Source organism: Dendropsophus ebraccatus, chromosome 13 (assembly GCF_027789765.1).
Source record: "Dendropsophus ebraccatus isolate aDenEbr1 chromosome 13, aDenEbr1.pat, whole genome shotgun sequence".
Classification (NCBI taxonomy): Eukaryota; Metazoa; Chordata; class Amphibia; order Anura; family Hylidae; genus Dendropsophus; species Dendropsophus ebraccatus.
Genome location: NC_091466.1, coordinates 21,722,694 through 21,987,782, shown reverse-complemented (window position 1 = coordinate 21,987,782; position 265,089 = coordinate 21,722,694). Strand labels below are relative to the sequence as shown.

The 265,089-nt window shown below is 45.8% G+C and overlaps 1 protein-coding gene across 1 annotated transcript; it reads right to left on the bottom strand.

Annotated features, from left to right (window-relative positions):
* Positions 1-24,914: 24,914 nt before the first annotated feature.
* Positions 24,915-139,552, bottom strand: LOC138770480 (antigen WC1.1-like). The gene is made up of 16 exons (XM_069949586.1): positions 139,525-139,552; positions 139,123-139,437; positions 117,906-118,214; positions 70,605-70,925; positions 62,934-63,242; positions 62,542-62,856; positions 55,617-55,919; positions 49,144-49,197; positions 45,355-45,669; positions 44,012-44,149; positions 43,441-43,539; positions 37,095-37,163; positions 30,925-31,023; positions 28,966-29,079; positions 28,102-28,215; positions 24,915-25,307 (listed from the first exon to the last, which is right to left on the bottom strand). Exons 1-16 carry the CDS (start codon positions 139,550-139,552, stop codon positions 25,198-25,200), a joined length of 3,012 nt encoding a protein of 1,003 aa, XP_069805687.1. The 3' UTR covers positions 24,915-25,197.
* Positions 139,553-265,089: the final 125,537 nt, after the last annotated feature.

Below are 265,089 nucleotides of genomic sequence, written 5' to 3'. Positions count from 1 at the left end.
GTTACAACCAGTCCCTATTATTCTCTAATTTTTCTGTGTTCCACTTTACCTATTTTAATAATAGTATGGATAACTTCTATTCCGGGACCTATAAATGACAAAATCAAAAGCTTAAAGCAAAATACAAAAACAGAGAGAAATAAACACACCCTCTTTAGTTGTTTGACATATCATGATTTCTCATAATATCTTTTGATACTGATTCTTCTTTAACCCTTTACAGCACCATAAAGTACAGTTATGTTTTGGTGCCAGTAACAGGGTAAAAAGAAGGCTCAAGGCTTAAAGCGACTCTGTACCCAGGCCCGTATCTGCCATGAGGCAAAGTGAAGTCTGCGCCTCAGGTGGCAGATAACACAGCCATTGAGGGGGCGGCATCAGCGTCCTGTGTCCTTATCATTACAACTAGTTACGGCTCAGCGCACAGCCGTGTTTCCTGTCAGTTGTGTCATGAGAAGCGCTGAGGAGGCACTGGAAGCCTGGTATTTACAGGTATTCACATCACATAAGACATAGATATAGTGTCTCCTGCTGTTAACCCTTTCAATAATGCAGAGTTATTATACTCTGCATCACTTACACACTGTAGAAAAGAAAAAGTTAACAGCAGCGGGTACGCTATATTATGTCTTCTCTGCACTGCCGAACTCCGAGTTGACCTCAGCATAGTGCTAGAGCAGGAGAAGAGGCATCAAAGTAATGTTCTGCTCTGCTGTTAACTCTTTCTGTATTGCAGAATGTAAGTGATGCACAGTAATACTCTACATTCTGCAGTACTGAAAGAGTTAATAGAGCAGCCCATTTTATGGCTCTTCTCCGGCTCCTGAGGTCAGAGGTCAGCAGTTGCAGATTGTTGTTTGGGGCAGCTGCCTGAAGCTCTCAGGGGGCCCATAGTGGCTCAAACAGTTAAAAAATCTTGTCACGCACGGGGCACACTGTTATGTATAGTGGTGTCCCATACACACTGCGATGCTGCACTGTGCCTGTCCTGGATCTTCTCTCCCTGACTATTGCTCTGAGGTCCCTGCAATTTAGACTGCTGTCAAGTCACAGGATAGGGCACTCAGCTGAGGCATTAATCATGTTGAATGGGGGGGACCTGGGAGTGCTGGAGTTCTTGTATGGGGAATGTGAGGGGCACTATGGGCATGGTAATATTACAGGGAATGTGAGGGGCACTATGCACATGGTAATATTACAGGGAATGTGAGGGGCACTATGCACATGGTGATATTACAGGGAATGTGAGGGGCACTATGCACATGGTGATATTACAGGGAATGTGAGGGGCACTATGCACACGGTGATATTACAGGGAATGTAAGGGGCACTGTGGGCATGGTAATATTACAGGGAATGTGAGGGGCACTATGGGCATGGTAATATTACAGGGAATGTGAGGGGCACTATGCACATGGTAATATTACAGGGAATGTGAGGGGCACTATGCACATGGTGATATTACAGGGAATGTGAGGGGCACTATGCACATGGTGATATTACAGGGAATGTGAGGGGCACTGTGGGCATGGTCAGTAGCGTAGCTACCGTGGTCGCGGGGGTCGCCGCCGCGACCGGGCCCGCCACAAAGGGGGGCCCGCGGGGCCCTCAGGGCCCCGCAAGGCCCTCCCGATCAATCACTCTTGTGACCGCAAGCATTGTTTTGCTTGCGGTCAGAAGAGTCCGACTCCGTCTTCCCCCAGCTGCTGCGCGGCTGCCGGGGGTGTCGCGTCTTATCCCCGGCAGCGCACGCATCCCAGAGCTCCCTGCGCGCCTTGGGCCCTGACTTCCGGTTCCGGCGCGCAGGGAGCTCTGGGATGCGCGCGCTGCCGGGGATAAGACGCGACAGCTCAGCAGCCGGGGACAGACCGAAGGAGTGAGGATCAACGTGGGAGCGCATTGTCAGGTGAGTTAAGTTTTGTTTTGTTTTTTATCAGCCTGCAGGGTGGGGGGAAAGAGGGGGGCATCTATGAGGGTGGGGGGAAAGGGGACCATCTATAAGGGTGAAGGGGACCATCTATAAGGGAGGAGGGGGGGGTGAAGGGGACCATCTATAAGGGAGGGGTGTGTGTGTGAAGGGGACCATCTATAAGGGAGGAGGAGGGGGGGTGAAGGGGACCATCTATAAGGGAGGAGGGGGGGGGGGTGAAGGGGACCATCTATAAGGGAGGAGGGAGGGGGGGGAAAGGGGACCATCTATAAGGGAGAAGGGGGGGGGGTGAAGGGGACCATCTATAAGGGAGGAGGGAGGGGGGGGAAAGGGGACCATCTATAAGGGAGAAGGGGGGGGGGGTGAAGGGGACCATCTATAAGGGAGGAGGGGGGGTGAAGGGGCCCATCTAGAAGGGGGGAGGGGGGGGTGAAGGGGACCATCTATAAGGGAGGAGGGGGGGGGGGTGAAGGGGACCATCTATAAGGGAGGAGGGGGGGGGTGAAGGGGACCATCTATAAGGGAGGGGGTGAAGGGGACCATCTATAAGGGAGGGGGGTGAAGGGGACCATCTATAAGGGAGGGGGGGAAGGGGACCATCTATAAGGGAGGGGGGAGAGGGGGCCATCTATAAGGGAGGGGGGGAGAGGGGGCCATCTATAAGGGAGGGTGGGGGGAGAGGGGGCCATCTATAAGGGAGGGTGGGGGGAGAGGGGGCCATCTATCAAGGAGGGGGAGAGGGGGCCATCCATAAGGGAGGGTGAGGAGAGAGGGGGCCATCTATAAGGGAGGAAGGGGGGGGTGAAGGGGACCATCTATAAGGGAGGGGGGTGAAGGGGACCATCTATAAGGGAGGGGGGGAGGGGACCATCTATAAGGGAGGGGGGAGAGGGGGCCATCTATAAGGGAGGGTGGGGGGAGAGGGGGCCATTTATCAAGGAGGGGGGAGAGGGGGCCATCCATAAGGGAGGGTGAGGAGAGAGGGAGCCATCCATAAGGGAGGGTGAGGAGAGAGGGGGCCATCTATAAGGGAGGGGGTAGAGGGGGCCATTTATATGGAGGGGGGAGAGGAGGCCATCTATAAGGAGGGCAACATGGGGGGAGAGGGGCCATCTATTTGGGGGGGGGGCAACATAGGGGAAGAGGGAATACACAGAGGGGGGCATATATTATTAGGGGGTCACACTAAATGAGGGTGTAAAGGGGCCAATACAAATGTGCAGTATTTATATAGATGAGGATGGTGCCAGAGTGAGGAGACTAATATGTCTGTCTGGCAGATTCTGTGGATTCGTGGCTCGGAGAAGTTCTCATAACGGCCCAGGGCAGATGGAGAAGAAGATGAAAAGGGAAGAACTCCGATCAGAAAATACGTCTCCTGTGAGTCACCTGATATAACTGCACTGTAATGTATATGGTGTATAGAGCCTGTGTAGAGCTGGGGCCACCTCTATATGACTGGATGAGGTGGTTTAGTATACTGGATTTGGTCAGTAACAATATGATGGTGATGGTAGTGGTTGTGGTGTGGCAGTAATGTTTCCTTCCTATATACTGGTATTACTGGTAATATTGGTCTCAGTATACAGGATTTGGTCAGTAACAGTATGGCGGTAATATGTACGGTGATAATACTCTTCTTCCAATATGCTGGTGTTATTGGTAATATCTGTCTTGGTGTGTGTGTATGTATGTATATATATATATATATATATACACACCAATAGCATCACTTGGTCATGAAAGGAGGGGGGGGGGGGGCAAGTTGGCCTCTCGCACCAGGGCCCAGGAGACATTAGCTACGCCCCTGGGCATGGTAATATTACAGGGAATGTGAGGGGCACTATGCACATGGTAATATTACAGGGAATGTGAGGAGGGCAGGGGGCATGGTGATATTACAGGGAATGTGAGGGGCACTATGCACATGGTAATATTACAGGGAATGTGAGGGGCACTATGCACATGGTAATATTACAGGGAATGTGAGGGGCACTATGCACATGGTGATATTACAGGGAATGTGAGGGGCACTATGCACATGGTAATATTACAGGGAATGTGAGGGGCACTATGCACATGGTGATATTACAGGGAATGTGAGGGGCACTATGCACATGGTAATATTACAGGGAATGTGAGGGGCACTATGGGCATGGTGATATTACAGGGAATGTGAGGAGGGCAGGGGGCATGGTGATATTACAGGGAATGTGAGGGGCACTATGCACATGGTAATATTACAGGGAATGTGAGGAGGGCAGGGGGCATGATAATCTTGTAGGGGGAATGTGGGGGAACAGGGATATAATGCTGAAATGCAATTTTTCAGCTCATTCAAGTACAGCTGGTAGTATTGCTTCATCCGTGTCTTGGTGTATTTTTTCTGCTTATTTAACATAAAAATAGAAAATCGAGATTTAAATGGAGGATTGTCTCAAAATAAAAAAATAGATATTTAATTTTTTGGCCATATTGCCCGGGGGGGGGGCCTGGGGCGCTTTTTCAGTTCTCGCCTCAGGCGGCAGAAAAGCTAGAATCGGCCCTGCCCATAGAGTACTTATGAATGTAGTGCTGTGCCAAATGTTCAAGTATATGGGAGTCGAAAAGGGAAAGTTGAGTTGTTGGAGGGTGAAACAATCCACCATACAATTCTGATGTTAACAGATATTAAAACAACAATGTATCAGTCCTGTAATATGATATGAGAGAGGGACCATTTACTTTAAGCAAACTTTCAAAAAACTACATTAGTAGATAGGTGCGGGGATCTCGGTGGCGCAGTCCTTTTTTAAATGCCACCTGGTTCCCGCTTTATGTGCAGTTCTCTGGCCCGGACCAGTTTTATGCACTGTGGGTGGGCCACTGGGATCCCGGTACCTGCACTGATTTAAAAAAAAAATATATATATATATATATATATCTAAATGTAATAAAAAATGTAATAAAAAAATTACCTAAACACTTTGTTGAATGGTTCATACATTAGATATGAATAGGATAATTTAGAAAGTCAAGACAAATTATACATTATACAACGTACTCCACACTGATGGGGGCAAAATCCCAGAAACAGCTGTCTGTGGAGGGATACCTTGCTGAGGTGGTTTTCTTGACTGGAGAACGCTTTGGCTTGGGTGTTCCTTCCCGGAGGGAAGGTCTGGCTAGTTCACTGACGTCGAGACATGTGATGGTGTCTCTGCAGTGTTCTTTTGCATATTCGATTTCCCAGGGGGCAATGTTCTAGAGTACACTGACGTTGAGACACGTGATGGTGTCTCTGCGGTGTTTTGGTTGATCTCCCTGAGGTCAACCAGCGTCCTTTTGCATGCACTTATTAGTCATTGATCCCACTAGCCAGAAACCTACTCCACACTGATGAGGGGCAAAACCCCAAAACAGCTGTCTGTGGATGGATACCTTGCTGAGGAAGTTTCCTTGACTGGAGAACGCTTTGGCCTGGTTGTTCTTTCCCGGAGGGAAGGTCTGGCTAGTTCACTGATGTCGAGACATGTGATGGTGTCTCTGCAGTGTTCTTTTGCATATTCGATTTCCCAGGGGGCAATGTTCTAGAGTACACTGACGTTGAGACACGTGATGGTGTCTCTGCAGTGTTCTTTTGCATAAATTATACATTCGAACCTATGTTACCCCACTGTAAGTATTTATAAGTCCTTTACTAAATGGGACATTTGGAAATCATCTAAATCTGCTAAATCTTAATTCACATAAGACCAATATTCAAGAGTCCCCCACCCCACATTTAATATTAACCCTTAGGGGACACAGCCAGTTTTCATTTTTGCGTTTTCGTTTTTCCCTCCTCGTGTATATAAGGCCATAGCGCCTGCATTTTTCCACCTAGAGACCCAAATGAGCCCTTATTTTTGGCGCAACTAATTGTACTTTGCTATGGCAGATGTAATTTTTGCCTAAAATGTGCCGGGAAACCAGAAAAAAATTATATGTGTGGTGAAATTGAAAAAAAAAATGTTTTTTTTTTTTTATTTGGGGGGGGGGGGGGGGGGGGTTTACTCCGTTCGCCCTGGGGTAAAACTGACTCATTATATAAGTTCCTTAAGTTGTTACGATTACAACGATATGTAACATGTATAATTTTTATTTGATTTGATGACTTGTAAAAAATTAAAACCTTTTAAAGAAAATATATGTTCCTTAAAATTGCTCCATTCCCAGGCTTATAGCGCTTTTATCCTTTGGTCTATGGGTCTGTGTGAGGTGTCATTTTTTGCGCCATGATGTAATCTTTCTATCGGTACCTTGATTGCGCATATATGACTTTTTGATCGCTTTTTATTACAATTATTCTGGATTTGATGCGACCCAAAATGCGCAATTTTGCACTTTGGGATTTTTTTGCGCTGACGCCGTTTACCGTGTAAGATCAGGAATGTGATTAATTAATAGTTCGGGCGATTACGCATGCGGCAATAGCAAACATGTTTGTTTATTAATTTATTTATTTATTTTTATTTATAAAATGGGGAAAGGGGGGTGATTCAGACTTTTATTAGGGGAGGGGATTTTGTGTTATTAAAAATACATTTTTCTTTTACTTTACACATATACTAGAAGCCCCCCTGGGGTTAGGGTTATTCCCCCTGGGGGACTTCTAGTATATGCACTCTGATCTCTCATAGAGATCCATGCAGTATAGTTATACAGCATGAATCCATGAGATCGGTGTTCTATTGCTTTTAGCTGCTGCAGCCAAAAGCAATAGAATGCCGAGCCGGGATCAGCGCCATTACGGCGCAGACCCCGGCCCGGGATGGATGCGGGGATCGCCCCCCCGCAATCGCGCCGCAGGGGGGCGATCCCCCTACTAGACCACCAGGGATGGATATGAGCAAGTATTTAGAAGCAGCTGTCAACTTTGACAGCTGCTTCTAAGTACTTAATTAGCGGGCACGGCGATCGGACCGTGCCCACTAATAGCCGCGATCCCGGGCTACATGCGGCACCCGGGATCGCGGCAGTTCAGAGGGGGGTCACCGCGCGACCCCCCTCTGAACTCCCATAGCGGCACGAGGACGTTCAGTAACGTCCTGGTGCAGCTATGGGTTAAAATACATCCAAGAACATTAAGCTTGATAGAAGATTAAATAACATTTAATAAATTTAATTTGTAGTTTGGTTTCTGATTTAACCACAATATCCATTTTCCGCCTATTCTCTTTCTAATCTGTAGTTTAAAGGGGTAGTGCGGCGGTAAAGAATTATTCACAGAATAACACACATTACACATAACTGTGCTCATCCAATCGCGGCTGAGCAGCCGATGAAGCGGCAGAGGGGGGCCGGCACTTAGAACGGTCGGAGGGATTTGGCCCGTCCGTCCGAAGATTACTTCAATGACTAAAGATCAGAGACGAGTCGGCACATGACAGGTATGTATAGCGCACCACACTTCCGGGTACACGGGTGGGGGTGGTGGGACACGGGGAAGGGGGCCATTCACAGACATAACATACATTACAAAGTTGTATAACTTTGTAATGTGTGTTATTCTTTGAATAATTCTTTACCGCCACACTACCCCTTTAATGTAATACTATAGCTTGAAACCGGACAAGTGATATTAAAGGGACTGTGACCCTACTCTTTATATTGCAATGTTATTTTATTATTTCAGGGAAACATTTTTTGCTGTATAAATACTTATATAACCTCATGTCCTGTTGAAAAGTATTTTGTTGTATCATTAGAGTACATATTTTAAGTATTCTCTATATCTATTTTATATTATACCAACTAAACTTTAAAAAAAAAATCCTTGAAACAGAAAACATTTCGATTGATACAATAAATAACAAAATCAGATATCGATACAATGTGAGAAACTAATGCTGGGAGGACCATAGATATTTATATCCATACTATGTTAATACAGTTTTAAGCACTACTATTGAATAAATAAACTTGTTGTCAGACATTTCAAAAGTTAAAGGTTACATCGGGCAGCAGGTGAGACATGCCATTTGACAATAAGGCTTCAATGTAAAGTTTTAAAGAAGTCAGAATAAGTTACTGGCCAGATGGACACATAAGAATACCATTCCATCAACAAGATATGTAGATGATTGATTGATTGATAGATAGATAGATAGATAGATAGATAGATAGATAGATAGATATCAAAAAATGTAGGCAGCACCAGAGTATACGCAGTGGGTGCCTGCGGACGGGTCCTAGACCACGGACCAAAGTAACAATGTAGAAAAGATACTCTGCAGCACTCCAGATTATTCCAAAAAACGTGATGTGGATTTATTTAATCAAACAACGTTTCACAGCAAACAAGTAAAAAAAAGACACTACGTTTCGGCGTACCTTACGCCATTTTCAAGTGTACTGATGCCATAAACAATCACTGCTTAAATACATTTGTACTAATTGGTTACAAAACATGATAGGTGCAAACTTCTGTCATTCATTTGAGAAAGACTGTGTGAGACGGTTGAAACGTCGCTTTACCTTGCTGTGCTGCACTGCATGAATAAATTGCACGTTTGATTTGAATTTTTCGGAGTTCTCTTGGAATTTGTTTAGATAGATAGATAGATAGATAGATAGATAGATAGATGGATATATAGATAGATAGATAGATAGATAGATAGATAGATAGATAGATAGATAGATAGATAGATAGATATTGTAGTTCTGCTGTGTTGCACTGTGTAGTTTAGTGTACTTTTGCTGTGTTGCACTTTGTACCATGTTCATTTGAATAAATTGCTTCCTTTCTTCACAATTTTTGGAGTACTGTGGACCATAGTTATAACTAGATATATAGATAGAACAAGATGGTACTGTAGATAGATATAGATAGATGATAGATGTAAATTCTTTGAGCGGAGTGGCGCGGAGAGAAGAGGCGCGCAAGCCTTCCCATAGAAATGTATGACACAGAGGCTTGCTGGATTCAACGTAGGAAAATTCCATTGCAGAATTCCGCCACTTTTACTGTGTGAACTGGCCCTAACACAACGCTTTGATGGCCTCCCGCTATCTTTTTCAAGCGTATGCAAGTGATACAATTCTGAATTTTATAGAGGTGCAGCAATCAGTGCATGCAAGTCATTGATCACAGCCTAATAACTCTATGTGAAAATTCTGCTTAGTAAAAAACAAATACATTCATAAGCTATTTTCACACAACTTATTTTTTCGTAAAAGTATGGCTGTTGTTGCCAATTGCAACAACGTCCGTGATTAATACAAAAATATAAGTTATGTTGCCGTCTATGGAATCCCGGGCGAAGTGTATACACATAGTATACACTCCGGCCAGGATCCCTAGCGGCGCTGCGAGAAACTGACAGGTTCATTTCCTGCGGCCGCTATTTAACCCCTTCACGTCAGCAATCTGTATATATATGTTCCTATTGCACATGCCCCGTGCAGGAAGAATGTATATATACGTTCCTGACTTAAGGGGGCTTTATGATGAGAACGGGATCGCTTCAGGGATAGCGATCCTGCTCTCATCTGTGTACAGCACAGGAGGTAATGAGAATCAGCTGCGATCCCGCAGCTGACCCAAATTAACCTTTTAGTGACCGCCATAACGGCGGTCACTAATGGGCTGGTGCCGCCGCTGTATTTCATCTCCCCCCACTGTGAATCCACGGTGGGGGGAGATGAAATAAGTAAAATCAGACCCCAGATCAGCCTCCCTAGTGCCCCGATCACTAACCCTCCTCTCCCCGCGGCGGCCATCAGATTCAAGATGGCCGCCGCCATCACTGTGAACAGACTAATGTCTGTTCACAGTGATTTAAAGTGAAAATGAATGAAAGCCCCATGCTCTCCGCCACCGGAGGTAGCGGAGAGCATGGGGCAGTGATCGGGGACCCCCCTGTGGGGTCCCGGTGCAAGTGATCAGCCTTATATACTATATACCGCTGATCGCTTGTACCATGTGCTGATCAGCACTTTTTATCCCCCGTCACCATGAATGATTGGTGACAGGGGATAAAAAGTGATGTGCCCCCACCCCTCAAGTCACCCCCCACCCCCCCAGTCACCCCCGTCCCCCAGTCACCCTCCCCTACCCCATATACTCACCTGATCCTGGAGCTCCTACCTCCTCGATGTCCTGGCTGGTTATGAAGTGCGCATGCGCTCCACAACCAGCCAGCTCTGAAAATTTAAAGTGACAGAGACTAATTTGGTCTCTGTCACTAAACTATGATTACTGTGATAGAAAATATCACAGTAATCATAGTAATATAATGAAAATGAATGTATAAAGTACAAAAAGTGTCAAACATACAAACAAATAAAACACACACTTTTTATTATAGTAATAATTGCAGTTTACTCCCAAATTACCCCTAACCCCCCCAGATTATCCGTAACCACCGCAGGTTGCCCATAACCACCGCACGCTGCCCGTAACCACCCCAGGTTGTCCGTAGTCACGTCAGATTGCACGTAACCACCGCACGTTGCCCTTAACCACCGCACGTTGCCAGTGACCCCCTCCAGATTGTCCGTTATCACCCCAGATTGCCTGTAACCACCCCAAATTACATGTACCCACCCCAGATTACCTATAGGCACTTCAGTCTATCCGTAACAATTCTAGATTGTCTGTAACCTCTCCAGGTTGCCCGTAACCACCACAGGTTGCCCATAACCACCCCAGGTTGCCCGTTATCATGCCAGATTCAATGTAACCCCACAGATTGCACGCAACCATCGCAGGTTGCGTCTGACCACCGCACGTCGCCTCTGACCACCGCACGTCGCCTCTGACCACGGCACCTTGCCTCTGACCACCGCACGTTGCCACTGACCACTGCACATTGCCTCTGACCACTGAACCTTGCCTCTAACCACCATAAATTGCCAGTGACCCCATCCAGATTGCCCGTAACCACTCCAGATTACAGGTACCCACCTCAGATTACCTATTAGCACTTCAGTTTATTAGTAACCACAGCAGATTGCCTGTAACCACCCCAGATTGTCTGTAACCACCCCAGATTGTCTGTAACCACCACAGATTGTCCGTAACAGATTGTCCGTAACCACCCCAGATTGTCTGTTACCACCCCATGTTGCCCGTAACCACAGCAGGTTGCCTGTAACCACCCTAGATTGTCTGTAACCACAGCAGGTTGTCCGTATCCACCCCACGTTGCCCGTAACCACCCCAGGTTGTCTCTAACCACCGGAGGTTGCCTGTAACCACCCCAGTTTGCCGAAACCACAGCAGGTTGCCCGTGACCACCCCATGTTGACCGTATCCACCCCAGATTACCCGTAACCACCCCAGAATACCCGTAACCACCCCAGATTACCCGTAACCACCCCAGATTACCGTAACCACCTCAGACTGCCCGTAACCACCCCAGACTGTCCATAACCACCCCACATTACCTGTAATCTACATTTTTTATTTTATTTTAGTAACTGCGCTATTCTAATAACTATTACTAGCTGCGGTTTTGCTCCAGCAAATTGGCTCTCCTTCCCTTCTGAGCACTGCTGTGTGCCCATACTGTGGTTTATGCCCACATATGGGGTACCGTTGTACTCAGGAGAACCTGCGTTACAGATTTTGGGGTACATTTTTTCTCCTGTTCCTTATGAAATTTAGAAATTTCAAACTAAACCAACATATTATTGGAAAAATTCAAGTTTTTTTTATTTTTACTGCCTAATTTTGAATACTTTCCTCTAATATCTGTTGGGCCAAAATGCTCATTCTACCCCAAGATGAATTCTTTGAGGGGTGTACTTTCTAAAATGGGGTGACTTTTGGCGGGGTTCTATTCTGTAGACATTACAGGGGCTCTGCAAACGCACCTGGTGCTCAGAAACTTCTTCAGAAAAATCAGCACGGAAAATGCTAATTGGCGCTCCTTCCCTTCTGAGCCCAGCTGTGTGCCCATACAATGGTTTATGCCCACATATGAGGTACCGTTCTACTCAGGAGAACCTACGTTACTGATTTTGGGGTGAATTTTCTCTCCTGTTTCTCGTATAGGAGAAATTTCAAACTAAAGGAACATATTATTGGAAAAATTCGAGTTTTTCATTTTTACTGTCTACTTTTGAATACTTTTCTCTAATACCTGTGGGGTCAAAATGCTCACCACACCCCAAAATGAATTCTTTGAGGGGTGCACTTTCCAAAATGGGGTGACTTATGGCGAGATTTTACTCCGCTGGCACTACAGGGGCACTGCAAATGCACCTGGCGCTCAGAAACTTCTTCAGCAAATACCGGAATTGAGAAAGCTAATTGGCACTCCTTTCCTTCTGAGCCCTGCTGTGTGCCCATACAGTGGTTTATACCGACATATGAGGTACCTTTTTACTCAGGAGAACCTGCGTTACAAATTTTGTTGTACTTTTTTTCTCTTGTTCCTCGAGAAATTGAGAAATTTCAAACTAAACAAACATATTATTGGAAAAATTTGAGTTTTTTATTTTTACTGTCTAATTTTGAATACTTTCCTCTAACACCTGTGGGGTCAAAATGCTCACCACACCCCAAAATGAATTCTTTGAGGGGTGCACTTTCCAAAATGGGGTGACTTATGGCGAGATTTTACTCCGCTGGCACTACAGGGGCACTGCAAATGCACCTGGCGCTCAGAAACTTCTTCAGCAAATACCGGAATTGAGAAAGCTAATTGGCACTCCTTTCCTTCTGAGCCCTGCTGTGTGCCCATACAGTGGTTTATACCGACATATGAGGTACCTTTTTACTCAGGAGAACCTGCGTTACAAATTTTGTGGTACTTTTTTTCTCTTGTTCCTCGTGAAATTGAGAAATTTCAAACTAAACAAACATATTATTGGAAAAATTTGAGTTTTTTATTTTTACTGTCTAATTTTGAATACTTTCCTCTAACACCTGTGGGGTCAAAATGCTCATCCTACAAAAAGATGAATTCACTGAGGCGTGTACTTTCCAAAATGGGGTAACTTATGGGTTTTTTCTCTCTGCTGACACTACAGGGGCTCTGCAAATGCACCTGGCGCTCGGAAACTTCTTTAGCAACATCTGCAATGGAAAAGCTAATTGGCGCTTCCTTCCTTCTGAGCCCCGCTGTGTGCCCATACAGTGGTTTATGCCCACATATGGGGTACCGTAGTACTCAAAAGAACCTGCGTTACAAATTTTGGGGTGCTTTCTCTCATGTTCCTTTTGAAAATGAGAAACTTTAATTTAAATGTATATATTATTGGAAAATTTTTATTTTTAATTTTTTTACGGCCTAATGGTGAATACTTTCCTCCAGCCCCTGTAGGGATAAAATGCTCATTATAACCCTAGATTAATTCTTTAAGGTGTGTAGTTTCCAAAATGGGGTCACTTATGGGGGTTTCCAGTATACAAACCTCCTAAATCAACTTAAAAAAAGAACTGGTCCCTAAAAAAATCAGTTTTGGAAACTTTCACGAAAATGTAGTAATTTGCTGATAAATTTCGAAGCCCCGTAACACCCGTAGGCTTGGTTCACACTATGTATCTGTGCGGCTGTATTGCGGGCGGTAAATCATCGGCCGGATTTTTCCGGTTCATGCGTACGCTGGAAAGTATACGATATACGGCTGCACAGTGCACACTATGTATGAATCTACGGCCCTATCGTAAACGGACCCGTAAAAAATGAACAAGACCATTGTTTGCGGCTGGAAATGTGCAAATTCACGGCCGTGGATTGACAGGCGGTCCGTACGGAGTACTTCAAAAATAGCTGGCAATGATGCCGAATGCCGATGCCTCTAAAAGTTAATATATTAAATTAATAAAACACATTTTCTTTGTAATAAAGTCCCTTTCGTTGTTCAATAATTTAATTCTAACTAATCCATCATTGTGCAATTAGATATACTGTTAAAATAAATAAATATATATATATATATATATATATATATATATATATATATAAATAAATGTATATTTATATATATATTTATTTTTTGACAGTATAATTGCACAATGATGGATTCGTTTAAATTAAATTATTGAATAATGAAACTGATTTTATTACAACGAAAATGTGTTTTATTAATTAAATATCAATTAATACAGGAAGCTCCAGTAAGCCGTTAATTCATATTGCCGGCAATAGAGCTTTCTGTACTAATCATCCCTTTACTTTAATTAAAACATCAAATGTTTCTTCTAATTATGTTATCACAATAGCATTATTAGAAGAAACATTTAGAATTATATGTGCGCTCAGCTGATTGGCTGATCGGATGAGCGCACATATAAAGAGCCGGTCCGCAGCACAGTCACTTCATTGTGCTGCGGACCAGCGAAGAGGACACATCGGGGTGAGTATAGAGCTCTCCCCACCCCCTCCCCTGCACTGCACCCCTCTCAGCAAGGAAGGGGGGTCACTTAACCCCTTCCTTGCTGGTATGGGTGCAGTCTGACATCAGTCTGGCCCCCAAGGGGCTAAGGGGGATGCAATACATCCTCCCTTAACCCCTTGGGGGCCAGACTGTAAGCAGCGATCTGTAAAGTTGCTGCATACTGTAAGGAGCACAAGACCACTCACAATGATGGGTGTTGTGCTCCTGTTTGTGTGTTTTTTGTGTGTTTCTCCCTTTTTGTTTTCTCCTGTGGATTACATCGGATTCCGTGGACTACGTCGATGACCAGCGGTTGTTTGGTGTTTTTTTTTATAAAATGGTCAATGAGGGGTGTAGGGGTGTTTTTATTTGAATTAAAAAAAAATTCACTTGTGTGTTGTCTTTATTTCTTTACTTTATAGACTTAGTAGTGGAAGCCGTCTAATAGACGGAATCCATTACTAAGTCGGGGCCTAGCGTTAGCCGGTATAAAATGGCTAACACTAACCCCCCATTATTACCCCAGTACCCAATGCGACCAGGGGTACTGGGAAGAGCCGGGTGCCAGTGGTCCCGGAGCGTCAAAATTGGCGCTCCTGGACTAAGGCGGCAGCAGGCTGGTAATATTTAGGCTGGGGAGGGCCTAAACCAATGGCTCTTCCCACCCTGGTGTTACCAGGCTGCTGTCGCTTGGTTTTTAACCCGGCTGGTTATAAAAATAGGGGGGACCCTATGCGCTTTTTTAAAATTATTTATTTATTTTAAAAAAAACGCATTGGTCCCCCCTATTTTTATAACCAGCCGGGTTGAAAACCAAACGACATCAGCCTGGTAACACCAAGGTGGGAAGAGCCATTGGTTTAGGCCCTCCCCAGCCTAAATATTACCAGCCTGCTGCCGCCTGGTCCAGGAGCGCCAATTTTGACGCTCTGGGACCACTGTTACCCAGCTCTTTCCAGTACCCCTGGTGGCATTGGGTACTGGGGTAATAATTGGGGGTTAGTGTTAGCCATTTTATACCGGCTAACACTAGGCCCCGACTTAGTAATGGATTTCGTCTATTAGACGGCTTCCACTACTAAGTCTATAAAGTAAAGAAATAAAGACAACACACAAGTGAATTTTTTTTTATTCAAATAAAAACACCCCCACACACCTTATTGACCATTTTATTAAAAAAAAACACACCAAACAACCGCTGGTCATCGACGTAGTCCACGGAATCCGACGTAATCCACAGGATACCAATATCTGAAAAACAAAAAGGGAGAAACACACAAAAAACACACAAACAGGAGCACAACACCCATCATTGTGAGCGGTGTTGTGCACCTTACAGTATGCAGCATCTTTACAGATCGCTGCTTACAGTCTGGCCCCCAAGGGGATAAGGGAGGATGTATTGCATCCCCCTTAACCTCTTGGGGGCCAGACTGATGTCAGACTGCACCCATCCCAGCAAGGAAGGGGTTAAGTTACCCCCTTTCCTTACTGGGATGGGTGCAGTGCTGGGGAGGGGGTGGGGAGAGCTCTATACTCACCCCGATGTGTCCTCTTCGCTGGTCCGCAGCACAATGAAGTGACTGTACTGCGGACCGGCTCTTTATATGTGCTCTCAGCCGATCAGCCAATCAGCTGAGCGCACATATAATTCTAAATGTTTCTTAATGGAGCTTCCTGTACTAATTAATATGTAATTAATAAATCACATTTTCGTTGTAATAAAATCAGTTTCGTTGTTCAATTATTTAATTTAAACGAATCCCTTATTGTGCAATTAAATATACTGTCAAAAAATAAATATATATATAAATATACATTTATTTATATATATATTTATTTTAACAGTATATTTAATTGCAAAATGATGGATTCATTTAAATTTAATTATTGAACAATGAAAGGGACTTTATTACAACGAAAATGTGTTTTATTAATTAAATATATTAACCATGAGAGGCATCGGCATCGGCATTACTGCAGAGGATCTCAAACCCCGGTAATAGCAATTCATGTAAACTGTTTCCCTGCTTTCCCAGATGCATCCAGAGGTGTTTGCATCACTTTCTAAAGATTTTATTTGTTATTTTTAGTTGAACCAGATTTCCAAGTAAATGACCGTATGTTTTACGCCACATGTCTATTTTTTCCCACGGCCGTAGTTTCAGCTGCACATTTCCAGCCGCATAAAAAATACAGCCGTACACATACATAGTGTGAACATAGCCTAAAAAAGTAAAATATGTTTATGAAATGAAGCCAGAATAAAGAGGACATATCGGTAATGTGATTTAGTAACTAATTTATGTGATACGACTTTCTTTTTTTAGAAGCAGAGAATTTCAAAGTTCATAAAATGCTATTTTTTTCTATTTTTCATGACATTTTGATGTTTTTCACAAAAAACATACAAAGTAGTGACCAAATTTTGCCACTAATATAAAGTGCCATATGTGACAAAAAAACAATCTCAGAATAGCTAGCATACGTTAAAGCATCACTGAGCTATAAGGGCATAAAGTGAGACAGGTCAGATTTTGAAAAATGAGTCTGGTCTTTTAGGTGCAAATAGGCTTGGTCTTGAAGGGGTTAATGAATAGCGGCTGCAGAAAACCCTGTCAGTTCACACAGTGGAGCTTGTGGCTCCATTGCATCGATAGATAGATAGATAGATAGAGAGAGAGAGAGAGAGAGAGAGAGAGAGAGAGATAGATAGGCTATAGATAGATAGGAGATAGATAGAGAGAGAGAGAGAGAGAGAGAGAGATAGATAGATAGATAGATAGATAGATAGATAGATAGATAGATAGATATTTTAATCACAAGGTACCAGGTAACTTTACCTTCATCCCTAGCTTGTGCAATTATATGAGAATCAAATTTCAAAAGAACGGGTTGTAATCCAGTAAATATCAGGAATCTCTTCGAGTCCATGTCCTCCTGTGTAATCCTGTGACTGATGTATCTACAACGAAGATGATGAAGATGAGGGGCTCCAGAAGAAGAGAACATTCCCCACTAGTTCTAAATTATATGCAGTGCATTATTAATTTTTCCTTAATGACTCCCCCCATTTGCTGCATGTTCCAGAACTGACACTTGTCATATGTCAGAAATAGAAGTGAGGTGTGTATGACCTCAAAATCTGATATCACCATGTACACGTTCAGATTTTCTCCACTTCTCTGTAAATCTACTGGAAATATCTGTACTTACTGGGTGTAATGTTTGTTCTTTATCATTATCACTGAGTTAAAACATAACAACAAACAGCTGAACTGAAGCGGGTGCAGAGGAGGGGGACCAAGGTCATTAAGGCAATGGGTTGGTTACAGTACTAAGACAGGTTATCAAGCTTGGGGTTATTTAGCTTACGGAAAGATGTCTTAGAGGACATCTGATCATAATGTACAATGGACAGTACAGAGATCTTTGAGTGATCTTTTTATACCTAGGCCTGTAACCATGACAAGGGGGCATCCTCTTCATCTAGAGGAAATAAGGTTTCATCATTAACACAGATGCAGATTCTTTACTGTACGAACAGTGAGACTGTGGAACTCTCTGCCACATGATGTTGTCATGGCTGTTTCATTAAATAGGTTCATTGGAGGCGTGGATATATTACTTTAGATGGTCATCTTTATTTAGCATAGTATATACAGTGAGTCCAAGAAGTATTTGATCCCTTGCTGATTTTCTTTGTTTGCCCACTAATAAAGACATGATCATTCTATACTTTTAATGGTAGATGTATTCTTACATGGAGAGACAGAATGTTAAAAAGAAAATCCAGAAAATAAATCTAAGGAATATATATTAATTGATTTGTATTTCATGGAGTGAAATAAGTATTTGATCCCTTAGTATTCATTAGCAGTTTTGGCTTTTACAGACCAGTTAGACACTCCCAATCAACTTGTTACATGACCTGAAGCCACCTGTTCTCACTAATCACTTGTGTGAAAAACAACTGTCCACAGAATCAGACAGATCACACTGATTTCAAGTCTCCAACATGGGTAAAACCAAAGAGCTGTCACAGGACCTCAGAGTCAGAATTGTTGACCTTCACAAAGCTGGAATGGGCTACAAAAAGATTAGTAAGGTGTTGGATGTGAAAGTAAGAACTATTGGTGCAATTATCAGAAAGTTTAAAGAGTATAACATGACAATCAACAGACCTCGGCCCGGTGCTCCAAAGAAGATTTCGCCTTGTGGGGTGGCAATGATGCTGAGAACAGTCAGAAATCGTCCTGCAACCACTCGGCAGGAGTTAGCAAATGACCTGAAGGCAGCTGGGACCACAGTTTGCAAGGAAACAATTGGCAACACTTTGCGCAACAATGGATTCACATCCTGCAGTGCCCGAAAGGTACCCCTGCTGAAGAGAGCACATGTGGAGGCGCGCCTCAAGTATGCTAATGATCATTTGAAAGATGAACCAAGTTATTGGGAGTAGGTTTTGTGGTCAGATGAGACCAAAATTGAACTTTTTGGCCTCAACTCCACCCGCCATGTGTGGAGGAAGAAAAATGCTGCCTATGACCCCAAGAACACTGTGCCCACTGTCAAGCATGGAGGTGGAAGCATAATGTTTTGGGGGTGTTTCTCTGCCAAGGGTACAGGGCTACTTCACCGCATCACTGGGAAGATGGATGGAGCCATGTACCGCACAATCCTGAGGGACAACCTCCTCCCCTCTGCCAGGGTTCTGAAAATGGGCCGTGGTTGGGTCTTCCAACATGATAATGACCCTAAACATACAGCAAAGGCAACAAAGGATTGGCTCAAGAAAAATCACATTAAGGTCATGGAGTGGCCCAGCCAGTCGCCAGACCTCAATCCGATCGAAAATCTATGGAGGGAGCTGAAGGTCAGAGTTGCCAAGCGACAGCCCACCAACCTTCATGATTTAGAGAGAATCTGCAAAGAAGAGTGGGCCAAAATTCCCCCTGGTGTGTGCACTAAACTTGTGGTTAACTACAACAAACGTCTCACCGCTGTGCTTGCAAACAAAGGCTTTGCCACTAAGTATTGAGTGTGTTTGGCAAGAGGGATCAAATACTTATTTTCCTCATTGAAATACAAATTAATTAAAATATATTCTTTAAAATTATATTCTGTTTTTTTTTCTTGATATTCTGTCTCTCCATGTTAGAATACCATTAAAAGTATAGAATGATCATGTCTTTATTAGTGGGCAAACAAAGAAAATCAGCAAAGGATCAAATACTTCTTGGACTCACTGTAGCTATGCAGTATATTGCTTGTGGGTAGCCTGTTGCTATCCTTAGGATTTGTTCATCAAGTAAAGTGGAAAATCCATGGTGCCGTGCCATGGTGCCGTATGCTGGGGTAGATTAGGCGGTGTTGTGGCAGCTCTGTGGGTGTGGGGTCACTTGGGCACTTGTCATGTTGGCCAGGAGTGGTATTGGAACCCAACCCCTGGGCAAACAGCACTGCGCTTAAAGTTTGGATAACCCAAGTGTAAAAAGGTGTTTAGGTGCAGGTGCAAGAAATAATTGACCAGAGTCCAATGACTTAACCAGAATAACTTGGTTTACTTGTAGGAACTTCCGTGCAATACAACACAATACACTTTTGTTGACTGCAGGTGCAGGAAGGAGGTAATAAGAGAAGTTGTGACATCAAGGTAGAGCAGAGGAACGTTTTGAAGGCTCTGTCTAATGTAGCAGTGTACTCTGCCTGATCAGTGTGGTGGAGGATAGAAATAACTGAAGAAGAAGAAACTCATACTCACATATAGATCCCTCTGATCTGACCGCCTTATGCCCTATAGTTTTGGGGTACCCTTTCTGCTTGGGTAGTTCAAGGTCCCAGGTCCCTGTGTTGGGGTGAGCAGACTGTCCAATACTTCCTAGAATAGATGTGCGTTACAGTAGGATACGTAGGCTTAACTGCTGCTTTGTCCTACTGTGGTCAGCACCTAACTCCAAGTGACTGCCCTGTGTGTAGTAAAAGGCATACCTGGCATGGAAAAGGTTTTCTTCAGAGAACATCCTCCCTCCTGAGGGTCTAGCACTGCATGCTATCTATATTTAGTTCTGACTAAAGACCCCCACTACTACCACCACCACCAGGAACTAGCTCCTTTTTATAGGGTTACCTTAGCTAGTGAGGGGTCTGTGTTTGTGCAAGAGAGATGAAAAAGAGGGAAAAGACTTGCACCTGTGATAGAAAAAGAACAAAATATGTGACACAAAACAGTTAACTATGGCTTCCTTGAGCCGTGCTTAATACCAATATCATGGCATTTTTGGGGCCCCAAGCAAGTTATGTAGTTATGTCCGCTCCCCCCCCCCCCCCCAGTAGTTCTCTTATAATACTCCTACCACCATACAGTGATAACATATTGCTTCAAAACTGCTCTGAACAAAACAGAAATCTATCACCAATGATGCCATTACATATTGCCATACCATGACTATTATCAGTACAACTATAACAGAGTGCAGTTACATTCAGTAACTCACAGGCAACATCTTCTCTGATCTGTGTCTTTTACTTTTTCTTTCTCTCTCCATCCAGCTTGGGCCACCTTGAAGTCTTCCCTTGGCTGTGAATCCTCTCTCCAGAATCTGCCAGAGAAACATTTTAGGCTCCAACACATACAGTAGTTGGGTCCCTTGTACCCTTATATAGTAGTTACACCCCTCTGTGCCCCCACAGATTTTTGGTGTCACTGTGCCCCCACCTAATTAGGTATTCCCTGTGACCCAGTATAGTAGTAAGGTATAAAGGCACCAGTGTGCAGCCCCAATGTAATATAGACCGCTGTGTGCTTCCTTCAGTAGTATATACCACTTGTGTGATGCCCCAGAAGTATATACCCCTTGTGTACTACCCCCAGGAGTATATACCCCTTGTGTGCTGGCCTCAGTAGTATATAGACCCCCTGTACGCTCCCCTAATAGTATAAAGACCCATTGTGTGCTCCACCAATAGTATATAGACCCATGTGTGCTTCTCCAGTAGTATATAGACCCCCTGTGTGCTCCCCCAGTAGTATACAGCCCCCCTGTGCACTCCTCTGTATTATATAGAACCCCTGTGTGCTCCTCCTGTAGTATATAGACCCCTGTGTGCTCCCCCAGTTGTATATAGCCTCCCTGTATGCTCCTCCAGCAGTATATTGACCCCTGTGTGTTCCACCAGTAGTATATAGAGCCCTTGTGTCCCCCCCAGTAGTATATAGACCCCCTGTGTGCTCTCTTCATTATATATAGCCTCCCTGTGTGCTACTCCAGTTATACAGACACCCTGTGTGCTCCCCCATTAATATAGGCCCCCCATGTGTGCTCCCCCATTTATATATTCCCCTTGTGTGTTTCCCCTGTTTATATAGACCCACTGTGTGCTCCCCCATTTATATAGACCCCCTGTGTGCCCCTCCCCCCCCAATTAATCTGGTTTATATACTATATATTGAAATCTTTTGTGTCTTGTTTATGATATGTTATAATCTGTTATTTTTGTATACTGGTGAGTAAAGTCCCAAAAATAAAAAGCATTGCAGTGAGTGCAGCATAGATTTTGTACATTTACACCTTCTTGTGCTCATGTATTTAATTTGAAGATCTAAAATGTTTCTCTATCCTGCAGCTTTCTATTACTATCTCCACCCCTAGGTGGCGTTTCCATCTGTTCTATTGCATATGCTCTTAGCGCATTGATTTAACCCTGGTGTGCATGAAGGAAATGCTGTAATGCTCCAGACAGATTCTGTGTACTAATGCCACCAATGTTGTAGATGTGCTCCAATGTACGCATTTAATATTTCCTGATGGTACAACCCATGTTTATTTGTAAACATATTTTCTTTAGGAACCCTCAAGAATGATCATGTCAGTGCTGCGCAAATTATGCATGAACCTCAGTACCCATGGATTGTAGTTGATGTATTGCACAAACAGACGTATGGCAGATACCGATACACTCCACACAAGTAATAGGTGATCTATGTACTGTACCTGCAATATGAATAGGCTGTCACTAAAGTAAACAAGTAAAGAGTCTGTGAGGAAGGAAAAGTGGAATCTGATTGGTTGCTAGGGGCAACTAAGACAATTCTGCTTTACACCAGTTTCATAAATCTCCCCCTTACTCCTAATCGGACATTGTGAGGTTTGCTATGGAGGGTGAATAGTTTGCAGGAAAAAAAATGCTTATGGCAACTTAAGTAATAATGTGTCATTTTACTTTAAGCAGCACATTTGATATAGTTGTTTTAAGTTATCACTGTAACCAATGGGTCTACCAAGATGGAACTTTAATGCGTCTGCAGTGTACGGAGGTTGAGTTTCCCTAAATTTGGGCAGTTGTGCCAGGAACTCACTTAGTCGGGCTCAGTCTGAGTCTGAGTAGTTGAGTATAGCTGTGGTAATGATAACATCTTCTAAGAGGAGACCACAAGCTGTGAAGAGACTGAGGAGATCAGGAATCAGCTCCCTGAACTGAGTTAGTGTGACAGATGGAAATTGTAGAGCCAAGAACCTTTTTTAATATTATTTCTGTGATCCGAAATGTTGGTTTAAGTCCTGGCCCAGAAAACTCTAAAATGACTTCCATTGCACTGGGTTTGTGGTTCATCTGAGTTCATGTTTCTCAAGTTCAAGTAAAGTCACTGTTGCAACTCAAGACCTTGACTTCCTGTTGTCTGCTTTATTTTGCACGTCACCAACATCAAGGGTGTCTGCATCAACACCTCAGGCAGCAGTAAAAGAGAAGCCCCAGGGGGCAACTACAAGGTCCACCAACAATAATACTCTCTAATGCATACACAAACTAAGTCACGGCCAAAGGGCACGGGGCTGCCAGTTTAAAAGTTGTTTTATGAAATAACCATCACAAGCCGAACGGACCCCAGGACAGATCTTGGATTAAAAGCAGCTATCCGAAGGTACAAGTGGTTTGGGGAGGTCAGATTGTGGGTACAGAGTCGCTTTAAGATCCAAGTCAACAGTGGATGGGATCGCTAGATCGCTCAGGCAGCCCACAGAGGATAGCAGTCGCCACTCCTATTCAATGGAATAGCAGATCGCTGCTATCACAGTCGTTTGTCTTTCAACATGTTGAAAGACAAACAACAGCAACAATCAGCCAACATGGTTCATGGTTCATGCCAATAATCGTTCCATGTAATAGGACTTACACTCTGTACTGCACATATGTCTGTTCAGAGACTGACTGCTGAACATGTGAGTGTCACAGCTCGATGTGTCAGTCAATAAATCTCCCTATAAATCTCTATACTGGGCGATAATAAAGTATACACAGTTGCTGCAAATTCAGACTTTATTTAAAGAAATATATCAAACTGATTAAACAAAATGAAATAAAAAATCATCCTCTGGGAAGAAACGTATTAATTATGTTGCATATTAATATAACAAATGCTTTTCTGTAAACATTATTTTAGGTAGGCTCTCAAGAAACTTCCTCACATGCATAAAAATAATAATAAGTTTTAATATATATAATTTCTTTTAAGAATGAAAGTTAAAATCAATAAATCATGAAATATCATAAAACATAACTAGATATATTGCCTAGAACTATATAGCGCAATCCTAGTCCATATTATCAGTTTTGGTCACAATGTATATCATAATATATCCATGTTTCGTATCCACAAATATCAGTCCTCAGCACCGCAGGGCCCTTGCGTGCCGACACTAAGTGTCAATATGCCACTTAACTTGTATTTATTTTTCAGGCGTCTTCTTTGGTACGCTTTAATATATGATGTTATTGCAGTCTTTTAATATATATTATTGTGGCAGTTGTTAAAGAGTTCACTTGTGTGATAAATGATGCGGGAAACAGTTTTTAAATGCATTGGGGGTTAGCCACCTCTCACCCGTCCTTAGGCGGTTGTGCTATGTATTCCACGCTGATCTGATAGCAGTATCTCCGGCTAGTATGGATTCTTTTGTGCACAAGAATGGCAACTTTTAGACACGTTTCAGAATATCTCTATTCTTTCCTCAGTAAAATGTTGCCAGAGTTAATTTTGCATTGCAATGGTAAATTTAAATACATGCTATGTTCCTGCTAATTTCTGGGGTGGATTTCTCCAGAGTTGATGCAAAGTCCGAACTGGATTTGTTGCAGACCAGTGGGCTAGGTACATACAATGAAGTTTCAAATTAATTTACATACATTACTACATGTAACCTGTAATCTGTGTAATTAATATGACTGTTAGGCTATGTTCACACACGGTAGCAACAACGGCCATTGTTCGGCACTCAAAATCAACGACCATTGATGCAGTAGAAATTGCATTGATTTCAAGGAACAACGGTCGGAAATAATTGACATGTCAATTTTTTCCTTAGCCGTAGCGAACAACGGCCTTTGTGCAATACATCATGTGAGCAAAGGCTGCTGTTTGTATTGACTTTAATGTAACACATTTTTTTTTCTTTATGGCAAGAACGGTTGTTGTTTTAATAGCAAAAAAGAGCCGTTCTTGTCATAAAATATATGTTATGTGAACATAGCCTTATGCATTTAAAAAAAAACATTGCTGTGTCATGAAAGCCACATAAGCTGTATCCAAAAGAGGCTCTTGGCCTCTCTTCATCACAGCTTCTTTCTGGTTGGGGTGATACGTTCTCACCAAAGGAGCTGCTAAGATTGACTGAATAGGGCACTTCCTGTAGATTTGACACAATAAGGTAACAAGGAGAAGCAGTGACTAGCAGGGACAAGGAGCTGTTGGAATGGCAGGTGTGGGGGATCAGGGTTGGTAAAATGTATATTGCTCAAAACATTGTATCTTGACAAACTCCTTAAGACTATATCTACTGACATGAAAGAAAGCTTCATAATTTACTATTGTGTATATATTAGTGACAATGACATAATTCCACTAGTTATGGTGTCGGTCATGCAGACATTGAATCATCATAATCTTGGTAAACAGAAGGAAGGTCTTTATCTGCATTACAGAATATGGAAAGCGTCTGGTTCAGTTCGTCACTTAGGTGAATAAAGCCTAAAAATAAGATAACATGAGTATAAATTTTAAAAGACTTACATAATATATACACGGCTAAAGTTATTACTTCAGTTTTACATTTGTGCTTTTTCTTTTTCTTTTTTCTTTTTTAATTTTTCAGTTCCAGGGATATTTCTTTATTTTCTGGCATATAAGATGATTTTTTTAATCCAGAAAAATCTGCTCAAAAGTTGGTCTTATACACCTGGTATTGTTGCCACATAAGTGGGGGAGTTCAAAAACTGTGGAGACCACTATTACGCCACTACAGATTTCCCCAATATTTGGGATATTCAAATTGATAGAGAAGGACCCTTTTAGGAAGAAAGCTTTATCTATTCTATATAGGCAACTGCTTAAGAATAAACATAACAGTGAAAGAAAATGGATGGAAGAGCTGGGAACTATATTGGAAAGACAATGGAAAAAAAATTATAGGAATATTGGGAAGGTAGGGATAAGGGCAGAGTATCAAATGGTACAATTTAAAATAGTCGACCATTTACATTATACTCCTGTTCAGCTAACCAAGATGTATCCCAACAAAGAGCATAACTGTAGGAGATGTGGGGAGGAAAAAGTGGAATATTTACATATGTTATGGTCATGTCCAAAACTGAAATGATATTGGGAAATTATACTGAAAATAATTAGTCGACAATTTGAGTTAACTATCCCATATCCCATTCACCACAGATAGTTTTGTTTGGAGACGATTCAGATATTAACCCTTTCACAACCTGGGGTCATTGATTCCTCAATGCCCAGGTCGTTTTAGGACATCAGCTAATAATGATCCCATAAGCTGATGTCCCTGATGTCCCTCTCTGCTGTCCCCTGCCGCTGTTACAATCTTGTGACAGCGGCAGGGGAGAAAGGGGAGGGGGCAGAGCTCACGGATGCGTGCCCCGCCCCCAGTCTTCTTCCCTTCCATCCCCCTCCGACCTCCGTAGCCAGGAAACCAGAAGCCTGAGGCTTCTGGTTTCCATGGCTACCATCGGGGCTCTGCGATCACTTCGCAGAGCCCTGATTGACAGCGGACAGAGAATTCTCCCTCCGTAGAGGGAGAATTCTCTGTCTGGAGTCCTATAGATGCTGCGGTCGTGCTGACCGCAGTATCTATAGGGTTAACTATCAGCGCTCTGGTGCTGAGAGTTGTGGCGGGTCTCTGGCTATCACTGGATTGTACATTAACATTGCAGAGGTCAAGAGGTACTCAGCCTATTGAAGACCTTGTTTTTAGCCAAATATCTTATCATAAGAGCATCGACCTATGCTAATCCTCTGCATGTAAATAAGTGGAATTCCCAAAATTAAAACAATCTTGGAATATGAGAGCTTGTATCATAAGGCGAACAATATTAGGCAAAAAACCAATTGGGGTAATAGGAATACAAACCTAAGGGAAGCTTTTTTAGTAGTCTGGAACTATGATATGCTTCTTCTGGGTTAGTTGGCCTCCCAATCAGTCCCTTAGGGTGAAGTTGGGTGGGTAGGGGGGTTTTGAAGAAGGGATTTTATTTACACCATGTAACAAAGGGTAATTAAAATGTAAGATAAAAATTTCTCTTGGTGTTTTTGACTGTGAAGGGCTGCCGCCAACTTGGAGAACCAAACGTAGGGGTTGAGGGAGGAAGATGGAAGAAAGGTGCGCCTCAACCACCTCCTCCCACAAAAAAAACATCAACTCACCTGTAACCTGTTCCCGGCAGCTCCTTTCTCCTGGCAGCCACGTGTCTCCTCTGCCTGCGTTGGAAGTCCCTGCAGCCTCTCTCTGCAGATGAATGACAAAGGCTGCGGGAACTTCTGTACAGGCAGTGTCTCTGTACCACGCTATCTGTGCCAGGAAGACGCGTGGCTGCGGGGAGAAAGGAACTGCAGGCAACAGGTCACAGGCAAGTTGACAGGTTTTTTTTCAATGCCAGCGGGAGTCGGGGAGTGGGGGGTTGTGGGGGTGATCTCTAGGTTATCTCTTATAGGGAGACTACACTGCAAGCTCTCCAGGACCCCCAGCACCACCGCCTTCTTCTTGGCCTAATCCCAGCCTGACTTCAGAAGAGCCTCCCAGCTGCAGCACACTGCAAGCAGGAGTCTGGGAGTGGAGGGTTGCGGGGGTGATCTCTAGGTTATATCTAATAGGGTTCAGATATTAGGAAGAGCCCGGCACTCACCAAGTAGATTATGCTTCTTTATTGTAGTGTAGCAAACATATGGTACAGGGACGCGTTTCGGCCAAGCATGGCCTTCATCAGCTTAGGGGTGTACACCCCTAAGCTGATGAAGGCCATGCTTGGCCGAAACGCGTCCCTGTACCATATGTTTGCTACACTACAATAAAGAAGCATAATCTACTTGGTGAGTGCCAGGCTCTTCCTAATATCTGAACATTTTTCTTACCTCGAGCACCACCGCCACGGAAGTGCCATCTTCTACATATTTCTACAATATCTAATAGGGTGACCAACTTCTAAATTATAGTCTCTATAGATTATAATTTAGAAGCCGTTGACTGGCTGAAGCTGGTAAATTCTGCTGTGGTCAGAAAGGGATTAACATTTTCCAGCATATAAGACGACTTTTGAACCCCTGAATATCTTTTTAAAAGTCGGGAGTCATCTTATATGCCCAGTCAATTTATATGCCGGAAAATACAGTAAATATTGGACTTATGCAACTGTATTGCTGTAGGGATGATACTTTCACGAACACTGATAATAAATATGAACACATTACCTATCTATCTATCTATCTATCTATCTATCTATCTATCTATCTATCTATCTGTACAAACCTGTCCTAGATGATCCCGATGCTTTTTTATCAACATATGTTTTGACTTCTTCATTAGGGTACAGAGGCTGAGACAAATCAATACTATCCACATCATCATATCCATGTTCTTCTCCTAGGTGGAAAACCACAATGAGATGTTATTAGCTTAATCTTTATATTATAAACTATAAGATGAACCCTTGCCATTTTCTTACTTTTTTCATTGCCGCTGTAGGCACTCCTTTTCCCTTGTTCCCTGCTCACTGCCATCATTACACACGTCGCTAGATCATCCAGGCAGCCCATAGAGGATAACGGCAGTCTGCTGCCACCGCTCCTATTTCTCAGTGTGATAGCCACAAATTGCTGCTATCAAGGTCGTTTGTCTTTCAACATGTTGAAAGACAAACAACAGCAACAACCAGCCGCCATCATTCATGTTGGCTGATCTTTCCCTCCTATTAAACGGGACAATTATCGGTTAAATACGGCTGATAATCGTTCTGTGTCGTAGGGCCCACACTCTGTACTGAACATGCGTCTGTTCAAAGACTGGCTGCTGAACATGTGAGTGTCACAGCTCGATGTGTCAGTCAATAAATCCCCCTATAAATCTCTATACTGGACCATAATAAAGTATACACAGTTGCTGCAAATTCAGACTTTATTTGAAGAAATATATCAAACTGATTAAACAAAATGAAATAAAAAATTATCCTGAGAAGTAATGTGCCCATTTTATATGCTGGAAAATACTGTAAATATTGGACTTGTGCAACTGCATTACTGTAGGGTTGATACTTTCACAAACACAGATAATAAATATGAACACATTATCTATCTATCTATCTATCTATCTATCTATCTATCTACCTGTACAAACCTTTCCAAGATGATCCCGATGCTTCTTTGTCAACATATGTTTTGACTTCTTCATTAGGGAACAAAGGCTGAGACAAATCAATAGTATCCACATCATCATATCCATGTTCTTCTCCTAGGTGGAAAACCATAAAGAGATCTTATTAGCTTAATCTTTATATTATAAACTATTCAAAGATGAACCCTTGCAATTTTATTCCTTTTTCATTGCCACCTTTCAACAGTCATACCGCTATATTTTTGCAACATAGCATTATGAGGGCTTGTTTTTTGTGGGACAATTGTGTTTTAAAGACCATAGTGCTTGCATTTTTTCACCTACAAACCCATATAAGCTGTTATTATTTTGTGGCACCGATTGAACTTTGCAATAACACACTTATGCTGCAAAAATAAATAGAAAGATAGATAAAAAAAAAAATAAATAAAAAAAAAAAAATATATATATATATATATATATAATTTATTATTATTATTATTATTATTATTATTATTATTATTATTATTATTATTATTATTATTGCTATCCATGTCCCTCAAAACAGTACAATGTGGCAATAGGCACTTTATATAACTTTAATTTTATGTTGCTGCTTTAAAAAATTAAAACTTAAATAAAGTGTTTAAAATTGCTCTATCGTGTTCCTTATAACGCCTTTACTTTTTGTTCTATAGGGAAAATTGAGGTATCATTTTTTCCGTTTAACATGTAAGATCAGAAAATTGATATTTTATTAGATCAGGCAATTCCACATGAGGCGATAGCAACTATGTTAAATATTTTGTTTGTTTATACTTTATTTATAAAACAGGAAAAGGGGGGGTTATGTAAACTGTTATTATGGGATGGGGTTTCTTACTAATGATAAATCTTTTTTTTTACACTAATTTTCTGTCCCCCCCAGGGACACTGATTGCTCATAGAGATCAGTGCAGTACAAATGCACCTCCGGTTTGCTCATTTCGAGTGACTGGCAATGATAAAATTTAAAGCCCTTCAATGTCACTGCTTCATTTATAGTACTGACCTCCTTAATATTAACCCCTTAGTAACCACCCATAACCCTTTTCACAGTGGTGACTAATTGCTAATTGTTTTATTTATGTTATATTTTCTTATGACAGCATGCTTGTTCCAATGCCGCTGTTCTTAGTTTCCAATAAAAACATTAGAATGAAGACATGCTGTGATAAGCAAATATACACAAAACAAACTGGCAGGGTTAAAAGCAATCAGCATACACTGGGATCGCTTCTACTGCTTTCTACTCTGCCAGCTTGTTATGTAGATTTTCTTATGTCAGTCCAATGTTTCTCTTGGAAATGAAAAATAGCAACAGTGGAAGGAATATGTGCTGATGGGGGACACCAGAGACCCATAGGAGGACACCGGGGTGAGTGCAGAAATGTAATCATAAGCTCTTTTTTTTTGGTGTGTGTATTAAATTGTTTAGTCGTCAGTCATACAATTACCGCCATGGACTGCAGTGGACCTTGATGGATCTGTGGCGTAATATCACAGGAGTGGAGTGTGACCACTGATTATGTAAGGTGCACACTCAGTTCAGTAATGAAACCCAACTTGTATAACACAGTAGGAGTGGAGTGCAAGTACTGATTAAGTAAAGCACACACTTATTTCAGTAATGAAACCAGAAACCAAATTTGATTAACACAGTAGGAGTGGAGTGCGACCACTGATTATGTAAGACACACAATCAAGTCACTGATCCCAGTAAATTGGTATAACTCAATAGGAGTTTACACTAGCCAATACGTGAATAATATGGGCTCTAGCAGCCACACACAACAACAATAATTTAAATAAATGCAAGAAAGATGTGATCAGTTGACAAACAAGTGTTTTCTATTTTGCCAGATCACATTTTTATGTTTTATTGATATTTTTCCTCAATAAATAGTATTTCATGTTACAATAACTATTTCACTAAATCTTCACCATTTTTCTCAGCGACAATTCCTAATTCATCTTTGTCCTCATAAGGTAACCCTGTGTCATCATAGTTATGTTCTGAAGTCTTCTTCTCCAAAGGCAAATCTAAAAAATAAAATAGTGAACAAAGTCAAAATAGCGGTGTTATAGATACTGTACATAATATCTTACTAGTCCATAAAGTTATATCATACAGTATATGATGAGTATAGTATATGAGCTCAGAATATTGTTGTAATAATAATCCTATATACGTATTGACTCTAGTCAAAACCCATAAATAATCTTTTAAAATATTATTTTTAATAAAACGCACCCCGAGATGTAATTATGAGATTCTCCCACAATTAATTATATACAAGGATAGCAGCAAAAGTAATATATATGTAAGAAATGTATAAACTTTATAGGAGAAGCCCCACCAACTTCCCCTCAAACATAACTTTTAATATGTTGCTGCCCATGGTGAGACTAACAATTCCTCCCATACTTGTTATTATCTATTTAGTCATCTTCCCCCAGTTCTCAGCTACTGCTTTCTGCTGAAGACACAAAAATCTGTGTGTGAGCTTTTCTCTCTGTCTATCCCTCCTCCCTTACGAGACACTGATTTAAACAAATCCCTAACAGGCTTTATCTGCAACATTGTAGTTTTTTTTTGTAATGCTGGGAGGGTTATTCTGAGTATTCTCAAGTTGGTAATGAACTCCCTGTGATTATCCCTCCCAGCATTGCAAAGCAGCTACAAATTTACAGATACAGCAAGCCTGATACTGATACAGCTAACTTTCACAAAGACAGATAATAAATATGAACACATTACCTATCTATCTATCTATCTATCTATCTATCTATCTATCTATCTATCTATCTATCTATCTGTACAAACCTTTCCAAGATGATCCTGATGCTTCTTTGTCAACAGATGTTTTGACTTCTTCATTAGGGTACAATGGCTGAGACAAATCAATACTATCCACATCATCATATCCATGTTCTTCTCCTAGGTGGAAAACCATAAAGAGATGTTATTAGCTTAATCTTTATACTATAAACTATGCAAAGATGAACCCTTGCAATTTCCTTCCTTTTTTAATTGCCGCCTTTCAACAGTCATACCGCTATATTTTTGCGGCATAGCATTATGAGGGCTTGTTTTTTGTGGGGCAATTTTGTTTAAAAGACCATATGAGCTGTTATTATTTTGTGGCACCAATTGAACTTTGCAATAACACACTTATGCTGCAAAAATAAATAAATAGATAGATTAAAAAATATATATATATTATTATTATTATTGGAAATTGGAAAAAAAACAATGTTGGGGGTGGGGTGTTTTTATGGCTGCAGTGAAACTGACAGTTATGAATGTCCCTCAAATCAGTACAATGTGGCAATAGGCACTTTATATAACTTTAATTTTATGTTGCTGCTTTAACCCTTTCCCGCATGAGGACGTACAGTTATGTGCGGGCGTTCAGAGCGGGGCCGCACGGCGACCCTGCTCTGAACCGCGGCGGTCCGGGGTGCCTCTAGTAGCCCGGGACCGCCGGTATTAGCGGGCACGGTCTGATCGCCGTGCCCGCTAATACAGTAATCAGATGCAGCTGTCAAACATGACAGCTGCATCCGATTACCGGACGCAGCTTATCCCTGGTGTCTAGTGGCGGTAAACTATGTCAAAATAGCAGTGTTATAGATACTGTACATATTATCTTACTAGTCCATAAAGTTATATCATACAGTATATGATGAGTATAGTATATGAGCTCAGAATATTGTTGTAATAATAATCCTATATATGTATTGACTTTAGTTAAAACTCATAAATAATCTTTTAAAATATTATTTTTAATATAAAGCCCCGGAGATGTAACTATGAGATTCTCCCACAATCTATATTATAAAAATGAAAGTCTGTCTGTCTGTCTGTTTGTCTGTCCAGTATAGACTTCGAAACACCTGAACCTTTTGACCCCAAATTTGGCCCACAGATACAATAGATGCCTGGGAAGGTTAGAGTGAAGGTCCCGTCCCCGCCAGATGTACAAGAGGGGAGGGGGAGAGCGCCCCATAGAAATGTACGGGAAAATCTGCACACTGCACACACAGGTGATATAATTAATTGCAGCTGCCCAGAGAAAATGGCAGTTGAAAGCCTTAGCAACCAATAGGATTACTACTTTAATTTTCATAGGGAGCTGGAATGTGAATGGTTGCTAGGGCAGCTACCTCACAACAGATCCACAGAAATAACTGGTAGACCCCCTGCTCTATCTATACAGTACATGTATACAGGACCCCCTACTCCATCTATACATTACATGTATACAGGACCCCCTACTCCATCTATACAGGGCAGTATTACCAGCTGCTGCTGCTGCCCTAAGCACTAAACCTGAAGATGCCCCATCCTCACTCACCAATTAGCATCAGGATTGGTAGGTAATAGCTCCACATGTCACATTTAACACCGCCACACCAGACCTGACCAATATCGCCAAACTATGACTGGATAACACTGCTATAGCAGACCTGACTAATACCGCCACACTGTGACTGGAGAACACCGCCATACCAGACCTGACCAATACCACCATACTGTGACTGGATAACACCGCCACACCAGACCTGACCAATACCGCCATACTGTGACTGGATAAAACTGTCATAACACACCTGACCAATACCACCATACTGTGACTGGATAACACTGCCATACCAGACCTGACCAATACCGCCACACTGTGACTGGAGAACACCGCCATACCAGACCTGACCAATACCGCCATACTGTGACTGGATAACACCGCCATACCAGACCTGACCAATACCACCATACTGTGACTGGATAACACTGCCATACCAGGCCTGACCAATACCACCATACTGTGACTGGATAAAACCACTACACCAGACCTTACCAATACCGCCACACTGTGACTGGATAACACCGCCACATCAGACCTGACCAATAACGCCATACTGTGGACTGGATAACACAGCCATACCAGACCTGACCAATACCGCCATACCCCCCCTCGAAAAGACACCAGATTTTCTAGCAAGTCTGAACGGGAGGGTACTGCCCCTCTGCAAGGTGCTACCCTAGGCTCCAGACCATGTGTGCCTAATGGTAAATACAACCCTGCAGGTATACAGGACACTAGAGGTATACAGGACCCCAAAACTATACACTACAGGTGCACGGGACCTCCACCAACTATATACTACAGGTATACAGGACCCCAAACTTTACACTACAGGTATACAGGACCTCCACCAACTATATACTTCAGGTATCCAGGACCTCCACCAACTATATACTACAGATATACAGGACCCCATACTGTTCACTACAGGTATACAGGACCCCAAAACTATACACTACAGGTATACAGGACCTCCACCAACTCTATACTACAGGTATACTGCACCTTCACCAACTCTATACTACAGGTATACAGGACCCCCAAACTTTACACTACAGGTATACAGGACCTCCACCAACTATATACTACAGGTATACAGGACTCCAAACTATACACTAGAGGTTTACAGGAACCCAAAACTATACACTGCAGGTATACAGGAACTCCCCCAACTATATACTACTGGTATATAGGACCCCAAACTATACACTACAGGTATACAGGCCCTCCATCAACTCTATACTAAAGGTATACAGCACCTTTACCAACTCTATACTAGAGGTATACAGGACCCCCAAACTTAACACTACAGGTAAACAGGACCCTACACCAACTATGTCCTACAGGTATACAGGACCCTCAAACTATACACTACAGGTATACAGGACCCCCAAACTATATACTACAGGTATACAAGACCTCCACCAACTATACACTACAGGTTTCCAGGACCCTCAAACTATCAACTACAGGTATACAAGAACTCTACCAACTATACATTACAGGTATTCAGCACCAACTATATACTACAGGTATACAGAACCCCCGAACTATACAGTAAAGGTATACAGGACCTTCACCAACTATACACTGCAGGTATATAGGACTTCCCAAACTATACAGTACAGGTATACAGCCCCCCAACTATACACTATGGGTATATAGGACCCCCCCAACTATACACTATAGGTATATAGCCCCCCACCCCCCCAACTATGCACTACAGATATGCCGGACCCCTAAAAACTATACCCGGTAGGTATACAGAACCCCTCCAACTATGCACTACAGGTATATACTAATTCCTCTGATAAACTCACTGACACTTTATACCTGGGCAGCAAAAGTAATATATATGTAAGAAATTTATAAACTTTATAGGAGAAGTCCCACCAACTTTGAAATCTGCAGGCACGCGGGGGTGGGTGTGAAAATAACAAACAAGTTAAAGGGGTATTCCACTCAAACATAACTTTTAATATGTTGCTGACCATGGTGAGACTAACTATTCCTTCCATACTTATTATCTATTTAGTCACCTTCCCCCAGTTCTCAGCTACTGCTTTCTGCTGAAGACACAAAAATCTGTGTGTGAGCTTTTCTCTTAGTCCCCCCCCCCTCCTCTCTTACGAGACACTGATATAAACAAGTCCCTTACAGGCTTTGTCTGCAACATTATAGTTTCTTTGTAATGATGGGAGGGTTATTCTGAGTATTCTCAAGTTGCTAATGAACTCCGTGATTATCCCCTCCCAGCTTTGCAAAGCAGCTACAAATTTACAGATACAACAAGCCTGATACAGATACAGCTAACTTTCAAATAATAAATATGAACACATTATCTATCTATCTATCTATCTACCTGTACAAACCTTTCCAAGATGATCCTGATGCTTCTTTGTCAACAGATGTTTTGACTTCTTCATTAGGGAACAGAGGCTGAGAAAAATCAATACTATCCACATCATCATATCCATGTTCTTCTCCTAGGTGAAAAACCATAAAGAGATGATATTAGCTTAATCTTTATATTATAAACTATTCAAAGATGAACCCTTGCAATTTTATTCCTTTTTCATTGCCGCCTTTCAACAGTCATACCGCTATATTTTTGGGACATAGCATTATGAGGGCCTGTTTTTTGTGGGACAATTGTGTTTAAAAGACCATAGCGCTTGCATTTTTTTCACCTACAAATGCATATGAGCTGTTATTATTTTTTGGCACCGATTGAATTTTGCAATAACACACTTGCAGTATGCTGCAAAAAAAAAAAAACAATGTTGGGGGTGGGGTGTCTTTATGGCTGCAGTGAAATTGACAGTTATCCATGTCCCTCAAATCAGTACAATGTGGAAATAGGCACTTTGTATAACTTTAATTTTATGTCACTGCTTCATGTTACAATAACTATTTATTTCACTAAATCTTCACCATTTTTCTCAGCGACAATTCTTAATTCATCTTTGTCCTCAAAAGGTAACCCAGTGTCATCATAATTATGTTCTGAAGTCTTCTTCTCCAAAGGCAAATCTAAAAAATACAATAGTGAGCTATGTCAAAATAGCGGTGTTATAGATACTGTACATAATTTCTTACTAGTCCATAAAGTTATATCGTACAGTATATGATGAGTATAGTATACATAACTTTTGATATGTTGCTGCCCATGGTGAGACTAACAATTCCTTCCATACTTGTTATCATCTATTCAGTCTCCTTCCCCCATTTCCCAGATGCTGCTTTCTGCTGAAGACACAAAAATCTGTCTGTGAGCTTTTCTCTCTGTCTCCCCTTCCCCCCCTACGAGTTGCTGATATAAATAAGTCCCTAACAGGCTTTATCTGCAACATCGTAGCTTCTTTGTAATGCTGGAAGGGTTATTCTGAGTATTCTTAAGTTGCTAACGAACTCCCTGTGATTATCCCTCCCAGCATTGCAAAGCATCTACAATGTTACAGATACAGCTAGCCAGGGACTTGTTTACATCAGCCGTCACAGAAGGGAGGAGGGGGATACATAGAGAGAGGTGCTCACACAGATTCCTGTGTCTTCAGCAGAACAGCATCTGAGAAATGGGGGAAGGAGACTGAATAGATAATAACAAGAACACAGTTCCCTCTGTGTTTATTTTAGCTCCATCAGGGTTTGAACACTTAGATTTCGTCTGATCAAAACTTCTGACATGTCTCTAGGACCTATCAAAAGATTAAACAGTGAGGAGTACACCTAAATCAGACTTACCTGGTGAATTCTCTCCTTCATTTTCAAACTCTACATCATCGTATGAAAGAATCCTGTCATCTTCATCTCCTAGAAATGATGTTGAAAACAGAGAATTAAACATAAGCAGAGAAGACGACCGGTAACCTGCAATAATAGAATAGATGGAATTCATAGTAGGATTATGTTATAATTCAGATAGTAAAAATAATAATAAATAATAATAACTATGTTTAACATAGACTTTTAATTTCAACAATAAGTATTTACATATTGCCTGGTATGAGCTCTGTATACTTTTAATAAAATGGAGCCCTTCTGATGGAACTGGATGGAGATCGTAGATATCTGGGAAGTGAAGAGAGTGATCTTTAAACTTCTGACATGTCTTCTGTTAAAAGTCCCCCCCCCCCCCCTCCTAAATGACAGAGACATCTTAAAGAGACACCCTGTGCCAACATTATGTGAATTTAGTCTTTCTCTGTTTTCAATCCACTCCTGGTTTTAGTTGCAAAATACTGACCAAAAATACTGTGTGGGAACATGGCCTAAGATTTCAGCGTGCACACATAGAAAATGTCTCCTCTGAGTTTATTACATTTAAAAAAAAAAAAAAAAAACGAGTAAACCATATTTATTTGTATAGCATCAACAGATTCTGCAGCAGTTTTTTTTATTTACCTACAATATAGCGGTTACATTTACACATTACAGAATTAAATAATTAAAATAAATAAAGATACAAAATTGGTGTCAAAACCTGCTCGCAAGAGTTTACAGACTAGGAGGACTGGGGATGACACGAGAGGCAACAAGTCTTTCATTTGCCGATGGTCCAGCCATTCTACATAGAATCAAAAAGTGCCTATAAGTGTCACAATCCAAGACTGAGTACAGGTAAAAAGTAAAAAGTTCATGGAACCGTTTAGGGACTGTTATGAGCGTACCTGAAAAGATCTTTATGGCACGCTTGAAACTGTGAGTGTTAGGAATGAGTCCAATATCCTTGGGTAAAACATACCAGAAAACTGGTGCAGCACAAGAGAAGTCTTGGTGGAGGGAGTGAGAAGTTCTAATTATGGAAGATATTAGTGTAAGAACATTGGCAGAACGCAGATCATGGGGAGGATGTAGGGTGGAGATGAGGGAGAAGTTGTGATTTTGTGCAGAATTGTGGAGAGCTTTATGGGTGAGGAGTTTGAATTTAATTCTGGACTTAATGGGTAACCAGTGCGGTAACTGGCACAAGGGGGAGACATCAGTGTAACGGCTGGAGAGGACGATGAGTCTGGCTGCTGTGTTCAGGATAGACTGGAGAGGGGAGAGCTTAGAGAAAGGAAGACTAATTAGCAGGGAGTTACACCAGTCAAGACAAGAGGGGATCAGGGTGACAGTGAGAGTTTGAGCTGTATAAATCGTAAGTAATGGTCGTATTCTGGAGATGTTTTTAAAATGTAGGTGACAGGAGAGTAAAAGAGCTTTACTAGTACCACAGACTTAAAGAGATTGTGGTGGACGCGTGGGTGATCCCCGGTGATATCAGAGGATCGGCCGGTCACTTGCTGGATGGTACAGTAGTGTGTGACGCCACTCCGGTGGTGGTTGGCCGAGATACAGCCGGACCTTAGGATGTTGCTTCATGATGACAGCGCCAGTGAGGCACACAGGTGTGGTGGCACACCTGCTTTTAGTTTAAGAGGCCGGCTGTACCCTTTTCCCCTGTGGACAGTATCCTGCCTGGCTGCTAGGGGGTAAGTGTAGTCACTGATGGCCAGAGTGGTGTAATGACCCTCTCGGACTATCAGAACTGCCACGCACAGAAGGGGAAAGTCCCAAGGCTGTAGTGTATACTGTGTCAGTGTGGGGTGAAGAATCATGGAGGCTCTTTAGCATAAATAAGCTTGGTTTTACTTGAAAGGTACTTGTGTGCAACAAGACATACAGCTATGCATTGACAAGATAAGTTACACTTGACAGTTCCCTTAATAAAGCACTAGATAATACACTTGATAATATGATAACCAGTTCTGCGACAGGAATAGAGTGAGGAGTACAATCATGCTGAGTAGTGTGTTTAAAGATACAAAGAAGCAGAGTAGCAGAGAGGAGGATGTTGAGTGATTCTGAACCCAATTAGTACTGTGCTCTGCCGGGATGTTGGAGGATGAGGTTGAAGTATACTTAGAAGAAGAAGAGAATACCTTGTGCCTGTGTATTGACTTTTGAGTCTTCACAGCACTTTATGCCCACTAGATTTGGGGGACCCTTCCTAGAGGGTGACATAAGGCCCAGACATGTTACATGGGATGAGCAGAATGCTGAGGGTTCCCTGCTGACAACCGCGCTGCAAGATAGAGTTCCTAGGCTTACTGCAACCTATCTGGAATGTTCCAAGCTTATTGCTGTCTGTGGATACTGTCCTGCTCTGTGACTCTCCTAGTCCACGGCATGGGTTGAGGTTGTTTCTGACTTTTCCTCTCTTGAAAGGAGTGTACCATCACTGAGGAGAAAACTGTTAGCTGTGTCCTGTCTTGCTTCCTACCCCTACGGGCTCTGAGTAGGGGACCTGGCAGAGTAGGGGACTGAGTATGGGACCTGGCAGTGGGCCAGGGCCCAGAGAGGACAATTATAGAGATCTACTGTATATAGCTTGCATCCTTCCTCTACAATGTCCAACACGAAAAGACCCATGCACTTCATTCACCCATGTAACCTACTTCCTCAGTGTATCTAAAGTGCACTGTGAGTGGGTGAAGAGTGCAACAGAAGAAGTAGAGAGAGAGGTGATAGGAGAGAAGTAAAACAGATTCCTGTTGGTCCACAGATCCATGTGACATACAAACAATAACCCTTAACACACTTCAGCTGTGCAGTATCTGAATACACATATCTAATACAGTGACATCTAGTGGTGAAACGTTATCACTACTTTTGTCACCACTTCTATACAATAAGTACAGACTTTTCTGAAGGGTGTAACCAATAGCAACAGCCATGGTAGGATACCACAAGATGCCAGGATGATGTTGTAAAGGGGGAGGGACTACAAGAAGTCTTAATGTTAGGGAAAGTGGATAGACAGCCACTGGTATTTTGTAGGAATGCAGGGGTGTTGTCATGAGAAGAGGTGTATAGCTGGGTGTCATCAGCCTAGAGATGGTAGTTTAGGCCAAACCAGCTGATGGTCTGTGCTATCTTAGGGGACCTAAGACTGATCCCTTGGGAACTTCAACAGTAAGAGGTGACAGAAAAGAAGTAGAGCCAGAGATAGATGCACTAAAGGAGTGGTGAGGGAAGTAGGAAAAGAGCCAGGAAAAGAGGCTTCTAACTGGCCTCTTTCTTGTCAATCATCCTGCAGTGTGCTGACAGGCAGAGAGACGTGACTAGTCAGATCCCTGATGGCTAGTTCCCGTTTTCTGCCTGTCTCGCATGCTGAAATAAAAGACTTTGTTTTAGCAGCTAAAGGTTCTTCAGAACACATGGTAAAGGAGCCAATTGGCACGTCTTCCAGGCGCCGCTAGTAGCGTTATCAGAAAAATCTAAGTGATTGGTTCGCTTTAACAACCAGGCTTTATTTTTTACCCTTTTAACCCATGCATGACCAAAGATCCCCTACAGGGCTGGTTGGGGGCTCATTTTTTGTGCCATGGTCTTTTATTTTATTAAGACCATATTGGTGTAAATTTTTGGTGGGAATTTTTTCTTGCTTTCTATTAATTTTGTTCTGATACATAATTAAAAAAAGGAATCATTTTGTTTTTTTTCCTCATTTCATCTGCTCTGTTCAACAACAATATTGTTATATGTTAACAGTGTCAATTTTTATATATTAACAGTGTTAGCGCCGACAGCATCCCTGAAAACCGGTCTGGCAGTGTCCTTACGTTTTTGGTCGCTAAGGCTTCACCACCCCCAGTCATATTATAGGACTGGGACTCCAGCCTTCATAAGACTACTCGCCTCATCATCCTCCTTGTCTGCAATCAGGGGCGTGGCTAGGATTCACGGGGCCCCACAGCAAAAATTTTAGCCCCCCCCCCCCTAAGCACAACACAGAGCATTGCGTACGCACTGATAACCCCTGACCTCTGCAAGGAGATCTGCACATTTTCCTTTCCTACTTGATTGCCAGCTTGAGAACAGAGGTCACGGGTTATCAGTGCAGTGAAGCAGAGATCTCTGTCTTCTGCATGTAAGTAAATATTGGATCACTTACACACTGCAGTACATAACAGGTTAAGCAGAAGGACACACGCTCTTACCTTCTCCCCCCTGGGCCCCCCTCCTGCATGGGCCCCATAGCAACTGCCTACCCTGCCTTCATGGAAGCTACGCCCATGTCTCCAATAGAGCCTCATACCCTGAGTAACCTCTTGACCTAGCTATTGTACTGACTGTTTTACCGGTATCTTTGACTTTCTGGCTTGACTTTCTGGCTACCCCTTGGATTTAGTTTTTGTACCACACAGACTGCTAGTTGCCGACCCGGCTGCCTGCCATTATCCACGACTCCTGGGAAATTTAACACATATGGCTGATGTGAAGGGGTTAAGAGCCATAACTGTTTTTTTCTGTCTGTGACAGAGATGGGAAATTGTTCACCATAGAGTAAAACAGAGACATTAAACGGGCACTAACATCACCAATAAATAATGTTAAATTAGCAGGAGGTGTGATATACTACATTTTGCAATTTACTTTTTTTGCCTGTTTTCTATATGAAATAAAATGGTATAAAAACTGCAGTCGATGCTCTGTCTCTAATGCCATTTGGTCTTTAGTAACAGCAGAAAAGAGATGAAATGCAAAATGATTTCAATTGTCCATCAGCTCTGCACAGTCTGGGGCAGTGAGGATAATTGCTGATTGGTAGAGATGAGCGAATACGATTTGATCGAGTAGGTATTCGATCGAATATTGCGGTATTCGAAAGATTCGAATTCAATCGAGTAGTGAGGCGAATACACGGGAAACATTCGAAAGCCCTCCCATCGCAGTTGGCGCTTTTTTTAATCCAATGACCATGCAGGGAGGCAGTGAGGGACACTGGGAGTATGCACGCAGCGTGAAAATGGCGTCTACCCTCATTGGAATGCTGAACCACATGACCTTGAATCTTAAATACTTGGCTCCCGCCTCTCGACTGCAGATGTGCTTTCATCCTAGTCAGGGAAAGGTCTTACAACAGGGAGAGATAGGTTTTAGTAGCGTTTTGGTTAGGCAGGCTTACTACTGAATCCAAAAGTCCTTTTCAGGGCTAAGATCAAGTGAAAAAAGTCATCTCTGAATCAAAAGCTCTTCTCAGTGGTAAGAAATAGATGATATAACATCAGCATCAGCAGGTGTATTCAATCCAGTGCCCTGTGTGTACAAGTGACTTATAGGGGGAGATTTATCACAGGGTGTAAAATTTAGACTGGTGCAAACTGCCTACAACTAATCAAAGCTCCTCTTTCCTTTCACCAGAGCTGTAAGCTGAGCTGTGATTGGCTGCTGTGGGCAGTTTGCACCAGTCTAAATTTTACACCCTTTGATATATCTACCCCATAGCGTCCCTGTTTAACACCACTAAGGGCACGTTTTACATATTGTTCCAGTAGCCCACTAAGGGCACCTGATGTATACTTTTTCAGTAGCCCAGTAAAAGGCACCTGATATATATTGTTCCAGTAGCCCAGAAAAAGGCATGTGATACATGCTGTTCCAGTAACGTTTGTACAGCATTACACGTGATATGCGCGAATAACATGACGCTCTGCGGACGCACATTGGAATCATGTATGTAACACTGCCAAAGAAATACAAATGAAATGTGTAAACATTGCCATAAATGTTCGTAAAGCGTTCGCAAATAGTTTTCCTTTGCAACTGCAGAGAGTGGCATTATACTGCGATTTTGGGGTGCACCCAGGCATGCTCATCCTAATGTCCCAGTGTCATTCTGGAGGTGTTGACATAGTTTAGGGAGATTTCATGGGGGACTTGGTGACCTCCAAGTGGTTGAATTTTGATTTCCAAGTGCCGCAATTTTTTTCCCCATAGCCTTTAATGGGATTGAATACTCATTTGAATAGTCGAATATCGGTGCCTATTCGATTCGAATTCTCGAAAGTCGAATATTTCACTACTCACTCATCTCTACTGATTGGCTAGCAGCCGTACTCGCCCCTGTATACTGCTGCAGCTGAGTAAACAAACTGATCTAAGGTTAAGGTCATTTATAAAAAAAAGGTCCATCCATTGGCTTAAAGAGAAATCTAGAAACACAGGGATGGGTTGTTTGAAAATGATTACTAACTAACTAACTAACTAACTAACATAGAAGAATAGATTTTATCTTACTACAGAACAGTTAGCAGTTTCTCACCTGATTTCTGGAAAAATCTCTCTTGTTTCTCTGTTAGCCTGAAGTCTACTTCTTCGTACAACGCTTCATGGAAAGAAACCGAAGTGACGTTTCTAAGGACTGAGCAATAATTCTGGTTTTAAAAAATATGATGCAGTAGACTCCATAGAGCATAATAATAATAATAATAATAATAATAATAATAATAATAATAGACACATTCCCATAGATTGTTACAGTATATTAGATAATTTATAGGATAAGTTAAGTATGAGAACAGGTCTGTCTATTACAGTATAATGATGATAAAGTGACTGCTCACATATTCTACAGTGTTTGTCATTGGGCATTTTTTTAAATAACCATGAACTTTATTACTAGAGATGAGCCAATTTACATTACAAATGAAGCAAATACTTTGTATGCTCCTCACTTCGCTTATACGCCGGCTGCCCCAGTTTCCCAGGACTGGATCCAGCTTTTCTGGCAGGGAGATCAAAGGCAGACGGCGCATAAGCCGAGTGCCGAGCAAACAGCAATTTGCTTTGTTTGTAATGTAAATTCCCTCATCTCTACTTATTACTATACTCACCTCGTTTATACCATTTGGATTGTCTTATGAAGTATACTATTATCATGACTGCAATACCGAGAAGGAGCAAGGAAATAATGGAAATGATAAGAAACACATTTGGGGTAGTGGAAGTAGACTGCAGTGGAGGATGCTGGGCTGTAAGGAAAAAGAATTAGAATAGTAAAGTCATCATATCTAGCTGTATATCTAACATGTCATCAAGGTAATTTCATTCCAGAGACAGTGGGGGTCTAAACACTGAGACCCCGCCTGTTAAAAATTATTTGTCATGTCCCTACAACATGTTAAATGTTTTTGCAAATAACAAAAATTCAAATATTTCCTACATACAAATTATAAAGGAGACCTATAGTACCAAGGTTTTCGTGGCCCTAGGGCTGTATCCATCCTCCTCAGGCTGTGAGATTGAAATGCATAGAGTTTGGGTTTGTGCCAACTAATACTTACTGTAAGTTCTCTCATCTCTAATAGAGAGTCATTGCTCTGGGTTATATTTCATATTCCATATCTCTGTATCACTTGGTATTGTAACAGATGACATTTTACCTGATAGAGGGGTCAACCCAGGAGAGGTGGTCTGGTCTTTAAATGTCACAGGAACACAAATAAGGTTTCTATTTAGCGGCACATACTGTATCACTGAATTTCAAATCTTTCTATAAATGACATAGTTTGTGTAAATTATTCTCATCAGCTATAATGGATCACTGCTTTATATTTCTGCCTATAATTAATGTAATGTATAATCAGATCTTTACATTTGACACAATACCTTCAAGGAAATCTGTCAGTTGCAATTCACGTTCCAAACTACTGACACTGTTAGAAAGCTGTTACCTTTCATATATCTGTTACCTGTGACATGTCACCTGTTTCCTTTCATATATCAGTCTGACATTCCAGAACACAGAAAAATGCTTTTATTATATAGTAATAAGTGTCAAAAAGTGTCAAAACACCTCTTCCTTCCCCCTCCCATACCTGACCCTGCTTGGGACTTTGCTTCCAGGTGTCAATCAAACAGGGAGAGGAGACATTCCAGCTTGCAGCTACTCAGGAGCTTGGAAATGCCTCTTTGACTCTTTGTACCAGAGAGTAAAAGCATGTTTCTACATCCTGGAAGCACAGATGAATATATGAAAGGTACCATGTGTCTCCTTGACCTGACAGCTATCTAACAGTTTCATCAGTTTGGAATGTGAATTACAGCTGACAGATTCCCTTAAACTGCACCTTTCTGATGTATAATGTGGTTGTAACAGGCTATGAAGACAGAAGCAAAGTGATTACGATTACCGAATGATATATTTATAATAATAAACACTAAGAAGTTCTCATACCATGACATGTGACTCCAGCATCTTCCTTATGGAGACAATCACTTTTATTCCAGCCTTTAGATGAACAATCCTGTAGAGCTCGCTCATATCCGTTACATTGTACCTCACTCAGCCATATGGGACCATCTCCTTCTCCGTACACGGCCTCTGTAGTGGCGTTCATAGCTGAGCCACATCCTATCTGTCTACAGACGACTTCTGCATCTCTGATATCCCAGTCATCATCACACACTGTTCCCCATTCTCCCTGGTGAAACATTTCTACTCGGCCTGAGCAGTTGTTCTCTCCTCCACTGAGACGTATCCCGCTGTTGTCTGGCATATAAAAGATTCAAAGATTGAAAATAAAAGGGAATGCAGGTTCATTGACAGTATATAGAATGATTTCACTGCACTATTGTATTCAGCAAAGCTAAAAAATAAATGTTTTTTTGTTCTGTATCAGCAGATGAACTGTAAGAGGCTGACCAGCTTATAACTGGCTTGAAGGGGTACTCCAGAGACTAAGTGAAATTATTATTATTATTATTGTTGTTAATATTATTATTATTATTATTATTATTATTATTTTTTTATTATTATTATTATTATTATTATTAATAATAATACATATATATATATATATATATATATATATATATATATATATATTTTTTTTTTTTTTTTTGCTAATACATTTGTGAGGGAACCCAGGGCCTGAATAGAGACAGGGACAGACAGTGTGAACCCTCCAAGACTGCTCGGAAATCATTCCTTGCCAGCTATTAACCATTCTGCTGAGAGCAGCCAGAAGCTGCCATAACAGTACATCATGGTTGCAGAAGGGGTTAAAGTGCTGGATGTAATTAATGGCAAAATGACATTATGGTGTTCATACATTGCAGTTTTGTTACAATATTCTGCAGCAAATGTGTTGCAAAGCAGTATTGGAACTGCAAGAGCTCTCTAACATATTAACACAACCTATCAGTCTTTCAGTTATCATAATAGATTGTTTTAATAGTAAATTTTTTATCTAAAAAAGGATATTGGTTTTTCTGTGTGTATAAAGTTTTTGAACTATGGTCTGTCCCCCCGCTTGGTATATTTGTCTTACTCTACTGTGACATGCTTGGGTCCAGGCACAGGGCTTGTGAATTGAATGTGATGACACAACATACCAGTTGATTAAGGTTGTGGAGGCTGAAACGTCCACATATATATATATATATATATATATATATATATATATATATATATATATTTATACGTTCTGCAAACATCAGTGTCATCAGAGGTAATGACAGGCAGCCACGGTCACACAGCTGCCTGTCATTAATTCCTTAGAAGTTGTGATCACTTTGCAGGAAGTCAGTGACAGGATAAGCACCTGACACTGACTGATTGGAAACCTGGCAGCATGGCTACAGGGATCCCAATCATTGACACTGACACTTACCTCCGTCCTGCCGGATCGGCAATCTGTGCAGAGTCTGCTCTCAGGTAGACTCTTTGCACAGATCGCTGATAGTACTAATCAATACTATGCCATTGGCATAGCATTCATCAGTATATGCAATCTGAGCATATGCAATATAAAATGTGTAAAAAAAATATAAAAAAAACGTATTTTTTTTTTAACTCATAAAATAAAACCCCAATAAACATTTTTAGATTCCCTCCTTTTCCATTATACAAATAAAGATATAAAAAAAAACCCAATGAACTTATTATATATTGAAGCCTTCAGAATTGTCCGATCCATTACATAATGACATTATTGTTCCCTCATGGTAAACGGAATAAACGAAAAGAAAAAATAATAAAACATTATAAAACATTAAAAAATTATATATTAGAAAAAAATAAAAAGCAATCATATTTTTTTTTTTTTTTTTTTACACCAATCATGGCGCCAAAAAATGACACCCCAATCAGCCCTGTAGGTGGAAAAATAAAAGCGTTATGGCTCTTATGGCGTGGATTATCGCTCCATGTAATAAGTATAACGATGAGCCGATGACAACGATTATCGGCTGATCGTTGATATAGGTTTGGACCTTTTTTCGTCGGGCGCCGACCGCACACCGCTACGTGTAATAATATACATTACCTATCCACGTTCCAGGGATGTATGTTCCAGGGTAATGTATATAGTTAAGCAAGGGCTGCAAGGACGTCGGTAACGATATCCCTGCAGCCCTTGTTTAACAATTATCGGGCCGTGTAATAGGTCCAGTAAATGAGCGATCTAGCAGATCGCTGCTCGTTTACAGGTATTATCCGGCCCCCCCATTGGCCAGTGTAATACCACCCTTTGAAAGCAAGGAGGAACATTGCTTAAATTTGACCTTGTCATCTGTGCATCAATGACCTTTGGCATGTAGGGATTAAGCAAAACTTCATTTTTATGTAAAATAAATAAAGTGTAAAATAAAAGATACATTCTTAACAACTGGAGTGGTGTTGATATTATTTAACCCTTATAGGACCTTGCCAATTTAAATTTTTGCATTTTCGTTTTTTTCCTCCTTAAAAGGCCATAGCAGTTGCATTTTTTCAACTAGAAACCCACATGAGCCCTTATTTTTAGGCGCCACTAATTGTACTTTGCAATGACAGGCTTAATTTTTGCAAAAAATACACTGCAAAACAAGAAAAAATTTTATTTGCAGTGAAATTGAAAAAAAAAAAAAAAAACATTGCTTTTATTTAGGGGGTATTTGCTTTTAAGCCTTTTGCCCTGGGGTAAAACTTACAATGATATGTAACATGTATAACTTTTATTTTATTTGATAGCTTGAAAAGATTCAAACCATTTTTTAACAAATATATGTTCCTTAAAATCACTCTTTTCCCAGGCTTATAGCGCTTTTATCCTTTGGTCTATGGGGCTGAGTGAGGTGTCATTTTTTACACCATGATGTGTTCTTTCTATTGGTACCTTGATTGCATATATGTGACTTTTTTATTACAATTTTTCTGGATTTGATGCGACCAAAAATGCGCAATAGCGCACTTTGGGATTTTTTTTGCGCTTGCGCCGTTTACCGTGTGAGATCAGGAATGAAATAAATAGTTCACGCGGCGATACCAAACATGTTTATTTATTTTTATTTATAATATGGGTAAAGGGGGTGATTCAAACTTTTATTAGGGGAGGGAGCTTTTTATTAATAATAACACTTTTTTTTTTTTACACTTACTTTATACTAGAAGCCCTCCTGGGGTTAGGGTTATACCCCCTGGGGTTAGGGTTATTCCCCCTGGGGCACTTCTAGTATATGCCCACTGATCTTTTATTGAGATCTATGCAGTATAGATATACTGCATAGATCAATGAGATAGGCAGTGGATTGCTTTCGGCTGCTGCAGTCAAAAGCAATCGAGTGCCGAACCGGGATCAGCGCCATTACGGCGCAGACCCCGTCCGGTGCCGGATGTGTAGATTGCTCCTCCGGGACAACGTCCCTAGGGGGGCGATCCACCCCATTAGACACCAGGGATGGCTTACAGCAAGTAAACAGATGCAGCTGTCAACTTTGACAGCTGCATCTGATCAATTAATTAGCCGGCACGGCGATCAGACCATGCCCGCTAATAGCCGGCATGGGCTACATGCGGCACCGCTCTGACCACCTGTAGACGATCCTGGACCTACCTGTACTCCTAGGGTCGTCTAGGGGTCAAACACATGCTTGGACTTAATCGGTCTTCAACAAGCATCCAAAATAACCAGAGGTGCAGAATTTAATTCAAAGATTAGCTTGTATGGTGTGAAAGATTACTTAGTAAAATATTGGTACTAACCTGAACAAGGCTGGGATGTCAGACAGTTCTGAACTGGTTTTCTGTTTTCCTCACCTAAATATCAAAGAGAGAAGTGACAAAATACATTTTTTTACTTCAAATATTAAGATTTAGGCCATGTTCACAAAGTGTCAAACAACGGCCTCTTACTTTCATGTTACAATGATGAAGATCATTTGGTTTTAATTAAAATGTGGGCACACTCAGTTGTGCCCGCAATCCAATTGACCATAGACCACATTGGAAAGTATAGCCGGGAGCCGTACTTTACACTGTGAGAACAGCCTATTTTCTACGGCTGCTGTTTACCAAACTGAAAATAGATACAGTATGTCAATTATTTTCTACAACCGCAGCCAAACTATTTTCTAGAACCGCCGTAGTGTATACACCATTTTACTCAAAAAAATAGTGTGAACTTGGCCTTAATGATACATTTTAAAACAAAGAAGAAGAAAAAACGAGTTCAAACTAAACAAATTGAAAGCAACAAATAAATATATAAGTAAATTTACATATTAATAACATTCATACGCTTTGAGCACTCTCAGGTGTGCAACTGAGATTTATAAGCCAGATGTAAGAGCAAGGTTAGATTGAGTAAAAGTATAAAACTCTAGGTAACTGGAAGTCTGGTGTATATAAAAGAATACCAGTGCCTGACTGAATGTAAGTGCAGAGCTCTGGTTCTGGTCAAAAACAGAGAAAATCAGTTGAAAAGACTAAACCACAGAACACCACACAGGAGGACACTGACCATCACAATAAAACTTTTGGACTCTTGGATTTCTCTTATGCATCACAGGGAATCTAAGGAGGACATTTTTCAAGGGGTTTGCGCCTAATTTTTGGTGAATAATTGCATTTTTCACCCATTTTTAGTCTAAGTTCTATTTATGAACGAGTATTCAACAGGTGAATATTTTTAGATGCAACTTTTTTTAATCTGCCTGTTTTAAGAATTCACCCAAAAGTTCGCATAATCCAGGATTAGCGCCCAATTTATCATTTGCGACTTTTTAAAAAGTTTAAAAACAGGCACAAGCTTAAGTCTGGTCAGAACCAGGTGAATAAAACTGCGCAATTTTTTCATAGTTGCGCCTTTTTTGCGCCTTTTTATTTAGATGCATTTACTATGGAAGTGCTATATGTTATTGAATCAGACACAAGATATTAGAACAAAATACACACAAATTCCCATTAGAATTGTTGCACTTATTAGACTCCTTAGTAAATGTCCTACTAAGTGCAAAAAGGGGTATTCCACCCAAGAGATAAAAAAAATGAAATGCTCCCAAACCTAGCCAGTCTTACTCACCAAGTCCCCCTGAGTATTTTGAGACGTCTTCTGTCTTTCTAGCTGCTGCCGTTCCTGAGTTACAAGTTTTTCTAAAAGCCGATCTATATCCAAGATAGGAAACTACATTTCCCATCATGCAATGCTTCTGTCTGATGATGGCGATGTAGCAGAGCTGAGACAATGAAGGAGATGATGACAGAGTAGCAGAGCTGAGATGGCTGTGTCGGCGTAGCAGAGCTGAGCTGGCGGTGATGGCGTAGCAGAGCTGAGCTGGCGGTGACGGCGTAGCAGAGCTGCGTTGGCGGTGACGGCGTAGCAGAGCTGCGTTGGCGGTGACGGTGTAGCAGAGCTGAATTGGCGGTGACGGCGTAGCAAAGCTGAGTTGGGAAGGCGTAGCATAGCTGAGTTGGGGGGAAGGCGTAGCAGAGCTGAGTTGGGGGGAAGGCGTAGCAGAGCTGAGTTGGCAGTGACGGTGTAGCAGAGCTGAGTTGGCGGTGACGGCGTAGCAGAGCTGAGTTGGCGGTGATGGCGTAGCAGAGCTGAGTTGGCGGTGACGCGGCGATTGCGAGGGGCGGAGCTTGTCGCGGGCGATTGCGAGGGGCGGAGCTTGCTGCGGGTGATTGGGGGGCAGAGCTTGCCGCGGGCGATTGCGGGGGGGATTGCCGAGGGGGAGGCGGAGCTAGTCGTGAGCGATTGTGCGGGGGCGGAGCTAGGCACGGGCGATTGCGGGGGGCGGAGCTAGTCGCGGGCGATTGCGGGGGGCGGAGCTTGCCGCGGGCGATGGCGGGGGCGGAGCTTGGCGCGGCCGATTGCGGGGGCGGAGCTTTCCGCGGGGGGGGGGGGGGTGCCGCGCGTTAGTGCGGAGGCTATGCTGCGGGTGAGTGAGGGATGCCACGGGTGATGGGGGGGGGGGCTGTGTGCTCCGGGTGAGTGCTGGACAGTGCGCTGGGAGGCTCTGGACACAGGGGGTGAGCTCTGGGCTGGGGGTGACCGGGTGGCTGCTGTTAGAGAGGGATGCAGTCACAGCTGCGCTGATCACTGTCTCCCTCTGTAACAGCAGCCACCCCATCAGTGTTCTCAGTCACTTCACTGTGCTGGGACTGAGGACATGTGATGCCGACACGGAGGGTGGGGGCCAGGAGCAGGGAGCGTGTTGGAGTGGACTGAGGTCTGATGATTCTATGCAATCCGTGGGCGTGAATGCAGCTGGATAACAGCAAAACTGTGTAGAATCGATAATAACTGTATATTGGAAAGATGGAAAGCTACGGGTGGGCAAAGTATTAATGCAAAAATAATTTGGGGGGGGAATACCCCTTTAAGCCTGGTCACAAAAAGGCTCTAAACATGGAGACCCTAAGAAACCACAAAAAGGTTGAAATTTCCAGCCAACATACCTCAATATAGAGTTGCAAGAGTCCAACTCTTTAATACAGTTCAATCAAAATTACATGTATTAAGTTTAGCTCTAGTTGTTCACATAGTTTTAAATTTGGTATAATATGCCGTTATGGTCCAATGCACTTTATTACATCTATGACTAACACTGACATTTAGAGGTAAGCAAAGCTAATTCACAGGGATTCGTACAAATGGTGTTCAAGATGGTGGCCGCACATGTTAGCTTATAGTACTGTCTTTTGGCAAGAACAAGGAATTAACCATAATCCCTTTGCGCCCACAACCCTTCTTTACCCTCTATATAGAGTGATTCCCTTCATGGAGGCAGGTAGTCGGCTGTATGTGTAGTGGAGAGCAGGTTCACAGCAGGCAGTTAGAAAAGGGACAGAATAACAAATTGATATAGGGACAGAAAGAAGAAGATAAGCTCCTAGTGTGTTAAACCAGTTTACTGGGATCAGTGAATTGAGCGTCTGCCTTCCAAACTTAGTGGTCGCACTCAACTTCTAGCGTGTTAAACAAATTTGTTTTTATTTATTTTGTTCTTTTAAAAAATCCAATTACAAGCAAGCACATAAAAAAATCCAGCTCCTCCCAGGGTATGGGCAGTGTCAGAGGCCAAAGAGATCCTTTTGGAGGAAGGTTTCGGCTACCAGTTACATCTAGTGGGCAGGTGAACACCAGCGAGGGTGGAATTGTCGACTCGATCTTTTAAAGTTCAAGCTCAAAAGCAGGCAGTAGCCAATCAAAGAGACAGCAGTCAACTAAAGGGTCATCCTGGAGTAATGCCACCACCATTCCATGGCAAGTTCCGGATGTTTTTTCTGCTCCCTCTCCTGTGGTGTCTCAGACAAAATTCTGCTTGCCAGAGCCATTAGCAAGAGAGCTAATGGTGAGACTAGTTGTCTGGAATGTACAGTAGCCTGGTGTGAACTGAGCCTATTTTTACTTTTGTGTGTCACACCCGCTTGCTTCTCTGCATCCATCAATACAGGAGTTACTTAGAGCTCTGCTGGACTTGATTGCTGCAGCTGAGCAAGTCCTTTGATTGACTTTTTCCTCTGCCTTTCCGGAACCTGGAGGATGAGAGCACCGGTCTAATTGGGATCAAGACCGGGCTCTTGATCCTCATAAAAGAAAGCTGAGCCAGTCTATCAGCGCTGGCTGTTAAGGATCATACCCTGATCCCAGCTTCCTCTGTCTATTCCTGCAATCCCCATTCCTAATTCCTCTGCTTGCTCGACCTGTTCTCTGACCGCCCACTTGACTTCTTACTATCAGATTGTTACTAATTCTGTACTGCGTTGCCCGTTTGGTTTGGACTTTGGCTTGTCGACTCTTCCTTTGTGTTTGTTCGTTTGTCTCTTTCTGTGTTACACCTATACCAAAGCAGGGACCGCCTTCGCGGTTGTCCGCGGCTGCTTAGGGCTTTTTGAGATAAGTAGGTAGGGACAGCGGGGGGGCTCAGCTGTAGGGCTCACTGTTGTGTCTTGTCGCTACCTCCCCGGTCCTGACACTAGTACTCCCCCCAGAGTCTCAACCCCAGTACTTAGAAGATCTTATGGAAGAATGTTCAGTGAGTCAGGAATTGGAATCCATTCTTGAGGCTGCAGAAGTTCAGAGGCCACAAAGAAGTGAAGAGGGCCAGGGAGGGGCATCTTTGGGGCAAAGTCCAGTCTCGTACGGCATGTCTATGGAGGGTGACAGCTTAGGAGAGGAGACCTTTTTCCCGAACTAAGAAGATGATGTTGCAGACCCCACATGGAATATCCGGGAAAAAAGTGTAATTTTACACTGCTTATTTAACAATATCCCCTGGGAGAAAATTGATATTACATCACTGGTTCACCAATGTTCACTATTGTCCTGGGAGAAAATGTCGTTTTGGCCACTCATTTACCAAAGTCCACTGCTATCCTGGAAGCAAACTGATATTATTCTGCTGATCCACCTATGTTCACTGCTGTCCATGTCGGAAATTTAATGACTGGCTGTTTTTTTTAAATTGTCATTTTCCAATTTTTTATACTGTAAAAACAAAATCTGTTGGGAAAAAAAAACATTACTCTGTAATAGTCCTACTATTGTAGCTATTTATTTTAATTAGATTTGTTTCTATTTGATTCGCAAATTTTTACCAATCTGACCCAAAATTTGTGAACCTCGCAAAACAAATTCTTAGCTCCTTTGCTCATCTCTACCGACATTCCTCAGAAGAAAAATATTAGTAGGAGACAGACATTTTACCTTTTTAGATATCTTAAAAGTCGCCATAAAATACCATTGTGCTCCATCACAACGGCATGTTATCTTATCATTTAGGGAGAGATTTATGAAAGGGTGTAAAATTTAGCCTGGGGCAAGCTGCCCACAGCAACCAATAACAGCTCAGCTTGCAACTCTGGTGAAAGGAAAGCGGAGCTGTAATTGGTTGCATTGATTGCACCCTGGTTGCATGGACCATTACTCACATTAGTGTCTGTGCTCCTCATTGCCTCCCAGTATGATGGTGGTGGACACTCTAGACTCCTCACCCCAGCCAGAATCGATAGTCACCCTGTAGTTGTATAACTCTCCTCCCCCGCCAAAGGCATCAGTTGACGGCTAAACTCCGGCTAAGCTGCTCACATGGGAGCACCTGCACCATGCTGCCAACTGGTTGCCATACTTTTTTGGAGTCTACTTTCACTTTCATTTAGGGGCGTAAACACAAGGGCAGAGATGCAGCTCCCTAGGGGCGGAAACGCAGGGGCGGAGATGCTGCTTCCTATTGGTGCCCACCACACTTTTCTGCTTTAGGTTTTCATGCATTTTTTTAGCTGCAAAATCACAATAGGAAACACTCCAAAGAGCCGCTTCCCCATTAAAATCAATGAGCCATTACAAAGCACTTTTTTTTTTGCTGCAAACAAATGTTTTTGGTGCATCTTCAAAGGCAAAATAGCTCCTATAGTCCCCCTATAGTATCCAGGTCTAAGTGTTCAGACGCAAGCGCATTTGCTTCCCACCCTGTGTCAGGTTAATCAGTCGGCCTCCATAGACTTGCATTATGAGCTTGACAGATCACGTAACACAGCACCAGGAGAGGGCCTCTCTTTGCACACTCTTCTCCTGGCTCTGGAGGGAGCCCTGTCTGTACTGCCGCTGCTGAGCTGGCTCAGTTTGTCAGCTAGGCAGGGCTCTTTCTGGAGCAGAAGTTTTCTGCTCTCAACTGGGAAACCCTATGGGGGAGATTTATCAAACATGGTGTAAAGTGAAACTGGCTCAGTTGCACCTAGCAACCAATCAGGTTCCACCTTTCATTCCTCACAGACTCTTGGGAACATGAAAGGTGGAATCTGGTTGGTTGCTAGGGGCCACTGAGCCAGTTTCACTTTATACCATGTTTGATAAATCTCTCCCTCTATGTAGCTGGGATTCCCCACTCCTGCAGTAAGTTGCAGTACGCAATGCTGAAACTTCCTGTATACCCAGAAGAGGTAAGCAGTGATGTTATTGCATCACTGCTTAACTCTTTACACTACTTGAGCCAGGCTCTCTGCACCTGACCCATGGAGTGTAAAAAAAAAACATGATTTCCTATGGAAAAACTGAGAACTGAGCTCGGTTCTCAAACTGCTCAGTTCTGGAACAACCTTCCAGAACAGTCTGAGGTATATACCAGTTTTTTTTCCCTTTGACCCATTTTATGTGCACTCACTATCACTAGTCCTAATGCACAGTCTGTTTTATATCTGCATATCTGCAGCCGTATATATACACAGATACTTACAAACTATGTAAGCAAGTTCATCATCTTTGCAGGATTCTCTTTTCCATGGAGAGGATGGGCATCCCCATAATAGTTTACTATGCTTGTTGCAGTTAATATGATCCAGCCAGAAGGGTCTTCTCCTATTCTCATAGAGTTCAGTCTCGACTCGTCCTGTTGATCCACAGTTCAGGTGTTTGCAGATAACAGAGACTGACACGTCTGGCATATTTTCACACACCGAGCCCCAGCTTCCATTATAATAGACTTCCAGCCATCCTTCACATTCGTGTTTTCCACCAACCAAGCGGATATCCAAAAATTCTGGGAAAAAATGTTAATAAATAAATAAATATATATATATTACATACATACATATACATACAGCTAATGGACCATATAAAAGCTATTCATAGGAATGTAACTTACCTTATCAAGTATACCAGACCCTAGATCCACACATTCTGTACATACACTGTGTGCAGTACATATAAAGCATGCAGGGGTTACAACAATATCAAGCAAGGTCAATATCAGCAATGACAGGAGCAGTGCATGTCAATTAACCCCTTGCCTCTTCAGCCTGTTTTGGCCTTAATGCCCGGGTCCTATTTTTCAAATCTGATCTGTCTCTCTTTATGTAGTGATAACTCTGCAATGCTGCTTTTGTGACATATTCCTCTTTATGTTTGTAGTATACTTTGGTTGATACACTCAGTAGTTTTTTGTAAAAAAAAAAAAAAAAAAATTGCGCAAAAAATTCTCTTTTCATGCCACATAGACTAATTATTAATGCAACATCTACAACATGTCTGCTTTATGGTGATGCCATTTGGTGAATGTCTTTTTACTTGTTAGGGTGTTAGAGGACTTCGAAATTTTGCAGCGATTTTTCAAATTTTCATGAAAATTTCAATTCTGATTTTATTAGGGACCAGTTCAGTTCTGAAGAGGATTTATGGGGCCTCTATGTTATTTACCCCCATAAATCCATCCACTGCAAAAACTGCACCCCTCAAATAATTCAAAGTAACATTTCATAAGTTTATTAACCCTTTAGGTGTTTTGCAGATATTTAAGCACATTGGAGGGGAAATTTAAAATTAGGGATGGTCCGAACAGAGTTCGTACGGAGTTCGTACGAACCCAAACCATCCGCAACGATTACCGCTGTCTGCCCGCTCCGTGCAGCAGGCGGATCCAGCGGGAGGAACGCCTAGAAAACTGGGATACAGCCATAGCCATAGGCTGTATCCCAGTTTTCCAGGCGGTCCTCCCGCTGTATATGCCCGCTGCACGGAGCGGGCAGACAGCGGTAATCCGATGCCGAGCGTTCGGGTTCAGTCGAACCCGAACCTCGGCGGGTTCGGACCATCCCTATTTAAAATTTTCATTTTTTTTTTGGCAAATATTCTATTTTATAATTTTTTTTCTCTAACAAAGCAAATATTAACTGAGAAATACCACTCACAATTTATTCCCCTTATTCCAATGATTCTAGAAACCCCCCCATATGTGGCTGCAGTGCGTCACCTAACTCAACCACAGGCCGTCGACAAGACAGAGACCTTGTGAATTTTGGGGCCTTTTATTATTTCAGGGTTTTTTTAGCCATTATACCTAGTGATGAGCGAGCATGCTCGTCTGAGCTTGGTATTCGATCGAGTATTAGGGTACTCGATGGTACGAGTTACTCGGACGAGAATCTTGCGATACTCGAGAAAATCTCATCATCTGTTTCCTGTAAGTTTGGGCGCTATTTCTCAGCCAATAAACATGCAGGAGACTCTTTGGTACATCATGCAATCACGTGGGTCCCATACATGTCAATAGCAGCGATTGGTTGGCCAGATCAGATGACTCTGCCATATAAAAAGTTCAGCCGGCAGTACTCACTTCAGACGCATGCTGTGAGAGATCAGGGACAGAGCTGCTGCTGGTCAGGGAGAGCGACAGTGTAGGATTTAGCTTTCCAGTAGGCAGGGAATACTAACAATACAAACAGCCCTTTTAAGGGCTTCAAATCGTTTTTTAATAGTATTACTACAGACTGCTGGCTGGGAGTTGCAGTGCTGCTACCACGATTTAACCAGCACACTGTGGTGATCAGCTGCTGGCAGACATTAGGTGTTGCATACAGACCCCTAAGAAGTGCTCAGTGTACTCTTTTTTGATTTGGGGGCTGGAGGTCCTGCTGTACTGCATTTGATTGCTGGGATTTGTAGTACACCTGCATAGAACTTCACTGTTTATTGGACGGGGATGTCAGAGTGTGTGTCTAGGTCCAGCCACTACCAGATTGTACCGTACAGCCCCCCCCCCCCTAAACTAGTTTGTTCTACACTGTATTGCTGGGATTTGTAGTACACCAGCATAAAACTTCATTGCTCATTTTAAGGGGGTATCCCAGCGTGTGTCTAGGTCCAGCCACTACCAGATTGTACCGTACAGCCCCCCCTAAACTTGTGGGAGCACAAGTATATTTCCTGATTTCTGTATTTCATACTCAAGGCCTATGTAATTTCAATCACATCACAACTACTCCTACAGAGTAAAGGGTGTGTCAGAGAGTGTGTCTAGGTCCAGCCACTACCAGATTGTACCGTACAGCCCCCCCCTCCCCTAAACTAGTGGGTACTACACTGTATTGCTGAGATTTTTAGTACACCTGCATAAAACTTCATTGCTCATTTTAAGGGGGTATCCCAGCGTGTGTCTAGGTCCAGCCACTACCATATTGTACCGTACAGCCCCCCCAAAACTTGTGGGAGCACAAGTATTTTTCCTGATTTTTGTATTTCATACGCAAGGCCTATCTAATTTCAATCACATCACAATTGCTTTCACAGAGTAAAGGGTGTGCCTGAGAGTGTGTCTTGCCTCCATGTTGGCTACTGCTAGGCCTTTACTGGCATCCATGTTGACTACTGCTGTGCCTGCCCTTACCTTCTTTGTCTTGTCCATTTCAAACCATATTATCTGTGGATGTCATCTTATTTTACGGTTGTCCTATGCCATTCTTTCACCAGTACCTTCTACCTTTTTTCAATGTTTTAGCAGGTTTTAAGGCAGGATTGACCAGAGCAGTAATGAACATCCATCTTGACTACTACTGTGCCTGCCCTTGCCTCCATGTTGGCTACTGCTGGGCCTTAACTGGCATCAATGTTGACTACTGGTGTGCCTGCCCTTGCCTCCATGTTGGCTACTGCTGGGCCTTAACTGGCTTCCCGGGTTCGTGTGTAATTAGCAGTGAGCTTGGTTGCGTGTGACAAGGGGCGGAACCTGGTGGCAGCTCTGCAACTCGGCAGCCTCACACATGTACAATGCCTGGCCCATGTCTTCAACCTAGTGTTGCTGCGGTTCCTTAAAACTTATCCCAATGTGGCTGACTTGCTCACCAAGGTGCACCGCATCTGTGCGCATTTCCGCAAGTCAACCAGTTAAACTAACCCCAACTGCTACGGTCAAATTCAAAGGCAAATTCAAACTCAAAACAACAGTGGGGGGAGAAGTGGGGAGTCACATGATGCAGGAATGTTACCCCAACTGCTAGAGTCAAATTCATAGTCAAATTCAATTTACCTTCCTTGTCTTGTCCATTTCGAACCATATTATTTGTGGATGTCATCTTATCTTAGGGTGTCCTCTGCCATACTTTCACCAATACCTTCTACCTTTTTTGGATGTTGTAGCCTTTTCAAAGGCAGGATTGACCAGATCTTTTTAATAGACACTTGCCCTCTCTTAGAGACTCTTTAAAGGATTGAAAGTGTATTCATTTGTTCAAATCAAATTCTGGGGCCTCTTAAGAAGACTGTATTGTTATTCTTCTTCCCTACCTCCAAAGATATGCCTCTCATGCACAACTGCATGTGGGTGTGCGGCTAAATCTATCCATAATTGTATTGTCCATCTTGGTCTGGGTCAGTTTTTGGGTGGTCCACATGCTACCAGTATTTGAATGGTTCCATGTGTTCTCACTGCCATGCTGTGTCAGGCTAAATTTTGAGTTGGTTCAAATGCTAACTCTGCTTTAATGAAACTCTGTTTCCTCACCGCCATGCTGTGTCAGGCCTAATTTTTGGGAGGTCACTTGTTACCTCATTTTAATGGTTCTCTGTGTCCTCACTGCCATGCTCTGATGTGACACTACGTCTGCGGAGCAGCATGACTGGTTGCCAGGGGCCCGTCGATCGCGCCCCGCCAACCAGCTAGCTGTTTTATTTATTTTTTTTACTCTTACTCTACTGTGTCAGGTCTAATTTTTGCCTCATCTAAAGGCCGGTAATGGCCACTTTATGTTTTTTTTTTCTAACCTTCAATTTAAATTTAAAATCAAATTGACTTCAATTCAAGTGCTATTTTGCAGGGCGGTCTGGTCATCTATTGTATCTCCAAGATACAAGCCACTGTTCAAAGGAACAGACAGTGATAATGGTGGATCCTAATTTAGCATCCTTGTGTTATCCATTTCGTACCAGACAATCTGTGGATGTCAACTGGCGGGTGTTCTCTGCCGTCCTTTCATTTTTTAGCTTGGGGCCTCTTAAGAAGACTGTATTGTTAAACTCCGTCCCTACCTCCAAAGAGATGCCTCTCACGCACAACTGCATGAGGGTGTGAGGCTAAATCTAGCCATAATCCGGCTATTAGTTTTAGGCGCAGCAGCACTGCCATGGGTAAGCGCCAACAGGCAGTGCTCAAACTGCTGAACAGCACCTTCTACCTTCCTTGGATGTTTTAGCTTTTTTGAAGGCAGTATTGACCAGGCCTTTTACCAGTAGCTTCTTTCCTTTCTTGGATGTTGTAGCCTTTTTAAAGACAGGATTGACCAGGTCTTTTTAATACACAGGCTACCGCACTTGTCCTCTCAATTGACTCTTTAAAGGATTGAAAGTGTATTCGTTCTAATTCCAGGGCCTCTTAAGAAGACTGTATTGTTCTCTGTGTCCTCACTGCCATGCTCTGATGTCACACTACGTCTGCGGAGGAACAGGACTCGTTGCAGGGGGCCCGCTGATCGCGCCCTTGCCAACAAGCCAGCTGTTTTATTTATTAATATTTTTGTCTAGCCGTGGCCGGGGCCTCACCAACCCCGGTCGAGAGGCATCAGGTGTACCCTTGATGGTGACTGACAGCTGGCCTAGCCAGTTAGCTGTCAGCACCCGGGTTCGTGTCCACAATAAATCCCAGCCCCTGGACTCACTCCAATTTTTGGGTGGGCTCACTTGCTTTCTCACTCACTTTTAATGGTTCTCTGTGCGCTCAATACCATGCTGTGTCTGGCCTAATTTTTGGGAGGCTCACTTGCTTCCTCACTCACTTTTAATGGTTCTCTGTGCGCTCAATACCATGCTGTGTCTGGCCTAATTTTTGGGAGGCTCACTTGCTTCCTCACTCACTTTTAATGGTTCTCTGTGTGCTCAATGCCATGCTGTGTCTGGTATAATTTTTGGAAGGCTCACTGGCTACCGCTTCTACCTTGCTTACTCTGTCCTTACCGTCATGCTGTGTCAGGCTGAATTTTGGGTTGTTTTATCATATGCTACCTCTGTTTTAATGGTTCCCTGTGTTCTCACTGCTATGCTGATTTTTAGACTGGTTCATATGCCTATCTCTGTTTTAACCAGGCTGTTGTACAGGATTAGGCATAATGGTGCCATTAGGCAGCCTCAGAGGCATGCATACATGCTGCCCCTGCTGTTTCCTGTCCATTTCCGTTGTGTTTCCATCAATTGGAAAGGTTGAGGTTGACAGGTTTTCACACGACCTTCCCTCTACCGAACTTGAGTCCCCTGTAAAAATGCTTGAGTCTCCCATTGACTTCAATGAGGTTTGTTACTCGAAACAAGCACTCGAGTATCAGGAAATACTTGTCTCGAGTAACGAGCACCCGAGCATTTTAGTACTCGCTCATCACTAATTATACCATGTCACAGAGGCCTTGCGGTGCCAAAATATTTGTGTAAGAGAAGTTGATGTTTCCATCTGTACCAAGGGACATGTGACACCCTAATCATTTTTTATTAATTTTATACAATTTAAGAGCAGTAATATTTTAATTTTTTCACCAATAAAGAGTTATGTGAGGGCTTCTTTCTCATCTCATTTATAGGGGATTATTTATAAAAGGGGGATTGGTAATGTGTATATTTATTTATTTTTATTTAATTAATTAATAAATTAATAAATTTTATTTGTGTATTTATTTATGTATGTATGCATTTTTGTGTGTTTTAACTTTTTCAGGTACCTCTATAATACATTACAGCACATGATTAGTGCTGTAATGTATTATAGCATTTGGGTTGCTATGGTAACCCCCCGGAGCCGCGCAAACGCTTGAGCGGCTCCAGGGGGGTGAAGTAGGGGTTCGCAGGGAGCAGATCTCCCTCCGGCTGCCCCACAGACACTGCGGTCCCTTGGATGGCGGTGCCTATGGGGTTAATACACCGGCCACTTTATTAGGTACAACATGCTAGTAACGGGTTGGACCCCCTTTTGCCTTCAGAACTTCGGTTTTTTTTTTAGAACGACACTTAACTATTACAGGGTGCAGTATTATTGCCGGCAATTGCTATTCGCTCATCTCTAGTCCCGTGTAATCACTTACACCTTGGCTAATTTTTTTTCACTATTTTTGCACTTTGGTTTTTTTAAACTTTTTTCATTGTAATAGCAACTGCAACTAAACAAAACTATACCCTATCAGACTCCCACTATTGTAGCTGCAATTATTCAGAATCCGAACTTCACGAAAGTTCGGCGGATCGAACCGAACCAAACTTTTCAAAAGTTCGCTCATGCCTAATGGAAAGTCATCTTTTTTTGAGGGGAATACTCCGTTAAATAGTACCATTAAATAATATAATAATGCTTTTATTTTTATAGCGCCAACTGTTCCCCAGCATTTTACATAGTTTGCTAATTTTAGCCCTCTTACCTGAGCATATTACACCTGCATCTTCTTTATGACCACAGTCGTAGTCTCCGAGCGGCTTTGAAGGACAGTCCCAGATGTGGGTTTCATTTCCTCTACATTGTACATCATCCATCCAGATGTCCCCAGTTCCTCTCCCATAATAGGCTTCTGTTGTAGCTGTGACAGCGAAACCACAACCCAGCTGCTTACAGACCACATGTGCATCTGCTTTATCCCAGGAGTCATCACAGATAGTCCCCCATCTTCCTGCATGATAAATCTCCACTCTTCCAGCACATCGGGCAGAGCCATTTACCAGTCTCATCCGTTTACTTTCTATAATGGGAGAAACATATAAACTGATACATATAATCACAATATCTAACCATGAGAATATAATAGACAGAATATACCTGAGCAGATGACTTCTATATTTCCTGTATCTTCCTGTGTCTTTATATCAGATGATTCAATAACAGAACACTCCTTCAGTTGGGTCTCATTCCCCTGACAAATTCCCCTCAGATACACACGACTATTGATGGTTGTTGGTGATGTGAGAAATGTATCAATCGCATGACCACAATGTAATTCTCTGCAGACAACCTGAGTCTCATTGATGCCCCATTGGTCACTGACCGCTCTGCTCCATGTATTATTAGTGAGAATCTCCAGTCTTCCTGCACAGTGATCTTCTCCATCCATCAACCTCACTGTCTCCTCTTTACCTGTGGTTATAGAATGTAGTATTTCATTTATCTATTAAGTTTTGATAATACTATTCCAGATGCTCAAAAAGTAGGGGTAGTGGGGTTTGAAAATACACAGCCCTAGCCTTTCAATCTTGTCTCTTCTTTCTGCTTTTGGTGCAGAACCTGCCTGCTCAGACAATCAATGGCCAAAACAGGATTTTCACCCTGCCTCGGATAGCAGGGCCGGCTCCAGGTTTTTGTGGGCCCTTGGGTGACAGAGCCTCGGCGGGCCCTTTTGAGGAGCAAATCATAGAGATACAGGCGAGAAGAGATTCGCAGCAGAACTAGCAGCACCAGCATGTTATATATATACACAGAGCAGGAGCTGTATACAGGAGAACTAGAAGCACCAGCATGTTCATATCATATAAATATATAACACATAAACATACTGATACCTCTAGTTATCCTGTATACATATATATATATATATATATATATATATATATATATATATATATATATACACACCGGCCACTTTATTAGGTACACCATGCTAGTAACGGGTTGGACCCCCTTTTGCCTTCAGAACTGCCTCAATTCTTCGTGGCATAGATACAACAAGGTGCTGGAAGCATTCCTCAGAGATTTTGGTCCATATTGACATGATGGCATCACACAGTTGCCGCAGATTTGTCGGCTGCACATCCATGATGCGAATCTCCCGTTCCACCACATCCCAAAGATGCTCTATTGGATTGAGATCTGGTGACTGTGAAGGCCATTTGAGTACAGTGAACTCATTGTCATGTTCAAGAAACCAGTGGGAGATGATTCTAGCTTTATGATATGGCGCATTATCCTGCTGAAAGTAGCCATCAGATGTTGGGTACATTGTGGTCATAAAGGGATGGACATGGTCAGCAACAATACCCAGGTAGGCTGTGGCGTTGCAACGATGCTCAATTGGTACCAAGGGGCCCAAAGAGTGCCAAGAAAATGTTCCCCACACCATGACACCACCACCACCAGCCTGAACCGTTGATACAAGGCAGGATGGATCCATGCTTTCATGTTGTTGACGCCAAATTCTGACCCTACCATCCGAATGTCGCAGTAGAAATTGAGACTCATCAGACCAGGCAACGTTTTTCCAATCTTCTATTGTCCAATTTCGATGAGCTTGTGCAAATTGTAGCCTCAGTTTCCTGTTCTTAGCTGAAAGGAGTGGCACCCGTTGTGGTCTTCTGCTGCTGTAGCCCATCTGCCTCAAAGTTCGACGTACTGTGCGTTCAGAGATGCTCTTCTGCCTACCTTGGTTGTAACGGTATGCTATTTGAGTCACTGTTGTCTTTCTATCAGCTCGAACCAGTCTGCCCATTCTCCTCTGACCTCTGGCATCAACAAGGCATTTCCGTCCACAGAACTGCCGCTCACTGGATGTTTTTTCTTTTTCGGACCATTCTCTGTAAACCCTAGAGATGGTTGTGCGTGAAAATCCCAGTAGATCAGCAGTTTCTGAAATACTCAGACCAGCCCTTCTGGCACCAACAACCATGCCACGTTCAAAGGCACTCAAATCACCTTTCTTCCCCATACTGATGCTCGGTTTGAACTGCAGGAGATTGTCTTGACCATGTCTACATGCCTAAATGCACTGAGTTGCCGCCATGTGATTGGCTGATTAGAAATTAAGTGGTAACGTGCAGTTGGACAGGTGTACCTAATAAAGTGGTCGGTGAGTGTATATACACAGTATATATGCTTATATACACAAAGGTTCACGGAAGAGGGACTAAGTCACCCAAATTTGTATTATAGCCTACTAATTAATTATGGCTATCGGTGTCACTCTTACTCAAATACCAGAAAAACCCACCACAAAGATGAATACAAAAAGGACCATGGGCATAAATTCTGAAGCACTATAAAATTTATTAATCACAGTTATGTTCATAACATGATAGAAATTTCACATAAAATATCATTAAAACGTATTTAAAAAAATAACCAAATACCATATATGTAAAAAAGTAGACCACGACATAAGATAAATGGGTGATAGGAAAAATTAAAATGAACTACAAAGATGTGTCCTGTCTCAAAGTAACCCGCTACTCTAGCAATCGTATGGCATAAGACAGAACACAAAGGGTCATAAACCGTATTGTCACTCACCCATCAATCCTATGTGGGTCACACACGTCCCTACGTACGTTTCACCACACCGGGCTTCTTCAGGGAACTGTCCCCCTAACTCCCCCTCTCCCTTTTATACTAACCGGGCCTCATTATAGAGTCACCCCGCTTCCGGGCTTGTCGGCGCGCTGGACCGGGAGCGAAGACTGCGTCACTTCCGGGTTAGCAGCTCACCTCACGCACGCACGGCCGTAACGTCTGACGTCACGGACATGCGCACTAGAGGAACTGAGGCCACCAGGAAGTGAACACAGCGTAAGCAACCGGCCGAGCGCGCACACCCCTCTGCAGTGACTTCTCAATATTAACTCTAACATAACTAGAACAGCGGTGATAGAACTAACAGACACATTGGACACATTGTAACAATGTAAACAGTAGGTATTCACCTCCCCTATCTCACTCCTCATACACAGCATAATCGCATGACATAAATATCTAAATCTATAAGGTAAAGTGATTGAATCATGAATACATTATGTTGAATAAATATAAATAAATATAAAGTGACTAGTGTTAAATTAATAAATTATTACCCAGAATAATCAAATCTCAATATATAATACACAAAAAGTGACTAGTGCTGTGCTAATGAATTATAAAGATATGCGCAATATAAATATAACGTACAAAAACACGTCAAAACCGCAAGTGCAAAAAAACCGCATAAAGTGAATAAGTGCATAAAGTGAAAAAAATTTTTCTTTACTCCCTAATATAAATATGATTACAATTATGTTGTATATGTTATTTATTATTTAAAAACACATTTTTACAATGATGTATCACACGCTGTCCAGGATTCTTCATTTCCTGAGGTACCCGACACCTAAATATAGATGAACTCCATAGTAGAATTAGAGATAGAAAAAACACAATAGAAAGAAAGATGGAAGGAAAAAGAAAGACATTAGTATCAAAAAAACAATTACAAACTATTGTGGATTCAAAGAAATGAAACAAAGCTACAATTTTCATTCAGCCCTGAAGGGGCTACGGTGCCTAACATTGTAATCCAGCGGCACTAGTCACTTTTTGTGTATTATATATTGAGATTTGATTATTCTGGGTAATAATTTATTAATTTAACACTAGTCACTTTATATTTATTTATATTTATTCAACATAATGTATTCATGATTCAATCACTTTACCTTATAGATTTAGATATTTATGTCATGCGATTATGCTGTGTATGAGGAGTGAGATAGGGGAGGTGAATACCTACTGTTTACATTGTTACAATGTGTCCAATGTGTCTGTTAGTTCTATCACCGCTGTTCTAGTTATGTTAGAGTTAATATTGAGAAGTCACTGCAGAGGGGTGTGCGCGCTCGGCCGGTTGCTTACGCTGTGTTCACTTCCTGGTGGCCTCAGTTCCTCTAGTGCGCATGTCCGTGACGTCAGACGTTACGGCCGTGCGTGCGTGAGGTGAGCTGCTAACCCGGAAGTGACGCAGTCTTCGCTCCCGGTCCAGCGCGCCGACAAGCCCGGAAGCGGGGTGACTCTATAATGAGGCCCGGTTAGTATAAAAGGGAGAGGGGGAGTTAGGGGGACAGTTCCCTGAAGAAGCCCGGTGTGGTGAAACGTACGTAGGGACGTGTGTGACCCACATAGGATTGATGGGTGAGTGACAATACGGTTTATGACCCTTTGTGTTCTGTCTTATGCCATACGATTGCTAGAGTAGCGGGTTACTTTGAGACAGGACACATCTTTGTAGTTCATTTTAATTTTTCCTATCACCCATTTATCTTATGTCGTGGTCTACTTTTTTACATATATGGTATTTGGTTATTTTTTTAAATACGTTTTAATGATATTTTATGTGAAATTTCTATCATGTTATGAACATAACTGTGATTAATAAATTTTATAGTGCTTCAGAATTTATGCCCATGGTCCTTTTTGTATTCAACAGTATATATGCTGTATAACATATAAACATGCTGATACCTCTAGTTCTCCTATATATATCACAGCAGGACCTGTATACACAAAACAACTAGAAGCTGCTGCACATACAGAGCACTATTCGTTTCCAGAGCCTACCGTTCTGCCCTCCATCAGCTGTACGATCATAGTTTTTTTTTTTTTTTTTACTAACAGAAAAAAAAGTGTAGCAACAGACAGGACTGGGCCCCTAGAGCCGCTGTGGGCCCTGGTACGTGCCCTAGTTAGTCGGGTGCTGACGCCGGCCCTGTCCGGCAGTTACCTTAATAAATGCTAAAGTCAGTGCCACCGCAGCATCTATAGGGAGAATTCTCCCTCTGTTCACCATTACGGCTCTGCAAAATGATCGCTGAGTCTTGTTGGTAGCTAGAAAATTTTAGACCTCCCTGAGGCCTCTAGTGTCATAACTATGAAAGCTGATAAGTAGAGATGAGCGAAGGAGGTGGAAATTTGTTTTGCAAACCTCACGATAATAAGACTTGTGGAGGTGGGAGGTCATGTTACTGGGACATATTCTGACAATTTAAAGTGCTAGTGCATCACTGCAGGTTTACAAATTCATTCCTACAACATAGATGCATGTCATAAAGTGCAAGTGCAACTAAATATCATGCTATCAGTATTAGAGATGAGTGAGTACTGCTCGATTGAATAGGTATTTGATCAAATAGTACACTATTCGATATACTCATTTATGATTGAAAAAATGCAACAAAAATTTGATTCCCCTCCCACCTTCCTTGGTGTTTTTTTTAACCAATAACTTTGTGGGGGGACAGGCACTTGGAGCACACAGGAAGTGAAAAAAAAAAACATTTGCATTCATTGGCTGGCTAAACCATGTGACCTTCAAAGTACAATAGTGGTTTTCAGATTCGGTTTGATATGCTACTTGGAGCTTAACAGGGAGACAGTGTATAGCAGAGACAGTTAGGCGTTAGGTGATTTTAGGCAGGAGAGACCCCAAAAAGCCCTTGTAAGGGCTAAAATTATAGACAGCAGAGATTAATCACACATACTGTATATACAGCTATAAACCAGCCAGCAGTACATCAGTGTGTTCAGATAGGTAGTTGGAGTGCACTGTGAGGAATAGGCTGCAGTGTATCTACTTGGTGAAAACCTCAGATATAGGGTATACAGCTGTATACTGAGAGTGTGCCAAAAATATAATGTTTTGGCACTACAGTTTTCTTGTTCTGTGCAAAAAATTAACCATTGGAACGCCTGTTGCCAGTAGGCATTTCTGCATACTGAGAGTGTTTGGAGTGTATTGTAGACAGACTGTGAAAGTGGTGTAATGCTGCAACTTTGGCGTGTTAGATGCACCTGGGCATGCTTCCCCTGCTGTCCCAGTTGCATTTCAGATGTGTTTGCATCATTTTCTGAGGCGTCATGGTGGACTTGGAAGCCTAAATTGTACCACTTGGCGATCACCAAGTCACAAGCATTTTATCTGATCATACAATCAGATACTGAAGTCCCCTAGTGAGATAGTAAAATAAAGTATAAAAGTAAGAGAAAATAGGATTCTTGCCACATCCCTCCCCCCGCCCTCCAGCTGCTGATTGACAGTATATTGCCTATATACAGCATGGATAGATAATTGCCAATCAGCATCTGGTGGGAGCAGCTTTTTACTTCTCATGAATATCAAGGACTACTGGGCTCATGCACATAATGGGGAGGACCCCATCCAGGAGGATATCTCTGGATCAGCTGTACAGAACAATGTAATTGATGCATCATTCTCTTCAGCTTCTCTGTCACTAGTTAATGCAACTCTTATATAGAACAGCATAAACCTGCTGACAGTGTCTCTTTAAGTGTGAACAATTAGCCTGGCGCAGAAGGCCAAAAAAAATCCCTTCCAAGATTAAACTCGGCCCAGGCCACAGTGTACCCCAGGGGATAACTCTATATCTGGGGGTATAAAATAGCCTAGGCCAGACTATATCTCTCCAAGAAATTTTCAATTTTTACTTTTACGTTCATCTGTGTTAATGTAGCCTTGCGGTCATTTTGGAGGGCGAGACACAAGATAAAGCATTCAAATTTCAGCTGTACTTTTATTTTTGCATTACAGCTGTGGTGTCCGGGGAGGAGGGGGTGATATTATTTTGTAGGCTAGCTGGGCGTTGTAATTCCTCTGGGATGTCACACTGCTGGGTGATTTTGCTAACCCAATGTCTCTTGTGTAATCTAATCTAGACCTCTAGACACCAACATGGGAAAAGGGGGTGATTAATACTTTTATTAGGGTAGGGGATTTTTATTAAAGGGGTTGTCCAGCAAAAAATTTTTTCTTTCAAATTAACCGGTGTCAGAAAGTCTTCCCATACTTATAAACTGTTGTATGTCCTGCAGGAAGTGTTGTTTATTTACATTCAGAAACAGTGCTCTCTGCTGACATCTCTGTCCAAGTCAGGAACTGTGCATAGCAGCAGCAAATCCCCATGGAAAACCTCTTCTGCTCTGGACAGTTCCTGACTTGGTCAGAGATGTCAGCAGAGAGCACTGTTTCTGAATGTAAATAAACAACACATCCTGCAGGATATATAGTAGTTTATACATTAAGTATGGGAAGACTTGAGATTTAAATAGAAGTAAATTACAAATCTATATAACTTTCTGACACCAGTTGATTTGAAAGAATTTTTTTTTTTTTTTTTTACACTTATACTAGAAGCCCCCCTGGGGTTAGGGTTATTCCCCCTGGGCAACCTCTAGTATAAGTACACTGATCTCTTGAGATCTATGCAGTATAGTTATGAGTCAATGAGATCGGCACTAGATTGCTTTCGGCTGCTGCAGCCGAAAACACCCGAGTACCGAGCCGGGATCAGTGCCATTATGGCGCAGACCCCGGCCAAGTAAGGACACGGCGATCCCCCCACTAGACACCAGGGATGAGGCTGCAAGAAGAAATCAGATGCAGCTATCAACTTTGACAGCTGCATCTGACTACTTAATAAGCGGGCACGGCGATTGGACCGTGCCCGCTAATTAAGTAGTCAGATGCAGCTGTAAAAGTTGCCATAGCCGCAGTCCCGGGCTACAAGCGTCAGCCAGGACTGCTGCGGTTCAGAGCTCTGAACACCCCTTGGCAGCCCAGGACGTACAGGTATGCCCAGGGTCGTCTAGGGGTTAACTAGGGCATTACTGTTTTAACCCAAGAGAGTGAAGTAGCGATTGTAAAATAGTCCTATAATGTATCAGTTTAAAGCAATTCGGAATGACTCTTACCTGTACATATAACCCCAGCAGTATCCCAGGATGGACAATAACTATTTCCAAGTGCAGTTATATTACATGCCTCCAGGTGGTATTCTTTTCCTGTACAATGAAATCTGTGTGTGGTGGTTACATTATATTTCCCATAGTGGCCTCCATCTGGTACAGACGCAGCAACTCCACATTTCATTTGCTTACAGAGTACATTAGCTGCTTGTAGAGTCCAATGAAATCTGCACACTGCCATCCACTGTCCATCATATAAGACCTCCACTCTTCCAGAACAGTCCTGACTACTGTTCACAAGTCTGTAGCTATTAAATAAGCCTTAAGAAAATAAACATAGTAAATGCCTAGAATATCAATACGTATAGTAAGAGAATATGTTCCAGTAGAATTCTATTCCCGCAAGTCAAATATTAAACAAAAATGGAATAGTGCCTAAAATGTAATTTTTATTCTGGTTATTTGAGATCCACCAATAAACAATGTTCCCAACACCAAAGCGCTTTCCCATGATGCCCAAAACACATCCAATCAGCAGGGATCTTGCACTAGCCCGAACCCTGTGTGACGTGGTATTGCTTTAACCCTTAGGGGACACAGCCAGTTTTCATTTTTGCGTTTTTGTTTTTCCCTCCTCGTGTATATAAGGCCATAGCGCCTGCATTTTTCCACCTAGAGACCCAAATGAGCCCTTATTTTTTGCGCAACTAATTGTACTTTGCTATGGCAGATGTAATTTTTGCCTAAAATGTGCTGGGAAACCAGAAAAAAAATTATATGTGTGGTGAAATTGAAAAAAAAAAAAAAAATTCTTATTTGGGGGGGGGGGGGTTGTTTTTACTCCGTTCGCCCTGGGGTAAAACTGACTCGTTATATATGTTCCTTAAGTTGTTACGATTACAACGATATGTAACATGTATAACTTTTATTTGATTTGATGGCTTGTAAAAAATTAAAACCTTTTAAAGAAAATATATGTTCCTTAAAATCGCTCCATTCCCAGGCTTATAGCGCTTTTATTGTTTGGTCTATGGGTCTGTGTGAGGTGTCAATTTTTGCGTCATGATGTGATCTTTCTATCGGTACCTTGATTGCGCATATATGACTTTTTGATCGCTTTTTATTACAATTATTCTGGATTTCATGCAACCAAAAATTCGCAATTTTGCACTTTGGGATTTTTTTGCGCTGACGCCGTTTACCGTGTGAGATCAGAAATGTGATTAATAGTTCGGGCGATTACGCATGCGGCGATAGCAAACATGTTTGTTTATTAATTAATTAATTTATTTTTATTTATAAAATGGGGAAAGGGGGGTGATTCAGACTTTTATTAGGGGAGGGGATTTTGTGTTATTAAAAATACATTTTTCTTTTACTTTACACATATACTAGAAGCCCCCCTGGGGGACTTCTAGTATATGCACTCTGATCTCTCATAGAGATCCATGCAGTATAGTTATACTGCATGAATCCATGAGATCGGTGTTCTATTGCTTTTGGCTGCTGCAGCCAAAAGCAATAGAATGCCGAGCCGGGATCAGCGCCATTACGGCGCAGACCCCGGCCCAGGATGGATGCGGGGATCGCCCCCCCGCAATCGCGCCGCAGGGGGGCGATCCCCCCACTAGACCACCAGGGATAAATAAAAGCAAGTATTTAGAAGCAGCTGTCAACTTTGACAGCTGCTTCTAAGTACTTAATTAGCGGGCACGGCGATCGGACCAAGCCCGCTAATAGCCGTGATCCCGGGCTACATGCGGCACCCGGGATCGCGGCAGTTCAGAGGGGGGTCGCCGCGCGACCCCCCTCTGAACTCCCATAGTGGCATGAGGACGTTCAGTAACGTCCTGGTGCAGCTATGGGTTAAGAGGAGCAGTCACATGACCGCACGACGCAGTCTGCACTAAGAGAGAGAGAGAGAGAGAGAGAGAGGGAAAGGAGTCTGTTACTGCACACAGTTCGTCAGTGATAAAACGCTACTGCTGCTGTACTCTGCTGTACTGACTACTGAGAAGATATTTACAAAAGCAAAGACCACAAGATTATTAGGAAAGTGGATAGGAGAAACATATACTGATTGAGAGAGAAAAGTAGAGAGGGTGAAAGATAGATAGATTAGGCAAAGGAAAGCAAAGGGTGCACAGAAGAAAAACGTGCTCTACAGATAAATAAGCATTATACTGTCGCCCTTGTGAGAGTGTATATAACATAGGTGTTTTCCTGAGGCACAAATATACCTTGTGCATTTGTGAAGAATAAAACTCTAAAAAAAGGTCTCTACTAGTGATGAGCGAGTACTAAAATGCTCGGGTGCTCATTACTCGAACCGAATATCTCCCGATACTCGAGTGCTCGTTTCGAGTAACGAACCCCATTGAAGTCAATGGCAGACTCAAGCATTCTTTGAGGGGAGTCAAGTTCGGTAGAGGGAAGGTTGTGTGAAAACCAGTCAACCTCAGGAATTGATGGAAACACAACGAAAATGGACAGGAAAAAGCAGGGGCAGCATATATGCATGCCTCTGAGGCTGCCTAATGGCACCATTATGCCTAATTCTGTTCAACAGCCTGGTTAAAACAGAGGTAGGCATAGGGACCACCCAAAAAATCAGCCTGACACAGCATGGCAGTGAGAACATAGGGAACCATTAAAACAGAGGTAGCTTATCATGAACCACCCAAAAATTCTGCCTGACACAGCATAGCGGTGAGGACAGGGTGAACAAGATAGAAGCGGTAGCCAGTCAGCCTTCGAAAAATTTTACCAGACCTAGCATGGCAGTGAGCTCACAGAGAACCATTAAAAGTGAATGAGGAAAAAAAAGAACCTCCCCAAAATTAGGCAAAACACTGCATGGCAGTGAGCACATAGAGAACTGCTGGGATCAGCAGTAGGCAACATGGAGGCCAGGCAGGAGCAACAGTAACCAACATGGAAGCCAGGCAGGAGCAACAGTAACCAACATGGAGGCCAGGCAGAAGCAACAGTAGTGAACATGGAGGCCAGGCAGGATCAGCAGTAGCCAACATGAAGGCAAGGGCAGGCACTACAGTAGTCAGCAGTAGTCAACATGAATGCCATTAAAGGCCCAGCAGTAGTCAACATGGATGCCAGTTAAGGCTAATCCGTTGCCAACATGGAGGCAAGGGCAGGCACAGCAGTAGTCAACATGGATGCCAGTAAAGGCCCAGCAGTAGTCTACATGGATGCCAGTTAAGGCCCAGCAGTAGCCAACATGAAGGCAAGGGCAGGCACACCAGTAGTCAGCAGTGGTAAACATGGATGCCAGTTATGGCCAAGCAGTAGTCAACATGGATGCCAGTTAAGGCCCAGCAGTAGTCAACATGGATGCCAGTTAAGGCCCAGCAGTAGTCAACATGGATGCCAGTTAAAGCCGAGCAGTAGTCAACATGGATGCCAGTAAAGGCCCAGCAATAGTCAACATGGATGCCAGTTAAGTCCCAGCAAAAAGGAGGCAAGTAAAGGCCCAGCAGTAGTCAACATGGATGCCAGTAAAGGCCCAGTAGTAGTCAACATGGATGCCAGTTACGGCCCAGCAAAAAGGAGGCAAGGGCAGGCAGACCGAGTGAGGATCCCCAAAACTAGGCCAGACACTGCAGGGCCTGGAACACCCAAAGGGCCATTACAAGTGAGTGAGGAAGCTGGTAAGGCTCCCCAAAACGTAGTCAGACAGTGCAGGGCCTTGAACACACAGAGAACCATTACAAGTGAGTAAGGAAGCTAGTGAGCCTCCAAAAAATTAGGCTAGACACTGCATGGCATTCAGCACACAGAGAGCCATTACAAGTGAGTGAGGAATCAAGGGAGCCCACCCAAAAAATGGAGTGAGTCCAGGGGCTGGGATATGTAGTGGACATGAACCCAGGTGCTGACAGCTAACTGGCTAGGCCTGCTCTCACTCACTACTCAGCATCAAGAGTACACTTGATGCCTCTGGACCGGGGGTGGTGAGGCCCCAGCCACGGCTAGACAAAAAATAAAAAATAAAACAGCTGGCCGGTTGGCGGGGGCGCGATCGGCGGTCCCTCGGCAACCGGTCCCGCTCCTCCGCAGACATAGTGTTATGTCAGAGCATGGCAGTGAGGACACAGAGAACCATTAGGAGTGAGGAAGCAATTGAACCTCCCAATAATTAGGCCAGACCCTGCATGGCGGAAGAAGACTTGGCAGTTGGTTGATAATTGCAGGAAGAGGAGGAAGAGGAGGAAGAGGAGAGGAGATACCAAGAATCTTCATGTACAGCAGCTTTCCCTGGGTGGACAGTTGAATTCAGGTGAAATCTAGGCTTTGTTCATTTTTATAAACGTCAGCCTGTCAGCGCTGTCAGTGGACAGGCGGGTGCACTTATCAGTGATGATGGCACCAGCTGCAATGAAGACCCGCTCTGATAACACGCTAGCGACAGGGCAGGCCAGCACCTCCAAGGCGTAAAGCGCCAGTTGGGGCCACGTATCCAGCTTTGAAACCCAGTAGTTGTAGGTAGCAGAGTGATCGGGAAGGACGGTGGTATGGTCAGCAAGGTACTCCCTCACCATATTCCTGAAGGCTTCCCCCCTACTCTGTCTAGACTGGGGACGGTTGAAAAAAGTCTTGCTGGGGTGCCATGAAAGTGTCAAAGGCCTTGGAGAGTGTTCCCCTGCCCCTTGACAAGCTGCCTGCTCCACCGCTCCTCTCCCCCGCTCTTTGGCCCACAGAACTACGTCCTCTGGTGCTAGTGGTGTCAGATGGGAAGTACATTTTCAGTTTCTGCACCAGGGCCTGTTGATATTGATTCACTCTCATACTGCGTTCCTTTGCAGGAATGGCAGTGGAAAAGTTCAGTTTCTACCAAGGGTCCAGGAGAGTGAACACCCAGTAATCTGTGTTGTCCAAACCAGTAGTCAACATGGATGCCAGTTGAGGCCCAGCAGTAGTCAATATGGATACCAGTTAAGACCCAGCAGTAGTCAACTAAATTGCCAGTTAAGGCCCAGCAGTAGTCAACATGGATGTCAGTTAAGACCCAGCAGTAGTCAACATGGATGCCAGTTAAAGGCCCAGCAGTAGTCAGCATAGATGTCAGATGCCTCTCGACCGGGGGTGGTAAGGCCCCAACCACGGCTAGACCAAAAAAACTTAAAAAAAAACAAACAGCTGGCTGGTTGGCGGGGGCGCGATCGGCGGGCCTCCGGCAACCAGTCCCGCTCCTCCGCAGACGTAGTGTGACGTCAGAGCATGGCAGTGAGGACACAGAGAACAATACAGTCTGCTTAAGAGGCCACGGAATTTGATCAAATACACTTTCAAACCCTTAAAGAGCCTCTGAGAGACGACAAGTGCAGTAGCCTGTGGATTAAAAAGACCTGGTAAATCCTGCCTTCAAGAAGGCTACTACAACATCCAAGGAAGGAAAGAAGCTACTGGTAAAAGGCCTGGTCAATCCTGCCTTCAAAACGGCTAAAACATCCAAGGAAGGTAAAACATGCTGTTCAGCAGTTTGAGCACCGCCTGTCGGCGCTTACCCACGGCAGTGCTGCTGCGCCCAAAACCAAAATAGCCGGATTATGGCTAGATTTAGCCTCACACCCTCATGCAGTTGTGCCTGATAGGCATCTCTTTGAAAGTAGGGACAAAGAATAACAATACAGTCTTCTTAAGAGGCCACGAGCTAAAAAATTAAAGGACGGCAGAGAACGCCCGCAAGTTGACATCCACAGATTATATGGTTTGAAATGGATAACAGAAGGCTGCTAAATTAGGATCCACCATTATCACTGTCTGTTCCTTTGAACAGTGGCGTTTATCTTGGAGATACAATAGATGACCAGACAGCCCTGCAAAATCGCACTTGAATTGAAGTCGATTTAAAGGTTGAAGGTTAGAAAATAAAAAAATAAATAAAGTGCCCATTACCGCCCTTTAGATGATACAGGAATGGAACCTCACAAAAATTAGGCCTTACACAGTGGAGTAAGAGGGAAAAAAAATAGCTGGCTGGTTGACAGGGGTGCGATCGGCAGGCCTCCTGCAACCAGTGCCGCTCCTCCGCAGACGTAGTGTGACGTCAGAGCATGGCAGTGAGGACACAGAGAACAACGAGGCAAGGGCAGGCACACCATTAGTCTACATGGATGCCAGTTAAGGCCCAGCAACAACGAGGCAAGGGCAGGCAAACCAGTAGTCTACATGGATACCAGTTAAGGCCCAGCAACAACTAGGCAAGGGCAGGCACCCCAGAAGTCTACATTGATGCCAGTTAAGGCCCAGCAACAACGAGGCAAGGGCAGGCAAACCAGTAGTCTACATAGACGCCAGTTAAGGCCCAGCAACAACGAGGCAGGAGCAGGCAAACCAGTAGTCTACATGGATGCCAGTTAAAGCCCAGCAACAACGAGGCAAGGGCAGGCACACCAGTAGTCTACATGGATGCCAGTTAATGCCCAGGAACAACAAGGCAAGGGCAGGCACACCAGTAGTCCACATGGATGCCAGTTAAGGCCCAGCAACAACGAGGCAAGGGCAGGCACACCAGTAGTCTACATGGATGCCAGTTAAGGCCCAGCAACAACGCAGCAAGGGCAGGCACACTAGTAGTCTACATGGATGCAAGTTAATGCCCAGCAACAACGAGGCAAGGGCAGGCACACCAGTAGTCTACATGGATGCCAGTTAAGGCCCAGCAACAAGGAGGAAAGGGCAGGAACAGCAGTAATCTACATGGATGCTAGTTAAGGCCCAGCAACAACAAGGCAAGGGCAGGCACCGCAGTAGTTTACATGGATGCCAGTAAAGGCCCAGCAACAACGAGGCAAGGGCAGGCAAACCAGTAGTCTACATGGATGCCAGTTAAGGCCCAGCAACAATGAGGCAAGGACAGGCAAGCCAGTAGTCTACATGGATGCCAGTTAAGGCCCAGAGACAATGAGGCAAGGGCAGGCACAGCAGTAGTCTACATGGATGCCAGTTAAAGCCCAGCAACAGCGAGGCAAGAGGAGGCACACCAGTGGTCTACATGGATGCAAGTTAAGGCCCAGCAACAACAAGGCAAGGGCAGGCACACCAGTAGTCTACATGGATGCTAGTTAAGGCCCAGCAACAACGAGGCAAGGGCAGGCACACCAGTAGTCTACATGGATGCCAGTTAATGCCCAGGAACAACGAGGCAAGGGCAGGCACCGCAGTAGTCTACATGGATGCCAGTAAAGGCCCAGCAACAACGAGGCAAGGGCAGGCAAACCAGTAGTCTACATGGATGCCAGTTAAGGCCCAGCAACAACGAGGCAAGGGCAGGCACACCAATAGTCTACATGGATGCCAGTTAGGGCCCAGCAACAACGAGGCAAGGGCAGGCACACCAGTAGTCCACATGGATGCCAGTTAAGGCCCAGCAACAATGCGGCAAGGGCAAGCACACCAGTAGTCTACATGGATACCAGTTAAGGCCCAGCAAAAACGAGGCAAGGGCAGGCCCTGCAGTAGTCTACATGGATGCTAGTTAATGCCCAGCAACATCGAGGCAAGGGCAGGCACACCAGTAGTCTACATGGATGCCAGTTAAGGCCCAGCAACAAGGAGGAAAGGGCAGGAACAGCAGTAATCTACATGGATGCTAGTTAAGGCCCAGCAACAACAAGGCAAGGGCAGGCACCGCAGTAGTTTACATGGATGCCAGTAAAGGCCCAGCAACAACGAGGCAAGGGCAGGCAAACCAGTAGTCTACATGGATGCCAGTTAAGGCCCAGCAACAACTAGGCAAGGGCAGGCACACCAGTGGTCTACATGGATGCCAGTTAAGGCCCAGCAACAACGAGGCAAGGGCAGGCAAACCAGTAGTCTACATGGATGCCAGTTAAGGCCCAGCAACAACTAGGCAAGGGCAGGCACCGCAGTAGTGTACATGGATGCCAGTTAAGTCCCAGCAACAACGAGGCAAGGGCAGGCACACCAATAGTCTACATGGATGCCAGTTAGGGCCAAGCAACAACGAGGCAAGGGCAGGCACACCAGTAGTCCCCATGGATGCCAGTTAAGCCCAGCAATAATGAGGCAAGGGCAAGAACACCAGTAGTCTACATGGATGCCATTTGAGGCCTAGCAACAACGAGGCAAGGGCAGGCAAACCAGTAGTCTACATGGATGCCAGTTAAGGCCCAGCAACAAATAGGCAAGGGCAGGCACCGCAGTAGTGTACATGGATGCCAGTTAAGGCCCAGCAACAACGAGGCAAGGGCAGGCACACCAATAGTCTACATGGATGCCAGTTAGGGCCCAGCAACAACGAGGCAAGGGCAGGCACACCAGTAGTCCACATGAATGCCAGTTAAGGCCCAGCAACAATAAGGCAAGGGCAAGCACACCAGTAGTCTACATGGATGCCAGTTAAGGCCCAGCAACAACGAGGCAAGGGCAGGCACACCAGTAGTCTACATGGATACCAGTTAAGGCCCAGCAACAACTAGGCAAGGGCAGGCACCGCAGTAGTCTACATGGATGCCAGTTAAGGCCCAGCAACAACGAGACAAGGGCAGGCAAACCAGTAGTCTACATGAATACCAGTTAAGGCCCAGCAACAACGAGGCAAGGGCAGGCCCTCCAGTAGTCTACATGGATTCTAGTTAATGCCCAGCAACAACGAGGCAAGGGCAGGCACACCAGTAGTCTACAAAGATGCCAGTTAAGGCCCAACAACAGCGAGGCAAGGGCAGGCACACCAGTAGTCTACATGGATGCCAGTTAATGCCCAGCAACAACGAGGCAAGGGCAGGCACACCAGTAGTCTACATGGATGCCAGTTAAGGCCCAGCAACAACGAGGCAAGGGCAGGCACACCAGTAGTCTACATGGATGCCATTTGAGGCCTAGCAACAACGAGGCAAGGGCAGGCAAACCAGTAGTCTACATGGATGCCAGTTAAGGCCCAGCAACAACTAGGCAAGGGCAGGCACACCAGTGGTCTACATGGATGCCAGTTAAGGCCCAGCAACAACGAGGCAAGGGCAGGCAAACCAGTAGTCTACATGGATGCCAGTTAAGGCCCAGCAACAACTAGGCAAGGGCAGGCACCGCAGTAGTGTAAATGGATGCCAGTTAAGTCCCAGCAACAACGAGGCAAGGGCAGGCACACCAATAGTCTACATGGATGCCAGTTAGGGCCAAGCAACAACGAGGCAAGGGCAGGCACACCAGTAGTCCACATGGATGCCAGTTAAGCCCAGCAATAATGAGGCAAGGGCAAGAACACCAGTAGTCTACATGGATGCCATTTGAGGCCTAGCAACAACGAGGCAAGGGCAGGCAAACCAGTAGTCTACATGGATGCCAGTTAAGGCCCAGCAACAAATAGGCAAGGGCAGGCACCGCAGTAGTGTACATGGATGCCAGTTAAGGCCCAGCAACAACGAGGCAAGGGCAGGCACACCAATAGTCTACATGGATGCCAGTTAGGGCCCAGCAACAACGAGGCAAGGGCAGGCACACCAGTAGTCCACATGAATGCCAGTTAAGGCCCAGCAACAATAAGACAAGGGCAAGCACACCAGTAGTCTACATGGATGCCAGTTAAGGCCCAGCAACAACGAGGCAAGGGCAGGCACACCAGTAGTCTACATGGATACCAGTTAAGGCCCAGCAACAACTAGGCAAGGGCAGGCACCGCAGTAGTCTACATGGATGCCAGTTAAGGCCCAGCAACAACGAGGCAAGGGCAGGCAAACCAGTAGTCTACATGAATACCAGTTAAGGCCCAGCAACAACGAGGCAAGGGCAGGCCCTCCAGTAGTCTACATGGATTCTAGTTAATGCCCAGCAACAACGAGGCAAGGGCAGGCACACCAGTAGTCTACAAAGATGCCAGTTAAGGCCCAACAACAGCGAGGCAAGGGCAGGCACACCAGTAGTCTACATGGATGCCAGTTAATGCCCAGCAACAACGAGGCAAGGGCAGGCACACCAGTAGTCTACATGGATGCCAGTTAGGGCCCAGCAACAACGAGGCAGGGGCAGGCACACCAGTAGTCTACATGGATGCCATTTGAGGCCTAGCAACAACGAGGCAAGGGCAGGCAAACCAGTAGTCTACATGGATGCCAGTTAAGGCCCAGCAACAACTAGGCAAGGGCAGGCACACCAGTAGTCTATATGGATGCCAGTTAAGGCCCAGCAACAACGAGGCAAGGGCAGGCACACCAGTAGTCTACATGGATGCAATTTGAGGCCTAGCAACAACGAGGCAAGGGCAGGCAAACCAGTAGTCTACATGGATGCCAGTTAAGGCCCAGCAACAACTAGGCAAGGGCAGGCACCGCAGTAGTGTACATGGATGCCAGTTAAGTCCCAGCAACAATGAGGCAAGGGCAGGCACACCAATAGTCTACATGGATGCCAGTTAGGGCCAAGCAACAACGAGGCAAGGGCAGGCACACCAGTAGTCCACATGGATGCCAGTTATGCCCAGCAATAATGAGGCAAGGGCAAGAACACCAGTAGTCTACATGGATGCCATTTGAGGCCTAGCAACAACGAGGCAAGGGCAGGCAAACCAGTAGTCTACATGGATGCCAGTTAAGGCCCAGCAACAAATAGGCAAGGGCAGGCACCGCAGTAGTGTACATGGATGCCAGTTAAGGCCCAGCAACAACGAGGCAAGGGCAGGCACACCAATAGTCTACATGGATGCCAGTTAGGGCCCAGCAACAACGAGGCAAGGGCAGGCACACCAGTAGTCCACATGAATGCCAGTTAAGGCCCAGCAACAATGAGGCAAGTGCAAGCACACCAGTAGTCTACATGGATACCAGTTAAGGCCCAGCAACAACTAGGCAAGGGCAGGCACCGCAGTAGTCTACATGGATGCCAGTTAAGGCCCAGCAACAACGAGGCAAGGGCAGGCAAACCAGTAGTCTACATGAATACCAGTTAAGGCCCAGCAACAACGAGGCAAGGGCAGGCCCTCCAGTAGTCTACATGGATTCTAGTTAATGCCCAGCAACAACGAGGCAAGGGCAGGCACACCAGTAGTCTACAAAGATGCCAGTTAAGGCCCAACAACAGCGAGGCAAGGGCAGGCACACCAGTAGTCTACATGGATGCCAGTTAAGGCCCAGCAACAACGAGGCAAGGGCAGGTAAACCAGTAGTCTACATGGATGCCATTTGAGGCCTAGCAACAACGAGGCAAGGGCAGGCAAACCAGTAGTCTACATGGATGCCAGTTAAGGCCCAGCAACAACTAGGCAAAGGCAGGCACCGCAGTAGTCTACATGGATGCCAGTTAAGGCCCAGCAACAACGAGGCAAGGGCAGGCACACCCAGGGGCGCCGCAATGATGAGGCGACCTGAATCGTCTGCCTCAGGCGGCGCCACCAGCTATCTTCATGGGGGCGGCATTCAGTGGCAGATTATAATATGAGCGGTTCGGGCGGCCGCCCACATTATAATCCGCCACTGACTGTACCCAGGGCCGCTTTAACCAGAGGGCACAGGGTGCACGGGCACCGGGCCCACTGGTTAAAGGGGCCCCCCCGAGCAGGCCGGCCGTTGCTATGTGCGACCAGTGCGGTCGCCCAGGGCTCCGGCCACCAGCCTGTCAGGGGGGAGCGCCATGGATGGGTAATCTACTTACCCCTCCATGGCGCCCCCTGCAGGGCCCCCCCGTCCGCCGCTGCCCCCGTCCGCTGCTGCTGCGGCGCTTCAGCGCTGCAGCAGCAGCGACACTGACAGAGAGAGAGCCATTGGCTCCCTCCCTGTCAGTCACTCACTCTTGTGGCTGCACTTCCTGCGGTCACAAGAGGCCGCACTCTCCCTCTAGCGCCCGACGTCACTGGAGCGTCGGCGCGAGGGTGAGGGGAGTGCAGCCTCTTGTGACCGCAGGAAGTGCGGCCACAGGAGGGAAGAGAAGAGGAACGCGTGGACCCAGGTGAGTAACAGTGTTTGTTTTTTTCAATGTTATATGGGAGGGGGAGCTATATACTATTGGGGAGCACAGGGGGCTATATACTATGGGGGAGAACAGGGGGCTATATACTATGGGGGAGAACGGGGGCTATATACTATTGGGGAGCACAGGGGGCTATATACTATGGGGGAGAACGGGGGCTATATACTATGGGGAGCACAGGGGAGCTATATACTATGGGGGGGGGGCACAGGGTTCTATATACTATGGGGGAGCACAGGGGAGCTATATACTATTGGGGAGCACAGGGGGCTATATACTATGGGGGAGCACAGGGGGCTATATACTATGGGGGAGCACAGGGGAGCTATATACTATGGGGGAGCACAGGGGGCTATACACTATGGGGGAGCACAGGGGAGCTATATACTATTGGGGAGCACAGGGGAGCTATATACTATTGGGGAGCACAGGGGAGCTATATACTATGGGGGAGCACAGGGGAGCTATATACTTTGGGGGAGCACAGGGGGCTATATACTATGGGGGAGCACAGGGGAGCTATATACTATGGGGGAGCACAGGGGAGCTATATACTATGGGGAGCACAGGGGGCTATATACTACTGGGGAGCACAGGGGGCTATATACTATGGGGGAGCACAGGGGGCTATATACTATGGGGGAGCACAGGGGGTTATATACTATTGGGGAGCACAGGTTAGCTATATACTATTGGGGAGCACAGGGGCTATATACTATTGGGGAGCACAGGGGAGCTATATACTATTGGGGAGCACAGGGGTCTATATACTATGGGGGAGAGCACAGGGGGCTATATATTATGGAGAGCACAGGGGGGCTATATACTATGGGGGAGAGCACAGGGGGCTATATATTATGGAGAGCACAGGGGGGCTATATACTATTGAGGGGGAGCACAGGGGGGCTATATACTATTGGGGGAGAGCACAGGGGGGCTATATACTATTGTGGGAGAGCACAGGGGGGCTATATACTATTGTGGGAGAGCACAGGGGGGCTATATACTATTGTGGGAGAGCACAGGGGGGCTATATACTATTGTGGGAGAGCACAGGGGGGCTATATGCTATTGTGGGAGAGCATAGGGGGGCTATATACTATTGGGGGAGAGCACAGGGGGGCTATATACTATTGTGGGTGAGCACAGGGGGCTATATACTACTGGGGAGAGTGCACAGGGGGGCTATATACTAATGGGGGAGCGCACATGAGGGTCTATATACTACAGGGACACCTTAAAACTATGGAGGCACAGAGGGGTGTAACTATTGTATAGGGGTACAAGGGACCTAACTACTGTATGTGTTGGAGCCTAAAATATTTGTCTGGCAGATTCTGGAGAGAAGATTCACAGCCAGGAGAAGACTTCAAGGTGGCCCATGCTGGATGGAGAGAAAAAGAAAAGGTGACAGACTCTGATCGGAGAAGACGCCTCCGGTGAGTCACTGGATGTAACTTCACTCTGTTATAGGCTTGTACTGATAGGGGTCATGGTGTGGCGGTATTATGTAATGGTATCAATGGTGATATCTTTCTGTTTTGTTTAGTGCAGTTTTTATGTAATATGTAATCACTGAATGGTGGAAATAGTGTTATAAGGTAACTACTGTATGTATTGGGGCTCTTGATACAGTGTGGGGGCAAATTCAGTACATTATACAATGTGCAGAAAGGTAAGGGGGGGCCCACTCTTGAGGGCTGTGCACTGGGCCCACCAATGTATTAAAACGGCCCTGACTGTACCATGTACTGGAGCCCCCCCGCCCCCGGGCAGTATCTGTAATGAGATGCTGTGAGCGGGGGAGACTGTATTCATAAGCGCCGCGCTGTACTAAATCAGCCGCGCGGTGCTGATACTACAGCGCGGCGCTTATGAATACAGTCTCCCCCGCTCACAGCATCTCATTACAGATACTGCCCGGGGGCGGGGGGGCTCCAGTACATGCATTCCACGTCCGTGATCAGTCAGGATCACGGAACGTGGGAATGCAGCCTTAGTCCCCCGGCTGATGTGCGGCTGCCCGGGGTGTCCCGTCCTGTCCCCGGCAGCGCGCGCATCAGAGAGCTCTGTGATGCGCGCGCTGCCGGGGACAGGACGGGACACCCCGGGCAGCCGCACATCAGCCGGGACCAGACCAGAGAGGCTCGACGGGGGAACGGAGGGCAGGTGAGTTGTGTGCTGTTTTTTGTTTTTGTTTTATCTGCTGTGCAGGGGGGGGGGGGGGAGAGGGGGACCATCTATAAGGGAGGGGGGAAAGAGGGGGACGATCTATAAGGGAGGGGGGAAAGAGGGGGACGATCTATAAGGGGGGGGGACCATCTATAAGGGAGGGGGAGAGGGAAGAGGGGGACCATCTATAGGGGGGGCCATCTATAAGGGAGGGGGGAAAGAGGGGGACCATCTATAAGGGGGGGGCATCTATAAGGGAGGGGGGAAAGAGGGGGACCATCTATAAGGGGGGGACCATCTATAAGGGAGGGGCGGGAGGGGGACCGTCTATAAGGGGGGGGAAGAGGGGGACCATGTATAAGGGGGAGAGGGGGACCATCTATAAGGGAGGGGGGAAGAGGGGGACCATCTATAAGGGGGCATCTATAAGGGAGGGGGGAGAGGGGGACCATGTATAAGGGGGGGAGGGGGACCATCTATAAGGGAGAGGGGACCATCTATAAGGGAGGGGGAGAGAGGGAAGAGGGGGACCATCTATAAGGGGGGGGGGAAGAGGGGGACCATCTATAAGGGGGGGGAGAGGGGGACCATCTATAAGGGGGGAGAGAGGGAAGAGGGGGACCAACTATAAGGGGGGGGGAAGAGGGGGACCATCTATAAGGGGGGAAGAGGGGGACCATCTATAAGGGAGGGGAAAGAGGGGGACCATCTATAAGGGAGGGGGGAGAGGGGGACCATCTATAAGGGAGGGGGGAGAGGGGGACCATCTATAAGGGGGGGAGAGGGGGACCATCTATAAGGGAGAGGGGACCATCTATAAGGGGGGGAAGAGGGGGACCATCTATAAGGGGGGAAGAGGGGGACCATCTATAAGGGGGGAAGAGGGGGACCATCTCCTAAAAGATCAGCACCCTCCTCTCCTGACATCCTCTGTGCTGCTGGGACTTCTCCTATAGGATTAGCACCCTCCTCTCCTGACATCCTCTGTGCAGCTGGGACCTCTCCTATAGGATTAGCACCCTCATCTCCTGACATCCTCTGTGCTGCTGGGACCTCTCCTATAGGATTAGCCCCCTCCTCTCGTGACATCCTCTGTGCTGCTGGGACCTCTCCTATAAAGTCAGCCTCCTCCTCTCCTGACATCCTCTGTGCAGCAAGGGACCAAACATTATGTTTATTGGGGACAGCAGTGGGGGGGGGGGGGCAGTAGTGGATTATAATGTGGGCGGATTGACGGGGGGGGGGGGGGCGTCATTCTATAGTTCGCCTCGGGCAGCAGAGAGGCTAGAATCACCCCTGGGCACACCAATAGTCTACATGGATGCCAGTTAGGGCCCAGCAACAACGAGGCAAGGGCAGGCCCTCCAATAGTCTACATGGATGCTAGTTAATGCCCAGCAACAACGAGGCAAGGGCAGGCACACCAGTAGTCTACATGGATGCCAGTTAATGCCCAGCAACAACGAGGCAAGGGCAGGCACACCAGTAGTCTACATGGATGCCAGTTAAGGCCCAGCAACAACGAGGCAAGGGCAGGCACACCAGAAGTCTACATGGATGCCATTTGAGGCCTAGCAACAACGAGGCAAGGGCAGGCAAACCAGTAGTCTACATGGATGCCAGTTAAGGCCCAGAAACAACGAGGCAAGGGCAGGCACACCAGTTGTCTACATGGATGCAAGTTAAGGCCCAGCAACAACTAGGCAAGGGCAGGCACACCAGTAGTCTACATGGATACCACTTAAGGCCCAGTAACAACGAGGCAAGGGCAGGCACACCAATAGTCTACATGGATGCCAGTTAAGGCCCAGCAACAGCAAGGCAAGGGTGAGCAAACCAGTAGTCTACATGGATGCAAGTTAAGGCCCAGCAACAACGAGGCAAGGGCAGGCACACTAATAGTCTACATGGATGCCAGTTAATGCCCAGCAACAACTAGGCAAGGGCAGGAACAGCAGTAATCTACATGGATGCCAGTTAAGGCCCATCAACAACGAGGCAAGGGCAAGCACACCAGTAGTCTACATGGATGCAAGTAAAGGCCCAGCCAAAACGAGGCAAGGGCAGGCACACCAGTAGTCTACATGGATGCCAGTTAAGGCTCAGCAATAAAGAGGCAATTGCAGGCACTACAGTAGTCTACATGGATGCCAGTTAAGGCCCAGCAACAACGAGGCAATGGCAGGCACTACAGTAGTCTACATGGATGCCAGTTAAGGCCCAGCAACAACGCAGCAAGGGCAGGCACACCAGTAGTCTACATGGATGCAAGTTAATGCCCAGCAACAACGAGGCAAGGGCAGGCACACCAGTAGTCTACATGGATACCAGTTAAGGCCCAGCAACAACTAGGCAAGGGCAGGCACCGCAGTAGTCTACATGGATGCCAGTTAAGGCCCAGCAACAACGAGACAAGGGCAGGCAAACCAGTAGTCTACATGAATACCAGTTAAGGCCCAGCAACAACGAGGCAAGGGCAGGCCCTCCAGTAGTCTACATGGATTCTAGTTAATGCCCAGCAACAACGAGGCAAGGGCAGGCACACCAGTAGTCTACAAAGATGCCAGTTAAGGCCCAACAACAGCGAGGCAAGGGCAGGCACACCAGTAGTCTACATGGATGCCAGTTAATGCCCAGCAACAACGAGGCAAGGGCAGGCACACCAGTAGTCTACATGGATGCCAGTTAAGGCCCAGCAACAACGAGGCAAGGGCAGGCACACCAGTAGTCTACATGGATGCCATTTGAGGCCTAGCAACAACGAGGCAAGGGCAGGCAAACCAGTAGTCTACATGGATGCCAGTTAAGGCCCAGCAACAACTAGGCAAGGGCAGGCACACCAGTGGTCTACATGGATGCCAGTTAAGGCCCAGCAACAACGAGGCAAGGGCAGGCAAACCAGTAGTCTACATGGATGCCAGTTAAGGCCCAGCAACAACTAGGCAAGGGCAGGCACCGCAGTAGTGTAAATGGATGCCAGTTAAGTCCCAGCAACAACGAGGCAAGGGCAGGCACACCAATAGTCTACATGGATGCCAGTTAGGGCCAAGCAACAACGAGGCAAGGGCAGGCACACCAGTAGTCCACATGGATGCCAGTTAAGCCCAGCAATAATGAGGCAAGGGCAAGAACACCAGTAGTCTACATGGATGCCATTTGAGGCCTAGCAACAACGAGGCAAGGGCAGGCAAACCAGTAGTCTACATGGATGCCAGTTAAGGCCCAGCAACAAATAGGCAAGGGCAGGCACCGCAGTAGTGTACATGGATGCCAGTTAAGGCCCAGCAACAACGAGGCAAGGGCAGGCACACCAATAGTCTACATGGATGCCAGTTAGGGCCCAGCAACAACGAGGCAAGGGCAGGCACACCAGTAGTCCACATGAATGCCAGTTAAGGCCCAGCAACAATAAGACAAGGGCAAGCACACCAGTAGTCTACATGGATGCCAGTTAAGGCCCAGCAACAACGAGGCAAGGGCAGGCACACCAGTAGTCTACATGGATACCAGTTAAGGCCCAGCAACAACTAGGCAAGGGCAGGCACCGCAGTAGTCTACATGGATGCCAGTTAAGGCCCAGCAACAACGAGGCAAGGGCAGGCAAACCAGTAGTCTACATGAATACCAGTTAAGGCCCAGCAACAACGAGGCAAGGGCAGGCCCTCCAGTAGTCTACATGGATTCTAGTTAATGCCCAGCAACAACGAGGCAAGGGCAGGCACACCAGTAGTCTACAAAGATGCCAGTTAAGGCCCAACAACAGCGAGGCAAGGGCAGGCACACCAGTAGTCTACATGGATGCCAGTTAATGCCCAGCAACAACGAGGCAAGGGCAGGCACACCAGTAGTCTACATGGATGCCAGTTAGGGCCCAGCAACAACGAGGCAGGGGCAGGCACACCAGTAGTCTACATGGATGCCATTTGAGGCCTAGCAACAACGAGGCAAGGGCAGGCAAACCAGTAGTCTACATGGATGCCAGTTAAGGCCCAGCAACAACTAGGCAAGGGCAGGCACACCAGTAGTCTATATGGATGCCAGTTAAGGCCCAGCAACAACGAGGCAAGGGCAGGCACACCAGTAGTCTACATGGATGCAATTTGAGGCCTAGCAACAACGAGGCAAGGGCAGGCAAACCAGTAGTCTACATGGATGCCAGTTAAGGCCCAGCAACAACTAGGCAAGGGCAGGCACCGCAGTAGTGTACATGGATGCCAGTTAAGTCCCAGCAACAATGAGGCAAGGGCAGGCACACCAATAGTCTACATGGATGCCAGTTAGGGCCAAGCAACAACGAGGCAAGGGCAGGCACACCAGTAGTCCACATGGATGCCAGTTATGCCCAGCAATAATGAGGCAAGGGCAAGAACATCAGTAGTCTACATGGATGCCATTTGAGGCCTAGCAACAACGAGGCAAGGGCAGGCAAACCAGTAGTCTACATGGATGCCAGTTAAGGCCCAGCAACAAATAGGCAAGGGCAGGCACCGCAGTAGTGTACATGGATGCCAGTTAAGGCCCAGCAACAACGAGGCAAGGGCAGGCACACCAATAGTCTACATGGATGCCAGTTAGGGCCCAGCAACAACGAGGCAAGGGCAGGCACACCAGTAGTCCACATGAATGCCAGTTAAGGCCCAGCAACAATGAGGCAAGTGCAAGCACACCAGTAGTCTACATGGATACCAGTTAAGGCCCAGCAACAACTAGGCAAGGGCAGGCACCGCAGTAGTCTACATGGATGCCAGTTAAGGCCCAGCAACAACGAGGCAAGGGCAGGCAAACCAGTAGTCTACATGAATACCAGTTAAGGCCCAGCAACAACGAGGCAAGGGCAGGCCCTCCAGTAGTCTACATGGATTCTAGTTAATGCCCAGCAACAACGAGGCAAGGGCAGGCACACCAGTAGTCTACAAAGATGCCAGTTAAGGCCCAACAACAGCGAGGCAAGGGCAGGCACACCAGTAGTCTACATGGATGCCAGTTAAGGCCCAGCAACAACGAGGCAAGGGCAGGTAAACCAGTAGTCTACATGGATGCCATTTGAGGCCTAGCAACAACGAGGCAAGGGCAGGCAAACCAGTAGTCTACATGGATGCCAGTTAAGGCCCAGCAACAACTAGGCAAAGGCAGGCACCGCAGTAGTCTACATGGATGCCAGTTAAGGCCCAGCAACAACGAGGCAAGGGCAGGCACACCCAGGGGCGCCGCAATGATGAGGCGACCTGAATCGTCTGCCTCAGGCGGCGCCACCAGCTATCTTCATGGGGGCGGCATTCAGTGGCAGATTATAATATGAGCGGTTCGGGCGGCCGCCCACATTATAATCCGCCACTGACTGTACCCAGGGCCGCTTTAACCAGAGGGCACATGGTGCACGTGCACCGGGCCCACTGGTTAAAGGGGCCCCCCCGAGCAGGCCGGCCGTTGCTATGTGCGACCAGTGCGGTCGCACAGGGCTCCGGCCACCAGCCTGTCAGGGGGGAGCGCCATGGATGGGTAATCTACTTACCCCTCCATGGCGCCCCCTGCAGGGCCCCCCCGTCCGCCGCTGCCCCCGTCCGCTGCTGCTGCGGCGCTTCAGCGCTGCAGCAGCAGCGACACTGACCGAGAGAGAGCCATTGGCTCCCTCCCTGTCAGTCACTCACTCTTGTGGCTGCACTTCCTGCGGTCACAAGAGGCCGCACTCTCCCTCTAGCGCCCGACGTCACTGGAGCGTCGGCGCGAGGGTGAGGGGAGTGCAGCCTCTTGTGACCGCAGGAAGTGCGGCCACAGGAGGGAAGAGAAGAGGAACGCGTGGACCCAGGTGAGTAACAGTGTTTGTTTTTTTCAATGTTATATGGGAGGGGGAGCTATATACTATTGGGGAGCACAGGGGGCTATATACTATGGGGGAGAACAGGGGGCTATATACTATGGGGGAGAACGGGGGCTATATACTATTGGGGAGCACAGGGGGCTATATACTATGGGGGAGAACGGGGGCTATATACTATGGGGAGCACAGGGGAGCTATATACTATGGGGGGGGGGGACAGGGTTCTATATACTATGGGGGAGCACAGGGGAGCTATATACTATTGGGGAGCACAGGGGGCTATATACTATGGGGGAGCACAGGGGGCTATATACTATGGGGGAGCACAGGGGAGCTATATACTATGGGGGAGCACAGGGGGCTATACACTATGGGGGAGCACAGGGGAGCTATATACTATTGGGGAGCACAGGGGAGCTATATACTATTGGGGAGCACAGGGGAGCTATATACTATGGGGGAGCACAGGGGAGCTATATACTTTGGGGGAGCACAGGGGGCTATATACTATGGGGGAGCACAGGGGAGCTATATACTATGGGGGAGCACAGGGGAGCTATATACTATGGGGAGCACAGGGGGCTATATACTACTGGGGAGCACAGGGGGCTATATACTATGGGGGAGCACAGGGGGCTATATACTATGGGGGAGCACAGGGGGTTATATACTATTGGGGAGCACAGGTTAGCTATATACTATTGGGGAGCACAGGGGCTATATACTATTGGGGAGCACAGGGGAGCTATATACTATTGGGGAGCACAGGGGTCTATATACTATGGGGGAGAGCACAGGGGGCTATATATTATGGAGAGCACAGGGGGGCTATATACTATGGGGGAGAGCACAGGGGGCTATATATTATGGAGAGCACAGGGGGGCTATATACTATTGAGGGGGAGCACAGGGGGGCTATATACTATTGGGGGAGAGCACAGGGGGGCTATATACTATTGTGGGAGAGCACAGGGGGGCTATATACTATTGTGGGAGAGCACAGGGGGGCTATATACTATTGTGGGAGAGCACAGGGGGGCTATATACTATTGTGGGAGAGCACAGGGGGGCTATATGCTATTGTGGGAGAGCATAGGGGGGCTATATACTATTGGGGGAGAGCACAGGGGGGCTATATACTATTGTGGGTGAGCACAGGGGGCTATATACTACTGGGGAGAGTGCACAGGGGGGCTATATACTAATGGGGGAGCGCACATGAGGGTCTATATACTACAGGGACACCTTAAAACTATGGAGGCACAGAGGGGTGTAACTATTGTATAGGGGTACAAGGGACCTAACTACTGTATGTGTTGGAGCCTAAAATATTTGTCTGGCAGATTCTGGAGAGAAGATTCACAGCCAGGAGAAGACTTCAAGGTGGCCCATGCTGGATGGAGAGAAAAAGAAAAGGTGACAGACTCTGATCGGAGAAGACGCCTCCGGTGAGTCACTGGATGTAACTTCACTCTGTTATAGGCTTGTACTGATAGGGGTCATGGTGTGGCGGTATTATGTAATGGTATCAATGGTGATATCTTTCTGTTTTGTTTAGTGCAGTTTTTATGTAATATGTAATCACTGAATGGTGGAAATAGTGTTATAAGGTAACTACTGTATGTATTGGGGCTCTTGATACAGTGTGGGGGCAAATTCAGTACATTATACAATGTGCAGAAAGGTAAGGGGGGGCCCACTCTTGAGGGCTGTGCACTGGGCCCACCAATGTATTAAAACGGCCCTGACTGTACCATGTACTGGAGCCCCCCCGCCCCCGGGCAGTATCTGTAATGAGATGCTGTGAGCGGGGGAGACTGTATTCATAAGCGCCGCGCTGTACTAAATCAGCCGCGCGGTGCTGATACTACAGCGCGGCGCTTATGAATACAGTCTCCCCCGCTCACAGCATCTCATTACAGATACTGCCCGGGGGCGGGGGGGCTCCAGTACATGCATTCCACGTCCGTGATCAGTCAGGATCACGGAACGTGGGAATGCAGCCTTAGTCCCCCGGCTGATGTGCGGCTGCCCGGGGTGTCCCGTCCTGTCCCCGGCAGCGCGCGCATCAGAGAGCTCTGTGATGCGCGCGCTGCCGGGGACAGGACGGGACACCCCGGGCAGCCGCACATCAGCCGGGACCAGACCAGAGAGGCTCGACGGGGGAACGGAGGGCAGGTGAGTTGTGTGCTGTTTTTTGTTTTTGTTTTATCTGCTGTGCAGGGGGGGGGGGGGAGAGGGGGACCATCTATAAGGGAGGGGGGAAAGAGGGGGACGATCTATAAGGGAGGGGGGAAAGAGGGGGACGATCTATAAGGGGGGGGGGACCATCTATAAGGGAGGGGGAGAGGGAAGAGGGGGACCATCTATAGGGGGGGCCATCTATAAGGGAGGGGGGAAAGAGGGGGACCATCTATAAGGGGGGGGCATCTATAAGGGAGGGGGGAAAGAGGGGGACCATCTATAAGGGGGGGACCATCTATAAGGGAGGGGCGGGAGGGGGACCGTCTATAAGGGGGGGGAAGAGGGGGACCATGTATAAGGGGGAGAGGGGGACCATCTATAAGGGAGGGGGGAAGAGGGGGACCATCTATAAGGGGGCATCTATAAGGGAGGGGGGAGAGGGGGACCATGTATAAGGGGGGGAGGGGGACCATCTATAAGGGAGAAGGGACCATCTATAAGGGAGGGGGAGAGAGGGAAGAGGGGGACCATCTATAAGGGGGGGGGGAAGAGGGGGACCATCTATAAGGGGGGGGAGAGGGGGACCATCTATAAGGGGGGAGAGAGGGAAGAGGGGGACCAACTATAAGGGGGGGGGAAGAGGGGGACCATCTATAAGGGGGGAAGAGGGGGACCATCTATAAGGGAGGGGAAAGAGGGGGACCATCTATAAGGGAGGGGGGAGAGGGGGACCATCTATAAGGGAGGGGGGAGAGGGGGACCATCTATAAGGGGGGGAGAGGGGGACCATCTATAAGGGAGAGGGGACCATCTATAAGGGGGGGAAGAGGGGGACCATCTATAAGGGGGGAAGAGGGGGACCATCTATAAGGGGGGAAGAGGGGGACCATCTCCTAAAAGATCAGCACCCTCCTCTCCTGACATCCTCTGTGCTGCTGGGACTTCTCCTATAGGATTAGCACCCTCCTCTCCTGACATCCTCTGTGCAGCTGGGACCTCTCCTATAGGATTAGCACCCTCATCTCCTGACATCCTCTGTGCTGCTGGGACCTCTCCTATAGGATTAGCCCCCTCCTCTCGTGACATCCTCTGTGCTGCTGGGACCTCTCCTATAAAGTCAGCCTCCTCCTCTCCTGACATCCTCTGTGCAGCAAGGGACCAAACATTATGTTTATTGGGGACAGCAGTGGGGGGGGGGGGGGGCAGTAGTGGATTATAATGTGGGCGGATTGACGGGGGGGGGGGGGCGTCATTCTATAGTTCGCCTCGGGCAGCAGAGAGGCTAGAATCACCCCTGGGCACACCAATAGTCTACATGGATGCCAGTTAGGGCCCAGCAACAACGAGGCAAGGGCAGGCCCTCCAATAGTCTACATGGATGCTAGTTAATGCCCAGCAACAACGAGGCAAGGGCAGGCACACCAGTAGTCTACATGGATGCCAGTTAATGCCCAGCAACAACGAGGCAAGGGCAGGCACACCAGTAGTCTACATGGATGCCAGTTAAGGCCCAGCAACAACGAGGCAAGGGCAGGCACACCAGAAGTCTACATGGATGCCATTTGAGGCCTAGCAACAACGAGGCAAGGGCAGGCAAACCAGTAGTCTACATGGATGCCAGTTAAGGCCAAGCAACAACTAGGCAAGGGCAGGCACCGCAGTAGTCTACATGGATGCCAGTTAAGGCCCAGCAACAACGAGGCAAGGGCAGGCAAACCAGTAGTCTACATGGATGCCAGTTAAGGCCCAGAAACAACGAGGCAAGGGCAGGCACACCAGTTGTCTACATGGATGCAAGTTAAGGCCCAGCAACAACTAGGCAAGGGCAGGCACACCAGTAGTCTACATGGATACCACTTAAGGCCCAGTAACAACGAGGCAAGGGCAGGCACACCAATAGTCTACATGGATGCCAGTTAAGGCCCAGCAACAGCAAGGCAAGGGTGAGCAAACCAGTAGTCTACATGGATGCAAGTTAAGGCCCAGCAACAACGAGGCAAGGGCAGGCACACTAATAGTCTACATGGATGCCAGTTAATGCCCAGCAACAACTAGGCAAGGGCAGGAACAGCAGTAATCTACATGGATGCCAGTTAAGGCCCATCAACAACGAGGCAAGGGCAAGCACACCAGTAGTCTACATGGATGCAAGTAAAGGCCCAGCCAAAACGAGGCAAGGGCAGGCACACCAGTAGTCTACATGGATGCCAGTTAAGGCTCAGCAATAAAGAGGCAATTGCAGGCACTACAGTAGTCTACATGGATGCCAGTTAAGGCCCAGCAACAACGAGGCAATGGCAGGCACTACAGTAGTCTACATGGATGCCAGTTAAGGCCCAGCAACAACGCAGCAAGGGCAGGCACACCAGTAGTCTACATGGATGCAAGTTAATGCCCAGCAACAACGAGGCAAGGGCAGGAACACCAGTAGTCTACATGGATGCCAGTTAAGGCCCAGCAACAACGAGGAAAGGGCAGGAACAGCAGTAATCTACATGGATGCCAGTTAAGGCCCAGCAACAACAAGGCAAGGGCAGGCACCGCAGTAGTCTACATGGATGCCAGTAAAGGCCCAGCAACAACGAGGCAAGGGCAGGCAAACCAGTAATCTACATGGATGCCAGTTAAGGCCCAGCAACAATGAGGCAAGGGCAGGCACACCAGTAGTGTACATGGATGCCAGTTAAGGCCCAGAAACAATGAGGCAAGGGCAGGCACAGCAGTAGTCTACATGGATGCCAGTTAAAGCCCAGCAACAGCGAGGCAAGGGCAGGCACACCAGTAGTCTATATGGATGCCAGTTAATGCCCAGCAACAACGAGGGAAGGGCAGGCACACCAGTGGTCTACATGGATGCCAGTTAAGGCCCAGCAACAACGAGGCAAGGGCAGGCACACCAGTAGTCTACATGGATGCCAGTTAATGCCCAGCAACAACGAGGGAAGGGAAGACACACCAGTAGTCTACATGGATGCAAGTTAAGGCCCAGCAACAACGAGGCAAGGGCAGGCACACCAATAGTCTACATGGATGCAAGTTAGGGCCCAGCAACAGCAAGGCAAGGGCAGGCACACCAGTAGTCTACATGGATGCCAGTTAAGACCCATCAACAAGGCAAGGGCAGGCACACCAGTAGTCTACATGGATGCAAGTTAAGGCCCAGCAATAACGAGGCAAGGGCAGGAACACCAGTTGTCTACATGGATGCCAGTTAAGGCCCAGAAACAACAAGGCAAGGGCAGGCACCCCAGTAGTCTACATGGATGCCAGGTAAGGTCCATCAACAACGAGGCAAGGGCAGGAAAACCAGTAGTCTACATGGATGCCAGTTAAGGCCCAGCAACAACGAGGCAAGGGCAGGCACACCAGTAGTCTACATGGATGCCAGTTAAGGCCCAGCAACAATGAGGCAAGGGCAGGCACACCAAAAGTCTACATGGATGCCAGTTAAGGCCCAGCAATATCGAAGCAAGGGCAGGCACACCAGTAGTCAACATGGATGCCAGTAAAGGCCCAGCAGTAGCCAACATGATGGCAAGGGAGAGTTGCTGCAGGGGCAGTAAAACGCTGCGCTTGGACACCTTGCTGGAGGGTGCGGAGTATAGTGGAGATGAAGGGGTTTGTATAGGGTGGGAGGCACTTGTGCCTGGGGCCTGGGTGGGGGGACTGACAGAGCCAGCACGTGACACAGGGGAAGGAGCAGGGGTGCGACTTGCAGTCACTGAACGGCCTTTGTTCCACTGAGTGGGGTGTTAAGCACTCATATGCCTGAGCATGCCGGTAGTTTAGACTGGTAGTGGTGGCTCCCCTGCTGATCCTGGTGTCGCACCCGTTGCGCACTACAGTCCATCGGTCATCCGCAGCTTCTTTAAAAAACCTCCAGATTTCGTAACATCTAGTCCTGGCCACGAGAGTTTGACTCCGTGAAACAGTTGCTCATCTACTTGCTCGGCCCCTGCCTCTCCCTCTGCCCACCCCTCTTCCTCTTCCAACCGGTCCTGCGGGTGAACTTGCCTCCCCCTCAGAAGCACGGTCTTCACTAGGCTTATCCACCCAGCTCGGGTCAGTAACCTTGTCCTCATCCAGCAGTTTCCAGCTCTCTGGTATGGGCACCAACTGTACACACTTTCTGTCACCCCTATACAATGAGGAGTGAAGTTCTATGCAGGATGTACTACAAATCTCAGCAATACAGTATAGCACACATTAGTTTAGGGGGTGCTATCTGGTATGGACACCAACTGTACACACTTTCTGTCACCCCAATACAATGAGCAGTGAAGTTCTATGCAGGATGCACTACAAATCCCAGCGATACAGTGTAGTACACACTAGTTTAGGGGGTGGTATCTGGTATGGGCACCAACTGTACACACTTTCTGTCACCCCAATACAATGAGCAGTGAAATTCTATGCAGGATGCACTACAAATCCCAGCAATACAGTGCAGTACACCAGGACCACCAGCCCCAAAATCAAAAAGGAGTACACTGAGCACTTCTTAGGGGTCCTTATGCAACACCTAATGCCCCCCTTTGTGCCAACAGCCGGTCACCACAGTGTACTGGTTAAATAGCGGTAGCAGCACTGCAAGTCCCAGCCAGCAGTCTGTAGTAATAGTATTAACCCCTTAAGGACAGAGCCTGAAATGGCCTTAACGACAAAGACAAATTTTATGAATATGACCAGTGTCACTTTATTCATTAATAACTTCGGGATGCTTTAACCTATACGGCTGATTCTGATAATGTTTTCTCATGACATATTGTACTTTACATTTCTGGTAAAATGGAGTCGATACTCATAACAAATCTTTATGAAAAAAAAACAAATAATGTGAAAAAAAGCATTTTTCCAACTTTGAAACTTTTTTGCGTATACAGAAAGTGGTTATACCACATAAATTATATATTAAATAGCATTAGCAACATGTCTACTTTATGTTGGCGGCATTTATTAAACTATCTTTCATTTTTTTTAGACGATAGGAAGCTTAAAACATTAGCAGCAAATTTCCAAATTTTCAGTAAAATTTCAAAATCAGTTATTTTTAGGGACCTGTTCAGGTTTAGGCTGGGTTCACACGCTGTAACTGTGCGGCTGTATTTTTTATGCGGCTGTAAATGTGCGGGTGAAACTCCGGCCGTGGGAAAAAATAGACATGCGGCTCAAAACATACGGTCATTTACTTGGAAATCTGGTTCAACTAAAAATAACAAATAAAATGTTAAGAAAGTGATGCAAACACCTCTGGATGCATCTGGGAAAGCAGGGAAACAGTTTACATGAATTGCTATTACCGGGGTTTGCGATCCTCTGCACTATAGCCGATGTCTCTCATGGTTAATATATTGAATTAATAAAACACATTTTCTGTCTAATAAAGTCCCTTTTATTGTTCAATAATTAAATGTAAACGATTCCATCATTTTACAATTAAATATACTGTTAAAATAAATATATATATAAATAAATATATATTTATATATATATTTATTTTTTGACAGTATATTGAATTGCACAATGATGGATTCGTTAGAATTAAATTATTGAACAAAGAAACTGTATTTATTTAAACGAAAATGTGTTTTCTTAATTAAATATTAATTAGTACAGGAAGGTCTATAAGGTCTATTCATATGCCGGCAATAGAGCTTTCTGTACTAATCATCACTTTACTTTAATGAAAACATCAAATGTTTCTTCTAATAATGCTATTGTGACAACATAATTAGAAGAAACATTTAGAATTATATGTGCGCTCAGCTGATTGGCTGATCGGCTGAGCGCACATATAATGAGCCGGTCCGCAGTACAGTGACTTCATTGTGCTGCGGACCAGCAAAGAGGACACATCGGGGTGAGTATAGAGCTCTCCCCACCCCCTCCCCGGCACTGAACCCCTCCCAGCAAGGAAGGGGGGGTCAGTTAACCCCTTTCTTGCTGGGATGGGTGCAGTCTGACATCAGTCTGGCCCCCAGGGGGTTAAGGGGGATGCAATACATCCTCCCTTAACCCCTTGGGGGTCAGACTGTAAGCAGCGATCTGTAAAGATGCTGCATACTGTAAGGAGCACAACACCGCTCACAATGATGGGTGTTGTGCTCCTGTTTGTGTGTTTTTTGTGTGTTTCTCCCTTTTTGTTTTTCAGATATCGGTATCCTGGGGATTACGTCGGATTCCATGGACTACGTCGATGACCAGCGGTTGTTCTTTGATTTTTTATAATAAAATGGTCAATGAGGGGTGTGGGGGTGTTTTTATTTGAATAAAAAAAAATTTAAACTTGTGTCTTGTCTTTATTTCTTTACTTTTTAGACTTAGTAGTAGAAGCCGTCTAATAGACGGAATCCATTACTAAGTTGGGGCCTAGTGTTAGCCGGTATAAAATGGCTAACACTAACCCCCAATTATTACCCCAGTACCCAATGCCACCAGGGGTACTGGGAAGAGCCGGGTGCCAGTGGTCCCGGAGCGTCAATATTGGCGCTCCTGGACCGGGCGGCAGCAGGCTGGTAAGATTTAGGCTGGGGAGGGCCTAAAACAATGGCTCTTCCCACCCTGGTGTTACCAGGCTGCTGTCGTTTGGTTTTTAACCCGGCTGGTTATAAAAATAGGGGGGACCCTATTCGTTTTTTTAAAATTATTTATTTATTTAAATAAAAATACATAGGGTCCCCCCTATTTTTATAACCAGCCGGGTTAAAAACCAAACGACAGCAGCCTGGTAACACCAGGGTGGGAAGAGCCATTGTTTTAGGCCCTCCCCAGCCTAAATCTTACCAGCCTGCTGCCGCCCGGTCCAGGAGCGCCAATATTGACGCTCCGGGACCACTGGCACCCGGCTCTTCCCAGTACCCCTGGTGGCATTGGGTACTGGGGTAATAATTGGGGGTTAGTGTTAGCCATTTTATACCGGCTAACACTAGGCCCCAACTTAGTAATGGATTCCGTCTATTAGACGGCTTCCACTACTAAGTCTAAAAAGTAAAGAAATAAAGACAAGACACAAGTTTAAATTTTTTTTTATTCAAATAAAAACACCCCCATACCCCTCATTGACCATTTTATTATAAAAAATCAAAGAACAACCGCTGGTCATCGACGTAGTCCATGGAATCCCACGTAATCCCCAGGATACCGATATCTGAAAAACAAAAAGGGAGAAACACACAAAAAACACACAAACAGGAGCACAACACCCATCATTGTGAGCGGTGTTGTGCTCCTTACAGTATGCAGCATCTTTACAGATCGCTGCTTACAGTCTGACCCCCAAGGGGTTAAGGGAGGATGTATTGCATCCCCCTTAACCCCCTGGGGGCCAGACTGTTGTCAGACTGCACCCATCCCAGCAAGGAAGGGGTTAACTGACCCCCCCCTTCCTTGCTGGGAGGGGTGCAGTGCCGGGGAGGGGGTGGGGAGAGCTCTATACTCACCCCGATGTGTCCTCTTCGCTGGTCCGCAGCACAATGAAGTCACTGTACTGCGGACCGGCTCATTATATGTGCGCTCAGCCGAACAGCCAATCAGCTGAGCGCACATATAATTCTAAATGTTTCTTCTAATAATGCTATTGTCATAACATAATTAGAAGAAATATTTGATGTTTTAATTAAAGTAAAGTGATGATTAGTACAGAATGCTCTATTGCCGGCATATGAATTACCGGCTTATAGAGCTTCCTGTACTAATTAATATTTATTGAATAAAACACATTTTCGTGGAAATAAATTCAGTTTCGTTGGTCAATAATTTAATTCTAACGAATCCATCATTGTGCAATTCAATATACTGTCAAAAAAAAAATATATAGATAAATATACATTTATTTATATATCTATTTTTTTAACAGTATATTTAATTGCAAAATGATGGATTCGTTAGAAATAAATTATTGATCAACGAAAGTGTCTTGATTACAAATAAAATGTGTTTGATTAATTTAATATATTAACTATTAGAGGCATCGGCATTCGGCATCATTGCCGGCTATTTTTGAAGTACTCCGTACGGACCGCCTGTCAATCCACGGCCGCATGTCCAGCCGCAAACAATGGTCTTGTTCATTTTTTACGGGTCCGTTTACGATAGGGCCGTAGATTCAGAGATAGTGTGCACTGTGCAGCCGCATATCCTATACTTCCAAGCATACACACGAACCACCAAAAATACCGCCGCACAATTACAGCCGCAAATACAGCCGCACTCTTACAACGTGTGAACCGAGCCTTAAAGTGTATTTGAGGGGCCTGTATGTTAGAAAGCCCCAGAAAGCACCCCATTTCAGAAACTGCACCCCCCAAACTCTGCAAAAGCATATCCAGAAAGTGTTTTAACCCTTTAGGGGAGTCACAGAAATAAAAGCTAAGTGTGTAAGGAATTTGAAAATTTTAATTTTCTGTGCAGAGATTTTATTGTAATCCAATATTTTTCATAATTATAAACCTATTACCAGAGAAATGCACCCCAATAATTATTGTCCCGTTTCTGCAGTTTATAGAAATACCTCATATGTGACCCTATTGCGCTATTTGACGCAACCACAAGCCTCAGATATAAAGGAGCGCCTAGTGAATTTCAACGCCTCCGTTATATTTGGTCATTTTTGACTGTACCACTTCAGGTTGGCAGAGGCTCTGGGGTGCCAAAACTAAAAAAACACCCCTAAAGGGACACAATTTAGAAAACTACACCCCTCAAGGAATGTAACAAGGGGTGCGGTGAGCATCTGGACCCCACAGGTGCTTCACAGATTTTCCGAACAATATGGCGTGAAAAAAGAAAACATTTTTTACACTAAAACGTTGTTCTAGCCTTCAATTTTTCATTTTCTTAAAGGGATAAGAGGCAAAAAAAGACACAAAATGTGTAGCGCAGTTTCTCCCGAGTATGGAAATACCCCACATGTGGCGATAAAGTGCCAAGGGGGCGCAGGACGAGCCTCCAAAGGGAAGGAGCGCCAATTGGCTTTTGGAAGCTGAATTTCACTGAAAAGGATTTCAAGGGCCATGTCGTATTTACAGAGCCCTCGTGCTGCCAAGACACTGGAAACCCCCCACAAGTGACCCCATTCTGAAAACTACACCCCTCAAGGAATCTAACAAGGGGTTCAGTGAGCATATGGACCCCACTGGTGACGGGCACAAATGTGGAACAATGTGACGTGAAAAGGAAAAATTTCATTTTTTCACCTTCATGGCACAAATGTGCCCGTCATCAAGGGGTCCATATCCTCACTGCACCCCTTGTTAGATTCCCTGAGGGGTGCAGTTTCCAGAATGGGGTCACTTGTGGGGGGTTTCCAGTGTTTTGGCAGCACGAGGGCTCTGTAAATGCGACATGGCGTTCATCATCCATTCTAGCCAAATCCAACCTCCAAAATCCAAATGGCGCTCCTTCCCTTCGGAGGCTTGCCCTGCACCCACATGGCGCTTTATGTCCACATGTGGGGTATTTACGGACTCGGGGGAAATTGCTCTACACATTTTGTTTTTTTTTTCCGCTTTTAACCCCTTGTGAAAGTGATAAATTCAAGGCTAAACCAACATTATAGTGTAAAAAATTTAATATTTCATTTTCACGCCACATTGTTCCACATTTGTGCCCATCACCAGTGGGGTCCATATGCTCACTACACCCCTTGTTACATTCCTTGAGGGGTGCAGATTCCATAATGGGGTCAGTTGTGGGGGGTTTCAACTGTCTTGGCAACAGAGGGGCCTTTTGAATGCAACATGGCCCCTCGAAATCCATTCCATCCAAATCCAGCCTTCAAAAACCAAATGGCGCTCCGTCCCTTCGGAGGCTTACCCTGCACCCGCATGGCGCTTTATGTACACATGTGGGGTATTTCCGTACTCAGGGGAAATTGCGCTACACATTAAATGTTTTTTTTTATCTTTTAACCCCTTGTGAAAATGAAAAAATCATGACAAGATTAAAAATTTTACAAAAATTACACTAAATGTTGGTCTAGCCTTGATTTTTTTCCATTTCCACAAGGGGTTAAAAAAGAAAATGAACACAAAACGTGTAGGGTAGTTTCCCCTGAGTACGAAAATACCCCATATATGGGCATAATGTGCCATATGGGCACAGGGCAAGTCACCAAAGGGACAGAGCGCCATTTAGAGGCTGGAATGGAGGATGGAGGCCATGTAGCAATTACAAAGCTCCTGTGCTGCCAGGATAGTAGAAACCCCCGACAAGTGACCCTATTCTGGAAACTACACCCCATAAGGAATCTAACAAGGGGTGCAGTGAGCATATGGACCCCACTGGTGACGGGCACTTACGTAGAACATGTGCCGAGAAAATAAAAAATATTTTTTTTTTCATTTTCACGTCCCAAATGTGGCCGTCACCAGGGGGGCCATATCCCCACTGCCCCCCTTGTTAGATTCCTTATCGGGTGTAGTTTCCAGAGGGGGGTCACTTGTGGGGGGTTTCTACTGTCCTGGCAGCACAGAGGCTTTGTAATTGCATCATGGCCTCCTCTAATGGGAATGGCGGCCATACCTACTTAGCTGGGGAAAAGGGACAATTCTAATTTATTTGGGGGTATTGGGCCAATTATTAGTTTATAAGGTTGAAAATGACAGGTGTCCATCAAACTCAACCTGTGTTGATCCAGAGGAAGGCAAAAAACCCTCGTGAGGCAGACGACAGTAGCCTCATCACTGGGAAAAATTTCTTCCCGACTCCATATTGGCAATCAGAATAATCCCCGGATCAACGTGACCCCTGAAAGAGGAATAATGGACAGAATTTAGATAATGTAGGACCCCAATGACGTGTGGTACGCCTTGAAGCGATCCAGTATGCTGAGGCCGGGGCGATCAGGACAGGCATCACACTGGAAAATGGTGTCCTTCCTGATCCCCCTGTTACGCCACACTCTGCACTTCTTCTGGGGTCTCCCTTTCTCCAGTGTGGGGGACGTCACCTGGAAAATGTTGTCCTGGTGCGATACGGGGTCCCTCACATCCAGAAGCGCTGGGGTCCGCTCCATGGCTGCTAAATATCAGGGCTCTATTACTGCTTCTGATATGCAGCGAGGGACCAGAAGAGGGGGTGCTGGTATAAAAGTTATCCCCGTACAGGTGGTAACCTTTATCCAGCAGTGGGAAGATCAGTTCCCGGACGATCTTCCCACTTGTTCCGAGGATGGGGGGGAGGGGGCATCTGGGGGCTGCATTCGGGTGTCCCTTCCTACATACACTCTCAGGGTACGTGCACACTGCGGAATCGCGACAGATAACCCTTCGTGCATTCCGCAGTTGGCACCCACCGGCGGAGTGATGCAGGCGCACGTCTCCACACGTGTCATAGACTCCATTCTATGCACGGGCAGATTCCGCTCTCCGTCCAACGTGTTCAATCTTTGGATGGACGACGGAATCCGCCCGTGCATAGAATGGAGTCTATGACACGGGTAGAGACATGCGCCCGGTGGGTGCCAGCTGCGGAATGCACGAAGGGTTATCCTTCGCCATTCCGCAGTGTGCACGTACCCTAAATCTGTAAGTGTACCCTGAGGTACGCTCACACAGTTTGTAGAATTTCACACCATACCGTGATCTCTTATTGGGACGGTACTGGCGGAAAAGACGTGTCTGGGGGGCAGCGTACGCTACGCTACCCCCAGACACGTCACAGGATGATGAGGATGATGAGGATGAATGGAGGAAAGAAGGATCCCCCCATTCATCCTCACTGGCTGTTTCGGTGTCGGAGGCAATAATAACATATTCCTCTGACACCGAAAACACCCTGGGGGCCATGTTTATATGGGGACTAGTATATGGGGTATGTAGTGGTGTAGTGTCAAACTTTATTCAATGTAGTGTGGTGTAATGTAGTATTTTTACGTGTTTTTTTACAGTAAGTATAAAAAAAAAAAACTACACCAACAAAGGCGTTGCTGATAAATGCTGCACTTATGTGCGGCTCTTATCAGCAGACCGTGGCAGTAGGATATAGAAAAAAAACACCCTACGCCAAAAAGGAGGAGTTGCTGATTAGCAGCGCACTTTCGTGCGATGCGGATCAACACTCAGCGGCGATAGGGTGCGGAAAATAGAAAAAAAAAATTGAAAAAAAAAAAAAAAAAATATTCTACTTTCTGAACAACCCTGTAGCTGCTGATAAGTGTATTACACATATCAGCCGCTAGAGGGCAGCAGAGCGCAAAATACGGAAAAAGCAGACGCTGGAGCCAAAAATAGCCGAGAGAAGCCGAACGTGACGTCACTGAGGAAGCCGAAGACCCGAACGAACACGAGGACGCCGCAAACCCGGAAGACGCCGATCAGGAGCCCGGGACAGGTGAGTAATGTACAAATACCTGCTCTGGACCCCTCGGCTACCTAGCTGAGGGGTCCAGGGCAGGTATTTACTATTTTGTGGGGGACTCTGATCGCCGTGCCACCGGCCCGATCGCCGTGAACGGCCGGCCGGTACCGGACAGCCGTTCACGGCGATCGGGCCGGTTGCACGGTGACCACCATTACTTTTTACAGTAATGGCGGTCGGTGCCGTCCTCGGACAGCACCGACCGCCATTTTTTTCCGGGTCATCGGGTCACCGATGACCCGGAAAGGTTCCGATCGCCGCTATTGACTGATCTGAATTGATCAGCCTATAGCGGCGATCGTAAGCACGGGGGGTGTTAACCAGCCCCCGTGCCGTGAAGCTAAGATGGCCTGCTATGATTTATACATCTTCCCCCATCGCTGTGTGCGAACACGCAGCGATCGGGGAAACATCGGGCGTAAATTTACGCCCTGATGCGCCAAGTACAAGGGCGCGAGGGCGTAAGTTTACGCACGATGTCGTTAAGGGGTTAATAAAAGCTTTTAAGCCCTGAAAAGGGCAGTTTGTTTGTATTGCTAGTATATACCCTGCCTACTGCAACGCTAAATTCTACACTGACACTCTTCCTAACCAGCAGCAGCTCTGTCCCTGATCTCTCACAGCATGCGTTTGAAGCCAGCACTGCCGGCGCTGAGTTTTATATGGCAGGGTCATCTGATCTGGCCAACCAATCGCTGCTATCGACATGTATGGGTCCCACATCATCGCAGGATGTACCAAAGAGTCTCCTGCATGTTTTTTTAGCTGAGAAATAGCGCCCAAACTTACAGGAAACGAATGATGAGATTCCCTCGAGTATTGTGAGATGCTCGTCCGAGTAACAAGTGCCATCGAATACCCTAATACTCGATCAAGTACCAATCTCGGACGAGCACGTTCGCTCATCACTAGTCTCTACAGATATAGAAGTACTATACTGTCTTCCTTGTGAGAGTGTATATGACATACAGTAGGTGTCCTCCTGAGGCACAAACATACCTCGTGCATTTGTGGAGAATAAAACTCTAAAAAAAGGTCTCTACAGATATTCCAAGTACAATAGTTGGCTCCTTGTGAGAGTGTATATGACAAATAGTGTACAAATAGAGATGAGCGAGCATGCTCGTCTGAGCTTGGTACACGATCAAGTATTAGGGTACTCAATGGTGCTTGTTATTTGGACGAGCATCTCGCGATACTTGAGAAAATCTCATCATCCGTTTCCTGTAAGTTTGGGTGCTATTTCGCAGCCAATAAACATGCAGGAGACTCTTTGGTACATCCTGCGATGACGTGGGACCCATACATGTCGATAGCAGTGATTGGTTGGCCAGATCAGGTGACCCTGCCATATAAAACTCGGCACCGGCAGTGCTCACTTCAGACGCATGCTGTGAGAGATCAGGGAGAGAGCTGCTGCTGGTCATGGAGAGTGTCAGAGTAGGAGTTAGCGTTCCAGTAGGCAGGGTATATACTAGCAATACAAACAGGGCTTAAAAGCTTTTATTAATACTATTACTACAGACTGCTGGCTGGGAGTTGCAGTGCTGCTACCGCGATTTAACCAGCACACTGTGGTGACCGGCTGCTGGCAGAAAGGGGGCATTAGGTGTTGCATACACACCCCTAAGAAGTGCTCAGTGTACTCTTTTTTGATTTTTGGGCTGGTGGTCCTGGTGTACTACACTGTATTGCTGGGATTTGTAGTACATCCTGCATAGAACTTACTTTATTGTTCATTGTTAGGGTGTGTCACAGCATATAGCCCCCACTAAATTAATGGGTACTACACTGTATTGCTAAGATTTGTAGTGCATCCTGCATAGAACTTCACTGCTCATTGTAAAGGGGTGACAGAGAGTGTGTATCTTTCCGGCCAATACCAGATTGTACCGTACAGCCCCCCCCTCCAAAAAAACAAACAAACAAACTAGTGGGTACTACACTGTATTGCTGGGACTTGTAGTACATCCTGCATAGAACTTTACTGCTCATTGTAAAGGGGTGACAGAGTGTGTATCGTTCCGGCCAATACCAGATTGTACCGTACAGCCCCCCTAAACTAGTGGGTAGTACACAGTATTGCTGGGATTTGTAGTACACCTGCATAAAACTTCAATACTCATTGGACGGGGGTATCCCAGCAAGTGTCTAGGTCCAGCCACTACCAGATTGTACCATACAGACCCCCCTTAACTAGTGGGTACTACACTGTATTGCTGGGATTTGTTGTACACCTGCATAAAACTTCACTGCTCACTGTAAGGGGGTATCCCACAGTGTGTCTAGGTCCAGCCACTACCAGATTGTACCGTACAGCCCCCCCCCCCCCCAAATGAGTGGGTACTACACTGTATTGCTGCGATTTGTAGTACACTACCCCTCAAGTGATAATCCCTTTGCATGAGACAATTGCCAGATCCTCAAGGATCACAGTCAAATTCAAAATCAAAACAGCGGTGGGGGGAGAGGTGGTGAGTCACATTATGCAGGGAATGTTACTCCAACTGTTACAGTCAAATTCATAGTCAAATTCAATTTACCTTCCTTGTCTTCTCCATTTCGAACCATATTATATATGGATGTCATCTTGTCTTACGGGTGTCCTCTGACATTCTTTCTCCAGTACCTTCTACCTTTTTTCAATTTTGTAGCCATTTTTAAGGCAGGATTGATCAGAGCAGTAATGGACATCCATGTTAACTACTGCGGGGCCTTTACTGCCATCCATGTTGACTACTGCTATGCCTGCCCTTGCCTCCATGTTGGCTACTACTGGGCCTGCCTTTGCCTCAAAGTTGGCTACTGCTGGGCCTTAACTGGCATCCATGTTGACTACTGCTGACTACTGCTGTGCCTGCCCTTGCCTCCATGTTGGCTACTACTGGGCCTTAACTGGCATCCATGTTGACTACTGCTGACTACTGTTGTGCCTGCTCCTGCCTCCATGTTGGCTACTGCTGGGCCTTAACTGGCATCCATGTTGACTACTGCTGGGCCTTTACTGGCATCCATGTTGACTACGGTTGTGCCTGCCCTTGCCTCCATGTTGGCTACTGCTGGGCCTTAATTCGCACCCATGTTGACTACTGCTGGGCCTTTATTGCCATCCACGTTGACTACTGCTGTGCCTGCCTTTGCCTCCATGCTGGCTACTACTGGGCCTTAACTGGCATCCATTTTGACTACTGCTGGGCCTTTACTGGCATCCATGTTGACTACTGCTGTGCCTGCCCTTGCCTCAATGTTGACTACTGCTGGGCCTTAACTGGCATCCATGTTGACTACTGCTGGGCCTTCACTGGCATCCATGTTGGCTACTGCTGCTCCTGGGAGTTCTCTGTGTGCTTAATGCCATACAGCAGGGGTCCTCAACTGGCGGACTGCGGTCCGAACCCGGACCGCGGAGGCCAGCTGTCCGGACCCCTGGTCAGACCTCCTAACTGCCCCGGATCCGGTCCGTCCCGGGGTGGTTAGGAGGTCCCGCTCCCGCCCCATAGGCGTACTGTCCTTAGATGTCAGTACGCCTGTGGGGCTGGGGGCAGTGTCGGTCCGGCCCCCGGCTGATACGCGCTCTGTAGGGATGTCCCGGGGATTTCCCAGCAGAGCGCGCACCACAGACCTCAGTGTACGCTGCCGGCCTGTCCTTCCCGGAAGTGCAGGCCGGCGGCGTACGCTGAGGTCACTGATGCGCGCTCTGCTGGGGAATCCTCGGGACATCCCTACAGAGCGCGTATCAGCCGGGGGCCGGACCGACGGGAAGAGAAGAAGACAGCCGCAGCGGGGAACGAGGTGCTAGGTGAGTTGTTTTTGTTATTTTTTTTTTTTCTGTCTGGGGGGCATCTACAAGGGGAGAGCGCACAGGTGGACTATATACTACAGGGGGGACCTCACAGGGGGCTATATACTACTGAGGGGGCTATATACTACTGGGGGGAGCGCACAGGGGGCTATATACTACAGGGGGGACCTCACAGGGGGCTATATACTACTGGGGGGGCTATATACTACTGGGGGGAGTGCACAGGGGCTATATACTACAGGGGGGACCTCACAGGGGGCTATATACTACTGAGGGGGCTATATACTACTGGGGGGAGCACACAGGGGGTTATATACTACAGGGGGGACCTCACAGGGGCTATATACTACAGATGGAAAGCACAAGGGGGGCTATATACTACTGGGGGGAGCGCACAGGGGGCTGAATACTACAGGGGGGACCTCACAGGGGGCTATATACTACTAGGGGGAGCGCACAGGAGATTATATACTACAGGGGGGACCTCACAGGGGCTATATACTACAGGGGGAAAGCACAAGGGGGGCTATATACTACTGGGGGGAGCGCACAGGGGGCTAAATACTACAGGGGGGACCTCACAGGGGGCAATATGCTACTGAGGGGGCTATATACTACTGGGGGGAGCGCACAGGGGGCTATATACTACAGGGGGACCTCACAGGGGGCTATATACTACTGGGGGGGCTATATACTACTGGGGGGAGTGCACAGGGGCTATATACTACAGGGGGGACCTCACAGGGGGCTATATACTACTGAGGGGGCTATATACTACTGTGGGGAGCACACAGGGGGTTATATACTACAGGGGGGACCTCACAGGGGCTTTATACTACAGGGGGAAAGCACAAGGGGGGCTATATACTACTGGGGGGAGCGCACAGGGGGCTAAATACTACAGGGGGGACCTCACAGGGGGCTATATACTACTAGGGGGAGCGCACAGGGGATTATATACTACAGGGGGGACCTCACAGGGGCTATATACTACAGGGGGAAAGCACAAGGGGGGCTATATACTACTGGGGGGAGCGCACAGGGGGCTAAATACTACAGGGGGGACCTCACAGGGGCTATATACTACTAGGGGGAGCGCACAGGGGGTTATATACTACAGGGGGGACCTCACAGGGGGTTATATACTACAGGGGGGACCTCACAGGGGCTATATACTACTGGGGGGGACCTCACAGGGGGCTATATACTACTGGGGGGAGAGCACAGGGGCGCTATATACTACTGGGGGGAGCTCACAGGGGGCTATATACTACAGGGGGACAGTGCAGGGGGGGGGCTATATACTACAGGGGGAGCTCACAGGGGGCTATATACTGCAGGGGGGAGCTCACAGGGGGGCTATATACTACTTGGGGGGAGCTCACGGGGGCTATATACTACTGGGGGGAGCTCACAGGGGGCTATATACTACAGGGGGAGAGCACAGGGGGGCTAAATACTACAGGGGGGACCTCACAGGGGGCTATATACTACTAGGGGGAGCGCACAGGGGGTTATATACTACAGGGGGGACCTCACAGGGGCTATATACTACAGGGGGAAAGCACAAGGGGGGCTATATACTACTGGGGGGGACCTCACAGGGGGCTATATACTACTGGGGGGAGAGCACAGGGGCGCTATATACTACCGGAGGGAGCTCACAGGGGGCTATATACTACAGGGGGACAGCGCACGGGGGGGCTTTATACTACAGGGGGAGCTCACAGGGGGCTATATACTGCAGGGGGGAGCTCACAGGGGGGCTATATACTACTTGGGGGGAGCTCACGGGGGCTATATACTACTGGGGGGAGCTCACAGGGGGCTATATACTACAGGGGGAGAGCACAGGGGGGCTATATACTACTGGGGGGAGCTCACAGGGGGCTATATACTACTGTGGGACAGCGCACAGGGGGCTATATACTACAGGGGGAGAACGCACAGGGGGGCTATATACTACTGGGGGGAGCTCACAGGGGGCTATATTCTACAGGGGGAGAGCGCACGGGGAGGCTATATACTACTGGGGGGAGCTCACAGGGGGCTATATACTACAGGGGAGAGCGCACAGGGGGGCTATATACTACTGGGGGAGCAACAGGGGGCTATATACTACTGAGGGAGAGCGCACAGGGGGGGCTATACACTACTGGGGGAGCAACAGGGGGGCTATATACTACCAGGGCAGTCACCCCCTTTGTACCTAATATTAAAGGGCTGTTGAGAGAGAAAAAAATGCCAGTTTTCCTGCTAATAAGCAGCAATTTTGTATGTAAATAGTTGAACGTTTGTGAAAATTAACGAAACACGTTTCCTACTGATGTTCAGCTCGGACCTTCACCTGACAATAGACCCCGGTAAGTGGACCCTCACTAAAAGTTGTTGAGTACCCCTGCCATACAGTGTCTAGCCTAATTTTGAGGAGGCTCACTTGCTTCCTCACTCAATTTTAATGGTTCTCTGTGTGCTCAATGCCATGCTGTGTCTGCCCTAATTTTGGGGAGGCTCACTTGCTTCCTCACTCACTTTTAATGGTTCTCTGTTTGTTCACTGCCATGCTAGGTCTGGCATAATTTTTTGAAGGCTGACTGGCTACCGCTTCTACCTTGTTCACTCTGTCCTCACCGCTATGCTGTGTCAGGCTGAATTTTGGGGTGGTTCATGATATGCTACCTCTGTTTTCATGGTTCCCTGTGTTCTCACTGCCATGCTGTGTCAGGCTGTGTTTTTGGGTGGTCCCTATGCCTACCTCTGTTTTAACCAGGCTTTTGCACAGAATTAGGCATAATGGTGCCATTAGGCAGCCTCATAGGCATGCATACATGCTGCCCCTGCTATTTCCTGTCCATTTCCGTTGTGTTTCTATCAATTTCTGAGGTTGACAGGTTTTTACACGACCTTCCCTCTACCGAACTTGAGTCTCCTGCAAAAATACTCGAGTCTCCCTTTGACTTCAATGTGGTTCGTTACTCGAAACGAGCACTCGAGTACCGAGGAAATACTCGTCTCGAGTAACGAGCACCAGAGCATTTTAGTACTCGCTCATCACTAGCTAGTAAGCAAAATTAAACAACGGCCGTAATTTTTGTTAATTAACAGTATATTTAATTGAATGACCATTGATTTGTTTTAACCCCTTCCCCCAATATGACGTCCAGGGACGTCATGAAAAGCAGTGGCAGAATGCATCATGACGTCCCTGGACGTCATGCTTTCCCTGCCTCCCCCCTCTGTCCCTAGGTGAGATCGGGCAGCAGGAGGAGGCTGTGTCACACAGCATCCTCCTGCTGCCACTGCCCGGAGGGGAGATGAAAAATGTCCCCTCAGACCCCAGATCAGCCCCCCGATCACCCTACCCGGGCGGCCATCAGATCCAAGATGGCCGCCCCCATCCCTGCGAACAAACGATGTTTGTTCGCAGGGATGGAAATTAATTAGTGATCAAAGCCCCATGCTCTCCGCCACCGGAGGTAGCGGAGAGCATGGGGCAGTGATCGGGGACCCCCCCGTGTGGTCCCAGAGCAGGCGATCGGCGGTATATACTATATACCGCCGATCGCCTGTTCCCAGTGCTGATCAGCACTTTTTATCCCCTGTCACCATAAATCATTGGTGACAGGGGATAAAAAGTGTCACCGTGCCCCCCCCCCCCAAGTCGCCCCCCACCCCCCCAGTCACCCCCGTCCCCCAGTCACCCCCCCTTCCCCACATACCTGATCCACGGAGCTCCGTCCTCCTCGGCGTCCAGGCTGATTCTGAAGTGCGCATGCGCTCCAGAATCAGTTATCTCAGAAAATTTAAAGTGACAGAGACCAATTTGGTCTCTGTCACTGAACTATGATTACTGTGATAGAAAATATCACAGTAATCATAGTAATACAGTGATAATTAATGTATAAAGTACAAAAAGTGAAAAACATACAAAAAAATAAAACACACACTTTTTATTATAGTAATAATTGCACTTTACTCCCAGATTACCCCTAGCCCCCCCAAAGTACCCGTAACCACCGCAGGTTGCCCATATCTGCCCCAGATTGCCCGTATCCGCCCCAGATTGCACGTAATCACCGCACATTGCCCATAACCACCGCACATTGCCACTAACCACCGCACGTTGCCACTAACCACCGCACGTTGCCCATAACCACCGCACGCTGCCCATAACCACCGCACGTTGCCACTAACCACCACACGTTGCCACTAACCACCGCACATTGCCCATAACCACCGCACGTTGCCCATAACCACCGCACGTTGCCCATAACCACCGCACGTTGCCCATAACCACCGCACGTTGCCCATAACCACCGCACGTTGCCCATAACCACCGCACGTTGCCCATAACCACCGCACGTTGCCCATAACCACCGCACGTTGCCCATAACCACCGCACGTTGCCTATAACCACCACACATTGCCCATAACCACCGCACGCTGCCCATAACCACCGCACGTTGCCCATAACCACCGCACGTTGCCCATAACCACCGCACGTTGCCACTAACCACCGCACGTTGCCCATAACCACCGCACGTTGCCCATAACCACCGCACGTTGCCCATAACCACCGCACGTTGCCCATAACCACCGCACGTTGCCTATAACCACCACACATTGCCCATAACCACTGCACGTTGCCCATAACCACCGCACGTTGCCCATAACCACCGCACGTTGCCTGTAACCACCCCAAATTGCCAGTGAGCCCCTCCAGATGGTCTGTTATCAGCCCCGATTGCCCGTAACCCCCCCATATTGCACGTAACCACTGCACGTTGCCTCTAACTCACACACGTTGCCAGTGACCCCCTCCAGATTGCCCGTAACCACACCAGATTGCCGTAACCACCGAAAATTACATGTACCCACCCCTGATTACCTATAAGCACTTCAGTTTATCCGTAACCACCCCAGATTGTCTGTAACCACCCCATGTTGCCCGTAACCACCGCAGATTGTCTGTAACCACCCCATGTTGCCCCTAATCACATGTAATTCCCCCCAGATTGCCTCTAACCACCGCACGTTGCCTCTGACCACCGCACATTGCCCCCGACCACCGCACGTTGCCCCCGACCACCGCACGTTGCCCCCGACCACCGCACGTTGCCTCCAACCACCGCACGTTGCCCCCGACCACCGCACGTTGCCCCCGACCACCGCACGTTGCCCCCGACCACCGCACATTGCCCCCGACCACCGCACGTTGCCCCCGACCACCGCACGTTGCCTCCGACCACCGCACGTTGCCCGTTACCACCCCACGTTGCCCGTTACCACCCCACGTTGCCCGTAACCACCGCAGGTTGCCCGTAACCACCCCAGATTATCCGTAACCACCCCACATTACCTGTAATCTCATTTTTTTATTGTATTTTAGTAACTGCGCTATTCTAATAACCATTTCTAGCTGCGGTTTTGCTCCAGCAAATTGGCGCTCCCTTCCTTCTGAGCCCCGCTGTGTGCCCATACAGTGGTTTATGCCCACATATGGGGTACCGTTGTACTCAGGAGAACCTGCGTTACAGATTTTGGGGTACATTTTTTCTCCCATTCCTCGTGAAATTGAGAAATTTTAAACTAAACGAACATATATTGGAAAAATTCGAGTTTTTCATTTTTACTGTCTTATTTTGAATACTTTCCTCTAATACCTGTGGGGTCAAACCGCTCACTGCACCCCAAGATGAATTCTTTGAGGGGTGTACTTTCCTAAATGGGGTGACCTTTGCGGGAGTTCTATTCTGCTGGCACTACAGGGGCGCTGCAAACGCACCTGGCGCTCAGAAACTTCTTCGGAAAAATCTGCACTGAAAATGCCAATTGGCGCTCCTTCCCTTCTGAGCCCAGCTGTGTGCCCAAACAGTGGTTTATGCCCACATATGGGGTACCGTTCTACTCAGGGGAACCTGCTTTACAGATTTGGGCATGCAGCTTCTCTCCTGTTCCTCGTGAAATTGAGAAATTTCAAACTAAACAAACATATTATTGGAAAAATTCAAGTTTTTCAATTTTACTGTCTTATGTTGAATACTTTCCTCTAATACCTGTGGGGTCAAAATGGTCACCACACCGCAAGATGAATTCTTTGAGGGGTGCACTTTCCAAAATGGGGTGACTTTTTGGGGGGTTCTCTTCTGCGGACACTACAGGGGCTCTGCAAACGCACCTGGCGCTCAGAAACTTCTTCAGCAAAATCTGAACTGAAAATGCTAATTGGCGCTCCCTTCCTTCTGAGCCCTCCTGTGTGCCCATACAGTGGTTTATGCCCCCATATCGGGTACCGTTGTACTCAGGAGAACCTGCGTTACAAATTTTGGGGTGCGGATTCTCTCATGTTCCTTGTGAAATTGAGAAATTTTAAACTAAACGAACATATTATTGGAAAAATTCGAGTTTTTCATTTTTACTGTCTAATTTTAAATACTTTCCTCTAATACCTGTGGGGTCAAAATGGTCACCACACCCCAAGATGAATTCTTTGAGGGGTGCACTTTCCAAAATGGGGTGACTTTTGGGGGGGTTCTCTTCTACGAACACTACAGGGGCTCTGCAAACGCACCTGGCGCTCAGAAACTTCTTCAGTAAAATCTGAACTGAAAATGCTAATTGGCGCTCCTTCCCTTCTGAGCCCCGCTGTGTGCCCATACAGTGGTTTATGCCCCCATATGGGGTACCGTTGTACTCAGGAGAACCTGCGTTACAAATTTTGGGGTGCGGATTCTCTCATGTTCCTTGTGAAATTGAGAAATTTTAAACTAAACGAACATATTATTGGAAAAATTCGAGTTTTTCATTTTTACTGTCTAATTTTAAATACTTTGCTCTAATACCTGTGGGGTCAAAATGGTCACCACACCCCAAGGTGAATTCTTTGAGGGGTGTACTTTCCAAAATGGGGTGACTTTTGGGGGGGTTCTTTTCTACGGACACTACAGGGGCGCTGCAAACGCACCTGGCGCTCAGAAACTTCTTCAGCAAAATCTGCACTGAAAATGCTAATTGGCGCTCCTTCCCTTCTGAGCCCCGCTGTGTGCCCATACAGTGGTTTATGCCCACATATGGGGTACCGTTGTATTCAGGAGAACCTGCGTTACAATTTTTGGGGTACTTTTTTTCTCTTTTTCCTTGTGAAATTGAGAAATTTCAAACTAAACGAACATATTATTGGAAAAATTCGTGTTTTTCATTTTTACTGTCTAATTTTGAATACTTTCCTCTAATGCATGTGGGGTCAAAATGCTCATCCTACCCCAAGATGAATTCTTTGAGGGGTGCACTTTCGAAAATGGAGTGACTTTTGGGGGGATTCTATTCTGCTGACACTACAGGGGCACTGCAAATGCACCTGGCGCTCAAACCTTTTAAAAAAGCTAATTGGTGCTCCTTCCCTTCTGAGCCCGGCTGTGTGCCCATACAGTGGTTTACGCCCACATATGGGGTACCGTTGTACTCAAAAGATCCTGCGTTACAAATTTAGGGGTGCAGATTCTCTCATGTTCCTTTTGGAAAGGAGAAACTTTAATCTAAACATATATATTATTGGAAAATAAAAATTTTCGATTTTTTTAAGGCCTAATTGTGAATACTTTCCTCCAGCCCCGGTAGGGTTAAAATGCTCATTATACCCCTAGATTAATTCTTTAAGGTGTCTAGTTTCCAAAATGGGGTCACTTATGGGGGTTTCCAGTATACAAGCCTCCTAAACTCACTTAAAAAAAGAACTGGTCCCTAAAAAAATCAGTTTTGGAAATTTTATGAAAATGTGATAATTTGCTAATAAATTTCTAAGCCCCATAACAGCCTAAAAAAGTAAAATATGTTTCCCAAATTATGCCAGAATAAAGAGGACATATTGGTAATGTGATTTTGTAACTAATTTATGTGCTATGACTTCCTTTTTTAGAAGCAGAGAATTTCATAAGTTCATAAAATGCAAAATTTTCAAATTTTTCATGATATTTTGATGTTTTTCACAAAAAACACACAAAGTAATGACCAAATTTTGCCACTAATATAAAGTGCCATATGTGACGAAAAAACAATCTCAGAATCGCTAGCATACGTTAAAGCATCACTGAGCTATAAGCGCATAAAGTGAGACAGGTCAGATTTTGAAAAATGAGCCTGGTCATTAAGGCCAAAACAGGCTGCGGAGGCAAGGGGTTAATTAAGCTCTTGAACAACGAACAAGCTTTATTAGAACAAAACATTTTTATTAATTAAATATTAACTATTACTTGTGCGGTATTATTGCCAAGGATCGCTAACCAAGGTAATACCGTTCCCTGTAATACTGCTTCCCTGCCTTCCCAGATGCATTCCAGAGGCTTTTGCATTACTTTCTAAAGATGTCTTGGACTTGTCTATTCTGTGATTTTATTTGTTATTGTTATCTTAACTAGATTCGTTACGAACTCTCTCAAAGTTCATAACGAATCTGGTTCATTACAGTTCGGTTCGCTCATCCCTAATTGTTAGGGTAAAAGCCCTTTAACTTCTTTCATTGCTTGAATGCTCCCCCAGACTAACCTGTATGTGCAGACATTTATATATTAAGACTAAAATTATTTTAATGCTAATAGGATGCGGTACATTTCTAAGCATTTCTTTAGTATCAGGCATACCCCAAATAGCGGATAACAAGCAGATTAATCAGGGAGCAGATTAGTCAGAAACCCCACACCACCCCCCGACTCCGAGAATGGGGATGCAATTGGCTCCATATTTAATGAAACCAACAGAAATTTCCAATTACTTCAAAACAACTCAGTAGAAACATGGATAATGACTGGATTGGTGGCCGCGAAGCCACAGTCCATAACATTATTTCTATGGATTATGGGATTATTATGTTCCCATTCTCAAATCCCAGCAGGTGAACCACAACAGATCTTCTTGTTAGTCCCTATCTTTTGGATAAGGTGATAACTGACAATAGAATACCCTTTTATACATTGCATTTTGTCTTTTCACATTTTTTTTTAAACTTAAAAATTGACACAAAAGAATTATCACATACCTTTACATTCAATCACAGGAGGACTTAGTTTGGAGCAGTTTCCTTCTATGCCAGGAACTCTTATACAGTCATATAGTCTTGTCTCATTGCCAGTACAATGAATTTGCTCCGTCCATAATGGTCCAGGTCTTCTTGTATAGGTCAGGGATGATGGCATTGCTTCTCCACATAGAAGTTCCTTACAAAGTACATTGGCCGCTCTTAGCTCTGGGTCAATCTCACAAACATATCCCCAGGTATCACCATGGAGCTCTTCTAAATGTCCTGAGCAAATACTAGGCCCATCCGCCAGTCTGTATTCTCTGTGACCTAAAAAATGAGGTAACAAACAACAACATTACCATGTTATTAAAGGGAATCTGTCAGCTCCCTAAGGTGCTGATAGTGTCCTGTATCTGGCAGTCCCCCAGTGAGCATGTTGCCTTTTTGGTAATACGTGCAGCGGAATATGTACAACCTTATGTCTCCTACTGTACTAAAGAGTCATAGAACAGTTGTTCATGCCACACTTTGGCATGCATCCTCCTCCCTCTTCATGAATAATTAATGCTGCCCTCCTGCTTGCTCAGCTGTCAGATTGCAGATCAGTCCTCTGTAGTTTATGTCTGAAAGAATCTCTTCTCCCTAATGTGTTGGAGCTGTGGTCTAGAGGTAACTCACCTGTCTAGAGACCTGACAGCGGTTCATTCTCTGGTTCAAATCCCCTGATGGAAATTAAATAGATGTCTTTTTTTTCATTATTGTATCATTTTTAAGGCTATTTTTTGTCAGTATTTGGCAACCAAAACCAGGAGTGGATTAAGAACACAGAAAGGCTAAGTTCTCACACTGTTGAAATTGAGCGGATGGCCGTCATTTATTGGCAAATATCGGACGTTGTTTTAAAATTACAGTAATTATTTGCCATTAAATGACTGCCATCCACTCAATTTTAACAGTGTGAGAACAAAGCATTTCTGTGTTCTCAATCCACTCCTGGTTTTGGTAGCAAAATACTGAGCAAAAATACTGTGTGTGAACATAACCTTAAAAATGATACAATAATGAGAAAAAAAGACATCTATTTAATTTCCATCAGGGGATTCGAACCAGAAAAAGAACTGCTGGCAGATGTCTAGACAGGTGAGTTAGGGAGAAGAGATTCTTTCAGACATAAACTGCCTACAGAGAACTGATCTGCAATCTGACAGCTGAGCAAGCAGGAGGCCGGGCAGCATTGATTATTCATGAAGAGGGAGGAGGATGCATGCCAAAGTTTGACACGAACAACTGCTCTGCGACTCTTTAATACAGTAGGAGACATAAAATTGTACATAATCCGCTGCACGGAAAATTACCAAAAAGGCACCATGCTCACTGGGGGCTGCCAGCTACAGCACACTGTCAACACCTTAGGTAGTGCCCAGGAGCAGGACCGTGCCGTGACCCTGCTCTGAACCGCCGTAATCCTGTCTGCTTTCTGCAGCCCGGGACCATGGCTATTAACTAATTAGGACAGTTAAATGCAGCTGTCAAACATATTAATTGGCTGGATCTCTTCCCCAGGCCGGGACTCATCGTCAGAATGATGCTGATCCCAGCTCGGCAATCCATGTATCTGGTCTGCAGCAGACCAGAATAATAGAGCACTAATCTAAAGGATCAGTGCTCTATTATATACACGGCATTGATCTCAACTGGAGATCAGTGCTGTGTATATTGAAGTCTCCCAGGGGGCATCTAATTAATGTATGTGAAAAAGTGTTTTTATCAATAAAAAAATCCCCTCCCCTAATAAAAGCCTGATTCACCCTTATCCCATTTTATAAATAAAAATTAATAAATAAACATATTTGGTATCGCTACGTGCGTAATCGCCTGAACTATCAAATGATCACATTCCTGATCATGCACAGTAAATGGCGTAAACCCATAAAAATTTCAAAGTCCAAAATTGTGCATTTTTGCTCGCATCAAATCCAGAAAAATTGTGATAAAAAGTGATTTAAAAGTTGCATATATGCAAGTAAGGTACCGATAGAAAGTACACATCATGGCGCAAAAAATGGCACCAACAAAACATATGTACTCACTGGCACACGAAACAAATAAAGAATAAATTATGTATCTTTATTTCACATAAAATAACAAACATCACACTGGGACATAAATAGTTAAAAACATCTAAAAACACAAAACTAGATCTAGGGAAAGTCCCCAGGACACTCCGACAAGCAAAAATGGCAAGGACCATATCTAACCAATAAATCTGATGTGATAACTATTCCCCACTACTGTAAACAATGATGATGAGGTATAAAAACTACCAAAACATGTGCAAAACAAGTAATGGCAATTATAACCAACAAACGAACAAAATATCACCAAATTGTCAGAAGGTCCATGTTGGAGTCCACTGCTTCCCACGCGTTCTGCTCCTCACTGGGAAATTCCTCAGGGGTTAATGGACAATGGTTAATTTCCAGTGTGTATGTTATTTTGATTTATGTGAAATAAACATTTTCTTTTTTATTTGTTTGGTTTGCCAGTGAGTACATATGACAGGCCTTCCCTTTTCTTTTTGTTGGTACTATTTATATTCCTGTCATAATCTGAGCACCCTGTAATTTTTGAAGTGCATAGTCTACATATTTTTTGTCATAGCAAAAAATGACACCGACACACAGCCCAATAGAACAAAGAATAAAAACGTTATCAGGATTGGAATAGAGCAATTTCAACATTTAGTTTTTTAAAAAGTTAAATTTTTTTTAAAAGCTGTCAAATAAAATAAAAGTTATGCAAGTCGCATATGATTGTAATCGTATTGACTTCAGGAACATAGATAACATAGTTTTACCATAGGGCAAATGGCATAAACACAAAACCACCCCCCACCCCAAAAAAATATATTTTGTTGCGTTTTATTTCAAATTTCACCGCGCATATACATTTTTTCTGGTTTTGCAGCATATTTTATGTAAAAATTAAAAAATGCAAGCTCTGGGGTCATTTAAACACGAGGAGGAAAAAACAAAAACGCAGAAACGAAAATTGGCCTAGGAGGGAAGGGGTTAAAGTAAATCTGTCACCACATACAGGGTTGGTGGCACCACTGGATATAAATAAAAGTATTCAGAACAAAGCTTTGTAGCTTGTGTTTGTGTTTGTGTTTTATTTATTTTTTTATAAAAAATACATAATTTTTTTTCTAAGACCTGAATAGTGTGAAGGAGCGGGGCCTTTCCAGCAACATATTATAAAAGAAAAGTACTAACAACTGTAAATAACACAATGGTGTTTGGTAGACTGATATACTGAGATCTGATATACTAGGTATCTCATGGTCAACTGTAATTGCTTCTATTTAGGGTCAAGGGGGAGATTTATTAGAATTTCACAGAGCAGAGTAGTAGTGGAGCAGTTACCCACAGCAGCCAATCAGATTGCTTTATTTGTTTGTAAAAAAATTATTACTACGTGATAGGGCGGGCAACTGCTCCACTGCTACTATACACATGTTTTTAATAATCCCCCTCTATGTACCTTCTAGTTAGCACAACCTGGCTAGCTCTTCCACACAGAGTGGGGCCTCCAAGCGCTGAAACATTTACAGCATGAAACTACCCATTTTCTGCTGAATCACTTATTATAGTGTTCCAAACTAAAGATGGTAAGGACATTGTCACATGAGACGCTGTGTGAAACCAGTTTGTTAGAAGAAAGCAGCTCACAGGGGGGCATGTCCAGCTGTCTATGAGGACAGAGATGTGAGTCCTGAGCTCCCACCAGCACCGGCCACACAGTGGCTCAATCAAACTTCTGTGACCCAAACTGCACAGCTCCGGGTACCCCAACTGTTACCCTATGAGCTCCAAAAAAAAGAAGGGGCTGAAGAAAATACCTGACTTTATCTCCGCCGCAGACAAGATCCAAGATGGCGCCGGACACATCCAGCACGGCGCTGCAGGGCCTTCTCGTCATAACACTCCGCGGCGTACAGCTCATGCTACTTCAGTCCTGTCTCCTGCAACGACGGGATCGGAGGTAAACAGATTACAAGCCTCACCAGCCCCTATGCTAGCATTGGAGTCATCCCCAGATAACGTTTCTGTGGAGAGCCCCTCTCCCCACCGCATGGCGGAAAGGCATGTGGCCGCCATTGTTTCCCTGGCATGTGACTCTGGCACCTTTCTAGAGGTGGATGCTCCATCTCTTCCTCCCACGCCACTATCGTGGAAAGTGTCCCACTCTCAGGGACCTCTGATTACTGCACTGTCTAAAGAGGGAGCCCCTATGCAACGTGCATATAAAGGCCCAGCAGCTACTGACAGACCTATCACTGAGTCTGTGATGAAACTCCTGCTGCAAGAGCTGAACATATCCATAGAACAAAACATTGACTGCGCCATTTCCAAGGCCCACAAAGAAATAGGAGCTATTGGAGAAGGAACCTCTCACATTGAATAAAAAATGGCCGAACTCACTAAATCAAATAACGAATTAGTTGACTCCCACAACTTGCTTGAAGAAGAGGTAGAAGCCCTAAAACAAACTTGCAGACGTCGAGAACAGATCCCGGTGTAATAATGTCCGCCTGAGGGGAATACCGGAGTCAGTCAAACCGGACCAACTGAAATAATTCATAACGGATTATTTTGTGCAGCTAATCCCTGATGCTACAGACAGGGATCTGTTCATAGATAGAGCTCATCGGCTACCCAAGCCAAGAAACCTGCCCGCAGCTACCCCGAGAGATGTGATAATCAGGATTCATTTCTATCACGTAAAAGAACAGATTATGGAAGCAGCAAGGAAAGCTACAAACATCCCAGAGCGGTTCTCTTCGATCATGCTTTTTGATGACCTTTCTGCTTTAACTTTAGCACGCAGACGAGAATATGCACCTAGCACCAGGATCTTCAGAGACCAGGGGATCCAATATAAATGGGGCTTCACTGTTAAACTGATTATCTCCAGAAACGGTGAGACCATCATTGGCAACACCCCAGAAGATGCAGCCAGATTTTGCTTAGAATGGGACTTATCTCCACGTGAAGAAGAAACAAATGGGGGGGAAGCGACCCCACAACGCCCTCTTTCACCTGAATGGTCCACTGTGAACTACAACAGAAAGCGTCCACGTTGAATGACGCTATAACTTTTTCTTTTCAGGTCCCAGGAACTTTTGCTCCTGCATTATATTCTTTATTGGGAGGACATGTTGTCTTCTTTATTTGTTACAAATATGGGTTAGTGATGAGCGAGCATGCTCTTCCGTGCTTGGCACTCGATCGAGTATTAGGGTACCCGATGGTACTTGTTACTCGGACAAACATCTTGCGATACTTGAGAAAATCTCATCATCCGTTTCCTGTAAGTTTGGGCGCTATGTCTCAGCCAATAAACATGCAGGAGACTCTTTGGTATATCCTGCGATGACGTGGGACTCATACATGTTCATAGAAGCGATTGGATGGCCAGATTAGATGACCCTGCCATATAAAACTCGGCGCCGGCAGTGCTCACTTCAGACACATGCTGTGAGAGATCAGGGACAGAGCTGCTGCTGGTCAGGGAGAGTGTCAGTGTAGGATTTAGCGTTCCAGTAGGTAGGGTATATACTAGCAATATAAACAAAAAGCCCTTTTCAGGGCTTAAAAGCGTTTTTAATACTATTACTACAGACTGCTCGCTGGGACTTGCAGTGCTGCTACCGCAATTTAACCAGCACACAGTGGTGTCCGGCTGCTGGCAAAAAGGGGACATTAGGTGTTGCATACACACCCCTAAGAAGTGCTCAGTGTACTCCTTTTTGATTTTTGGGCTGGTGGTCCTGCTGTACTACACTGTATTGCTGGGATTTGTAGTGCATTCTGCATAGAACTTACTTCACTGCTCATTGTATTGGAGTGACAAAGTGTGTACAGTTGTTGCCCTTACCAGATAGCACCGTTAAGCCCCCCCCCCCCCCCCAAACTAGTGTATACTGCACTGTATAGCTGGGATTTGTAATGCATCCTGCATAGAACTTACTTCACTGCTCATTGTATTGGGGTGAAAAAGTGTGTACAGTTGGTGCCCATACCAGATAGCACCGTCAAGCACCCCCTAAACTAGTGTGTACTACATTGTATTGCTGGGATTTGTAGTACATCCTGCATAGAACTTCACTGCTCATTGTAAAGGGGTGACAGAGAGTGTGTATCGTACCGGCCAATACCAGATTGTACCGTACAGCCCCCCCTAATTTTGTGGGTACTACACTGTATTGCTGGGATTGGTAGTACATCCTGCATAGAACTTTACTGCTCATTGTAAGGGGGTGTCACAGCGTGTGTGTATAAATCCGGCCAATACCAGATTGTACCGTACAGCCCCCCCTAAACTAGTGGGTATTACACTGTATTGCTGGGATTTTAGTACACCTGCATAAAACTTCACTGCCAATTGCCAGGTCCTCAAGGATCAAAGTCAAATTCAAAATCAAAACAGCGGTGGGGGGAGAGGTGGTGAGTCACATTATGGAGAGAATTTTACCCCAACTGCTGCAGTCAAATTGAAAATCGAAAGGGTGGTGGCAGGGGTAGAAGTGAGTAGTTACATTATGCAGGGAATGTTGCCCCAACTGCTACAGTAAAATTGAAAATCAAAAGGATGCTGGGGGTGTAACGCTACTTGTTGGCTACTGCTGGGCCTTAACTGGCATCCATGTAGACTACTGGTGTGCCTGCCCTTGCCTCATTGTTGCTGGGCCTTAACTGGCATCCATGTAGACTACTGGTGTGCCTGCCCTTGCCTCGTTGTTGCTGGGCCTTAACTGGCATCCATGTAGACTACTGGTGTGCCTGCCCTTGCCTCGTTGTTGCTGGGCCTTAACTGGCATCCACGTAGACTACTGGTGTGCCTGCCCTTGCCTCGTTGTTGCTGGGCCTTAACTGGCATCCATGTAGACTACTGGTGTGCCTGCCCTTGCCTCGTTGTTGCTGGGCCTTAACTGGCATCCATATAGACTACTGGTGTGCCTGACCTTGCCTCGTTGTTCTCTGTGTCCTCACTGCTATGCTCTGACGTCACACTACGTCTGCGGAGGAGCAGCACTGGTTGCCGGGGGCCTGCCGATCACGCCAACCAGCCAGCTATTTTTTTTTTTTTTTTTACTCTTACTCTACTGTGTCAGGCCTAATTTTTGTGAGGTTCCACGCCTGCCTCATCTAAAGGCCAGTAATGGCCACTTTATGTTTTTTTTATTTTCTAACCTTCAATTTAAATTTTAAAATCAAATCGACTTCAATTTAAGTGCAATTTTGCAGGGCTGTCTGGTCATTTATTGTATCTCCAAGATACATTCTTCGTCCCTACCTCTAAAGAGATGCCTCTCACGCACAACTGCATGAGGGTGTGAGGCTAAATCTAGCCATAATCCTGCTATTTTTTTTTTTTTTTTTTTTTTAGTTTAATCTTTATATTAAGCATACCACATATAACAAACAATTTAAAATTTCCATCAGGGTTTTTCATTGCATCTCTTTACAAATACAACCATATATTAACCCCTAGGTAAGAGATAAGGATCAAGCTGTACTGATTTCTCAGCAAAAATACCCATTACCCATCCTTCCCCTTCTCTCCACATCAACTTTTTACCAGAAGACAGACCTGGAAAAGCCTGGCACAGCACCCTCCAAAACCCGGGGTAAAACGTAACCTAACCTCCCTGTCTCCATCCCCCCCCCCCCCCCATCCTCTCTCATCACCTCAGGGCGCCAACCCACTCCACACATCTCCATTTCCTAATTCCAAACTGACCCCTTTCCCCCTCCCCCTCTCACTTCTACCCTTTACCCTAACCTCTAGGGATCCTTATCCGAAGCAGAGAGGAGAGCAGGCGCAAACAAGTCCCTTCTTGCACATTCCAACTTACACACCAAACCCCTTTTACCTTACACCCTCTCAATATCAGCCTGACCCTATGGGGCTCTCTCCCCTACCTGGTTCCACCTTCTCAGGAGGATACCCTTAGAGAAATTTAACACTACAGGAGACACTCAGGTCACCCCTAGGAGCGAGCAACCCTAAAAAAGGATCCCTCGACCCAGACCGGCAGCCTCCGTCCTTCTATTTCTCACTTTATCATATGTATATATTTTTCCACTATTAAGACTTAGTCCCTCTATGGGGTTCACGACCTCACTCACACCCACAAACCGCTGCCCCTGCTCTCTATTCCTGCTCCCAACACGTCCCCCTCCCTCTTACACCTTTCTTAAATGGAGAGGGATGGCGCCCCAACCCCTTTAAAACGCTCCACCTTCACAACTAACTCTAGTGCCAGCCTCTCCAAGTCTACCCCCCCCCCCTCCAAACCGGGATTCATGGGGAGGACCTATATTCATTCTATCCTTCACTCTTTACCCCCCCTCCCCCATATTCTCCATCTTTCTTTATTCCTCTTACTCTATATCCTGCTTTTATCCCCATGTATCCCCCCTCCCCCCATATAGACAAACAAAGAAAAGAAAAAAAAAAAAAAGAACCCCCCCCCCCCCCCCCCCCCCCCCAACACACACACACACTTCCTGGGTCCCCACCCCTCACACCCATACACCCTATTTCTACCATCCTGCCCATTTACTATCATATACCTCGACCTTCTTTGTCCATAGGGCTTTTACATAATCCAACAGTTTTAGGCTCTTTATCTCCCTTTTCCAATCCTCTAATGAAGGTGCCCTCAGGGAAATCCAATTCTTTAGAATACAAAATCTGGCTGCAAACAGTACTCTACTTACTACACTTTTTTGTGCCCTCATACCACCTATATCTCAAATTCCACCCAAAAGTGCCAATTCCGGAACCATCTTCAAATCCACCCCTGTTCTATCTTTAATTTCTCTAAATATGTCCTCCCAATATCTCTTTAGTTTGGGACATCTCTACATCAAGTGAATTAAATCCCCTTTATTCCCTTTACATCTATCACATATATCTGAATCCCTGAGACACTCTGTGAGACATTTTCAAACTACATTCCTTTATATTACCCATAACACTTCCCCAATCTATTTCGTTTGTACCCATATCCTCTTCCCATTTAAACCGAAATTTCTCCTTAAGTGCTTCATTTACTATCTGTTTCAACAACTTATATATTTTTCCCACTGTACCCTTACTTAATTTCACTATATAATCCTTAAATACTAAAAAATCCTCAACCACAAAAATTTCTCTCTCTTTAAACTCTTGCACCACATGTTTTAATTGATAGTACCATAGAGAATCATGCTCTCTCAACCCCCATTCATTAGCTAGCACCTCAAAAGATTTTAAGTTACCAGTAGGGTCAAATAAATGTTTTGCCCAAAACACACAATCTTGTAGTTCACTTAAGTGTCCCAGATACTTATTATGCCACAGGGGTGTAAATTGGTTACTCTTATTCAGCCCTAACAACTTTTTACTATTTGTCCATACCCTCATATATAACCCATTTAGGGGCTGATTTTTCATCTCAATTCTCCCTGCCTCCAAAAGCCATGGTAAATTGGGGCTGTATATATCCATAAATTCTTGCCACATCCCCCCAAAATCATACTCTTTCCATTTCACAATATACAGCAACTGCGCAGCTAAAAAATACAGTTCAAAGTTAGGGAGATTAAATCCACCTTCCTCCCATTTTTTTTGTCAGCTCCTCGTATTTTGCTCTTGGGATTTTTTTTTTCCAAATTAAATCATTACACAACCCTGTTATTTCCCTAAGAGCTTTCTTTCCTAACCATACTGGGCTATTTGCAAGTATATACAGCACCTGGGGCAGCACTATCATTTTTACTAAGCAGATTCTATCGGCAATACTAAGTGGCAATTTCTCCCATACTTTCATTTTCTTCTGAACCTTTTTTTTATTACTGGGTACCAGTTTTTTCATATAGTTATCTATCTCAGTCAAGAGCTCTATCCCTAAATACTAAACGGAAGCCTCAGGGGCACAGACCCTCAGCTGACCAAATTCTCCCCTATCCCTGGGATCCAACAGCAGGAGCGAGGACTTCCCCCAGTTGATAGCAAAGCCCGAGTACCTCCCGAAGACCTCAATTGCTTCCATCACCCCTCAAACCTAAGACCAGACACTCCCCAGGAACAACATCACATCAACAGCGAACAAAGATATCTTCTCTGTTCCCGACGAGTACTCAAATCCCTTAATCTTTCTTGAGCATCTAATATATTCGTCCAACGGCTCCATTGCAATTGCGAACAGGAGAGGAGACATCCCTGTCTCGTACTCCTGGTCAGAAAAAAGGGTTCGGACACCTTACCATTGACCGAAATCCTCGCCCTGGGTTCTGAATAGAATAATCTAACACAACCAATGAACTTTTCCCCCAGCCCCAACTTTTTTAGCACTTTCCACAGGTAGGACCATTCGACCCTATCAAATGCCTTCATTGCATCATGTAAGAATGGCCCTACCTGCAGGATTTTTTTCCCTTCCTGAATGTTACTATAGGCCCTCCTGATATTATAATATACCCCTCTTCCCGGAATAAAGCCCGACTGGTCCCTGTGTATTAGCTTTTCTATTATGCTCTTCAATCTGTTTGCTAAGATTTTAGTAGCTAACTTTGCATCTACATTAATGAGGGAGATGGGTCTGTAAGACTCCAGGTCCCTCGAACTTTTCCCTCTTTCGGCAGCATAATAATTATAGCTTCTTTCCTGGATTCTGGCAGCCTCCCACTCTGCCATGCACCATTAATCATCTCCAGAAGCTCTTCTTAGAATCTCTCTCTTGCTACTTTATATATTTCTGCTGGTAGGCAATCTGAGCCCGGGGCCTTACCATCCCCCATCTCCCAGAGTGCCTTCTTAAGCTCCTCCATCCTGAATGGGGCCTCCAATTGTTCTTTCTCGGCTTTCTCGGCTTCCTCCACTTTAGGTAGAGAGAGTTATCCTCTAGATACTCATCCAATTCCTCTGGCCTATATTCCCCTTATGAGGAGTAGATTTTACTATAGTATTGACCAAAGATATCTAAAATCTCACAAGTTGTGGTAAGCTGCCTACCCTGCCATTCCAGTGAAGCTATCCCCCCTGGCCCCCGATTACTCTCTACTATCCTTGACAGTAATTTCCCTGGGCGTTCACCCTCTATGCCCTTTCTAGCCTTCATAAACATCTGCCTTATGGCATTCCTTTCAAGGAGTACTCTCTCTAGTTGTTCCTGTTCTATTACCCATTTAGTCCAATTCTCCTGGGTGGGATTGTTCTTATATTCCTTCTCCGTCTCTTCCACCCCTCTATACTGGTTCAATTCCTTCTCCTTCACCACTCTCTTTTTGGTCACTATTTTCTGGAAAAGAATTCCCCTCAGCACTGCCTTAACCCCTTAACGACAAAGGGCGTATAGGTACGCCCTATTGCCGGTAAGGGTGTTCAGAGCGGGGCCGCGCGGCGGTCCCGGGTGCCGCATGTAGCACGGGACCGTAGGTATTAGCGGGCACGGTCCGATCGCCGTGCCCGCTAATACAGTAATCAGATGCAGCTGTCAAACATGACAGCTGCATCCGATTAACGGACGCCGCACTTCCCTGGTGTCTAGTGGCGGAGATCGCTCCTCCGGGATGTTATCCCGGAGGAGCGATCTCCGTTTCTGAAGCCGGCCGGGGACCGCTCCAAGATGGCGCCGTCCCCGTCTCGGCACTCGTTTGTCTCCGGCTGCAGCAGCCGAAAGCAAACGAGTGCCGATCTCATGGATCTCTGCAGCATATCTATGCTGCAGAGATCTCAGTGAGAGATCAGAGTGTATATACTAGAAGTCCCCCAGGGGGGCTTCTAGTATATGTGTAAAAAAAATAAGAAAAGTGTTATTGTGAATAAAAAGCCCCCTCCCCTAATAAAAGTCTGAATCACCCCCCTTTTCCCAGGTTATAAATAAAAGTAAATAAATAAACATGTTTGCTATCGCCGCGTGCGTAATCGCCCGAACTATTAATTAATCACATTCCTGATCTCGTACGGTAAACGGCGTAAGCGCAAAAAAATCCCAAAGTGCAAAATTGCGCATTTTTGGTCGCATCAAATCCAGAAAAATTGTAATAAAAAGCGATCAAAAAGTCGTATATGCGCAATCAAGGTACCGATAGAAAGAACACATCATGGCGCAAAAAATGACACCTGACACAGACCCATAGACCAAAGGATAAAAGCGCTATAAGCATGGGAATGGAGCGGTTTTAAGTGACGTATATTTGTTGACAATGGTTTGAATTTTTTACAGGCCATCCGATACAATATAAGTTAAACATGTTACATATCGTTTTAATCGTAACGACTTGAGGAACATATATAACAAGTCAGTTTTACCCCAGGGCGAATGGCGTAAAAACACATTTCCCCCAAATAAACAAAATGCGTTTTTTTTTTTTTCAATTTCACCACACTTTGAATTTTTTTCTGGTTTCGCAGTGTACTTTATGCAAAAATTCAGCCTGTCATTGCAAAGTACAATTAGTGACGCAAAAAATAAGGGCTCAGGTGGGTTTCTAGGTGGAAAAATGCAAGTGCTATGACCTTTTATGCACAAGGAGAAAAAAAACGAAAACGCAAAAATCGAAATTGGCTCTGTCCTTAAAGGGTTAAAGGCATCCCATACTATCTTGCCCTCAGCCGTACCTTTATTGAGATGGAAAAATTCATTGATACTACCCCTCCAATCTACGTAGATTACTTTCAGCCAAGTAGCATTTAACCTAAATGGTTTACTTGAGCCCCTTTCTATGCTCCCCACCTCTAGCATTAAAGGGATATGGTCAGATAGCCCCCTATGTCCAAATTTCGCTCTCTTTACACACTCTAGCATCCGGTTGTCCCCTAATGCCAAGTCTATCCTGGACATACATTTATGAGTCTTATTTACACAGGAATAATCCCTCCTATCCCCATTCTTAATCCACCAAATGTCTTTTCAATTTAATTCCAGGCATAACTTGGCAAGCTGTGTGCATCCACTCCTTTTCGTCCCATCCCCCAGGAACAATCTATCCCTATCTACCTCAAAGACTTCATTAAAGTCGCCTAACCATACTTTCGGACAATCTGCCATCTTATCCAAAAAAACATCTATTTCCACGAACATTTTCCTTGTAAACGGTGGGGGAAAGTAAACAGCACAAAGAAGGAACTCCACCTCTTCACAAACTAAATGCAATATAACGTACCGCCGATACTCATCAACCCTTTTCTGTAACACTTTTGCCTTTAAATTATTGTGAATAAGCACACTAACCCCTCTGGAGTAATTAGAAAACACAGAATGGAAAGAGAGACCTGCCCATTTTCTCTCTATTGTGGCTAGGGAGTCATGCGTCAAGTGGGTCTCTTGAAGGCATACTATTGCTGGCAAATAACCATGTATAGCATTAAAAACTGCCACTTTCTTATCCCTACTCGCCAAACCCCTGACATTCCAGGTCACAATTCTAAACTTACCCACCGACAACAGACAATTATAGATGAACGAGACACAATCATTTCCTTCTACTTTTTTAGAAAACCCCACCAATTTTATATTCGCTCTTCTCTGTCTGTCTTCCATATCTAGGATTTTCTTCTGATTCTGGTCTACTATTTTTTTAAGATCTTGTACCTCTTTCTGTGTATATTCTACCTTTGATATTCTGCTTTCTGCCTCCTCCATCCTCTCTCTCATCTTACTCAGTTCGTTCTTAATAATAGACACATCCATTTCAATACTACCTGTCTGTACCAAGACCTCTTTCACAGATTCATCCAGTTTCTGAAACATAGACATAATTGCCGGCATATGCTCCATACTTCCTGGTGAAGGTTCTCCTTCTATTTCTGATAACAATTAACACTGACCTTCCTCCTTCACCTTCCTCCCCCTCCTCTTCTTGTCCTAATGCCTGTGGCACCGAAGCTACCTTTGACGACTTATCTTTAGCTGATGGGGATTGCAGAAATTTTTCTATCTTCTGTCCACTCATTTTGGCCAGCCCCCCAGCCCCTTGCAATACCCCTCCTGATCTACGTGCATTGGGGTCTTCCTTAGTCTTTTTTGGAGGCATCTCCAGTCTCTAATTACTTAACTTAGCTGCCCTTCTCAGATAGATAAAAGAAAGACTACAATCGGTTACCTCCTATACAAGAAGGCTCGGGTCAATATTACTCAGAACACAGACAAAGGAGGAGCCCACTAATAATCAGTTAGTTATCACCTTAAGACTTCCCCCCCCCCAAATTACACACTGTTATTGTACCAGATTTCAGAGCTTAGCATTCAAGACATACACTGCCTTTTATAGGAACCATCAACTATAGTTATCTAGCGAGACCACTTTTGTATTATTTTACTCTCCAACCCTTCCTAAATCACAGTGTGCCTCAGACCAACTATCCACTTAATGTCCAGTGTCCAACGATGTTATACGTCCATGTTCCACACAGTACTAATTCAGCAAAAAAGCTCACAGTTTATGTCTTGCAAATGTTTCCAGTCAATGAGCAATCACAATATCCACCTCCTATATCTCTCTAACATGTACCTTGAACCCAACCTACAGGCTTCCCATGAAAGTAATGTCTCTGTGTCACTGTTTTTGTTTTTTTTGTTTTTTAATTATGAGGCAAGACTACTTCCTTCTCCCTTCTCCCAGGCACTGCTCTTCAGATATAACAGTCTTTTGCTCTCCTCTAGGAAAAACAGTTCCTTTACTCTTAACATGTGGGAGCTGCAGCCAGACCCCCTCTCAGAAAGCTCTCACCCAAAAGCAGATGCTGTGTTATCAGCCCGGCATCCAAGGTTTTCTGTCTCTGCGTGTTCCCTTCCAGCTCCTCTCCACTATTCAGTACATGCACCGTCCATGCCTCCCATCCTATGTTCTTTCACTCCCGCTCCGTCCCAGTCTCTTTCCTTGCCGTCACGCTCTCTAGGAATCTATTGTATCTCCAAGATACACGCCACTGTTCAAAGGAACAGACAGTGATAATTTAGCATCCTTGTGTTGTCCATTTCGTACCATACAATCTGTGGATGTCAACTTGCGGGTGTTCTCTGCCGTCCTTTCATTTATTAGCTCGGGGCCTCTTAAGAAGACTGTATTGTTATACTTCGTCCCTACCTCCAAAGAGATGCCTATCACGCACAACTGCATGAGGGTGTGAGGCTAAATCTAGCCATAATCTGGCTATTTTAGTTTTTGGCGCAGCAGCACTGCCGTGGGTAAGCGCCAACAGGCGGTGCTCAAACTGCTGAACAGCACCTTCTACCTTCCTCGGATGTTTTAGCCATTTTCAAGGCAGGATTGACCAGGCCTTTTAACAGTAGCTTCTTTCCTTCCTTGGATGTTGTAGTAGCCTTTTTGAAGGCAGGATTGACCAGGTCTTTTTAATACACAGGCTACCGCATTTGCCGTCTCTTAGAGACGCTTTAAAGGATTGAAAGTGTATTTGATCAAATTCCGTGGCCTCTTCAGCAGACTGTATTGTTCTCTGTGTCCTCACTGCCATGCCCCCACGTCACACTACGTCTGCAGAGGAGCGGAACTGGCCTCACCAACCCCGGTCGAGAGACATCAGGTGTACCCTTGATGGTCACTGCCAGCTGGCCTAGCCAGTTAGCTGTCAGCACCAAGGTTTGTGTGTAATTAGCAGTGAGCTTGGTTGCATGTGACAAGGGGCGGAACCTGGTGGCTGCTCTGCAACTCGGTAGCCTCACATATGTACCATGCCTGGCCCACGTCTTCAACCTAATGTTGCTGCGGTTCCTTAAAGCTTACCCCAATGTGGCTGACTTGCTTAACAAGGTGCACCGCATCTGTGCGCATTTCTGAAAGTCAACTGGCATCCATGTTGACTAATGCTGACTACTGCTGTGCCTACCCTTGCATCCTTGTTGTTGGGCCTTAACTGGCATCCATGTGGACTACTGCTGGGCCTTAACTGGCATCCATGTGGACTACTGGTGTGCCTGCCCTTGCATCCTTGTTGCTGGGCCTTAACTGACATCCATGTTGACTACTGTTGGACCTTAACTGGCATCCATGTTGACTACTGCTGGGTCTTAACTGGCATCTATGTTGAATACTGGTGTGCCTGCCCTGGCATCCTTGTTGCTGGGCCTTAACTGGCATCAACTTTGACTACTGCTGGGCCTTAACTGGCATCCATGTTGACTATTGGTGTGCCTGCCCTTGCATCCTTGTTGCTGGGCCTTAACTGGCATCCATGTTGACTACTACTGGTCAGAGCTGGTCTTCAGTGCTGCTGGTGCCATCATCACTGATAAGCGCACCCGTCTGTCCACTAACAGCGCTGACAGGCTGATGTTTATAAAAATGAAAAAAGCCTGGATTTCACCTGAATCCAACTGTCCACCCGGGGAAAGCAGCTGAACATGAAGATTCTAGGTATCTCCTCCTCCTCTTCCTACAATCAGCCAACTGCCAAGTCTTCTTCCGCCATGCAGGGTCTGGCCTAATTTTTGGGAGGCTCAATTGCTTCCTCACTCCTAATAGTTTTCTGTGTCCTCACTGCCATGCTATGACGTCACATTACGTCTGTGGAGGAGCGGGACTGGTTAACGGGGGCCCGCCAATCGCGCCCCCGCCAACCAGCCTGCTGGTTTCTTTTTTTTTGTAGCCGTGGCCAGGGCCTCACCACCCCAGGTTGAGAGGCATAAAGTGTACCCTTGATGGTGAGTGCTGAATGACAACTGGCCTTGCCAGTTAGCTGTTAGCACCCAGGTTTATGTCCACTACATATCCCAGCCCCTGGACTCATTCCAATTTTTGGGAGGCTCACTTGCTTCCTCACTGACTTGTAATGCTTCTCTGGGTGCTCAATGCCATGCTGTTTCTGGCCTAATTTTTGGGAGGCTCACTTGCTGCCTCACTGACTTGTAATGGATCTCTTGGTGCTCAATGCCATGCAGCTTCTGGCCTAATTTTTGGGAGGCTCACTTGCTGCCTCACTGACTTGTAATGGTTATCTCTGTGTTCAATTTTTGGGTGGTTCATGATATTCTACCTCTGTTTTAACGGTTCCCCGTGTTCTCAAATTCCAGGGCCTCTTAAGAAGACTGTATTGTTCTAAGTGTCCTCACTGCGTGACGTCACATTACGTCTGTAGAGGAGCGGGACTAGTTGCCGGGGGCCCGCCGATTGCGCCCCTGCCAACCAGCCAGCTGTTTTATTTTTATTTTTTTGTCTAGCCGTGGCCTCACCACCCCCCGTCGAGAGGCATCAAGTGTACTCTTGATGGTAAGTGGTGAGTGAGAGCAGCCGGGTTCATGTCCACTACATATCCCAGCCCCTGGACTCATTCCAATTTTTGGGTGGACTCACTTGTAATGGCTCTCTTTGTCTGGCCTAATTTTTGGAAGGCTTACTAGCTTCCTCACTAACTTGTAATGGTTCTCTGTGTGTTCAAGGCCCTGCACTGTCTGACCTAGTTTAGGGAGCCTCACTAGCTTCCTCACTCACTTTTAATGGCTCTCTGTGTGCTGAATGCCATGCTGTGTCTGGCCTAGTTTTTGGGAGCCTCACCAGCTTCCTCACTCACTTGAAATGGCTCTCTGTGTGTTCAAGGCTCTGCAGTGTCTAGCCTAGTTTTAGGGAGCCTCACTAGGTGTGCCTGCCCTTGCCTCCTTTTTGACTACTGCTGGGCCTTTACTGGCATCCATGTTGACTACTGCTGGGCCTTTACTGGCATCCATGTTGACTACTGCTGGGCCTTTACTGGCATCCATGTTGACTACTGCTGGGCCAGCCCTTGCCTTCTGCAGCGCTTCACCTATCTGTATGTTTTTGGGTGTGGGAGGAAACCGGAGTACCCGGAGGAAACCCACACAAACATGAAGAGAACATACAAACTTTTTGCAGATGTTGTCCTTGGTCGTCTTTGAACCCAGGACTCCAGTGCTGCAAGGCTACAGTGCTAACCACTGAGCCACCATGCTGCCCTTGCTTCCATGTTGGCTACTGTTTGGCCTTTACTGGCATCCATGTTGACTACTGTTGTGCCTGCCCTTGCCTCCATGTTGGCTACTGCTGGACCTTAACTGGCATCCATGTAGACTACTGCTGGGCCTTAATTGGCATCCATGTTGACTACTGCTGACTACTGTGGTGCCTGCCCTTGCCTCCATGTTGGCTACTGCTGGGCCTTTACTGGCATCCATGTTGACTACTGCTGACTACTGTGGTGCCTGCCCTTGCCTCCATGTTGGCTACTGCTGGGCCTTAACTGGCATCCATGTTGACTACTGCTGGGCCTTTACTGGCCTCCATGTTGGCTACTGCTGATCCCGCCATTTCTCTGTGTGCTCAATGCCATGCAGTGTTTGGCCCAATTTTGGGGAGGCTCAATTTCTTCCTCACTCACTTTTAATGGTTCTCTGTGAGCTCACTGCCATGCTAGGTCTGGTATAATTTTTGGAATGCTGTCTGGCTACCGCTTTTACCTTGTTTACTCTGTCCTCACCGCTTTGCTGTGTCAGGCTGAATTTTTGGGTGGTTCATGATAAGCTACATCTGTTTTATTGGTTCCCTGTGTTCTCACTGCCATGCTGTGTCAGGTGGAGTTTTTGGGTGGTCCCTATGCCTACCTCTGTTTTAACCAGGCTGTTGCACAGAATTAGGCATAATGGTGCCATTAGGCAGCCTCAGAGGCTGCCCCTGCTGTTTCCTGTCCATTTCCGTTGTGTTTCCATCAAATTCTGAGGTTGACAGGTTTTCACACGACCTTCTCTCTACCGAACTTGAGTTCCCTCAAAAAATGCTTGAGTCTCCCATTGACTTCAATGGGGTTCATTACTCGAAACGAGCACTCGAGTATCGGGAAATACTCGTCTCGAGTAAGGAGCACCAGAGCATTTTAGTACTCACTCATCACTAGTTGATGCCAATTATTGGAAGCTATATATTTTATCTGTCACCCATTACTGATAATGTGGGCAGATCTCTCAAGTTCATGTCATCTCCATTTTGCACTTAGAAGACACTGTCCAGGGAGTGCAACCTGCTTGCTCATGTGATAAATGTAGGTTGTTTTGCAAAATGGGTAATAGTCTTATAAACACTTCAATTTGAAATCATATACAGAATGTATGCATTTTAAAGGGAAACTCCAGAAAAACTTGTTTTCTATTTAAAGCACATTAAAAGTTGAATATATGTGTCTATACAATGTATTACCATATCTGTACAGTTCTGTAATACAGGTAGCTGATAGAAATCCAGGAAGTGGAAAAAAAATGGCCTCTGTGCAAATCCACATTGTCTCCTGCTCCTTCTGCTCTCCCCGCTTAGGAGACAAATCTTCCATGCCTCTGTCTCACATTGTGTGTGTTTGCTGAGATCGGGCTGATAATGCAGACAGGGGACAGGGCGTGATGGTCCAGGAGGCTTGGCTGGATCCTCCAATCCCCTGAGTGATCCACCATCTCCGACCGGCCAGAAGCAGGTGTTGGACTGTTTTCTCTAATTGTGCAAGTCTGCAGTGAAATTAGGGATGTGTTCACATATGTTGCAGTGTCATTGCAGTACTGCAGCATATTCACAAAAACAATGCAGTAACACAAGTAAATGATGCTAAACGGCAGAGAGGATCAGAGCCTTATTGTGGGGCTCAACTTCAAAGATAACAGATGCTTGATCATAATATGTGCATGGAAATGAAAAGGAAAAAAAAATGCAAAAAGTTCTTTACTTTATTCCAATAGCAGCGTTACAGGTAGAGAATACAGCGTGCTGTGTGGTGTAACAGGTAGAGAATACAGTGTAGTGTTACAGGTAGAGAATACAGCGTCCTGTTACAGGTAGAGAATACAGTGTGCTGTGTGGTGTTACAGGTAGAGAATACAGTGCGCTGTGTGGTGTTACAGGTAGAGAATACAGTGTGCTGTGTGGTGTTACAGGTAAAGAATACAGTGCTCTGTGTGGTGTTACAGGTAGAGAATACAGTGTGCTGTGTGGTGTTACAGGTAGAGAATACAGTGTGCTGTGTGGTGTTACAGGTAAAGAATACAGCGTTCTGTGTGGTGTTACAGGTAGAGAATACAGCGTGCTGTGTGGTGTAACAGGTAGAGAATACAGTGTAGTGTTACAGGTAGAGAATACAGCGTCCTGTTACAGGTAGAGAATACAGTGTGCTGTGTGGTGTTACAGGTAAAGAATACAGTGCTCTGTGTGGTGTTACAGGTAGAGAATACAGTGTGCTGTGTGGTGTTACAGGTAGAGAATACAGTGTGGTGTGGTGTGTTTTGTTACAGGTAGAGAATACAGCGTGCTGTGTATGCGGGTGGGACCACAATGAAATCATTAAGTACTGCAAATAATTCAGTAACACAATGAAACTGCAATGTGTGAACACAGCCTAGATTTTTTGCAACAGCTTTGGGCGGGAAATGGGCAGGGTGGATTTTTGGTAGTTTCAAAAATGGAATAGATAGGTAAGTAATGCTTTATGCTTCTGCAGAAGTTTAATTTTTTAACCTCTACCTGGAGTTCCCCTTTAATTACAGTGGTACCTCAGTTCCCGAACTTAGTTGGTTCAGAAAAGCAGTTTGAGTACCGAGCAGTGTCTTCCCATAAGAAATATTTTAATTGTGTTTAATTGGTTCCAGCACCCACTAATAATTACCTACAGTACCCATATATTACATTGATAGGTGCCAAGTTTAATCACTACAGTACAATACAGAGAAGCACTATACTGTACAGCACATTATACACAAGAAATGATCAACTCCTCACTCATCCTTTACTGTATAGCGTCCCCCCCATCCCAGCACTGTAAAGTATGGGAGATGGTGGTGCATTGCCTTTACTACTACTGTACTGTATATGCACTTCAGCAGTATTATATAGTACTGTACTGTATGTGAAGCCTCACCAGTGCTAAACAAGGTACAACCCACCATCCACGCTTGCAAAAACATTCAGATACCGAATACTTCAAGACTGGGGGCCCAAAAAGTATTTGAGAACCAAAGCACACTTTCCTTGAAACAACAGTTTGAGTTCCAAACAGTTTGAGAACAGAGGTACCACTGTATTTACTTATTTTAATAGTACATTATATGGTAACATAATTACGTGTGCCATAAAAAGCCTCCTTTGTTGGTGGCTTTTAGTATGCAAAGAGAAGAAATTACTCTCAATTAGGAAAGGTGTTATATATAATATGTATTAAGATGGTGTGGATTTCTTACCTGAACATATTACACCTGCATCCAAAGAATGATCACAGTTATGGTCACCAATCTTGTTTGCTTGACAGCTTTTTATATTTGCTTCATATCCTCTACATTGTACATTATCCAGCCAGATGTCCCCAGTTCCTCTCCCATAATAGGCTGCTGTTGTAGCTGTGACAGCAGGACCACAACCCAGCTGCTTACAGACCACATCTGCATCTTCTTTATCCCAGTAGTCATCACAGATAGTCCCCCATCTTCCTGCATGATAAATCTCCACTCTTCCAGCACATGGACTGGCAGCATTCACAAGTCTCACTATATTAGTTCCTGCAATAAAAAATACAAGTAATATTCAATAGAAATAAATCTCTATTCATTATATGACATTCTAGTTTCCATACCTGGGCACTTTACTTTCAAATCCTTTCCCTGATCCCTCCATATCTGTATCAGATGCTTCAGTAACAGAACAATGCGTCAGTTGGGTCTTTATAATTTCCCCTTAGATACACCTGACCATTGATAGCTGCTGGTGCTGTAATAATAACTGAGGCCGTTCTCACACCTTATTTTTGTATTTTTTCAAAATGTATCAGAGAATCTCCCAATGCATAAAATAAATATATAGCAATAAAGGCCAAAAAAACATTTTGGTCTCTGCTTAAGTAGTTTGTTTAGTTGTTGTATCTGTGCTTTTCCAAAGAGCATTCTGCATGATAAAAAGTCATTTTTAACATGGGAGTCCCAGTATGACAAATGCCACTAAGTAGAGTCTCAACACAAAAACACAGAAAAATGCAACAGCTCACCACAACAGCAAGATACAGACCCACCACAGTCATGAAAATAGTTAAAAGCAGCCCCCCCCCCAAACTGCCCCCAAAAATTCCCACAAAAATAATTAGTCTCTTGGTTACTATTTGCAAACAGCATAAACTGCCTCACCACGATAAGGCAGACCCTACACTGTAATGGCCTCTCCATGGCGTGTAATACGCCTATGCTCTGGGCATGAGAGATCCGTCTAATACCTGCAAAAGTAATTGCACCACCTGGATGAGACAGGTGGGGTGCATGACCAAATAGAGGCAGCCACTCCCCCAACTGGAACACAGAAAAAAAGAAAAAATTGGTCAGCTCTCCTCGAACATGGCTGAAATTGCAAACACACAAAAACTCAGAAAAATGCAACAGCTCACCGCAACAGCAAGGTACAGACATTGAAATAGTTAAAAGCAGCCCCCCAAACTGCCAAATTAATTCCAACAAAAATAATCAGTCTCCTGGTTACTATTTGCAAACAGCGTAAACTGCCTCACCACGATAAGGTGGACTTATATCGAAGCAGACCCTACACTGTAATGGCCTCTCCATGGCGTGTAATAAGCCTATACTCTGGGCATAGCCATACAGCTGTGAAATATGTGTCGCAGAGCATGAAAAGAGCCTGATCCAACTGTATGACCTCAATGTAACTCTCTGCATACAGAGTCTCATTGATCACAAAAGCAAATGTATTATTTGGTCTGTTTTCACCTTAAGGCCATGTTCACATGGTGTATAACACCGGCCATTCTGTGACCCTGCAGTACCGGTTGGATGATCTTTACTACTAATGAATATGGATGCGGGCGTGTTAGTGTGCGGTCGTATCCATATTCCCCACAGCACAGGCCGGAGCCTCACGCTCTATTGTGTGCACTGACATGTTTCCTGTGGCCATGTCAGGTTTTTTGCGGTGCCGCTAGCGATCCTGGACAGAATGTATACTATAGGGGACATGTATCAAGCAGTGTAGCTTGTGCTCCTTAGCATTTTTTGGCCTATGTGTGATGTGCACAGACCTTCGTCAGATTTACTAAACAGTGTATCTCGGTGAATGTGTGAATATTACAGCTTACGCCTGTTTTTTGCCTTCTTGACTCTTGTGGGCGTGGTTATTCCTAAGAATATTCTCAGCCGTGATTTATCATGTAAGAATTTTAAAAAATATTTGCGTTTTCGTTCGCATCTGTCCTCCAGTGCCAGGGTAGCAGAACTTTCCTAACCAAGGTCAATTCATGAATACCTGCAGTAAAATGTGCAGTGCCAGGGAAGCTATGGCAGGTTATTTATAAACCAACATTAGAGATGAGCGAACCGGGTTCGGGTTCGAGTCGATCTTAAACCCAACGTTCGGCATTTGATTAGCGGGGGCTGCTGAACTTGGATAAAGCTTTAAGGTTGTCTGGAAAACATGGATACAGCCAATGACTATATCCATGTTTTCCACATAGCCTTAGGGCTTTATCCAACTTCAGCAGCCACCGCTAATCAAATGCCGAACGTTCGGGTTCAGATGGACTCGAGCATGCTCCAGGTTCGCACATCTCTAACCAACATGTGAATGTTCATAAATACCTTACTAGGCTGCAAACATAAAAGCCAGTGCACAGTGATAAAAATATTCTCAAAAAAAGGTGCAAGTGATAAATGTCCCCCTTTGTGTATACACACCGGCCAGGATTCCCTCAGCTGCAGCAGACTGTAAGTAAAGTATTAATCACGGCCATGTTGCAAATCAGCTACAACGGCCGTGATTAATACTTTACATACTTTGTGTGAACATAGCCTTAAGCTCTTTCTTGTCTAGTCTTAACTCAAAATATTTTTGGGCTGCACCTAAAAACAATGATCTGTACTTTCGACTGGCAAATTGTTTTGCGCATAAGCAACTTTTTGATCACTTTTTAGTACAATTTTTGTGCATTTCAAGTGAACAAAAATGTGCAAACAAGGTACCAATCAAAAGTACAGATCATGGCGCAAAAAATTACACCTACACAGCCCCATAGACCAAAGGATAAAAGCATTTCATTTTTTCAAAAGATTTTAATTTTTTAAAAGCCGTCAAATAAAATAAACATTATACAAGTTGCCTATCATTGTAATCAAACTAGCTTGAGGAAAATATATAACACCAAATCCAGAAAAATTCATGTTTGATAGCTGCATTTAAGTGTCCTAATAGCCGGGATTGCAGCGGTTGAGAGCAGTGTCATGGCGCAGCCCCTCTCTGAACTCCCCTAATGGCACTATGGCATACAAGCTACGTCATGGGTCGTTGTGGGGTTAAATTATGATATTGCTGATTTACCATTAGGTAGCTGACAAGAAATGTGAAAATTTTAAATCCTACTGTCTGGAACTATTATACCGGTGGTACTATTATTATATCCTATAGTGATGCATTTGGTATCACCTATGATTCACATCCAACAAAGTAGGTCCACCATACCTGTCCTGGTTTTGTTTCAAGACCAAATCCACAAGAAAGAAATCCGTGGCACTCGATCTCCTAAATGAACAGTCTTTTAATAGTTCACAAGTACAAATGCAATCCACTTTAAAATAGTGTGCACAGCAACGCGTTTCAACGTGTCTGTCTTTTTCACAGCTTATACACAGTAATAATAAAACCACGTCTATATATATATATATATATATATATATATATATATATATATATATATATTTATATATATCTCAAAAATTAAAACAAAAACGCAAACGAGCACTTACAACCTTCCCTTTTCCATGATCAGAGGTAATGCACTGCGCATGCGTCAGATAGACTAAGCTGTCAGACCTCATATCGTGATACCGGGAGGGTTGGGGTAAGAGCTGTCCCTAGTGGATAAGTGTTACATAACATCAGGTAATGACCACAACAATAAAAACATCATTATATATATACACCAAATCTGTTCTATAATTTAGTCTCTTCGGAAAGTGGGTGTCCATATTCCATATCCAAAAGGCTTCAAGATTGAAAACCTTTTGTGACCAACTCCCACCTCTGCAATTCTTAGTAACCTTTTCAATACCATAAAAAGAGAAAAATTCCAAATCTCCATTATGGGTATTAATAAAATGTCTCACCGCTCCAGATACATTCTCCCCTTTTCGTCCACCACGTAAATATGTTCTGCAATCCAAGTTTTTAATTTTCTTGAGGCAATATGGTTTGGCCAAATTATATACTAACTTCTGATGTTGGTTTTAAATGTAGCTGAATAAGCTTTCGTGTCAGCCATGGGTGCGATGTGCAGCCATTTCTGTCTTTTTGGCTTGTGCATATTTTTAATTTTCTTGTTGAGCATCCTGCGTTTTACTACAAAAGGGACAGAAAATTGCATAAATGACATGGTCACTATTGCAGTTGACGAATTTTTGTTTGCAAATGTAGTTGTTTTTTTGTAAATTTACATACACTGCAGCGAGCTAGAGAGCATTTGGATGATCCAGAAGAGTATTCGGAGAATGTCCTATGGTCTGATGAAACCAAAGTGGAACTTTTTGGTAGAAACACAACTTGTCGTGTTTGGAGGAAAAAGAATACTGAGTTGCATCCAACACCATACCTACTGTAAAGCATGGGGGTGAAAACATCATGCTTTGGGGCTGTTTCTCTGCAAAGGGGCCAGGACGACTGATCCGGGTATATAAAAGAATGAATGGGGCCATGTATCGTGAGATTTTAAGTGCAAACCTCCTTCGATCAGCAAGGGCATTGAAGATGAAACATGGCTGGGTCTTTCAACATGACAATGATCCAAAGCGCACCGCCAGGGTAACCAAGGAGTGGCTTCGTAAGAAGCATTTCAAGGTCCTGGAGTGGCCTAGCCAGTCTCCAGATCTCAACCCTATAGAAAACATTTGGAGGGAGTTGAAAGTCTGTGTTGCCAAGCGACAGCCCCAAAACATTACTGCTCTAGAGGAGATCTGCATGGAGGAATGGGCCAACATACCAAGAACAGTGTGTGCCAACCTTGTGAAAACTTACAGAAAACGTTTGACCTCTGTCATTGCCAACAAAGCAGATTGGAGATCGCTGTGGGAGGTCCCAACAATCACAGTGACCAGGAATATCAGGCGCTGACCGGCTGTCCGTTTGCTACTCCCCAATGGATGATAGGAGACGTAGTTCAGGATAAAAGTATTTATTAGTAGATGGATTACGCGTTTCAAGAACCTTCTCTTCATCAGATCCATAAAAAATGTACACACAGTGGGGTTTAAATAGGTAAAATGGTGGGAAAAACAATTTGTGAAGTGAGCCCTGATTGGCTCCAGTGTAAAAACTATCACATGCAGTAAAACAAACAAATTAATCTTATAGCCTTCTGGCATATAGCATATATAAGCTGTTATACACATTAAAATATAAAACATTATCTAAAACATAAATAGATCAAAGATAAAAGCATTACAATCCTACAACCATTTTTAGAATTGTTACATTTAACATCACAACTGATATGGTTTCTAAATGGCAATGCTAATGTAGTGCAGTGGTCTGGTGTTTGGCTTGAGGGCCAGGAGTCTTGGGTTCAAATCCTCTGTTGGACTGTTGGTCAAATGATGGATTGTTGGTCAAATGGGTTTATATTTTCTTGATTGTGACTGGCTAAATTAAACTACAGACTAATATCTTATTACAACTGTATTTGTATACATGGAATTAGGGAATGATAGAAACAATAATAAATGGTTAAAAAGCCAACCTTTACAATATTTGCCCCTATGAATACTTGTACGGCTCCTGATGCGATTGTGACGCATTCAATCTCTTCATTGTATGGGGGTCGGAGAGGACCAGAATTAATATGTTACTCTAGGGCTGGGGTCGCCTATATGTGAAAGAGTGTTAAAGCTACATGTTCCCAAAGAGATGCTGGTCTAGTGGCAAGTGCATCATTTGGCCAACGAGGAAACTCAAGTTCAGATCCTGTCGGATTTGAACTTGTTAGATAGTTCCTATTGGTTATATAGATGCGTTTTAGTGAGTGTTAATTTATCAATTCACGTGGAGGAGGAGGGGTTTGGAGATGTCATTATGTTATTACTTCTGTTGCCTCGTTCAGCCCATTGGCCTGTAATTTATCCATAGAATAGATCCAGAACATCCAGAAAGAACTGCACAAAAGACAACAAATATAGTGAGCAAGCAAAAATCATTGAAGACCGATTCCTAGCCAAGGGCTACGCCAAGAAACTAATTGAGAATGTAGCAAAGAAGGCGGCTACCCTATCACAGGAGGAATGCCTTACTACAAAAAGGAAGAAAAGAAAAAGACCCCTGGACTATCGGTTTCATCAATGAACTTTATTACCACCTACACTACGGATCACCAACATCTCAGAAACATCCTGACCAAACATTGGCACATATTACAGTTGGATCCATTATTACAAAAAGTAATTCCAAATAAACCAAGAATCATATACAGAAGAGCCCCGAGTGTAAAAGGAATACTAGCCCCAAGCCGAATTAGGAAGCATACAGCAACAGTGTGCAACGAATCAAATGTAAAAGGAGTTTATAAATGTAATTCCACTAGATGCCTCTGCTGTGATTCAATTAAAACAGGTATAACCAGCTTTTCCAACAAAATAGGTAAAGTGTTCAACATTAAACAAAAAATGACCTGCACTTCAAATTTTGTCATTTATATAATAGAGTGTACATGTAATTTACAATACGTGGGAAGAACCACGCAACCTCTACATCTTAGGCTAAATAACCATAGAGCCAACATCAAAAGACGGTTCCTAAAACTTTTTTTAGAGAAACACAATTGTAATTTTATGGACCTCAAAATATATCGGGTCGAACAAATACCTGCGAATTGTAACAACAGATACAGTAACCTGGTAAAAAAAGAGATGTTCTGGATCTATTCTATGGATACATTAAAGCTCAATGGGCTGAACGAGGCAACAGAAGTAATAACATAATGACATCTCCAATCCCCTCCTCCTCCACGTGAATTGATAAATTAACACTCACTAAAACGCATCTATATAACCAATAGGAACTATCTAACTCGAATAAAAACTTGATTCAAATGAGTGCTTCATCCCCCGGCAGGATCTGAACTTGAGTTTTCTCGTTGGCCAAATGATGCACTTGCCACTAGACCAGCATCTCTTTGGGAATATGTAGCTTTAACACTCTTTCACATATAGGCGAACCAAGCCCTAGAGTAACACATTCATTCTGGTCCTCTCCGACCCCCATACAATGCAAACATTGAATGCATCACAATCGCATCAGGAGCTGTACTCATAGGGGCAAATATTGTAAAGGTTGGCTTTTTAACCATTTATTATTGTTTCTATCATTCCCTAATTCCATGTATACAAATACAGTTGCAATAAAATATTAGTCTGTAGTTTAATTTAGCCAGTCACAATCGAGAAAATATAAACCCATTTGACCAACAATCCATCATTTGACCAACAGTCCAACAGTGGATTTGAACCCAAGACTCCTGGCCCTCAAGCCAAACACCAGACCACTGCACTACATTAGCATTGCCATTTAGAAACCATATCAGTTGTGATGTTAAATGTAACAATTCTAAAAATGGTTGTAGGATTGTAATGCTTTTATCTTTGATCTATTTATGTTTTAGATAATGTTTTATATTTTAATGTGTATAACAGCTTATATATGCTATATGCCAGAAGGCTATAAGATTAATTTGTTTGTTTTACTGCATGTGATAGTTTTTACACTGGAGCCAATCAGGGCTCACTTCACAAATTGTTTTTCCCACCATTTTACCTATTTAAACCCCACTGTGTGTACATTTTTTATGGATCTGATGAAGAGAAGGTTCTTGAAACGCGTAATCCATCTACTAATAAATACTTTTATCCTGAACTACGTCTCCTATCATCCATTGGGGAGTAGCAAACGGACAGCCGGTCAGCGCCTGATATTCCTGGTCACTGTGATTGTTGGGACTTCCCGCAGCGATCTCCAATCTGCATTCTTCTACCGGTCATCCGGAGCTCCAGAACGGGCTGCAGACGGCTTCTACTAATCTGCGCAAGGCGGTGTCGGGCTCGGAGCTCGTCCGCCATAGGTGAGCGGCATCTTATGTGCCTTTTTATTATACAGTTTCAATACAGTATTACGCTATGTGCGCCCGCCGGTACCCACTGTAGGTATTGTAGGGGAGATAATGTTACCTAGGGTTACCTAGGGTTTGGCCTCTTCTATCTGTTACGTTGCACCCATGTTCTAAGATTTTGCTGAGTTTTTCATCCTGAAATAAAATTGGTAAATTTTTATTGAAAATTCTTTTAATATCAGGAAATTGTAAACTGTAGGACGTGGTGAAGGTAGGTTTATTTTCAAAACTAGATTTGCATTTCCAGGGAAATACATAATGCTTAAAAAGAGCGCCTCTTTAACCGTGACTTCCTTTTAAGAAAAACTTTAATGGTGCGTTCACACCTACAGGATCTGCAGCTGATTTTCTGCAGCAGATTTCATTTAAATAACTGAACACAGCATCAAATCTGCTGCAGATCTGCTGCAGATCCTGTAGGTGTGAACGCATCCTAACCGTGTTAACTGTCCTTTTAAGAGCGACTTGGGTCATGTCCCTTTAAAAGCGACTTGGATATGTCCCTTTAAGAGCAACTTGGGTCCCGTCCCTTTAAGAGCGACATGGGTCCTGTCCCTTTAAGAGCGAAATGGGTCCCATCCCTTTAAGGGCGACTTAAGTCCCGTCCCTTTAAGAGCGATATGGGTCCCGTACGTTTAAGAGCGACTTGGGTCCCTTTAAGAGCTACATGGGTCCCATTCCTTTAAGTCCGACTTGGGTCCCATCCCTTTAGGAGCGACATGGGTCCTGTCCCTATAAGAGCGACTTGGGTCCCATGTCTGTAAGAGCAACATAGGTCCCATTACTTTAAGAGCGACTTGGGTCCCTTTAACCCCTTAATGACATCGGGCGTAAATTTACGCCCTGATGCCGGTAAGGGAGTTCAGAGCGGGGCCGCGCGGCGACCCCGCTCTGAACCGCGGCGGTCCCGGGTGCCACTTGTAGCCCGGGACAGCTGGTATTAGCGGGCACGGTCCGATCGCCGTGCCCGCTAATACAGTAATCAGATGCAGCTGTCAAACATGACAGCTGCATCCGATTACCGGACGCAGCGTCATCCCTGGTGTCTAGTGGGGAGATCGCTCCTCCGGGATGTTGTCCCGGAGGAGCGATCTCCGTAACTGAAGCCGGCCGGGGACCGCTCCAAGATGGCGCCGTCCCCGACTCGGCACTCGTTTACTTCTGGCTGCAGCAGCCGAAAGCAAACGAGTGCCGATCTCATGGATCTCTGCAGCATATCTATGCTGCAGAGATCTCTATGAGAGATCAAAGCACTTATGCTAGAAGTCCCCCAGGGGGGCTTCTAGTATAAGTGTTAAAGTAAAAAAAAAAAAAGTGTCATTATTAGTAAAAAGCCCCCTCCCCTAATAAAAGTCTGAATCACCCCCATTTTTCCCAGGTTATAAATAAAAGTAAATAAATAAATAAATAAACATGTTTGCTATCGCCGCGTGCGTCATCGCCCGAACTATTAATAAATCACATTCCTGATCTCGCACGGTAAACAGCGTAAGCGCAAAAAAATCCCAAAGTGCAAAATTGCCCATTTTTGGTCGCATCAAATCCAGAAAAATTGTAATAAAAAGCGATCAAAAAGTCGTATATGCGCAATCAAGATACCAATAGAAAGAACATATCATGGTCAAAGAATGACACCTGACACAGCCCCATAGACCAAAGGATAAAAGCGCTATAAGCCTGGGAATGGAGCGGTTTTAAGTGCCGTATATTTGTTGACAATGGTTTAAATTTTTCACAGGCCATCAGATATAAGTTATACATGTTACATATTGTTTTAATCGTAACGACTTGAAGAACATATATAACAAGTCAGTTTTACCCCAGGGCGAATGGCGTAAAAACACATTTCCCCCAAATAAACAAAATGCGTTTTTTTTTTTTTCAATTTCACCACACTTTGAATTTTTTTCTGGTTTTGCAGTGTACTTTATGCAAAAATTCAGCCTGTCTTTGCAAAGTACAATTAGTGACTCAAAAAATAAGGGCTCATGTGGGTCTCTAGGTGGAAAAATGCAAGTGCTATGGCCTTTTAAGCACAAGGAGGAAAAACCGAAAACGCAAAAATCTAAATTGGCTCTGTCCTTAAGGGGTTAAAAGCGACTTGGGTCCCATCCCTTTAGGAGTGACTTGGGCCGGGGGGCGGAGCCTAGCCGCGCATGGAGCAGGTCGCAGTTCCCTGAGCTCCTGGTCAGCCGACTCTCCACAAGCTCTCCACAGGCAGTATCTAACTGACCATGGGCAAGACTGACGCAGATATACCCCGCCAGCCTGTGGTGACCCCTAAGAAGAAGAAAAACCTGCCAGACATGGACAAATTCTTTGGTAAAAATACTCTCTCCGGAATAGCCGTTCCAAACAAGATGGCGCCCGCGGGGAAGCATGGCGCGGCCGCCTTCACTGAGTCCGACAATGATAGCGTGGCTGATTCCTGTGAAGCAGGTGAGGACACCAGACCCATATCCCGGTCCTTTCTTAAACACCTAGTGGCGCCAATAATGAAAGACCTGGCCGATATTAAAGCGGACATACAGCATGTGGGACATAGAGTGGAGGCCCTAGAAGCTACGCAGACAGAATTACTGGGCCACAGCGAGGCAGTCTCACAGGCCTTACAGACCCACAGCACGCATATAAACAATGCCTTACTGGCTATCGAGGACCAAGAGAATCGTAGCAGAAGGAAAAATGTGCGTATCAGAGGGATCCCTGAGAACTATGCCGTAGATTCTCTGCAAAAAGTGACACGTGATATCTTTGGGGATCTTGTGGGACTTGAAAGAGCTGAGACTATACACATAGAACGAGTGCATAGAGCGCTAAGGGCCAGACCACCCCCGGGTGAACCACTCAGAGATATAATCTGCGGCTTGCTACATTATCCCGATGCCGCAGATATCTTGCAGGCAGCAAGGCGGAAAGACACACTAGAGTACGAAGGAGTGGTATACCAAATGTACCAGGACATTGCGCCCAGCACTTTGGCGAAACGCCGTGTCCTCAAGCCACTATTGGATCAACTGCGGCAAGAGGAAATCACGTTCCGATGGCTGTACCCCTTTGGCATTTCTATTTTGAAAGGGGGGAGAAACATAGTGATTCGGACCCCTGAAGATCTGGAATCTGCTTGGGATATCTTGGGCCTGACACCTCTCAACATCCCTTCCTGGATGCCGTTAGCCACCATGGACGCCCTCCCGAGACTACCAACGCCTGAATTGTGGGTGACCAAGCGCACTGCCAAGTCACCGCGACGTACAAAGACCAAAGTCAGCTGGAGAACACACTTGCTTTGTTGTATATATGTATATAGTTTTTTCTTTGTTTGCACGGCACTTTATTTATTTGGCTTATCTGACTGCATCAAACCGATTCAGGAATAACTCCTTAGCTGATCAGCCTGATCGTCCTACACTCGCATATGGCTATTAACAAAAGTACACACTTTAAAATCACCTCCCTCAACACTAAGGGTATGAACTCTCCGAACAAACGCTCGCACGTTTTCTCTGCGTTAAAAAAGACACAGGCAGATATAGTGTTTTGCCAGGAAACTCACTTTCGAGAACAACACATACCGCAGCTTGGTCGTGGCGTTTACACCACATGGTTTCATAGTTCACATCCCTCCAAGGCGGTATGTGGTGTGAGCATCGGATTTACTAAACACAATGTTTTCACAAAATTGGCAGAGATCAGTGACCCCAATGGCCGCTTCCTATTTTTAAAAATACAAGTGGCAGGAGAGGTTTTAACACTAGCAAATCTCTATGCCCCTAACTCCCAACAGATTAACTGGCTCTGTGAGAAAATAGACCTCCTCGCCACCTTTATGGAAGGAATCTGTATAATAGGAGGAGATTGGAACTTAGCATTAGATCTGATTCTAGACTCCTCTAAATCCTCACACCCCATCTCCTACAAAGCACTAGCGAGACTGAAAAAGAAACTCTCTGACTTGCTTTTAGTAGATGCTTGGAGACTTCTCCACCCCACCACCAAGGACTATTCCTTCTTTTCCACTCCTCACTCCACATACCACAGAATCGATTACCTTATGATATCTAAAACCCACTTAGATCTGGTGGTTAACACAGAAATTGGTACCATCTCAGTATCAGATCATGCACCTGTCTCACTGGCGTTACTGATGAAGACCCTGCCTAAGGGTGACTGGTCATGGAAATTAAATACTACCTTATTGGACAGGCCTTCTTATGTGGCACAGATAGAGACCAAACTATCGCAATACTTCGCTGTAAATTCCACCCCTGATGTCTCCACACCCATTATATGGGAGGCACACAAATCAGTCATGAGGGGGGAATTTATAGCACTAGGCACAGCACATAAGAGACAAATGAGCAAAAAGATAGACGATCTCTATACTGCCATCTCCAAATTGGAAAGGGTACATAAGATGACCCTGGCGGTACAGTTACAGCAACAATTAACTGACCTCCGCTCCCAATTGGCTACCTTGCTCAATGAGAGGTCTGCTAGAGCTTACACTTATTCCAAATTCAAGAATTATCTACATGGGGACAAAGGATCTAAGATCATGACCTCACTAGTAAAATCCCAAGCAGCTAAATCACATATCAGTGCAATCAAAACAGCCTCGGGCACAGTCGTCACGTCCACTGAGGACATTGCACAGGAATTTAGTAAATTCTATCACGAACTATATAATCTTAGAGGTACCAAAGGGGTCTCTCAAGACTCTGACACTCATGCGGCTGCGATAAACTCCTTCTTAGAGGGTGTAGATCTACCGCAGATCTGCACCCAACAAGCCTTACACTTGACGGCTCCTATAACTGAAAAGGAAGCTAACGACAGCCTCTCATCTATTCCCAATGGGAAAGCGCCTGGGCCAGATGGCCTACCAATTTTATATTATAAAAAATTCAAACATATTCTCCTTCCCTACTTCACTGCCCTATGCAACTCTATACTCGCTGGCCAGCAGCTCCCCCAACAATCATTGGAGGCTTATATCACGATCTTACCAAAGGAGGGCAAACCCCCTGACCTCTGTGGCAGCTACAGGCCAATCTCCCTGCTCAATGCAGATATAAAATGGTGGGCGAAGCTGCTGGCACACCGAGTAAATGACCTACTGCCCACTCTCATTGGACCAGAACAGGTAGGTTTCGTCCCTATGAGAGAAGGTAAACATAACACGTCACGTGTTATTAATGCTATTGGCCATGCTAGATCTACAGGCACCTCGTTAGTCCTTCTCGGCACAGATGCCGAGAAGGCTTTCGATCGTGTAAATTGGGCCTTCATGTCAGCCACTTTACATAAATTCCGATTTCCACCAGCCTTTGTTTCAGCTATCTTGTCATTATACACCTGTCCCCATGCTCGCATCAGAGTTAATGGGTCCCTATCCCCTACCTTCCACATAAGCAATGGGACCAGGCAGGGGTTCCCCTTGTCACCATCCCTGTTCGTCCTAACTCTAGAGACTCTTATACAGCATATACGACAGGATGACCAGCTGACTGGAATAAGGGTGGGGGATTTCGAACATAAAACAGCAGCATTCACTGATGATTTACTTTTGTTTATAACGAACCCCTCTAGGACCATGCCCCGTCTGATCGCCCTATTTGACTCATTCGGCTCAGTTTCAGATTTTAAAATTAATTTTACAAAGTCTGAGGCGCTGAACATCAACACCCCCACTAATGTAATCAGCAAACTGCGGACGTCCCTCCCCTTCACCTGGGCCACCTCCTCTATCCGCTATCTAGGCATACAAGTGACCCTAAACCCAAACCATCTCTATGCATCAAACTATATCCCACTTCTTTCTAAAATTAAATCCGGCCTACAAAAATTTAATATCCCTTTCATGTCATGGATGGGTAGAAAAAATTACATTAAAACATATATCCTTCCCCAATTCCTATATCTTTTTCAAGCCCCCCCGATCCCAATCCCTGCTTCTTTCTTCGTACAAACACGTAGACTGATATCACAATTTATTTTGGCTAAAAAACCCCCTAGGTTAGCACATCGACACCTTATCCTTAAAAAAGTCGATGGTGGTTTCGGGTTACCAGATCTGCGTCTGTACCACACAGCAGCATTGCTGAGCAGATGGTGTTGGCTTGCCAGCCCTATTGGTGACCAGTTCCCCCCATGGCTTCATCTGGAGATGTCTCTTATATCGAAGGCAGATAAGATATGCCTGTGGACCCACCAAATTACTTTAAGTCATAACATATCCAAATACCCCATATTAAAGGCGACCTTCTTGGCTGCCCGTACTTTATATAAATCTCAACGATCTTTCTTTCCACCTTCCCCGCAGATGCCGGTATCATTAGTCCCAGCATATTTACTCGAAAAACCAATCGCACCACCACCACTTTGGGAACAATTACCTAAGCTGGCTGTAACCGACTTCACGTCCCAGATGCTCTCAAACTTACAGACTTCTTTACCTCCAACTAGCTCATCAGGCCCACAGAATAGTGTAGCTCTGGCTGACCTCTCCATACTGAGCAATAAATTCACAAATCTCCATTTGCCGTTACGTCCTGCAAATTGGTTAGATAAATTGATTATTGACCCCACACCACCAAAAAAGCTGTTGTCTAAAATTTACTCGGCTTTGACGGAGACCCTACCAAGTTATAAACCAGCTTACATTATAGCATGGGAGAAGGAGCTTAACAGGGCCTTCACCCCGCAGGAAATAGCCACTATCACCAATAATTCCCATGGTTTTTCCTGCTGCGTGAAGACCCAAGAGAGCTCCTATAAATTGCTTTCGAGGTGGTACAAAACCCCTTCATTTTTATTTAAAGCAGGCCTCACACCAACAGATGATTGCTGGAGATGCCACCAGTCAGCAGGCACTTATAGACATCTGTGGTGGGACTGCCCTATCATAAAACCCTTCTGGGCCACTATCAAGTCCACCTTGGAGAAGTTGCTCACCAAGCCCCTAGAAATCACCAACACTCTGGTTCTTCTTTGGCTACCAACTGGATCACTTCACCCCAAAAGACAGGATCTTGCCACCAATCTTCTCACGGCAGCTAATTCATTAATCCCCCTGTATTGGCGCTCTTCCACAGCTCCACCTATTCAAGAATGGGAACTCAAATGTGACCAGTTGGCTAGACTAGAGGAATTGGTGAGTTGGGAGAGGGGTACAAGAGAAAGATACCTACAAGTGTGGGAACCCTGGCTAAAATACAGACATCTCGCTTAAAAGGTTATGAGTCGCTTTACATACTCTTGGTATGAGGAGGTCTTCACGCCCTTCCTCATTAGGCTGTCCCTACCCTTGGTCCCTGGACCAAGGGACCTTACTCCCCCCCCCATGACATCACTGCAATTACCGGCCCGGTGCCATCACCCCTGATACCATATTGTGTTGTGCCAATAGTTTTGTTTCGTTTATGCTGTTGATACTGTTTACTAGTCCCCTATACCCCCCCCAATCCCCCCCTTTTTTCACCTTTTTACCTTCTTACCTTCTAACCACATTCCCCTCCCCAACTGCCCTACTTCGACCCACCCACCACCACCACCCTTTGTTACTCCCTTACAGAACCGAATCTGTTATATGACTTATTTTATGTATCAGAACATGTAATCTCAGACTTAATGCATACTCTGTATATGCTCTCTGTCTACCATGTTCATATGACATATTTGTTTCAACTGTTTTCAACTCTTTCAAATGCATGTGTAATTTGTATACTATGCAAAAAAAAACAATTAAACATAAAACGTGTTTTTTTTTTTTTAAAGAGTGACTTGGGCCGCTTTAATAGCAACTTGGGTCCCTTTAAGAGTGACTTGGGTCCCATCCCTTTAAGAGCGACTTGGGTCCCATCCTTTTAAGAGTCCTTTTATGGTTATCACAGAAAGGGTCTTTCCCGTGTGTGTGTGTGTGTGTGTGTGTGTGTGTGTGTGTGTGTGTGTGTGTGTGTGTGTGGTGGTGGTGGTGGTGGTGGTGGTGGGGGTTGCTGCAGTGTATGTAAATTTACGAAAAAAAACAACTACATTTGCAAAGAAAAATTGTGAAAAAATCTATGCTATTAATTTTTTCATCAACTGCAATAGTGACCACGTCATTTATGCAATTTTCTGTTCCTTTTGTAATAAAACTTATATAGGATGCACAATGAGAAAATTGAAAACTCGGATTGCAGAACATATTTCTTTTCTCAGAGAGGAATCCAGAGGAATGCAGAGAGTGTATTGTCTGGTATGTGTGGTACATTGATGATCTCTTGATTGTGTGGGATCACAATGTGCCGCCCATCCAGGAGTTTGTGAGATACATCAATGACAATGATTGTAACATCAGGTTTACTCACACTGACCTTGTGCTGTCTATTGACTTTTTGGAATTGACTTTACAGGGCAATGGTTAAGATGGCACTGTGGTGTCAAGGTTATATCGCAAGCCGATTGCTTGCAACACGATATTGGAGGCTACTAGCTGCCATCCTAAGCATATGATATCAGCCATCTCTGAAGGAGAATGTCTTAGAACAAAAAGAGCATTAGGGAATACTGTTTGCACGTATGTTAGAAGTAAGCACTAAGTTAGTCCTTGTAGAACTGGTGTACTCCTTGCAAGGATACTGCCAGTCCTTTTAGTGCAGGGAATAATTGCTTAAACCAAGCACTAATGCTCTAAGAGAAGTAAAAATATCCCACCGCTCTGCCACCAAATTGTCACGTACACACTTACTAGCACGTGACGGTAAGGCCACTGCAAGGGGTTAATCTATTTCCACTCACTCAATCTTGCACTCACCTACCACTCAGGTGGCAAATTGAGCATAAATCACACCTCAACACAGTCCCAGCACCTCAACACACACGCTGCCACCACCTTTCAAATTAAGTGTGAAAGGACACTGTCACCCCACAACACCACTCACTGGCACTCACAGGGTTAAAACACAACATCCAAAGGCTATGGATTCTTAGAGCATACATGGACCAAACTTATTAAAGTTTTAAGCTTTAATAGACAAAAGGTACAGTGCTTACAAAAATAAAGGTAAAATAAGGTGACATACATACATGCAATAACAGTATAAAATAAAAGGGAGAAATAAGCAGAAACTATCTAACACTTACAATAGTTGTTGCCTTCCCAGGGGGTAGGAGAAATCATGGATAGCAGCTCAGTCAGACTGACCCTCTCCACAGCCACCCAAGTTTAGCTGTTGGCACCATGTTTTATACAGTCAAAACTCAGGTCAGATTTCCGAGCCACCCAACAGGTGATTAGGATAATGAGTTGTCCCTAATTGGCTGATTAGGTGATAATGGGGAAGGACCAGGGACACCTCATTGCATGTGTCCTGTAATTGAACCATTGTCCTATGGTTGGGGGGTGTTGTTTTTGAGTGGATCTCCATTCTTTGAAGTAGATAAGAACTCCAGGTTTCCTGAGACCCTCAATAAACCAGGCCTGGTGTTTCCTGACCAGAGTTCCTCAATAAACTGCCCAGAGTTTATGATGTTTGGACAAGCCAAGGTATAGTGAGTGGAATACACATAACAGTCTATAGTGTTTGAATGAGTCAAACACTTTCATACCACATATAATATAATATGATTGAAAATTTTATTAGGAGGTTGAATTTTCTATTAATAAAAAAACAAACAAACATTTTTTTTTTTTAAGTAATTTGTTTCCCCCCTAGGGGACGTCTATAAACAACACACTGACTGTTTATATTGATCAATGCATCATTGATCTATGTCATCTGCACTCGATTACTATGGGCCTCTAGAGCAGTTATAGCAGTGCTGAGGCCACGCCAGAAGGATGGATTTTCCCTCCGCAATCGTATGGGGGGCAGGTGATCCACCCACTAGACCACCAAGTGAGGGGTTTAAAAGGCATTTAAATGCAGCTGTCATTTTTGACAGCTGCATTTAAATGGTTAAAAAGTTGGGTGCAGGATTTGGCCTACGTCTGATAGCAGCCTGGAGCAACATGGTTCAAAACGGGGTCACAGTGATCTGATCCCCCTTGCAGCTCCATGATGCAAGCGTACCTCATGAGTCGTCAAGGGGTTAAGAAGCAATATACAGTCTGTAACCGGTAGAGAATAGTGATGAGCGAACATGCTCGTTCGAGCTTGGTATTAGGGTACTCGTTACTCGGACGAGCACCTCGCAATACTCAAGAAAATGGCAACACCCGTTTCCTGTAAGTAAAATTTCTCAACCAATTAACGTGCAGGAGACACTTTAGTACATCCTGCGATGACGTGGGACCCATACATGTCGATAGCAATGATTGGTTGGCCAGATCAGATGATCCTGCCATATAAAAATCTCGGACAGCGGGGCTCGCTTTAGACGTATGCTGGAAGAGATTAGGGATAGAGCTGCTGCTGGTCAGGGAGAGCGTTAGGGAGGAAATTAGTGTTCCAGTAGGCAAGTAATACTAGAGAAAGAACCAAACAGCCCTTGTAAGGGCTTAAAATCGTTTTGGTTTTTTTGTATTACTCCAGACAGCTGGCTGGGACTTGCAGTGCAGCTACCACGATTTTAGCAGCACACTGTGGTGATCGGCTGCTGGCAGAAAGGGGACAGCAGGTGTTGCATACAGACCCCTGTACTATTTTATTATTTTGTGGCTGGTGCTGCTGCCGTTGTACATTGTATTGCTGTGATTTGTAGTACACCTGCATAGAACTTCACTGCTCATTGTCCTGTGTAACAGGTGGCATAGACCAAAGACCACCATGTACACACAGACTCTACACGACAGCCTCCAAATACTAGTGTGACCACCCGTATATATTTTCTTATTTATGTATTTCTTAGTTAAGGCATATCCAAGCTCACTGCTAATTGCCCTGTGTAAGAGGGTGGCATACACTAAATAGCTGAAGTCACCAACAGATTGTATATGACAGCCTCCAAAAAACTAGTGTGACCACAAGTATATTTTCTTATTCATGTATTTCTTAGTAAAGGCATGTCCAAGCTCACTGCTAATTGACAAAAAAACAGAAGGCGCAGACCCCCACATTCAACAGAAAAAAAGGAAAAATTGGCTGCACATCTATGACTCTATTCACACTTCAGGTTGCACGCTGCCCGTGGCTTAAGTACAGACAAAAAAAAAAAAAAACAGAAGGTGCAGCAACAACCCACAGGTGCAAGGGCTTACCGTATATATTCCTCCCAGTGTACACACGGTAAACACCTGCTCTGTAGATATAAAAAAATGAGGATCTTAGCAAACTATTTGATCAAACAGAGTGTACCATGTCACCAACGTTAAGGCGTCCTCGAGACATGGTCCCTACTCTAGCATTTTCACACTAGCAATGGCCTCTCCTGGGCTGAATAAGCCTACAACTGGGCAGATAGGAGCCAAATGATCTCTTTTATAGCACCCTTGGGACATAGGTGGAGTGCAGGCCAACAGGAGGTAGCCACACCCCCCACATTCAACAGAAAAAAAGGAAAAATTGGCCGCACATCTATGACTCTATTCACACTGCAGGTTGCACGCTGCTCGTGACTTAAGTACAGACAAAAAAACAGAAGGTGCAGCAGCAACCCACAGGTGCAAGGGCTTACCGTATATTCTCCTCCCTGCGTACATACGGTAAACACCTTCTCTGTAGATATTAAAAAATGAGGATCTTAGCAAACTATTTGATCAAACAGAGTGTACCATGTCGCCAACGTTAAGGCGTCCTCGATACATGGTCCCTACTCATTTTCACACTAGCAATGGCCTTGCCTGGGCTAAATAAGCCTACAAATGGGCAGATAAGAGCGAAATGATCTCTTTTATAGCACCCTTGGAACATGGGTGGAGTGCTAATTGCTAATTGCCCTGTGTAGGAGGGTGGCATACACTAAATAGCTGCAGTCACCAGCAAATTGTATTTCTTAGTGAAGGCATATCAAAGCTCACTGCTAATTGCCCTGTGTGAGATGGTTGCGTACACTAAATAGCTGCAGTGAACAACCAATTCTATACAACAGCCTCCAAAAAACTAGTGTGACCAGACCACCAGTATATTTTCGTATTTCTTAGGGAAGGCATATCCAAGCTCACTGCTAATTGCCCTGTGTAAGAGGGTGACATACACTAAATAGCTGCAGTCACCAACAGATTGTATATGACAGCCTCAAAAAAACTAGTGTGACCAGTATATTTCCTTATTTTTTTTTATTTCTTAGTGCAGCCATATCCAAGCTCACTGCTAATTACCCAGTGTAATTAGTAGTGAGCTTGGTTGCGTGAAACAATGGGCGGAACCTTGTGGCAGCTCTGCAACTCGGCAGCTTCACACATGTACCTTGCCTGGCCCACGTCTTCAACCTAGTGTTGCTGTGATTCCTTAAAACCTACCCCAATTTGGCTGACTTTCTCACCAAGGTGCGGCACATCTGTGCGCATTTCCACAAGTCAACCAGGGAAAGTTACCCTAAATGCTAAAGTCAAATTCAAACTTAAATCAGTGGTGGGGAGAAGTGGTGAGTCACATGATGGAGGGAAAGTTACCCCAACTGCTAAAGTCAAATTCAAAGTCAAATTTAAATTTAAATCAGCGGTGGGGAGAAGTGGTGAGTCACATGATGCAGAGAAGGTTAACCCAACTGCTACAGTCAAATTCAAAGTCAAATTAAAAATGTCAAATCAGCAGTGGGAAGAAGTGGTGAGTCACATGATGCAGGGAAAGTTACCCCAACTGCTACAGTCAAATTCAAAGTAAAATTTAAAGTCAAATCAGCGGTGGAAAGAAGTGGTGAGTCACATAATGCAAGGAAAGTTACCCAAACTGATACCATAAAATTCAAAGTCAAATGCAAATTTAAACTCAAATTTAAACTCAAATCAGCGGTGGGAAGAAGTGGTGAGTCACATGATGCAGGGAAAGTTACCCCAACTGCTACAGTCAAATTCAAAGTCAAATTCAAACTCAAATCAGCGGTGGGGAGAAGTAGTGAGTCACATGATACAGGGAAAGTTACCCCAATTGCTACAGTAAAATTCAAAGTCAAATAATTCAAACTCAAATCCATTTCAAACCATACTATGTGTGAATGTCAACTTGTGGGTGTCTTCTGCCGTCCTTTAATTTTTTTTAGCTGTTTCTTGTTCAATTTTTTTTTATTAATTTGTACAGTATAATTTTAACATAAAAAAAACTTGAACAAAACTGTTCAACAGAAACAGTACAACAACAATTGGCCACATAAGCATACACAATGTAGGGATAGTCAAGGTAGGTCATCAGTTATCAATCATAAGTTTGACAAGTATAATTAAGGATTCATATTTACCAACTGCTAAAATAGGGTCATGGGGAGTTGGGAAGTTCACACTTTTGGAGTAGTCAAGCTTTGGAATATAATGTCATCCATTTAGGGACAATTAGGAGTTCAAGTTAGGTAGGGGTTGAAAGTCCCTGATATGCCAGCCATTTTCCCCAGCTACTAGAGTGTTTATTGGTAGAAACGTGCGTCCTGCTTATCATATATTCCATTGTACAAATGAATTGGACTGACTGAATGATTTCTTGTATGGTAGGGAGCTCTGTTGATTTCCACCTCTGGGCTATCTTTGTTCTGGCTGTCACTAAAATATGAAACACTATAGTTCTGTGTGAAACTGGGAGGTCTCCCAGACCTATGGATAGGAGAGCTATTCCTGCTCCCCACTCAGGAGAGTAACCTATAACTCTGGCTATAAGGGTATTGATTTGTTGCCATAATTTTGCTATTAATGGACACTTCCACCATATGTGCAGTAATGAGCCAATGTTATCATGACATCTCCAACACATGGGTGAAGTCCCAGGGAAAACTTTTGATAGCTTACGTGGAGTGTAGTACCATCGGTACATGAGTTTCCTAGATGCTTCTAGATGGTTTACACATTTAGAGAGCGCGTTAGGAAATTTATAGGCTTGTGCCCACTGTTCAGTAGTAAATTGCTGATCTAAGTCGCTTTCCCATTTAGATATAAATAGCAAAGGTTGGGGTGCGTGATTTATCATTTCTTTAAAGGCCATAGAGATACCTTTAGTGACCTTGTCGGGATTGAAAAATTATCTCTCGTATAGGGTGGGGTTTAGGAATATCCATCGGCAATCCACCAACAAAATGATGGATTTGTAGATATTTATAAAATTCTTTAGTATTAAGTTGAAATTTTTTGGATATGTTAGTGAATGAGTCTAGCTGATCTTCAGTATACAGATGGCATACGGTGGATATACCTCTGGTGATCCAGGGTCTAAGGTCAATATCCGTGATAATCCGTTGTACCACTTCCAATGGAAGGTTTAAAAACCTTAATGGCAGTATTTTAAAGTGTGAAAAGATTTTTCTCCACACCGTGATAGTAGCTCGGATCGTAGGAGAGGAATTATATACAGAATGTGGGATCGACTGCCCTGGTATCATGCTGAGCCATAGGAGGTGACCCAGATTATTGTAGCCCGTGAGGTGTTTCTCTATGTGCACCCACTGCTTGGACTGATCATTGATAGCCATTTTTTAGCTGTTTCAAATGCAATAGTCAGCTGCTCGTTAAAGGCCACTTTATGGCTTTTTTTAATCTTCAATTTCAATTTTCAAATCAAATCAACTTCAATTTGACTAATCGTCAAATTCAAATTCGACTATTTTTCAGGGCTGTCTGGTCATCTATTGTATCTCGGTGTATGTCAGGTATGTATGTCAGGGTAAGTTTTTGGGTGGTTCATATGCTACCTCTGTTTTAATAGTTCCCTGTGTTCTCACTGCCATGCTTTGTCAGGCTAAATTTTGGGGTGGTTCACATTCCCACACGGTGGAATTTCACCTTCCAGATGGTAGCCAGGGTTAACCAGCAACGCAGAGCCATGAATGCCAGATTTCAAACTCGGCAAGAAGTAGTCAGCGGTAGTCAGGTCAGTCAGCTTCCTCAAATCTACAATGAGGAGTGTACGTGGATGTCTGCTATCTGTCAGGTTCTGGGCCCCATCATCAGCCTCACCATCCCACTGCTGTGTCTGCTTCAAACCTCCGTGCTCAGCCTGAAGTCATCTCAGGAGATTGGGGAACAACATCCGCCGCTAGATAGCCAGCCCACCCTCACGTCTATTTCTCAGCACGAAGTAGAGGAGGAGGACGACTGCTGCCGCGACTGAAGAGGATAACCATGCTCAATCCTTAGCTGTTGAGCGCGTATGGCCTGAAGAGGAGGCATTGGTGGACGAGGAGGAGGAAATTAAGAGTCAGCCTATTGAGGAGAGGGAATTCTTGCATGTTGGGACTCTGGCGCACATTGCTGACTTTATGCTAGGCTGTCTTTCCAGTGACCCTCGGGTTAATTTTTTTTTTAACAACACTGATTACTGGGTATTCACCCTCCTGTACCCTTGGTACAAGCAGAACTTTTCCACTCTCAGTAGTATGAGAGTGAATCAAAATCAACAGGCCCTGGTGAAGAAGCTGGAAATTTACTTCCCATCTGACTCTACTAGCGCCAGAAGACATAGTTCTGTGGGCCAAAAAGCGGGGGAGAGGAGGGGTGGAGCAGGCAGCTTGTCAAGGGGCAGGGGGACACTCTTCAAGGCCTTTGACAGTTTCATGGCACCCCAGCAAGACTGTCACCCATCTCCAGTCTAGACAGAGTAGGCGGGAGGCCTTCAGAAAGATGGTGACGGAGTACACTGCTGACCATACCAACGTATAAAATCTGTGGGTAACTGCAGGTATATAGTATATGCCACCCTCTTACACAGGGCAATTAGCAGTGAGCTTGGATGTGACTGCAGTAAGAAATGAAGAAATAAGAAAATATACTGGTCACACTAGTTTTTGGAGGTTGTCGTATAGTCTGTTTGTTAGTGCTGGTATATGGTGCATGCCTCCTGTTACACAGGACAATGAGCAGTGAGGTTCTATGCAGCTTTGCTACAATTAAAAGCAATAGAATGTACAACAGCAGCAGCACCAGCCACAATAAAATATAATAGTACTGAGGACTTCTTTGGGGTCTGTATGCAAAACCTGCTGTCCCCTTTCTGCCAGCATACGATCACCACAGTGTGCAGCTAAAATTGTGTTATATAATTGTGGTATATAATATGTGGGTAACTGCAGCTATATAGTATATGCCACCCTCTAACACAGGGCAATTAGCAGTGAGCTTGGATGTGACTCACCACTTCTCCCCACCCTGATTTGATTTTGAGTTTGAGCTTAACTTGGAGGTGCTGGGCAGCCCTGCCACTAGCGTGTTGTCAGAGCGGTCTTCAATGCAGCAGGTGGCATCATCGCTGTCTGGCATAATTCTTGGGAGGCTCATCTGCTACCGCTTCTACCTGGGTAACTCTGTCCTCACCGCCATGCTGTGTCTGGCATAATTGTTGGGAGGCTCATCTGCTACAGCTTCTACCTGTGTCACTCTGTCCTCACTGCCATGCTGTGTCTGGCATAATTGTTGGGAGGCTCATTTGCTACCTCACTTTTAATGATTTTCTGTGTCCTCACTGCCATGCTGTGTCAGGACTAATTTTTGTGAGGTTCCAAGCCTGCCTCATCTAAAGGCCGTTAAAGGCCACTTAATGGTCTTTTTTTATGTTCAATTTCAATTTTCAAAGCACACCACAGACATTCCCTCCCTAGCTTTCTCTCACAACTTACGGGGCCTCAGGGTACAGTGCTATTGAAACCGCAGCAGTGTGAACAGGTGATCACGTGGAGAGAACATACAATCTTCTTGCAGATATTGTCCTTGGTGGGATTTGAACCCAGGACCCCAGCGCTGAGAGGGTACAGTGCTAACCACTGAGCCACTCAAATTCAAACTCAAATTCAAACTCAAATTCAAACTCAAACTCAAATTTAAAATCAAATCAGTGGTGGGGAGAAGTGGTGATATGGTCACATGGTGAGTAACAGGGAAAATTACCCCAACTACTAAAGTAGTCAGGGTGTGTCCTGCCCCAGCCCAGGTCAGTCTAGTAACTTAAAAAGACAAGGTAATAAGGGGGAGGAGGGGAGCAGTCAGCTTGTCAGGCACTGGCAGGGGAACACTCTCCAAGGCCTTTGACCTTCAAAGTGACCTTCAGGCTTTTGACCAAGATCTCATGTGCCATCTTGGTCTGGGTCATCAGTATTGTCTTGATGTTGACCACCAGGCTGTCGCCCAGAATTTGACATAATGATGCGATTAGGCAGCCTCAGAGGCATCCATGCATGCTGCCCGTGCTGTTTCCTGTCCATTTCCATGGTGTTCTGTGGTGTCAGGCTAAGTTTTTGGGTGGTTCATATGCTACCTGTGTTTTAATGGTTCCCCGTGTTCTCACCGCCATGCTGTGTCAGGCTAAATTTTGGGGTGGTTCATATGCTACCTGTGTTTTAATGGTTTCCTGTGTCAGGCTAAATTTTGGGGTGGCTCATATGCTACCTCTATTTTAATCCTTCACTGTGTGATCACTGCTATACTGTTGCCCATAATTTGGCATAATGGTGCAATTAGGCAGCCTCAGAGGCATTCATTCATGCTGCCCCTGCTGTTTCCTGTCCATTTCCATGGTGATCCCATAATTTTCAGATTTTGACACGTTTTCACACGACCTTCCCTCTGCCTAGCTTGGGTCCCCTGCAAAAATGCTCGAGTTTCCTATTGACTTCAATGTGGTTTGTTACTCGAAACGAGCACCAGATTATCGGGAAATATTTGTCTCGCTCATCACTAGTAGAGAAGTCTAGAAAAGCTAAAAATTTTGATTAGATGACACCTGCATTAATCCCCTGACGGCTAAAATGTACGCCCCCGCAGCCCATGCCTTAACGTAAACAGGCATACATTTACGTCCGCTGTTTACCCGATCGCTGTGTGTACACACACAGGGATCTGGTAGAGATGGCTGCTATAAAAGATAGCATGCCATCTCTGCTTGTCGGCACGGGGGGATTTACACCCTCCATGCAGACGATCGCTGCTATTGGCTATTCAATTCAGACCAGCCAATGGCAGCTGAATCCAGCTTTTCTGGGTCATCAGTGTCCCGGTAACCCCGAAAGCAATGGAGATTGGTGCTGTCCGAGACAGCACCAATCGCCATCAGTGTTATATGTAAAAGTGGCCACGGTGCCACACTCCTGATCACCGATCAAGGCAATATGTGTAAAAAATAAGTGTCTTAACTGGGTCTGCACCCTTCAGCTAGGTAGCTGATAGAGATGAGCAAACTTTTCAAAAGTTCGTTCCGATCGGACTAACGCAATTTTTTTTAAAGTTCGGATTTTAGAGTTTAAAGCATCTATATGATATGATGGTAGTGTATTTGGTTGAAGTTAGGGCTCTACAAGTCAGTAAGATCATTAACTTTTCAATATCTCAAAATCAAAGTTTTTTTTTAGACTTCAATATTCACCATTCACGGGTCTATGCAGGAAATTCACCATTCATGGGTCTATGCAGGAAAATCACAAATGCAGTGAAGGAGCAGCACTAGTCATTGGAGGCTAGTTGAGGTCCAGCAATAGTCATTTGAGGCCAGTACAGGAGCAGCAGTAGTCAACATGGAGGCCAGGCAGGAGCAACAGTAGTCAACATGGAGGCCAGGCAGGAGCAACAGTAGTAAACATGGAGGCCAGGCAGGAGCAAAAGTAGTGAAAATAGAGGCCAGGTTGGAGCAACAGTAGTCAACATGGAGGCCAGGCAGGAGTAACAGTAGCCAACATGGAGGCCAGGCAGCAGCAGAAGTAGCCAACATGGAGGCCAGGGAGGAGCAGCAGTAGTCAACATGGATGCCAGGCAGGAGCAACAGTAGTCAACATGGAGGCCAGGCAGAAAAAGCAGTACCCAACATAAAGGCCAGGCAGGAGCAACAGTAGATGACATGGAGGCCAGGCAGGAGCAACAGTAGTTAACATGGAAACCAGGCAGGAGCAGCAGTAGGCAACATGAAGGCCAGACAGGAGCAACAGTAGTCAAAAGGGAGGCCAGGCAGGAGCAACAATAGTCAACATGGAACCCAGGCAGGAGCAACAGTATTAAAAATGGAGGCAAATGAAGGTCCAGCAGAAGTCAACATGGAGGCCAGTAAAGGCCCAGCAGTAGCCAACATGGAGGCCAGGGCAAGCACAGCAGTAGTCAACCTGCAGGCCAGTGAAAACCCAGCAGTATTCAACATAGAAGGAAGGGCAGGCACAGCAGTAGTCAACATGTAGGCCAGTGAAGGCCCAGCAGTAGTCAACATGGAGACAAGGGCAGGCTTAGCAGAAGTCAACATACAGGCCAGTGAAGACGCAGCAGTAGTCAACATGGAGGCCAGTGAAGGCCCAGCAGTAGTCAACATACAGGCCAGTGAAGACCCAGCAGTAGTCAACATGTAGGCCAGTGAAGGCACAGCAGTAGCCAACATGGAGGCAAGGGCAGGCACAGCAGTAGTCAACATGCAGGCCAGTTGAAGACGCAGCAGTAGTCAACATGGAGGCAAGGGCAGGCTTAGCAGTAGTCAACATACAGGCCAGTGAAGACGCAGCAGTAGTCATCATGGAGGCAAGGGCAGGCCCAGCAGTAGTCAACATACAGGCCAGTGAAGACCCGGCAGTAGTCAACATGGAGGCAAGGGCAGGCACAGCAGTAGTCAACATGCAGGTCAGTGAAGGCCCAGCAGTAGACAACATGGAGGCAAGGGCAGGCACAGCAGTAGTCAACATGCAGGCCAGTGAAGGCCCAGCAGTAGTAAAAAAGGAGGCAAGGGCAGGCTTAGCAGTAGTAAACATACAGGCCAGTGAAGACGCAGCAGTAGTCATCATGGAGGCAAGGGCAAGCCCAGCAGTAGTCAACATACAGGCCAGTGAAGACCCAGCAGTAGTCAACATGGAGGCCAGTGAAGGCCCAGCAGTAGCCAACATGGAGGCCAGGGCAGGCACAGCAGTAGTCAACCTGCAGGCCGGTGAAAACCCAGCAGTATTCAACATAGAGGCAAAGGCAGGCACAGCAGTAGTCAACATGTAGGCCAGTAAAGGCCCAGCAGTAGACAACATGGAGGCAAGGGCAGGCACAGCAGTAGTCAACATGCAGGCCAGTGAAGGACCAGCAGTAGTCAACATGGAGGCCAGTGAAGGCCCAGCAGTAGTCAACATACAGGCCAGTGAAGACCCAGCAGTAGTCAACATGGAGGCCAGTGAAGGCCCAGCAGTATTCAACATACAGGCCAGTGAATACCCAGCAGTAGTCAACGTGGAGGCCAGTGAAGGCCCAGCAGTAGCTTACATGGAAGCCAGCGCAGGAGCGGCATTAACCAACATGGAGGCCAGGGCAGAAGTAGCAGTTTTAATGGGGTGACATGAGCAGCAGAAGCAGAATAATGAGGTCCATTGACAGGAAAGAGGTAGCAGGGCAGCAGCTACAGCAGCAGGAATGGTGGAATGACCAGTAAGGTCTAGTTCACATATAGACCAAAATAGAAGCAGGAAAGGTCCTATATCTTGGTGACAACAGGACCAAATCCTACTCTGTGGTATCAGGAGCAGGTGCCACAAAGTCCTTATCTATCCATGTGGAGTTCATTTTGATGAAAGTCAGACGTTCCACACTTTCACAGGACAATCTGGTTCTCCTGGGACTGACAATATGACCTGCTGCGCTGAAAACTCGCTTGGATGACACACTGCTGGCCGGACAGGAGAGTATGTCCAAAGCAAATTCAGCAAGTTGTGGCCAAACATCTAATTTTCCCACCCATCAGTCCAGGGGTTCCGGCACGTTAGGTGGCAATGTAGAGTCCAAAAACACCTGGACTTGCTGTTTGAGGTGTGCCGCCATGTCCTGCTGCTGTGCGGGTGCTCCTGATACCCTGGCCTGTGGCGGCATTAAAGCGTACATCATGGACATCAGGCTCAGAGTGGTGCCGCTGCTCATGCCACCCAAGCTACTAGAGGAGGATGTAGAGGTAGCTGCGCTGCTGGTGTGGATGAGTGCACCGTGTTCCAAAGGCTGCCACTAACTGTGCACCCAGCTCCTCTCTATAATAATTCATTTTTTTCTCCCGTTGGGAAGGGTGAATGAATTGTTGCGATACCGTGGGTCCAGTAGTGTGGCCAGCCAGAAGTCGTCCCGTTGACGAACCCTTTGCAAGCGTGGGTCAGCCCGAAAGCATATCATCATGCACTTAGCCATTTTCACCAGGGAGTGGGATGGAGTCCCGGCCTCCATCTCCACAGCAAACTGCCAATGTGTAATGCCTCCATCCTCCTCATGCTCCCCATAGCCCTGCATATCCTCCTCTTGCCCCCCTATGGTCTGGCAGGAAGGCTCATCTCCTTCTCTTCCACCCGTCTACCCTAAGAGTTCCTGTGCGTTTAGGTCCTCCTCCTCCTCAACTTCCTCTCCTTCCTCCTCCGCCAAGCCTTGCTCCAGTGACCTTGGCTGCGACAGTGGCAAGACTTGTTCCCCCTCACCACTGAGTCGCTTTGGCATCAGCTCAAGTACATGAAGCATGGGTATGATGGCGCTCAGTCCTATGTCTTGCCCACTGACCATAAAGGTGGCCTCCTCAAAGGGTCGTAGCAAGCGGCAGGTGTTACGCATGAGCTGCCACTGCTGTCCCTCCAGGTTACACAGGGGGGTCACCGTGTCCGCCTGCATCAGGAGGAAATCCATCATGGCCTTCCTCTGCTCATAGAGCCGGTCCAGCATGTGGACGGTTGAGTTCCACCGCATGGCTACATTGCAAATGAAATGATGGTTGGGAAGACCTTTCCTCCGCTGTAGGTCGAGGAGGATGTGGTGAGAGTGACTTGAATGGCTGAAATGGTTACAGAGCAGAGAGAACATTGCTCCTATTGTCACTCACCACTGTCCCAACTTTAAGATGGAGTGGAGTCAACCACGAGAGGATTTCTGTCTCGAGCAGGTGGTGCAGCTCTTCCACTCTGTGTCTCCTTTCCCCCAGGCAGGCTAGGTGCAGCACAGCATGACACCTCCGTGCTATACCCAAGTGGTACAAGGGAGGACCACAAACAGTTGAGGAGGCTTTGGACCTACAGGAGGAGGTGGAGGAGGTGCACGACACAGGAACCCTGCTGTGACAATGGGGTGGTGTCATCGCCCTTCCCTGACCAAGTTGCTGGGGGTCCGCAGGCCATGTTACATTTACCCACTGAGCAGTACTGGACATACTGTATACTGCCCTTGCTCGCAATTACAGCTCCAGATGTCTGTGTTTAAATGTACATGTCTGCTCACTGAATGGCTCAGCGAGTGAGCAACCTTTTTGCGAACATACTAGGACCTGCAGTGGAGGAGGTGTCCCCAGTGGTCATCTGCTTATCCCGTCTATGCTTCCGACTTATTTGACTACTACTGCTGCCTGCCTGCTTCTTAGTTGTGGCAGGCCTGCTGGCGGACGGATTCCTGACGTAGATCCCATGTAACATCCGATGTAGCATCTTCCAGTTCCAGAATGATGCTATCATCCTCATCAGGCTCCTGCCCAGCCCTCTCTCATCTACTGCCTATTGCTCTCCTGCCAGGCCTATTATGGGCCTGCTCTGATATGGCCTCTGACACAGCTATGCCCTCCACTTCATTGGCCCCTCTCTCTTCCCCCACGTGCTCAGAGCAGTTGGCTGCTCATAGACGCCACCAATTCCCTTGCAGGCGGCGGTTCAAAAGCTAGTGGGATGTTGCTGATAATGTCAGATGGAGGACTTGGGGGAATTGCTGCGTGCCCGTGCCAAGTCAGGGTTGTGTCTGAGGTACCCACAGATACCTGGCTGGCTGTCTCACTACTTATCCAAGTGGACGTCGAAGAGAACAGTATTTTCTGTAATACAGTCTAGCAAGCGTCCCACTTTAGTACTTCTTTAGTATATCTGTACAGCAGTTCTTTTTTTTGTTGTTTTATTTTACACACTTGCACAAAGTATATTTGTGTCTTAGGATAACACGTATGTCATATACACTCTCACAAGGATCCAACTGTTGTACTTGGAATATCTGCGGAGCACTTTTTTTTAGAGTTTTATTCTACACAAACGCACAAGGTATATTTGTGTTTTAGGATAACACGTATATCATATACACTCTCACAAGGATACAAGTATTGTACTTGGAGTATCTGTAGAGCACTTTTTTTAGAGTTTTATTCTCCATAGAGATGAGCGAACTTGCTCGTCTGAGCTTGGTACTCGATCGAGTATTAGGGTACTAGATGGTACTCGTTACTCGGACGAGCATCTCACGATACTGGAGGAAATCTCATCATCTGTTTCCTGTAAGTTTGCCCGGTATTTCTCAGCCAATAAACATGCAGGAGACTCTTTGGTACATCCTGCGATGACGTGGGACTCATACATGTCAATAGCAGCGATTGGTTGGCCAGATCAGATGACCCTGCCTTATAAAACTTGGCGCCGGCAGTGCTGGCTTCAGACGCATGCTAGAAGAGATCAGGGACAGAGCTGCTGCTGGTCAGGGAGAGTGTCAGTGTAGGATTTAGCGTTCCAGTAGGCAGGGTATATACTTGCAATACAAACAAACAGACCTTTTCAGGGCTTAACAGCTTAATACTATTACTACAGACTGCTGGCTGGGAGTTGCAGTGCTGCTACCGCGATTTAACCAGCACACTGTGGTGACTTGGCAGAAAGGGGGCATTAGGTGTTGCATACACACCCCTAAGAAGTGCTCAGTGTACTCCTTTTTTATTTTGGGGCTGGTGGTCCTGGTGTATTGCACTGTATAGCTTGGATTTGTAGTGCATCCTGTATAGAACTTACTTCACTGCTCATTGTATTGGGGTGACAAACTGTGTAGAGTTGTTGCCCATACCAGATAGCACCGTCAAGCCCCCTCCCCCCCAAAAAAAAAACTAATGTGTACTACACTGTATAGCTGAGATTTGTAGTGCATCCTGCATAGAACTTACTTCACTGCTCATTGTATTGGGGTGACAAAGTGTGTACAGTTGTTGCCCATACCAGATAGCACCGTCAATCCCCCCCTAAACTAGTGTGTACTGCACTGTATAGCTGGGATATGTAGTGCATCCTGCATAGAACTTACTTCACTGCTCATTGTATTGGAGTGACAAAGTATGTACAGTTGTTGTCCATACCAGATGGCAACGTCAAGCCCCCCCTAAACTAGTGTTTACTGCACTGTATAGCTGGGATTTGTAGTGCATCCTGCATAGAACTTACTTCACTGCTCATTGTATTGGAGTGACAAAGTGTGTTCAGTTGTTGCCCATACCAGATAGCACCATCAAGCCCCTCCCCCTTAAACTAGTGTGTACTGCACTGTATAGCTGGGATTTGTAGTGCATCCTGCATAGAACTTACTTCACTGCTCATTGTATTGGGGTGACAAAGTGTGTACAGTTGTTGCCCATACCAGATAGCACCGTCAATCCCCCCCTAAACTAGTGTGTACTGCACTGTATAGCTGGGATATGTAGTGCATCCTGCATAGAACTTACTTCACTGCTCATTGTATTGGAGTGACAAAGTATGTACAGTTGTTGCCCATACCAGATAGCAACGTCAAGCCCCCCCTAAACTAGTGTTTACTGCACTGTATAGCTGGGATTTGTAGTGCATCCTGCATAGAACTTACTTCACTGCTCATTGTATTGGAGTGACAAAGTATGTTCAGTTGTTGCCCATACCAGATAGCACCGTCAAGCCCCTCCCCCTTAAACTAGTGTGTACTGCACTGTATAGCTGGGATTTGTAGTGCATCCTGCATAGAACTTACTTCACTGCTCATTGTATTGGGGTAACAAAGTGTGTACAGTTGTTGCCCATACCAGATAGCACCGTCAAGCCCGCCCCCCCCCCCAAACTAGTGGGCACTACTCTGTATTGCTTCTGTATCACTTCTAATGGTTCTCTGTGCCTTCACTGCCATGCTCTGACGTCACACTACGTCTGTATAGGAGCGGGACTGGTTGACGGTGGCCCGCCGATCGTGCCCCTGCCAACCAGCCAGCTGTTTTATTGTTAAGTGTACTCTTGATGATGAGTGGTGAGTGGGAGCAGGCCTAGCCAGTTAGCTGTCAGCACCCGGGTTCATGTCCACTACATATCCCAGCCCCTGGACTCACTCCAATTTTTAGGTGGGCTCACTTGCTTCCTCACTCACTTGTAATGGCTCTCTGTGTGCTGAATGCCATGCAGTGTCTGGCCTAGTTTTGGGAGCTTCACTTGCTTCCTCACTCACTTATGGTGAGACAACTGCCAGATCCTCAAGGATCAAAGTCAATTTCAAAATCAAAAAAGCGGTGGGGGAGAGGTGGTGAGTCACATTATGCAGGGAATGTTACCCCAACTGCTACATTCAAATTGAAAATCGAAAGGGTGGTGGGGGTAGGAGTGGGGAGTCTCGTGATGCAGGGAATGTTACCCCAACTGCTACAGGAGCGGGACTGGCTTTCGGGGGCCCGCCGACCAGCCAGTCGTTTTATTTTAATTTTTCTTGTCTAGCGATGGCCGGGGCCTCACCACCCCTGGTCGAGAGGCATCAAGTGTACCCTTGATGGTGACTGACAGCTGGCCTAGCCGGATTGGACCGTACAGCCCCCCCCCAAACTAGTGGGTACTACACTGTGTTGCTGGGATTTCTAGTACATCCTGCATAGAACTTTACTGCTGACCCACGTGTACAACCTAGTGTTGCAGCTGTTTCTTAAGACCTCCCCCAATTTGGCTGACTTGCTCACCAAGGTGCGGCACATCTGTGCGCATTTCCACAAGTCAACCACGGATGCTGCCACCCTTAGGGCAGTGCAAAGGCGCTTGCAACTGCCGGCTCACAGACTGCTGTGCAACGTGCCAAGTGGTGGAATTCCACCTTTCAGATGGTAGCCAGGGTTTACCAGCAACGCAGAGCCATTGTGGAATGCCAGATGTCAACCTCAGTTTTGTCCATTTCAAACCAAATGATTTGTGGTCCATATGCCTACCTCTGCCATCCATGTTGACTACTGGTGTGCCTGCCCTTGCCTTGTTGTTGCTGGGCCTTAACTGGCATCCATGTAGACTACTGGTGTGACTGCTCTTGCCTCGTTGTTGCTGGGCCTTAACTGGCATCCATGTAGACTACTGGTGTGCCTGCCCTTGCCTCGTTGTTGCTGGGCCTTAACTGGCATCCATGTAGACTACTGATGTGCCTGCCCATGCCTTATCTGTTGCTGGGCCTTAACTGGCATCTATGTAAACTACTGGTTTGCCTGCCCTTGCCTCGTTGTTCTCTGTGTCCTCACTGCCATGCTCTGATCTCACACTACGTCTGTGGAGGAGCGGCACTGGTTGCCTGCTGATCGTGCCCCCGCCAACCAGTCAGCTATTTTATTTTTATTTTTTACTCTTACTCTACGGTGTCAAGCCTAATTTTTGTGAGGTTCCACGCCTGCATCATCTAAAGGCCGGAAATGGCCACTTTATGTTTTTTTATTTTCTAACCTTCAATTTAAATTTTAAAATCAAATCGACTTCAATTCAAGTGCATTTTTGCAGGGCTGTCTGGTCATCTATTGTATCTCCAAGATACACGCCACTGTTTAAAGAAACAGACAGTGATAATGGTGGATCCTAATTTAGCATCCTTGTGTTATCCATTTCAAACCATATAATCTGTGGATGTCAACTTGCGCCGGTTCTCTGCCGTTCTTTCATTTTTAAGCTCGGGGCCTCTTAAGAAGACTGTTTTGTTATTCTTTATCCCTATCTCCAAAGAGATGCCTATCACGCACAACTGCATGAGGGTGTGAGGCTAAATCTAGCCATAATACAGCTATTTTAGTTTTAGGCGCAGCAGCACTGCCGTAGGTAAGCGCCAACAGGCGGTGCTCAAACTGCTGAGGCATTGGAGAAGCAGCTGTGAAGTGCACACAGTGGGTACACATTGGGGTGGGGGTGGGGGGAAGATAAGGGATGAGGCAATAGGAGGTAAGAAATAGTCAAGGGGGAGGGAGGGGAACCAGTGAGGGGAACTAGGAGAGGAGGGAGGGGAGAGAGGAGGAGAAATAGGGACACAGGATCACTGGGGCAGGGATAACAAAGACCAACACATAACTATAAACCAGTTAAACTATCAGGCAAGTAGGATAACAGCATATCGGGCTATAATTACAATGCAATGTATCTACAGCAGTGGTGGTGAGCTTTATACAGTAAGGCTCTCATCGTTAGAAGAACAGTTAGGGCTCTCCCCTGGTCTACCAGGATTGACCACTGTTCTCATAAATTAGCTGTGGGCCACTCCGCCCATTTGAGTATGAATTGTTTGTGCGTGCCTTGGCGGCGAGCTAGTAAGTCCTCTAATGTATAATTAGAATTCACTATGTTCATAATATGAGTTAGGGAGGGGATAGACGTGGATTTCCAGTTTTTTGCAATGGAAGTTCGAGTTGTAGTAAGGATATGGAAAATCGGTGTAAGATGGTGTATGGGTAAGTCCTCCAGTCCTAAGGACAGAAGAGCCACTTCAGGTCCCCACGGGATACGGTAGCCAATTAGGGTATTTATTTTCTCCGTGCTGCGTTGAGGAGGTATGAGAAACGCCCCGTGTATGGCAGGTGTTTTAAACCTTATAGTTACACACTTTCTAAAGTCTTCATCCCATTTACAGACTGTGCTGTCAATGGCTCGAAAGATGTGTAACCATTTCAGCCATTTAAGTCACTCTCATCACATCCTCCTTCACCTGCAGCTGAGGAATTGTCTTCCCAACCATCTTCTCATGTACCCACGTGGTGGAACTCCACCCTTCACATGCTGGACCGGCTCTATGAGCAGAGAAAGGGCTTGACGGATTTCCTCTAGATGCTGGTGGACACGGCGACGCCCCTGTGTAACCTGGAGCTCGGGCAGTGGCAGCTTATGCGTGACACCTGCCACTTGCTATGACCCTTTGAGGAGGCAACCTTTCTGGTCAGTGGGCAAGTTACAGGACTGAGCGCCATCATACCCATGCTTCATGTACTAGAGCTGATGCTGATGCATCCCAGTGGCGAGGGGAAGAGGTCTTGCCACTGTCGCAGCCTGGGTCGCTGGAGGAAGGCTTGGCGGAGGAGGAGGGAGAGGAAGTTAAGGAGGAGGAGGACCTGAACTTTTGTTGCACCTGCCCTGGCCTCTATATTGCTGGGCCTTCACTAGCCTCCATGTTGACTACTGCTGTGCCTGCCCTTGCCTTCATGTTGACTACTTCTGTGCCTGCCCTTGCCTCCATGATGGCTACTGCTGGGCCTTCACTGGCCTGCTTGTTGACTACTGCTGTGCCTGCCCTTGCCTCCATGTTGACTACTGCTGTGCCTGCCCTTGCCTCTATGTTGACTACTGTTGTGCCTGCCCTTGCCTCCATGTTGACTACTGCTGTGCCTGCTCTTGCCTCCATGTTGGCTACTGCTGGGCCTTCAATGGCTTGCATGTTGACTACTACTGTGCCTGCCCTTGCCTCCATATCGACTACTGCTGTGCCTGCCATTTTCTCTATGTTGACTACTGCTTTGCCTGCTCTTGCCTCTATGTTGGCTACTGCTATGCCTGCCATTGCCTCTATGTTTACTACTGCTGTGCCTGCCCTTTCATCCATGTTAACTACTGATGGGCCTGCTCTTGCCTCCATGTTGGCTACTGCTGGGCCTGCCCTTGCCTTCATGTTGGCTACTGCTGGGCCTTAACTGGCCTCTATGTTGACTACTGCTGTGCCTGCCCTTGCCTCCATGTTGGCTACTGCTGGGCCTGCCCTTGCCTCCATGTTGGCTACTGCTGGGCCTTAACTGGCCTCCATGTTGACTACTGCTGTGCCTGCCCTTGCCTCCATGTTGACTTCTACTGTGCCTGCCCTTGCCTCCATGTTGGCTACTGCTGGGCCTTCACTGGCCTGCATGTTGACTACTGCTGTGCCTGCCCTTGCCTTCATGTTGACAACTGCTTTGCCTGCCCTTGCCTCTATGTTGACTACTGCTGTGCCTGCCCTTGCCTCCATGTTGACTATTGCTGTGCCTGCTCTTGCCTCCATGTTGGCTACTGATGGGCCTTCAATGGCTTGCATGTTGACTACTAATGTGCCTGCCCTTGCCTCCATGTCGACTACTGCTGTGCCTGCCATTTTCTCTATGTTGACTACTGCTGTGCCTGCCCTTGCATCCATGTTCACTACTGCTGGGCTTGCCCTTGTCTCCATGTTGGCTACTGCTGGACCTGCCCTTGCCTCCTTGTTGGCTATTGCTGGGCCTTAACTGGCCTCTATGTTGACTACTGCTGTGCCTGCCCTTGCCTCCATGTTGACTCCTGCTGTGCCTGCCCTTGCCTCCATGTTGACTCCTGCTGTGCCTGCCTTTGCCTCCATGTTGACTTCTGCTGTGCCTGCTCTTGCCTCCATGTTGGCTACTGCTGGGCCATCATACATCAGGACTGAGCGCCATCATACCCATGCTTCATGTACTAGAGCTGATGCTGATGCATCCCAGTGGCGAGGGGAAGAGGTCTTGCCACTGTCGCAGCCTGGGTCGCTGGAGGAAGGCTTGGCGGAGGTGGAGGGAGAGGAAGTTAAGGAGGAGGAGGAGAAGGACCTGAACTTTTGTTGCACCTGCCCTGGCCTCTATGTTGCTGTGCCTTCACTAGCCTCCATGTTGACTACTGCTGTGCCTGCCCTTGCCTTCATGTTGACTACTTCTGTGCCTGCCCTTGCCTCCATGATGGCTACTGCTGGGCCTTCACTGGCCTGCTTGTTGACTACTGCTGTGCCTGCCCTTGCCTCCATGTTGACTACTGCTGTGCCTGCCCTTGCTTCTATGTTGACTACTGTTGTGCCTGCCCTTGCCTCCATGTTGACTACTGCTGTGCCTGCTCTTGCCTCCATGTTGGCTACTGCTGGGCCTTCAATGGCTTGCATGTTGACTACTACTGTGCCTGCCCTTGCCTCCATATCGACTACTGCTGTGCCTGCCATTTTCTCTATGTTGACTACTGCTTTGCCTGCCCTTGCCTCTATGTTGGCTACTGCTATGCCTGCCATTGCCTCTATGTTTACTACTGCTGTGCCTGCCCTTTCATCCATGTTAACTACTGCTGGGCCTGCCCTTGCCTCCATGTTGGCTACTGCTGGGCCTGCTCTTGCCTCCATGTTGGCTACTGCTGGGCCTTCAATGGCTTGCATGTTGACTACTACTGTGCCTGCCCTTGCCTCCATGTCGACTACTGCTGTGCCTGCCATTTTCTCTATGTTGACTACTGCTGTGCCTGCCCTTGCATCCATGTTCACTACTGCTGGGCTTGCCCTTGTCTCCATGTTGGCTACTGCTGGACCTGCCCTTGCCTCCTTGTTGGCTACTGCTGGGCCTTAACTGGCCTCTATGTTGACTACTGCTGTGCCTGCCCTTGCCTCCATGTTGACTCCTGTTGTGCCTGCCCTTGCCTCTATGTTGACTCCTGCTGTGCCTGCCCTTGCCTCCATGTTGACTTCTGCTGTGCCTGCCCTTGCCTCCATGTTGGCTACTGCTGGGCCCTCACTGGCCTCCATGTTGACTACTGCTGTGCCTGCCCTTGCCTCCATGATGGCTACTGCTGGGCCTTCACTGGCCTCTATGTTGACTACTGCCGCTCCTGTAAAGGCCTCTATGTTGACTACTGCTGTGCCTGCCCTTGCATCCATGTTCACTACTGCTGGGCTTGCCCTTGTATCCATGTTGGCTACTGCTGGACCTGCCCTTGCCTCCTTGTTGGCTATTGCTGGGCCTTAACTGGCCTCTATGTTGACTACTGCTGTGCCTGCCCTTGCCTCTATGTTGACTCCTGCTGTGCCTGCCCTTGCCTCCATGTTGACTCCTGCTGTGCCTGCCTTTGCCTCCATGTTGACTTCTGCTGTGCCTGCCCTTGCCTCCATGTTGGCTACTGCTGGGCCATCATACATCAGGACTGAGCGCCATCATACCCATGCTTCATGTACTAGAGCTGATGCTGATGCATCCCAGTGGCGAGGGGAAGAGGTCTTGCCACTGTCGCAGCCTGGGTCGCTGGAGGAAGGCTTGGCGGAGGAGGAGGGAGAGGAAGTTAAGGAGGAGGAGGAGGAGGACCTGAACTTTTGTTGCACCTGCCCTTGCCTCTATGTTGCTGGGCCTTCACTAGCCTCCATGTTGACTACTGCTGTGCCTGCCCTTGCCTTCATGTTGACTACTTCTGTGCCTGCCCTTGCCTCCATGATGGCTACTGCTGGGCCTTCACTAGCCTGCTTGTTGACTACTGCTGTGCCTGCCCTTGCCTCCATGTTGACTACAGCTGTGCCTGCCCTTGCCTCTATGTTGACTACTGTTGTGCCTGCCCTTGCCTCCATGTTGACTACTGCTGTGCCTGCTCTTGCCTCCATGTTGGCTACTGCTGGGCCTTCAATGGCTTGCATGTTGACTACTACTGTGCCTGCCCTTGCCTCCATATCGACTACTGCTGTGCCTGCCATTTTCTCTATGTTGACTACTGCTTTGCCTGCCCTTGCCTCTATGTTGGCTACTGCTATGCCTGCCATTGCCTCTATGTTTACTACTGCTGTGCCTGCCCTTTCATCCATGTTAACTACTGCTGGGCCTGCCCTTGCCTCCATGTTGGCTACTGCTGGGCCTGCTCTTGCCTCCATGTTGGCTACTGCTGGGCCTTCAATGGCTTGCATGTTGACTACTACTGTGCCTGCCCTTGCCTCCATGTCGACTACTGCTGTGCCTGCCATTTTCTCTATGTTGACTACTGCTGTGCCTGCCCTTGCATCCATGTTCACTACTGCTGGGCTTGCCCTTGTCTCCATGTTGGCTACTGCTGGACCTGCCCTTGCCTCCTTGTTGGCTACTGCTGGGCCTTAACTGGCCTCTATGTTGACTACTGCTGTGCCTGCCCTTGCCTCCATGTTGACTCCTGCTGTGCCTGCCCTTGCCTCCATGTTGACTCCTGCTGTGTCTGCCCTTGCCTCCATGTTGACTTCTGCTGTGCCTGCCCTTGCCTCCATGTTGGCTACTGCTGGGCCCTCACTGGCCTCCATGTTGACTACTGCTGTGCCTGCCCTTGCCTCCATGATGGCTACTGCTGGGCCTTCACTGGCCTCTATGTTGACTACTGCCGCTCCTGTAAAGGCCTCTATGTTGACTACTGCTGGGCCTTCACTGGCCTGCATGTTGGCTACTGCTGGGCCCTAACTGCCCTTTATGTTGACTACTGCTGGGCCTTCACTGGCCTGCATGTTAACTACTCCTGTGCCTGCCCTTTCCTCCATGATGGCTACTGCTGGGCCTTCACTGGCTTGCATGTTGACTACTGCTGTGCCTGCCTTTGCTTCCATGTTGGCTACTGCTGGCCTTCACTGGCCTCTATGTTGACTACTGCTGTGCCTGCCCTTGCCCCCATGTTGGCTACTGCTGGGCCTTAACTGGCCTCTATATTGACTACTGCTGTGCCTGCCCTTGCCTCCATGTTGACTACTGCTGTGACTGCCTTTTGCCTCCATCTTGGCTACTGTTGGGCCTTCACTGGCCTCTAATGTTGACTACTGTAGCTCCTGCCTTGCCTCCATGTTGGCTACTGCTGCTCCTGTCTGGCCTCCATGTTGACTACTGTTGCTCCTGCCTTGCTACCCTTTTTAATACTGTTGCTCCTGCCTGGTTTCCATGTTGACTACTGTTGCTCCTGCCTTGCCTCCATGTTGTCTACTGTTGCTCCTGCCTGGCCTCCATGTTGGCTACTGCGGCTCCTGCCTGGCCTCCATGTTGGCCACTGCTGCTCCTGCCTTCATTTTTAATATTGTTGCTCCTGCCTGGCCTCCATGTTGACTACTGCTGCTCCTGTGCTGTCCTCCATGCTGACTACTGATGCTCCCATACTGGCCTCAAATGACTATTGCTGAACTTCCACTGGCCTCCAATGACTACTGCTGCTCCTTCACTGCATATGTGACCTTTTTCCTGCATCGACTTTTTCCTGCATTCGAATGGTGAATATCAAAGTCTAAACAAAAAATTGACTTTGAGATATTGAAAAGATAATGATGTTACTGACATCTAGAGGCCTAAATTCAACCAAATACACTACCCCCGTATTATATAGATGCTTTAAACTATAAAATCCGAAGAAATAAAAAATTCGGTCAAACCGAACTTTTAAAAAAAATCCGGAAGTCTGGTCGGAACAAACTTTTGAAAAGTTCCCTCATCTCTAATCTTAACATCTGTTAGATGAATCAATCTTTGGTACAGAGGAGTTGGTGGTTAAATTTATCCTGAGTAGGTTAAAAACCCATTTTTTTTCAGTTTGCATTGCTAAATAATTTTTTGAAAAGTCTATCTGAACATCTGTTAGATAAATCAATCTTTCGTAAAGAGGAGTTTGTGGGTAAATTTATCTTGAGTGGGTAAAAAGCCTATTCCTGTCAGTTTGCATTGATGAACAATTTTGTGAAAAACCAATCTCAACATCGTTATAGGAATCAATCTTTCGTACAGAGGAGTTGGTTATTATTATTATTTTTTTAAATAATATCAACATCTGTAATGGTGTGTTTACACAGACAGACTTATCTGAAAGATTTTGGAAGCCAAAGCCAGGAATGGATTAGAAAAGAGGAGGAATCTCAGTCTTTCTTTTATGACCTGTTCCCTGTTTATAGTCTGTTCCTGGCTTTGGCTTAAAAAATCTGTCAGATAAAGCTCTCTGTGTAAATGTTACATTTATCCTGAGTGGGTAAAAAAAAAAAACATTTTTGACAGTTTGCATTGCTGAATAATTTTTTAAAAAGTCAATCTTAACATATGTTAGATTAACCCCTTAAGGACAGAGCCTGAAATGGCCTTAAAGAGGACCAATCACCTAAAAATCACTATCCCTATTATCAAAGGAAATCTCTCCCTAAGTCTATCTAAGAAGATACAGACTGCCTGTGCAGTCTGTATCTTATCCCTTTACCCAATTCTCTTGCTTGCTGAACGAAGGCCGGGCGCCACCATCTTGATGACGTCACTTTGCGTTTCACCGCTGGAACGCAAGTGACGTATTCAAGATGGCGTCGCCCGGCCTTCCAGCACCGAACAAGAGGATCAGGTAAAGTATAAGCTACAGACTGTAAAGGCAGTCTATTTATGAAGATACAGACTGCCTTTGCAGTCTGTATCTTATACTTTACCTGTTCCTCTTGTTTGCTGCAGCAAGGCCGGCGCCGCCATCTTGATTACGTCGCTTGCGTTCCACCGCTGGAACGCAAGTGACATATTCAAGATGGCGCCGCCCGGCATCAGACTGCAACGGACAAGAGGATCAGGTAAAGTATAAGATACAGACTGCAAAGGCAGTCTGTATCTTCATAAATAGACAAAATGAAGATACAGACTGCTGTTGCAGTCTGTATCTTATACTATACCTGTTCCTCTTGTTCGGCCCGGCCGCCGCCATCTTGATTACGCTACTTGCGTTCCACCACTGGAACGCAAATGACGTAATCAAGATGGCGGCGGCCGGCATTGCTGCCGCTGTGGATGACGGGAGCTTCCTGTCTCGAGCCGGCTCTTTTGAAAAGAGCCGGCGCGAGACAGTGAATTAAAAAGTGAATAAAACAAAAACGCGGCCGAAAAAATAAATAAAAGTATTTACAAATGTTAATTAAATAAATAATTACATTGAATTAGAAAATAAAAAATTTTTAAATTTCTTCCGTGATTGGTTCTCTTTAATGACAGAGACAAATTTTATGAATATGACCAGTGTCACTTTATTCATTAATAACTTCGGGATGCTTTTACCTATCCGGCTGATTCTGAGATTGTTTTCTCGTGACATATTGTACTTTACATTTCTGGTAAATTGGAGTCGATACTCATAACAAATCTTTATGAAAAAATCCCAAATAATGTGAAAAAATGTGAAAAAATGCATTTTTCCAAATTTGAAACTTTTTTGCGTATACAGAAAGTGGTTATACCACATAAATTATATATTAAATAGCATTAGCAACATGTCTACTTTATGTTGGCTGCATTTATTAAACTATATTTCATTTTTTTTAGACAATAGGGAGCTTAAAACATTAGCAGCAAATTTCCAAATTTTCAGTAAAATTTCAAAATCAGATATTTTTAGGGACCTGTTAAGGTTAAAAGTGTATTTGAGGGGCCTGTATGTTAGAAAGCCCCACAAAGCACCCCATTTCAGAAACTGCACCCCCCAAACTCTGCAAAAGCATATCCAGAAAGTGTTTTAACTCTTTAGGGGAGTCACAGAAATAAAAGCTAAGTGTGTAAGGAATTTGAAAATTTTAATTTTCTGTGCAGAGATTTTATTGTAATCCAATATTTTTCATAATTATAAACCTACTACCAGAGAAATGCACCCCAATAATTATTGTCCCGTTTCTGCAGTTTATAGAAATACCCCATATGTGACGCAACCACAAGCCTCAGATATAAAGGAGCGCCTAGTGAATTTCAACGACTCCGTTATATTTGGTCATTTTTGACTGTACCACTTCAGGTTGGCAGAGGCTCTGGGGTGCCAAAACCTAAAAAACACCCCTAAAGGGACACCATTTAGAAAACTACACCCCTCAAGGAATGTAACAAGGGGTGCGGTGAGCATCTGGACCCCATAGGTGCTTCACAGATTTTCCGAACAATATGGCGTGAAAAAAGAAAAATTTATTTTTTACACTAAAACGTTGTTCTAGCCTTCAATTTTTTTATTTTCTTAAAGGGATAAGAGGCAAAAAAAGACACAAAATGTGTAGCGCAGTTTCTCCCGAGTACGGAAATACCCCACATGTGGCGATAAAGTGCCAAGGGGGCGCAGGACGAGCCTCCAAAGGGAAGGAGCGCCAATAGGCTTTTGGAAGCTGAATTTCACTGGAAAGGATTTCAAGGGCCACGTCGCATTTACAGAGCCCTCGTGCTGCCAAGACACTGGAAACCCCCCACAAGTGAGCTCATTCTGGAAACTACACCCCTCAAGGAATCTAACAAGTGGGGCAGAGAGCATATGGATTCCACTGGTGACGGGCACAAATGTGGAACAATGTGACGTAAAAGTAAAAAATTTCATTTTTTCACTTTCATGGCACAAATGTGCCCGTCATCAAGGGGTCCATATCCTCACTGCACCCCTTGTTAGATTCCTTGAGGGGTGCAGTTTCCAGAATGGGGTCACTTGTGGGGGGTTTCCAGTGTTTTGGCAGCACGAGGGCTCTGTAAATGCGACATGGCTTTCATCATCCATTCTAGCCAAATCCAACCTCCAAAATCCAAATGGCGCTCCTTCCCTTGGGAAGCTTGCCCTGCGCCCACATGGCGCTTTATGTCCACATGTGGGGTATTTACGGACTCTAAATTGCTCTACACATTTAGTTTTTTTTCCCTCTTTTAACCCCTTGTGAAAATGATAAATTCAAGGCTAAACCAACATTATAGTGTAAAAAATTTAATATTTCACTTCCACGCCACATTGTTCCACATTTGTGCCCGTCACCAGTGGGGTCCATATGCTCACTACACCCCTTGTTACATTCCCTGAGGGGTGCAGTTTCCATAATGGGGTCACTTGTGGGGGGTTTCAACTTTCTTGGCAACACAGTAGCCGTTTGAATGCAACATGGCCCCTCAAAATCCATTCCATCCAAATCCAGCCTCAAAAAACCAAATGGCGCTCCGTCCCTTCGGAGGCTTACCCTGCACCCGCATGGTGCTTTATGTACACATGTGGGGTATTTCCGTACTCAGGAGAAATTGCGCTACACATTAAATGTTTTTTTTTTTTCTTTTAACCCCTTGTGAAAATGAAAAAATCATGACAAGATTAATGATTTAGAGTAAAAATTTTACAAAAATTACACTAAATGTTGGTCTAGCCTTGATTTTTTTCCATTTCCACAAGGGGTTAAAAAAGAAAATGAACAAAAAACGTGTAGGGTAGTTTCCCCTGAGTACGAAAATACCCCACATGTGGGCATAATGTGCCATATGGGCACAGGCAAGTCACCAAAGGGACAGAGCGCCATTTAGAGGCTGGAATGGAGGATAGAGGCCATGTCGCAATTACAAAGCTCCTGTGCTGCCAGGACAGTAGAAACCCCCGACAAGTGACTCTATTCTGGGGACAACACCCCATAAGGAATCTAACAAGGGGTGCAGTGAGGATATGGACCCCACTGGTGACGGGCACTTACGTAGAACATGTGCCGAGAAAATAAAAAATACAATTTTTTTCATTTTCACGTCCCAAATGTGGCCGTCACCAGGGGGCCATATCCCCACTGCCCCCCTTGTTAGATTCCTTATGGGGTGTAGTTTCCAGAATGGGGTCACTTGTGGGGGGTTTCTACTGTCCTGGCCGCACAGAGGCTTTGTAATTGCATCATGGCATCCTCTAATGGGAATGGCGGCCATATCTATTTAGCTGGGGAAAAGGGACAATTCTAATTTATTTGGGGGTATTAGACCAATTATTAGTTTATAAGGTTGGAAATGACAGGTGTCCATCAAATTCAACCTGTGTTGATCCAGAGGAAGGCAAAAAACCCTCGTGAGGCAGACGACAGTAGCCTCATCACAGGGGAAAAATTCCTTCCTGACTCCATAATGGCGATCAGAATAATTCCTGGATAAACGTGACCCCTGAAATAGGAATAAGGGACAGAATTTAGAAAATGTAGAACCCCAATGACGTGTGGTGCGCCTTGGAGCGATCCAGTGTGCAGAGGCCGGGGTGATCAGGACAGGTGTCACACTGGAAAATGGTGTCCTTCCTAATCTCCCTGTTACGCCACACTCTGCACTTCTTCTGGGGTCTCCTGTTTTCCAGTGTGAGGGACGTCACCTGGAAAATGTTGCCCTGGTGCGATACGGGGTCCTTCATATCCAGAAGCGCTGGCTCCGCTCCATGGCTGCTAAATATTAGGGCGCTATTACTACTTCTGATATGTTCGGATCTTGCCGCAAGCTACAGGGCAGCGAGGGACCGGAAGAGGGGGTGCTGGTATAAAAGTTATCCCCGTACAGGTGGTAACCTTTATCCAGCAGTGGGAAGATCAGTTCCCGGACGATCTTCCCACTTGTTCCGAGGATGGGGGGGGAGGGGGCATCTGGGGGCTGCATTCGGGTTTCCCTTCCTACATACACTCTAAGGGTACATGCACACTACGGAATCGCGACAGATAACCCTTCGTGCATTCCGCAGTTGGCACCCGCCGGCGGAGTGATGCAGGCGCACATCTCCACCCGTGTCATAGACTCCATTCTATGCACGGGCGGATTCCGCTCTCCGTCCAACGTGTTCATTCTTTGGACGGACGACGGAATCCGCCCGTGCATAGAATGGAGTCTATGACACGGATAGAGACATGCGCCCGCATCAATCCGCCGGCGGGTGCCAGCTGCGGAATGCACAAAGGGTTATCCTTCGCCATTCCGCAGTATGCACGTACCCTAAATCTGTAAGTGTACCCTGAGGTACGCTCACACAGTTTGTAGAATTTCACGCCATACCGTGATCTCTTATTCGGACGGTACTGGCGGAAAAGACGTGTCTGGGGGGCAGCGTACGCTACGCTACCCCCAGACACGTCACTGGATGATGAGGATGATGAGGATGAATGGAGGAAAGAAGGATCCCCCCATTCATCCTTACTGGCTGTTTCGGTGTCGGAGGCAATAACGTATGCGTCCGACACCGAAAACACCCTAGGGGCCATCTTTATACGGGGATTAGTATATGGGGTATGTAGTGGTGTAGTGTCAAACTTTATTCAATGTAGTGTAGTGTGGTGTAATGTAGTGTTTTTACGTGTTTTTTTACAGTAAGTATAAAAAAAAAACCTACGCCAACAAAGGAGTTGCTGATAAATGCCGCACTTATGTGCGGCACTTATAAGCAGACCGTGGCAGTAGAATATAGAAAAAAAAACACCCTACGCCAAAAAGGAGGAGTTGCTGATTAGCAGCGCACTTTCGTGCGATGCTGATCAACACTCAGCGCCGATAGGGTGCGGAAAATATAAAAAAAAAAAAAAAAACTTTTTATACATTCTGAACATCCCTGTAGCTGCTGATAAGTGTATTACACATATCAGCCGCTAGAGGGCAGCAGAGCGCAAAATACGGAAAAAGCCGACGCTGGAGCCGAAAATAGCCGAGAGAAGCCGAACGTGACGTCACGGAGGAAGCCGAAGACCCGAACGAAGACGAGGACGCCGCGAACCCGGAAGACGCCGATCAGGAGCCCGGGACAGGTGAGTAATGTACAAATACCTGCTCTGGACCCCTCGGCTACCTAGCTGAGGGGTCCAGGGCAGGTATTTACTATATTGTGGGACTCTGATCGCCGTGCCACCGGCCCGATCGGGAAAGTGGCACGGTGACCACCATTACTTTTTACAGTAATGGCGGTCGATGCCGTCCTCGGACAGCACCGACCGCCATTTTTTTCCGGGTCATCGGGTCACCGATGACCCGGAAAGGTTCCGATCGCCGCTATTGGCTGATCTGAATTGATCAGCCTATAGCGGCGATCGTAAGCACGGGGGGTGTTAACGACCCCCGTGCCGTGAAGCTAAGATGGCCTGCTATGATTTATAGCAGGCCATCTTCCCCGACCGCTGTGTGTGAACACACAGCGATCGGGGAAACATCGGGCGTACCTATACGCCCGTTTGCGTTAAAGCCCACCCTGCGGGGGCGTATGGGTACGCCCGATGTCGTTAAGGGGTTAATCATTTTTGGTGCAGAGGAGTTGGTGGTTAAAGTTATCCTGAGTGGGTAAAAGCCCCCTATAGTTAGTTTTGGAGGCAAATTACCTTTCAAATATACTGTGTGTTATTGTCATACAGCTATATATCCAGGAGATATATATTTTTCTCTTTGTTGCAAAATCTTTGTCAACAGCAAAAAGCGTAACTTTCGCAGCCTTTGGCTATGTTCACACTGCATATGTTTCCGTCCGTAGTGCGAACCGTGAATATACGCATGTAGTTTTGAGGTTGATGTGTTCGCTTGAAAGTATACGATATACGCCCGCACAATGCACACTATGTATGAGCTTATGGCCGGATCATATGCAGCGCCGTGAAAAATGAACAAGACCATTGTTTGAGGACGGAAATGTTCAAACTCACGGCCGTGGATTTCCATGCGGTCCCGTACGAAGTACTTATTTCAGCCAAATTGAACTTGATTTTTCGATCCAAAAGGTCCTGTGTAGTTTGCGGGGCTGGACAAAGATTTCCAAGTAAATGACCTGTTTCAGATCACTACGAAACAAGCTAGGGAAGCATAACTGTACTACGGGCGTATGTTTGCGGTTCGTACGCATCCGGCCGCATGTCCGGTTTTCCCACGTCCATAGTTTCAGCCGCACATGTACGGTGGCGTACGAACTACGGCCGGACTCATACGCAGTGTGAACAGAGCCTTTATTATTATTGTGATATACAGTATATATATATATATATATATATATATATATATATATATATATATATATTTGTTTATTTTTTTTTATCATTTTTTCTTCTTCTATATTTTATATTACATATATCTTGTGTCACATATTTAGCTTTTTAACTATAGCTATGCCCCTGCAAGCTAAATCTCCATGTTCCCCTTTGGTAACCAGCCTGCAGAGTCGTAACTTTTATTTTTTTTTGCCATAGTGCAAAGCCCCTGCCAGTTACCCTGTGCCATTACCAACACTGGCCTCCTATGTGTCCTTGGGGCTTTTGGGCCACCTCAGGATGCTTTGTCCCATAGCGGCTGCTACCTCTGCAGCCCCTATAGCTATGTCACTGCTTGCCCGCTTTCACTTGTCCATTGAAAGAAATGCAGTATTTTATCCCCCCCTCCCTTTTTTTTTTCTTTTATTCTTACAGCCAAATTTTAGGTTGTTCCATGTTTACAGTTTACTTTTCTGGATGGTAATTTCAAATTCTCCTACTATATATAGGTGTCAAAATTAACCTGAACATCTCCCATTGTTTTTAATGGGGTTCAAAGCAAACTTCTCTGCTGTTTGAGGTTCGACCTGAACTCGAACATTTTACTGTTTAATCATCACTACTCCCCGCCTCCTCCGCTATAAAGCTTCTGCAGCAGCCGCAGCTGGTACGTGCTGTGGCTGCTGCATGAGCTTTGTACAGCGCTCCTGGGAACCATATCAGCCCAATTTGGCTGATTGGTTTTCTTTAAGGGCCAGTTCACATTGAGGAATCAGCGACGAAAGTGTTCCAGGCAGAAAGTGTTCTTGCTGAATTTCACGCAAACAAATTTTTTATTTAATCAAATTCATGCATCTTTTCCAATTCCCCATGAATTCCACTTTGAATTACTGTGAGCATTCCACGCTGAAATATATTAGTGCAGAAACTCACTGCTCAATTCCTTTCAATGGGCTTCCGCCTGGAGTAGTGGATCCACTGAACCGTCACTAGCGATGGCACTAACCTCACCAGAGAGCGGAGTCTAAGGGGCCGCTGGTTTTCACCAGAGCCCGCCGCAAGGCGGGATGGACTTGCTGCGGCAGGCGACCCCCAGGTCGCTACCCCTGGCTTGGTTGCTAGTGACGGCAGGCGAGGCGTGGCAGGAGCAGTAGGCAGGAGATAGTGCAGGCAGAGGTCTGTAGGCGTGATCGCAGCTGGCGGACAGGACTCAGGAACAATGGGAAGGCAGCGGGCAGGGACTAGGGACAAGGACTGCGGACAGGAACAAGGAACAAGGACTAAGGTCAGAAACAACAGGGAGCTGGGCCAAACGCTATGGGAAGCATGCAGAGGATCCAACACCTGTTGTGGGGCAGGGCTGGAATTTATAGGAAGTGATTAGTGCAACTTCCAATTAGGGGCGGACTGGCCCTTTAAATCTGAGACAGCCAGCGCGCGCGCGCCCTAGAAGGCGGGGACGCGCGCGCGGCCGGCACAGACGGAGACCGAAGCGGGGCGAGGTAAAGCGCCTTCCCGGGGCCGAACAGGTAGCAGCGCCGGGTCCCTGCACAAGGACCCCGGTGGCTGCATGGGGCAGATAGAGGTCGTGACAATACCCCCCCCCCCCCCCTTTGGCCTCCCCCTCTTTCTTGCCTGCAGGAACCTCTTGATGAGATCTTGGTCCAGGATGTTAGCCTCGGGTTCCCAGGACCTCTCCTCAGGACCAAATCCTCTCCAGTCCACTAGGAAGAAACGTCTCCCTTTGACAGTTTTCATGGCCTGACCCGATCAGGGGAGCAAGGCAGTGGATCTACCGCACCCCAGCCACCACGCGGCTCAGGGATGGGAAAAGCCAAGATGGCGCCTGGTCAGTCTGCAGGGCCAGTCATACAGCCTGAGATGGAGGGGGATGCTCCCATAGCTGTGTCGCAAGAATCGTTGAGCAGCCAAGACTTTGTTTTACCTGGCTCAACTGTGACATGCCGCTCACTAGCGATAGAAGTGGCTAAAGTCCTTGCACCGGACATTATTGCGTCACTAGAGACGACTATATCATCTGCACTGGCGAAATTACAGACTGAAGTCTCTTCCCATACAGAGCACCTAGCCTCGGTGGATCATAGACTCGAGCTAGTGGAGGAAGAGCTTGCTATACCCGCCACAAGCTGCAAACCCTGGTAAAGGCTAACAGGGAACTTAGGGAGAAGACCGAGGACCTCGAGAATAGGTCTCGACGCAGTAACATACGCATAGTGGGCCTGTCTGAGACTGTCTTGCATACCCATCTGGCCCTCATATGTGGGGAGGAAATCCCAAAAGCGCTAGGTATGAATCACCCGTGTGTGGTGGAAAGGGCACACCGAGTGGGGCCGCCGAAGCATGATGGCCGGGGGGATACCCAAAATGTCCGTCCCCGGCAGGTTATAGTAAAATACCTGAACTACATGGATAAGGCGACCATCATGCAGGCAGCAAAAAAATCGCCGCACGACCTCATCATTCGGGGCTGCAAGCTACTGTTATTCAGTGACTATTCGGCTGAGGTGGCCAGGCGCCGTAAGGCATTTTCACCGATTTGCACGACATTGATACAACTACAGATCAAGTTCTTCTTGCAGTACCCGGCGACTTTGAAAGTGCTCAAAGACGATGGATCAGCTATGACTTTCACTTCACCTACGATGGCTCAGGATTACGTGGAATCCCTCAAACCGGCGGATGCTCGCTCACAGGAACCATCAAAAAGGCGTAGAATGAACAGCCCGAGAGGGGTGATCGACGACATGGCTTACTAGACATGGCCCATTATATACTGAGGCTCCGACACCTGGATTTCTCCGGGACGCTTCCATTGATGACATGGACAGAGGCCTGTTCTAATATACTTTCTACCTCCAATGACAGGCTTTCCTGAAGTATATCTATACTATGGTTCAGACGAGAAGGGCTTTAACGGTTGCTCATCACACCCTACTCTTTATTATCCCTCATCCCCTCCGTTACCTCTTTCCTGCCCCCCCCCTCCCTACCCTCCCCCTCTCTTTCCCTTCCCTTCCCCTCTCTATCCCTTCCTGCCCTTCATTTCACACCCTATCCCTTCCTTCTATGTCTCTTGTTCCCGTACTCCAGTTGGGGTGCGTACTACTTTGCTCGACATGTTGATGGGCGGAGAGGTGATGCCTGACGAAGGTTTTCCTACGTTTTTATTGTTGTGGTTTAGCATTAGTTGGGGACGCCGGGACGAGTCCCCCTGGCGACGCGAAAGAAGTGAAGCCTAGAAAGCGGTCTAATCCCGTGGACACCTATATTTTGTTTATTACATTGGAGCCACCATGTGTGGTAGTTATGGTTTTTGTTTTCTGGGGGGGGGAGGGGGGTAGTTGGGGATGGGGGGAGGGAGGGAGGGAATCCTCGGCAGTCATCATACCTGTGACCATTCTTTGCAGGCGACTAACCCCAAGGCCTAATCAGATGTCATATAACCCGGTTCACCCACCATGAAATTGGTGACCTGGAATGTTAAAGGCCTACGTTCCCCAAACAAACGAATGATGGTTTTGAGGCATCTTAAAAGGCTCAAAACTGATTGTGCCGTATTGCAAGAGACCCACTTAGATTCTATTGACTTCCAACGCATGAACAAACTCTGGGTAGGTTCTGTTCTGGGATCCCCTGCAAAGAATGGTAAGGCGGGAGTGCTCCTGCTTCTTCATAAAAAGTTACAATGTACTATACTTTCTCATAATTGTGACGCCGACGGTAGACTGATCCATGCGGTCATAGAAGGTCAGATGGGTAGGCTTAGCCTATACGGTGTGTATGGACCGAATGATGATAACACACTCTTTTTTCATTCATTAGAGGAAAGGCTGCTGGCTGACAAGAACGCACATGTCCTGGTGGGAGGAGACTTAAATTCTGTGCTATCATGTGCAGAGGACAGAAAACGGACGCGTAGACTGGGGGCACCAGAGAGATCTAGAGATAAGGTACTGTCTCCACTCCTATCCTCGACAGGTATGATAGATGCCTGGAGTGAACACCATCCCATGGAGCGTGAGTATACTCACTATTCACCAGCACATGCGACGTGGTCACGTCTGGACTACTGGCTGGCATCATCCTCCCTGTTGGGCAGACTTCACACGGTGGCAATCGCGGACATGGTTATTTCAGACCATGCCCCCGTGATTCTACAATTGCTTGACAGATATAAGACAGGTAGTGACTTCATTTGGCGGATGCCTGCCTACCTGGTAAGGGACCCAAACTTTCTGGATCTCTTGCGGGGATGGTGGATGCAATACGCGTTAGACAACGCCCAACACAAGGAAACCCCACATCTTTATTGGGACACAGCTAAGGCGGTTTTGAAAGGACGCATATTAGCCTACCACCACACAACTAAAAAGAAAACGGAGACAGCAGTTAGAGAGGCGACTGAAAAGGTGAGGAGGGCATACACAACATACCTGGGATCCCTGACTTTGACAGATAAGGAGGCGTGGACGAATGCCAAAACAGAATTTGTCGCATGGGTGGAAAAGTATGAGGACATGAAAAGACATCAGAGGACGGCGGATTTCTTTAAGATGGGGAATAAGACGGGAACTCTGTTAGCCCGGATGGCGCGGGGCAAATTCACCCCGACCTATATCAAGGCTCTGCGGAACTCCTCGGGCAAGTTGATAACTGACCCTAGTGAAATTAACCTTATCCTTCGGGATTATTATAGAGACTTATACTCGGCTCCCACTAGACCCCTACATTTAGCTGAAAATTTTTTAAATAAGGTCACACTGCCCTCACTACAGGAGGAAGATTTGGCTAGGCTGAATGCGCCCGTATCGGACCAAGAAGTTCAGGCCACGATAAAAAAAACTAGCATCAGGTAAAGCTCCGGGTCCGGACGGATTCACAGGGGAGTTTTATAAAGCTCTAGCCACTGAAATAACCCCAGCACTCACAGCAGTATTTAATCGCATACTTACCAACGCTGACCCACTTCCATCGGGGGATGTGGCCCACATCAAATTGATCTACAAACAGGGGAAAGACCCCACAGACTCAGGGGCATATCGCCCTATCTCACTTATCAATCAGGACATTAAGATCCTTTCCAAATTATTGGCTGACTGCCTGGCTACCCTCATGCCTGATATTATAGGTACCCATCAAGTGGGATTTATTAAGGGTCGCTCGGCAGTCACCCACATAAGAACAGTCTTGGCGGTGCTAGAATCTTCTAGGGGCAGTATGGGCCATAATCAAGGCCTGGTGGCCTTAGATGCAGAAAAGGCATTTGATAATGTCGAGTGGGGCTGGCTCCAACTTGTCTTAGACAGATTTGGTATACAAGGCCCCTTTCGACATTGTCTGACGGCCATTTACAAGTCGCCCGTGGCACAGGTGTACTCTATGGGTTTCCTGTCGGGAGCCCTGAGAAAAGGGATGAGACAGGGGTGTCCCCTGTCTCCCCTCTTATTTGACATGGCATTAGAGCCTCTGGCTCTCTACCTGCGTCACGGTGACCTCTACAAGGGCATCTTAGTGGGTAGATCAGTCATTAAACTCACCTGCTTTGCGGATGATATGTTGCTTTACATGAAAAATCCGCAGACACAATTGTCAGGGGTTCTGGAGTTTCTCGAGGAGCTTGGACAGTTCTCAGGTTACAAAATAAACCCCACCAAGTGCCAGCTGCTAGAAATTGGAGATGCGCCTTCCTCTGATGTGAAAGTAGGGAACGTCTCTATAACTCACCATACCATCACTTACTTAGGAGTAAAAGTAAAACGTAATCCGTTATCTGTTTATCCATTGAACTTTACCCCGATCATAGAGAAAATAATTAAGGAACTGGGCAGGTGGAAAACCTTGCCCCTCTCGCTTTTCGGGAGAGTACATCTTTATAAAATGGTAAGTTTCGCTCGCCTACTCTACCCCCTTCAAACCATACCTATGTTGATCAAACATGCTGATCACCAGAAACTACAATCGGCGGTAGTGGCCTTCCTGTGGCAGGGGAAAAGGCCCAGAATTGCTTACAACAAGTTGTCTCTCCCGAAGAGTGAGGGAGGACTACAGCTACCCCTACTGAGGGGTTATAATTTGGCAGCACTATTCAGGCATGTCCAGGATTGGGTACACGGGACCTAATTTTTCTGTGACTTAACTATGGACCGGGAGTTAGCAGGGGACCATAGTCTGACAGCACTGCTGCATTGTAAATTTGGAGACCTGCCACCGCATGTGAAGTCTAGCACCGTTCTGGGGGATACGCTGGCAGCATGGCGGATTGTCCGCAAGCTTCATGGCCTCCCCTTCCGCATTTCAAGATATATGCCTCTCTGGTGCCCCCCGCTTTTTCCTCTTGGCAGACAAAATAGTCTTTTTACTCCATGGAAGACAGGTCCTTTACAAACAGTTGATGACATACTACATCAGTCTGACGGACGATACCTAACGTGGCCAGATATAGCAAGGAAAGGGGGATTCGGACCTAACCAGTATCTCCAGTACTGCCAAGTGATAGCATACTGCAAGTCCTTGGCGCTCGATTGGGGTGCCAAGGAAGTACAAGGCTCCTTTGATTACCTAATTGGGCCTCGCACTAGACATGACTCCTTATCATATTTGTATGGGGTGCTGCGGAAACAAATGCTTCTAAGGGTGAAAGCAGATGTCTTCAAGACGTGGGAGACAAAACTGGGGGACCAAGATGCCACGACTCAACTGCTGAGGGGATGGGAGGGAACTCGGAAACATATAATAAATGAACAGTGGCGGGAGACGGTGTTCAGGATTCTACACAGGGCCACTTATGCATTTGATCTGTCCTATAGAGATGCTCCAGCTGACTACTTAAGAGAATGCCCGAAATGTAAATTACAGAGAGCAGACCTGATTCATGCCATTTGGCAGTGTCCGCAAATACAGGACTTCTGGTCCAAAGTTTTGGGCTATATTAAACTGGTGTGGGACGCTACCGTACCGTTGTCCCCTCGTACATTCATTTTCCATGATTACTTACTGGACCAACCTGGACTCTTTATGGGACGAACAAATGCTGGCATGCTCCATATCGTGAGCCTGGCAGCCAAGAAATGTATCCTCCGCCACTGGTTGACACCTGACCCTCCTGTCTTAGAGGAACTGACTGCACTGCTACACAAACTCTTATTATATGATAAGGTGGAAACACTGAGGAACAAAGAGAAGGAGGCGAAAAAGTTCTTCTCCAAATGGAGACTCTTTATTGTGCATCATTTCTCCAGGGTCGAGATAGATGATCTCATGTCCTTCTTCAGAAGCACCGGATGGTATAATATGGAAGCTCTAAAGGGCACCTTGGGTGCGCTGCAAATCCAGCACAGGGGGTGACTGCCGAGGAAGGGAGGGAGGGGGGAAGGGATGGGGAGGGTAGTTCGGGTTAAAGTGCTTGTTCATATACTGTATGGTGTTGAGTTCCAGGGAAGGCACTTCCTCTGCTTTCCTCTTTCTAGTGACAAGACCTGTTCATGTTCATGTTCCTTTCCATGTTACCTTATGGCTACAGGTATATGATCTTGCCTTATTGTTATCATTGAGCTCACTGCATGTCTTCTTGGAACAATGAAAACTCAATAAAAATATGTTTGAAAAACAAAACAAAACGATGTAGACGTCGTCAGAGACGGCTTGTGGAGCAGTGAACGAAGACTTATTGGAGAACCGGTTGAGGACCACTGGCTTTAAGAGGGAAACATGGAAGGCGTTCGGAATCCGCATAGTAGGGGGTAGGTGGAGTTTGTAGGTGACAGGGTTGATGCGTTTTAGCACCGAGAAAGGACCGAGGAATCGAGGACCCAACTTGTAGCTGGGAATCTTGAGTCGGACATATTTGGCCGAGAGCCAAAGGTGAGAAAATTCATGGCAGGTCTTCTTCTCTTATCCGCCTGGTCCTTCATGCGGTCAGATGCCTTGAGCAAAGATTGTCGAGTCTGTTCCCAGATCGACTGCAGGTCAGATAACAATTCCTCCACGGCTGGGACCTCAGAGGATGGAGAGAGAAGCAGAGGAGGACGAGGGTGATTCCCATAGACCACATTGAAGGGTGACTTGCCTGTGGAACTCGAGTCCAGATGGTTGTAGGAGAACTCCGCCCATGGAAGCAGACTGGACCAGTTGTCCTGGCGAGAGGAGACGAAGTGTCTAAGATAATTGCCAAGGACCTGATTGACCCTTTCCACTTGCCCATTGGTCTGGGGATGATAGGCCGATGAGAAGTCCAGCTTCACTTGGAGTTGAGAGCAGAGAGCACGCCAGAATCTGGAGACAAATTGTGAGCCTCTATCAGATACTATATGAAGAGGAAGACCATGTAGGCGGAAGATATGCTGAAAGAACAGCTGGGCCAGGCGGGGAGCTGATGGTAGTCCAGGAAGAGCCACGAAGTCAGTAACAACCCAAATGACAGTGTTACCCGCAGATGGAGGCAAGTCTGTGACAAAGTCCATGCCTATATGGCACCAGGGGCAGTCTGGAACTGGCAAGGGCTGAAGTAGGCCGGCAGGTTTTTGACGGGAGGACTTGTTTCTGCCACAGATGGTACAGGAAGCCACAAAGTCCTTGACATCTGGCGGGAGATCAGTTGCCCGGTCTTTAGAACTCCCGGATGCCCGGCCACCATAGAGGAATGACCCCATTTCAAGATCCGTCTTCGAAGAGCAGGGCGCACATAGGTCTTACCGGGAGGCAATCTTTGAAGAGTGGATGTGGCGACTGGCACTAGGCGATCGGGAGGTATAATGTGGCGAGGAGAGTCCTCTTGTCCCATGACGTCAGATGCTCGGGAGAGAACATCGGCTTTTACGTTCTTCTCAGCCGGACGGAAATGGATAACGAAGTTGAAACGTGAAAAGAAAAGCGACCACCTGGCCTGCCGAGATTGAGACGTTGGGCCGATTGGAGGTAGAGAAGATTCTTGTGGTCCGTGTAGATATTTACCGGATGCCTAGCCCCCTCTAGGAGAAGACGCCACTCCTCCAGTGCCAACTTAATCGCCAAGAGTTCTCGGTCGCCAATAGTATAGTTCCTCTCGGCAGGGGAGAAAGTCTTTGAGAAGAACCCACAGGTCGGGTTTTGCCTGATGCGTCCCTTTGCGAGAGGACGGCTCCAGCACCTACTGAAGATGCGTCGACCTCAAGTGAAAACGGCTTGGTGGCATCCGGGCGAACTAGCGCAGGAGCAGAAGCAAAGGCTGACTTTAGGCTAGTGAAGGCTTGCTCGGCCTCAGGTGGCCAATGCCTGGGATCCGCCTTCTTCTTAGTGAGAGATACGATGGGTGTGACCAGGGTAGAGAAGTGTGGGATGAACTGCCTTATAGTATTTGGCAAATCCTAGGAGGCGTTGGAAAGCTCTGAGTCCCACAGGACGTGGCCACTGGAGAACAGCTGAGAGCTTGGCCGGATCCATTTGTAGACCCTGGTCAGAGACGATATACCCAAGAAATGGAAGACTGTGCTGATGGAAAACGCACTTCTCTAGCTTGGCGTACAGATGATTGGCCCGTAGTCTTCGTAGGACCGGACTTACTTGTGTCACGTGAGTCTGCTGGTCAGGGGAGAATACCAAAATGTCGTCAAGATAGACAATGACGCAGACATAGAGGAGGTCTCGGAAGATGTCGTTAACAAATTCCTGGAAAACCGCTGGGGCATTGCATAGGCCGAATGGCATGCCAGGTATTCGTAGTGCCCATCTCTGGTGTTAAAAGCGGTCTTCCATTCGTCTCCTTCACGAATACGGATTAAATTGTATGCTCCCCTGAGGTCCAGCTTAGAGAAGATCTTGGCTCCACGGAGACGGTCGAATAATTCAGGAATAAGTGGAAGAGGATAACGGTTCTTGACTGTCACCTTATTTAGGCCCCTGTAGTCTATGCATTGGCGAAGAGAACCGTCCTTCTTCTGCACAAAGAAGAATCCTGCGCCAGCAGGGGATGTGGATTTGCGAATGAAACCCTTCTGTAGGTTCTCCCGGATGTAGGAAGACATGGCCTCAGTCTCGGGCACAGAGAGAGGGTACACCCGACCTCGTGGAGGAGAAGTTCCAGGAAGGAGGTCTATGGGACAATCATATGTCCGGTGAAGGGGTAGAGAGTCCGCCTCTTTGGCAGAAAAGACATCAGCCAAGTCTTGGTATTCTGCGGGTAAGCCAGGTAGAGGCTTGACGGAGTCAGGTGACGTCACAGAGCTCTTGGGCTGAGGAAGCTTCAGACACCGGTTAGGACAGTCCAGACCCCAACTGAGAATCTCCCCGGTTCTCCAGTCTAGCTTAGGGGTATGTAATGGCAGCCAAGGTAGATCCAGCAGGATGTCGGAAGAGGAATAGTGCAAGACGTAGAAGGAGATCTTCTCCTGATGTAAAGCGCCCACCTGGAGGACTAGAGGTGCAGTCTGGTAGAGCACAGCTTCAGCAAGAGTCTCGCCTGTGACCGAGGAGATAGACAGGGATCGGGCTAGCTGGATCACGGGTAGCCGCCATCTTTGGACCAAGGTAGCTGCAATGAAACTGCCCGCAGACCCAGAGTCGATGAAGTCAGTAGTCTGGTGAATTTGTCCTGAGGGTGTCTGGATGGAAACTGGCATAGACAATCTTGGAGAGGTAGCATTCACACCTAGGGAGGCCTCTCCTACTGAACCTAGGTGCGAGCGTTTCCCGGACACTGAGGACATTGGGGATATTTCTGCCGGAAGTGATCAGAGCCACCGCAATAGAGACAGAGATTCAGCTCTAGTCGGCGAGCCCTCTCATGAGGAGTCAGGCGAACTTGTTCTACTTGCATTTGAACCTCAGGAGTCGACTGGGGTACAGGAGCAACAGGATTCTGGAAAACCGGTGCTAGGCGGTGATGGCGACGGGGCAGGCTTAGTCGCCGTTCTTGCCGGACCTCCTCCTCTCTCTCGGAAAATCGGTTGTCGACTCTGGTAGCCAGTAGGATAAGATCGTTCAGAGATGTAGGGAGGTCGCGGACGGAGAGCACGTCTTTCACCCGACTGGATAGGCCCTTCTTGAAGGTGGTTATTAGAGCGGCCTCATTCCAGTCTAATTCAGCTGCCAGGGTGCGGAACTGGATGGCGTAGTCACCAACAGAGGAGCTCCCTTGAGAGAGGTTGAGGAGAGCAGTCTCAGCTTAAGAAGCACGGGCAGGTTCCTCAAAGACGGAGCGAAACTCGGCCAGGAAGGTTCGGAGATTGGCAGCAACGGGATCATCTCGGTCCCACAGCGGCGTGGCCCAGGCCAAAGCTTTACCCTCCAATAGGCTGATGATGAAAGCCACTTTAGAGTGCTCGGTGGGAAACTGACTACTTAAGAGTTCAATATGCATGGTGCATTGAGTCAGGAATCCCCTGCACAACTTGGGATCGCCTCCATATTTACTTGGGAGAGCCAGTCGAAGTCTCGAAGAGGCTGCAGGAGGTGGTGAGCGCTGAGCTGTAGTATGCTGCTGTAAGGCGGCAGTCAGTTGCTGGATCTGCTGCGACTGTTGCTGGATTTGTTGAGCCTGTTGAGCGACCACTCTGGCTACATCACGGAGATCAGGCACTTCGCCGGGATCCATGGTTGGAGAATACAGTAACACCTGGAGTAGTGGATCCACTGAACCGTCACTAGCGATGGCACTAACCTCACCAGGGAACGGAGTCTAAGGGGCCTCTGGTTTTCACCAGAGCCTGCCGCAAGGCGGGATGGACTTGCTGTGGCAGGCGACCCCCAGGTCGCTACCCCTGGCTTGGTTGCTAGTGACGGCAGGCGAGGCGTGGCAGGAGCAGTAGGCAGGAGATAGTGCAGGCAGAGGTCTGTAGGCGTGATCGCAGCTGGCGGACAGGACTCAGGAACAATGGGAAGGCAGCGGGCAGGGACTAGGGACAAGGACTGCGGACAGGAACAAGGAACAAGGACTAAGGTCAGAAACAACAGGGAGCTGGGCCAAACGCTATGGGAAGCATGCAGAGGCTCCAACACCTGTAGTGGGGCAGGGCTGGAATATATAGGGAGTGATTAGTGCAACTTCCAATTAGGGGCGGAACGGCCCTTTAAATCTGAGACAGCCGGCGCGCGCGCGCCCTAGGAGGCGGTAAGGTGCCCCCCGGGGCCGAACAGGTAGCAGCGCCGGGTGCCTGCACAAGGACCCCGGCGGCTGCATAGGGCAGAGAGAGGTCGTGGCGGCGGCCCGGACCACGGGACGCCGCCGCGGCCGTGGCAACTTCACGTGTCCATTCTTCTGCCAGAGAGGATCTGCGGTGGAAAATTCAGCATGGAAATTCTGCTGTGTTAACTGCAGAACAAAAATTCCATTGAACTATATTTTCAGGTGGAAATTTCATTGAGGAATCAGCACTGAAATTCAGCACTGATTCCTCAGAACTAAGACAGGCAATTTATTGTGAGCCATTTGGTCTCCACATTGCTAAACCATAAAAAAGGGTTAATTTTATAAGCCTTTGTGAGCAATTTCTTCAATGTGTCAAACCACCCTGAAGGTGCCTTCCGATGCAACGAACTGCAGCGGATTTCCAGGCACTGTCATTTTGAATAGTTTTACAGACTGCATAATTTTCATTCTGCTGCGAGTATGTGAAGTGCCACCCACCCTAACCAACAGCGGCCCGGTGACATCCTGCTCAGCCAATAAGTGCGCAGCGAGTCATGTGTGGAATCGTTATGTGTGAAGGCACCCTTAAAAATAATAACTTTTTGAGACATTTCTCCAATGTACAGGGTGTCAAACCAGATTTGCTATAGTGTTCACGCACTCCATATCTTAACATGTCACTGTCAACAGTAGATGTGATATAAAGCTAGTTTGCAACATTCATTCATTATTTTTTGTTGTTATCATGCTGTAAAACAAAGCTGAACCATAAATCTAGGTCCAATTTCCTGAAGACAGATTTTCTGACTTGTGCTGGTTGGAAAAAAAAAAAAAAACAGACTAAACACAGAAAGTCTGACGAGTACAGAGAGTCACAGCTGAAGATGTCTATCAATCACAATGCTGTCCTCTCTGTGCAGCGCTCAGATGACCTGGGAAACACGGGACTGTTTAAAAAAAAAAAAAAACACAGAACACAGGAAGTGCTGTGTTTTTCATGATAAGTAAAAAACAAATGAATAAATAAATGTATATTGCAAACTTGCTTTATAGGACATCCCCTGTTGATTTTTATAACGACAGGGTCACTTTAAATTTATTTCCTACTGCCTTAACTTTTTACAATGAATTTTGTCTTTTCTTGTTAGTAATAATCTTCTAAATCTGAAACAAAAGAATTATCACATACCTTTACAATGAATAGAGGGAGAACTTGGTCTGGTGCAGTTTCCTTCTAGCACAGGAATTCTTATACAGTCATATAGTCTGGACTCATTACCAGTACAATGAATTTGCTCTCTCCATATTGGTCCAGGTCTTCTTGTATAGGTCAGTGATGATGGCACTGCCTCTCCACATAGAAGTTCTTTGCAGAGTACATTGGCCGTTTTTAGCTCTTCATCAAACTCACAGACAGATCCCCAGGTATCACCATGTAGCTCTTCTAAATGTCCTGAGCAAGGGTTAGGCCCATCCACCAGTCTGTATTCTCTGTGACCTAAGCAACAATGAGAAATAATTGACTGTAAAAGCAAACCACAACATTACTTTTCCTGCTATATTTCTGGTTTACAAGCACTCTGCTCTTAATGCCAATCAGTGACCTCCTGTAATTGCTTCTATTTTAGGGTCAGGGGGGAGATATAACAGAATTTCACATAATGCCTTAGGATAGGGTGGGCAACTGCTCCACTGCTATTGTGTATGAGTTTTTAATAATCCCCCTCTATGTACTTTCTAGTTAGCACAACCTGGCTAGCTCATCCACACAGAGTGGGACCTCCAAGCCCTAAAACATTTACAGCATACAACTACCCATCCTCTGCTGAATCAATTATTATAGCTTTTCAACTAAAGATGGTAGGGACATCATCACATGAGACGCTGTGTGAAACCAGTTTCCTACAGTAAAGCAGCTGCACAGACGCCTAAGATCACAATGGATAAAATGCTGAGCCTGGGTTTGCTAGATGTGAAACAACAAAATACAACAATCACTGACCTCAGGGAGATCAGTGAAAAAAGTCCAATGAAGCACTCACTCAAGAGTCTGCACTGATACATTGCCCCTGATCAATTTAAATATGCAAAAAGGGGTCCGTGGAGCCTCAGTTACGAGTCTCAAAACACAGGAATAGCCAGATATCACTCCAGGAAAGGAAAGCCTGTTAACAAGAGGTGTCTCCCAGTGGGGAGATCACCAAACCACCCTGATACATAGCTCAATAAATCCCATGCGGTTGCGAGTTTTGGAACATAAATAGGGAAATAACAGGGTGGCCCCTTTTGTGTTGAAGTCTAACTCAGCTGCAAGTATTGCGACATAACAAGGGATTAATAAAGCCAGGCATCAATCCACTGACAGTAAGATGTGAAGACTACCTAATGTATGTTGCACACTGTACAATTTAGTGAAGAAGGAATGATTGTATTGCCTAGCCCGATATTACTAGCGAGGAGTAACATTAATCCAACAACATGCAAAAACATTTCAGACAATTATTTGCCTCCAAGTGAAGACCAACAGTTTGCGGGAGGGTGATTCCTATTCCAGCATATCGGTGCCACCATGCACAATACTAGCTTTGTGCAAAGTAACTTAGTAGCCATGACCTCACCACCATGTTGCACCTTTGGTAAAAATGTTACACTGAATGCAACTTCTCATTCAACATCACTGCCTGAACTTACAAGTAGTTTGTTGAAAAAACAAAAGGGGCTCAGCTACGTATTGCTGCTTCTGGTTTTGGAATAGGATGTACAAAAAGCTCAAAGAGGTGTCATGGTGAGGTATCCACATCCCTTTGGTAATACAAAGTATTTTTCTATGGGTTCTTTTTAAGCTCTAGCTTAAAATAATTTTAATACCCGTACACATACATCCCTGTGATTAATGCAGCCAATCGCAGGCCTTAGCAGCTAAATGTGCAAACATCTCAGTAGGAACAAGGGATCAGCATCAGGTCGATGTTTTGGGGAGAACTTAGAGAGCGCTGTAACAAATACGCAACACTAATGTTTTTAGAATGATTCTATTTGGGAAATAGTTATAATTCTGCCTGTTTTAACCCCTTCAGGAACAGTCCAGATAGTGCCTTGAGAACCAGAGCCCATTTTGAAATCCAACCAGTCCCACTTTATGTGGTTATAACTCCGTGATATTATAACTTATTCTAGCAAATCTGAGACTGTTTCCTCGTGACATGTTGTACTTTAAATTAGTGGTAGAATTTGGCTGATATCCGTACAATTTGGGTATGAAAAATGCCCACATGGCTGAACACTTGCAGAATGCCTGACAGCATCTGGAAATACCGCCTACAGAGATAGCTTCTGGGGCTACCAGTTCAAGCATGCCATTGCTGGCCAAACCTTCCTAAGATACCTGCATGGTCCCGAATTACAAATCTTAAGTCTTCTCTGGCAAAGAAGGTGCAGATGAAGTCCACCGTGGACACTGGTATTTGATCCTACAACATAGACTTACTTGGTCCACAAATTTTACCCTGTGCAAAGCAGAAAGGTCTGAGACATCTGATGTTTAATTCCTCTCCCCCCCTACCCCCTTCCCCCAGTTCCCCTTCAATCCATTGCGCCAGTTGTTTGTGGACATCTTTGTATTTGTCAATATGCAGAGAGAGATAGGTCCATGTATCAGCTCACGTTTACCTCATTTTTATCTTTTATTTGCCAACTTATGTTATTCTATTCACAGTTTAGCACCTCTGGGTGTTTCCCCCCAGTTTTATCCTAGTTCTGATTGTAATATGTTCTCTAGTTCTGTCCAGTGGATGTGATGGTGACTCTATAATAATTCACATATGATGTAAAAGGGTTCAATTTGTCTCAGAAGAGGAGTCATGCTATTTCCTTTCTAAGAAAAGAGATATTTACAAGAGTAATATAATGAAGCTAATTTATAAGTAATATTTACCTAAGTTGCCTACTAATTACTTTTCCTCTTGGTTCCATGGCACAGACAGTGCAGCTTCCTGAGGGGTCTCGATCGTAATGCGTAATGAGGTCCTCTTCCTTCATGTTGAGACGGCAGGTCAATATTTGTGAAAGATAAAATAGGTCACCTTCCCTACACTTTATCATGCCTTTATACTCTAGAGGGCAGGTTGCATGGTTGGTTTGCACACTTGAGAAATTGAAGGTCTTTGCTGAAGGCCCATTAATCATAGGGGGCTACCTAATATACCACTAGACCCCTCTGTGGACGCTTTCTCGGTCGTTCAGTCCTCATGCAAACTGCCTTAAATAGAGTAATAAGACATCTCACAGAGCGTGGCCAATTTTACACTTGTAGTGCTATAATCTGTACTCCTTGCTCTGTGCTATGAAGCTGTCCTCCTTTAACTAAATATTCTTTTCAGCACCACATAGGTCTCACCAGAGAATGGACTATATATTCTTGCATGACAGTAACCTTCCTTTCTCATATTTACACCCACACACACTTTCAGACTACTCTTCAGTATCTTCCACCATCCAGCTGTCCCACATCCCACATAGAGATTTGACATGGCCTCTCAATGAGACGCTATTACTCAGCATATAACTTCCTTTATCTCTTAATTGCAATTTTATTTTAACACAAATTTGTTCCCAGAGGTTTCTACCACTATAGCTTGGGAGGTGCATAAAGCCTTTGCAAAAGTTTTTTTTTTTTTTTTTAAATCTCCTTGGGTTCCAAAGTTAAAAAAGAAAGAAAAAAAGGAGATAGAAGCTCTTCTATCCCATATATTTAGAGTAGAGGGCCTTCATAAATGCTCTTCCTCTGTGCTTACCAATAAGGAGCTTAAGGTTGTGAGACAGTCAGGGGTTTGTTGCTGGATGGGAGGTATTAAGTAGTAATGAAGAAGTTGGACCATGTTCAGACACATGGACTATGTACAGTGCAGCTGCTGCTGTGAGGTGTAAACAAACACCTTGAACTTTGTGTGGGACTTCCGTTACTGCCTAAAAGGCCAGGCTGGAACTCTACACTTATGTGCTATGGCAGCATGAAGTTAATGCTGGATGTTTGGTCCAGTTGTTTTTGTGGTGTGAATAAACACTAAGATTTAAACTGTGAACTTCCTGTTTTCCTCTGTCTGTGACCGCTACCTAGCTATACCTGAGCGAGTCCCCCACTATATATATATATATATATATATATATATATATATATATATATATATATAATTATTATAAATATTATTATTATTATTATTATTATTATTATTATTATTATTATTAGTTGGCTGTGTAGGTGGGATTGGTTTGTATTTGGCTAGGTGCGTGAGATGTCAACTGTTCGGCCATAAACCTCTCCAATAGTGTCAACATTAGAGGATAAAGTTGTTGTTGTTTTTCAGCTGTCCAAATGTGTGTAACTGATATGTAAAAAGCCTGGGAAACTTCCATTCATGGTCATTCTTGGTGTTCTACATAGACATTTCTAGACACACATCACCCTCCACCCACAATTACAATAAAAGCCGAGAATATGTAGCTTCTAGTCAGCCTCAGCTGGGACCATGGAAGAAAGGTAACCAGTACCCTGGTGATCATCGAGGGAAATGGGTGTATATTAAAGCATAATATACAATGGGGCTCCCCATTTCATTGTTGAAAAGGAACAACTATGCATCTGTAACTGCAGTTAAGTATCATCTACTGTAATAAATCTCTTATTTTTCTATAATTCTGTGTAGTCATAGCCTTCTGCGACTATTATCAAAAGCAACCAATTACAGAAGCTGACAGACCTCTTAAATGACAGACTGGTTAAAAACCTTCTATACTTTAAGCAAAAATTATATGTCTACGGAGATAGGGGTGGGAAACGTATCTCCTTTCTCATTAAAAGCATAGAGAGAAAACTTTTTACACTCCATAAAATCTCAAGATGGTTGCATATTGTCTTCATATAAAAAGAAAAATTGCAGAACAGCACTGTGTGGCTCAAGGCTCAGGTAGGGTGCACAGCCCTCCGGTTCCAGACCCAGGTCCCAGAAGTGATACAACAACATGCAACGTTTCAATCTTCACAATGAGATCTTTATCAAGCATCCAAAGATATAGCCAGGGCCTTTAGAGAATTGTATGAAGCGATGTACTGCCTTCCTTCCCCTTCTGACAAAATGAATCAGAGGACATATGTAGTGATGAGCGAGTACTAAAATGCTTGGGTGCTCGTCACTCGAGATGAATATTTCCCGATACTCGGGTGCTCGATTCGAGTAAGAAACCCCATTGAAGTCAATGGGAAACTCAAGCATTTTTGCAGGGGACCCAAGCTCGGCACAGGGAAGGTTGTGTGAAAACCTGTCAACCTCAGAAAATGATGGAAACACCACGGAAATGGACAGGAAACAGCAGGGGCAGCATGCATGTTTGCCTCTGAGGCTGCCTAATCGTACCATTACACTAAATTCTGGGCAACAGCATGGGAGTGAGAACACAGTGAACCATTAAAACAGAGGCATAATAAACAGACGGGGTAGAGAGAGATAAGGGAACTCGGCACTGCGGCTTTAATTTATAGACACTGGGAACAGTGTCTTTGTGTAGTTGTTTTTAACATGTTTTTAAACACACTGCTAATATTTATGTGATAGGTAGGATGGGCTATTTAAGTACATAGACGTCTGCATAACGTCATCACGCAGCCAAGACGAAGTGCCGAAGAGCAGGAAACAGCTGTTGCTGTTAGAGCTGATTGCGTCCTCTCACCATGTTTGCGTCTGTCTGTAATCCCATGTGGAAGAAATAAAGTATCCTTTTTTTCAAAGACATCAATTGGTGAGTGCCATATCTCTTCATATCTTCATCGGAGATTAGATGTAGCATATGAACCACCCCAAAATTTAGCCTGACACAGCATGGCAGTGAGAACACAGGGAGCCATTAAAACAGAGGTACTTTATGTACCACCCCCGAATTTAGCCTGACACAGCATAGCAGTGAGAACACAGGGAACCATTAAAACAGAGGTAGCATATAAACAACCCAAACATTTAGCCTGACACAGCATGGCGGTGAGAACAAAGGAAACCATTAAAATAGAGGTAGCATATGAACAATCTCAAAATTTAGCCTGACACAGCATGGCAGTGAGAACACAGGGAACCAATAAAACAGGTAGCATATGAACCACCGAAAAACTTGCCCTGATACCACGGAACACCACGGAAATGGACAGGAAACAGCAGGGGCAGCATGCATGGATGCCTCTGAGGCTGCCTAATCACATCACTACACCAAATTCTGGGCAACAGCCTGGTGGTCAACATCAAGACAATAGTGCTGACCCAGACCAAGATGGGCAAGGCACTTGGAACAATGTCAAAGGGCTGAAGGTCACTTTGAAGGTCAAAGACCTTGGAGAGTGTTCCCCTGCCAGTGCCTGACAAGCTGACTGCACCTTTCTCCCCCCCTCCTTAATAACTTGTCTTTTTTCAAGTACTAGACTGACCAGGGCTGGGGCATGACACCCCCTCACTTCTTTAGCAGTTGGGGTAATTTTCCCTGTATCATGTCACTCACCACTTCTTCCCACCGCTTCTGTTCTGGCGACTGAATTTATTTTTTTTTTATTTTTTATTTATATTTTATTTATTTATTTATTTTATTTTAATTATAATTTGATTTTGAGTTTGAATTAAAATTTGAGTTTGAATCCAAATTAGTTTAAATTTTGACTTTGAATTTAACAGTGTATGAAATGGACAATACAATAATTCAATAAAAATAGCTGGATTATGGTTAGATTTAGCCTTACACCCTCATGTAGTTGTGCATGAGAGGCAAAATCTTTGGAGGTAGGGACAAAGAATAACAACACAGTCTTCTTAAGAGACCCCGGAATTCAAATGAATACACTTTTAATCCTTTAAAGAGTATTTAAGAGAGGGCAAGTGCAGTAGTAGTGGGTTGACTTTTTCCACCATTTTCACTGTCTGTTCCTTTTAGCTGTGTCGTGTATCTTGGAGATACAATAGATGACCAGACAGCCCAGCAAAATAGTCCAATTTGAATTTGACTATTAGTCTAATTGAAGTTGATTTTATTTGAAAATTGAAATTGAAGGTTAAAAAAAAAGGCCATAAAGTGGCCTTTAACGAGCAGTTGACTTCTACCTTTGAAACAGCTACAAAATGAAAGGATGGCAGAGGAGAGGACACCTGCAAGTTTACACCAACCATTTGTATGGTTTGAAATGGACAACACAAGGATCCTAAATTAGGATCCACCATATTCACTGTCTGTTTCTTTTATCTGTGGCATGTACCTTGGAGATACAATAAATGACCAGACAGCCCTGCAAAATAGTTGAATTTGAATTCCACTATAAGTCAAATTGAAGTTGATTTCATTTAAAAATTTAAATTGAAGATTAAAAAAAGGCCATTAAGTGGCCTTTAACAAGTAGCTTACTACTGCTACAAAATGAAAGGATGGCAGAGGACACTTGCAAGTTGACATCCACCAATTGTATGGTTCGAAATGGATAACACAAGGATCCTAAATTAGGATCCATCATTTTAGCTGTGGCATGTACCTTGGAGATACATAAAATAAATGACCTGACATCCCTGCAAAATAGCACTTGATCTGAAGTTGATTTAATTTGAACTTGAAATTGAAGATTTAAAAAAAGTCCATAAAGTGGCCTTTACTAAGCTGCTGACTTCTGTCTTTGAAACAGCTACAAAATAAAAGGACGGCACTCTGTTCCTTTTAAAGGGGTACACCGGGGCCAGGGTTATTGTTAACCGGGAACGGGGTGGTTATAGATGGCAGCGGTCACTTACATCCCCAGTTCCAGCGCCAGATCTTTGATCGCGCCACCCCGTACACCTATCCTGTGGCTACTTCCTGGTGTGAGCTGGGGCATGAGATGTGACGTTTCAAGGCAGCTCAGCCATTTAGCGGCCATAGCGGAGTCCATCTTCGGCCGTCGAATGGCTGAGCTGCCTTGAGACATCACGTCTCAGGCTGCAGTTTACACCAGGAAGTGGTCACGTGACGGGTGTACAGGGCGGCATGATCCGGGACCTGGCGCTGGAACCGGGGAGCTAAGTGACCGCCGCCATCTATAACCAGCCGCTACCTGGACATACTTTAAAAATACCCCCAGGCCGGAGTACCCCTTTAAGTGTGGCATGTATCTTGGAGATACATACAATAGATGAAGTAACAGCCCTTCAAAATAGCACTTGACCTGAAGTTGATTTGATTTGAAATTTGAAACCGAAGATTAACCCTTTGAGGACCAGGCCCAAATTGAACCAGTGGACCGCGCAAATTTTGATCTTTGCGCTTTCGTTTTTCCCTCCTCCCCTTTTAAGAGCTCCAGCACTTTCAGTTTTCTATCTACAGGCCATGTAAGGGCTTGTTTTTTACAGGAATAGTTGTACTTTGTAATGGCGTCTTTCATTTTACCATAACATGTATGATGGAATCCCAAATATATTATTTATGAAGATATAAATAGGTGAAATCGTAAGAAAGAATGCAATATGGTAACATTTGGGGGGTTCCTGTGTCTATGTAATGCACTATACGGTAAAAGGGAAATGATACTATTACTCTATACGTCAGTCCGAACACAACCATATGCAGGTTTACACAGATTCTCTAATGTTATATATAATTTTTTTTATTAAAGCCTTTTTTTTTTGCAATTAGTTAATAATATAATGTCCCTATTGTGACGCTTATAACGGTTTAACTTTTTCCCCTATGGGGCTGTATCGGGCGTCATTTTTTCCGCCATGATCTCTGGTTTTTATTAATGCCATATTTGTGAAGATCGGATGTTTTGATAATTTTTTATGAATTTTTTTATATATATAATGTAACATAAAATGGGTAATCCGCGCACTTTTTTCCCTCTTTTCTCGGTTCGCAATTACACTTGTTATACTTTAATAGATCGGACAATTACGCACGCTACGGTATATTATATGTTTATTTTTATATGTTTTATTTATATAATGGGAATGGGGGGTGATTTCAACTTTTATTGGGGGAGGGGTTTGGGGGTAGTGTAATAGTGTTTTTAACTTTTTTTTTTTTACACATTTGAAGTCCCTTTGAGGGACTTTTACATTCAATACTTTGATTTCTACACTGACCATTGCTATGCCATAGGCATATAATTGATCAGTGTTATCGGCGATCTGCTCATTGAGCCTGCCTGTGCAGGCTCAGTGCAGCAGATCGCCGATCGGACCACACGGAGGAAGGTGAGAGACCTCCGGCGGTCCGTTTTAATGATCGGGACCCCCGCAGTCACACTGCGGGGGTCCCGATCGGTAAGTGACAGGGGACTCCCCCTGTCACTTACACTTAAACGATGCGGTCGCGCAGCGATCGCGGCGTTTAAGGGGTTAATGACACGCAGCAGCGCGATCACTGCAGCGTGTCATTATCGGTGAGGTCCCGGCTGCTGATTGCAGCCGGCCCCCACCTGCTGATTGCAGCCGGCCCCCACCTGCTGTGAAGCGCGCTCCGCTGCGGAGCGTGCTTCATAGCCGGAGAAACACCTAGGACATAGAGTTACGTCCAGGGTCGTCTGGTGACAGACTTCCATGACGTAACTCTACGTCCTGGGTCGTCTAGGGGTTAAAAAAAGGGCCATAAAGTGGCCTTTACTAAGCTGCTGACTTCTGCCTTGGAAACAGCTACAAAATGAAAGGACGGCAGAGGAGAGGGCACCTGCAAGTTTACACAAACTATTTATATGGTTCGAAATGGACAACACAAGACAATTTTCACTATCTGTTCCTTTTAACTGTGGCATGTATCTTGGAGATACATACAATAGATGACCCGACAGCCCTGCAAAATAGCAGACAGACAGACAAACGCAATAGAGAAGGGTAAACGAGCCAAGTCAAAACCACATGGACAATGCAGAATAAAATCAGCAATACAATCAAATAGTCAAAGGTCAGACGGTAGGTCGCATAACAAGTCGAGCAGTCAGACAGAATTAGGAAGGGAGTAAGACACAGGGAAGCTGTGATCCAGGTATGAACCGAAATAGCCAGCATAGAAGTGAGCAACTAGCTGTTATTTTTCCAGGGTCAGAGGCTAGGTCTAGCAGCTGATTGGACTAGCCCTGATCCCAGCACCAGGTTCACTTGAAGCATTAAAATCCTGCAGAGCTCAGGTTATCTCCTGCATTGCTGGATGAAAAGCAATCAGGTGTGTAACAACAAACCAGGCCCAGTTCACGCCAGGCTACTGCACATTCCTGACAGTACCCCCCCCCCCTCTTATGAGGGGCCTCAGGACCCTTTGCCAATGGACCAGGCTTAGAAGGATTTAGTACATGGTATCGCCATACCAGACGGGGTGCATGCATGTCCTAGGCAGAAACCTACGTACGTTCTTCTGGCCCGAAGCCCTTTCAGTGGACCAGATACTGTAATGAGCCCTGTACTCAATGAGAATTAAACATTTTCTCCACCTCATACTCCAATTCACCCTGGATGATAAGCGGAGCAGGAGGAGGCGACGGGGACACCGGTGGCACATATTTTTTTTAAAAGAGACTTATGAAACACACCGTGAATGCGGAGGGAAGCAGGCAGTTTCAATCTGAAGGTAACAGGATTAATAACCTCCACAATAGTATATGGCCCAATATATTTGGGCGCCAGTTTTCCTGATTGCACCTTTAATCTAAGATTTTTGGTCAAGAGCCAGACCTTATCGCCTAGTACATATTAATGGCCAGATATGCATCTTTTATTAGCATGCTATTGATACGACACTTGGGCTTTAACCATGCTCTGGTGAACTTGGGCCCACACTGTGCACAGTTTAGAATATATAGCCTCAGCTGAGGGGTTCACAGATTTGGCGGAATGAGTGGATGAGTATCTGGGATTAAAAATATAGTTACAAAAAACAGCGACATCTTGATGTAACGCTGTACATGATTATTAAGAGCAAATTCCGCTAGTGAAATAAAATCCCTCCATCTCTCTTGAGCATCAGCCACAAAACACCTCAGAAATTGTTCTAAAGACTGATTGATCCTCTCAGTTTGCCCATTAGTTTGAGGATGGAAGGATGATGAGAAGGATAAAGAGGTGCCCAGCCTGCCACAGAACTTTGTCCAGAACCTAGCCACAAACTGAACACTTCTGTCAGAAACAATGTTTTCAGAGATCCCATGCAAACGCATAATGTGGTTGATGAACAGTGTGTCTAGAGTTCAAGCATTAGATAATTTACACAGTGGAATGAGGTGGCACATCTTTGAAAATCTATCCACGACCACCCAAATGACAGTCTTACCCTTAGACAGGGGCAGGTCAGTAATAAAATCCATAGAAATGTGCGTCCAAGGTCTTGTAGGGACCGGTAGCGGATGTAAGAGACCCTCAGGTGGCCTAGGAGGAACCTTGGACCAAGCACAAGTCTCACAAACCTCCACAAAAGATTTGATGTCCCGGGCCAAAGCTGGCCACCAGTAATGGCGTGAGAGCAAATACTTGGTTCCTGCTACCCCGGGGTGTCCAGCCAACACTGAACTATGAGTCACCTCCAAGACTTGGAGCCAAAGATTTGGAGGCACAAACAAGAGAGATTCCAGAGTATTACGGGGTGCCAGTACTTGCGACTCAGCAATCTGAGTCACCAAGTCTGGCTGCAAGAAAGACACAACAACACCAGGTTTTAAAGTCAAATTGGGCTGATTCCTGGGAGAATTCTCGATGTCGAAACTGCGAGACAGGGAGTCAGCTCTGACATTCTTGGAACCAGGTCGATACGTGATCTCTAAGTTAAATCTAGAGAAGAACAAGGCCCACCTCATGTGGGTTGAGACGTTTAGCACTGTCTAAGTACATCAGATTTTTATGGTCCGTGAGTACTACCACTTTATGTTTGGCACCCTCAAGGAAGTGCCTCCATTTATCGAACACCATTTTGATAGCCAGTAATTCTCTGTTTCCAATATCGTAATTACATTTGGCGTGGGTAAACTTCCTTGAAAAGTAGGCAACAGAACAGAGGTTGGTAAGGGTGTTAGACCCCTGAGACAACACTGCTCCCACCCCCACCTCGGATGCGTCCACCTCCACAATGAAGGGACGAAATCCGGCTGTGTGAGCACTGGAACCTCTGAAAAACATTGCCAAAGTTTATCAAATGCCTTAATAGCGTCTGAGGTCCAGTTTACTAGGTCTGCCCCCTTCTAGTTAAATCGGTAAGGGGCTTGGCTACAAGTGATAAGTCTTTGATGAACTTCCTATAGAAATTGGCCAAACCTAAAAAACCTCTGCAGGCCCTTTAGTTTATTGGCATTCCCAGTTTTTAATGGCTACAACCTTAAGCGGATCCATACCAAATGAGTTTGGGGTTATATAATAACCCAGAAACAAGACCACCTGAATACCGAACTGGCATTTCGATAACTTGGCACACAGACTATTTTGTCTCAGAAGCTCCATTTCAGTATGTACATGCAATATGTGAGAAGCCCAATCGGGGGAAAATATCAAAATGTCATCCAAATAAACAACAAGAAACCTACCCAAATGCTCACGAAGAATGCCATTCACAAAGTGTTGGAAGACTGCCAGGGCATTACATAACTGAAAGAGCATGACAAGGTATTCGAAATGGGCCTCTGAGGTATTAAAGGCGGTCTTCCACTCATCACCTTCCCTTATTCTGATAAGATTATATGCCACCCGTAAGTCCACCTTAGAAAACCATCTGGCTTCCACAATTTTGGTTAAACAAATTAGGGATCAGGGGTAACGGAAGCTGATTTTTAACAGTAATTTTGTTTAACTCCCGGTAGTCGATACAGGGCAGAAGCCCACCGTCTTTTTTGCCCACAAAAAAAGAACCTCTGCCCCCAACTGAGAGGAAGAGGGACAAATATGTTTACGCAGACTATCCTTTATATACTCTCGCATGGCTTCCCTCTCAGGATAGGACAAGTTAAATATTCAACCCCTGGGGTACTTGGCACCGGGACTTAACTCAATAGCACAATCATATGGCCTGTAGGGCATCAACCCGTCCACAGCTCCTTCATTGAGAACATCAGAATAATCAGTAAGAAATTCCGAAATCTCCCCCTCCCCAGGGGAGCATTCCACGAGAGATACAGCAATACAGTGGGAGACACATTCAGGCCCCCACCACACAAACTCCCTGCTGTACCAATCAAAGACAGGATTATGTGCCTCCAGCCAGGGTAACCCCAGGATGACATCAGGCGACAAGTTATGCATAAGAAGAAAATTCAACTTTTCAACATGGATGGACCCCACCTTAACTTCCAGGCACAGAATTATGTACCGTACATCCCCTTGGGCAAAGGGGGCAGAGTCTGCTCCAGTGACATTGACTGGACACTTGAGTAGCAAGGGACATACTTCTAAACCTGAAAAGAACTGAGAATTAACAAAATTAGCTAAGGACCAAGAAACTGGGATGGGATAAGCCACCAACATGTGCTTTACCCGGTCCCGCACGGAACTGAAAGTGGAGGGCAGAGTCATTCCAAGTGGAGAGGCCACACCACTGCCTAAACTCTGAGCAGTACTCCTCCACTGGACATCTGCCCTGTCTCAACCCCGTTAGCTGACGCTTAGCATTGGCTGCACTGTCAGGGTCATTGTAAAGCAACCCAATGCCAAAAAGAACTAGTCCACTGTGAGTAACTCAGGAGAGTCAGGTGGTAAGGAGAAGGACCATTCCTGGGGTGGCCCTTGGAAAAGGGACATGGCTATGGTTACCTTCTGGGTCTCATCTCCAAAGGAGCGGGAACGTAACCTAAAAAATAACCTGCATCCCTCCCGGAAAGCATGGAATTTTGTCCTGTCCCCCGTGAATTTGTCTGAGAGCTGGATGGGCGGCTCAGGAGGTGCTGGGGAGGTCACCATGAGTTGCCGGGGGGGAAGTCTCCTGATCCTGGACCCTTACAGCTAGTTCCTGAACCATAGTATTGAGCCGCTGCATTTGGTCCACTATATTGGCCATGGCAGTTCTGTTGTCCATTAACAAAACTACAGTTAGGCTGGCTATTCTGTCAGGGCAGGATGGTACGGACACGACAAGACAGTGGGCCCTGAGTCTGAATCCACCCACTGTCCCTACCTACAGTAATTGCCTCAATTGGCCCTAGGCGGCCACGGACAACCACAAAGGCATTCCATATGCTGTATAAGTGAGACACAAAACGGGACAGACAGACAAACACAATAGAGAAGGGTAAACGAGCCAAGTCAAAACCACACGGGAAACGCAGAACAAAATCAGCAATCCAATTGGATAGTCAAAGGTCAAACGATAGGTCGGATAACAAGTCAAGCAGTCAGACCGAATTAGAAAAGGAATAACAGGAGTAGACACAGGTAAGCTGGGATCCAGGTATGAACCGAAATAGCCAGCATAGAATTCAGCAGCTAGCTGTTATTTATCCAGGATCAGAGGCTAGGTCCAGCAGCTGATTGGACCAGCCCTGATCCCAGCACCAGGTTCAGCTGGAACATTAAAATCCTGCAGAGCTCAGGTTAACTCCTGCATTACTGGATGAAAAGCAATCGGGTGTGTCACAACAAACCAGGCCCAGTTCACACCAGACTACTGCACATTCCTGACAACCGGCCTTTTAATGACGCAGGCCTGGAACCTCCCAAAAATTATCCCTGACACAGCATGGCAGTGAGAACTCAGTGAACAAGGTAGATAAGGCAGGCGTTAAACTTCAAAAAATTAGGCCTGATACAGCAGAATACCTTGGGACAGCCCCCTCCATGAGGTTCCTGAAATCCTCTGTCTCTACCAGCCGATAGGGCAGCATCTCCAGGCTCAGCCGTTTGCCTATGTGCACATTTAGGGCAAGTGTATAGTCTGTGGGTAAGTGCTGCTATATGGTTTATGCCACCCTCTTACACAGGACAATGAACAGTGAGCTTGGATATGGCTGCACTAAAAAATAAAGCAACCCTGTAGACTGGCTGCAAAAGATACTGGTCACACTAGTTTTTGGAGGTTGTCGTATAGTCTGTGGGTAAGTGCTGCTATATGGTGTATGCCACTCTCTTACACAGGACAATCAGCAGTGATATGGTTTGGATATTGCTGAACTAAAAAATAACGCAACCCTGTAGACTGGCTGCTGAGCAGGGCCGGACTGGGACTTAAAACCAGCCCTGGCAGTCAGACCCCAGCAGCCCACACCATATCATGGAGAGCCGTGTACAATACGCCCTGTAGCAAATTCTGCTTAATTTAGCCGTGTCCCCACTACTCCCTTAAACATGTGAACCCACCATCAGCACACAAAATAATGCTATAATATAATCTGCTGGGGATTTGATGTGGCATATTTATACATTCATTTCAACTGATTAAATCAGAAGCATCAAAATCACATTGGATTAGGTATGAACTTGCCCTTAAAGGGAACCTGTGCGGTCTATACCAGGTGCACAGCTGTAGATCCCAGCGTACAGATCAGGGACCTTTAGTCCAGTGTGAACCTCTATAATCATTATTTTCATTACCAGCTGAAGTGTCAGAGAGGTGGAGCCACCGCAGTTGTGAAACTTTAGTTGGTAATGAAAAGGACAATTATATAAGTTTACACTGGACTAAAGGTCCTGTCAGTGATATCTCCCTCACACCTGTCTGCTGAGATCTACAGCCCTAGACCTGGTAAGGACCTCACAGATTCCCTTTAAAGGAGAAAAACATGGCCACCTTCTTCCAGAAACAGCGCCACACTCTTCTTCAGGTTGTGTGAGGTATTGCAGCTCAGTTCCATTGAAGTGAATGGAGCCAAGCTGTAATAACCATACACAGTCTGAGGACAGGGTGGTGCTGTTTTTGGACAAAAGTTACTATATTTTTTAAATCCCTTTTATCCTGACTATGTCTGCACTCCATATAATGGCGGTATAAGTAATAAGGTTTTATTTATTAAAATGTGTCTGGTTGTGATCTCATGTGTAATCAAAGCTACATAATAAGCTGCTAGATAGATATTTCCTATTGGATATCTATCTATCTATCTATCTATCTCCTATCTATCTATCTATCTATCTATCTATCTATCTATCTATCTCCTAACTATTATCTATCTATCTATCTATCTATCTATCTATCGTATCTACAGTATCTATCTATCTATCTCTATTTATATCTATCTATCTATCTATCTCCTATCTATCTCCTATCTACCTATCTATCTCCTATCTATCTCCTAACTATTATCTATCTATCTATCTATCTATCTATCTATCTATCTATCTATCTATCTATCTATCTATCTCCTATATCCTATCTATCTATCTATCTATCTATCTATCTATCTATCTATCTATCTCTATTTATATCTATCTATCTATCTATCTATCTATCTATCTATCTATCTCCTATCTATCTATCTACCTATCTATCTATCTCCTATTTATCTATCTATATCTATCTATCTATCTATCTATCTATCTATCTATCTATCTATCTCTATTTATATCTATCTCCTATCTATCTATCTATCTATCTATCTATCTATCTCCTATCTATCTATCTATCTATCTATCTATCTATCTCCTATCTATCTATCTATCTATCTATCTATCTATCTATCTATCTCCTATCTATCTATCTATCTATCTATCTATCTATCTATCTATCTCTATTTATATCTATCTATCTCCTATCTATCTATCTCCTATCTATCTATCTCCTATCTATCTATCTATCTATCTATCTATCTATCTATCTATCTATCTATCTATCTATCTATCTCCTATCTATCTATCTATCTATCTATCTATCTCCTATCTATCTATCTCCTATCTATCTATCTATCTATCTATCTATCTATCTATCTCCTATCTATCTATCTATCTATCTATCTATCTATCTATCTCCTATCTATCTATCTATCTATCTATCTATCTATCTCCTATCTATCTATCTATCTATCTATCTATCTATCTATCTATCTATCTCCTATCTATCTATCTATCTATCTATCTATCTATCTATCTATCTATCTCCTATCTATCTCCTATCTACCTATCTATCTCCTATCTATCTCCTATCTATCTCCTATTTATCTATCTATCTATCTATCTATCTCTATTTATATCTATCTATCTATCTATCTCCTATCTATCTATCTATCTATCTATCTATCTATCTATCTATCTCCTATCTATCTATCTATCTATCTATCTATCTATCTATCTATCTCTATTTATATCTATCTATCTATCTATCTATCTATCTCCTATCTATCTATCTATCTATCTATCTATCTATCTATCTATCTCCTATCTATCTATCTATCTATCTATCTATCTATCTATCTATCTATCTATCTATCTATCTCCTATCTATCTGTCTATCTATCTATCTATCTATCTATCTATCTATCTATCTCCTATCTATCTATCTATCTATCTATCTATCTATCTATCTATCTATCGTATAAGTAGGGCCCCAGGACAAATTTTAGGATATATAATGGTAACATAGGTAAGAATTTTCTGTGCATGATAATACAGTCATAGTTAATAACACCAGGAAGTAAATATTATCCCCACACTATACACCTTACTGCTATACTGTTATTAAGCAAACCCACCGATATTTCCTATACTACCAGTATATAAGTAACAAATAATATCACCACACCATGAGCACGGCCATTACCACCACATAGTGACTAATACCGCTACACTGTGACTGAATACAATCCACTATATAAAACACTAATATTACCAATAATACGAGTAATACCATCACACCATGCCCACTACCCGCAGCATACGGTGACTGGATAATACCACTATACCATCACACCATGCCCACTACCCTCAGCATACAGTGACTGGATAATACCACTATACCATCACACCATGCCCACTACTCTCACCATACGGTGACTGGATAATACCCCTATACCATCACACCATGCCCACTGCCCTCAGCATACGGTGACTGGATAATACCACTATACCATCACACCATGCCCACTACTCCCACCATACGGTGACTGGATAATACCACTATACCATCACACCATGCCCACTACCCTCAGCATACAGTGACTGGATAATACCACTATACTATCACACCATGCCCACTACCCTCACCATACAGTGACTGGATAATACCACTATACCATCACACCATACCCACTACCACTCAGCATACAGTGACTGGATAATACCACTATACCATCACACCATGCCCACTACCCTCAGCATACAGTGACTGGATAATACCACTATACCATCACACCATGCCCACTACCCTCAGCATACAGTGACTGGATAATACCACTATACCATCACACCATGCCCACTACCCTCACCATACAGTGACTGGATAATACCACTATACCATCACACCATGCCCACTACTCTCACCATACGGTGACTGGATAATACCCCTATACCATCACACCATGCCCACTACCCTCAGCATACAGTGACTGGATAATACCACTATACCATCACACCATGCCCACTACCCTCAGCATACAGTGACTGGATAATACCACTATACCAGGGGTCCTCAACTGGCGGACCGCGGTCCGAACCCGGACCGCGGAGGCCAGCTGTCCGGACCCCTGGTCAGACCTCCTAACCGCCCCGGGACGGACCGGATCTGGGGCGGTTAGGAGGTCCAGCTCCCCACCGCAATGCCTCCCGCGGCAGTGTCGGTCCGGCCCCCGGTTGATACGCGCTCTCTGGGGACGTCCCGGGGATTCCCCAGCAGAGCGCGCACCATAGACCTCAGTGTGCGTCGCTGGCCTGTACTTCCGGGAAGTGCAGGCCGGCGGCGTACGCTGAGGTGAGGTCACTGGTGCGCGCTCTGATGGGGAATCCCTGGGACGTCCCCAGAGGGCCGGACCGACAGGAGAGGAGAAGAAGACATGCGCAGCCGGAACGAGGTGCTAGGTAAGTTGTGGTTTGTTTTTGTTTTTTTGTCTGGGGGCCATCTATAAGTGGAGAGCGCACTGGGGGGCTATATAGTCCTGGGGGAAGCTCACAGGGGGCTATATACTACAGGGGGAGAGCACAGGGGGCTATATACTACTTTTGGGGCTATATACTACTGGGGGGAGCTCACAGGGGGCTATATACTACAGGGGGACAGCGCACTGGGGGGCTATATACTATTGGGGGGAGCTCACAGGGGGGCTATATACTACTGGGGGCTATATACTACTGGGGGGAGCTCACAGGGGGCTATATAATACTGGGGGGCTATATACTACTGGGGGAAGCTCACAGGGGGCTATATACTACTGGGGGAAGCTCACAGGGGGCTATATACTACTGGGGGAAGCTCACAGGGGGCTATATACTACTGGGGGTAGCTCAGGGGGCTATATACTACTGGGGGGAGCTCACAGGGGGGCTATATACTACTGGGGGGAGCTCACAGGGGGCTATATACTACTGGGGGGAGCTCTCAGGGGGGCTATATACTACTGGGGGGGAGCTCACAGGGGGCTATATACTACAGGGGGAGAGTGCACAGGGGCTATATACTACAGGGAGAGAGCACAAGGGAGCTATATACTACTGGGGGGAGCACACAGGAGGGCTATATACTACTGGGGGAGAGCGCACAGGGGGCTATATACTACAGGGGGAGAGTGCACAGGGGGCTATATACTACAGGGGGAGAGTGCACAGGGGCTATATACTACAGGGAGAGAGCACAGGGGAGCTATATACTACTGGGGGGAGCACACAGGAGGGCTATATACTACTGGGGGGAGCACACAGGAGGGCTATATACTACTGGGGGAGAGCGCACAGGGGGGGCTATTTACTACTGGGGGGAGCTCTCAGGGGGCTATATACTACTGGGGGACAGCGCACAGGGGGCTATATACTACAGGTAGTGAGCGCACAGGGGGGCTTTATACTACTGGGGGAGCAACTGGGGGCTATATACTACTGGGGGAGAGCACACAAGGGGGCTAAACACTACTGGCGGAGCAACAGGGGGGCTATATACTACCAGGGCAGTCACCCCCTTTGTACCTAATATCAAAGGCCTGGTGAGAGAGAAAAAAATGCCAGTTTTCCCGCTAATAAGCAGCAATTCTGTATGTAAATAGTTGAACGTTTGTGAAAAGTAACAAAACACGTTTCTTACTGATGTTCAGCTCGGACCTTCACCTGACAATAGACCCCGGTAAGTGGACCTTCACTAAAAGTTGTTGAGTACCCCTGCACTATACCATCACACCATGCCCACTACTCCCACCATACAGTGACTGGATAATACCACTATACCATCACACCATGCCCACTACTCCCACCATACAGTGACTGGATAATACCACTACACCATCACACCATGCCCACTACTCTCACCATACGGGACTGGATAATACCCCTATACCATCACACCATGCCCACTACTCCCACCATACGGTGACTGGATAATACCACTATACCATCACACCATGCCCACTACCCTCAGCATACAGTGACTGGATAATACCACTATACCATCACACCATGCCCACTACCCTCAGCATACAGTGACTGGATAATACCACTATACCATCACACCATGCCCACTACCCTCACCATACAGTGACTGGATAATACCCCTATACCATCACACCATGCCCACTACTCCCACCATATGGTGACTGGATAATACCACTATACCATCACACCATGCCCACTACCCTCAGCATACAGTGACTGGATAATACCACTATACCATCACACCATGCCCACTACCCTCAGCATACGGTGACTGGATAATACCCCTATACCATCACACCATGCCCACTACCCTCAGCATACGGTGACTGGATAATACCCCTATACCATCACACCATGCCCACTACCCTCACCATACAGTGACTGGATAATACCACTATACCATCACACCATGCCCACTACTCCCACCATACGGTGACTGGATAATACCCCTATACCATCACACCATGCCCACTACCCTCACCATACAGTGACTGGATAATACCACTATACCATCACACCATGCCCACTACCCTCAGCATACAGTGACTGGATAATACCACTATACCATCACACCATGCCCACTACCCTCAGCATACGGTGACTGGATAATACCCCTATACCATCACACCATGCCCACTACCCTCAGCATACGGTGACTGGATAATACCCCTATACCATCACACCATGCCCACTACTCCCACCATACAGTGACTGGATAATACCCCTATACCATCACACCATGCCCACTACCCTCAGCATACGGTGACTGGATAATACCCCTATACCATCACACCATGCCCACTACTCCCACCATACGGTGACTGGATAATACCACTATACCATCACACCATGCCCACTACCCTCAGCATACAGTGACTGGATAATACCACTATACCATCACACTATGCCCACTACCCTCAGCATACGGTGACTGGATAATACCCCTATACCATCACACCATGCCCACTACCCTCAGCATACGGTGACTGGATAATACCCCTATACCATCACACCATGCCCACTACCCTCACCATACAGTGACTGGATAATACCACTATACCATCACACCATGCCCACTACTCCCACCATACGGTGACTGGATAATACCCCTATACCATCACACCATGCCCACTACCCTCACCATACAGTGACTGGATAATACCACTATACCATCACACCATGCCCACTACTCCCACCATACGGTGACTGGATAATACCACTATACCATCACACCATGCCCATTACCCTCAGCATACGGTGACTGGATAATACCACTACACCATCACACCATGCCCACTACTCCCACCATACGGTGACTGGATAATACCACTATACCATCACACCATGCCCACTACTCCCACCATACGGTGACTGGATAATACCACTATACCATCACACCATGCCCACTACCCTCAGCATACAGTGACTGGATAATACCACTATACCATCACACCATGCCCACTGCCCTCAGCATGCAGTGACTGGATAATACCACTATACTGTCACCAAATAACAGCCACTATATAAAGACCAATATTCTCCCAGAACAGTGACCATAGAACACAGGGGTCACACTCCGTCCCTCCAGCTGTTACATCACTACAAATCCCATCATGCCTAGACAGCTAAAGCATGATGGGAATTGAAGCTTTGCAACAACTGGAAGGACGGGTTCTGACACCCCTGATACAGAGGTAGATCCCAGCAATTCTGCAGACCTTATAAGTGATTATAGTGCAGTTACATCCTGTCACTCACAGTAGACGTCTTCTCTGCATGAAGAGACGTCCACTTTTCCTTCTCTTCTCCATCTGGCTCCGGCCATCATGAAGTCTTCTCTGGCCATGACTCCTCCTCTCCACGGGATCTGCCAGACAGACATTTTAGGCTTCTTGTTCCAGCAACATCCTCATCTATACATCCCTCCATATAGAATAGCCTCCTGCTGCATACCTTTCCATATAGAACAGCCCCCCCCTGCACATCCCCCCATATAGAATAGGCCCCCCCCGCTGTACATCCCCCCATATAGAATAGCCCCCCCCCCCCGCTGTACATCCCCCCATATAAAATAGCCCCCCCCCTTGCATCCCCCATATAGAATAGCCCCCTGCATCTTCCCATATAGAATAGCCCCCTGCATCCCCCTCCTATATAGAATAGCCCCCTGCATCCCCCTCCTATATAGAATAGCCCCCCCTGCATCCCCCATATAGAATAGCCCCCTGCATCCCCCTCCTATATAGAATAGCCCCCTGCATCCCCCTCCCATATAGAATAGCCCCCTGCATCCCCCTCCTATATAGAATAGCCCCCTGCATCCCCCTCCTATATAGAATAGCCCCCCCCCTGCATCCCCCCATATAGAATAGCCCCCCCCTGCATCCCCCCATATAGAATAGCCCCCTGCATCCCCCTCCTATATAGAATAGCCCCCTCCATCCCCCTCCTATATAGAATAGCCCCCCCCTGCATCCCCCCATATAGAATAGCCCCCCCTGCATCCTCCTCCTATATAGGATAACCAATCCCCCGACCCCAACCTGCACCCCCTACCATATAGAATAGCCCCCCTGCATGCCCTCCCTGTGTGGCCACATGTGAAGGGGTTAAAAAAAAACAACAACATTCTCACTGACCTCACCTCGCTCCCAGCAGCTTCTTCCTCGGCTGGATCTTCAGTCCACGGCGGCGGCGGCTCTCCTCTCTCTCCTCCAGGTCCTCAGTGGCGCGTCAGGGAAGTGACGTCACCGCTGGGGACCTGATGTAGGTGTCTGCAGACGTGCCTGCGCGCGGCACGTCTGCGGCCCTCAGCACTTGGGGGGGGGGGGGAAATCGGCATCAGGTGGAGACACGACACCGCAGCCCCCTCCCGCCACCACAGCCCGCTCACCTCGGCCCGGCTGGCCCGCTGGAGGAGCACATCAGAAGCGGGCCGGGAGAAGCAGGCTGCGGTGGCAGGAGCGGGCTGCAGCGATGATTTTTTTTCCCCCCATTATGCGGCCCTCGGTCTGGTAATCTGGCCAGCCCAGCGGGCATTTGCCCGCCTTGCCAGATTACCAGTCCGGGCCTGCTGCTGAGAACAAAAGACTGTGGTCACACCAGTTTTTGGAGGTATAGTCGTATAGTCTGTGTGTATGTGGTGGTGGTACTGTATATGGTGTATGCCACCTGTTACACAGGACAATGAGCAGTGAGGTTCTATGCAGCTGTGCTACAATTCACAGCAATACAATGTACAACAGCAGCAGCACCAGCCACAATAAAATATAATAGTACTGAGGACTTCTTTGGGGTCTGTATGCAACACTTGCTGTCCCCTTTCTGCCAGCAGTAGATCACCACAGTGTGCAGCTAAAATTGTGTTAGCTGCACTGCAAGTCCCAGCCAGAAGTCTGGAGTAATTAAAAAAAAAAATAAAGATTTTAACCCCTTACAAGGGCTACTGGGTTCTTTCTCTAGTATCTCTGCCTACAGGAGCGCTAATTCCCTCCATAACACTCTCCCTGACAATCAGCAGCTCTCTCCCTAATCGCTTCCAGCATGCATGTGAGGCAAGTGCCGCTGGCTCAGATTCTTATATGCCAGGGTCATCTGATCTGTCCAGCCAAACGCTGCTATCGACATGTAGGGTTCCCACGTGATGCTACGAGCTCACAAAGACTTTCCTGCATGATGAATGGCTAAGAAAAAGCTGCCTCGAGTATCGCAAGATGCTCGTCCGAGTAACGAGTACCATCAAGTACCCCAATACTCGAACGAGTACCATGCTCGGACGAGCATGCTTGCTCATCACTAATTGTAACATAGTTTATATTGAATTTTTCAAAAATGGCATAAAGGACACAGATAAAAAGTAACCACAAAGGAAATATGGGGTGGAGGGGGGAGGGTAGGAAGAAAAGAAAAAAAATACATGGGTTAGGCGTCTTTTTGTCCTGTCGGTACCTTAACCCCACCATGTTGGTGTCCAGTTATTTGCTGTTAACCCCTTCCCCCAATATGGGCTTGGGGACGTCATGAAAGTCTCCGGAGGGGTGCAGTTTTTACAGTGGAGGGATTTATGGGATTTATGTCAACAAAACATAAAGAAGAATATATCACGGAAAAAAAAAAAAAAACTGTCTGAGAATAACCGTGATTAATAAAAGCATCACAAGGTTGTTACTTCATAAAGAGAGACAAGTCAGATTTTAAAATTAGGCCCTGGGCATTAAGGCCGAAAGAGGCTGCGGAGGCAAGGGGGTAATATGCATATCTCCTTTATTTCTTAAAAACTAAAATGATAGAAAACACAGAAACCCCACTAAATTGATAACAGAACTAATTTCCTCTAACTGTTTAACCACTTAAAGTGTAAGGCCATGTTCACACAACATCATAGATAAAGAAAAGGTTGCTGATTTTGCTATTTAAAATAACTGTTTTACTATTAAAGTCAATGGACTTTTCAATAAAGCTAAACCAAAGGGCAATTAGAAATCCCAAACTAGAATAATGTACCAGCAGCCATCATTGCACTAAAGAAAGGCGAGACAATTAAATGACTTAATGAGTTTGAAGGAGACAGCACTTTGTAGAGTGAAAAACGATGACCTTTATTCACACCTTAATGTTGCGACATTTCGGCTATACACAGTAGCCTTCCTCAAGCATAAAACATAAAGAGTTGGGACACTTTAAAAGTAGAATACGAGATAGAGGAAAGACACTTGTTCTCTTATGTTAGATGCAGAAAGGCGTTAGCTGCAAGTCAGAATAATAGCAAGATGCAAGTATGTAGCCCCAGCCGACTAGTGGTAAAATTAAGGAGTGGATCAATTAAAAAGAAAGAGATCACAACAATATACTCGCACCTTATAATGGAACAACATATAGGGACAAAAAGTAAGGAAAAATGGGAGGGAGTAATCGGGGTGATAGAGGAAGACAGGTGGGAGAAAGTGTTGAGAAGTGTTAAGGAAGTTTCAAAAGTGGGTAATCAGAGAATAATTTAATTTAACATAGTACATCAATTATATTATACCACAAGGTTCCTTTGTAGAATAGGGAAGTGGAAGGATAGTAAATGTCTGAGATGTGGCTGTGGGGAGGCGGATTTTGCACACATGCTTTGGTCATGTAGTTCCTTACAGGAGTATTGGGGGAGAGTGCACAAAAAAATTGAAGGAAAGAGCAAGATGAAACTTGAGCTGTACCCAGTTACTGCTTTGTTGGGAGATACTACAAATATTAAAGCAAGAAAAAGGAATAAGAAAATTGTACAGAAAATGCTTTTTTATAACATGGAGTAACTCAAATAAAAATACTTATTAAAGTTTATTTGAAAATTGCAAAGTAAAGATACATTCTCACTAGTGCTGCTGTCTGCCAGGAGGGGATCTGTAATGGATCTGATGACCTGGTGAACCCAGCTAAGGCTGGTAGAATCCGAGCATTCCGGCGGCCTTAACTGGAGTTACCAAGAGATCAGATCCATTACGGATCACCTTCTGGCAGACACCAACGCTAGTGGCAATGCATCCTAAGTAGGGATCAGCGAACCGAACCGTTACGAACCAGTTTCGTTACGAACTTTGCAAAAAAAGTTTTTCAAACTTTTCAAAAAGTTTGTGACGAAGTTCGTTAAAATTGCAACGGAGTCACAAAACTGTACTTTAACCCCTTAACGACATTGGGCGTAAGTATACGCTCCCGCAGGGTGGGCTTTAACGCAAACGGGCGTATACTTACGCCCGATGTTTCACCCGATCGCTGTGTGTTCACACACAATGGTCGGGGAAGATGACCTGCTATAATGTATAGCAGGCCATCTCTGCTCGTTGGCACGGGGGTGATTAACCCCTCCCGTGTCGACGATCGCTGCTATATGCTGATCAATACAGATGCTGAAAACAGCTTTCCGGGTCATCGGTGACCCGGTGACCTGGAAAGCAATGGCAATTGGTGCTGTCCGAGATAGCACCAATCGCCATAAGTGTCCACAAGAAAGATGGCGCCGATGCCACCCCCATCACGGCGATCATACTGTAAAAACACAGTTTTGCCGGGTTCTGCACCCCTCAGCTAGGTAGCTGAGGGGTGCAGAATAGGTGTGTGTGGTGCAGGTGTACCATACTCACCTGATCTGGGCACCCGGGAACGACTTGCGGTCCGCGCCGTCCTCGCGTCTTCTTCGGATCACTTCCGGGTTCGGTCGCTCAGAGTCAGAAATCTTCGTAATCGCTTGGGTCCTCGGGTTCGGCAGGCCTCGGCAATCTCCGGCAGTGTCACTCTACTGCCCCCTAGCGGCTGATCAGTGAATATCATTCACTGATCAGTTGCTTTGGGTTAAAAAAATTTGTTTTTTTTCAAATTTTTTTTCTTCTTTTTTTGCGCCCTAACGCCGCTGAGTGCTGACCAGCATCGCACGTAAGTGCTCCGCTGATCAGAAACTCCTCCTTTTTGGCGTAGGGGCGTTTCCCCCCCCCCTATATCCTACCGCCACTGTCTGCTGATAAGTGCCGCACATAAGTGCGGCATTTATCAGCAGCTCCTTTCTTGGCGTAGGGATATTTTTTCTTACTGTCAAAAGAACATGTAAAAAACACTACACTACACCACACTACACAAAATAAAGTTTTACACTACACCACTACACATTTACATACCCCATATACTAGTCCCCGTTATTATTGCCTCCGACACTGAAACAGCCAGTGAGGATGAATGGGGGGATCCTTTTTCCCTCCATTCATCCTCATCCTCATCATCCAGTGACGTGTCTGGGGGTAGTGTAGCGTACACTGCCCCCCAGACACGTCTTTTCCGCCAGTACCGTCCCAATAAGAGATGATGGTATGGCGTGAAATTCTCCAAACTCTGTGAGAGTACCTCAGGGTACACTTACAGATTTAGGGTACGTGCACACTGCGGAATGGCGAAGGATAACCCTTTGTGCATTCCGCAGCTGGCACCCACAGGCCGACTGATGCAGGAGTGCGTCTCCGCCCTTGTCAAAGACTCCATTCTATGCATGGGCGGATTCCGTTGTCCGTCCAAAGAATGAACACGTTCATTCTTTAGACAGAGGGCAGAATCCGCTCGTGCATTGAATGGAGAGTGACACGAGAGGAGAAACGCGCCTCCATCAGTCCGCCGGCGGGTGCCAGCTGCGTAATGCACAAAGGGTTATCCTTCGCCATTCCGCAGTGTGCACGTACCATTACAGTGTATGAAGGAAGGGACACCCAAATCCACCCCCAGATGAACTCCCCCCCATCCACGGAGTTAGTGGGGAGATCATTTGGGAACTGATCTTCCCACTGCTGGATAAAGGTTAGCACCCATACGGGGATAACTTTTATACCAGCACCCCCTTTTCTGGTCCCTCGCTGCCCGAGCTATTATAGCTTGCGGCACAATTCGAACATATCAGAAGCAGTAATAGAGCCCTAATATTTAGCAGCCATGGAGTGGACCCAGCGCTTCTGGATATGAAGGACCCCGTATCGCACCAGGATAACATTTTCCAGGTGACGTCCCCCACACTGGAAAACAGGAGACCCCAGAAGAAGTGCAGAGTGTGGCGTAACAAGGGGATCAGGAAGGACACCACTTTCCAGTGTGACACCTGTCCTGATCACCCGGCTCTGCATACTGGATCGCTTCAAGGTGTACCACACGTCATTGGGGTTCTACATTTTCTAAATTCTTTCCCTTATTCCTATTTCAGGGGTCACGTTGATCTGGGGATTGTTCTGATCGCCATTATGGAGTCAGGAAGGAATTTTTCCCTGTGATAAAGCTACTGTCGTCTGCCTCACAAGGGTTTTTTGCCTTCCTCTGGATCAACACAGGTTGAATTTGATGGACACCTGTCATTTTCAAACTTATAAACTAATAATTGGCCTAATACCCCCAAATAAATTAGAATTGTCCATTTTCCCCAGCTAAAAAGATATGGCCGCCATTCCCATTAGAGGATACCATGATGCAATTACAAAGCCTCTGTGCTGCCAGGACAGTAGAAACCCCCCACAAGTGACCCCATTCTGGAAACTAAACCCAATAAGGAATCTAACAAGTGGAGCAGTGGGGATATGGCCCCCTGGTGACGGCCACATTTGGGCCGTGAAAATGAAAAACATTGTATTTTTTATTTTCACGGCACATGTTCCACATATGTGCCCGTCACCAGTGGGGTCCATATACTCACTACACCCCTTGTTAGATTCCTTATGCAGTGTAGTTTCCAGAATGGGGTCACTTGTGGGGGGTTTCTACTGCCCTGGCAGCACAGGAGCTTTTTAATTGCGACATGGTCTCCATCCTCCTTTCCAGCCTCTAAATGGCGCTCTGTCCCTTAGGTGGCTTGCCCTGTGCCCATATGGCACATTATGCCCACATGTGGGGTATTTTCATATGGGAAATTACCATACACGTTTTGTGTTCATTTTCTTTTTGAACCCCTTGTGGAAAAGGAAAAAAATCAAGGCTAGACCAACATTTAGTGTAAAAATGTTTAATTTTTACACTAAATCATTGATCTTGTCTTGATTTTTTCATTTTCACAAGGGGTGAAAAGATGATAGAAACACTAAATGTGTAGAGCAATTTCCCCTGAGTACGGAAATACCCCACATGTGGACATAAAGCGCTATGCGGGTGCAGGGTAAGCCTCCAAAGGGAAGGAGCGCCATTTGGTTTTTGGAGGCTGGATTTGGCTGGAATGGATTTCGAGGGGCCATGTTGCATTTAAAAGGCCCCTGTGTTGCTAAGACAGTTTAACCCCCCACAAGTGACCCCATTATGGAAACTAAACCCCTTAGGGAATGTAACAAGGGGAGTAGTGAGCATTTGGACCCCACTGGTGACGGGCACAAATGTGGAACAATATGGCGTGAAAATGAAATATTACATTTTTTACACTATAATGTTGGTTTAGCCTTAAATTTTTCATTTTTACAAAAGGTTAAAAGAGAAAAAAACACACAATATGTGTAGAGCAATTTCCGTAAGAGTCCGTAAATACTCCACATGTGGACATAAAGCGCCATGTGGGTGCAGGGCAAGCCTCCGAAGGGAAGGAGCGCCATTTGGATTTTGGAGGCTGGATGTGGCCAGAATGGATGATGAACGCCATGTCGCATTTACAGAGCCCTTGTGCTGCCAAAACACTGGAAACCCCCCACAAGTGACCCCATTCTGTAAACTACACCCCTCAAGGAATCTAACAAGCGGTGCAGTGAGGATATGGACCTCTTGATGACGGCCACATTTGTGCCGTGAAAGTAAAAAAATGAAAATTTTCCCTTTCATGTCACATTGTTCCACATTTGTGCCCATCACCAGTGGGGTCCATATGCTCTCTGCACCCCTTGTTAGATTCCTTGAGGGGTGTAGTTTCCAGAATGGGGTCACTTGTGGGGGGTTTCCAGTGTTTTGGCAGCACGAGGGCTCTGTAAATGCGACTTGACCCTTGAAATCCATTCCAGTAAAATCCAGCTTGCAAAGGCCAATTGGCGCTCCTTCCCTTTGTACGCTCATGCTGCGCCCGCTTGGCACTTTATGTCCACATGTGGGGTATTTCTGTACTCGGGAGAAACTGCGCTACACGCTTTGTGTTTTTATTTTTCCTTTTATCCCATTGTGAAAATGAAAAATTGAAGGCTAGAACAACGTTATAGTGTAAAAAATACATTTTTCTTTTTTTACGCCACATTGTTCTGAAAATCTGTGAAGCACCTGTGGGGTCCAGATGCGCACTGCACCCCTTGATACATTCCTTGAGGGGTCTAGTTTTCTAAATGGTGTCCCTTTAGGGGTGTTTTTTAGGTTTTGGCACCCCAGAGTCTCTGCCAACCTGAAGTGGTACAGTCAGAAATGGCCAAATATAACGGAGCCATTGAAATTCACTAGGCGCTCCTTTGTATCTGAGGCTTGTGGTTCCGTCAAACAATGCATTAGGGCCACATATGGGGTATTTCTATAAACTGCAGAAACGGGGCAATCAATATTGGGGTGAATTTCTTAAGTAATAAGTTTGTAAATATGAAAAATATTGGATTACAATAAAATCTCTGCACAGAAAATTAAAATTTTCTAATTTCTTACACACTTAGCTTTTATTTCTGTGACTCTCCTAAAGGGTTAAAACACTTTCTGGATGTGATTTTGCAGAGTTTGGGGGATGCAGTTTCTGAAATGGGGTGCTTAGTGGGGCTTTCTAACATACAGGCCCCTCAAATACACTTTAAACCTAAACAGGTCCCTAAAAATATCTGATTTTGAAATTTTACTGAAAATTTGGAAATTAGCTGCTTATGTTTTAAGCTTTCTATTGTAAAAAAAAAATGAATGATCGTTTAATTAATGCCGCCAACATAAAGTATACATGTTAATGCTAATGCTATTTAATATATAATTTATGTGGTATAACCACTTTCTGTATAAGCAAAAAAGTTTCAAAGTTGGAAAAATGCCTTTTTTCACCATTTTTCACGTTATTTGTTTTTTTTTTCATAAATATTCGTTATAAATATTGACTCCAATTTACCAGAAATGTAAAGTACAATATGTCCCGAGAAAACATTCTCAGAATCAGCTGGATAGGTAAAAGCATGCCGAAGTTATTAATGACTAAAGTGACACAGGTCATATTCATAAAATTTGTCTCTGTCATTAAGGCCATTTTAGGCTCTGTCCTTAAGGGGTTAATCAGAGAATAGAACAGACTACAAGGGATTATTACTCCTATAATCCTTTGTATCCTGCTTTTATGTAAATATCAAGGTGTGTGACATCACTCCAGGAACAGGAAGTGCCTGAGCGTCCATGCTCTTTCTCATTGTGTGTCTAGACTGCAGAGAGAGAGAGAAGGTGTACGTTAGGCAGAGAGGGAAAACACATAGATTACATATCAAAACAACTGGATAAGTACAGGGAGAGATAGAGAAGGAGTATATATTGTTTGTGAGAGAAGCCGGAGAGAGGAAGATATAAAAAAAAAAATTGCAAGATACAGGGAAAGCTTGATAAGCTCATACATAGTGAAAGAGGCTGAGAAATCAAGAGTTAGGTAGAGAGAGGAAGAGATAGCCATCTAACTCAAAAATTGTGATATCTAGGGAGAGATAGGGAGATAAAAAAAAGAAATAGGGAGAGAAAAGTGAGAAGAGTCACTCAGGAGTCAGGACACGTAGCATTGAACCAGCTACTGTTCCGTGACAGAGAGGAGACGCTAGACGTTTGTTTGTTTGTGATCAGCTGTTGTAGGTGACGCTAAGTCAGCGCCTCACAAAAGCTTTCTGTTTGTGCTTTGCTGGTTGCCGTTAACCCCGGCTAGCTGCCCGCAACCAAAAAAGTTTAAAAAAAAAACTAAAAAAAAAAAAAAATTATAAATAAATAAATAAATAAAAAAATTGGTTTGTTTGTTATCAGCTGTTCTAGGTGACGCAAAGTCAGCGCCTCACAAAAGCTGTCCGTTTGTGCTCTGCTTGTTGCCGTCAAACCCCTCTAGCCACCCGCAACCAAAAAAGTAAAAAAAAAAAAAACCTTTAAAAAAAAAAAAGTTGGTTTGTTTGTTTGTTTGTGATCAGCTGTTCTATTTGAGGCGAAGTCAGCTTCCCACAAAAGCTGTCCGTTTGTGCTCTGCTGGTTGCCGTCAAACCCCTCTAGCCACCTGCAACCAAAAAAGTTTAAAAAAAAAAAATAAATAGTTTTTTTGGGATAACCTGTAAATTTCTGCTTTGCTGGGTGCCTCCAACCCACAAAGCAATAGTCACAATAGTCACTGTACCTTCTGCCTAATAGATTATTTATTTTTCAAAATTTACACCAAGCAAAGAACTATGTCCAACCATCCTACTTCCAGCACTTCCCAGGCAAGGACTGCAACGGCAGGCGGTGAGGGTAGGAGAAGTGGCAGCACCAGGCCCGGCGGCAGGCGGGGCAACAGGCGTGGCAGCAGCGTGCAGCTACCCCAGACACCCAGTGGTTCTGTAAGAACCACACAGCCAGCGGTTCTAGATTGGCTTATCCAATCCTCCACTTCTACTGCCCAAAGCTCCCAAACGAATTCGGCTGGATCATCCGACACCACCCTTACATGGGAGGGTCAGCGACAGTCCTCTGCCACGTCCCCTGTTATTGCTATGCCACCCACCTCTGGGGCACCTTCTGCCAGGGAACTGTTGGCAAATCTTGATCTGCCTTTGGATTCTCTACCACTTTTTAGTGATGATGAGGAGGAGGAGGTAGTCCACCAAAGGCAGCAGGTAGAACGTGCAGAGACTGCAAGAGGAGGCTGTAAGCCAGGGAGGGGCATCCAGTGCCACACCTGAGATCCTGTCCCAGCCACTGGAGGACAGTAGCAGTGGTGGTGATGATGATGTCGCCGATCGGACGTGGCGCCCCCAAGCACCATTATCCTCAGTGTCATCAGGGGAGGAAAGTGAGGTGCTACCGAAGCAGCAACATCCCACTGGTGCAAGGAAGCGAGGCACAAGAGGGAGGGGTACCAGGCAGAGTCACTTACCTCCAAGCCTTAGTCCTGAGAGGGGAATTGATCAACTGCTGCCTCCTCCAGCTGCTCAAGTAGTCTTTTTTTAATTATACTGGGCTGGAATAGATCAACTGCTGCCTCCTCGTCCTCAATTAACCTCTCCTCCATAATCCTGGCCTGGAATAGAGAAACTGCTGCTGCCTCGTCCTCAAGTAGCCTCTCCTCAATAATACTGGCCTGGAATCAATCAACCGCTGCCTCCTCCTGCTGCTCAAGTAGTCTGTTTTTAATTATACTGGCCTGTAATCGATCAACTGCTGCCTCATCCTCCTCAAGTAGCCTCTCCTCGATAATACTGGCCTGTAATCAATCAACTTTTGCCTCATCCTTCTCAAGTAGCCTCTCCTCAATAATACTGGCCTGTAATCGATAAACTGCTGCCTCCTCCTGCTCTTCTAGTAGTCTCTTTTTAATTATACTGGCCTGTAATCGATTAACTGCTGCCTCATCCTCCTCAAGTAGCCTCTCCTCGATTATACTGGCCTGGAATCAATCAACTGCTACCTCCTCCTGCTCTTCTAGTAGTCTCTTTTTAATTATACTGGCCTGTAATCCATCAACTGCTGCCTCATCCTCCTCAAGTAGCCTCTCCTCAATAATACTGGCCTGTAATCCATAAACTGCTGCCTCATCCTCCTCAAGTAGCCTCTCCTCAATAATACTGGCCTGTAATCGATCAACTGCTGCCTCATCCTCCTCAAGTAGCCTCTCCTCGATAATACTGGCCTGGAATCAATAAACTGCTGCCTCCTCCTGCTCTTCTAGTAGTCTCTTTTTAATTATACTGGCCTGTAATCCATCAACTGCTGCCTTATCCTCCTCAAGTAGCCTCTCCTCGATAATACTGGCCTGGAATCAGTCAACTGCTGCCTCCTCCTGCTCTTCTAGTAGTCTCTTTTTAATTATACTGGCCTGTAATCGATCAACTGCTGCCTCATCCTCCTCAAGTAGCCTCTCCTCGATTATACTGGCCTGGAATCAATTAACTGCTGCCTCCTCCTCATATAGCCTCTTCTCGATAATACTGGCCTGGAATCGATCAACTGCTGCCTGCTCCTCATCAAGTAGCCTCTCCTTGATAATCCTGGCCTGGAATCGATCAACTGCTGCCTCCTGCTCCTGAAGTAGTCTGGTTTTAATAATACTGATCTGGAAACGATCAACTGCTGTCTCCTCCTCATATAGCCTCTCCTCGATAATACTGGCCTGGAATCAATCAACTGCTGCCTCCTCCTCCTTAATCAGCCTCTCCTCCATAATACTGACCTGGAATCAATCAACTGCTGCCTCATCTTCCTCAAGTAGCCTCTTGTCAACTGCTCCTTTGGTTTTATTATAATGAAAGATTATTTTGGGTTTCAGTTTCCTGTTATTGGTGTCTATACTTGCATTATGGTGCATTGTACTCAGTAATATCACCGATTTTTCTTTCTTTATAAGACACCATTGTCGCTTGATTGCAGAAGCCAAATACATGATCATAAAGTTGTCGATGTTGATTGTGCTTTATGATTGGAGGAATTTCTCAGCGGTCTTGCTTTATTGTACAAACAAGTGCAATTTGTTTCTGAAGCAAAAAATTGCCCAGTTCTAGATGGCTGAAGTAGTTGGGCATTGTTATGTTTTTTCCAGAATGGAAAATTTGTTTAGCAAGTGTTTTTACTACGTCAGAACATAGGTTCTTCTGGACTGGAGCGTCAACATCTTTGCCACAGTAAATCAGACCATTCATTCCATAATAGCTTGCAGCATCACACATCCAGAAAATTTTATACCATATTTAGCAGGTTTGCTGGGCATATACTGAATGAATTGCAACGTCCCCTAAATGCAAGAAGTTGCTCATTCACTGTCACATTTTCACTAGAATGGTAATGCTTAGTACAGTTCTTGATAAAAAGGTTCCAGATGTAGCTAATGGGGGCAACATTAAAGACAAAAAGACCTAGGATCACATGTAAACCTAGTACAGGCCTAAAAGGCCCCAGGTATGTGAATATGGGGTATTCACAAAAAAGAGTTGTTATATCGAAATGCCTGTAACATAAAAATATATGAACAACTGGAAATGACTAACAACTATATACCTGAGGAATACCTAGAGTTTCAGAATTCTAACTAAAATAATCTTGCAGTAAACAGAAAACAAGTAACAGAGCGGGCCTGCGAGGCCCCAGGTATGCATTCTAGGGATAAACAATGGATGGCTCCGTTGACACCAAGTAGTGAGAAATGGGAAAGGTCTTATTAAAAGTGTGAAGGAGAAGGGAATTACAGGTTAAGGGCTGAAAAAGGGTTTTCTTATGGCAGACCGGGGGGGGGGGGGGTGATTTGGGGTATTTTTGTATGGTGGTTGTTTTTTTTTTTTAACACACGTTTGTATATGGAAAACTGCTATGATGTTGCAATGATGTTATTTTCTATGGAAATGGAAATGGAAAAAGAAATAAAGAGATGAATGATAAACTAAATCTGCATTTCCAGGGAAATACATAGTTCTTGAAAAGAGCACCCCTTTACCAGTGACTTCCAGAGTGCCCCTTTACAAGTGACTTCCAAAACGCCCCTTTACCAGTGACTTCCTTTTAACTTTAATCCTGGGTGCCGTCACTTTAAGAGCGACTTGGATCCCATCCCTTTAAGAGAAACTTGCCTCCCGTCCCTTTAAGAGCGACATGGGTCCCTTTAGGAGCGACCTGGGTTGCTTTAAGAGCGACGTGGGTCCCTTTGCTCTTAAAGGGACCCAAGTCGCTTTTAAAGAGACCCATTTTGCTCTTAAAGGGACCCAGGTCGCTCTTAAAGGGACCCAGGTCGCTCTTAAAGGGACATATTTCGCTCTTAATGGGACCCAGGTCGCTCTTAAAGGGACCCAGGTCGCTCTTAATGGGACCCATTTCGCTCTTAAAGGGACCCAGGTCGCTCTTAAAGGGACCCAGGTCGCTCTTAATGGGACTCATTTCGCTCTTAAAGGGACCCAGGTCACTCTTAATGGGACCCAGGTCGCTCTTAAAAGGACCCAGGTCGCTCTTAAAGGGGCCCATTTCGCTCTTAAAGGGACATATTTCGCTCTTAAAGGGACCCAGGTCGCTCTTAATGGGACCCATTTCGCTCTTAAAGGGACCCAGGTCACTCTTAATGGGACCCAGGTCGCTCTTAAAAGGACCCAGGTCGCTCTTAAAGGGGCCCATTTCGCTCTTAAAGGGATATATTTTGCTCTTAAAGGGACCCATTTCGCTCTTAAAGGGACCCATTTTGTTCTTAAAGGGACATATTTCACTCTTAAAGGGACCCAGTTCGCTCTTAAAGGGACCAATTTCATTCTTAAAGGGACCAGTTTCACGCTTAACCAATTAAAGACAGAGCCAATTTCGATTTTTGCGTTTTCGTTTTTTCCTCCTTGTGCTTAAAAGGCCATAGCAGTTGCATTTTTCCACCTAGAGACCCACATGAGCCCTTATTTTTTGCGTCACTAATTGTACTTTGCAATGACAGGCTGAATTTTTGCATAAAGTACACTGCGAAACCAGAAAAAAATTCAAAGTGTGGTGAATTTGAAAAAAGAAAATAACGCATTTTGTTTATTTGGGGGAAATGTGTTTTTACGCCATTCGCCCTGGGGTAAAACTGACTTGTTATATATGTTCCTCAAGTAGTTATGATTACAACAATATGTAACATGTATAACTTATATTGTATCTGATGGCCTGTAAAAAATTCAAACCATTGTCAACAAATATATGTCACTTAAAATCGCTCCATTCCCAGGCTTATAGCGCTTTAATCCTTTGGTCTATGGGGCTGTGTAAGGTGTCCTTTTTTGCGCCATGATGTGTTTTTTCTATCGGTACCTTGATTTCACATATGCGACTTTTTGATCGCTTTTTATTACAATTTTTCTGGATTTGATGCGACCAAAAATGGGCAATTTTGTACTTTGGGATTTTTTTGCGCTGACGCCGTTTACCGTGCGAGATCAGGATTGTGATTAATTAATAGTTTGGGCGATTACGCACGCGGCAATAGCAAATATGTTTATTTATTTATTTATTTACTTTTATTTATAACCTGGGAAAACTGGGGTGATTCTGACTTTTATTAGGGGAGGGGGCTTTTTACTTATAACAATCCTTTTTTTTTTACTTTTACACTTATACTAGAAGCCCCCCTAGGGGACTTCTAGTATAAGTGCTTTGATCTCTCATAGAGATCTCTGCAGCACAGATATGCTGCAGAGATCAATGAGATAGGCACTCGTTTACTTCCGGCTGCTGCAACCAGAAGTAAACGAGTGCCGAGCCGGGGACTGCGCCATCTTGGAGCGGTCCCCGGCCGGCTTCAGAAACGGAGATCGCTCCTCCGGAATAACATTCCGGAGGAGAGATCTCCCCACTAGACACCAGGGATGACGCTGCGTCCGGTAATCGAATGCAGCTGTCATGTTTGACAGCTGCATCTGATTACTGTATTAGCGGTCCCGGCGATCGGACCGTGCCCGCTAATACCTACGGTCCCAGACTACAAGCGGCACCCGGGACCGCCGCGGTTCAGAGCGGGGTCGCCGCACGGCACCGCTCTGAACTCCCTTACCGGCAATAGGGCGTAAATATACGCCCTTTGTCATTAAGGGGTTAAAGGGACATATTTTGCTCTTAATGGGACCCAGGACGCTCTTAAAGGGTCCCAGGACGCTCTTAAAGGGACCCAGTTCGCTCTTAAAGGGACCCGGGTCGCTATTAAAAGGACCCAGGTCGCTCTAGCGACATGGGTCTCTTTAAGAGCGACATGGGTCCCTTACCTTTTGGAGTGACTTGGGTCCCTTTAAGAGCAACATGCGTCCCGTCCGTTTAAGAGCAACTTGGGTCCCGTCACTTTAAGAGCGACTTGGATCCCTTTAAGAGCTACTTGGGTCCCTTTAAGAGCGACTTGCGTTCCTTTAAGGGCGACCTGCGTCCCTTTAAGAGTGATCTGGGTACTTATAATGGTAAAGATCATTGCTCGGTTACCATGACAATCTTACTCATGTCAGTGACACAAAATCGTTAAGGACCTTCCATATATTACATCTTCTATTGGCCAATAGTGAACATGTGACTGTGGATGGTGTGATACATTGCCTGAAGAGTCCTTAGAGTTCCTATTGGCTGCTATATTTCGGCTATTTGCATATGTGCTGTGATTGGCTGTTAGCGATTAGAGTGTGGCCATTATTTGCAATGGGCCATTATTTTCTAAAGGAAATTAGGGGTCGTCTAACGTACATTTCTTAAAAACGACAAATCCGATCCAAACGAAAAATAGATAGCACACCTCACAACGCCGAGGGCTTCGAAACGCAGTTTGAACGGAGTCTGTGTGTAAAGCGGTTCGGGCTGTATTACGTGCAGAAAAATGGCTGGAAGAAGAAGAAACGGAAGAAGAAGAAGAATACGGATTACAATATAGTGCTTTTCAAGCACTATAAAAAAAAGATTGAGTATTGGTTGATACAAATTTTTGTAACAGAAGGGAAGCTGTATATTTTATCTGACACCCACTACTGATAATATGGGCAGATCTCTCAGGTCCATGTCATCTCTATTCTGCACTTAGAAGACACTGTCCAGGGAATGCAATCTGCTTGCTCATGTGATAAATTGATAAATGTAGGTTGTTTTTCAGAATGGGTAATAGTCTTATTAACACTTCAATTTGAGACTATATATATATATATATATATATATATATATATATATATATTTACATTTTTTTTTTATATGGTAACATAATGGGTGCCATAGAAAATTACAATGTATCCCATAAAAAGCCTCCCTATGGTTTTGTTGGTGGCTTTTAGAATGCCAGAAGCAGAAATAACGCCCAATTAGGAAAGGTTTTATATATATTATGAATTAAGACAGTGTGGATTTCTTACCTGAACATATTACACCTGCATCATGATGATGACCACAGTAATTGAAACCAATCTTGTTTGCTGCACAGCTCTTTATATTTGCTTCATTTCCTACACATTTTACATTATCCAGCCAGACGTCCCCAGTTCCTTCCCCATAATAGGCTTGTGTTGTAACTGTGACAGCAGGACCACAACCCAGCTGCTTACAGACCACATCTGCATCTTCTTTATCCCAGAAGTGACCACAGATAGTCTTCCATCTTCCTGCATGATAAATCTCCACTCTTCCAGCACATGGACTGGCAGCATTCACAAGTCTCAGCTCATTAGTTCCTGCGTTAAAAAATATACAATGTTTAATAGAAATAAATCTCTATTCATTATACAACATTCTAGTTTCCATACTTGGGCAGTTTACTTCCAAATCCTTTCCCTGACCCCTCCATATCCTTTTATCAGATGCTCCAGTAACAGAACAATGTGTCAGTTGGGTCTCATCTCCTTTATAATTTCCCTTAGATACACCTGACCATTTATAGTTGTTGGCGCTGTAATAATAACTGAGGCCGTTCTCACACCTTATTTGTGTATATTTGCCAAACTATCAGGGAATCTCCCAATGCAAAAAGGCCTTTCTTTCACCTTAAGGGTACAAACCCACTTGCTGGATCTGCAGTGAGTCTCCTTGCTGCGTTTTTGCAGCGAGACTCGCTGCAGATCCTGGCCCTATACTTTCAATAGCAGAGAAACTCGCAGCAGGGACGTACATCCCTGCTGCGATTTTGTCTGCAGCCCGCCCCATTAACCCCCCGGCCGCCGGACATTATACATTACCGGGTCCCCGTTCCTGCTTGCTTCGGGGCTCCCGGTTTCTTCACGGCCCGCCCGGCCAATCAGTGCGCTGCGGCGGGGCAGCGCACTGATTGGCCGGGCAGAACGTGCCGGGAGCCGCCGAAGCAAGCAGGAGCGGGGACCGAGTAATGTATATCCTGCCCGCCCCCCTGCAGCTCCGATCGCCCCGCAGCCCCCGGCCGCACGATCGCCCCCAGCCCCCGGCTGCACGATCGCCCGCTGGGGGCGATCGTGCGGCCGGGGGCTGCGATGCTGGGGGCGATTGTGAGGTCGGGGGCTGCAGGGCTGGGGGGGGGGGGTTGGGCGGCCGGGGGCTGCGGGCGATGGTGCGGTCGGGGGCTGGGGGCGATCGTGCGGCCGGGGGCTGGGGGCGATATACATTACCTGATCCCGGCTCCTGCTTGCTTCAGCGGCTCCCGGCACGTTCCGCCCGGCCAATCAGTGCGCTGCCCCGCTGCAGCGCACTGATTGGCCGGGCGGGCCGTGAAGACACCGGGAGCCCCGAAGCAAGCAGGAACGGGGACCCGGTAATGTATAATGTCCGGCGGCCGGGGGGCTAATGGGGCGGGCTGCAGACAAAATCGCAGCAGGGATGTACATCCCTGCTGCGAGTTTCTCTGCTATTGAAAGTATAGGGCCAGGATCTGCAGAGAGTCTTGCTGCAAAACGCAGCAAGGAGACTCGCTGCAGATCCTGCAAGTGGGTTTGTAACCTTAAGGCCTTTCTTGTCTGGTCTTGCCTCAAAATATTTTTGTGCTGAACCTAAAAATAAAACTGAGGTACAAACAGCAAAACCTTTTTTTTTTTTTAATAATAATATTTTATTCAGGTTTTATCAATTTACAACAAACCAATAAATATGTAGAAACTATTTAGACTTTCTTTCAAAATTATGTAGAATAACACTGCAGTAGCCAACAGTGGCAGAACTATCGCCATAGCAGCTGGGCCTGCCGTATCAGGGGGCCCAGTGCCCGATCCTGTAATTGACTGGGCCTTCTGTGCAGACACATGCAGCTGGCCTCCCAGGGGCTGCAGATGCCAAAACCCTGTGTCCCCTGTGGCCCATGCCCCTGTCTGGCGTCCCCTGCGGTTCCTGCCCCCGTCCAGCGTCCCCTGCATCACCCACCCCTGTCCAGCTTCCTCTGCGTGCCATGGGGCACCCACTCTCATCCAGTGTCCTCTGCATACCCTGCCCCTGTCCAGTGTCCTCTGCGTCCCCTGTTGCCCCCATCCAGCGTCCCCTTCAGAACAGGTAAGATTACCTCCAGAGAATTACAACCCTCACTATGTCCTGCTAACAGTTAATGGTGAGAGTTGTAGTTTGGCAGCCTATGGACATTCAAGTTGAAGAACTACAACCCCCATCATGCCCTATTGACAGTTCTTAGTGGGAGGTTGAAGTTCTGCAACGGATTAGAGGATGAAACACTATAGGAGGGGGGAAGCTGTGGCACAGTAGAACTACATCTCCCATTATGGTGTAAGGTAATATGTAGGACTACGTCCCCAGTATGGTGTATAGGGTAGGCTGTATAACTACATCTCATCGCATGTTATGTGGGGTAATATGCAGGACTACACCCCCAGCATGATGTATAGAATATGCTGTAGAACTACATCTCCCAGCAAGTTTTGTTGGGTACTATGCAGGACTTCATCACATAATAGAATTCGTAGTTCTGCAACAGATAAGATGATGACAGGGTACACAAGGGGAAGGCTGTGGCACAGCACACTAGTGGCCATGTGGATACATGTGTACATTTAGGGCTTACAACACGTTACCAGAGGCAGCTGTGCACCTCAGGCCACAAGAGCCCCCGTGCACATACTTATCTTGCCCAACACAGCGTTCCCTCATTCCTTCAGCTCCCTGGTGCTCGAGTGATGCGCCGGGCCATGTGAGTATGTTGGGGAGGGAGCATACAGTTTTTTGCTTTTTTGGGGGGGCTTCATGAATCCTAGTCACGCCCAGTGGCGTAGCTATAGGGGTCGCCGGGGTCGCCATGGCGACCGGGCCCCTACGCTAGGGGGGCCCGCACGGCCCCCCCTTGCCACTTGTGACAGTTTCACTTTAAGCATCCCGAGAAGCTGCGGCTGCGCAGCTTCTCGGGATGCACAGATCGCTTTGATGTTCCGCCCGCACAGTGAGCGGGCGGAACATTAAAGCGATCAGAATACAGGAGAAGGACCTGTCAGCGTCCTCCTCCTGTATTCTCTCCCATAGGCTGCCGGCACTTCATACCAGCAGCCTATGGGAGGCCGGACGTGACCTCTCCGGCAGGCGTGATGATGTGACGTCATCACGTCTGCCGGAAGTCCCGTCCCTGCGGCTCGCAAGATGGAGCCCGAAGAGGAGGAGGAGAGCTGCTGCCTGCAGCTACACAGCGCCGATTAGGTGAGTAGGATGTTTGTTTTTTTAGGGGCACCTCTGGGGGCATTATTAGTATATGGGAGCACCTCTGAGGGCATTATTAGTTCTTGGGGGCACCTCTGGGGGCATTATTATTGTATGGAAGCACCTCTGGGGGCATTATTAGTTCTTGGGGGCACCTCTGGGGGCACTATTAGCTCATGTGGGCACCTCTGGGGGCATCATTATTGTATGGGGGCACCTCTGGGGGCATTATTAGTATATGGGGGCACCTCTGGGGGCATTATTATTGTATGGGGGCACCTCTGGGGGCATTATTAGTTCATGGGGGCAACTCTGTGAGCGTTATTAGTTCATGGGGGCACCTCTGGGGGCATTATTAGTATATGGGGGCACCTCTGGGGGCATTATTAGCTCATGGGGGCACCTCTGGGGGCATTATTAGTACATGGGGGCACCTCTGGGGGCATTATTAGTTGATGGGGGCAACTCTGGGGACATTATTAGCTCATGGGGGCACCTCTGGGGGCATTATTAGTATATGGGGGCACCTCTGGGGGCATTATTAGTTCATGGGGGCACCTCTGGGGGCACTATTAGCTCATGGGGCACCTCTGGGGGCATTATTAGTTCATGGGGGCACCTCTGGGGGCACTATTAGCTCATGGGGGCACCTCTGGGGGCGTTATTAGTTCATAGGGGGCAACTCTGGGGGCATTATTAGTTCATGGGGGCACCTCTGGGGGCATTATTAGTTCATGGGGGCACCTCTGGGGGCATTTTTAGCTCATGGGGGCCACCTCTGGGGGCATTATTAGCTCATGGGGGCACCTCTGGGGGCATTATTAACTCATGGGGGCACCTCTGGGGGCATTATTAGTTGATGGGGGCACCTCTGGGGGCAATATTAGTTCATGGGGGCACCTCTGGGGGCATTATTAGTCCATGGGGGCACCTCTGGGGGCATTATTAGCTCATGAGGGCACCTCTGGGGGCATTATTAGCTCATGAGGGCACCTCTGGGGCCATTATTTGTTCATGGGGGCACCTCTGGGGGCATTATTATTGTATGGGGGCACCTCTGGGGGCATTATTAGCTGATGGGGGCACAGCAGGGAATCCTACATACAGGGGGCATCCCACATTCCTACTCACTTTACTGCACATAACACCAAACAGTGCAGTTACTATGGGAGCCTACAGGAGGGAGGAAGGGAAGGAAGTTGCTAGAAATGTGCGGAGCCTGAATTGTTTGTCTCGCAGGTTCTAAGGGGATGAAACGTATCTGGAAGGAATCAGCATGGAGGACTGGGCCGGATGAAGAGGAAAAGGGAAAGTGACGCCTCAGATCAAAGAAGACGTCACCGGTGAGTCACTGTATGACGGTTTTCTTATTTTGTAGAACATCATTTAGTAGGGGTGCCCCGAGGTGGAAAAGGTTGGGAAGCACTGCGCTAATCTGTCCCGCTGCGCCCGCTGGCACATGCTGTCATCTGATTAGGCCTCTTACCTAATCAGATGACAGCAAGTACCAGCGCCCCCTCCTCCAGACATCTGCCTTGGCGGCCCAAGCTATGTCCTATGGCCGTATCTTTACCGCGTTGAGCTCCAGCTTGTGCTGCATCTACATTATCTGTACTCAGAAATATCACTGTGTTATCTGTGGTGTTACATAGGACTGCAGGGGACATCTACTACATGATCTGTACTCAGAGATATCACTGTGTTATCTGTGGTGTTACATAGGACTGCAGATGACTACTACATTATCTGTACTCAGAGATATCACTGCGTTATCTGTGGTGTTACATAGGACTGCAGGTGACATCTACTACATTATCTGTACTCAGAGATATCACTGCATTATCTGTGGTGTTACATAGGACTGCAGATGACTACTACATTATCTGTACTCAGAGGGATATCACTGTTATCTGTGGTGTTACATAGGACTGCAGGTGATATCAGGTGACTTCTCCAGGTTGCAGAAGTTCAAACTTCATCATGCCCTGCTGACAGTTTATAATGGGAGTTGTAGTTTTGCAGCATGTGGCTCTTCAGGTTGCAGCACTACAACCCCCATCGTTTCCAACTGGCAGTTCATGATGAGAGTTGTAGTTTTTCAGCTGTAGAGTCAAAGATTGGAATACAATGATTAGACAATGACACAGTACAGTCCATTAATTATAGGGGGCAGTAGTGCAGTACATGAGGTGGAGGCAGTGACAGGGCATTAGAACATGGTGGCACATTAGAGTAATTGGATATAACGTTAGATAGGACTTTGCCTGATCGGGGGGAGATGGGGGGCCTCAAGCTAAAATTTTGCACCAGGGCCCATCAGCCTTTAGCTACGCCCCTGGTCACGCCTGAAGATTTTCGGCAGAAAAAGACGACTTGGTCCATCTAGTCTGCCCTTTTAGTAATGCCTTTGTTATTATCTTAGGATAGATTTATATATATTTATCCTAGGCATGTTTAAATTCTGTTATTGTAGATTTACCATTAGGTAGCAGACAGGAAATGTGAAAATTTTCAATCCTACTGTCTGGAAAACCATACCGGTGGGACTACCAATTATATCCTATAGTGATGCACTGTTTGGTATCACCTATGATTATAGGTTTTTTTAAACAGTGAAAAATTCTCCCATGAACATGGACGCCTGGGGTCTGTCATCCTTAGTGGTACCCATCTAATCTGTAAGATAGTAGGAGCTGATATCTCATACAGATAACTGTTCCACTGCTTTTGCGCCGTGTGAACTGGCCCTTAGAGCAGAGCAGGGAGAGACTATCAGAGCCATATAGGGACAAAGAGGAGAGGAAAGGATAGGAAGACTGATTGTGGGTGATATCAGCACCTCACCCTTTATATACGGCAGTTTTTTTTATGACAAATGTTTTATTAAGTGTTTATCAAAATACAAAATAAGAACAGATGGCCAGTAAACAGGCCTGTCGTGAGGGGGAGGAGCATGAGGCGGAAGTAGGAGTCCCCTCCCCGTACGGACCTCCGTTGTCATGTGTGACGCTCCATGGCCTCCGGTGGTGACCCTGTAACTTACCCGGTCTGCTGGAGATCTTAACGGCTTCAGACGAGAGGTGGTGTGGATGCCTCTATGGACACTAGTTGCCGAGCCTGTGAGAGAGGCTTGGGACGGTCAGCTTTCTGTGTGGTCTACTGCTGAGAGCCGCGGCGTCCCACATGGGGCAGGAGGATCAGTGAGAGCGGTCCGGGTTACTCTGTCGTGGCGGTCGCTGCTTTGTGGTGAGCTGGAGTGAGAGCCCTAGCCTTCCCTGGAGAGAGTTGGTGGTGCGGTGGGAGCGCGTGGACGCCCTTGGCTGTTGAAGGAGAAGAGGTGTGCTTGGCCGGAGGAGCCCTGTTGGCAGCTTTAGTGGGACTCCCGCAAAACGGAGGGACCGGTGCACGTGTCGGACGGAGATCGCTGGTGGCTGGTAAACAGGCAAAAGGAAGGGAAGTAACCTATGATAATTAGCCCTGGTATCTCCCTTGAGGTGCACTGGTTATAGTGACTCTAGCATCTGCTCAGTCCTGTTGGGACTCATATCAAGGTCCCCCCCCTGCTTGGCTGGCATTTGCCGTATCAGTCCCATAGCTGCTTGAAAATTGCCTCTTGCCAGTGGGGCTGTAAATCTGCTCCCTCTCCATGATCCATTTAATTGGAACCAGCAAGGTGGATAGGTTGTTTTTACTAACCTGCTTTTGTTGTGGCTGGTGCTGGGGTCCTAAGGTTACTAACTCTCCGCAGTGTGTGCTCTGTTTGATCTATGTCCATTAGAGGTTAACAAAAATTGGAACTTCGTAACTATTGCACTTACTCTATTTGATCAACAAACTGTACCCTTCCTATGAACTAACCTTCCATCGGTGTGCTGGTACGGTGGTCTGGTTGCCAGGATTTCAAATAGTACCTGTCATTGGAACTAACCTGTGTGTGTGCTAAGAGTACTAAAGCCTGGTAAACGCTGTCTGATCTAACTAGACTGTGTGCCAGATAAGTCTTCTCCCATTAGAGGAAAACAAAACCTGGAACATTGTAACTATTGCATGAACTACTCTCTCTGTTTGCACTAATTTGATAGTGTGTCTGCTCGAATAACAACTGTGTCCTTTCTATGAACTAACTCTTTATTTGCGGGCTGGTATGATGGTCTTGTCACCAGGGCCTTAAACAGTACCATCCATTTGAACTAACCTTGACTGTGTACTAACAGCACTGCAGACCGGTATTGGCCGTCCTCACTAAGACTGCGTGATAGATAATTCTGGTGGTAGATTGTTGTGGAGATTTATAGCAGACAATATATGGAAAAGAGGTTTATATGTGTTAAGGTTAACTGCTCTGTCTGTGGGAATCGTTACCTGTAACCGGCCTATTATTTAGGGTGGTCTCCCTTCTCTTGTGGGCAATTGGTATCAATTGGACATCATGGCCTCCCGGAAGGGACAAAAGGGAAGTCTAGGGAAGGACCCTAAAGAGGTAAAAGGCCCCGGTAAAATTGATAAGCTGTTTGGATCTCGTACAGTGAAGGGTAAGGGTACAAACAAGGCTAATGAGGATGACAGGAGAGAGTCGCTAGGCGCAACTGATAAAGGGGGTACAGAGCAGCCTAGTTGGCTAGGTGAAATTCTGGGAGCGATCAAAAAATGTGACACCTCCATTTCAGGCCTGTCGGCGCAAGTTGGCGCCCTGGGCTCAAAAATCACCATTATGAGAGGAGATTTAAATAAAGTTAAGGAGAGATTTGAGTTGGTAGAACAGCGGATCAGCAACCTTGAAGATGATCTCAAACCCCTGAAGGAAAGTTGGGAAAAATTGACCCTAGAGAATCAGAATTTGAAAAAGAAGGTAACAGACTTAGAAGATAGGTCGAGAAGAAATAACATACGGATGGTTGGTGTCCCTGAGGGGATGGAGGGGCGGGACGTAGTGAGTTTTGTGCAGGATTGGTTAATTAAGGAATTTGGCAGAGAAAAATTCTCTGAACAGTTCGCAGTGGAACGAGCTCACCGGGTACCGCTGAGATCTTTGCCCCCGGGCAGTCCACCAAAAACTATTCTTTTGAGGTTAATGAATTCCAGAGATAGAGATCTGACCATAAGAAATGCACGAGAAAAGGGGGACTTAAAAATAAATAACAATAAGATCATGTTTTTTCCTGACTATGCGACGGAGACTCAAAAGAAGCGTACATTGCAGTGAAGAAAAAACTACATCATAAACAGATAAAGTACGCTCTTCTATTTCCTGCCAAGCTCAGAGTTATATACGAAGAGAAGACCTGTTTTTTTGGGTCCCCCTGGGAAGCATTGGACTGGCTGGAAAGGAGGGGTTTGCCTAGGGCCTTGAGCTTCTTCTGATCATGATAGAAGTAATTACTTGTATATAGGAGGTCCGGAGGGATATTTGCTCCAAGTTTGAGATTCAGGTTAGGGTAACCTGGGTCATTGGGGGTGGGGGGCGGGGGGTAGGGAGTTGGGTGGTAAGGGGGATGGGGGCCCGTGGGGGGAAGCGGCAGGGTAAGGGGGGGAGGGGGTCCTAAGCATACAGTTGGTGGTATGTTTTTCCTTTCTTTCCTTTTTTTTTCTTCGTTCTCCTTTCTTCTTTTGTCTTGGTTCCTAGGGAGGTGGATCCCCTGTGGGAGGTTCCTGTGGTCATATGCTCCATTCTTAAGGGTCAATGGTTGAAATCTTATATGCAAAAGAACACTGCAGAGACACCATCACATGTCTCGACGTCAGTGAACTAGCCAGACCTTCCCTCCGGGAAGGAACAACCAAGCCAAAGCGTTCTCCAGTCAAGGAAACCACCTCAGCAAGGTATCCATCCACAGACAGCTGTTTCGGGGTTTTTGCCCCTCATCAGTGTGGAGTAGGTTTCTGGCTAGTGGGAGCAATGACTAGTAAGTGCATGCAAAAGGACGCTGGTTGACCTCAGGGAGATCAACCAAAACACCGCAGAGACACCATCACATGTCTCAACGTCAGTGTATTCTAGAACATTGCCCCCTGTGAAATCGAATATGCAAAAGAACACTGCAGAGACACCATCACATGTCTCGACGTCAGTGAACTAGCCAGACCTTCCCTCCGGGAAGGAACAACCAAGCCAAAGCGTTCTCCAGTCAAGGAAACCACCTCAGCAAGGTATCCATCCACAGACAGCTGTTTCGGGGTTTTTGCCCCTCATCAGTGTGGAGTAGGTTTCTGGCTAGTGGGAGCAATGACTAGTAAGTGCATGCAAAAGGACGCTGGTTGACCTCAGGGAGATCAACCAAAACACCGCAGAGACACCATCACATGTCTCAACGTCAGTGTATTCTAGAACATTGCCCCCTGGGAAATCGAATATGCAAAAGAACACTGCAGAGACACCATCACATGTCTCGACGTCAGTGAACTAGCCAGACCTTCCCTCCGGGAAGGAACAACCAAGCCAAAGCGTTCCCGGAGGGAAGGTCTGGCTAGTTCACTGACGTCGAGACATGTGATGGTGTCTCTGCAGTGTTCTTTTGCATATTCGATTTCCCAGGGGGCAATGTTCTAGAATACACTGACGTTGAGACATGTGATGGTGTCTCTGCGGTGTTTTGGTTGATCTCCCTGAGGTCAACCAGCGTCCTTTTGCATGCACTTACTAGTCATTGCTCCCACTAGCCAGAAACCTACTCCACACTGATGAGGGGCAAAAACCCCGAAACAGCTGTCTGTGGATGGATACCTTGCTGAGGTGGTTTCCTTGACTGGAGAACGCTTTGGCTTGGTTGTTCCTTCCCGGAGGGAAGGTCTGGCTAGTTCACTGACGTCGAGACATGTGATGGTGTCTCTGCAGTGTTCTTTTGCATATTCGATTTCCCAGGGGGCAATGTTCTAGAATACACTGACGTTGAGACATGTGATGGTGTCTCTGCGGTGTTTTGGTTGATCTCCCTGAGGTCAACCAGCGTCCTTTTGCATGCACTTACTAGTCATTGCTCCCACTAGCCAGAAACCTACTCCACACTGATGAGGGGCAAAAACCCCGAAACAGCTGTCTGTGGATGGATACCTTGCTGAGGTGGTTTCCTTGACTGGAGAACGCTTTGGCTTGGTTGTTCCTTCCCGGAGGGAAGGTCTGGCTAGTTCACTGACGTCGAGACATGTGATGGTGTCTCTGCAGTGTTCTTTTGCATATTCGATTTCCCAGGGGGCAATGTTCTAGAATACACTGACGTTGAGACATGTGATGGTGTCTCTGCGGTGTTTTGGTTGATCTCCCTGAGGTCAACCAGCGTCCTTTTGCATGCACTTACTAGTCATTGCTCCCACTAGCCAGAAACCTACTCCACACTGATGAGGGGCAAAAACCCCGAAACAGCTGTCTGTGGATGGATACCTTGCTGAGGTGGTTTCCTTGACTGGAGAACGCTTTGGCTTGGTTGTTCCTTCCCGGAGGGAAGGTCTGGCTAGTTCACTGACGTCGAGACATGTGATGGTGTCTCTGCAGTGTTCTTTTGCATATTCGATTTCCCAGGGGGCAATGTTCTAGAATACACTGACGTTGAGACATGTGATGGTGTCTCTGCGGTGTTTTGGTTGATCTCCCTGAGGTCAACCAGCGTCCTTTTGCATGCACTTACTAGTCATTGCTCCCACTAGCCAGAAACCTACTCCACACTGATGAGGGGCAAAAACCCCGAAACAGCTGTCTGTGGATGGATACCTTGCTGAGGTGGTTTCCTTGACTGGAGAACGCTTTGGCTTGGTTGTTCCTTCCCGGAGGGAAGGTCTGGCTAGTTCACTGACGTCGAGACATGTGATGGTGTCTCTGCAGTGTTCTTTTGCATATTCGATTTCCCAGGGGGCAATGTTCTAGAATACACTGACGTTGAGACATGTGATGGTGTCTCTGCGGTGTTTTGGTTGATCTCCCTGAGGTCAACCAGCGTCCTTTTGCATGCACTTACTAGTCATTGCTCCCACTAGCCAGAAACCTACTCCACACTGATGAGGGGCAAAAACCCCGAAACAGCTGTCTGTGGATGGATACCTTGCTGAGGTGGTTTCCTTGACTGGAGAACGCTTTGGCTTGGTTGTTCCTTCCCGGAGGGAAGGTCTGGCTAGTTCACTGACGTCGAGACATGTGATGGTGTCTCTGCAGTGTTCTTTTGCATATTCGATTTCCCAGGGGGCAATGTTCTAGAATACACTGACGTTGAGACATGTGATGGTGTCTCTGCAGTGTTTTGGTTGATCTCCCTGAGGTCAACCAGCGTCCTTTTGCATGCACTTACTAGTCATTGCTCCCACTAGCCAGAAACCTACTCCACACTGATGAGGGGCAAAAACCCCGAAACAGCTGTCTGTGGATGGATACCTTGCTGAGGTGGTTTCCTTGACTGGAGAACGCTTTGGCTTGGTTGTTCCTTCCCGGAGGGAAGGTCTGGCTAGTTCACTGACGTCGAGACATGTGATGGTGTCTCTGCAGTGTTCTTTTGCATATTCGATTTCCCAGGGGGCAATGTTCTAGAATACACTGACGTTGAGACATGTGATGGTGTCTCTGCGGTGTTTTGGTTGATCTCCCTGAGGTCAACCAGCGTCCTTTTGCATGCACTTACTAGTCATTGCTCCCACTAGCCAGAAACCTACTCCACACTGATGAGGGGCAAAAACCCCGAAACAGGTGTCTGTGGATGGATACCTTGCTGAGGTGGTTTCCTTGACTGGAGAACGCTTTGGCTTGGTTGTTCCTTCCCGGAGGGAAGGTCTGGCTAGTTCACTGACGTCGAGACATGTGATGGTGTCTCTGCAGTGTTCTTTTGCATATTCGATTTCCCAGGGGGCAATGTTCTAGAATACACTGACGTTGAGACATGTGATGGTGTCTCTGCGGTGTTTTGGTTGATCTCCCTGAGGTCAACCAGCGTCCTTTTGCATGCACTTACTAGTCATTGCTCCCACTAGCCAGAAACCTACTCCACACTGATGAGGGGCAAAAACCCCGAAACAGCTGTCTGTGGATGGATACCTTGCTGAGGTGGTTTCCTTGACTGGAGAACGCTTTGGCTTGGTTGTTCCTTCCCGGAGGGAAGGTCTGGCTAGTTCACTGACGTCGAGACATGTGAGGATGTCTCTGCAGTGTTCTTTTGCATATTCGATTTCCCAGGGGGCAATGTTCTAGAATACAATGGTTGAAATCTTGACATGGAATACCAGAGGGTTGGGGGAAAACTGTAAGAGGTTGGCAATAATGAATATCATTAAGAACTATCAGCCCTGTATCATTGGCCTAGTAGAAAACCATCTGGTAAAGGAAACTGTGAATAAGGTCCACAAGCCTTGGTGGGGCGCTCAATTTCATGCAACCTTCTCTAACTAGGCCCGGGGCGTCTCGGTGCTTGTTCACAAGAAAATCGGTTGGGTCCGGAGAGGCCAGCTTCTTTACAGTAAGGCAAGATTTGTCTTCCTTCGCTGTCGGGTTGAGGGCCTTAAGTGCTGCGGAATCTGTTGGCGCTATATAAATAAAAATTATTATTATTATTATTATTATTATTGAGTGTATTCTTGCCTTTATTTATATTCCTCCCCCCTTTAGGTCAGAGGTATTGGAAAAACTCTTTGTTTTCAGTAATAGCTGCAATGGTTGTCCACTCCTCGTGATGGGGGACTTCAACGCGGTCATGTGTGAATATGAAGACCGCGTCCCCCCTCCCCTTGATCCTTGGGGGGCTGGGTCTGAGCGACCTTTGGCGAGAGAGAAACCCGGATGTAAGGAGCTTCTCTTTTTGGAATAAATCTAGCAATACACAATCCAGAATAGATATGGCCCTGGTAAACACTGGTATGGTTAAATGGGTACGGGATATTAGGTACATGTCTCGCTGTCTCTCTGACCATGGACCTTTATTGGTTGAGTTAGATACACAGCGATGCAGGGGTAGGCACATGTTTAAATTAAATGCACATTGGTTAAACTTAATTGACACATTTCCCACTAATGAGTTGGAGGAGGTCTGGAGAATAAATATGGGTAGCGCACCTTTAGATATAGTGTGGGACACGTTTAAAGCAGTAATTAGGGGAAAGTATTTTGGAATCATACAAGGGAAAAAAGCACAATATAAAAGTAGAGAATTAGAACTAAGGGAAAATGTTAAAATATTAGATGAAAACTATAGAGTGGATCCTTCACCGACATCACACCAAAAATTAGCACAGGGCCAAGAAGAACTGGATTTATATTTGCTCAACAAAGCTAAAGCACAGATGGGGTTCTCGGCTAAGGCAAAATATCTGAACTCCGGGACCGCCAATAAGGGGCTTATGCGGTTAGTTGTGAATCAGAAGGGGGGAGGGGATATATATGCTATTCGCTCAGAAGATAACGGTATTGTTAACTTGCCTAGTGATATCCTGGAGGTGTTCAGGAAATACTTCCAGGAAACATATAGATCTAGCTGTAAAGATAATGACGACCATCTAAAGCGACTCCTGGAGTCCGCCAAATTGCCTCGCCTTTCACAGGAGCAGGGAGAGGCGCTGGGTGCCCCTATCAGCTTAGGGGAATTAGAGGTGACTCTGGCCGGAACCCCCGGAGGATCCGCTCCGGGGCAGGACGGTATTCCGTTTGAGTTGTATAAGAGACATAAGAAGGTTCTGCTTCCAGCACTCCTGCAGGTATTGGAACACTCAAAGGCGGTCGGGAAACTCCCCAGTTCGATGGGGGAAGCTGAGATTATTCTGATCCTAAAAGAAGGTAAAGATCCCCTAGAGTGTGAGTCCTATAGGCCAATCTCGTTACTTAATACGGACGTAAAATTACTTGCGGGAGTGCTGGCCCGCAGATTAAATAAAATAGTTGGGGGGCTCATAGGGGAGGATCAGACGGGATTCATCCCCGGACGACAAATTAAATCTAACTTAAGAAGACTCTATGAGAACGTGCAGTTGTCAGGGGAGGGGGGCTCCCACTCCATCCTGTCACTGGATGCCGCAAAGGCCTTTGACAGGGTGGAGTGGGAATTCCTGTGGGAGGTAATGGACAGTTTTAATTTGGGTCGGGAGTATGTGGCTATGATAAAACTTTTATATACGAGTGCGAGGGCCGTTGTCACAGTTAATGGGTTGCACTCAACCTCTTTTGGGTTGGGCCGAGGCACTAGGCAGGGTTGTCCCCTCTCCCCCTTACTCTTCGCCCTAAGCATAGAACCGGTGGCAAGTTTGTTCAGACTAGACCCGGGCATAGTTGATTTTGGGGCGAGGGGTGAGGGGGACAGGGTGTCTTTGTACGCAGACGATATGCTGATGTTCCTCCAGGACCCTATAGTGGCCATACCGAGAGTAGTAGAATTAATACATATGGTGGGACAGTACTCGGGACTTAAAATAAACTGGGAAAAATCAGTATTGTTGCGAGTGGGCTTAGAGGGAACTTTGTTTTTCCCACAATTAAAAGTATTGGGCCCAGGGGAATCATTCAGATACCTTGGGATTAGGGTGTCCCCGAGACATTCTGTCTTTTAGCAGACTCAATTTGACTCCACTGATAACAGAAACAGAGACAAAAGTGGAGCTATGGCTTAGACTCCCGCTATCTAAGATGGATCGAATGGTCCTGCTGAAGACCGTCTGTCTCCCTAAGTTTTTGTACATATTCGGGGCTGCCCCTATATGGATTGATAAGAAGGACTTTAAGAGGATTAAATCGGTATTGAACTTTTTGATTTGGGGACGCAAGCGGGTCAGAATTAGACTGGAGTTGTTGACCGCTCCAAAGGATAAGGGAGGCCTCGGCCTCCCCTCAATGGAGTTATACTTTCTGGCCTCTCAGACCTACTGGTTATTAGAGTGGAGGGATAATCCCTTTTTTTCTCCAGCTGAGTCAGGAGGCTAGAAATACTCAGATGGATATATTTCAGATACTGGATGCCGGAATTCTCAGGGTTGGACCAAGAGCAGAATGGCCTATGGTACAAGCCTTAGTTAAAACTTGAAGGCCGACTTGCGACGAATAGATTACAAGCTTATAGCTATTTTAACACTCGATAAGCTGCGTGGGGCTGGATCTAACTAAAGAGACGTGCCAATGTTGTATAGAGGCTTCCTTCAGGAGAGGGAGGTGTCTTTTGGTAGTCAGAGAGTATGGGAGGTTGAGCTGGGTGGGAGTGTGAATTGGCCCATAGTCTATCGTAACATCAGAAAAGTAGCACCGTCGGGAAGTCATCAGTTGATTCAGTTCAATATAGTTCATAGATTGTACTACACACCTGCCTTTCTGTATAAAATTAAAAAAAGGAAGAGATAATTTGTGTCCTAGGTGTCTGTGGGATAGGGGAGACTTGGTACATATGCTCTGGTCCTGTGATGTCCTTAAACAGTTCTGGTCGGAAGTACTACAGAAAATAAAGGTCAGCACGGGGATAACAGGGAATATGGACTTCCAGTTGGTTATACTGGGAGACACCTCTAGTTTGTCAACCAATATATCAGGGAAGTTAAAAAAGAGATTATTAAGAATGACTTTCTGTGCAAAAGTGCTTATTATGAGAAAATTGATTTTTTTATGTGTAAGATAGTCTCTTTGTGCTTGGACCCTGGGCAAGGGTGGGGTGGGTGGGCCGCTGGAGAGGTGGAAGGGGAGGGCCGGATGTTGGATATAAATAGGGTCATAAGTTGGAAATTTTTAATAAAAGTGGGGGAAGGGTAACAGTGGGAGGGGGGATGTCGGGAAGGGGTGGAGGGAGAAGGGGAGAAAATGTAAATAATGGAAAAGAACAGGGAATTTGAATTATTGAAGCCGGTAGGAGGGAAGGATGGGGCGGCAAGAATCTGTGAACGGGGGCCCATCCCGTCGGGCACCGTATGATCGAAGTGAGAATTAGTCCCAGATGGGGTAGATAAATGGGAGGGGGCCTCGGGACAGCCCGGTGGCGCAATGGGGGGAGGGGGCACTATACTAGATAGTATATAAGGATTGAAATCGTAGAGAGTGAAATGGGGAAATTTGATTAATATATATACGTATAAGAGTCTGGAAATGGGACATTTTGTTCCGGTTTTGGAGCCAGAGAAGTGTGTGTTATGACCTCACCTCTCCGGGCGGTCCGTCTGGTCATTATAGATGACTGGGGGGGGGTCGCCAGGGGAGGATCGGGGTGGTGTGAGTGGCCCGGCTAGCGCTGTGTCACGGGCACCAGGAATGAAGTGAAATGAATAGCAGACTTTAAGGTGTTGAGGCTCCCGGATAAGGAGTATGAAGGCCAAAAGTTTTGCTAGTCTGGGTGTTTTGATGCTGGCTTTTGATGCTGGGTGTTGTGCTGGCTTCCAGTCGATGTCCCAATAATTATAGTTTAAGAAAAAGATCATGAATTAGGAAATAAAGACTAAGTTGTGGGAAAGCTGTGCCCCGCCCTTTGGAGTGTGACCGGGCTGTTGTGGAGCCAATGCTGTAGATTTATTTCTAGGGGTGGTGATGAATAAGGGGCAATGATAGAACGGATAAAATCGCCATAGATAGTGGAATTTGGGTGCCCAGGGGGTTGGGCCCTCGGGAATTAAAGCACTAACTGATTGGAACCTGTGTTGTCCCTTGAATCCTGTCTCGGGAGGTGTCTATGGAAAGGTTTATGATGTTATTTGATGAGTTGAGGCTGCTGCCTGGGTCGCCCCTCTGTGCCTGTCGCTTTCTACTGTACTGCTGATTATGAGTCATATTTTGTTTTTAAGATGGTATGGAAAATAAAAATTTATAATATAAAAAAAAAAAAAGATGGCCAGTAAACAGCTAGCCAAACAAAACAGTAACAATACCATCATCCTACATCATAAAGTAATGAGTATGTAACGAAAAGAAGAAGCTAGCGGTATGGGTAGTCAGGGGAGAAAAAAGGAGGTAAGTAAACCAAAACAGGTGAAATCATACACATCGAAATTGTTATATGCAACCAAAGTCCACAGAGTCCTCATCACAAAGATTTTCGATTTTTGATTCAATTTATAACAGTTTTGTTCAACTGTTCCCCCTTTATCAATTCTCATAGCAATAGACCTTTCCATGAGGTAGTTAAAATTCACTGTAGCACTAATTTCCTTAATCGTAGGGACTTCCACAGACTTCCACTTTTTAGCAATGGCGTTCCTGGTAACCATAAATATATGTATTAATATAGTTAGGTCACCAAAGTGGATATCATCCACATCCATAGATAAAAGTGCTAAGCTAGGGCCCCATATCAGAGGAAAATGCAGAACTTTTTCGCACAAGAATTTGCACACTTTCTGCCAAAATGATAATATTATTGGGCACTCCCACCAGATATGTAATAATTTGCTTACAGCAGACTTGCAACGCTAATAGTCTGGGGAGGTCCCTGGATAAATTTTGGATAGACGGTACGGAGTGAGATACCATCTATACAACAACTTTCTTGAGGATTCAAAGTGACCTATACAATGTGATACTTTGGAAACTAATGTGAACGTTTGGTACCAATCCCAAATCCATCTTCCATTTAGTTATGAAAGGTTAAGGCGATAGTTTCATTTGTATTGTACTGTAAATTGTATGTAGGCCCCTATGGAGTGGTTTAGTAATGGCAAAGTAGGATTCATACTGTTTGTTACTAGGTGCATTTACCATCACTATACCACTTAGGCAGTGTCTCACCTGTAAGTATTTATAGAAATCTTTATTTGTAAGACTATACTTTCCTACAATATGAGAGAATGGGGCTAATTTTCCTTTATGGTCCACCCAGTGAAATCTGAGATGTAGTGGAAGCAATTCCGTTTTAACTAATTCTGTGTTCCATATTTTTATTCCCGCCGACATAGTGGGAATAACCCAAGGGATTTGTGGATTTGGAAACCTAGAGGCCCACATGGTTTGGAATCATGTCCGATTCTATCCCTCTCCTTAGATTAGAGTTATTGTTCATGTACCAGTAATGTAGTTGATTAAAGATAGAAGCATAATAGTATGAAGTGACATCTGGGCATCCCAGACCCACTTGTACAACTGGTTGACATAGTATTTTCTCAGACACAATAGCTCTCTGCCCCATTCGTACATATTTAACCCCTAGACGACCCTGGGAGTACCCGTATGTCCTGGGACGCCTAGGGGAGTTCAGAGCAGGGCCGCGCGCCGACCCCGCTCTGAACCACCGTGGTCCCAGGTGCCGCATGTAGCCCGGGACTGCGGCTATTAGTGTGCACGGTCCAATCGCAGTGCCCGCTAATTACGTAATCAGATACAGCTGTCAAAGTTGACAGCTGCATCTGATTACTAAATGCAGCCTTGTCCCTGGTGTCTAGTGGGAGTATCGCCCCCTCACGACGCGATCGCAGAGGGGCAATCCCCGTGTATGGTACCTGCCGGGATCTGCGCCAAAATGGCACTGATCCCGGCTCGGCACTCGGTTGTTTTTGGCTGCAGCAGCCGAAAGCAATCGAGTGCCGATCTAATTGACGCAGTATAACTTTACTGCATAGATCTCAATGAGAGATCAGTGTACTTAAACTAGAAGTCCCACAGGAGGGCTTCTAGTATTAGTGTAAAAAAAGAAAAAAGTGTTTTTAATAATAAAAAGCCGCCTCCCCTAATAAAAGTTTGAATCACCCCCCTTTTCCCATGTTATAAATGAAAATAAATAAATAAAGATGTTTGGTATCGCCGCGTGCGTAATCGCCCAAAATATTAATTTATCACATTCCTGATCTTGCATGGTAAACAGCGTAAGCGCCAAAAAATCCCAAAGCGCAAAATTGTGCGTTTTTTGGTTGCATCAAATCCAGAAAAATTGTAATAGAAAGCGATCAAAAAGTTGCATATGCGCAATCAAGGTACGGATAAAAAGTAAAGATCATGGCGCAAAAAATGACACCTCACACAGCCCCATAGACCAAAGGATAAAAGCGCTATAAGCTTGGGAATTAGTGATGAGCGAGCATGCTCGTCCGAGCTTGGTACTCGATGGAGTATTAGGGCACTCGATGGTACTCGTTACTCGGACGAGCATCTCACGATACTCGAGAAAATCTCATCATCCGTTTCCTTTAAGTTTGGACGCTATTTCTCAGCCAATAAACATGCAGGAGACTCTTTCGTACATCCTGCGATGACGTGGGACTCATACATGTCAATAGCAGCGATTGGTTGGCCAGATCAGATGACCCTGCCATATAAAACGTGCAGCCAGTAGTGCTCGCTTCAGACGCATGCTGTGAGAGATCAGGGACAGAGCTGCTGCTGGTCAGGGAGAGTGTCAGGGTAGGATTTAGCGTTCCAGTAGGCAGGGTATATACTAGCAATACAAACAAACAGACCTTTTCAAGGCTTCAAATCGTTTTTTAATAGTTTTACTACAGACTGCTGGCTGGGACTTGCAGTGCTGCTACCACAATTTAATCAGCACACTGTGGTGATCGGCTGCTGGCAGAAAGGGGGCATTAGGTGTTGTATACACACCCCTAAGAAGTGCTCAGTGTACTCTTTTTTTTGTTTTGGGGCTGGTGGTGTTGCTGTACTATTGGACGGGGGTGTCAGAGAGTGTGTCTAGGTTAGCCACTACCAGATCGTACCGTACAGCCCCCCCCCCCCTAAACTAGTGGGTACTACACTGTATTGCTGGGATTTGTAGTACACCTGCATACAACTTTACTGCTCATTGTAAGGGGGTGTCACAGAGTGTGTATCTAGGTCCAGCCACTGCCACATTTTACCGTACAGCCCCCCCATTAAACTAGTGGGTACTACACTATATTGCTGGGATTTGTAGTACACCTGCATAAAACTTCACTGCTCATTGTAAGAGGGTATCACAGAGTGTGTATCTAGGTCCAACCACTACCAGTTTGTACTGAACCACCACCCCCCCCCTAAACTAGTGGGTACTACACTGTATTGCTGGGATTTGTAGTACACCTGCATAAAACTTCACTGCTCATTGTAAGGGGGTGTCACAGCGTGTGTCTAGGTCCAGCCACTACCAGATTGTACCATACAGCCCTCCCTAAACTAGTGGGTACTACACTGTATTGCTGGGATTTGTAGTACACCTTCATAAAACTTCACTGCTCATTTTAAGGGATGTGTCTAGGTCCAGCCACTACCAGATTGTACCGTACACCACAAGTATTTTTCCTGATTTCTGTATGTGATACGCAAGGCCTATCTAATTTCAATCATATCACAACTGCTTTCACAGAGTAAAGGGTGTGTCAGAGAGTGTGTCTAGGTCCAGCCACTACCAGATTGTACTGTACAGCCCCACAAAACCAGTGGGTACTACAAGTATTTTTCCTGATTTCGGTATTTCAAATGCAAGGCCTATCTAAGTTCCATACTGTGCAGTGTCCATAAAATGGTGAACCCCAGGGGTAAGGGTCGAGGACGAGGGCCTGGGCGTGGGGTTCCAAGTGATGCCATTGCCGAAGGACGGTGTTCTGGGTAGGGTGACACAGCAGCACCTGTTGAGAAGGTAGCTGTGGCACACCGCAGACGTCCACTCCCTAGCTTTTTTCTCCAACTTACGTGGTCTTATGGTAGACCGATACTGAACCCGCAGCAGTGTGAACAGGTGAGCACGTGGATAGCGGATAATGTGTCCAGTAATTTATCCACCACCCAGTCTTCCACACAGTCCAGCCACGCTACCCAAGGGAGAGGAAACCTTGCTCCAGTAGCTCAGCCTCCTTCACCGCAGCCTGGCCTATCCAGGGAAACAAAGGATTCAGATCCACCACCATGCTCCCAGGAACTCTTTTCTGGACCCCTCCCTAAGTCAGAGCAACTGGAGCAGTCGATCTGTCCCGATGCCCAAACTATGCAGGTCACTCAGTCAGTGGGTGATGAGAGTGGGGACTTGCAAGCGGGGTTGGAAGAGGTGTATGATGATGACAATGAGACCCGGTTGTCAGACAGTGAGGATGATGTCATGGAGTGAGGAAATGGAGGAACAGCTAGTGGATAAGGACGAGGTGACTGACCCGAGCTGGGTGGATAAGCCTAGTGAAGACCGTGCTTCTGAGGGGGAGGCAAGTTCACCCGCAGGACCGGTTGGAAGATGAAGAGGGGTGGGCAGAGGGAGAGGCAGGGGCAGAACGAGTAGATCAGCAACTGTTTCATGGAGTCAAACTCCCATGGCCAGGGCTAGTTGTTCCCAAGTCTGGAGGTTTTTTAAAGAAAGTGACCGACAGACTGTAGTGTGCAACGTGTGCCATGCCAGGATCAGCAGGGGAGCCACCACTACCAGACTAACCACTAAAGTGCTAAACACCCTACTCAGTGGAACCAAGGCCGTTCAGTGACTGCAAGTCGCACACCTGCTCCTTCCCCTGTGTCACGTGCTGGCTCTGTCAGTCCCCACACCTAGGCCCCAGGCACGAGCGCCTCCCGCCCTACACGCAGCCCTTCACCTCCACTATGCTCCACACCCTCCGGCAAGGTGTCCAAGTGCAGCTTTCAACTGTTCCTGCAGCAGACCTTTGAATGGAAGCGCAAATACACTGCCAATCACCCGCATGCAGAAGCCCTAAATTAAATGTGCTGTAGGGGAGTTGCTCAGGTATAGCTAGGTAGCGGTCGCAGACAGAGGAAAACAGGCAATTCACAGTTCAAATCTTAGTGTTTATTCACAACACAAAAACAAATGGAACAAAAATCCAGCATTACCTTCATGCTGCCATCACACATAAGTGCAGTTCCAGCTTGGCCTTTAAAGCAGTAACAGAAGTTCTAAGTGTTGGTTCAGACCTTACAGCAGCAGCTGCCTTGTACACAGTCCATGTGTCTGAACACAGTCCAACCAGTCCTCCTAGACAGATCACATAGGTGTACTCCAGACTTGAGCACACACCACCTCTCTCTGCCCTCACTCCCAGCTCAGCTTTCTATGTTGGGAAATGCCTAAAAACCTGGAATGGCTTAATAACTCCAGTCCAGTCCTTGAACCTAGCTCTCTGCATTCCTCAGAGCAAGACAAGCTGAGAGGAAAATACCTCCCATCCAGCAACAACCCCCGGACTATGTCACATACCCCCCCCCCCCCTTTGTTCAACCTTGAGGGGGTGAACACTTGCCAAACAATGCACTCGGGACAGGGCATCTTCATTCCCTTGTAGTCGGCCTGCTCTGTGTTCTACCGTGAACTTGAAGTTCTGTAGTGACAAGAACCATCTGGTGACCCGAGCGTTCCTCTCCTTCGCCTGGCTCATCCACTTGAGAGGTGAATGGTCAGTCACCAGACGAAAATTCCTCCCCAACAGGTAATAACGGAGAGACTCCAGTGCCCACTTGATGGCTAGGCATTCCCTCTCCACTATACTGTACCTGGTTTCGGCTGGGGTAAGCTTGCGACTCAGGAATCCAACGGGATGTTCTTCCCCGTTAACCTCCTGAGACAGTACAGCCCCGAGGCCCACTTCAGAGGCATCGGTCTGTACTACAAACTCCCTTTTGAAGTCAGGTGTCACCAGGACTGGTGACCCACACAAAGCAGACTTCAAAGCTGAAAAAGCCTTTTCAGCTTGGTCATTCCAGCGTACCATCACTGACTTATGTCCCTTCAAGAGCCCTGTCAATGGAGCTGCCAAAGTAGCGAAATGGGGAATAAACCTCATATAATATCCCACCAAACCCAGGAACGATTTTACTTGCCGGATAGTGACAGGCCTTGGCCAACCCTGTATCGCCTCTACCTTATTCATCTGGGGTTTGATGACTCCACGCCCAATGACATAGCCTAAGTATCGGGCCTCCTCTAACCCTATGGCCCATTTCTTTGGGTTAGCAGTTAGTCCCGCCCTACGGAGTGAGTCTAGTACGGCCTGTACCTTCGCTAGATGACTCTCCCAGTCAGTACTGAAAATGACAATATCGTCAAGGTACACCGAGGCATACTGACGATGTGGACGAAGAACAATATCCATTAAACGCTGGAATGTGGCCGGAGCACGATGAAGACCAAAAGGTAATACCTTATACTGATATAGCCCCTCGGGTGTGACAAAGGCCGTTTTCTCCTTGGCAGCCTCCGTCAAGGCTCATCCACCCGGGGTATAGGATAGGCGTCAAATTTAGAGATCTCGTTTAGCTTACGAAAATCATTGCAAAAACGTAAATTTCCATCCGGTTTGGGTATTAATACTATCGGGCTGGCCCACTCACTCTTAGATTCTTCAATCACGTCCAGCTGTAGCATCAACTGTACCTCCTCTGCGATGGCTTGGCGCCAAGCCTCGGGTACCCGGTACGGCTTTAGCCGGATTTTCACCCCAGGCTCGGTGACAATGTCATGTTGGATTACGGAGGTACGCCCAGGGAGGTCCGAGAACACGTCCGTGTTCCCACTAATGAACTCCTTGGCTTCCTGAGCCTGTTTCGGTGAAAGGCTGTCAGCAACACGTACTCTGGCAGCTGCTTCCCCTGAAACAGTCGGAGGAGCTAGCTTCCCTTCCCCTAAACATACCGACTGTGGGCAGCCAACACAAGTCTCTCTATCCTTCCATGGCTTCAGTAAATTGACATGGTAGATCTGCTGCGGTTTCCGCCGACCAGGCTGATGTACCTTGTAATTTACGTTGCTTACTTTCTCCAGAATTTCGTAGGGGCCCTGCCACCTCGCAAGGAACTTTCTGTCTACAGTCGGTACGAGAACCAAAACCCGATCTCCTGGATTAAAGTTCCGGACCTGAGCTGCTCTATTGTAGACCTGACTCTGGGCTTGCTGAGCTGCCTCCATATGTTCCCTGACAAGGGGCATCACTGTCTCCATCCGCTCCTGCATTTTAGTGACATACTCAATGACACTCTTGTGTGGAGTAGGCTGTTGCTCCCATGCCTCTTTGGCCACGTCGAGCAAGCCTCGGGGGTGTCTGCCATAAAGAAGTTCGAAGGGCGAGAACCCAGTAGAGGCCTGGGGCACTTCTCGCACTGCAAACATTAAATAGGGCAGAAACAGGTCCCAGTCCCTCCCATCCTTAGACACTGCTCTTTTTAGCATATTTTTCAAAGTTTGATTAAACCTCTCCACAAGACCATCCGTTTGGGGGTGGTAAACAGATGTCTTTAACTGTTTAATGCCAAGCAACTTGTAGACTTCCTTCATGACCTTAGACATGAAGGGAGTCCCCTGGTCTGTCAGTATCTCTCTAGGTAACCCTACCCTTGAAAACATCTCCATTAATTCCTTAGCTATGAGTTTGGCAGAGGTATGGCGCAGCGGCACCGCCTCCGGGTACCAGGTTGCATAGTCAATAACTACTAAGATGTGTTGGTGACCCCTAGCAGACTTTGGAACTGGACCAACGAGGTCCATGGCAATCCTCTCGAATGGTACCTCTATAATCGGGAGGGGTACTAGAGGACTGCGGAAGTGCTGCTGGGGGCTAGTTATCTGACAGGTCGGACAAGACTTACAAAATTCCTCCACCTCTTTGAATACCCCAGGCCAATAAAACCTCTGCAGTATACGGTCCTGGGTTTTCTGTGCCCCAATGTGTCCACCTAACACATGTTGGTGAGCAAGATTTAGTACCAGGTGACGATATGCCTAGGGCACTAATAATTGTTCAACATTCTCCCCACGTAGTTGAGTGACACGATATAACATATTGTGGTGAACCACAAAACGAGGAAATATAGCCTCAGCTCCTTGTTGTTGTGGTTCACCATCGACCATTAAGACACTCCCCCGTGCTCGGGACAGAGTCGGGTCCCGGAGTTGCGCCGTGCCAAAATTGTCACCAGAGATGTCCAGATCTGACAATTCGGGGCCCGGTGGCAAGTCCTCTACATCCCCAACCATTACATTCACTGGAATTGTCTCCATCTCATCCACCGAAGTGGCGGTCACCCCTACGGCTGGCCCTTCTATCTCGGTGGCCCATGGTTCTGGCTTAACATCTGGATTAGGACCCTCAGCTACTGCTCTGCCTGACTCTTGGGGACAGACATTCAAAAATGATGGCCACAATGCAGAGAATAAGGGAAAGTCTCTTCCTATTATCAGGTCATATGGCAGATTTGACGCTACTGCCACCTCATGGACTTTCTCCCCTGCAGGAGTTTTTATTACCACCTGGGCAGTAGGATAGTCTTTCAAGTCTCCATGAATACACAACACTCCAACTTTGCGCTTAGTGAACTGAGATGGAAGCGCCAGGGTATGGGTCACCAGGCTCCCCGAGTCCAGTAGAGCATTGACCCTGCCGATAGACACTGGGCACATGGGAGGTGCCCTATCCTTGTCCGGGAGGTTAGCGGTACATACACTAACAGCA

Bases quoted from the DNA above. Each gene is read 5' to 3' on its own strand.
- LOC138770480 (XM_069949586.1), bottom strand. From the start codon at position 139,552: ATGGAGGGATCAGGGAAAGGATTTGAAA. The intron at 139,438-139,524 runs GTAAAGTGCCCA...TTTTTATTGCAG, and splicing joins ATCAGGGAAAGGATTTGAAA to GAACTAATATAGTGAGACTT. The intron at 37,164-43,440 runs GTGAGAAACTGC...CATCATTTCTAG, and splicing joins GAGATTTTTCCAGAAATCAG to GAGATGAAGATGACAGGATT.